Source organism: Bos javanicus, chromosome 12 (genome assembly GCF_032452875.1).
Source record: "Bos javanicus breed banteng chromosome 12, ARS-OSU_banteng_1.0, whole genome shotgun sequence".
In the NCBI taxonomy this organism is placed as follows: Eukaryota; Metazoa; Chordata; class Mammalia; order Artiodactyla; family Bovidae; genus Bos; species Bos javanicus.
The window spans coordinates 23,289,162-23,577,519 of NC_083879.1; the positions used below are offsets into that span (position 1 = coordinate 23,289,162).

At 40.5% G+C, this 288,358-nt stretch overlaps 2 protein-coding genes, 1 long non-coding RNA gene and 1 other non-coding gene across 4 annotated transcripts; 3 read left to right on the top strand and 1 right to left on the bottom strand.

The window, feature by feature from the left end:
* Positions 1 to 5,897: 5,897 nt before the first annotated feature.
* STOML3 (stomatin like 3) lies at positions 5,898 to 33,005 on the top strand. Its single transcript, XM_061434720.1, has 7 exons — positions 5,898 to 6,512; positions 20,476 to 20,579; positions 20,661 to 20,733; positions 25,939 to 26,021; positions 27,543 to 27,746; positions 29,472 to 29,606; positions 31,762 to 33,005. Exons 1-7 carry the CDS (start codon positions 6,461 to 6,463, stop codon positions 31,984 to 31,986), a joined length of 876 nt encoding a protein of 291 aa, XP_061290704.1. The 5' UTR covers positions 5,898 to 6,460; the 3' UTR covers positions 31,987 to 33,005.
* An 11,586-nt stretch (positions 33,006 to 44,591) lies between these two features.
* Positions 44,592 to 197,143, bottom strand: FREM2 (FRAS1 related extracellular matrix 2). The gene is made up of 24 exons (XM_061434721.1): positions 191,513 to 197,143; positions 186,586 to 186,675; positions 124,245 to 124,391; positions 117,863 to 118,093; positions 109,633 to 109,758; positions 108,298 to 108,549; positions 83,950 to 84,099; positions 81,818 to 82,027; positions 79,789 to 79,986; positions 78,557 to 78,721; positions 77,416 to 77,598; positions 73,820 to 73,950; positions 71,612 to 71,770; positions 69,507 to 69,810; positions 66,987 to 67,118; positions 65,113 to 65,444; positions 56,865 to 57,057; positions 54,967 to 55,071; positions 53,325 to 53,452; positions 53,096 to 53,230; positions 51,692 to 51,818; positions 48,679 to 48,866; positions 48,319 to 48,465; positions 44,592 to 46,139 (listed from the first exon to the last, which is right to left on the bottom strand). The coding sequence occupies exons 1-24, from the start codon at positions 196,683 to 196,685 to the stop codon at positions 45,627 to 45,629; spliced, it is 9,519 nt and encodes a 3,172-aa protein (XP_061290705.1). The 5' UTR covers positions 196,686 to 197,143; the 3' UTR covers positions 44,592 to 45,626.
* Positions 197,144 to 224,807: 27,664 nt separating this feature from the next.
* On the top strand, positions 224,808 to 226,373 carry LOC133258071 (uncharacterized). The gene is made up of 3 exons (XR_009739792.1): positions 224,808 to 224,889; positions 225,647 to 225,724; positions 225,867 to 226,373. It is a non-coding gene; the product is annotated as an uncharacterized LOC133258071 (long non-coding RNA).
* A 44,977-nt stretch (positions 226,374 to 271,350) lies between these two features.
* Positions 271,351 to 271,457, top strand: LOC133258678 (U6 spliceosomal RNA). The gene has a single exon (XR_009740137.1). It is a non-coding gene; the product is annotated as a U6 spliceosomal RNA (small nuclear RNA).
* The last annotated feature ends 16,901 nt before the right edge of the window (positions 271,458 to 288,358 follow it).

Genomic DNA, 288,358 nt, shown 5'->3' on the forward strand with positions numbered 1-288,358 from the left:
GTGAAGACAGAAAGAAAGAAGCAGGCTCAGATGATTTTTCAGGCAGGTTCAACTGAACAGACTCTTCCAAGAAAATAGAAAAACACCCCTCAACACATTCTTATAGACCATTATAACCTTGAAACAAAAACTGAGGCTGGAATAGTGTGAAAGAAAAATGTAAGTCAACCTTTTTCAAGAAGAGAGTAAAACATCAAAACGAAATACGTGCTACATAATGAAGAAGAAAGTGAAGTCGCTCAGTCGTGTACGACTCTGTGATCCCGTGGACTGCCTGCCAGGCTCCTCCGTCCATGGGATTTCCCAGGCAAGAATCTGGAGTCGGTTGCCATTTCCTTCTCCAGGGGATCTTCTGGACCCAGGAATTGAACCCAAGTCTCCTACATTGCAGGCAGACTCTTTACCGTCTGAACCAGCAGGGAAGCCCCATGAGCTACATATACAGAGCATTATTCTTAAACAATATAATACACCACAATCAAGTTGCATTTACATGAGGAGAGCAAGGATAAAGTAACATAGAGCTAAAAGTGTGAGACTTCCTGGTGGTTCGTGGCTCCCACACTCCCAATGCAGGAGCAGGTTTGATCCCTGGTCAGGGAACTAGATCCCAGATGCCACAACTAAAGATCTGGCGTGTCTCAGTGAAGACTGACAACCCCAAGGGCTACAACTAAGACCTGGGGCAGCCAAATAAATATTTTTAAAAAGAAATCTAAAAGTGCAATTCAACACATTAGCAAGTAGAGAAAAAATTTTTCTCAGTCTCTGTAAAAAAAAAAAAATCTGATAAAACTTAATCACCGTAATGTTTCACATACACACAGCAAACTAGGAAAAGGAGGAGACTATCAGGTAAAGGAATTATAAAAGCATAACACACAGTTTTTAATTATACAATTTAGAAATGTCCTTTTACAATCAGAGACTGATCAAGTAAAATGCATTTCCTCATTTTACTAGCATCCTAGCTTGCATAGAAAGGTACAGAAAAAGAAGTAAAAGGTATAATTATTGGAAAGAAATATATGCTTCGTGAGATTTACAGATTGTTATATTCAAAAGTCAATCCCAGTTTCAAATATGAGCAACAGCAGAAAATCACTGGATCTCCAAAGAAGTCCTATATGTATATTATTTTAAAAACTGTAAAAGCGAGAGAACACAATTATGGATTGTGGTTATAGGGAGGTGGGGTGAGACTTAGGAAAGAATATTCAAATAGCTTGTGGTGTTGGTAATGTTCTCGTTCTAAGGTTGGATAGTATATTCATTGTTCATTTTATTCAATAAATATACACATACATGCATGATATATGGAGAAGGCAATGGCACCCCATTCCAGCACTCTTGCCTGGAAAATCCCATGGACGGAGGAGCCTGGTGGGCCGCAGTCCATGGGGTCGCTAAGAGTCGGACAAGACTCAGCAACTTCACTTTCACTTTTCACTTTCATGCATTGGAGAAGGAAATGGCAACCCACTCCAGTGTTCTTGCCTGGAGAATCCCAGGGACGGGGGAGCCTCGTGGGCTCATGGGCTGCGGTCTATGGGGTTGCACAGAGTCGGACATGACTGAAGCAACTTAGCAGCAGCAGCATGATATATAATTGCATATATTATTGTAATAATATTGTATGTATTATTTCACATGCATCATAAAATTTGCATAATTAAAATGTCTATCCAATAGAATAGTTTCTAAGGGGTAGACTAATCTGTGGGCTGGGTGTTCAGGTAGATCCCTTTTGTGCTCCAAGATGAATGTTCAAGGAAAATAAAATTTAGTGCTTCAGGGTACATCATCCTGTCTGTCAAGAGTAGGAATAGAAATAAGATTTATAAAAACTTAGCTGTCCTACGTGGGGAATATTGCCAATATTTTGAAATAACTGTAAATGAGAAAGTAGCCTTTAAAGATTGTATAAAAATAAAAAATTTTTAATTAAAAAAGTGAAGTATATGGCTGTGCTACATGTAAAATAGTGCCAATTTTTATAATAATTATAAATGGGAAGTAACTTTAAAAAATTGTATTAGCAATCAAAATTTCTTTAATTAAAAAAAAAAAATAGCTGTTCTCATTTCAGGACTTTCCCTAGCCAAGGAATTGACAGAATGAAAGTTTAGAACCACAGAAAAATCTTCATCAGAAGCATGTTACTGCAATTCTCAATCTGAAGGAGAGAAAATTCCATGAACTGGCGCACAATGGTTTCTATTTTAAGCAAAGGGAGAGGAAACATTGCAAATGGGCTGTTTCTTTCGTTTCCTGAGACTCTTGGTTAGGGACTCAGCTTGTCCTAAATGTTTCTTAGTTGTTAAAATCATTCTTGCTTTCGAGGCTGAGATATTGGAAACATTTTGCAGGAAGAAGAAAAACAGTTGCTTAGTCATCTTCCAAGGGCAATGTGTTTGCCCTAAATACTCGGGAGGCTCTCTACAGCTCCCACCAGGGAATAATTATTGTTACAGTTGTTTGGAACCTTGCCCCTCAGTGACTGGCGGTGCTGGCGTAAGTGCTATTTGGCCAATATTAAGGGAAAATCTAAAAAGTTGAAAAAGTTGGCTTAAAGCTCAACATTCAGAAAACGAAGATCATGGCATCTGGTCCCATCACTTCATGGCAAGTAGATGGGAAACAGTGGAAACAGTGTCAGACTTTATTTTGGGGGGCTCCAAAATCACTGCAGATGGTGACTGCAGCCATGAAATTAAAAGACGCTTACTCCTTGGAAGGAAAGTTATGACCAACCTAGATAGCATTTTCAAAAGCAGAGACATTACTTTGCCAACAAAGGTCCGTCTAGTCAAGGCTATGGTTTTTCCTGTGGTCATGTATGGATGTGAGAGTTGGACTGTGAAGAAAGCTGAGTGCCGAAGAATTGATGTTTTTGAACTGTGGTGTTGGAGAATACTCTTAAGGAGATCCAACCAGTTCATTCTGAAGGAGATCAGCCCTGGGATTTCTTTGGAAGGAATGATGCTAAAGCTGAAACTCCAGTACTTTGGCCACCTCATGAGAAGAGTCGACTCATTGGAACTGAGTTGACTCTGATGCTGGGAGGGATTGGGGGCAGGAGGAAAAGGGGACGACAGAGGATGAGATGGCTGGATGGGATCATTGACTCGATGGACGTGAGTCTGAGTGAACTCCGGGAGTTGGTGATGGACAGGGAGGCCTGGCGTGCTGCGATTCATGGGGCCGCAAAGAGTCGGACGTGACTGAGAGACTGAGCTGAACTGAACTGAAGGGAAAATCAATTTAGAAATAGCTAACCCGGCACTTGCAAAACACATTGTTTTCATGACTGTGATGGGGCATCCCATTTGGAGGGAAAGTGGCTTCCTATTGGAGACAAAGACTGTCTATGACCTAGTCCCAAGAAATGATGGAAACAGGAAGTTTTCCTGTTGCTCTTAACATCAGAGGTTAGTCCCAAAGTGGAAGTGACATAGTGATCAAGTAGAGGCCAAGAGGAAACAGTGGAATCTACAGATGGATGGTATAGGAGGAATGGACTTTGAGTTTTCAAATGTGCAGCAAACTGGAAAAGCATTAGACAAAGGCAAGAAGAGAGGTGATAAATGTTTGGACACACCTATCAGTCAAAGGCTTCCCAGGTGGCGCTAGTGGTAAAGAATCCACCAGGCAATGCAGGAGAAGCAAAGCGGTTCTGTCCCTGGGTGAGGAAGGAAGTAGGAAATGGCAACCCGCTCCAGAATTCTTGCCTGGGAAATCCCATGGACAGAGGAGCCTGGAGGGCTACAGTCCATGGGGCCGCAGAAAGGTGAACACACAGCATAGCAATCAATGACTCAGCAATCTTCTATCCAGACGATGCTGTGAAAATTAACCCAAAATTCCCATTTTAGAATGAAGACAGCTGAGTCCTGAGAAATACAGCTCAGTTCCCACTCATGGGAATAATGGTTATCATGTATTAATGCCAGTTACTATTCTGAAATTTTTTTTTTTTTGTCTGTGAATCATGTGGGATCTTAGTTCCCCAACCAGTTCCCCCACCAGGGATCGAACCCATGTCCCTGCAGTGGAAGCATGGAATCCTAACCAGTGGACTGCCAGGGAAATCCCTATTGTGAGTATTGTCCATGTACTATTTCATATATTTCTCACACAGATGACCCTGGTAAAGACAATCCACATGCCCATTTTACAGATGGGGGAGAAAAACACAAAGGGGTTAAGTTACCCAGTGTCACACAGTTAGTTCATGGTAGAACCAGGATTTCTTTAAATCCAGGCAACATGAGCTCAGAGCCTGTTTCTTAACCTACTATGACTGTAACATCATTTCCACACCAAGTCATAACCCAGGATGTATGAGGAGCATGCAGAGGACAGGAGTCTAAAGCAGAATGTCTCTGACTGTGCGTGTGCTTGTGTGTCTGTTTTAATCTGTTTCTGGTCCCCAGCCGCCTTTTCTTAAGTTCTAATATTCCATATTAATTCTTATAATTACAATCTGTGGATGACAGCCCTGCATGGTTATTACTGTAATTTGAGTTTGTGGAGAAGGCAATTATGATTATCAAGCAGTTGGCAAAAGTAACCCACAATCTGGGAGGTTTTTTCAGATGAAGTTGCTAAGAAGAAAATAACTACATGTTTGGGAAGAAAAAAGACCAGGAAAGTTGAGATGAGCTGGGAAATCTCAGAAGTTGTTTTGTATTGTTTTGTTTCCACAAACAAAATATCATTTGGAATATTGGTATGAGAAAGATGAACATCAGAAAATTAGAAGATTAGTGTTTTTGGTATTGGAATGAGTGCAAAATTGCCCTTGTTTCCAAGTCATATGATGAAAGAAGGACTCCTGGGGTAGGAGCCTGGGAATCTGGATTCAAGAAAGAGCTTTACAATTTGGGAGCTGTTATCTTTGATAAGGGCTCCCTGATGGCTCAGTGGTAGAGAATCCACCTGCAATGTAGGAGAGATGGGTTCAATCCCTGGTTAAGGAAGATCCCCTGGAGAAGGAAATGGCAACCAACTCTAGTATTCTTGCTTGGGAAATCCCACAGACAGAGGAACGTGGCAGGCTACAGTCCATAGGGTTGCAAGAGTCGGACATGTCTTAGCAACTAAACTACCACCACCACCGTCTTTAATAAATTACTTATTCATTCATACAACAAGTGTCTGTTGGATGATAGCTATGTGTCTGCATTGTTCTAAATGCTAGAGGTGCCATGGCAGAAAAAAAAAAAAAAATAGACTCAGTTATTCCCTCATAGAAGTTACAGTGGACAGGTCAGGAGTCACCATTTTCTGTAAAGGGATAAACAGTAAATATGTTAGATTGTGCAGGCTATACAGTCTCTAAAAAGCAACCACTCAACTATGTTATGGCTGTTTAGTCGCTAAGTCATGTCCAACTCTTTTGCAACCCCATGGATTGTAGCCCACCAGGCTCCTCTGTCCATGGAATTTCCCAGGCTAGAATTCTAGAGTAGGTTATGGTTCCTTCTCCAGGGTATCTTCCTGACGTGGGGCTTGAACCCATGTCTCCTGCATTGATAGGTGGATTCTTTACCACTGAGCCACCAGGGAAGCCCAGAAGTGACCAAAAGCAACATAGAAACAAAAAGACATGGCCATGTTCCAGTAACAGTTTATTTACAAAAACTCAGTGGTAGGGCAAATTTGCCCAGCTGAATGCAATTAGCCAACCCCTGATCTAGAGGAAGAAACAAACATTAACCAAATAATAATATGTATGGTAACATGTGCAAAGGCCCTGTGGCACAGAGGACACATGGGTTTAGTAGTTTAGTAGGGGTTTAGTAGGGTTTAGTTTAGTACGGTTGATCGAGGCCAATGGGGCTATTGCTAAATGACAGATCATGTGAGTGCGGCTAGAAAAGGAGGGAGAAACAGACCAGCAGTTCTTTTAGGGCACATACGATTTTCATCTTTACGTATTAACCATTGGCAATCAATGGATTATTTTAAGCAGGATGGAGATATCAGATTCGAGTGTCAGAAGATCACTCACTGCAGTGTGTACAAGGCATTGGATGAAATTTCCTCATCGGAAACTTAAGGGTGGAGATGCGTGCCCTGTGGATTGGACAGTTCATTATGATAAGCAAATTACATGTGGTATAGATGGGTTTTATATCAATGATACAGACAACTACATGGGGATAATCTACAAGAAGCAGCACAATCAGAAGGTCCTACACATACCTTTGAATTTTCTCTATGAACAGTGGCAGTCTGAACTCAGGAAGGAGATTGTTTTGTTTATGTGAACAGACTTCCTTCACCAGGGTAACTAATCCTTAGGGTGCTCACGAAAGAAGAGGAACTTCTTTCACTCTCTCACTCTGCCTCTCTGCTCTTTCTTCTCTCAAGCACATCTGGGTGCTTCCTGGAGCCTAGGTCTGGCTCCAAACCCATGAAAATTTGCCAAGAATAAAAGCTTCTCAAGAATGAGATGGATCCCGGGGCGTCCTCTCCAGAGAAGCTGGATAAAGAGAACTTAGTGGGTAAGTTCATTTTTCCTGCCTTAAGTTTATTTTATGTATATTACACAAAATGGGAGTTGTATCATTGCAGAGAGTAAGCACGAGGTGGATTAATGCATATTGAAATTGGCTTCAATTTCATTTAGAGCCCAGAATTTTGAAGTCATGGCATATTGTGGTTTTTATTTGCTTCTTGAAGACCAGTCTATGACTTGCCCTTTTTCTTAAGTGTTAGAGAGAATTTGTGTTTATCTTTATATTCATTTTTTGGCATTAGCTAGCAAAGTTATGTTGAGCAGGCTAAAATTTATTCATTCTTAAATATCATTTGATGATGGTTTGATTAAATAGAAAAGTTGGTTTGAGCTGCACCATGTCTGATATACTGATCTCTCAAGTTGAGGAAAATAGAACAGCCTGTAAATATGAAGTGTAGCTTGAATACTAATGTTCTTCTGTATTGCAGAGCATATTGCTTGCATTATTTTAAATCTTAGGATATTTCTAAAGTAGATTCTTTTATAACTTCATTTTATGGTGGAGAAAACTGAGCCTTCGAGAGTTTGAAAACTTGGAGGTTCAGAAAATGGTTATGGTGATGATGGTGATGATGTTGGTATATGTGTGTGTATGTGTGTGTGTGTGTGTGTAAGTCCTAACCTGTGCTCTATACAAGTAACCTGTGCTTCATGACACCAGTTAGAAATGCGGGACACATTCGGTATGATCATTTTGTAAAAAAGAAAATATACATTTAGAGATACCTACCTGAATTGGAAAAGAGACTTTTCTCTTGAAGTAGATCTAACAACACAGATAGATTGAAGACCACGGACATCATTTGGAAGGTGCATGTGGGACCACTCTTCCAGTGAACCTGGATTATTTTTTTAAGAAGTTTCATGAGACTTTTTAGCTTCCACTTAACAGGTTAAGACATCAACTGGATAAAGGGCACGGCTGAAGCTGTATCACCAGTGAAATATTTTAAAGCGTTCGTGGGTCTACTTGGATTTGATTTTTGACTACAAGGAACAACCTGCCCTATCACAGAACAAACGGAAGTAGGGCTTATACACAACTTCTGACTTCACGTGCTCTAGGCAGTTTATGAGGTGCGATGTCGGTCCTTCTCTGAGACGTGTGGCATGTGTTTGCCCTTGCCCTCCTCCATCTTGGACACACTGAGAAAACACCACCATTTGGTCTTTCAAGCTATGTAGGAAATTCCACACACAATGTTGGGAGAATTAAATGAATAACTGAGTCCTAGTTATCACCCCCAGTAGGAGCCCTCTGCAGAATGTGCCTCAGGCTGGGACCAAATTTCAAAAGCCCCAAGGGTACATTTCTTCCTGACTCCAAGTTCCGTGACGTCACAAGGATAAATCAGAATGTACAGAATGCTATAAACTAGGGCTTTCCCTCCCCACCCAGGGACCTCATTAGCACTTCTCATTAGCCTTGGACAGAAAACCCTACCCCTTCCTTTTTTTCTTTCTTGTTTTTCTTTAAGAGGTAAAGTGAAGTTAATTGGCATCTCGGTCATCTCCATCTTAGAAATTCTTCTCAACGTCAACATGCAAAAGAATCTTCCTGGGGATTGTTTTTAAAACACAGATCTGGTCCTCACCTCTAGAAGTTTTCATCCTTCTCAGACCTTCTGAGTCTGAGATGGAATTAGAAGTTTGCCTCCAAGTAAATTCCTAAACTAGTGAGGTTGCCAGATTAAGATCACATTTTGAGTGATTTAATTTAAATTTGGTTTCTTAAATTTAGCAATTCTGCATTTTTCCTTAAGGAAAAAAAGCTCTTGATACAACAATCTGTGTGGATATTTGAGAGAAAAAGCGAGGAGGACAGACAAATTGCAGGTGATGAAAAGATAGTGTTTACCTGTTGGGTTTCACTTTAGATTTTATGTTCGGTACTTAAAATCCTTGTTTCACTAGAGAAAGGACCAGGAAGTTGCTGAGACTCTGTTTTACTGGCTATATCTCCCCAGGATCAGAAGCAAACAGAAAAGGGGAAAGAATTTGTAACACTCTTTGCCAGGCCCAGAGAAAGTGATTGTTTTTATTCCACATACATTTTATTCCCCACCCAGCAAGAAGCATCTGGTCTTTCCTGTTCTAAAAATACACAAGACTTTTTTTCACTTGACTTGAGTAGTTTTTTTGCATAGAGAGTCCCATGGACAGAGGAGCCTGGCAGGCTACAGTCCATAGGGTTGCACATAGTCAGACATGACTGAAGAGACTTACCATGCAGATGGGTAGATTTTTATTTTTAAAGTGCTTTTTAAAATTATAATGGTAGCAAAAAATAAGAAAATTCTGAGCAGTATAAACCAGTCATACTTCCGACACTCAGAATTAACCACTGTTAATATTTTGGTTAATTTTCATCCAATATAGTTATTGTTGTTTTTTTAATGTGGACCATTTTTAAAGCTTTTATTGATTTTGTTATAATACTGCTTCTGTTTTATGTTTTGGTTTTTTTGCCCACAAGGCATTTGGGATTTTAGCTCTCCCTGCTCCCAGCATTGGAAGGTGAAGTCTTAACCACTGGACCACCAGGAAGTCCCCATCCAATATTTTTTCTAATCATACTACTTTACTAACAAGGATTATACTGTCCATATAATTTTACATCTTACGATTTTTTTCTTTTAACAATATACCACAGCAATTTTCAGCTTCACTGGTGGCTCAGATGGTAAAGAATCCGCCTGCAATGCCGGAGACCCAGGTTCGATCCCGGGGTTGTGAAGATCCCCTGGAGAAGGGAATGGCAACCCACTCCAGTATTCTTGCCTGGAGAATCCCATGGACAGAGGAGTCCGGCAGACTAAGTCCATGGGGTCGCAGAGTGGGACATGACTGAGTGACTTACACACATAGCAATTTTTTCATGTTTTTGTAACTTAAAAATTTTTTATGGTTTTTTGGCGAGATGTCATGGTTCACTTAATTATCCCTCCATTGTACTTTCAGGGTGTTTTTCTTTTTTTTTCAGGGTGTTTTGATTTACTGCTCTCATAAATAACACTATCATGAGAATGTTTGGGCATAAATCTTAAGGACAAAGTATTTGTATTTATTATGGGTAGTTATTTCAGACAGAAAAGGAAAGGGAGAGATGAGAATGATTTTAAGGAAAATGTTTTCTCTTTATTTTCTTCCTATAATGGTGGGAGTTGAGAGATAACACCTATGAAGGCGAAAACTTGAGGACCTGTTGTTCTCAGGTTAATTGACTCTCTTGAGAGCAAACAGAATCTCTCTGATGGATCCTTATTTCCAAACAAGAAACTTCAAACATATCAATACATCTATCCATCCTGTTGCTGAACATCATTTTTGATAGTCCAAAGTGTTGAGAGCACTGCCAACTTCATTCATTCAATGAACGAATCCAGAAACCACTGTGTTTCAGGAGATGGAGATGTCAAAATAAAATGCCTGCTCTCAGAGCAGTAAAAATTCACAGGAAAGTTAACTAAAAATTACAATGTACTATGAAAAGTGATGGTAGGCGGTGTTGTAGAAACTCAGAAGAGGAGCCCCTGGAGGTGAAGGTACGATTGGAAAGTCTTCCTAGAAAAGAAAGTGAGAGAAAGGAGAAGGTAGGGTGTGCAGGGGGTCTAGGGAACACAGAAGCCCACATAAAGCACAAGAACAAGTGAGGACTTTGGTGTTTTCTCTACCAAAGGGGATGTTTATGTGCTGTTAGCGTGTGATCTAGTCACCTAGATCCAGAAGTAAGAGAGACTGGGAGCTCCCTGGAGATCCAGTGGTTAAGACTCTGCACTTCTAATGCAGGGGGTGTGGGTTCGATCCCTCATCCAGGAACTGAAAGCCCACGTGTTGTGCAGCAAGGTCACAAAACTAAAACAAACAAAAACCGATAAACAACCAACTCCATCCCCCAAAAGAAAAAAAACAGAAGTGAGAAGAGAAGGCACTGCTACTTGAAAAACTAGATCGAAGATGCTCTAAGAGCCCATGTGTCAAGCCTGGTCTCTGAATGCCAGGCGTGGGAGTGGCTACTGCGTTTGACCGATGGCAATGGATGGAGTCCCGTAGGAGGCTGTGGGCCAGGCTGCCTGGGGTGGGAGAAGGTTATATAAAGAGGGGCACGCAAGTGGGGCTTTGTGTTGGCAACGCTTACGTTCTTGGGCTGAAAGGGAGTGTGCACAGTACTAAAAACATTATTTTTACACCTTTTTGAATATTCCATTTCAAAATACATCTTAACTCTTTCTTTAAAAGACCAAATGGTTAAAAAGAAACTTAGTATTAATATAAATGTGTCATGAAGTTCATGTCTGTAGTTGAGATGTAAATCTCAGTTTAGAAAACTCTTGGGGTTATGGAATTTTATAGCCCTAAGGACTAGCGATGATGATTAAATCATCACCTACACTGATTTGGCAGTTTTACAGCAAAGATCTGGTTGTCTTTCTCAGTGTCTCTCTGTCTCTCTCTCTCCTTCTCTTTCTTAAGGTTCTAAAAGTGGTCTGAAAGAACTTACAGAGTCAGTGACCAAGCCACTTTTTAGGAGGTAGAAACCTGTAGGAGTTAGGGTTTTATTGTACGTCCTCTTTTAAAATGTAGTTTTTGCACATGGAGAGGAGCCATCCACTGGATGGGCCAGAATATCCACAGCTGATATTTAGAATTGTATGGTAAAAATAAATAAATTAAGAAAAATATGGATACACGTATATGGATGGCTGAGTCCCTTCACTGTTTGCCTGAAACTACCACAACATTGTTAGATGACTATACCCCAATACAAAATAAGAAGTTTAAAGTTTGGGGGAAGAAAAAGAAAACAAATGTCAGTTGTCAAAGCACACACTGACCTGGACAAAATTAAATAGGCAAAAAAGGAAAACCTTACTCAAGCCTATTGCCGTCGAGGAGAGAGGAGGTCAAAACTCAGTCTGAACCAGCACCACCGAAACGAAGAGGTGTAGGGTGTTTCTTGTTTGTTTTTATACAATTTTGGTTGTTGTTGTTTGGCTTGCGGGATCTTAGTTCCCCAACCACAGATGGAACTCAGACCGGGGAAGTGAAATTGCCCAGTCTTATCCATTAGACCACTGGGAAATTCCCCAGGGTGTGGGGTTTTTAAAGGCTGCAGTGCACTAGTGGAAAAGTATGAATGACTTTGCAGGGTGGTCATAGACCATCTGGGTTTGGTTTGCTAATAAATTTCCCACATCTTTATGACGGGCAGTATATTTTACAACTTGCAGCGCAGTGTCTACTGAAGTCAGTCTCCTACCGCCCACAGAGACTGGGAGTGATGGGTGCTGTCTTCTTAGCAGTTGCGTTTCAAGAGAAGGTCTCCCAGGTCCTTGAGATAGATAGTCCCAGATTGCAAAAACTGGCAAGAAGTTTTGAAAAAGGCTTACATCTCAAAGGGGCAGAGAAAGAATTTACAAGGATAAATGTTCTAAAGGAAGTGCTCATGGAAAAGGGAAATCAGGGGCCTTGAGTCAAGAAGAATCTCTTTAAAGGTTCATCAAGCTGAAGGAAATGTTCAAAACTTGAGGAAATTCCTAGGCAGTGGCCTAGCTCACTAGGGGGCTTCCTAATGAGATTAATAATTTCTATGTGTGTGTTGTGTGCTCAGTCACTTCAGTGGTGTCCGACTCTGCAACCCCATGGACTGGAGCCTGCCAGGCTCCTCTGTCCATGGGATTTTTCAGGCAAGAATACCAGAGTGGGTTGCCAGGTCCTCCTCCAAGGCATCTTCCCAACCCAGGGATCGAACCCACATCTCCTGTGTCTCTTTCACTCCAGGCAGATCATTTACCACTAAGCCACTGGGGAAGTCCTATTAATTCCTTTACATGTAATTTATTTGTAGCTAGCCACATGTATAGGCTAGCTATAATTGTGCTAACAGAGAAGGAAACTAAGACCCCCAACAGGCTGATTAACTTGGAAGGCGTCATCTAGCTTTCATGTGCAGTGTCTCATTTAGAACGCAGGGTCACGGGACCTGGGACCTACAGTTTCCACCCCTGTAAGCACTGCCCACAGGCTGGTTGTGCTAAAGCTCTTCCATTCTCTCCATCCTCTTTTTTTTCTGAGTTTGCAGAGCAAGCAGTGAGCTTTCCATCCTCAGTACTATCCTGCCCATGGGTAGAGTGCATAAGTCTTAAACCCTTGGCCTGCGAGACTGAATACACAAACAGACAAAAGGCTGGAGCGTATCTAAAAATAGGACTCTGACCATCAACCTGCAGCAACCAGCCCAGAAAACCAACCCTTTATCTATAATAACCAGCCCAGGAAGCCAGCCTGCTAGATGGCAGATTTGCAGGGAGTCAGATTGTTATCTCTGACAACAGTTCAGGAAGCTGAACAATTACTTCTGTAACAATCAACCCTCAGTGGCCAGGGCTTGATTAATAACTGACAGCTCTCCTACTTTCTGTCTCTGACTGCAACTTAGGATCAACAGAAGAAAACCACACGGCACTCCTCTGTGATGGTTCTCCTAGACCATCACATAGGATGCTCTGCCTCTAGTTCGTCCACACATAACTTCACCAGGGTGACAGCCTCCAATCAAGGCACACCTGGAGCCTTCCATTTTTCCCCACTATAAAGCTTTCCCACTCCTCTGCCTACCTTTGAGTCTCTGCCAAAATGCTAATGATAGAAATTGACTCTTTTGTGATAGCAAATCCTGAATAAATAGCCTTTGCTTTTCTCTTTGCTGGTTGGTTTTCATTCCCACAGGCTCAATATGTGTAAGTCTATGTAATCACCACCCAGATCAAGATACGGAACATTTCCAGCACCTGAAAAGCTCTCTCATTATCTCTTCCCAGATAATACTCAACTGCCCAAACTCCACTACCCAGAGACAGTCTACTCTGACTTCAAACATAATAGATTAGTTTTGCCTTTTCTTGAATTAAATGATACAATATGAGATCATGCAATATGTATTCTTATGTTGTTGTTTAGTTGCTAAGTCGAGTCTGACTCTTTTGAGACCCCATGGACTGTAGCCCGCCAGGCTCCTCTGTCCATGAGATTTCCCAGGCAAGAATACTGGAGTGGGTTGCCATTTCCTTTTCCAGGAGATCTTCCTGACCCAGGGATCAAACCTGCACATCCTGCCCTGGCAGGTAGATTCTTTACTGCCAAACCACCAGGGAAGCTCATGTATTCTTATACATGGGATCAGAAAGTATGTACTCTTATGTCTAGTTTATTTTGCCCAATGTTTTGTCTATGAGATTCATTCATATTTTGAATATTTTGAATTCATATTTTGAATGCTATAGGAGTATAGCTTTTGTCTTTTTTCCTGAGTAATCTTTTATATGAACATAAAACAACTTTATTCATTCTACTGTTGATGGGTCTGGGTGGTTCTTTGTTTCTTGGATTTTATGAATAAAATTGCAATCAACATTCATGAATATGCTTTTCTCCATAATCAGCCTTCATTTCTCTGAGATATTACTTAGAAGTTGAATACTAAGTCATAAAGTAAGTGTGTGTTTGGCTTTAATAGATACTTTCAAATAGTTTTTCAAGGTGATTTTATCAATTTGCATCTATGAAACCTCCAATTGCCCCATAACCTTGATAAAATGTGGCGTTGCTGCTGCTGCTGCTGCTAAGTCGCTTCAGTCGTGTCCGACTCTGTGCGACCCCATAGACAGCAGCCCACCAGGCTTCCCTGTCCCTGGGATTCTCCAGGCAAGAACACTGGAGTGGGTTGCCATTTCCTTCTCCAATGCGGGAAAGTGAAAAGCGAAAGTGAAGTCGCTCAGTCGTGTCTGACTCTTTGCGACCCCATGGACTAAAGCCCACCAGGCTCCTCCATCCATGGGATTTTCCAGGCAAGAGTACTGGAGTGGGGTGCCATCGCCTTCTCTGAAAATGTGGCATTATCAGTCTTTAATTGTTTGCCATTCTGGAAACTGTGTATTATTATCTAATTGTGGTTTTCATTTCCCTGATGTATACTGTACATCATTGTTTTGGTGTTTTTAAACAATGTCATTACCTAAATGGCTATTTCTGCTTAGAGAGGAATTGACTATGTATAGTAACACATATCTGTGGGCTTGAATTGTATATAGTACTGATCTTGACTGAAGTGACTTAGCAGCAGCAGCAGCAGATCAAGACAAAATTGGGAAATAAGCAAGCAAGTCATCTAAACTATTTGAGTTCCTAAAATTTGTTTCTACTTATAATGCCATCTAAGTGGGGTTAGTGATCTAGAATATTCCTTCCCTACTTCCTAGCCTCATAGGAGTTAACATCTTGCCTTGAGTGTTTACACTTAGTCCTGGAGAGTATTTAAGTCTCCTCTGGTGCTATGGGCTGCATCTAAGCTCCAGGAACAAAGCCCCAGAGGCATGCACCTACAACTTGAAGCTTGGTTTTGCCTCACTGCCAAAGATTGTGGAACTTGCGGGTACCATTTTACTTAAACAGAGATTAAAGGGATGGTGACAGTGCTAACCAGGATGCTTTCTGGCTGCAAAATGAAGAGTTGGCCTCAGTTATCCCTAAATCCCTTCCAACTAAAGTCCCAGAGTCCTTCTCCCCAGAGTCAGCAGTGCTGGGACTCCGGTGTCTGTGCCGTATGGCTCATCTTTTGTTTCGCCAATCGAGGGGAAGATGCTCACTAGACACTGTGCTGTTCTTCATCCCCACTTACTTCACCAGCTGTGCGTATCTGAGAGGGAAGTGCAGCAGAGCCGGGACCCTGTTATCACACTGTCCTGTTGTCGATTTCCCTGTTATATGTGAACTCTTATTGGAAAGTTCCCCGTTTTATTCTCTTGCATCTGCAGCTCTAGCACCGCGTGCCTGACATATAACTGCTAAAAAGTGAAAAAAGTGAAGTGTTAGTCAGTCATGTCCGATTCTTTGCAACCCCATGGACTGTAGCCAGGCTCGTCTGTCCAAGGAATTTCCCAGGCAAGAACACTGGAGTGGGTTGCCATTCCCTTCTCCAGGGGATCTTTCTGACCCAGGGATTGAACCCAGGTCTCCTGCCTTGCAGGCAACTTCTTTACCGTCTGAGCCATCATGGAAGCCCCAAGCTGGTAAAATATCTGTTAGACGGATGAAAGAGAAATCGGGGTCAATTTGCTGCCCCCAGCAAAGTCCAGTTCTCCACCAGGGAGTAATACGATGGCAACTTCATGGTATGGGGACAATTACGCAGTTGGATGGCATCACTGACTCAATGGACATAAGTTTGGGTAAACTCTGGGAGTTTGTGATGGACAGGGAGGCCTGGCATGCTGCGGTTCATGGGGTCGCAAAGAGTAGGACATGGCTGAGTAACTGAAGTGAACTGAACTGACAATTACCCGGAGGAAACACCCCTCCACAGATTAGGATAAAGCAGGAGATGAACAGATGGCTAAAGCAGGAGATGATCGGAGAGGATATGGCCCCTTTTCTTTCCACCACCCCCTCAAGGGAATGGCTCAGGGAAGGCTCTGGAAGGATCCTTGTGTAGGATAAGGTAAAGGGTGGGTATGGGAGATGTATGAAGAGCCTTTATAATACAATCTCAGTATTTCCTTTGAATTGGAATTGTAATCCTCAAATCCACTTCTCAGCACAGCGTCCTGGTTTTAGCTGTGGGGGAGGTGGGGAGGAAGAAGGCTGGTTCTGCAGGAGGCTGCAAAAGCAGCTTGGTGCTCCCCCAGAGTTGCTGTGCTCACAACGCTGAGCTGCACAGCCTTGAGGGGACGGCGACAGCCCCACTTTAACAGCAGCTAATGACACCCCAGGCTCCACTGATCCTCCTGGGGCAGCGGCCTGGGTAATTCTAATGCTCAGGTGTAAATCTTGGAAGATTAATCATGTCCTAATCATGTCCTCATCTCTGGCCTCTCTCTCGGCACATTTAGTACTTAACAGAGCCACGCTCGCAGGTAATGATGCTAGGGACTGCGGCGGAGCTCATGGAGGTCAGGGCAGTTTTCTCCGTGACCAGCACTTTCTATTGCAGCTTGGTGTTAAGGCTGTAGAGTCTGGACATGTCTAGGGCTTGCTTGGGCTCCCCTGGTGGCTCAGACAGTAAAGAATTAGCCTGCAATGTGGGAGACCTGGGTTAGATCCCTGGGTTAGGAAAATACCCTGGAGGAGGGCATGGCAACCCACTCCAGTATTCTTGCCTGGGAAATCCCATGGACAGAGAAGCCTGGCAGGCTACAACCCACGGGATCGCAAAGAGTTGGATACAACTGAACGACTAAGCACAGCAAAGGGCTTGCTCACGGCATAAAGTGTAGCTGAGGTCCTTGTTGGAGTCCCAGCTCCCTGTGCGTGTGGTAGTGTAAAGTCACAGCCCCCAACACCCCTAGGTTTCTGAGCACCAACTGTGACAGTGTCAGCAGGGCGAAAACACACCAAAGGGGCAAGGACTGTGCTGCGTTCTCAAAGCTTTCCTCAAGATGCCAGCAAAGTGCGAATCATCTGGGAGAGTCGTGTCCAAGCAAGGTTATTGCAGCCTTGTTTGTAAAAGCAAAATTGCCAGTAGCCATAATATCCATCAATAGGAGAACAGCTAAATAAAACTTTTTTTTTGAGTCACACATTTAATATATGAGGCAACAATGAAGAAGAATAAGGTAGATCCAGATGTAGTGCCATGGAAATATCTCCAAAATGTATTCAGTGAATATATTTTGAAGGCAAATGGAGAAGAGGAGGGCAGAGGATGAAATGGTTAGATAGCTTCACCAACCAACGGACAAGAATTTGAGCAAACTCCGGGATATAGTGAAGGACAGGGAAGCCTGGCATGCTACAGTCCATGGGGTCGCAAAGAGCCAGACATGACTTAAAAATTGAACAACAATATTCAGTTTAAAAAAAAAAAAAGTAGAAACAGTGTGATGCCATTTCTCACAAAATCTACAAATCAAAACCAGGGTTTTCTAACTGTAGATACAAGTATGTAAATACACAGCAATCGGTCTCTAAGGACATATACCAAACTAAGTGGACTGAGGAGAGGATGGTTGGGGGACTCCAGTTTTATTCATATTTCTTGGATTTTTTATGAATGAGAATGTACATATACAAAGTCTGTCATTAGTAATAACTTTAAAAATGCTAATAAATAAAACATCAAAGATTCTATGAGAAGGCACAAAATGGCATTTTATCCTGCATAATAATAGTCTGATCTACCCCAATGTGGTCCAAAGTTTCGGAAGGTGATATATTGGAAATTTAAACTTTGATGTACGCAGGTAAACCCTTATTGTTATGGAGTAGATCTTTATGTGCATTTAAAGCCTATTAAAGAATATTTGCACTCAGAAGTTTTTCGCATGAAATATGTATCTGAAACTTAGATGCTTTTCATTTATTAGAATGCAGCAACTGAAAAGACTGAAAGTCAATGGTGAGGACAGGGTGTGTGGGAATAGGCACAGGGTACGAACTCTTTCAAGGGCACTTACCATCTATCAAAATTGTAAATACTAATCCCCTTGACCTAACACTTCCACTACTGGGAATTCTCCTACACAAGTCCACAAAGATACACATTAGGACTCCTCACAGCATTATCTCTAAGAGCAAAATCCTAGGATCTTGTCTCAGTTCAGTTGCTCAGTCTTGTCCGACTCTTTGCAACCCCATGGACTGCAGCACACCAGGCCTCCCTGTCCACCACCAACTCCTGGAGCTAGCTCAAACTCATGTCCATCGAGTCAGTGATGCCATCCAACCATCTCATCCTCTGTTGTCCCCTTCTCCTCCCGCCTTCAATCTTTCCCAGCATCAGGGTTTTTTCCAGTGAGTCAGTTCTTCCCATCAGGTAGCCAAAGCATTGGAGCTTCAGCTTCAGCATCAGTCCTTCCAATGAATATTTAGGACTGATTTCCTTTAGGATGGACTGGTTTGACCTTCTTGAAGTCCAAGGTACACTCAAGAGTTTTCTCCAACACCACAGTTCAAAAGCATCAATTCTTCAGTCCTTAGCTTTCTTTATAGTTCAACTCTCACATGCATGTATGACTACTGGGAAAAACCATAGCTCTGACTAGACGGACCTTTGTTGGTAATGTCTCTGTTTTTTAATGTGTTGTCCAGGTTGGTCATAGCTTGTCTTCCAAGGAGCAAGCATCTTTTAATTTCATGGCTGCAGTCATCATCTGCAGTGATTATGGAGCCCAAGAAAATAAAGTCTCTCACTGTTTCCATTGTTTCGCCGTCTATTTGCCATGAGGTAATGGGATTGAATGCCATGATGTTCGTTTTTTGAATGTTGAGTTTTAAGCCAGCTTTTAAGGATCCTTGTAAATATTCATAAATGCATGTTTGTCAAAGCACTGGTAGCAGTAAAATGGATAAGTGAGGATGAATTTGAGATGGTATCAGTGAGGCTTAGTGTCTTCTGTGGTTGGCCTGGACAACAGTGTGGATGGCTAAGGCAGTCATTGAGACAAAGGTAGCATAAGGTGTATGTGGATCATCTGAGTGGAGATACCAGCAAGTATTATTAGTTCCAGTGCCTGTGTGGAATGGGGAATTAATCAGAGGAAGTTAGGGGTGAGGGTGTGGTTGGTTGTCAAGGAGAAGAGAACAAGAAGCAGTAAGGATTTAAAACAAGGTGAAATAGTGAATGTAAATAATTCTAAAGTACAGGGATCTACCAGACCTGGATGCTTTACAAACAAGAATCATAGTACTTGAGAAATTATGTAATTGATGTGATTAAAGCTATAAAGCTTTAAGTGGCTGAAATATGGTTTGAATTTAGTTCTATCTCTTCCTAGGTGATATTAAGCTAAAATGCCCCTGCTGTGGTAGTATGTGATTAGCAAAAAGACACTGAATGTAGTGAGCTGATGTAACAAAATTCTATGAAAAAACAAAATTATCAAATATCAGTGCCTGACAAGTCTCTGTAATATTCATCAATCTGTAACATAGGGACAATGGTAGTAATAGACATTTACTAAGACAGATATAGGGCCTTTCCTGATGGCTCAGCAGGTAAATCAGCTTGAAATACAGGTGACCCAGGTTCAGTCCCTGGGTCGGAAAGATCCCCTGGAGGAGAAAAATGGCAACCTACTCCAGTGTTCTTGCCTGAAAAATCCCACGGACAGAGGAGCCTGGTGGGCTATAGTTCAAAGGGTCATGAAGAGTTGGACATGACTGAGCGACTATGCACAAACACGAAGGTAGATATTAATGTATGGGTTAAGTGCCTTATGTAAACAATCCCATTTAATCCTCATCAAGTTCTTCAAGGTAGGTAATATCTGTCCCCACCCTACAGATGAAGAAATTGAGGCTCAGAAAGATTGAGTGGTTTTTCTGAGACCACTAGGGAGTTAAAGACTCTCATAGAAACTCAAACGTAAGCACTCTTGAAAATGTTTTTCCTTGTGCTACAAGGTCTCCTTTGGGATAATAGTACCTACCTATCTGCCTCAGAGGTTGTCTTGATTTCACCTGGGGAATTCTGAGGCCCTGGGAATCTGTCTTTTATTTATTTATTCCATTTTTATTATTTTTGACTGCACCATGAGACATGCAGGCTGGACCTGTACCCTGGACCACCGGGGAAGTCCTCAGGAATCTGTCTTTTAAGATGGCACCCTGGTGATTTTCATGTGGGTGGTTTTATGTGTTTTGAGAGTAATAAACCATGGCAGCCCTATGTAAATGCTATGGTTATTATTATTATTGATTGCTATGAGATGTGTCTTGGAAGGGACAGGTCCATCTTCATCTAAAAACCTGAAGGAATATTTTCTGTGTGTGTGTGTGTGTGTGTGTGTGTGTGTGGTGTTACTGCCATCAAGAGTGTGTGTGGATTCAGGTTGCTTCCTCAGCTCCATTCCAGCTTGGCCAGCTCCCTGGATGGTTTCTTCATGCATGCCACTGAATCGCTTTCCTAAGAACCATGTCAGTTACAGGCTTGCCTCCTTCCCGTTACCTAGGCATCAAGAATAAAGGGCTTGGTGTATGTGGCTGGATCCTGCTTTTCCTTTCTTTCCTGCTGATGGTCATTACCTTCCCGATCTCCATATGGATGTGCTTGAAGGTAATACCCTGGGAAACAGATTGGTCTCTCTGTGTGAGTTGATGAACCATTAACACTAAATGCTCTCCCTTCATCTCTTAGATCATTAAGGAGTATGAACGTGCTGTTGTATTCCGACTGGGACGCATCCAAGCTGACAAAGCCAAGGGGCCAGGTATAACACTGGTTTTGTTGAACTATCATCAGGTTTACTTGAACTCTGTGACATTGCTAATGTTTGTTTTCAACTCACCGAAATGGCAATTTCATAGGACAGATTCTAATATTCTTGAAAGAAGAGTCTATTCAAACAGTAACTTAAAAGGCACATGGAGGAAAATGGTTATTTGCTACACCTCTCTAGTAACGTCTGTTGTCTGCCCCCTAATAAGATGTGTTTAAGTAAAACCATTCTCTGTTCAACTATATTGTGGAGTCTCTGGGGAACTTCCTTATTCATTTTGTGTGCTCTGCACTTGGCCATGTACTAAAGCAGGCACTCAGGTGTCTGTTACATTTTTAAACATATGAGAAACTTCAAAAGGAGAAGCTTGTTACAGAGACTTGGCCATTTCAAGTAGTATGATCCTACTTGTCTAATATAGACTTACCTTGTGGTCAAGTGAAAGTGAAAGTCACACAGTCGTGTCTGACTCTTTGTGACCCCCATGGACTATACAGTCCATGGAATTCTCTAGGCCAGAATACTAGGGCTTCCCTGGTAGCTCAGTCTGTAAAGGATCTGCCTGCAGTGCAGGAGGCTCAGGTTTGATCCCTGGGTCGGGACAATCCCCTGGAGAAGGAAATGGCAAACCACTCCAGTATCCTTGCCCGGAAAATCCCATGGACAGAGGAGCCTGGTGGGCTGCAGTCTATGGGGTCGCAAAGAGTCAGGCATGACTGAGTGACTAACACTTTCACACTGGTGGTCCAGTGGCTAAGTCTCCGAGCTCCCAATGCAGAGGACCTGGGTTCAACCCCTGGTCAGGGAGCTAGATCTCACATGCTTAAATTACATGCTTCAGTGAAGACCCTGTGCATTGTCTAATAAGGAACCTAAGGGAAAGAAAGCAAGAAATGCTTGTTAATGGGTATTTTTATGAGTTCATCCAAATAGCGGTGATGGGATTATCCAACTGAGGAATTACAGAGCAAAGGTAAACCCTTTCTAGTCATGTTTCACCTGGTGGAGCCAAGGTTATAACTTAGAAAAAAAATTGGATTTGAAATAGGTGGAATAACCACAGCTTGAAGGACTCTGGAGAAAAGTCTCTTCTAAATGAATTTTCCCAGAAGAGTTCACCACTAAATGTCCCAGGGTAACAAATCTCGTCATACACGTCTCTGGGGCTGAGGAGTTACCTCAGAATGTCACAAGAGCCAGAGGGAAACAGGCCAAATTGCTAACAGAGAACCTCTCCACTTCTGTAAATCGTAAACTATTCTTTAATAATAAAAGTATTCATAACAGGAGTTACTACTTCTTGAGAACTTAATACATGCCTGGCACTATGATTTTTTTTTTAATAATTTTATTTATTTATTTTTATTTGTGTTTCTTCTGCATCCTCCTTGCTGTGTGGGCTTTTCTTTAGCTGTGGTGAGCGGGGGCTACTCTCTAATTGCGGTGTGTGGATTTCTCATTTCAGTGGCTTCTCATGGTGGAGCAGGGCTCTAGGGCATGCAGGCTTCAGGAGTTGCAGCTCCCGGGCTCCAGAGCACAGGCTCAAGAGTTGTGGTGCATGGGCTTAGTTGCCCCGTGGCCTGTGGGATCTTCCTGGACCAGGGATCACATCTGTGTCTCCTTCATTGACAGGTGGATTCTTTACCACTGAGCTACCAGGGCACTATGTTTAGCATTTTATTGCATTATCATGTTGTGTGTGTACTGGTCGCTCATTTGTATCTGACTCTTTTCCATCCCATGGACGGTAGCTGGCAAGGCTCCTCGGTCCATGGGATTTCTCAGGCATGAATACTGGAAAGGGTTGCCATTCCCTTCTCTGGGGGATCTTCCTGACCCAAGGGTTGAACCCAGGTCTCCCATATTGCAGGCAGATTCTTTTGCCATCTGAGCCACCAGGGAAGCCCTGATCATGCTTAACCTTCACTATCATCTTATAGGAATTGGGTGACTGAAGCTCAGAAAAATTAGATGAATGTTTCTAGGTCACAAGCTAGTAACCAATAGGGCTGGGACTTACCTCTGACTAGTTCTAAGGGCCATGATTTTAACCGGTGACTTAGCACCCAAAAAAGGAGTAAATTAGGAAGTAATCCTTACCTCAGAAAGGCTTAGAGACCAAAAGAAAGAAAGCACCTTAGCAGTGTTTTCTGTTGATGCTACTAGCCCTTTGCAAGGTACCCAATGCAAAAACTTGTTTCTTCTTTGAAAACAAAAACAGAATCTTTTCGGTAAATGGAAAAGGATGGGTGTCCCCATCGCGCTGACATGCTTGTGATTCTAGTCTTGGTCACTCTTGCTGTAGAGAAGCTTCACCAGAGCAAAGTTAAGGCATCATGGAATCCTCAAAGCAGTGTCCTCAGCCCTCCCTGCTCCCCAGTCTAATACTTGACAGCTCAGAGAGAAGTAAGAGTATTCACAATTGAGGAAAGTCGTTGTATATGAGCTAGAACACAGTTACAGAGAAACTGTAAATGTTGTAACACATTAGTTTTAGGGACACAGAAATTCTGGGAAGATTTTAATGCTAACATTCCTTCAGTCCTGAAGAATATAAATGAGAATGTGGACAGACATTGATATTCAAGGCCTAAAGTCTATGCTTGAATCTTTGTACAGATACCTTTAACCCAGGGAAAAACCAATTTCCAAAATATTCTTATAAATAAATGTCTAACTCAATACTTGAATAGAAGTAGGTCCAATGTTTTTTAATTTTTAATTTCAATTGGAGGATAATTGGTTTATAATATTGTATTGCTTTCTGCCATCAGCATGAATCAGCCACAGGTATACATAAGTCCCGTCCCTCTCGAAGAATATCTAATAATTAAATGTTAGGGCTTCCCTGGTGGTCCAGTGGTTAAGACGCTGTACTTTCACTGCAGGGGTGTGGGTTTGATCCCTGGTTGGGGAGTTAAGATCCCACAGGCCTCTCAGCCAAGAAAAACCAAAACATAAAACAGAAGCTATATTGTCACAAATTCAATAAGGACTTTAAAAAATGGTCCATAGAAAAAATATTGAAATAAATCAAAATTATATGCCAAGAATCTTTAGCTTCTTAACAAAAGATTTTAATTTCTAGGGAATCACTTTCCTTTAGTCCTTAACTCATCAGGTCAGTTCAATTCAGTCGCTCAGTCATGTCTGACTCTTTGTGACCCCATGAATCCCAGCACGCCAGGCCTCCCTATCCGTCACCAACTCCTGGAGTTCACTCAAACTCATGTCCATCGAGTCGGTGATGCCATCCAGCCATCTCATCCTCTGTCGTCCCCTTTTCCTCCTGCCCTCAATCCCTCCCAGCATCAGGGTCTTTTCCAATGAGTCAACTCTTCACATGAGGTGGCCAAAGTACTGGAATTTCAGCTTTAGCATCAGTCCTTCCAATGAACACCCAGGACTGATCTTCTTTAGGATGGACTGGTTGGATCTCCTTACAGTCCAAGGGACTCTCAAGAGTCCTCTCCAATACCACAGTTCAAAAGCATCAATTCTTCTGCACTCAGCTTTCTTCACAGTCCAACTCTCACATCCATACATGACCACAGGAAAAACTATAGCCTTGACTAGATGAACCTGTGCTGGCAAAATAACATCTCTGTTTTTTAATATGCTATCTAGGTTGGTCATAACTTTCCTTCCAAGGAGTAAGCGTCTTTTAATTTCACAGCTGCAATCACCATCTGCAGTGATTTTGGAGCCCCAAAAATAAAGTCTGACACTGTTTCCACTCTTTCCCCATCTATTTGCCATGAAGTGATGGGACCGGATGCCATGATCTTCGTTTTCTGAATGTTGAGCTTTAAGCCAACTTTTTCGCTCTCCTCTTTCACTTTCATCAAGAGGCTTTTGAGTTCCTCTTCACTTTCTGCCATAAGGGTGGTGTCATCTGCATATCTGAGGCTATTGACATTTCTGCCGGCAATCTTGATTCCAGCTTGTGCTTCTTCCAGTCCAGCATTTGTCATGGTGTACTCTGCATAGAAGTTAAACAAGAGGAGTGACAATATACAACCTTGACGTACTCCTTTTCCTATTTGGAACCAGTCTGTTGTTCCATGTCCAGTTCTAAAACTGTTGCTTCCTGACCTGCATATAGGTTTCTCAAGAGGCAGGTCAGATGGTCTGGTATTCCCATCTCTTTCAGAATTTTCCACAGTTTATTGTGATCCACACAGTCAAAGGCTTTGGCATAGTCAATAAAGCAGAAATAGATGTTTTTCTGGATCTCTCTTGCTTTTTCCATGATCCAGCGGATGTTGGCAATTTGATCTCTGGTTCCTCTGCCTTTTCTAAAACCAGCTTGAACATCTGGAAGTTCACGGTTCACGTATTGCTGAAGCCTGGCTTGGAGAATTTTGAGCATTACTTAACTAGCATGTGAGATGAGTGCAATTGTGTGGTAGTTTGAGCATTCAGTGTCAGACTTTATTTTTTTGGGCTCCAAAATCACTACAGATGGTGACTGCAGCCGTGAAATTAAAAGACGCTTACTCCTTGGAAGGAAAGTTATGACCAACCTAGATAGCATATTCAAAAGCAGAGACATTACTTTGCCAACATAGGTCCGTCTAGTCAAGGCTATGGTTTTTCCAGTGGTCACATTTGGATGTGAGAGTTGGACTGTGAAGAAAACTGAGCACTGAAGAATTGATGATTTTGAACTGTGGTATTGGAGAAGACTCTTGAGAATCCCTTGGACTGTAAGGAGATCCAACCAGTCCATTCTGGAAGGAATGATGCTAAAGCTGAAACTCCAGTACTTTGGCCACCTCATGTGAAGAGTTGACTCATTGGAAAAGACCCTGATGCTGGGAGGGATTGAGGGCAGGAGGAAAAGGGGACGACAGAGGATAAGATGGCTGGATGGCATCACCGACTCGATGGACATGAGTTTGAGTGAACTCCGGGAGTTGGTGATGGACAGGGAGGCCTGGCGTGCTGCGATCCATGGGGTCGCAAAGAGTCGGACACGACTGAGCGACTGAACTGAACTGAACTGAACTTGAGCATTCTTTGGCATTGCCTTTCTTTGGGATAGGGGGAAATAATTACCCCAAAGTTAAAGATCTACTTATTGAAGATCATCTGATATACTCCCACAAAAATAATGTACTGTATATCTAGGAAACAATCTATTGCAGTTATTTTCAGTTGGTCAAATTTTAAACTGTATTTACTTTTGCACAGGTCTGATTCTGATCTTGCCCTGCATAGATGTGTTTGTCAAAGTTGATCTCCGGACCGTTACTTGCAACATTCCTCCCCAGGAGGTAATGCTGACTAAAGATATGTTTCTGGAAATAAAGCCAATCTCTTCCCTGTTACGTGGACAGTTGAGAATTCATAATATGTTTTCAAACGATAAAGGGAAAGATGAACTGAATTCTTAGAGACCTGCTGGAGGAGTCCTAGGTGGCTCCTGAAACTTTGGGGCCTTGTTTTGCCAGATGAGAATGGAGCCAAGAGCAAGGGCTGCAAAGGTAGAAAACGTGGAATGATTGGGTGGGAGAAAGTCTGGAAGGAGAGAGAGAATGGATACAGAAGGTAGAGAAGCTGAGATGCAGAATGACAAGCAGATGCTTGGGAGAGTCTGATAAATGATTTTAAGAAGGAGCTGAAAGTAATTTGGTAGGTGGCACTCACTGGTTATGATATTATCCTTTTCATCACCTTTTCAGGAAATGCTTTAGTGTCATCTATATCTCTCACCTCTGCTCTAAATTGTTTATCTGTTTGGATCCAGCAATGTGAGATGGGCATGGAGAAAGAACACCCAGGGCACAGGGCTCACCCGCAGTTGGATTTCAAATAATGCTTTTCAGTTCTTGAAGTACTGAAACTGAATGAATCAAGCCAGTGACTGGGGGACAGGGGAGAGAAACAGAGTTATTAATCGTCATGCAACTTTCTAATAAACAAAAACAATCCAGGGAGAGAAAAGAAAGTGTGTGGAAGAGCAAAGGGGATTAGAAGAGAGAACAATCAACATCTTTGGGTAAATGATAATTTTCCTCTCTCTGGTCCAGAAAACTGAATCAAGACCCAGCCATGATGTCTTCATAGCACTGGCGGGAGTTACAGAGTCCTTACCTTAGAATTCAGCCCTAATCATAAGAGACCTTGGGATGCCTAGGGACCTGTCACAGGCTTTTTATGGCTCCGTGGTAAATAGTTCTAGGTGGGAGAATGGAGTTCTAGGGTCTAATTTCGTGGTATGCCCAGAAATCTGATTTTTTCCGAAGTCCCTTGTCATGTTAGTTCAGAATAACTAATGCAGAGCCTCTATAAAGTTAAATTGGTTTTTCTTTATCTGAATATAGAACACGGATCTCTGGTGCCATCTATGTTTTCTAAGAAACATTGCTATTCATCAAACTGATGAAACAGAACCAAAAAGATTTCAAGTATCAGGGAAATGACTTTTCTACCTCTATTTAGAAGGTAGAATTTCAGCAGGGGTCTACATTTTAAAGTGGAAACACCTGCTTCACCTCTGAGTAGGGGATGTGAGACTTCCATAAGATGCAGTTACAGGGATAGGTACATATCACACCTATGTAGGAATTTGGTTACTAATTAGGATGATAGTAGATTCAAGTCAGGGCAGATTTTTGGTGATGCTGGCATGAGTTGTGATGAGCGCTCTTCTTCTGTGGAGTGGACTCTGAGGTAGTCTGCCGCTGTTTTGGTCATTGTGAAAGTCATGTGTCTCTGTGCTCAGTTGCTCAGTCGTGTCTGACTCTTTGTGTGAAAGTCACATGCATGTGATTTTCCGTGTTCTTGCTCTCCAGATCCTCACCAGAGACTCTGTGACCACTCAGGTGGATGGAGTGGTCTATTACAGGATCTATAGCGCCGTCTCGGCGGTGGCTAATGTCAACGATGTCCATCAAGCCACGTTTCTGCTGGCTCAGACCACTCTGAGGAATGTCTTAGGGACACGGACCTTGTCCCAGATCCTAGCTGGCCGAGAAGAGATCGCCCATAGCATCCAGGTAAAGCCTGCATTGTTAATCCACTCATTTTAATTATCGGTGATAATCAAATATCAGCAGTTCAAAGCACCTCCTCCATGTGTGCACACACACATGTGCACACACACATGTGCACACACACATGTGCACTGCTGCTCTTAACACATGGGCTTCAGTTTAGCATTTCTTTTTTTTTTTTTAAACAATCATGAGGTCCAGATTTAAATATGTAGGTGGGAAGAGGGAGCCACTGGAATTGCTTTTGGAACTCAAAATGTTGAATTGACATCATACACTTCAGCTTTTTCCTCCTAGGAAAGCTGACTTCATGCTCCCAATGTCAATAAAGATATGAATAGTAATCGTAGTTATGCTATTGATGAGGATGTAACAGGTAGCCCTCTCACCTCTTGTTCACCCTAGATTATGTATATGTGTGTATGTGTGCTAAGTCTTGTCCAACTCCATGGACTGTAGCCTACCAGGCTCCTCTGTGGAATTTTCCAGACAAGAATACTGGAATGGGTTGCTATTTCCTACTCCTACTTCCTGACCCAGGGATTGAACCTGCATCTCTTGTGTCTCCTGCATTGGCAGGCAGATTCTTTACCACTGTGCCACCTGGGAAGCCCTAGATTATAGACAATCACATTTCTGTGTTTTTGGAATCAATTATGTTTTTATTCTAAGCCTGCCTTCTCTAAGAGGGAAATTCATCTTTGGTCCTTCTTGGCTTCTCCTCCAGTCTCTAAGGTAGCACAAAGTCCCTGAGGCTTTATAAGATAATATCAATTCTGCATGATAATGCTCCATGCCATTTTAAGAGCTTCACAAGTTCAATGACTCAGATGTTTCCCCATCACAGTTAGGTCAGTGGCTTCTTGGGAGTTCTCCCCATCTCCCGGCTCTCTGCAGGGATCACAGGAAAGCAAGGGCTCACTTGCTAGTTGGTAGCACGGAGATCTCTGCCCTTTACGCTTTAGGAGAACTATTCATCTAATCTTGCTATTTCTTGAGGCATTCTTTCTCATCCCTACCCCTCCAGGATAACCAGCAAGCTATCTTCAGTTGTCTGAAGCTCTAACGAAGGATGAGGATGTCTTTGGTTTTAGGCTTCTTCTGCCCTAAAAAAACATGTATGCCTTGCTACCTGTTTAAAACTGAGCCACAGGTCAGAGGTTAAACAGAGCAAGAAAAAGCGTATCTCAAAAAGTACCCAGTGATAATGTTAAGATATATTGAATTATTGCTGGGCCATGATAGATATCTTATGTGTATTCTATCCAAACCTCATGGCAATCCTGAAAGAAAACCTTTCATAGGTATGAAGACTGAGAATCAGAAAGGTTAAGGAGTGAGCCCAATGATTCACAGCTGTAAATGGCAGAACCAGGACAAATGCCATTGCTGCCTGCTTAGTGTCAGTGACAAGAAAATGTGGGGTATCTGCTCAAATCTAGATGAACAGTGTATGTTCTTTAGGAATGGTTTGGGTGCATCTGCTGAGTAACCACCTCTTAAAAGAAATACCAACTTATGTTTCTGAATCCTTCCTGGGATTTACTTCAATTCCAGGAAGGCAGCGATAAGAACTCCTATTTTCTTCCCAAATGGTCTCACTCCAAATGCTGTAAATTCAAAAGGAGAAAAGGAAGAGTGTTTCTCTTGCATATGTAAAATATAGCAGACTCTTTTATCGCATTGCCTGTATTCTGATTGATGTCCTTTCTTTTGACTTGGAAACAGACCTTACTTGATGATGCCACTGAGCTGTGGGGGATCTGCGTGGCCCGGGTGGAAATCAAAGACGTCCGGATTCCCGTGCAGTTGCAGAGGTCCATGGCCGCTGAGGCCGAGGCCACCCGGGAAGCCAGGGCCAAGGTAAGGGCGACTCCAGTCGGTACTGGAGGCTGAGCCCCCCACCCTGGAGCCCATGAGGATGGAGCTTGAATGGAAGCTCAGGCTTCCTCAATGATTTTAATAAGAAGGCTGCTTCTTTTCCTCCCTTTGTTGTTGTTGTTTTTTAGAAGTTTTACCGAGAATTTCTTCCTGAATTAAAAGGTCATGGGCAACTTTGAGGGGAAGGATGGGGGAAGGCATATTAAGGGAGTTTGAAATGAACATGTACATCTGCTATATTGAAAATGGGTAACCAACAAGGACCTACTGTAGAGCACAGGCAACTCTGCTCAATGTTATGTGGCAGCCTGGATGGAAGGGGAAGTTGGGGGAGAACGGATACATGTATATGTGTGGCTGAGTTCTTCTGCTGTCCATCTGAAACTGTCACAGCATTGTTAATCAGCAATGTTGTTGTCGTTCAGTTAGTCAGTCAGTTGTGCTGGACTCTGCGACGCCAGACTTCCCTGTCCTTCACTATCTCACGGAGTTTGTTCAAACTCATGTTAATCATCTCTACCCCAATGCAAAATATTATAATATAAATATAGATTTATATTATACACAGTGACTTAGCAAGGTGGGTCCCCTTGAGAGACATGAGCAAGGCAAACACCAATCCCCAGGTCTCACCTCAGACTCAGTGAAGCAGAGGCTCCAGTGGGCCCAGGAACCTACATTCTCATGTAGCTGGTGATTCTGATGTAGCAACCTGGTGCCTGTCTTTCGAGTGTTAACCCTCTAGTATGTTAAATGAACACACTAGATTAAGAGGACCAGGTGCCTACAATCCAGGTTAGAGTTACAAAATATGAGCACAACTTGGTCTCAAGTGTTCTTGAATCTATTGGATTCATAGCCTTCTTGTCTGTGTGGAGGAATTTCCTGAAGTATCAGAAACCCGTTGAGATTAGAAGCCTCCAACTATCCTCTTTGGAATCTTACTTGGGAGTCCAGGAAGATTCCCTCTGCTTATCTCTGACTTCTCTGTTGAGCTCCAGCAGCTTCTAAGCGGTGGACTTGGGAGGCACTTTTGCACATGGGCAGTGAGTGCCCACGACGGGGGAGTTGAGTTCCAAGTCATTCCTGGGCAGCTTGAGAACCAGAGGAGGTGCAGGGTGCTTAGGAGGGTTCCAAAGAGGGTTTGCAGACTGCACTAGCTGCTGCTTGTAATCAAGAGCAGGTGGAACTGGAAACAATTCTTACACTGTAAGAAGGAAACAAAATTGGAAATTTTTTTGTTCTAATTCTGTGAAAAGTGCCATTGGTAGTTTATTAGGGGCTGCATTGAAACTGCAGATTGCTTTAAGTAGTATAGTCATTTTCACAGTGTTGATTCTACCACTCCAAGAACATGGTATAGCTCTCCATCTGTTTGTATTATCTTTGATTATCTTTCATGAGTGTTTTTTAAAGTTTTCTGAGTACAGGTCTTTTGCCCTCTGTAGGTAGGCATTTTATTCTTTTTGTTGCAATGGTAAATGGGATTGTTTCCTTAATTTCTCTTTCTGACCTTTCATTGTTAGTGCATAGCACAGGGAGCTCAGCTCGGTGCTCTGTGATGACCTAGATGGTGGGATGGGGGGTCTGGTGGGAGGGAGGTCCAAAAGGAGGGGATATATGTATACATATCGCTGGTTCACTTCCTTGTACACAGAAACTAACACAATGTAAAGCAATTATACTCCAATTAAAAAATGAAACAAAATTGGCAACAGAATGAAAATTTTTTAAAAATCTGTGATAAATGAAACTACAGAAGAAAAAGCCAGTTGGAAGCCTTGAATTTCAGACTTCTCAGCAAATGAAAGCAGCAGATGGGGAGCACAGATTCAAGAGCATCACTATGGTGGCTGGACCTGTATTTGTTTGGGTTAAAGGCAGGGCTTTTATTTTGTTTGGAATGAAAAGTAGGGACTCATAATTTGTAAGTTATCTCCCTGTTTCCTGCAACCTCCTCAAATTTCTCTAATCACATAAGGATATGAAACTCTAATCCTTGCCGAAACATGGGTCAAACATGGGTGGCCAAGTGGGGGCTAGGAGAGAAACATCATTGCAGACCCAGAAAAAGAAAGCAAGCACTAGTCACAATCGGGAACCTTATTTCTAAAGTCTTTTCTTTCTGCTGGTGTAGGTCCTTGCAGCGGAAGGAGAAATGAATGCTTCTAAAGCTCTGAAGTCCGCCTCCATGGTGCTGGCCGAGTCCCCGGCAGCCCTCCAGCTGCGTTACCTGCAGACCTTAGCCACCGTGGCCACAGAGAAGAATTCCACCATTGTGTTTCCTCTGCCCATAAATATGCTAGAGGGCATTGATGGCATCACCTACGACAACCACAAGAAGGTCCCCAACAGAGCTTGAGGTCCTCCTGCTGCCTCTGGCCATCACTTAGACATATCTGTTCCTATGGCAACCCCAGCACTTAGAAGTGTTGAGAATGTCAACACTATTCAAGCAGAGTAACTTTACAGCTGGATCAGCATTAGCAGGAAAAGGCATAGAGGCTACAAAAAAAAAAGAAAGTAAGAAAGAAAGAAAAAAGAAAAAAAAAGAAGGGCTGTATGCTACTTTTATTTTTAAGAAAGGAAAGAAAACTTTGCATTAGTCTTAGGATAATCAGTAAGTAGGCATCGCTGACTTAGAACAGGAACTTTCTTGCTGTAGCTGGGGTGATCTTTGGGTGACCGTGATTACGATTTCAGAACTGTTTTTTAATGAGGTTAAGCAGGGCTTCCCTGGTGGCTTAGATGGTAAAGAATCTGCCTGCAATGTAAGAGACTTGGATTCAATCCCTGGGTTGGGAAAATTCCCCTGGCACTCTAGATAATCGACAAAGTACCACATTTATACTAGCTATTTGCCTTATCAATCGAAAGTGATTATTTGCTCACTTTCCAGTTCTAGCTATCTGCTTTGTAATTCCAAAGTAGTTATTAGCTAAATTTCTAATTGTGACAACAAATCCCCAGAATGCTTAAAATTATGATTGATTTTGATGTTAAGGACTAAAGAGGCACTGAGGCTTCTGGCTGCAAATTTATCACCACCTCCCTCTTCCAGGCAGACTGCCCTCAGCTCCCTGGCTGCGTGTCCTCCTCCTGGAACTGTGGCCAATCCTGGCCTCCCAGCACCTTTGTCAGAGGGTGAGATAAGACACTGCGATCCTGCAGGCTTCAGTCTGCTTATTTGTTCACAAGTGAGAAGCTGGCAAAAGGCTGTGTTATTTGAAATCACTGGGGAACAATAGCCTGCGAACTTAATGTTTTCAATCTATCCTTAGTCCCAAGAGTCACAAGTCATCAAGGATTGCTTGTAATGATTCTTCCTCTCTAACCCATGCCCCCAAACCTCTCAAAAATAAAGACGCCATAGAATGTGAATGTATTTTAAAAATTGCTTTTTTGGAGATTATTTTGTTGCCATGGTGCAGTTTTCTTTTGGGAGCCATTTTGAGCAACAGGATAGAATTTTTTAAAGTTACCCTTTATTGAATGTCTGCTGTGTGTGACACTGTGTTCCATCCCGCATGGATGCTAAGAAGTATTCTTACATTATAAAGGAGAAAGTGGTGTCAAAAAGTTGAATGACTTATGCAGAGTCCCTTAGCCTGTGAGTGATAGATTGGGACTGGAAATCAGATCTGCCTCCAAAGTTCTTGCTCTTAAATATCATTGAGTTTTCCTGGGGAGAGGTGAGTGGGGGAGGCGATGGAACCCTTCCATTGCTTTTTTGCCTTCAATTCCAATCTTTTAGGTTCTAGAAGTCTGGGTGCTCACTATAGTTTTCCACTGTGTCTAGGACTCTTCAGAGCTTGCACACACGTGTGCACACAAATCCTCATACACTCAAACTCCTTTTCACACTCTACCCATACTCCCCGTGTAACACCCACACTTACTTTCTCCCCCTCCACCTACCCCCATCTCCACTCACATCTCCTCCCCATGCTCCCCTCAACACACAGGGACTCAGTTCAGTTCAGTTCAGTCACTCAGTCATGTCCGACTCTTTGCGACCTCATGAATCGCAGCACACCAGGCCTCTCTGTCCATCACCAACTCCCAGAGTTCACTCAGACTCACATCCATCGAGTCAGTGATGCTATCCAGCCATCTCATCCTCTGTCATCCCCTTCTCCTCCTGCCCTCAATCCCTCCCAGCATCAGAGTCTTTTCCAGTGAGTCAACTCTTCACATGAGATGGCCAAAGTACTAGAGTTTCAGCTTTAGAATCAGTCCTTCTAAAGAAATCCCAGGGCTGATCTCCTTCAGAATGGACTGGTTGGATCTCCTTACAGTCCAAGGGACTCTCAAGAGTCTTCTCCAACACCACAGCTCAAAAGCATCAATTCTTTGGCGCTCAGCCTTCTTCACAATCCAACTCTCACATCCATACATGACCACAGGAAAAACCATAGCCTTGACTAGATGGACCTTTGTTGGCAAAGTAATGTCTCTGCTTTTCAATATAGTATCTAGATTGGTCATAACTTTCCTCCCAAGGAGTAAGCATCTTTTAATTTCATGGCTGCAGTCACCATCTGCAGTGATTTTGGAGCCCGAAAAATAAAATCTGACACTGTTTCCACTGTTTCCCCATCTATTTCCCATGAAGTGATGGGACCGGATGCCATGATCTTCGCCTTCTGAATGTTAAGCTTTAAGCCAACTTTTCCACTTTCACTTTCATCAAGAGGCTTTTTAGTTCCTCTTCACTTTCTGCCATAATGGTGGTGTCATCTGCATATTTGAGGTTATTGAGATTTCTGCCAGGAATCTTGATTCCAGCTTGTGCTTCTTCCAGCCCAGCGTTTCTCATGATGTACTCTGCATAGAAGTTAAATAAGCAGGGTGACAATATACAGCCTTGATGTACTCCTTTTCCTATTTGGAACCAGTCTGTTGTTCCATGTCCAGTTCTAACTGTTGCTTCCTGACCTGCATACAGATTTCTCAAGAGCCAGGTCAGGTGGTCTGGTATTCCCATCTCTTTCAGAATTTTCCACAGTTTATTGTGATCCACACAGTCAAAGGCTTTTGCATAATCAGTAAAGCAGAAATAGATGTTTTTCTGGAACTCTCTTGCTTTTTCCGTGATCCAATGGATGTTGGCGATTTGATCTCTGGTTCCTCTGCCTTTTCTCAAACCAGCTTGAACATCAGGAAATTCACAGTTCATGTATTGCTGAAGCCTGGCTTGGAGAATTTTGAGCATTACTTTACTAGCATGTGAGATGAGTGCAATTGTGCGGTAGTTTGAGCATTCTTTGGCATTGCCTTTCTTTGGGATTGGAATGAAAACTGACCTTTTCCAGGTCTGTGGCCACTGCTGAGTTTTCCAAATTTGCTGGCATATTGAGTGCAGCACTTTCACAGCATCATCTGTCAGGATTTGAGATAGCTCAACTGGAATTCCATCACCTCCACTAGCTTTGTTCGTAGTGATGCTTTCTAAGGCCCACTTGACTTCACATTCCAGGATGTCTGGCTCTAGGTCAGTGATCACACCATCGTAATTATCTGGGTCGTGAAGATCTTTTTTGTACAATTCTTCTGTGTATTCTTGCCACCTCTTTTTCATATCTTCTGCTTCTGTTAGGTCCATACCATTTCTGTCCTTTATCGAGCCCATCTTTGCATGAAATGTTCCTTTGGTATCTCTAATTTTCTTGAAGAGATCTCTAGTTTTTCCCATTCTGTTGTTTTCCTCTATTTCTTTGCATTGATCACTGAGGAAGGCTTTCTTATCTCTTCTTGCTATTCTTCGGAACTCTGCACTCAGATGTTTATATCTTTCCTTTTCTCCTTTGCTTTTTGCTTCTCTTCTTTTCACAGCTATTTGTAAGGGACTATCTGCATATAAATGCGAAACGGAGATCCCACTCTACTTTTGATTTTCTAACCTGTTTTTTCCCCATTAAGCCATATCATGCTTTATATAATTTTTGGACAATTCACAACTTACAAATTTTTCAGTAGATTCAACTGACTCTATAACTCGAGTGAAAGTGTTGCATCTGACTCTCTGCAACCCCGTGGACTGGAACCCACTAGGGTCTTCTGTTCATGGAATTCTCCAAGAGAGGATACTGGAGTGGGTTGCCATTTCTTCCTTCAGGTATCTTTCCTGTCTCAGGGATCAAGCCACATGTCTCTTGCAATGTAGGCAGCAGATTCCTTACCTTCTGAGCCACTAAGGAAGCCATAGAGTCCAAGAAGGCTAGCCAATTCCTAGACCTGTGTGTCTTTCATATGCAAACCAAGCAATTCAGAGCTCCTACCCAACCCGCCTCCTTTCTCTGGCTCTAACACTCTGGTCCAGATCTATGTGCTCCAATCACCCCAGCGCCAGGCACTAGGTAAGCAGAGACAACTCTGTCTAGAGCCCAGTGAAATGATTCAAACCTAATAATTTCAGCTCAGTGTTCAGCTCATCCTACACAAGTTCACTTGCCTTATCCATCCCTTCCCATGGAAACCACAGTAGTGGCTCTTGCCTACACTTCACCTTCACTCCTTTTGCCTCCTGATGGACACTGTGGCTCCCCTGGCACTCATTTTGGGAGCTGAGTATAATAAGTATCTTTTCAATGGCAATTATCTCTTAATCTGTTGGCCTTGTCATACCTGAATTATAATAAAACTTACATTTAAGAGTTTTATTGGGCTTCCCTGGTGGCTCAGAGAGTAAAGAATCTGCCTGCAATGCAGGAGATCCAGGTTTGATCCCTGGGTGGGGAAGATCCCCTGGAGAAGGAATGGCAACCCACTTCGGTATTCTTGCCTGGAGAATCCCATGGACAGAGGAGTGGGGTGGGCTACAGTCCATGGGGTCGCAAAGAGTTGGACACAACTGAAAGAGATGAGCGATGGCAACCCACTCCAGTACTCTTGCCTGGAAAATCCCATGGACGGAGGAGCCTGGTAGGCTGCAGTCCATGGGGTCGCGAAGAGTTGGACACAACTGAGCAACTTCACTTTCACATTTCACTTTCCTGCAATGGAGAAGGAAATGGCAACCCACTCCAGTGTTCTTGCCTGGAGAATCCCAGGGACCGGGGCGCCTGGTGGGCTGCCGTCCGTGGGGTCGCACAGAGTCGGACGTGACTGAAGTGACTCAGCAGCAGCAGCAGCAGAGAGACTAGCACTTTCACTTTCTATTTAAGATATGGCAGCTGGTGGTTAGGCAGGAGTCTGTATAGGGTCAGCTCAAATGGGCCTGACTCATCTCCTGATGGCTTTTTTCTCTAGTCAGGTCCACTTTGACTAATTCTGGCTTGGGGACGTTTCCTTTAAATTGAGCGCCTCTTGGGGTGGTTGTGACTTTCTGGCAGGGAGATCTTAGTTCTAACTGTCAGTATCCTCGTGGAGCTGGATGGTCAGTCTTCCCTTTCTTGGTTCCATTCCCCAAGCTCTTGAAGGCCAGGCTTTCTCCCTCACAGCTTGGAAATTTCCAGCACACAGACCTTCTTTTTCTTCTGTGGCGGGGACTGACCAATCCATCCACATATCTCTGTTGCTGATCACAACCTTTCTGCTAAAACACAACTTTTTCTCCCCTGACTCTTGGAAGTGTTGGGAGAACTTTGACACAGGAGTTTCCCGTCCCCCCAGCTCCAATAATTCTGTGTATTTTGCCCATTTTAGGGGGTAATTCTTCAATAGCAGGGCTTCCCTGATAGCTCAGTTGGTAAAGAATCCACCTGCAATGCAAGAGACCCTGGTTCAATCCCTGGGTTGGGAAGATCCGCTGGAGAAGGGATAGGCTACCCACTCCAGTATTCTTGGGCTTCCCTTGTGGCTCAGCTGGTAAAGAATTCGCCTGCAATGCAGGAGACCTGGGTTCAATCCCTGGGTTGGAAAGATCCCCTGGAGAAGGGAAAGGCTACCTACTCCAGTATTCTGGCCTGGAGAATTCTGTGGACTGTATAGTCACGGGGTCACAAAATAGTCCGACATGGCTGAGTGACTTTCACTTTCACTACTTCAGTACCAATAAAGGGCTGTCTTTTTGTTTCCTTTTGGCATTAAAATATTAGGGAATTCCCTGGTGGTCCAGTGGTTAAGATTCTGTGCTTTCACTGCCAAGGGTGCGGGTTCAATCCCTGGTCAAGGAAACTAAGATCCTGCAGTGTGGTCAACAACAACAAAAATAAAATAAATACAAACTAATGTAAAATTAATAAATGACTGATTTAAAATAATCAAATGATATTAAAATAAACCAAACGAGATTACTGACTTAGGTTTGTTGCTGTTGTTTAGTTGCTAAGTCTTGTCTGACTCTGCGACCCTGTGGACTGTAGCCCACCATTCTCCTCTGTTCCTGGGATTTTCCCAGCCAGAATTCTGGAGTGGGTAGCCATTTCTTACTCCAGGGGAGCTTGCCAACCCAAGGATAGAACCTGAGTCTCCTGCATTGGCAGATGGATTCTTTGCACCAAGGCACCATGGAAGCCCATTAACTTAGGTTAACTTTGCAAAGAAGTGACTAATCTCCTTGGCAGTAAAGACCCTTGGCAACAGATCAGATGAGTTGGTTCATCTTCACCAGTGCAGCTTAGCCAGGTCTAGTCAACCTTCCCTCTCATCTGCCATGGCCCCACCCCGTGAAATGTTAGTCACTTAAGTATGTTGTTGTCTCTAAATATCCATTGCCCTGGCAGCTCTCTGGCCGTGTCTGCACCTGTTACAATGGGTAGGCAGGTGCTAAGACCCTGAGGAGCAGCAGTATTTCACCACCAGCATTAAGGAAGTCATGGGGTAGACAGACCTGTAGGTCCCAGGGTGAAAACCTACAGATGCTCAAGGCTATAGAATCAGAATGGAAAACAACTGCCAGTCATTGCCGACTACAGGGATCCCGTGATTTTTGTGTGGCTAAAAGGTATAGAATACACCCCAATAACTTAGCCGTTTGAACACTTTATGTTTATACGGGTTTTATTTATATTCAACATGTGATATGTTGTAAAGGAAAACAGGTGCAGTTATAAAACACAAGGGGAGCAAGAATTCATTTAGACATGGACTTAAGACTGAATAACTCCAAATTGTTTGCATAATTGAATTCCCAGGGATAAACTTCAATATCCAGCAAATATGCAGTGCCTTAGTAAATAGAAAAAATAAACCTAGACTCTGTGTGAAGAATTCCCATGGGAAAAATCACAAAGGCTATTAAGTTCTCAAATAATTCTATTACACACCGTTATGTCACTCGGGGGCTAGATAAATATAAATTTTTCGAGTGTTTTGGAGGGCACTTGATACACAAGCAGGCACTTAAAATGATTATAAAGCACACAATTCTTTGTCCAGGATAAAGTTTTTTGTATAGACAAATGGACTTAAAAAATATCTTGCCAAAAGCTTGAATTCCTAAAGCCACAAAGACTCTGCTTTGTATTCTTTTTGTAATGTGCTTAATGTGGGCCCTTACAGAAATTTTCTTTTAGTCTGACTAATAATTATCTTCTCATATTTTAAGTGATTTTTATTATAATGGTCTTTGTTTTTAATATTAGTTTTTAAAGTTTACGTTTCTCTTTTCTTCCTTCTTCTTTTTAGCTACAGTACTGAGATTTCCTGTTACAGGATCACTCAAACATCAGAAAAAATAAATGTCTGTAGCAGACATTCACTGAGAGTGTCTAAACAATCATGTACTCAGTGGAAGCCACATCTGGGCAGCAGTAAAGGAGTTTTGTGCATTTGACGACTGTAATTTTAAATACTTCAACAGTGTTAACATTTCAACAAAGTTTCTGGCCATTCATTTCATTCCAAGGTATTCCATCATCCAAAACAACCTCATCTTGTGATCTCTGACCTTTTATTCTTGCTCAATTAAATTCTTAAAGGGATGTTTTTTACATTTTAAATGTCAATGTTGAATCTCCACTGAGAGAAAAATCAAGACACAGATTGTCATCACATTATTCAATATGATGCCTTTGATCTTTTGCAGGAAGTTCTTTTCTCCTCCTTCATCCAAAAGCCTTAACGTTTTCTAAAGAAGGGACACTACACAAGCCCTGTGCTCACTTGCCAGCTTTCAGATGACTGAGAACACTAACGATTTAGTGAAAACAGTAACAGTTTCAAAACTAAAAGGGAAGCACTACTGAAAAAACGACAGATCTCAGAGAGGGTAAAAAACAAGCCCACAAGAGAAACAAGGACATAAAGGAGGGAAAACGGAAAGAAAACAAAGTGAAAGTAGATGTCGTTGCTAGAGCAGTAGTTTTTGATGTTGTCGAATTTGTTCTTTAGCAAAACACAATATTGAAAACAATATAAACAAATATTAAGGAACAGAAAGCAAATGCACTTGAAAGACAGGAAAGGGAAAAAAAACACCTTTCTTGTTTAAAAGTTTGTAAGTTCAACATTCTCATTTTTCTTCCATGAAAACAAAGTCTCACATTAGTCTATATTGTTTATCAACTTTAGTTCTAAAAGAATCAGCTTTCTTTCCCTATTTTAAAGGTTTCTTTGTAATCTTTTTAGTAAAAACTGTGGGAAAATATCATGCATTTCTGTTTTAGAATCTCTTATCAAAATAACTACCAAAATCTCAAAGTACTATGTTCTTAATATCGAAGGATATGGAAACAGAGAGAATTAAACACGGTTACCTTGAACATATGGATAGTTTCTAAGAAGAAACTAGAAACCTATGTCATTCAGTTCAGTTCAGTTCAGTCGCTCAGTCGTGTCCGACTCTGCGATCCCATGAATCGAAGCACGCCAGGCCTCCCTGTCCATCACCAACTCCTGGAGTTCATTCAGACTCATGTCCATCGAGTCGGTGATGCCATCCAGCCATCTCATCCTCTGTCGTCCCCCTTCCTGCCACCAGATCCCTCCCAGCTCTTTCGCATGAGGTCCCCGCAGTGCTGGTGCCCAAACTGGCAGCTTTAGCACCATTCCTTCCAAAGAAATCCAGGGCTGATCTCCTTCAGAGTGGACTGGTTGGATCTCCTTGCAGTCCAAGGGACTCTCAAGAGTCTTCTTCAACACCACAGTTCAAAAGCATCAATTCTTCGGCACTCAGCTTTCTTCACAGTCCAACTATGTATTAATAATACTTGAATCAGTTCTAGGGAAACGATCTCTTAAGGAAACACATTAACCTTTGAATTAGTATCAAAGAAACTCCCACTATGGTCTGTTTTTACAAATGAGCATTGTGTTGACCTTGAAAGTCTTCATAATGGGCAATTCCAGTTAAAACTATGGTTTTCGGGTCATTATTTCCTAGAAGTGTGATTTTTTTTTTTTTAATGCATGTGAGCCTCCGTGTGTGTGTTAAGAGTAGTATTTATAGTTTCTGGCCAAATTATACTTTTTAAAGCCTTGACAAGTTGGGCTGTTGAGCATGTGTGTTCTATTAATTTGCCATATGGTCAGTGAAGACACCTGTTTCCATCCTTTTATTATTGCTATCATGGCTAGAAAAAAAATGAAAGTTTCAAAGATCCATAATATTCTGGCTTTCAAATTAGTATAATTATGTAAATTCTAATTTGTAAATTATTTGCATCTTTAAAAATATTTCTTTTCTTTTTCCTATTAAAGTATAACATTGATTTCTAAGTTAATCCTAAATAGATATTTTCAAAGCAGTAGCTGAAATCAAATTCCCAACTCTTAAAATCTAGATGTCATTCCATTTCACTGTTATTGTTACCCTAACATTTCTCAGGCTGGGGCTATTTTAACCCCTAGCACCAATTTGTCTGAGGAAGGGCTCTCTGTGGTTTTTACTCAGTTCTGTTTTCATTTTGAAAATTGACTTTGGAGTTGGTGAGTAGGCTGGTGGCTCAGATGGTTAAAAATCTGCCTGCAGTGCCACCAATCCCTCGAGCATCAGGAGTCTAATCCCTGGGTTGGGAATCCTGGTGAAGGAAGTGGCCACTCCGCTGGAGTTACTGCAGGAGCAACAGTACTTGGAAGGTCCTGACAGGAAGGATAACTAAACTTGTGAAGTGGACTGCCTGGAAAATAATACGAGTGTATGTCAATTGATAAAGAGGCTCTTGATTGCTTCCAGAACTGAATCCCTTGGCATTGAGCCCAGAGTCAATCCTCTTGTCACAAACACTCTGCAATAGAATGGCAGCGGATTACTAGTGGCCTTTCTTCATATCATTCGCAAATCGTGATGCTTGTGTGAATCACAGCGTGCGACTTTAGGACATGCGGTTGATGTTAAAGAACCAGAAGAGCTTAGCTGTTACACCACATCCTTGGAATAAAGTAGGCCTATCTTCCATGAAGAAGAAAAAATACGCCGGGCCTCCCACATTACTGGGGCTTCCCTGGTGCCTCAGTGGTAAAGAATTTGCCTGCCAATGCGAGATGGGGGGTTCAGGCTCTGGGTCAGGAAGATCCCCTGGAGAAGGAACTGGCAACCCACTCCAGTATTCTGGCCTGGGAAATTCCATGGATGGAGGAGCCTGGCGGGCTACAGTCCATGGGGTCACAAAGAGTGGGCCTCGACTCAGCGACCCAGCTCTCTGCAACATGCTTTCTCTGCACAGTTGTGTAAAGGATGATTCCATCAAATTTCTTATTTGAAATATTTGGTGTTAGATCTGTGTTCAGAATGATCCATAACATGTGGGGTTCTTTAGATGGAGAGGAGCTGACTCCTCTGCTCCTGTGGAGAGAGGTTGTTAAACTATAGTTCACAGATAGGCTTAGTGTCTTCTTCATCCAAGAGGGAGACAAATGCAAATCTTGATCCCTTCAGTCCAAAGAAACAGCCACATTTGATGGTAACCTGCCCCAGGGTACGAACAGTAGCTTGGGCTAATCCTAGAGGAACATTGAGTAAACATTAACTGAGGGAACGAACTGAAATAAATAAAACCATATGCATTTTAATGTTTCATGGTTCATATGTCAGGTGAGCAGTTAATGCTTAATATTGAGTTTTGTGTTTCCTATGCAATGTCAACAGACCTTGTTTTGTTGGAGTCAGAAGCTACTGAGATCTAAGGAGTGATTACTGCTTACACCCTGTCCTCTATGGGAATTTATTTTAGGTATTTATTTTATGTATATATGGGAATTTATTTTACTAGAATGATTCTCTAAAACTAGAATATTGAAACTATTCTATAAGGGTCTGTCTTACTGTACAGAAAAGCATATGTCTGATGCCTTTTTTTTTCCACTAAAGAGTTTTTAATGATTAGACATCTATTAAATCACATATTAAGTATACATATATTAACAAATGATGCAGAAGTCCAAGTAGTTCATACTTAAGAAAGCTATACCTGCCTATTTCCCATAGGCTCTTTTCCCTCCACCCCCATGGGGAAGGAAGAAGAGAAAGGGAAATAGAGAAGGAGATGGGCAGAGAGGAAGAGATTTTTCTAGAAAGGGCATTTTCTATATTACGTGAGCTCTCCAATTTATCCAGTCATCTCACCAGAACAACTCATTGTAGAGAGAAATTTGGTATAAAACCAGCCTGGCCCAAAGGTTTACAATAGCCTTCTTGTAATGACGCTTGCCTGATAACATAGTCAGTGATAGAAACCCCCAAGGCTGTTTGACAATCAGGCTCAGAGCATCTTAATAAAACATAATATAAAGTCAATTGAGAGTACTTGCTCTAAGTTTCCATAAAACTGAATCCAATGCTAAGTTGTAAAAAAAGTCCACACGCTATTTAAAGTTGCTAAAGAAATGCCCATTCTTATGCAAGTCACGAGGTAGCCAAAGAAGTCGCTAAGCATCTACCAGAAAGCAAAATAAAAGGGAAAGTGATCATTAAGAAAGTATTAATGTTTATTTGATAAGTGATCTCCTGGGTCATACAGTACTTTCTGTGTATAGAAGTCCTCCCGTGGACCTCCTACACTGGAGTTGTAGGTGACATTTATGTATTCCCCAGTGCAAGAAGACTACAGTCTACCCTATTCTTTAAAAGACTTTGACTGTCAAGTTCAGGGCTGCCCCCACTTCTGGCCTCTCTCCCAGCACCAATGTCACTTCTTTTCTCCAGTGAAGTGAAATGACTGGGGCTCACAGACACCAGCTTGAAAGTGCCTGAATGACCCGAGGAGGCCGCTGTGACTGTATTAGTCAGCCGTGTCTGACTCTTTGCCACCCACGGACTGCAGCCCACCAGCCTCCTCTGTCCATGGGACTTCCCAGGCAAGTGGATTGCCATGCCCTGCTCCAGAGGATCTACCCAACCCAGGGATTGAACCTGCATCTCCTGCATTGCAGGCGGTTTCTTTACTGACTGAGTCATTGACCTTCTAAAAATCTCCAGTCCACCAGAATGTCCAGCTTGGCCAGATTATACCTAGGCATGAGAGGGAATCCCAGACAGCACTTGAGAGGGAGTCTTTAGGTCAGGTTCTTTTCCTGCTGACCTATTTCTGCTTGAAATACATGTACTAACTTTTGGAAGATTGGTCACTAAACTACTGACTTATCAACTGAAAATTCCGCTATTTGGTGAAACCACATTTCTCAGAAAGACAATAGGAGGCTTTTCAAATAAGCTCACTCAAGTTCCTTGGTTTTTAACCCTGGAAACAGTATTTTTAGATACTGAGATGGACTGCAATGCAGTTCATTTCACAGAACTGAAGATGTCAGAGAGCTGAAGCTTTTTTCTTTGATCAAAGAAGAATATGATTGGTGATTCCCTGGTGGTCCAGTGGTTAGAACTCTGAGCTTCCACTGCAGGGGGCACAGGTTTGATCCTTGGTTGGGGAAGTAAGATCTTGCATGCCTTGTGGCATGGCCAAAAAAAGAAGAAGAAGAATATGATCAGTGATGCTGGCCATCTCTAAGATCATCTCTGGAATGACGGTTGAAGGGATTCCCATTGTTTGGACCAGGTGCTGCTTAGGAAGCTAATAAAATGCCTTCTGGACAATTTACATTTAGGACCTCATTGTGTAATGCTATTGCGAGGGTTAACCTCATGTGTCATTGTCAAAATGTTCTTTTATTCTATAAAGTATACGTAAGAGGCACTTTGGTTAAACATATTATATTAATAAATACCACTTTCTCCCTTCACCATCATAATGACATTTCTCCTTATCATTTATGGGTTAAATACTGCAAACATCTAGGCTCAGTTCTTCGAGAACATTGTCTTGTAAATGCGGATCTAACTCTATGGCATTTCTTCATCATCAAACTGTCACCATCCTTCTCATGTCCCACAAATGAGCACCAATAAGGTATATTATCACACAAGAACTCTACTATTTCTTACTATGTACCCAAACAGAGCAGTCTCTCTTCAACCATCTTCTCCAGACTCAACATATTCTTTGGTTTAATTTAAAATTAAATAAGCAAATGAAACAAGCAGGATCCGACGAAGATGAGGAACAAAGCAAATGCAAGTGGCTGAGCTACTTGCCCTCTATCTTTCCTTCCACTCCCTCTCAAGTAGGAAAAAAAGGTGATTTGTGGGTTGAGCTACCCTTGGTCATAATTCCATGCTGTCTTCGCCTATTAGAAAACTTGTCACCATAAACAATGTGTTTATCATTCTTCAAGACTACTGATGAAAACCTTTCGAGTACTAAAATGTTATGTAATGAATAAACAGTGTGATAATTGCACCTTCAAGATTCACACCAACATAGCAACAAGAGACTCCTGTTAAGTTTCTGAAGGAGTCTGTGAGCACCAGGTTCATCTCCACTGCGTAGAGAAAATGCCTAAGGTGAGTACATTCGTCGCCGCCTACCATGGCTCTGTGTACACCTGGATATGCACTTGATGCCTTCTGGGCAAGAGGAAAGATGTGGTCTACGGTCTGAAGGTGTCCTCTGATGCCTGAATGAGTAGACAGAATGCCAGTCAATGTTCACTAGTACAGGCAGGTCCTCTGAGCAGCTTTGTCACAGAAGTCCCCAATTCTCTGCTGTCAACAGAAGCACTGGGTTGGTTTTGATTGTCTTTTCTTGGGCACTGGAGGAAAAGGCTGGGTTTCCCCTGCAGCCATCAAACCTCTGAGCTGTCGCTGTGGTGGCTTACCGAGGGCATCATGGGCTCACGGCTGCTGGGGTCCTTGGGTGTGTCCTTCCTCCTGGCACCCTTCTTGCCCTGGTGCATCCTCACCGCGACGGCAGTGAGGATGACGGCCAGGAGTCCCACCACGACGCCCCCCACCACCGTGAGCAGGCTGACCTCAGAGCTGGGACTGTTGAGCTCCCGGGGGAGGACGCCGTCAGGGGAAACCCTCCCATGAAGGATCTGCTTCCTGCTGCTGCGGTCCAGGGCGACGTGCTGGATGTTCGTTCCCCGGTTGTTCTCAGCCCCGATTTCCCACGCCAGCGGAGGGCTGCTTCTGATCTCCCTCTTCTTCCGGCTCTTGGTAGCTGCCTGGGGCTTCCCTTGACCCACCAAAGAGTGGTACCGGTACTCCACGCTGCGTTTGCCAATGCCTCGGTTGGCACTGTCTTTCGATCTTACTGTGTAGATGGTGTGTACGTACCATTCTCGACCCAGAGCAACCTAGAAACACAATTCTACTCATTAGAAAATTTAATCCTAGGGCAATCTAAAAATTCACAACTCTCTGCAAGAGAAATTCATAACAGAGATCATGAATAATCATTTAATTTAGTCTGCAGAATTAATATATTTAATATCGCTATATGTGTAGTCTGTGCAAGGCTTTGTGTAAAGCACTCTGTAAAATACTCTGTGCAACTCTTAAGGGAACATGTGCAGGTAAATATCTGTCAGGGCTGCAGAGAACTCCAGACCACACAGTCTAACGTATTCACTTAAAAAATGAGTGACACAGACACAGAGAATAAATGAATAAATGAGTGGTTACCAGCAGAGGGGAGGGTCAACATAAGGATTGGGAAGTGGGAGATGAAAAAACTATTGGATGCAAGATAGGCAATAAGGATGTACTGTATGACATGGAGATAGAGCCAATATCTTGTAATATTAATACCGGTAAATGAGAGAGTAACCTTTAAAAACATATAAAAATTTAACAATTAAAAACAGTTTAAAAATGAGCAAATGAGAATACATAGCAGTTAAGTGACTTGCCCAATATCATTGAACTAGTTAGAATCAGAGGCAGGGCTAGAGGTAAGACTTTCTGAAGCTCAGAACTCTTTTTCTAGTGTAGACACACTGTGTATTTACATATAAGGCCATAGAAAACTTTTTCTGCTTTTTTCAGGGTCTGTGAAAAGAAGGTTCTTCAAAGACTTCAGGATTTGACTTCAGGTCAAATGCTTTGAGGGCTAACAATAAAAACAAACAAACAAAAAGTCAGGATTTCCCTGGTGGTCCTGGTCCTGGTGGCTCAGTTTATGTGCTCCCAATGCAGGGGCCTGAGTTGAGTCCCTGGTCCAGGAGCTAGATCCTGCATGCTGCAACTCAGAGTTCACATGCTGGAACTAAAGATCCTGCTTGCTACAGTTAAGACCTGGCACAGTCAAATACATAAATTAACAAGTAAATATTTTTAAAAAATCATACTTTGACTTCCTATTTGAAAAGATTCAGGATAACAGACATGCTTCCTTAAATTCCCTCTTTAGCAAAATAGTGAAGTGAGAGTTGCTCAGTCGTGTCCAACTCTTTGCAACCCCATGAACTATAGAGTTCATTCAATTCTCCAGGCCAGAACACTGGAGTGGGTAGTCTTTCCCTTCTCCGGGGGATCTTCCTAACCCATGGACAGGTCTTTAGCATTGCAGGTGAATTCTTTACCAGCTGAGCCACAAGAGAAACCCTTAGTGGAATAAGGGTAATATATTTCTCCAGCCCATCCTATTTAGTCAATTTTCAGTAAACATCCTGAAAGATGCACTTGCTACCCCAAGGATTCACAATATGAACACATCTCTGAATTTGTCTCATTTGTCTGCTCAATGTTATGGTCTCCTGGGTATCTTTCTACCTTCCGTCTCTAGGTTAGCTCTTCTTATTTTGGTCTATGAAGAATGGAGATTTCTGTGCTGTGCACAATTGTTTTTCTGAGTCCAGCTGTTCATTTAAGATCACTCTAATAAAGATAGTCATAAAAAGTCAAATGAAAGGAGATTTTGAAGAAGACCACCAGAGTTCCTAACCAACAGGTTTAGATTTATACTCTGGGCTGAATAAGGGTCTTCATTACATATAGACATAAAATATGATGAATATATTGATAAACATAATAATAGCTAACGTTTATGGAATGTTCATGATGCACTCGGAGAAGGCAATGGCACCTCACTCTAGTACTCTTGCCTGGAAAATCCCATGGGCGGAGGAGCCTGGTAGGCTGCAGTCCATGGGGTCGCTAAGAGTTGGGCACGACTGAGCGACTTCACTTTCACTTTTCACTTTCATGCATTACAGAAGGAAATGGCAACCCACTCCAGTGTTCTTGCCTGGAGAATCCCAGGGACAGAGGAGCCTGGTGGGCTGCCATCTATGGGGTCGCACAGAGTCGGACAAGACTGAAGTGACGCAGCAGCAGCAGCAGCAGCAGCAGCAGCATGATGCACTCAGGACGGTCCAGAGCGGTTTACATGCATTATCTTACTCAAAGTTCACGTGAACTCTACACAATACGGCAATTACTGCCTCTTATCTGGGAAATGTCTGAGGCATTCCAATATTAAGTGGCTGGCATGTGATTGCACAGCTATTGTAAAGAACCTTGTTTCTGGCTCACCTGAAAGAGTGGTGTTGAGTCGACTTTAAATCCATCAGATCCAGGCTGATTCACTAAGAGGATAGCTTCAGGGTCATCCACTGCCAGTTTGGCATTAAACAGGACATTTCCAAAGCTGGTGGCTTGTGTCTCTGGTTGAGCTTTGTCCTTTAGGCAATAAGGAAAACGAGGATTGCTGTGGATAATGTCAACGTTTGCAAACACAGGAGGTTTTCCTATTAGTTTTGTGCAAGTACCCTTTCCCATAAAAGATCACCATTTGGTTTCATTTTTAAAAGATGCTTTTGTTTTAAAATAGAAGACAGAAACAATTAACTTTGACTGTCTAATCTGGTGCATTGTTTGGGTCAGAGCACTTACCACAATTTTAAATCTATATAAGAGTGAAGGTGAATCAGCCAAGCAGCCGTATTCTGCGTTCGTTGGATTGTACTTGGGAACGTAGCCGTCAGCCCCGGTGCACAGAAACACCTTTTCAATGCTGCAGTAAAAGGAATCACCTAGATTCTGGACTGGATCCACCATGACCCGACCATAAATGATATCACCTGCAACAGACATGTGGCAATGTCCTTTCTATTAAGGGATATGGTGTGTCTCTGTGAAGCAGCAAACAGTTTATGACAATAATGACAATAACAATAATATTCCCTTCTCTTTCTAATCTGGTATCAAATGTTGAAGGACTGTCTGCATGAGCTTCAGGGTCTCGTCCACTCCCAGGCCTCAGATAGGACCACTTGGCAGATGACCACAAGTACTGAAGATTTATTGACCTTTACATGCCAGTGGAAATAACCTTGAGGCATGGCTCATAACTTAACATTCATAACATCCCGTTGTAGTTTAAGTCCAGTTTACACAATACATTATTAGTTGGCAAGATGTAGGAAAATCATTATAGGATAACACAAAAATGAAAACACCAAACAAAGCCAAATTAGCTTTGTTTGCTTTTAAAGGAGGGTTTAATGAAACTCCCTGGTATTTCCTCATCTATTTCACGGCCACTACTGAACACCTACTGTGTGTACTAGGCATTTTGCTAGGTTCTGGGAATATATCACTAAACAAGACAGACACAATCCTAACCCATGAGCTACATTCTCATGTACTTGGGTGTATGAAATATTGAGTGTGTGCAACACACAGTAAACTGTGGAAAATTCTGAAAGAGATGGGCATACCAGACCACCTGACCTGCCTCTTGAGAAACCTACATGCAGGTCAGGAAGCAACAGTTAGAACTGGACATGGAACAACAGACTGGTTCCAAATAGGAAAAGAAGTACGTCAAGGCTGTATATTGTCACCCTGCTTATTTAACTTATATGCAGAGTACATCATGAGAAACGCTGGGCTGGATGAAGCACAAGCTGGAATCAAGATTGCTGGCAGAAATACCAATAGCCTCAGATATGCAGATGACACTACCCTTATGGCAGAAAGTGAAGAGGAACTCAAAAGCCTCTTGATGAAAGTGAAAGAGGAGAGTGAAAAAGTTGGCTTTAAGATCAACATTCAGAAAATGAACATCATGGCATCCAGTCCCATCACTTCATGGCAAATAGATGGGGAAACAGTGGAAACAGTGTCAGACTTTTTTTGGGGGGCTCCAAAATCACTGCAGATGGTGATTGCAGCCATGAAATTAAAAGACTCTTACTCTTTGGAAGGAAAGTTATGACCAATCTAGATAGCATATTTAAAAACAGAGACATTACTTTGCCAACAAAGGTCCGTTTAGTCAAGGCTATGGTTTTTCTAGTGGTCATGTATGGATGTGAGAGTTGGACTGTGAAGAAAGCTGAGTGCAGAAGAATTGATGCTTTTGAACTGTGGTATTGGAGAAGACTCTTGAGAGTCCCTTGGACTGCAAGGAGATCCAACCAGTCCATTCTGAAGGAGATCAGCCCTGGGATTTCTTTGGAAGGACTGATTCTAAAGCTGAAACTCCAGTACTTTGGCCATGTGAAGAGTTGACTCACTGGAAAAGACTCTGACGCTGGGAGGGATTGGGGGCAGAAGGAGAAGGGGACGACAGAGGATGAGATGGCTGGATGGCATCACTGACTCTATGGATGTGAGTTTGAGTGAACTCTGGGAGTTGGTGATGGACAGGGAGGCCTGGTGTGCTGCAATTCATGGGGTCGCAAAGAGTCAGACATGACTGAGTGACTGAACTGAACTGAACTTGCAAAACAAAAAACATCCAAGGAAAAAATTCCAGACTTGTTTCAAAAATCACTTCAGTTCAGTTCAGTCGCTCAGTCATGTCTGACACTTTGAGACCCCATGAATTGCAGCATGCCAGGCCTCCCTGTCCATCACCAACTCCCGGAGTTCACCCAAACCCACGTCCATTGAGTCAGTGATGCCACCCAGCCATCTCATCCTCTGTCGTCCCCTTCTCCTCCTGCCCCAATCCCTCCCAGCATCATAGTCTTTTCCAATGAGTCAACTCCTCATGAGGTGGCCAAAGTACTGGAGTTTCAGCTTTAGCAGCATTCCTTCCAAAGAACACCCAGGACTGATCTCCTTTAGAATGGACTGGTTGGATCTCCTTGCAGTCCAAGGGACTCTCAAGAGTCTTCTCCAACACCACAGTTCAAAAGCATCAATTCTTTGGCATTCAGCTTAGTTAAGGGAAATCTCAGTTGGTAAAGAATATGCCTGCAAGGCAGGAGACCCCGATTTGATTCTTGGGTCAGGAAGATCCCCTGAAGACATGATAGGCTACCCACTCCAGTATTCGTGGGCTTCCCTGGTGGCTCAGGTGGTAAAGAATCCATCTGCAATGCGGGAGATCTGGGTTCGATCCTTGGGTTGTGAAGATCCCCTGGGGAAGGAAAAGGCTACCCACTCCAGTATTCTGGCCTGGAGAATTCCATAGACTGTATAGTCCATGAGGTTGCAAAGAGTAAGACATGACTGAGAGACTTTCACTTCACTAAGGGAAATAAAGGTTGATTTTCTGAGAATAAAATTCATCCTGTAACATATATCTGGATCCCTAGGTGGCTCAGTGGTAAAGAATCCACCTGCCAATGCAGGAGATGTAGGTTCGATCCTTGGGTCAGGAAGATCCCATGGAGAAGGAAATGCCAACCTACTCCAGTATTCTTGCCTGGAGAATCCCATGGACAAAGAAGCCTGGAAGGCTATAGTCTATGGGGTCGCAAAGCACATTAAATACATATCCAGTTTCAATGACCCCTCCCCCATCCCTGCCAAAATGATAAAGACCCAGTTACATTCTCAAAACCATAAAATAATTTGTAATTGTCCCCCTCAATCACAATCCCAATAAAGCAAAGGACAACAGACACAATGGCAAACAGACAGAGCAGGCCTCTCGTTTGTAAAGTGATACCTTCTGCAAAGGCAACGTCGCTCTCCTGCCCAAATCCCATGGATCCGTCAGACAGCCAGAGGCTCTTCTTGGAGAGGAGGTACATCTGGGTGTTCAAGCTAAACTCAGCTGCCACTGGGTCACTGACCTAAAACCAAGTGTAAAAGCCCTCTTATGTGTTGTTGATGGTTCTGGTGGCGCACAAACACATTATTTGCAGAAACACACATGTGCTGTACCCTGGCATAAAAAACACTAAACACTGCACTGTGATCAGTTTTCATGTCCAACCAAACCGACTTAAGGAATTATGACACTGGCTTTGTCCTTCTTAAGAAGGCAAAATGGTCAACATTAAACCATTTTTTAAAACATTTTTTTGATGTGGGTCATTTTTAAAGTCTTCACTGAATTCGTTACAATATTGCCTCTGTTTTTTATGTTCTGGTTTTTTTGGCTGCTAGGCATGTGGGATCTTAGCTTCCTGACCAGGGATCAAACCTGCGTCCCCTGCATTGGAAGCTGAAGCCTTAACCACTGGACCACCAGGGAGGTTCCAAGGTTAAATCATTTTTTAAATGGGACTAACTAGCATTGCTTGAGCTTATTTCCACTGATTTATTGGGATATATAAAGGATGTATATACATATCCTTTATATATATAAAGGATATATAAATTGGGATATATAAAGGATATGTATATGTATATCCTTTGTATATATATAAAGGATATATAAATATCTCGGTCAGTGGAAGGCCAACATTTAGTGTAAGTTCTTGGGCAAAAGATTTTCTCATATTTCTTTTAATGCATATTGACGATTTGGTACATTGAGGCGGCGTAAATGACAGGATATTCATTCTCCTCAATGATCAAGAGCAAGACAAAGAAGTGCAGAACTCTGGGGAAAAGTCTCAAATCTCCAAGGTAGCAGACTCCAGAGGAGACCAGATCACATAAGAAACAGTAACCCTTACAGACTCTTAAACTGTGGATTTGATATACTGAACCAGTAAGTAATAAAGGGCAATTCTTTCCTCTTTCTTTCCCCTCTTGCTCCCTTCCTGCCTGACTTCCTTTTTTCTCAGCATGCAAGAATTGAAGTCACTGGGTGAGAATTTTTTTTTTTAACTGATAAAAGTAAACTATGCCTTTAACAAAGGGCTTCTACATGGGAAAAGGGACTTCCCTATAACTCAAACCGTAAAGAATCTGCCCACAATGAAGGAGACCAGGGTTTGATCCCTGGGTCTGGAAGATCCTCTGGAGAAGGGAATGGCAATTCACTCCAGTATTCTTGCCTGGAGAATCCCATGGACAGAGGAACCTGGCAGGCTACAGTCCATGGGGTCGCAGAGACAGACATGACTGAGCAACTAACACACACACGTACACACGGGAAAAAGCATTCTATGAGACACACCTGTTGGAAGCGGATGTCAAGGTCAAAAGTGATAGGCTCTCTGGGGTTGCAGGTGACAGGCAGGCGGAATTCCTGATGGGATGGGGTGGTGCATGGCAGCAGTTTTACTGTGTAGGTCCCCGAGTAGTCACGGACCTTTAAGGAGCAGAGAGTTTGTGCTTTTCACTTAAAAATCTGAGGCGCAATCAAAGGAAGTAACAAAGACAAATGAAGAGTCTTAGTCACTTACTGCAAAGTCAGATACGAAGCTCCACTGCTGGACTGGCTGGTTATAGGTTGGTTCACTTCTTATGAGACGCAGGGAAAACGTTAGACCTGGATGATCGACTGACATGATCATTGAGCTTGTGAAGGATGCTAGAAAATTGCCAACAACAATAATGGTCTAGTGGTTAAAAGGATCATAACAGTTTAGAGTGTTCAAAGTGCCTTATGATACCTTATTTGCATGTATTCTTATAATAAGCCTACAAAGTTGGTATAATTATCCTCATTTCTCAGATAAAGAAACTGGACTAAGAGTGACTGTGTGACTCTCTCCGGATCACACAGCTGGCACACAGCATATGTGCCTTCTCATTCCTAATGCAGTGCTTTTTCCACTCTATCATTCTGCCAAAAAATAATTGTACAGAAATGCTCAGATGGTTCAAGGCTACTTTCCAGGGAGGCACAGCAGTTCAATAAAGGCTGATGTGAATGCACTCATTGTGCACTGAAGCTATGAAGTGAACCTCAGTCTACTCGCCTCTGGGTAGACAGATCCGGGAAAACCCAATTTATAAATGGAGTCTAATTTTAATTAGATTGCCTCAATCGTGTCTAAACAAAGACTCAGTTTATTAGAAAGGTAGACATGCAGAAGGACACTGTAAAGACCAGGAAATCCTCATTTTGCAAAACAGTCAGCTGCAATAAAGCTAAATGATTCTTTTTGGTTCTGTATTTCGGAACTCAGACTCACAAAATTACAGCAAACCATCTTTCTCTTCCTGTGTCTTCAGGCTTAGCCTCTCTTTTGTTTAGAGCTTGGATCCAGAAAAAGGAAGGACACAGAAGACAGCACGTGAACTATTTCCCCCTTCCAATCTGACATGAGTTGGCACACCAGTAAAATGTGCAAGCCAGTTTAGTAATGTGAAGTCGAATAAGAAGTTATTTCTGATGAAATGGAATTTTTAGAAAAGCTTAAACATGGGACATTAGTGACTGCCACATTATTGATATGTATAGCACAATCTGCCAAATTAGTAAAATTACGTAGCTAATACTTTAGAAAGTTAACATGTCTGAAACTAGGTATCATAGAGAAATGCTACTTCTGACACCATTATAACGGTCTCTTACAATACCTGGAAAAGAGCTGTGCTTGCTGAATAAACGGTCAAATTTCTGAACAATGCATTTAAAGTAGAGAATGGGAATGTTATAGCTATGCTCTCTATCTAAAGGAAAATTCCTCTTAATTAACTTGGTAGATTTTTCTTTTATTTCTTTTGTTTAATTAATTTATTTTTTTGGCCGTACCACATGGCTTGTGATCTCTATTCCTTGACTAGGGATTGAACCTAGGCCACGGAAGTGAAAATGTTGGATCTTGACCACTAGGGAACTCCCGATAGAATTTTTGTTTAAATTAACTTTAATCTTTTGGTATTTCCTCTAGAAGTCTAGAGTGATGATTTTGTAGTTTATGAGACATATAGCTGAACAGTGATCAAGCCCTCATGTAGATACTCGCACATACACAATTCATTTGAAATTAAGGGCTTCAAAGCTCATAGGTAAGCATGTGGAAACACATGCAAATATGGAAAACCTATCTTCTTTTTTTGTCTGCAGAGTGGCTGTTTGTGGGTAATGGGGCTTACCAGGATGTGACAGCACAAACAAGCCATGGAACTGAGCCTCTGTCTTGAAGTTCACGACCAAACGCCCCTCTTCACCGATGCGCATGCTGGTTGGGTAGAGAGAACCTAGGATGGGACGATTCACAAGAGTGGAAATATTGGTGACCAGCAGCTCCAAACGTATGGAGTTTCTTCCAAAGCCAAATTCAGATTCATCTCATGTTTAAGTATTCTAGCCAAAGGGTATTATCAGAAAAATTCTAAGTGATCAGAGAGACAGAAGTATTCTTATTTTGTTCTGTTTTTCTAACAAGAAGAATTGTCTGGAAGGCAGGCAAAATAGAATTAGGTCATACGAGTGAGGTCCATATGAAATATATGGATTGACAACAATAGGCCAAAGTATTCTTGAAGCTTTGGTCTACATAAATTAAACTGTAAATGAGAGACAGAATGAACTGGTCAGACTTTGAAGATCTGCACATGTAGGTGGAAACAGGTTTGTGTTCTCCAGAATAATTCCAAATGTTATAGGCTTGATGAAAACTCCAAAGGCTTCCTAAGAAATTTAGCAAGTTGATCAAAGTTGGCTCCAGGTATAAGAAGGAAACCTGAGATTCTTATGTGGAAGCTGAGAACTGAGCGATGAATCTGCAGTAAGATTCACTTAAATATACATTTCTAAGGCAAGATATGGGATTAAAACATTTGTAGGGATCTAAAAGGTTTATTCAGGGTGATCATATTACCTTTCACATAGCCTTAAGGTAATCTTAAAGCCAGTCCATTCTGAAGGAAATCAGCCCTGGGATTTCTTTGGAAGGAATGATGCTAAAGCTGAAACTCCAGTACTTTGGCCACCTCATGCGAAGAGTTGACTCATTGGAAAAGACTCTGATGCTGGGAGGGATTGGGGGCAAGAGGAGAAGGGGACGACAGAGGATGAGATGGCTGGATGGCATCACTGACTCGATGGACGTGAGTCTCAGTGAACTCCGGGAGTTGGTGATGGACAGGGAGGCCTGGTGTGCTGTGATTCATGGGGTCGCAAAGAGTCAGACACGACTGAGCGACTGAACTGAACTGAACTGAATCTCTTTAAGATAACAGATTTTGAGATTTTTGAGAAAATATCAACAGTATTTTCTCTCTGGCTCATAAAAGGTCATGATGGTCAGACATGCAAGGAACCAGAACAGCAGTATGTGCTTGAAAAGAAACAGCATTAATTCTACCAATGGAGTAATTTACTTTATGCTTATGGACTTTGAATTATGGTTCTGACACTGAGATTGAAACTAAGTTATTATTTGGGGCAAATGATTTTGGGGCCCAACAGTTAGTGGCTCACACCACCACTCTTCCAAGGCATTCAGCTTAAGTATTACAAAATAATAGAATTTTTAAACTGAAAGAATATTAGAAGTCTAGTCTATCTTTCATAAGAAGTTGAGTGCCAGAGATTAAGCAATATGTTTGAGATCACACAGCTAGTTAGCTGTAAACCCAGAAATAGAATCTGGGACACAATTTATACTAGGCTTTAAAACGCCTCTCTCACTTTCAGAAACAAAAATGTGTAAGTTTTTCTCTGAATTCTTTCTTTTCTTTCAATTGGAACTTCCTCCATCCATTATCTAAAATCTAGAGGGAGAGATAGATTGTGTTGAGTACCGCATGAGCGATTAATTACCTTAAATGGACATTATATTTAATAGTCACAAATGCAAAAATTTAAGGCATTGATATAATTTAGTTAAAATAGATTTTTCCGTGACAAAATGAAATTATTTTAAAGTATGAACAATAACAGTAAAATTGAAAGTTGCTTCTCTTATTTTTAGCTGCGGTAAAAATGTCACTTAAGTCATTCATACAGGTAAGAAAAATGTTAATTTTCCAAGTTTCTGTTAACTCACCTTGGAGTTCAGCTTCTGGGGGGCTGCCAATTCCATCGGTCCACAAGATGGCAGTGTCATACACGAATGTCAGACGGAGTTCGGACTTCAAGTCAAAATGCTGCCAGCCTCCGACCCCAGCGGGGGAGTGGAACACATAGGAGACGTACAGAGGGACTCGGAGAGTCACGTAGGACTGCACGAGGTTTAGGACCTAAAACAATACAATTATGTCTATCAGCACCATCTGGGGTTAATTAAACACACTTAATTTTGTACAAGCCATTTTCTCCTTTCACTTATCTGAAGATTTTGAGTTAATCATCGAGGAAAAGAAATGAGAGCATTGACAACACTACTGCCCCCTCACTTAATTTTGGATTGGGGTCATGGAGGATAAATAATTATGTACTGAGCGCCTACCACTGACATTGTGTTGGGTTCCCAAATAAAGCTACTCAATATTTTCATTCTCTCCCATAATTGTATTTATAGGTATGTGTGAATGACTGAATGAATGGATAGAGGGGTGAAGGATAGAGACAGGAGAGTTAAGACTGAAAGAAATAAAGCAAATTTCCCAACAGAAATTTCCCACGTCCTCCTGGAGTAGCCCTGCCAGTAACAGATACCAGTCTTTGGCCCATGCTTGTTCTACTCTTTCACACTTGATTATATTCCAAAGCTGAGCGTTGTCTTATGATCACCTACCAAAGGTTATCATCCTTAATTCTCAGAATAGCCCTGAAGAATAGCAGGGCAAAGACAACTATCTTCTTCTTATACATGAGGAAATGGGCTTAGGTCAGATCATACTGCTCACAAGTTTGAGTCAGGTTTTCTGATATATCTATTTCTCCTTCTATGTTGAGCTGGCAATAGGAATCACACATGTGAGTTACTGAATAATTAAAAACATGATAAACTCTCATTTATCATGTTTTCATGGAGTTAAAAGTAAACTCCTCAAATCACAAAATGACCACCTGAATCACGAACAAAAATATATCAAATGAAAACCATCTGGGGCTTCCCTCATGGTAAAGAATCCACCTGCCAATGCAGGGGACACAGGTTCGATCCCTGATCCAGAAAGAAAAGATCCCACGTGCGGTGGAGTAACTAGGCCCGTGCACCACAACTATGGAGCCTGTGCCCTACAGTCTGTGCTTCACAACAAGAAAAGCCACCTCAACGAGAAGCCCTTGCATTGTAACTAAAGAAAGCCTGACCAGGAACCAAGACCAAGCACAATCAAAAATAAATAAAAGAAAACCATCCACCAAGCTGTGGATTATTTGATTCTCAGCTGTGTAGTAGCTAATACTCCCCATTATCTTCTAATGTAGCCAGCAGAAGAGGGGCTTTACGTCGAGGTCTTTTAAGATAGCATTTTCTAGGACTTGCTATTCTTGCAGTCATTGAGAAATTGATCTTGAAGTGCAGTTTTAACACCCTGACAGTGTAATGGAGAGTGATTGCTAATCCATATGCCACGAGTAATTAAGATGACTCTTTCATCCTGTGATTTTAATAAACACTCATTAAAAAATAGGCTGCAGACATGGATTCCCAATTAAACTAAAAGAATAATTTTGCCTACATTACACACTATCCATCAAATGTTACCAAGTGTGCTATTTTGGAGAAAACTAACATTGATGTCCTAGGGACAAGTTACTTGGTGTACAGCTCCCTTACTATTTCTTCTTGATTTCATTTGATTTCACTGGTAAACTAGAGTTTAATTGTTCCTGGATGTGGAATCAGCATCTTATTGCATCTTCTTCTCAGCTTAGAATCTCTGTCTAAAGGAATTGGAACCTAAATGGAACTAGGTAGATCATTCAGGTCATTTACCTGTTCATTCCTATAAAAATGAAGAATGCAATGCATTCATTTAACTTCTAAATATCATGTGAATGAGCAGTTAATTTTCTTAATCCAGTACATCAAACATACATTTTAATATGCCATCAATAAACATAATTTTAATGTAATATTTTAAATTATTATTATTATTTTTGTGTCAAGTCTTTGAAACCTGGTATGAATTTTACATGCACAGCACATCCCATTTTGGACTAACCCCATTCTGAATGCTCAATGGCTACACATGGCTAATGACTGCCATATTGGACAGCACAGATTAGACTCTTCTACCTAAGGTCTTTTAATTAGAGCACACATTGAAAACAACAATCATTTAAAAATATTTGACAGTCATGTATCAATAGTCATGATACTCTATGTGGGATACGTGATAGCCATGATATTCTGTGTGGGATATGTGACTTGTGCTTATGTCAAAGGAAACTGAGCCAGAGTTGTTAGAATCTTACTTGAGGATTTCCCACTGGTTGAGATTTTTTTTCTGTTGCTGCTTTTGTTGACAGACACATGTCTATATCATCAAGATGGTGGTGTGTGTGAATGTGTAAGAACAGCTCATAGATCTCAATAGCTTGAAGTCTCAATAAAGTGTGTACTTAGCTACTCAGTGGAGGACATTGTTTGAACAAGTCAGAACTCTTAGCCAAGGTCTCTTGAGTAATAGCAGTCTACACATCCAGGAACACTTGGACGGAGATCTTGGCATCTGTCCCATTAGATGCCTTTCTGAACAACTGTGGTATCAGAGATGAATGAGGGACCTTGAAACAAGGAGGAGTCAATACTAGTCCACAAATTCTTTAGGACAACTCTATAGGACATTACAATAGTAGAATCAGAAATAATCTAAATGACCAATAATAGAAGAATGGTTAAATAATTATGATGGCATGCCAACAAGGTGAAAAATCAAGTTCAGTTCAGTTCAGTCGCTCAGTCGTGTCTGACTCTTTGTGACCCCATGAACTGCAGCACTCCAGGCCTCCCTGTCCATCACCAACTCCCAGAGTCCACCCAAACTCATGTCCATTGAGTCGGTGATGCCATCCAACCATCTCATCCTCTGTCATCTCTTCTCCTCCCGCCCTCAATCTTTTCCAGCATCAGGGTCTTTTCCAATGAGTCAGCGCTTCACATCAGGTGGCCAAAGTATTGGAGTTTCAACTTCAACTTCAGTCCTTCCAATGAACACCCAGGACTGATCTCCTTTAGGATGGACTGGTTGGATCTTCTTGCAGTCCAAGGGACTCTCAAGAGTCTTCTCCAACACCACAGTTCAAAAGCATCAATTCTTTGGTGCTCAGCTTTCTTTATAGTCCAAGTCTCACATTCATACGTGACCACTGGAAAAACTGTGGCCTTGACTAGACGGACCTTTGTTGACAAAGTAATGTCTTTGCTTTTTAATATGAAAGATCAAGTAGTAACCAAAAATCATGTTTATGAAGGACTCCCTTGGTGATCTGGTAGTTAAGAATCGGCCTGCCAATGCAAGTGACACGGGTTCGATTTCTGGTTCAGGAAGATTCCACATGCCACAGGGCAGCTAAGCCCACGCACCACAACTACTGAGCCTGTGCACCCTAGAGCCTGTGCTCTGCAACAACAGAAGCCACTGCAGTGAGAAGCCCACACACTGCAACTAGAGAGTCGCCCCCATTCGCTGCAACGAGAGAAAGCCCGTGCGCCGCAACGAAGACCCAGTGCAGCTGAAAATACACATATAAACATAAGGGCTTCCCTGGGGACTCAGTAAAGAATCTGCCTGCCAATGCAGGAGACAGGAGTTCGATCCCTGGTCCAGAAAGACCCCACATGCTGCGGAGCAACTAAGCCAGCATGCCACAACTACTGCGGCCTGCACGCTCTGGAGCCTGTGCTCCGCAGCGATGGAGGAGCCCTGCTCGCTGCAACTAGAGAAAAGCCCGCACAGCGACAACAACCCGGAACAGCCAATAAGTAAGTAAAATCTAAAACCATAGAAAAAATCATGTCTGGGATGAATTTTCCTTGTCAAGGAGGAAAAGGATTATAATATGTTAAATTAAAAAGCCATAACCAAAGAGTATAAATAATATGCCGTTACTATTAAAAATGCATATACATATTGAAAAGAGACTAGAAAATATGCCTGTGTACAGTGATTGTGGATAAGGAGTGAGTTCTTTTGTAAACTTTTGGTTTCCCAGCTTTCCATAGAACTATCATTACTTTCACTAACAAAAAAACCTACATCACTAAACATATTGACAAGCTTGACAACATAGGAAGCAATGTACTTCATGAAAGTTATACATTTTGGATTCTTCTTGCTATTTCTCACAAAATGATTTAGAGTGGCTTACAATTTTTCTTTTAAGAGTAAATTGGTGTGCTAAGTGGAAAATAATGGGATGGAAAGAGATGACTTCTAAAGTAGATTCTAGCCTCAGGGGTGTATGTTTCTAAATCAAACAGTTTTTTTTTTTTTTTTTAAAGGAAAATTATTCCACTGATCAAAACAACTAAGAAAAAACATGCATACTTTTCCAGAATTATATTATGTCTTTTCATGAGTAAACTGCCATTTCATGTGATTGAAGTTGAATTTCTGCAACTTGTTCATTCTCCTTGAATAATGTTATCTGTTGCTAATAAGGTGAGAGTTAAACCTCTGACCTTTCAATACTGCTGACCAGGCTGTGAAAGGTGGAATGAACTGAGATCTTTTACTCTTAAGAGAAGTCGTTTACAAGAGAAAGTCTCCAAAAGAATCCAACAGTTTAAAAATTTAGTTCAACTTTAATGACTATTTTGCATCACTAGTGTTTTTCATTGTTTCATTGTTTCACCCAAACAATGTAAAAGTTTATTCATAAACGAGGTCACACAAAACGATGGAGCAGAATAATTTTCAATTTATCTTTATTTCTCTCTTCCTGCTGAATCTGCTTTTACATTTTAGAAACTAACTATTAAGAGGGATTTTAGCATTGACTATCATTAGAGAAATTCCAAATTTCTTTTTGTTGGAAAGTAAATTGTTAACTTTTATAAGAGTGAGTATTTAACTCCTGTAACTCGACTTGGAGGGAGTTTAACGTCTGTGTTTGATGTCCTCACCGGGTACCCATACAGACCCTGGCACAGAGTAGGTGCTTATTCAATATTTCTTTAATGAATAAGTGGGCAATAAATTAGATAGAAAAAGCAGAACCAGTCTTGTGTGCGTGTGTGCTCAGCTGTGTCTGACTTTTTGCAACCCTTTATATTGTAGCCTGCTAGGCTCCTCTGTCCATTGGATTTTTCAGGCAAGAATACTGGTGTGGGTTGCCATAACTTACTCCAGTTGATCTTCCTGACCCAGCGACTGAACCCACATCTCCTGCATTGCAGGCGGATTTTTTTTACTGTTGAGCCACAATGAATAAGACAGAAAAAGCAGAACAAGTCTTAATATTAGCTAAAACTAGTTGTAATCAAACTGAATAAAACTTAATAAAACTTCATTTGCTGTTAACAGAGAACTATCTTGGATATTTCATGTGATTCTTTCAGTTTGGCAACTCTGTCTTGTAAGTTAAATAACTTGAAGCTGGGAGGTTAGACAAGCCAGAAACCTTTAAAAGTGTGCTACAAAACAGCTTTTTAGTCACAGAGAAAAATGCAGAGACCTGGCAATATTTCCAGGCAGTAGCTCTTGCTACTAAGAACATGAAAGATAAAAATCGGTCCTTCATCATGTTGTTCTTGGCAGAAGCAATTACCACTTAGTAAAATTGGTTTGCATAGTGATTACCTTGATCTAAGTTGGCAAGTCTAGAAGAGGACTAGAAGGAGCAAGGTACCTCTATTTGCTGCTTGGCCAGGGAGACGCGGTATTGGCAGAAGACAAACAGACCCGGGCTTATTTCTGTTCTTGTATAAGGAACAGAGAACAGAGTTTATTTGTCTTTCTTGCAATTTCATCTGTGACCATAACCATTCCTCATGTTCACCCAACTAAATGACACTGAACTCACTCAAATAAATGTCCAGATAAGTATCATGATGTGGTTAAGAGCAGAGGCTTACAAACAAATTGAATTGGGATGAGTTATTTGAATTCTCTTTGCTTCAGCATCTCCAAAAAGGGAAAAAAAATCATATTTGTCTCATAGTGTTTTTGTGAGGGCAGATTTAGTGGAAAAACGTAAGGTACTTAGACATGATGACAGGTATAAGGTAAGCATTAAACAGATGTTAGCTATACTATTATTGTCTTCCCTGATGGCTCAGTTGGTAAAGAATCCGCCTACAATGCAGGAGATGCAGGGTCGATCCACGGCTTAGGAAGATCCTGGAGTACGAAATGACAACCCACTCCGGTATTCTTGCTGGGAAAATCCCATGAACAGAGGAGCCTGGCGGGCTACACTCCATGGCGTCCCAAAGAGTCGGACACAACTGACGTGACTGAGCCAGGGTAACTGCAGGCTTTTCAGGAGGGAAGCCTGTCTGGATTGCATGCATAAAAGATAGAAAAGTACTGCCATTTTGCAGAGAAGATAGAAAACATTCTTGAGACTAAAAAGTGACCATAGACTCGATAAGATGTACAGAGAAGCTCCATGGTACGAAAAGCTTTTTAAAAAACAAGAACCAGAACAACAGTGGAATCCTATTACTATGTCCCATTGTGTTTATGGCAGTAGAGCCCATGACTCTGGCAAGATCCTGAGAGAAGAGCATCCAGACAGAACACAGGAATGATTTAATAATGCATCGAAAACAGGCTCTGTAAGGAACAATCAAAAGACTGGAGATACTTGTCCTCTAAAGAAAAAGGCTGATGTAGATGTGTCAACGTGAGTCTTTATTCTGGGGATAGGACTTTGTTTCTTTCATGTTTCTTCCAGGTGGCAAAGAGCGACTTGAAGAGGTAACACTTATGAGGGTTTAAGTAACCTGCCCAAGAAGACGGAGCTAGAAAATGTCAGAGCCAACTTTAGGTCTGCATTTGCTAAATATCAATATGCAGGCTCTTTACACCCTTCTATACTGTCTTCCTGTTGGTGTTCTTACTTGGGATTTTTAGTAATTCAAGCAAGTTTCTGGGCATTTGTTGCTTTTAGAGGATGTAGAGATAAAGTCTCACATCCTTGGAGTCCAATAGATCCCAGACATAAAATACATGGCCATTCGACATCAACGCCAGCAGAACTGCTCCAGGTTTACAGCTTTGTTCTGGGGGTAAACCCACAGTTATGATCTACATTCCCCTTACTACTAGTTTTCTTATATTTTAACATCACAGGAATATAGCACAGAAAGAAATATAGACTCATGGTTAAATTTTGAAAGACAAGATTATTCTGGATACCATTTGACACTTTAATGTATGCATGTGTGCTAAGCCTGCTAGGCTCCTTTGTCCATGGGATTCTTCAGTCAAGAATACTGGAGTGGGTTGCTGTGCCTCTTCCAGGGGATCTTCCCGACCCAGGGATCGAACCCACATTTCTTACATCTACTGCATTAGCAGGCAGGGTCTTTACCACTAGCGCCACCTGGGAAGCCCTAGTTTAATGTATAAGCCTACTTATATAAACTTTTGTTCAGCCCGGTAGGACGGAGCAAGAGTTTTAATTAAAATACTCATTTCAAATCTAAGCTACACCCTATATATTTTAGATTCTCTGTTATAACTGCTAATGAAGACCTTGCTTCACCACCATTTTAATAACAACTTTGCTGCTGATGGTGGTGGTGATGGGGGGTGGAGTGTGTGTATGTGTGTCTATTTTTATGTATAAATGTCTGCCTGTGTAGTATGAAGAGGAATAAGTAATTGTAGAGTAGAAATAACAGTAAGCTTTAAATGAAAATACTTTTGACTATGTTAGTGATGGACTACGTTAGTGATGAACCAGATAAGGAAGAAAAGGGGAGAAAACTAGAAAGATAAAGGAGGCACAATGGAGGCAGAAGGAGAGAAAGATAGACGGTAGGTAAAGAAGAAAGTAAGGAGGGAGAAAAACTGGACTGACTCTGAGGACTAAATCCTTACTTTAGATGGTTCATGATACATCCCAGGCATCTGGAACACAACACAAAAAATGCAAATGTATACTTCGAAGAGAAATTAGTATTTGCAGTTTTATAATATCAGAGTAGATTTGGAGCTTACAGCATAGTTATATGGTGTCCTTTCAATCCAAAGATAATGCTACTGACCCATTGCTTAAAAAAAGACATAGATTTCTAGAAATAGACATGGATTTTTATAGCACTCGTGCCAATCACCTACTCTTTCTTGTGCCCAATAACCTACATCACCAAGATGGAAAACAGAAGCTGGGACTTCTGTCCAACCGGTTTGTCCAGTGACCAAAGCTCAGATGTTAAATGTCCATACCTGTCCATCGGTTCCAATGGTCCCTCCACAGTCAGTGAGCAGCTCGGACATGTCGTAGTAGCTAACAAACTCCCATAAGCAGGCCTCTAGGTTCAGGTTTCGGTAGAAGCGTAAGGTATTGGAGCCTCTGATAGATGAGCTGTACTGGTAAGGATAAGTCTCTCCAATTATTTCTGGATTTTTGGTAGCATCAGTCAAGAAACCGTGGTGGGTCTTTACTTCGGTGTAATCCAAGAGGTTGGAGCACTTGTGGTTTCCAACACGGGTACCATCAGGGCTGAGTGTGAGCTCAAAGTTGGAAAGCTCTTTGGTAGAGATTACAGGGAGCATGCCTACAAGGAATTGTGATAATCACTGTTACCATTTTCACCAACAGCAAAGGGCTTTGAACACTTGCTTTATAATCTCTTTATCTCTTGAAAAGCTAAGTGAGCAGTGACAGATCAGATGGTAAAGAATTGCCTGCAATGCAGGAAACCAGGGTTCAGTCCCTGGGTTGGGAAGATCCCCTGGAGAAGGCAATGGCACCCCACTCCAGTATTCTTGCCTGGAAAATCCCATGGACAGAGGAGCCTGGTGGGGTGCAGTCCATGGGGTCGCTAAGAGTCGGACACGACTGAGCGACTTCACTTTCACTTTTCACTTTCATGCATTGGAGAAGGAAATGGCAACCCACTCCAGTGTTCTTGCCTGGAGAATCCCGGGGATGGAGGAGCCTGGTGGGCTGCCATCTATGGGGTCGCACAGAGTTGGACATGACTGAAGTGACTTAGCAGCAGCAGATATATATAATATTGCCTAATATTGCCTAAAGCTTCCTGTCCATTAGCTACTTAAACTATAACTAATGTACCAAGTAATAGAATTAATGTTTATATACTTTAGATATAAAGTGAATTAAGAGGAATAGAATATGAAACTGTCTTCTGTACATTGGGAAATGTTCCTAAAGTGTGGATAAAGTTACTGACTCAGAAATTCTGGCTGCACTTCGCTATCCAGAGAAAATGAACACAGAATTTAACATTGTTAGGGGTATTTTTATCTTATTTTAATGCCTAAGAAATGTCTTAGTTGTTGCAATAAATATTGGCAGAGATTTATGAGATTCTTGCTATGAAAAAGCAAATAGATGTTGAAGGCAGGGACTGAGATATCATGTGCTTTAATGTAAATGTAAGTTCAAGAGTTTTGAAGGCACACTATGCCATTTTGTAAAACCACATCAACCAAAGCTTTGTTTCATTGTGTTGTGACACGTATGACACTTACCTAATTTTAAACACTGAAATTGTCAGAAAAAATAAAACTGGACAGACAGATAGCAAAATACACTCAAAAGAAGCAAGACTTGAAACTTAATGTAAACTGAGCATTTATTGTACACTTGGTTATTCAGAAAACAGGCAGACCTCAGAGATACCACAGGTTTGGTTCTAGATCACCGCAATAAAGTGAATATAAAAATGAAGTGAGTTCCATGAATTTTTTTGTTTCCCAGTGCAACTATACTGTAAAGTGTGTGATAGCGTCACGTCTAAAACACAATGGACCCACCTTCACTGAAAAATATTTTATTGTTGAAAAATGCTAACCATCACCCGAGCTTTCAGTGAATCAAAATCTTTATGCTGGCAGAGGGTTTGAAATATCGAGAGAATTACCAAAATGTGGCACAGAGATGTGAAGCAAGCAGATGCTGTTGGGAAAACAGTGCCAACATTGCTGGAAGCAGGGTTGCCACCCACCTTCAACTTGTAAAAACCAGAGTATCTGTGAAGTGCAATGAAATGAGCTCTGCCTGTATTCAGTAAAATAAACCAGGGAAAGAGAAACCCAAGCCATCTCCACGCTTTGCTTACGCAGTCACCTACCGTCTGTGTGGGGCATCGTGACGGTGAGCTTGATGAGGTTCGTGTACTCTGAGTCCTCGGGGCCCGTGTAGCGCAGTTTAGCTGAGAAGGGCTCTGCTCCCACTATCCCTGGCACTCGGGGCTGGCAAAGGCCTAAGGCACAGTGAAGACACTTATGCTAAAAGAAGATAACGGTTGACACCTAAAGTATATACGTTTTTAATAGGCACTATTATTTTTCTCTACTTTAAAATTCTCTGTGGACCATGGCATTGCTGAGAGTAGATACTATGAGGAATCAAAAGACCATTGTGTGACAAGTAATTCCAGCAGATAGTCCAATGGCTACTTCTTAAGACTTGGAGTATCTTCTAAAGTTTGAAAAAAAAGAGTTATTGTTCAATGTGATTTAATATATGCTGTACATCATCGGTTATGGTCATATTCACAAGATTATTTTATTATAAACAGATACAGTAAAAATGACTGAGAAACAATAGGAGAAAAGTGTCAGTTCAGTTACTCAGTTGTGTCCGACTCTGTGACCCCATGAACTGTGGCACGCCAGGCTTCCCTGTCCATCACCAACTCCCGGAGCTTGCTCAAACTCATATCTATCGAGTTGGTGACACCATCCAACCATCTCATCCTCTGTCATCCCCTTCTCCTGCCCTCAATCTTTCCCAGCATCAGGGTCTTTTCCAACGAGTCAGTTCTTCGCATCAGGTGGCCAAAGTATTGGCGTTTCAGCTTCAGCATCAGTCCTTCCAATGAATATTCAGGACTGATTTCCTTTAGGATGGACTGGTTGGATCTCCTTGCAGTCCAAGGGATTCTCAAGAGTCTTCTCCAACACCACAGTTCAAAAGGTATTTATGAGAATGTCAACAAAATTAGAATCAGGCCCTAGCATCAGGCATGTCTGTTTTATTAATAAAGGGTGATTAATTTAAAGTCATTGTTTAATTTTTTTGGCATAAACACAATACTTTGGCTTTAAAAGAAACTTAAAAATCATACATTTTAATCCTGATAAAAGAACATGTTTACTACACTGTTTATTAATATATATTGACCCTGAATATATAAGGGTGGGAGATGGTCCATATAACCTTTCTTGCTGCAACAAACATACTTCTGAAGAATTGTATACAAATGGAATTTTTAGAAATAGAATCTTATAAAAAGAATTATTTTTAAACTCTAGGTTAAAAATTCTGCAGAGTAGAGGGTTAGTTTATGAAGTGGATTTCCTGTCTTTTCAATGTTGTCTCCAGCCACATCTATTTCCCACCTCCACTGTGTCTGGGCTCCAGTCCTGCCTCATCATCAGTTACAGTCAAATTCACAAGATCATTTTAATATAAACAGACATAGTAAAAATGATTGAGAAACAACAGGGAAAAAGTAACTGTGGTTTAACTAAATGAATGAGATTGTTATCCTAGAATTAAATACTTGACTAGTCATAAAATATACATTATTTATAATAAAATAAAGTTAAAAATGTACTCATTTTAGAAATGAAAACTAGAATCAGAGAATCTTAAAGAGACTAAAATACATAGTTTTCTCTCTCTATATGGTTTCTTACAGTATGTACTTCCCTTATTAACTCCCTTGTAATAATAAAGTATAGACACTCTTGCATACCTCTGTTCTTGGACTGTCCTTCCCCTCCTGCCCCAGCAAGCTCCTGCTCATCCAACACCCAGCTGGGAGTGCCCTGGCTTTGCACCTTCACATGAGCCACGCTGCCCAGATCCGACCCGCGTGTACCATCTGCTTCATCTGATCACCCCCCTCTCCCCTACATGCTGCCTTATTTCTCTGCTTGCAGTTCCCAGAATACTCTAGGTTTCCTCGTGTGTCTATGAGTCATTGCTCATGCCTTTCCCCCACTCCTGTTTTCAAAATTCAGCTTAAGCATCTCCTCTTTGATGAAACCTTTCATGATCCATTCAGATTAGAACTCATCACGATGACTTTTGCATTTCTGAGCCCTGGCCAGACTAAAATGTGTCTGTCTTCAACTTGAGTGTGAAGGAAGGGCAGGAATATGGGACGGCAGGAATCCTGCCTTATTTTTCATATTCCAGCAAAATTGTAACATTTGTGTGGTGATTGAAAAATGAACAATGAGTATATATTTGTTTTCTAATGTCTATTTTTGTGAAAATAGATTATCATTTTAAAATACCTATCATTTTAAGAGCAGCAATGGCTCAGATGGTAAAGAATCCTCCTGCAATGCAGGAAACCAGGGTTTGATTCCTGGGTTGGGAAGATCCCCTGGAGAAGGGAATGGTAACCTGCTCCAGTATTCTTGCTTGGAAAATCCCATGGACAGAGGAACCTGGTGGGCTACAGTCCAGGGTTGCAAAGAGTCAGACACAACTGAGTGACTAACACTTTCACTTTATCATTTGAAATTATCAACGTATCACAGAATACATGGGGCATTTGGAGGAATGAAAATAACTAGAAATTAGACATATATAACATTCCTCGGTATTCCAGCAAACATGATGTGAAAACTACCTTCTTCTCTGCCGATGGTCACAATAGGACTCATCAGCTCCAAGCCTTCACTGCCGTCAGCATTCACAGCTCGAGCTGCACACTGCACTCTGGATCCAGGCTGGAAGTATATGGAGTCTAAAGTGATCATCTTGGACGAAGTGAAAAAGGTGTCAAAGTCCACTTCTCTCATGGGGCTGGTCACGCCGTCGGGGCCCGCGGGGGCGCTGATCAGCCATCGGTACCGGGTCAAAGTGTCATTGATGTTCTCACTTGCACAAATAGAGCCTGTTTTTTCATAGTCTGGATATTTAGGGTTGCAAGCCTATGGGAAACAAATAACTATGTTAGGGCCACAGGATAGAACAAGGTGGAAATTATTCCTCTTAAATTCTCTCTACTTTAGTATCTTTGGTGCTACTTTTTTTTCACCCGAAGTCAACAATGCTATTCATGCAACTTTCAAATTCCTATTCCTATCCATGCTAGCTTTCAGGAACTCTGATCTTGCATTTCAAACAGCTTATGGGGCTTTTCCGCCTTTAACTTGGTAACTTGAGTAAAAGTGACACTCATTTCATCATCTCTCGCATCCTTAGAGTTGTCAGATCATCCCTGTTCTTTCTCGCTCCCTCACTTTCCTCTTTTTATTTTGTCCCCCATGTCCAGTGGGTGAGTGAACTTGGTTGATTCTTTTTGTGCACTGTCTCGTAAGTTGGTCCCTTCTTCCCATTCCCAGCATCACCTTTCTATCTAATTCAGAGCCTTTCTAGTCAGGGGACCATTGCTGCCATGGTAACACTTCAATACAACCGCTCTGCTCATGTCATTCTTCTGGGCAAGAGCTCCCTGCTGCTGCTGCTGCTGCTAAGTCCCTTCAGTCGTGTTTGACTCTGTGCGACCCCATGGACTGCAGCCTACCAGGCTCCTCTGTCTATGGGATTCTCCAGGCAAGAATACTGGAATGGGTTGCCACTTCCTTCTCCAGGGCATCTTCCCAACCCAGGGATCAAACCCTTATCTCCTGCATTGCAGGCAAATTCTTTACTGTCTCAGCCACCAGGGAAGCCCGATACATACACTGCTGCTGCTGCTGCTAAGTCGCTTCAGTCGTGTCCGACTCTGTGCGACCCCATAGATGGCAGCTCACCAGGCTCCCCTGTCCCTGGGATTCTCCAGGCAAGAACACTGGAGCGGGTTGCCATTTCCTTCTCCAATGCATGAAAGTGAAAAATGAAAGTGACGTCGCTTAGTCGTGTCCAACCCTCAGTGACCCCATGGACTGCAGCCTTCCAGGCTCCTCCGTCCGTGGGATTTTCCAGGCAGGAGTACTGAAGTGGGGTGCCAGTGCCTTCTCCGATACACACACTACCATGTATAAAATAGCTAGCTAGTGGGAAGCTGCTGTAGAGTGCAGGGAGCTCAGCTCAGGGCCCTGTGATGACTTACAGAGGTGGGAGGGAGGCACTAGAGAGAGGAGATATATGTATACGGACATATAGCTGATTCACTTTGTTGTACAGCAGAAACTAGCAGAACATTGTAAAGCAATATAAAATAAGTAAATGTGTCCTGATTTTTGCTCACAAGGTGCTTATAATTTATAGCAAAGAGAGGGTAACTAAAAAAAGTAATGATAATATGCCATTTGTAATGCAACCATCATTTTGGAATAATATTTCCTTATGTGACTCAAACTAGTGACCCTCCATCAGACCGTCCCAAACCTTCCCTCACAGGTGGAGCTGCGGTTCTATTTCCTAGTTTGTATCATGATAATGCTCATCTTGCCTTATAGTAGAGTGACAGAGTCTTACATATTTTCCTCTTCCTTATTTTTAAATTCCTCGAGCACAAAGTTTATATCTTACTAATTTTTCTCCCAGTGACAGATTCTGAGATAATATGAGATACATACTATGGGCACATTAGTTAGTAAACCTCTGTCAGATGAAAGGGAGAAAAACGGGAGCTTCACTTGAGTAATATTTTCCTCTCCAAAGACCAAAGAGTAAATACTGCAGTATTTTCCCACTTTTATCTCATCATGGCAAAGCCCATGCGACCTTGGTTAATGTTCATAACTATTTTTACTATTTCACAATTTTCCTCCATTTCCTACTCACTGTGATACAGATGACAGGATAACCAGACACAGGCCCAGCACTCTCTTTGGCCCTGGAAGAGTCATCGTACATCAGCAAGGACACAACTTGAGGGACAGAAGGAAAAGTGACATCGGCCATGCTGTTCATTTCTTCTATATACACGATGGCTTTGGTCGCCTTGAAGGAAAAGATAAGTTACCCATGATTATTGAAATATCAGACTCCTGATGCTTCTATTGTGCAGAACAATACCGACAAGTAGGCAAGTACATGGTTTCAATATAATAGCAACTGTCACACCCAGAGACCCTGCGGTGTGACAGGCCCTATGTGGCTTGTTTCTAATGACCCTAGCATGTACAAGGGAGGGGACCTGCGCCCAGGGCAGTCTGTTGGCCAGTGGTCCACAAAGTATGTGGTTGTAATTTTTTCTCCAAATGGTAATGATACTGGCTAAATGTAACTTGGTTTGAAGTGTTGGGGTTGTAAAGTGGAAGATGATGACAAAGTCAGTTAATGAATAGTGGGAGGAAAGCTGAAGGAGCCATGGGAGAAGGTGGATTCTAGGGGTCACGTGAGATTGTGGATCCTGCTGAAGGGGATGGCCGTGCAAAGTGAAGCTTTAGACGGGCAGAAGCACAGCGTGAAGCAAAGGCAGAGGGAGAAGCTGAGTCGCAGACAGAAGAGGGTCCTGTGAATATCTACTGCTCGTAGGGTGATAAGAACACCTTGCTGATACATTTGCCTTAGCTCCTGAACCATCTTCCAATATCTGATGATACCTCACAGTTCCTAAGCCTATACTTACCAATGTCCTCTTAAAAGAGGCTTTGATCACTTAAAGTCATTTGAGTGAATCTCTGTTCCTCTTACTCAGGAGAGGTTAATACAATGCTCCATAAAAATTAAAGACTCATTTCTTAGGTGATCAAGACTTACATTTGAAAAAGATTTGCTGTTCCTACTTCTTGAATTTTAACTATAACTTGAAAAAAAAGCCAAGTAGCAAAAATTATAAAATATTAAAAATACTTGTACTTAAGGGAAAAATATCTTATACTAATAGTGAAGTCACTAATATATAAAAGAAATAGAATAATATAAACATTGGTCAGTTTCTTAAATCTTACGATATCACTTATATGCAAAAATCTTAAAACAATGATACAAATGAACCTATTTACAAAACAGAAACAGATTCACAGATTTAGAGAATGAATTTATGGTTACTAGTGGGGAAGGGTGGTGGGGAGCGATAGAATGGGAGTTTGGGGCTGACATGTACAAATTGCTCTATTTAAAATAGATAAACAACAAAGACCTACTGTATAGCACAGGGAACTTTGCTCAACATTCTGTAATAAATGGGCAAAGAGCTTGAAAAAGAACAGATACACCTATATGCATAACTGAATCACTTTGCTGTAAACCTGGAACTCACACAACATTGTTAATCAACTACTCTACAATATGAAATAAAGATTTAAAAATCCTTTAGTTTTAAAAATTAGGTTTAAAGGTCAAAATTCTATGGAGATTATGGTTATCTTGAAGAAAATCTGGTCGATGATACAATATAAAATAAAATGAAAACAGAAAAGAATTGTTAGGACCGTAACATTTGAGTCTTTGAGCCTCTGGACATCAGTTTAATAGTTATGATGAACAGGTGGGGATTTTGAGGGTTAGAAAATAGTTTCATGGGTTAAAAATGTGTGTTTTAATGAGTTATGGCACTAAACTAATAGCCTCATCCTTGTGCTGAGACTACAAAGCACAAAGGTTAATCCCAGATTCAATCATTATTAGATTCAATCATTATTGACTGAAATGGGAAGGGTAAACTGGGCTGCTGTGGGACTCAGAGACTCTAGTCCTTGACTTCCTACAGACATGATTTTTCAAGAAAGAGACAGGAATCTTTTTTTTTTTTTTTGGCCGTGTCACTTGTCTTGTGGGATCTTGGTTCTCTGACCAGGGATGGAACGCAGGTCCTTGGCAGTAAAGGCGTACAGCCCTAACCATTGAACCACCAGGGAATTTAGGAATTTCTTCATTCTTGTTTTCCAATGGAAGTAACATTTATTTAGGAGGTGAAGAGAGATTATGTGCATCTTCTTTATACAAGTCTAAAGTCCATGACTTAGCTGTATACTGGGGATGGTTACACGCATTTTCCCTGATAAAATGTTGGCCATGACTTTATATCCATATCTGATTACTTACCTGTGTCTCTGCTATCATATTTTCATCAGGTTTTAGGTGGACAGTGAAGGCCTCTCTCATTTCTCTTACGCCATCGAATATTACTTCAATTTCAACAATGTGCTGGGTTTCTCCCTCCTTAAACTCAATTTCTACAAATGCAAAATCACAGGTTTAAATCCTTTACATAGGAATATGAAAAGCTTCTGGTAACCTTTGACAATGACCCACAATGAGAAATACATTTTATATTGTGGCCCAGTATACTTAGACTACGTAAAGATACTCACATATCTTGCACATGTTTATGTGCACATGTGGGTGTGAATAAAATGAATAAAGTTTTTAAAACATCATCTATTCTCACTATATGCATTGCATGCTAATATTTTTCCATTCCATTTTATCCAGAAGAAAACTCTAATCATAAGCTACTAAATTGATTTTTTTGATTCACAGTTTGAAAAAATGCAGAGTGATGGAATAGGCAATTCATAATTCTAATACTGGAACAACCAGACAAACTCACCTCTCATTTCCCAGAATTTCCAGACCAATAGGACGTGTGTCAAATATATGATCACACAGGTATTACTGAGTGTGAATAGTATTTTCATTATGTATGTATCTAGAAAAGCTGGACATAAAATGGTTGCAATTTTTAACATCATGTCAAATTATATTTTAAAAAGACTTCTTTTGTTTGTTGATGTTAATCTTAGAAATGCAGAACATTTTATTAACAAAAGCATTAATGGTGTTTTTGCTCTCACCCTGTTCCTCCTCACTAAAAATAATTCCTTCATTGTTATGAAAATTAAACCCATCATGATAATCCCCTTTTAATCATTTATTCTAAAATTCTCAAGATATTAAAAAATTAATTGATTTTATTGAACTCATGAATAAGCAGCTGACCAAAGTTGGATAAACAACTTTGTGGGCTTTACAATGCCTTTTAAGAAACTGGTTCAGGAGAGAAAATAAAGAATATAATGCATAATCATTCCAATCTGAGAAGATAACAGATGCTGCAGTATTTGATCATTATAATTCTAAATTAAGAAGTCCTTTAAAATGTAACAGAAGAAAATGTGTCTTTAATGTATCTTTCTTTGCCTACTTCCATCAATTATGAAAAAGATTTTTTCTTTAAAATTGTGTTAGTAAGCCAGACTCATCTTTCAAATCAGTTCTGTTTCTCAGTACAGCCATTTCTCACATTGGCCTTAGCCTATAATTTGAGTCCATCAGTCTTATATTTCTCCCACGCCAGGAGGGCTTATGCTTCTTGTTCCAGAGGGTGAAAATAGCTGATCACTTTCGGGTCATCAATTTGTTTGGCTTGACCTGTGGTGATGTTGCAATGGAAAGTTAGTTTCTAATCCTTCAATATCTGGGGATTTCACAGGAAAATACAGATTTTTCATATCTTTTGCACTTTTCTGACTGCACACTGTCATCTGGCTATGACCATACAAGTTTTGCTCAGCAGGGAATGAACTTTCTTGTTGAAGAAGATTTCCATTATTCCATCTTTCCCTCATACCCTCCTTGATCTACTCATTTTCATTGCTTATCTTAGCCTTATAAGCATCTGAGTTCGGCAGTGCTGTGAATTATACAGACCCAGTTTCTAAGAAGTCGAAAACTTCAGTATTTATTTTAAATGCTTAGATTACTGCCTTCTTACATATATGTGCTAAATGACAGTTCTTCCTTCGATCAATATATAGTCTTTATCTGCCACTTTAGTCATTTTTTTAGGGTTTTTTTTTGATGTGGAACATTTAAAAAATCTTTATTGACTTTGTTATAATATTGCATCTGTGATGTACTGTGATGCCTTTTTGGCAAAAAGGCATGTGGAATCTTAGCTCCCTGATCAGGGATTGAACTTGCAGTCCCTGAAATAGAAGGCAAAGTCTTAATCATTGGACTGCCAGAAAAGTCCCCAGACATTTATAACACAAAACTATTTCAACTTTTATTCTATGTTTAATTTTTTGTTTATTGCAAAGGACTGACCACAATTTGGTCCATAAGAAGATGTTATGTTTCAGGAAAGATTAAATTTTTATTATAAACATTTATAAATAGCATGCTCATATTTATAGGACAAAAGAGACACAGGTTGATTTAACATTTTATGTTTTCTCTGACTTCATTTGTCAATTTACTATATACATATGATTTTGTTTTTGTCTTAGCAAAAAGAATGGTTTTATTTCTAAGAAAAATATTTTCTGTTAAAGGTCATATTGTACATATTTAGAAGATGCTTCCTTCATGTAAAACATGCTTATGTTAGAGATACTTATTTCAGATTTTATAATTTCATAGCTGATCAGTTTTTTCCTCTCCTTTTCAGTTTTATGTGATTTATTTCAAATAGATTATCATTCTTTACATAGGAAATAATATGAAGATAACTTTGAAGCTCTATAGCAGTTCATCAGACTTTTACCATATATGCAAAGAAAATACATGGTTCTTTGTAGAAGATGCTGTTTTTTCCTATTGTCTCATTAACTCAGTCAATGACTGATAGTAACTATTAGTCACTTTCTAAACTGTTCTGAAGTTAGCAGACCAAGATGAATGCCTGTAGTCTATGATCACCAAAAACTGTTGGCTGTGGCAGGTAGAAAACTAGAAACGAAGTGGGTAAGGACAATTACTACTACTAAGTTGCTTCAGTCGTGTCCGACTCTGTGAGACCCCACAGACGGCGGCCCACCAGGCTCCCCCGTCCCTGGGATTCTCCAGGCAAGAACACTGGAGTGGGTTGCCATTTCCTTCCAATGCATGAAAGTGAAAAGTGAAAGGGAAGTCGCTCAGTCATGTCCAACTCTTAGCGACCCCATGGACTGCAGCCTACCAGGCTCCTCCATCCATGGGATTTTCCAGGCAAGAGTACAGGAGTGGGTTGCCATTGCCTTCTCTGGATAAGGACAACTAACTACAAATAATTCATAAACTTAATTTTGGACATCATTTTATGTCTATTTTGCCAGTAAATAATCCAGAGAGAGAGAGAGACTAATTGATTTGTTTTATACTTCTAAAAATAAATGGTGAAATGATCCAAAAGTTTGAAGAAGAAAAGGGATGGATGAAATGTGTTTATGACAAGCTCGTGAAGCCCAGAGAATTCATGGTCTCTATAGTTGGTCATCTGTTCCCCTTTTCACTGCCTTACATTAACACAAAATTTTCAAGCTTGACGTTTTGGATTGTTGGTATTCTATAAACTAAAAAAGACTATCTTCTTGGCTATGACATACATTTTCCATGTAATAGAATATTCAGGAAAGTTATTATTTAATATCGAATGACCATAATGAAGGTAAAGATTGTTGAAAATGAAAGTAGACTCAAACATCTAGCAACTTTACTCAAAATTTCCTTAAATCCTAAGACATATAGTCTGTAAATCAAAAAGGAGATGCCTGGAAATAAATTCCATTGACTTTGTTTTTCTGAAGGAAGTTAACTTAAAGGAGTATGTGCATCTGTATTTCAGGTAAATGGATATTTCTCTTCTTTTTCTTAAGGACACCAGCACCAACGCAGTGCGAGTACAACTCATCCGGACATCCCGAGAGCCCCCATACCTTCCGACACAGGGTGATAGTCCTCTCCAGAAGTGGCCGAGCCATCCTTGGTGTGAACTCTCACGATGGAAACTTTTGAAGTGTCTCCTTGGCGAATCACTGGAATTTTTATAACCACTGACTGTCCTGGTTCTTTGGGTTCACTGACGCTGAATTTGGTCTCTCCAAATTTAATAATTGTCTCTGAAACAGTAGGAAACACGGGCAAATTAGTTTGTAAAGGGAATGCTTTTTCCTTCATTTCTGACAGTTTTTTTTTTTCCACGTGTGTGCATGTTAAGTTGTTTCAGTCATATCCAACTCTTTGGGACCCTGTGGACTGCAGCCCGCCAGGCTCCTCTGTCTATGGGATTCTCCAGGCAAGAATACTGGAGTGGGTTGCTATGCCCTTCTTCAGGGGATCTTCCTGACCCAGGAATTGAACCCCTGTCTCCTGCATTGGCAGACGGGTTCTTTACCACTAGTGCCTCCTGGGAAGCCCCTTTTTCATGTGGGAGGAGCTTAATTATATCATATGCTGGGCTTCTCTCTGTTCCCTCAGTATAACTGGTGAGTGTGTCAGGAGAAACTGGGCATGCGTGGCCCAGCTCCTTACTTGGAAATTAACCAGCCCCCAGAAATCGCGTGCTCTGGGCTGTCTCTGTGTGCCAAAAATTTTTACATGAGTGGGCCACTGACTGCGGGAGGGGAGGGAAGAAACTGTTGCTCCAGAATTACCTGCACTGAAGGCAGGAGGAGGAACAAGCAGGTATGAGTGCTCTGGACTCAGCATTTACGTATAAACAATGTTCTTCAACATCAACTTACGGTTTAAATGGTTTACTGCCTTCTCCATTTATCTTAGTCTTTTTCCTATTTCTTTTTAACAATCTTTTTTTTTAAAAGTTCTTTTTATTTATTTAGCTGCACCACACGGCATGTGGGAGCTCGAGTCTCCAAATAGGGTTTGAACCTGCACCATCTGCATTGGAAGGTGGAGACTTAACCACTGGACCACCTAGGAAGTCCCCTTTTTCCTATTTCTCAACCACTTAAAAAGCCTAGTCAGGAAGAGGGGCTTATTTTCTGAGCTACCTAAAACTTGAACACAGATGGATTTCAGTTCCCAATTTACAGCTGAGCACAAGACACGGCTTCTTACTATCAGCATCGTCTCGGATCCTTATCAGAGTTTCATTTTGTTCCCCAACTGCAGCTCCAAAAGGAGAGTTGCTTTGTGGGGTGCCAAGAACCAGTCGGAGCTCCTCTACCTCCTCGTACAATACGTCATCCATCAGCTCCAGGATGCAAGGCTTTTCGATCTCCCCTGGAACGATAATCATGAAAGCAGGTCAGTCATATCCCTTAAGCCATAACGGATACCTCTGCAGTAGAAGGTAAACACCACGAGGGTGGGGATGTTGTTTTGTCCCTTGCTGCATCAGTAGTGCAAAGAGCTATGTCTAGCATGTAATAAGCCTTCAGTTACTATTTGCTGAATGAACAACGAGGTTTGAATGTATGCAATGACAGGTTCCTATTAGTACAGGGAATTTCTTCTGTCTTTAAGTTTTGTTACTCATGTCTGAAAACAAGGGGAAAAGAGCAAATGTTAATGTCATTTACAAATTTCTAACATTATGATCAGGATGCAAATTTAGCAAATTTGTACCAGTTGGTCATTGTCAAATGGATCACAGTACATGTTTCTTGGACTGTATAGTCCATGGGGTCGCAAAGAGTCAGACATGACTGAGCGACTTTCACTTTCACTTTTCACATGTTTCTTACACAATTATTGGATCAAAGTAGTCAAGTATTTTAAGACATTGAATCCATATTGAAAACGTGACACCTATTTCTTTTCATTTCTATCATTTGAACACTAAGTCTTTCCCACTATTGTAAAATCTGTACATGCCATTTTCTGCTGAATAAGTTTTGAATAAACCATATAGCATGTGTGCTCAGTCGTGTCTGACTCTTTGCGACCCCATGGACTGTAGCCCGCCAGGCTTCTCTGTCCATGGGATTCTCCCAGCAAGAATACTGGAGTGGGTTGCCATTTCCTCCTCCAGGGGGATCTTCCTGACCCAGGGATCAAACTTGTACCTCTGCATTGGCAGGTGGGTTCTTAACCGCTGATCCACGAGGGAAGCCCAAACAATATAGCACATCACTAGAAACTAATCAACACACTGACGCAGAAACCAAAGGGAAATGCATTCAACCTGTTAAAATCAACCTCACTTCATTGTCATCTAGTGCACGTTAAGCCATGTCAGAAGCTTGAGGGAATCAAGAACTTGTAGAATCAAGTATCCTTGATAGATACTTCACACCCAAAACTTGGCTTCTGCAAACTCCAAACAAAAACTTCAAGCTGACACGTACCAGGGAGGAATGTGATGATGGAGATGTCAGTATTGGGGCGTTCTTCGAAGTCCATCATCACCTGTGCAGAGCCCTGTCGCGTGTAGCATCTCACTGAAGACCTGTACCGGGTATCCCCACTCCGGTGGATCGTGGCGACTATCTGCCCATCATTTTCATTGCCAGTGTATACTCGTTCTTTGAATTGCATCTTAGGTACTGCAGAAAACACAAGAACATAAATACCTGAATCAAAGTGAACAGAAATTTGAGGAAAATGGAATTTCAGAAAACATGGCTCAGTGGGAAGAATACCAAAACAACAACAACAAGAACTGGATCCCAGTCTCTGCTCGGTTACTGGCCGGTGTTTTGGGCTTGAGCTAACCACTTAACCCAGAGTTGCGATTTCCTTATCCTTGACATTTTGCTCTGCCTCTTTTGTGGAGTAGGGAGACACAACGAAATGGGAAAAAGTAGATAAAACCAGAGACTTTAAGATATCTGTATCTATATACATTGGGTTTCCCTCATAGCTCAGTCGGTAAAGAATCTGCCTGCAATGCAGGAGACCTGGGTTCAATTCTTGGGTCAGGAAGATCCCCTGGAGAAGGAAATGGCAACCCACTCCACTATTCTTGCCTGGAGAATCCCATAGACAGAGAAGCCTGGTGGGCTATAGTCCATGGGTTTGCAAGAGTTGGACATGACTTAGCCACTAAACCACCACCATCTATATATATTGCTTAATCAAGAGCCTTTCAAAATTTCTTCATATGAAAAACATTAAAGATTGTGTACATAATTACAAGCATAGTTACCCAGACCATAATGGAAAAGATGACAATGACTATAATATATATATTACATAATACATGTGGAATTGCATCAAGAAGTGTTAGTTGCTCAGTCATGTCTGACTCTTTGCGACCCCATGGACTATAGTCCACCAGGCTTCTCTGTCCAAGGGATTCTCTAGGCAAGAATACTGGAGTGGGTTGCCATTCCCTTCTCCAGGGGATCTTCCTGACCCAGGGATTGAACCCTGGTCTCCTGCACTGCAGGCAGATTCTTTACTGTCTGAGCCACCAGGGAAGCCTTTATAGAAAACACAGGTGACACCTATACTGGGTCAATTAACTATAGATCTCATTGACGAGTTAGACTCCTCCAAGTAATGCCAAGATCATCATGGTAGAAGGTTATTTAGAATTTCCTTTCGACGATGAATCAGAGAGCCTCGCTTTTGGCATATCATTAGGAGTAATTTCAGGACTGTCTGTGTGTAAGGAGATAACAGGAAGTGTCTGGTGTTGAGAAGTGGGAAAAGACCATTAATACTCGAGGGTTTGTGCAATCTCACGCAGTTGTACCAATCTGTGGGAGGGAGTTCTTGACACACAAGCAAGGTAATGATAACAATCTCACTTTTATTTTAATTTGAAAGGAAGACTACAAGTTTTTCTTCTGAGACTGTCTAATTCTATCAAAACAATAAGAAAACAATCAGGAGAAGAAAGAAAGACTTTGTCAGCTAAGGTATTATTATGGGATGAACTGTCCGTCCACACCTCCCTCCCTGCCCCCTGTTCATAGAGTGAAGTCCTAACAACCAATACCTGAGAATATGACTTTATGTGGAGAAAGGGTCTTTACAGAACTAATGAAGGAAAAATGAGGGCATCAGCGTGGGCCTTAATTCAATATGACCGGCGCCTTTATGCAAAAGGGGAAATTTAAACACATAAATACACATAGAAGGTGATGTAAAGACACATACAGAAAAGATGGCTATCTACAAACTGAGAGCTGGAACCGTTCTTTCCCTCACATCCCTTTGAAAAGGTTGTTGCTGTTATTCAGTCGCTCAGTCAGGTCTGACTCTTTGTGACCCCGTGGACTGCCACACGCCAGGCTCCCCTGTTCTCCACTATCTCCTGGGGTTTGCTCAAATTCACATCCATATAAAGCCTAGTTTATCATTTTACTTAACATTTATGTAAACACTAGCCATCTTTTTACTTATGGTCATCAGTTAATAAACACTCACAATCTGAGACAGAATCATTTATGGTCACCGTGGCTTTGCTGGGGTCCCCAAGGGCTGCATTCATAGGCATTCGGAGCACCAATTCAAATTGCTCAATACCCTCCAGCACTGGTTGTCCGAGATCATCCAAAATGATAACACGAATGGTTTGCATGTTGACTCCAGGTGCAAAATCTAAATTACGGCTGATTCCCACGTAGTCTGTTCCAGCTGTGACAGGAACAAAAGAATGTTTCAGCTGGGGACTGGCTAAATGCACACAAAATTACGAGATGAAAACTATGTTTTCAACAGACTTGTTTATAATTCTTTAAAAAATATATTGACTAGCATAACATTACAGAGAAGTGTATTTAATGAAATGTAAAAGATTAGCATTTACATTGGATATGAGATGGTAGCTCAAAGACCAGGTTCCTAACTCTGTCGTATCTATGTCTAAGGTTATTTTACTTTTCTGTTATTTTAGCTTTCTGTCTTGTAGTTTATCTATTTTGGAATTCTCAATTAGAGCTAATAAAAATCAGGTCTAAAAATAATCAGCATATCAATCAAGTATTTGATCATAACAAGTTATGAAATATAAACATGGAAATAGTTAACCATAGTTAAAAAACCATTTTTTATTTTCAGAAGTTACTACAGAACATCTTATTTAGGTGTGTGATTGCCTGCTGGTTAAAGCAACATATTTTAGATATAAGCTTTTGTCCAACACACTTCACCCATTCCTATCCCTGGCAAAGAAAGCAATCTTTAATTCTCAAAGACATATTTCGCTTTTAGTGTATTATTTTTCAGACTGTGGGGTGCATACTAATGTTGACACCTCCATATATGTCTAAAGTATTTAAGAAACAAAACTTTCTCTTAATCTTTAGGCATGACATCCATGAAGACTGGGAACAGGGGAGACAGTTCAGTATTATCTCTTTGTTTTCATATCTAATGCTCTTCTAACTCTCATTTTGTATCTATTTACCTCTGAATATGCAACTATAATTAAGTACATGTCTTTATTTTTAAAAATCTCTGTATCTCGTTGTGTTTCTTTTTGTATTTTTCTTGTTCTCTGCTTCTACATCTTTATTCTCATCTCTCTGATTGGAATGTTCTCTAAAGAAATGACTAATTTGGCTAAACAAAGGTTTATTGGACACGGACCACATTCAAAGCACTCTACTGGTTCTACGACATTTAAAAAGTGAAAACTTAAGGGTGACTTTTAAAATGGAACGGCCACTACTTGCTTTGTGTGTGAGCATGTGATGAGTGTCTTATGTGTGCGTGTGTGTATGAATGAGAAAGAGGTATTGTACTATTGTACAAAATTGTACTAAATTGTACTATTGTTCATTTAATTTTTTTGAAGTATTTTCATTTACTTATTTATTGGGCTGCACTGGGTCTTAGTTGCAGATGTCACGGTTTCAGCACGTGGGATCTAGTTCCCTGACCAGTTCGATAACTGGATCTCTTGCATTGGGATCATGGAGTCTTAGCCACTGGGCCACCAGGGAAGTCCTTTATTGGTCATTTACATGAGACAAAGAGAAGGCAATTTCATATCTTATGCTTGTCCTAAGTTTCATGATCAACTTTTTGCACATGTAGATTCCAGAATCAAAGGCAACCATGTGTCAGCTAGGACAGATTGTATAATGAAAGGTAGAAAAAGTCTTTGGGGCTCAAGTACTTATGGGGATGTTTGTTTAAAATGAAGAGGGAGCTAAGCCAGAGATCCACACCTGCATGACACTTAAATGTCACTAGATTCTGTAAGGGTGGCCAGCAAGATTATTCCTGTTGTGCAAATGACGCCATAGGATTCAGCCATGGTAGATTTGCCAGGTATAGATAGAACCTGTTCAGGCAAAAAAAGGCTTTCAAAGTTAGAGTTCTTGACTAACACGTTCATAACTTAGCTTTCGATTTGTGGCCCTGGGGTGCATTTTCTCACAATAGTAAACAGAGTGTAAATTTACTTACTATATAGCAATAACATCAGGAAAAAAGTACATTCAATCAGACTGCTTCAACAGAAGTGAAGTATTTGGGCTTTAAGGTATTTTGTCATAAGAAGTTGAAAATTGTAGAATCATCAAAAAGAATCATTGTAGGAAACTGCTCACCATCGGCTGAGGGAGGGTCTGTTTTCTGCGATGTCACGGTGACACTAGAAGCCTGGGACAGGTCAGTGCCGCTCCTCCACACCCGCACCTCCACCGAGCCCGCACTCTCATCCACGGAGTACTCGACGTCACCAAAGTAGAAGACAGGTTCTGTGAAGAAGGAAACAGAAACCACTTCTCTTACATTTGCTTTTCCACATCAAACTCTACATACGTAATTACCAAGAATAGTTAGCCTCACCTCATAGACATCCTTAGAAGGTCATATTATTTCCTTTTAGCAAGATAACACCTCTGTATTTAATTTATTTTGGCCATGCCATGTGGAGCCAGAGTCCTAGAACCCTGACCAGGGACCAAACCAGTGCCCTCTGCTTTGGGAGCACTGCGTCTTAGCCAGTGGACCACCAGGGAGGTCCTGATGACATCTCTTTAATGTCTAGACTTCTACAAGGCTTCAGATTAAAATGTCTCTGTTGAAAAACAGAAATACACACAGTAAAGTGTCTAATGGAACTTTTTTTATGGCTTGTTTTGGTTTTGTTTTGGCCTTGTCTTGCAGCTTGCTGGAACTTAATTCCCAGACCAGGGGTCGAATCAGTGCCCCCTGCAGTGGAAGCTCGGAGTCTTAACCACTGGACTGCCAGGGACGTCCCTCTAACGGAACATTCTTCTTTTGAGGCATATGAGTTACTTTGTCCCCTGTACGTGGAATTATGAATGGTTCCTAAATGCATTTCCTAAACATTTAGCTGGTAAAATAGCAACAAAATGAAACAAAATAAATAAGACTGAAATTTTATAAATTTGGCCTGACTGGTCAAAATGTCTCCTACTAAGTTATCACTTTGGAGACTATTTGTATAATGACATCTTCTAGTCCACTGAAAGTGAAAGTTGCTCAGCCCTGTTTCTCTGTGAATCCATGGACTATATAGTCCATGAAATTCTCCAGGCCAGAATACCGGAGTGGGTAACTGTTCCCTTCTCCAGGGGATCTTCCCAACCCAGGGATCAAACTCAGATCTCCCGCATTGCAGGCAGATTCTTTACCTGCTGAGCCACCAGGGAAGCCCAAGAATACTGGAGTGGGTAGCCTGTCCCTTCTCCAGAGGATGTTCCTGACCCAAGAATTGAATCGGGGTCTCAGCAATACATGAACCATGAACTTCTAGATGTTCAAGCTGGTTTTAGAAAAGGCAGAGGAACCAGAAATCAAATTGCCAACATTTGCTGGATCATCGAAAAAGCAAGAGAGTTCCAGAAAAACATCTATTTCTGCTTTATTGACTATGCCAAAGCCTTTGACTGTGTGGATCACAATAAACTGGAAAATTCTGAAAGAGTTGGGAATACCAGACCACCGTGCCTCTTAAGAAACTTGTATGCAGATCAGGAAGCAACAGTTAGAACTGGACATGGAACAACAGACTGGTTCCAAATAGGAAAAGGAGTACGTCAAGGCTGTATATTGTCACCCTGCTCATTTAACTTATATGCAGAGTACATCATGAGAAATGCTGGGCTGGATGAAGCACAAGCTGGAATCAAGATTGCTGGGAGAAATATCAATAACCTCAGATATGCAGATGACACCACCCTTATGGCAGAAAGTGAAGAGGAACTCAAAAGCCTCTTGATGAAAGTGAAAGAGGAGAGTGAAAAAGTTGGCTTAAAGCTCAATATTCAGAAAACAAAGATCATGGCATCCGGTCCCATCACTTCATGGTAAATAGATGGGGAAACAGTGGAAACAGTGGCTGACTTTATTTTTTGGGGCTCCAAAATCACTGCAGATGGTGATTGCAGCCATGAAATTAAAAGACACTTACTCCTTGGAAGGAAAGTTATGACCAACCTAGACAGCATATTAAAAGCAGAGACATTACTTTGTCAACAAAGGTCCGTCTAGTCAAGGCTAGTCAAAGGTCCGTCTAGTCAAGGTTTTTCCAGTGGTCATGTATGGATGTGAGAGTTGGACTATAAAGAAAGCTGAGCACTGAAGAATTTATGTTTTGAACTGTGGTGTTGGAGAAGACTCTTGAGAGTCCCTTGGACTGCAAGGAGATCCAACCAGTCAATCTTAAAGGAAATCAGTCCTGAATATTCATTGGAAGGACTGACGCTGAAGCTGAAACTCCAATCCTTTGGCTACCTGATGTGAAGAACTGACTCATTGGAAAAGACCCTGATGCTGGGAAAGATTGAAGGCAGGAGGAGAAGGGGATGACAGAGGATGACATGGTTGGATGGCATCACTGACTCAATGGACATGAGTTTGAGTAAACTCTGGGAGTTGGTGATGGACAGGGAGGCCTGGTGTGCTGCAGTTCATGGGGTCACAAAGAGTTGGACACGACTGAGTGTCTGAACTGAACTGATAAGGTTTTGAGGGTACTCTATACCAATGGAGGTTCCACTAGAGAAATAATCTCATACCAAGGAGTTTACATTTATCTTAAACATGTATGAAAATTGTGTGACTCAGGTCATTAAAATAGACACATACATTGGAGACTTTATATTTGTTTCCAGTACTGATGATGAATTCCCCTTGTGACCAGGAGTTTACCTTGCAAAACAGCCGGGAGTCTGAGGGACTGCAGTTAACTGACTAATGAAGAAAGTAGAGAGATGATTTGTGAGTTTGCTTTAAAAATTCCCCAGACTTATTCTGAAATATTTATAGGCTCATGAGAAAAGGCAAAAATAGCATATAAAGCATATACTTTACCCACTGTGAGCTTATTTTATAAGCAACCATTAACAAAGATAAATTAATTGCATATATTCACTTAATAAGGCAAACAGCCTTTGGCTCGAGACATTTTAGTCATCTGTGTTTGGTTTTACAAGACTCCAAAGGACTAAGTCTAAAAGGTCACACAACTCACATCAGTGTTTCCTAAAAGGCAGGGCCATTCAGGAGATGACTATCCCATTTCAGAGCGTCTAATTGAATTATCAAACACAAAAATCAGACAAAACTCTGCAATTGTGGCTCACAGCCACACAGGAAAGCCAGTTTGGGGTACTGCTCAAGTGGAGTAAAGATTCTTTATTTTCCTGTCTGCAAGATAAATCATCTTCATTGAAACTGGTGTTTTCTTTGTTTCTTCCTAAGGCATGTATAATAAAAAGCATAGACCTCCGTGGACTCTTGAATAATACACAACCAACCTTGGACATTTTGCCTGCATGCTTTGGTTCATGAAACGATAAACCTGCCCATAGCATACTTTCACCGGCCTCTCATCCTTTAGACTTGGAGGGTGCCTGGGCATGTCAGTGGATGTGTGCGGATGAAGGTTATCTTATTCACCTCAGCCAAGGTGGACCTCAACTACAAGCCAATAAATTCCTTACATTTCTCACACCTGAGGAGGGGGCAAAGGTGAAGACAGAACTCTGAAAATGCTTACTTGGACCAGACAGCTGCATCAAGCACATCTGTATGTCTTTTAAAAGGCTTTTATTAACATAATTATGGCAGAGGCCTGATCATTGGCATCCAGCGAGTAATCTAAGGCTCTTGACATTTCTGACAAACCACATCATTGTGCAGATTAGATATGGGTTATGGGGGAGATCTGGGAAGTGCAGTAAGGAAGACCCCCTATTTAATCATGATCCCTCCTGTCCTCCTGTCTCTCTACGCCTCCCAGACACATACTAGAGGTGGAACAGAATAAAATCATGTGAGGGAAGGTGATCATCAATCACCACATGGGCTCCGCAGAGCCAAAGCTCTGTTCTGCCTGTGTGTGTTCAGACTCACTCCGTCAACTGTAGGTCACGTGTTTTTATGGTATCGCTCAATGTGCATTTCAGTAAGAAAAAATGTTTTACATAGTACTCTGAAAAATTTTAATCCTAATTGTTGTTAAGAATGAAGAGTAATGATAACAGTTACCATATGTAGGACATTTATTATGGGTCTGACCTATGTTCTGTGTGTGTGAGAGAGAGAGAAAACAAGAGAGAAGAAGAGAGACAAGTGGGAGGTAACGGTGCATGTAACAATACATAATAAGATTTATGGGAATAATGCAAACAACATTTTCATATCACCATTGTGTAGTATGTAGTAACCTCCAGCAGAAAGAAAGAGGGAAGATGGAAGAAGGATTTTAATCCTAAATCTCTCAATTTTATTATCGCAGGTAATAGAAGGCATTAAGAAAGATTTCTTTCCTTAAGATGGACTTTTGCCTATCTATGGATTTGAGTTATTTATGTAATTTCTCTTCCTCTCTGTGCTCTATTCATGATGACTGGCAAATTGGTCTACTATTCAATTTGAAATCTTTGTGATTAAAGTATAAAGTGACTATAATGAAATTAAAACACAATTGAATATTTTTAGAAGAGAAACAGCTCTTGTTAACTGCCTAGTTTCAATTTCTCAATACCTCATCATCCGTCTCTAAAACTTAAATACTATTTATAATTGTCATCATTTGGACAGAATCTCATGTAATATGAAGGACTTAAACATTCTCAAGCAATGAGTTGAGTTATAAATAATCACTCAAAATAACTGGCAAGAGGTTACTGGACATTTTAATGCATAGATAATAATCAAGTAAAAGGAAGAAAGAATAGATGCATGAAAACTGTCAAAAGCTGAAAGACATTTGGGCAAAATCCAAAAAAATTGCTTGTTCTTGCAAAACTATTATAATTTATAAGTAAGATTTTAACTCACCTTTCTTTGGTACAATGCTTGTTTGTTTTTATATGGGCACTTGGTTTCTCCAAAAGTTAAGTAACTGTAAACCTTTGTCTATTAGTTTTATAAATGTCCACATTACAACTTCAAGCAAATCAGAAAAAAAAGACCCATTTAATTTTGTGAACAAAAAAAATTTTTTTTGTCATGCGCTATGGCATGGATCTTAGTTCCCCAAGCAGGGATTGAATCCGTGCCCCCTGCATTGGAAGCAAAGAGTCTTAACCACTGGACCACTAGGAGAGTCCCTAGAGTCAGATCTTAAATACACGCTGTGTCTTGTAAGTTCACAGTCTTAATAAAGAAAAGTCAGTGGCTGATATTACTACCTGGAATAAGAGAACGATCAATTAAAGTCGTGTATGCCACAGCCCACATCCACAAAATGCCATAAAACAGTCATTCTTCCCCACTCCATCATCCACAGAAAACATGCAGAATGCATGTTAATTCCCTCTGGAGACAAAAGATAAGTTATATCCAAATAGTGTGTGAGCACCACAAGGAAAGTTTTAGCTTGGCCACATGACATAGTGTGAAATTAAGGGAAGCCAAGCTTTACTCTCTGTATCCTTTGTGGTCTTAACACTTTTAAATAAAGGGCACAGATCAAGGCAATGACTACAGAAAAGTCTGTTTTAGTTCATTAAACATTAATATGCCTTTCAAGGTTGGAGAGACTTTCAACACAAATAACACAGATAGGATCATGTCTATTTCTTACAAACAAAGCTGATGAGGACGGCTCGACAAGTCGCACAACACACACACCTGCAGTGAAGACAAAGGGAAAATAACTCGTTTTTCCCCACAGGGAAAAAGTGAACTTTTTTCCCTTGCTGAGTCTGTGGTGTCTAGATTGATGTTTACAATTACTTTGTGTCTCAGGAGATGAAAGGAAGAGGTGCCTGAAGTAATTGCTATCTGGAGCCAAATCTTATTTACTCACGTGTACCTGGACTATCAGTTAAGTAGGCGTTGTAGCTCTAAGATGTTTGCTTAGAACTGAATGAAAAGAAAAATACACAAAAACTTTTATGCCGTCTTTTGGTTCAGTGCTGTAAACAATAGAAAGGAACCTCCCTAAATTATCTCCAACTCAGATCTCTCTTCTGAGCTTTGGACCTTGATAACCAGCTACCTATACAGTCCCATGCCACAGGCACCTCCAGGCAAACTCGCAGTAGACTCACCACCACTGCCCCGCCCCTGCTTCTCTCTCTGTCACAGCCACTACCCTAGATACAGCCAGCATCACCCACCATTGAACCCCTCTAGCAGCCACTCAGCCAGGTTCCTAACCAGAGGCCATCCACCAAAGAAAATCCCATCACGGTAATGCCTTTGCGGAAAGCCTGTCAAGTGTTTCAGTGCTCTTCGGATTGAAAACAGCCTTTTTTATTTTAAATATTTTATTTTATATTGGCATATAGCTGGAAGAAATACCAACAACCTCAGATATGCAGGTGATATCACTCTGATGGCAGAAACTGAAGAGGAACCAAAGAGCCTCCTGATGAGGGTGAAAGAGGAGAGAGCTAGCTTAAAACTCAACACTCAAAAATCTAAGATCATGGCATCCAGTCCCATCATTTCATGTTAATAGATGGGGGAAGAAATGGAAGCAGTGACAAATTTTCTTTTCTTGCGTTCCAAAATCACTGTGGACCATGACTGTGGAGTCATGAAATTAAAAGATGCTTGCTCCTTGTAAGGAAAGCTATGACAAACCTAGACAGAGCATTAAAAAACAGAGACGTTACTTTGCCAACAAAGATCCATCTAGTCAAAGCGATGGTTTTTCGAATGATTGTGTATGGATGTGAGAGTTGGGCCATAAAGAAGGTTGAATGTTGAAGAATTGATACTTTCGCATAGTGGTGCTGGAGAAGACTCTTGAGAGCCCTTTGGACAGCAAGGAGATCAAACCAGTTAATATCAAAGGAAATCAACCTTGAATATTCATTGGAAGGATTGATGCTGAAGCTGAAGCTCCAGTACTCTGGCCACCTGATGTGAAGAACTGACTCACTGGAAAAGACCCTGATGCAGGGAAAGGAGAAGGGGCGGCAGAGGATGAAATGATTAGAGAGCATCATCGACTCAATGGGCATGAATTGAGCAAACTCTGGAAGACAGTGAAGGACAGGAAAGCCGGGCGTGCTGCAGTCCACAGGGTCGCAGAGTCGGACACGACTTAGTGACTGATCAATAGCCAGTTAACAATGCTGTGATAGTTTCAGGTGGACAGCAGAGAGACTCAGCCATGCATATACACATGTCCGTTCTCCACCAAACTCCTCTCCCATCCAGGCTGCCACACAACACTGAGCAGAGTTCCCTGTGCTATATAATAGGATCTTGCTGGCTATTCATTTTACATATAGCAGTGTATACATGTCCATCCCAAACTCCCTAACCATCATTTCATTAATTAAAAACGCTGGTTTGTAAAACACTAAACATTTGGTTTTAAAAACATTTGCCTTTTAAACTGCATTTTGGCCTCCTTTCTATCCAACAATCCAGTGTCTTGAATGTCAAATGTGGCATGCTCAGTCTTCACTATGCCATTGCCATTGTCTTGAACACTCTTCACTCCTCCTCATTGGGATAACTCTTGATCCTCTCAGGTTTTTGTTTAGAAGTCACTTGTGCCAGGGAGTCTCCTGTCTTCTCCATCAGAGCCCTCCCTCCCTTCAGCCTCGGCAGGCTTGCATCTCCCATAGGCTCTGAGCTCTCTAAGGGGGGGAATTCAACCTCCTTTATTCACTGATATTTTCCTAACAATGCCTGGCCATAGGGTGCTCCATTAACATTTGTGGAATGAATGAACATCCTGTAAAATAGGACCTTTAATTCGCCAGAGCAAATGAACAAATACGGGAAGTCCCCCTACACATGAACCTTCAAGTTGCGAACTTTCAAAGGTGCGAACGTGCTTTCCTGTGTCCAGACACAAAAGTTAGTTCACACGTCTGAACTGTCATGTGTGTGCAGCCTCTACAAGTGGTTGTGCTTTTGTGTACTTTATTATACAGTGCTATGTACAGCGGGCTTTCCAGGTGGCTCAGTGGTAATGAATCAGCCTGCCAGTGCAGGAGATACAGGTTCGATCCCTGGGCAGGGGAAGATTCCTTGGATGACGAAATGATAACCCACTCCAGTATTCTTGCCTGGGAAATCCCATGGACAGAGGAGCCTGGCGGGCTACAGTCCATGGGGTCACAAAAGAGTCAGACATGACCGAGCAACTAAGCATGCACACACGCACTGTACAGAGTGCAGTAACACAATATTTTTATTTTGAACCCAGAGTGTCCTGAAGCAGGTATAAAGGCAGCAGTAATGTAGCTGATATTACTGTGCTGCTGCTGCTGCTAAGTCGCTTCAGTCATGTCCGATTCTGTGCGACCCCAGAGACGGCAGCCCACCAGACTCCCCCGTCCCTGGGATTCTCCAGGCAAGAACACTGGAGTGGGTTGCCATTTCCTTTTCCAATGCATGAAAGTGAAGTCACTCAGTTGTGTCCAACTCTTAGCGACCCCACGGACTGCAGCCTACCAGGCTCCTCCATCCATGGGATTTTCCAGGCAAGAGTACTGGAGTGGGGTGCCATATTACTGTACTATAAGATTAAATATGTTTTCTTCTGGAAATAGAACTGCCTTATGACCCAGAAATCCCACTGCTGGGCATATACACTGAGGAAACCAGAATTGAAAGAGACACGTGTACCCCAATGTTCATCGCAGCACTGTTTATAATAGCCAGGACATGGAAGCAACCTAGATGTCCATCAGCAGACGAATGGATAAGAAAGCTGTGGTACAAATACACAATGGAGTATTACTCAGCCATTAAAAAGAATACATTTGAGTCAGTTCTAATGAGGTGGATGAAACTGGAGCCTATTATACAGGGTGAGGTAAGCCGGAAAGAAAAACACCAATACAGAATACTAATGCATATATATGGAATTTAGAAAGATGGTAATGACAACCCTATATGTGAGACAGCAAAAGAGACACAGATGTATAGAACAGTCTTTTGGACTCTGTGGGAGAAGGCAGGGTGGGAAAATAAATACATAAAAATGTTTTCTTAATTTTTTGTTTTTGTGTTTTGTATATATTATTAACTTAATATAGCACAGTTACAATTACAAACCTATTATAGTACTATATGGCAAATTGTGTAAGTTGGGTGAAAAGTGTTAGTTGCTCAGTCATGTCTGACTCTTTGGGATACCATGGATTGTAGCCCACCAGGCTCCTCTGTCCACAGAATTTTCCAGGCAAGAAAAATTTTCCGGGTTGCCATTTCCTTCTCTACAGGATCTTCCTAACCCAGGGGTTGAACCCAGGTTTCCTGCATTGTAGGTGAATTCTTTACCATCTGAGCCATCACTGCTTACCAAGGTTGACTTTGTTGGACTTAAGAACAAACTGGACTCACCAGTGTGCCGTCAGAATGGAATCATTTGTATGTAGGGAACTGACTGTGTGTCTTTGTGGTGGGTGAGTTAGAAGACCACAGTCCTTAGCAGCAGGGAGTAGGGGTTACAAAGCCTGAGGAGGATGAAGAAGATGTCTTTGCACTAAAATGACTGTGGAGGGCAGCCATTTGAATCTGGAGCAAGCCCACAGGGGCGAGGGAAAGCCACCACCATGAACTCCAAGAGATTTTTTTACTTTCACTTTTAAAATACTTTGCCTGCAGGCTTTTCCAGGTTAGATGTGCATCAGATTTATCCAAGGAAATTTAAAGATACCGAGGCTCGGTCTCACCTCCCATTTATCGAATCAGAATTTCCGGTGGGTGACCCCTAGGCACCAGCACTGTCTCTTTTTCTTTCTCATTTTTCAGTTGACTATATTTTTTAGAGTAGTTTTCAGTTCACAGAAAAATTGTGCAGAAGGTACAGAGGTTTACATATACCCCCCGCTCCACTCACGCATCGCACCAGTGTTTTTGAAAACCTCTACAGGTCTCAGCAATCTGCAGGTTGTTTTTTGCTTATGTCAGTGTTTTAGCAAACGGTGATTCGTGGTTAGATACAACACTATCTTACTTCATCCTTACAGCCACCCTGTGAGGTATGTGAGTCCTGTTTTCACAGACAAGGAAACTAAGGATTAGGGAAATTAAGAGATCTGCCTAAAACCACGCATCAGGGAAATAGTGGATTGTGATCCAGACCAAGAAAAAGTGTGTGTCCTTGTGTGTACGCTGAGCTGATTCAGTCGTGTCTGACTCTTTGCGACCCCATGGACTGTAGCCCGACAGGCTCCTCCATTCACAGACTCCTTCAGGCAAAAATACTGCAGTGGGTTGCCATGCCCTCCTCCAGGGGATCTTCCCAACCCAGGGGTCAACCCCACGTCTTTGTCTCTTGCATTGACAGGTGGGTTCTTTACCACGGAGCCACCTGGGAAGCCCTGTGTGCCCTTGAGCTAATTAACTTTAAGGCAAGAGAGAGGTCATAATACAAAAGGTGGTCACAAGATTTAACGAACGTAACGTTCACCCCACAGTTCAATAAATGGGAGTTAATCATACAGAAATGTTAACATAAATGTACAAAGACACATACACAGGTATATGTTGTACTTCATTTATACTAGGGCAAAACTGAAAACAAGCGCAAATTCTCCCAGAAGGAGACTGATTGTATTAAGTTCATTCATAAACTGAAACACCAGGCTAGGAAGTTGATTTTTTTCCTTTCCCTTTTTAAAGGTATATATGTATACATAAAAGCTAGTAAGACATTGATGTCTGGTTAAAGACAGTTTTGTGATTTTACACCCTCTACTTGGCTTCATCAGCAGTAATGAGAGATTAAAAATGAAAGACAGCATGACATTTCTTTTTGGTAGCTTTGAAGATTTTCACTTATCATTATTATACTTGATAAGGAATGGGACAGCTGTGCTCAAAAGCAGGTAAGCATTTCTGTGAACTAAAAGTGTAATAGAACAACAGGACTTCATAGTGGTGAGTGGAGCCAGAAGTGAATGTTTCTGCTGGTATTTTAAGGCTGTTGAACCAATACTGGAATCAAAGAAACCAAATGAAAACAGAATTCAAGGGCAAAATATAGATATTTTCAGCAATCAAAGACAAAGGTTTTACTCACTTATAGATACACATTGAGTAAAATCAAAGAGAAGAACTGAATGAAAGAGATCTGGCTAAGCAACGGATAAAATATGCTGGTAAATCCAACTACTTACTGCAAGCATAAATGATCATCATAAATGATATTTTCAACTTAATGCTGAAACTGAAACTTGAAACAACAGAGAGGAAGTTATAAATGGAGGAGTTCAGTGGGTCTCTAAACTCTTCCATGTCCTTGTCTTTTTCAAGAGAGTAAACTTTGTTAGGCAGATAGTAAATTATCTTCATTAATATTATGCTTTGCCACCAATAGGACAGAAACCAGCAGAAAATAAAAGTTTCACAAAGGATACAGAAAACTTTCTGGACAAAAGAAGAAGCTGTAAAGGAAAAATCCATACAGACAGATGCCAAATAAAAAGCACAAATATATTACTTAATTAGAATAAGGTACACTGTTTAACTTTTCTTATTTAAAACTGATAGACTGGATTAAAGAACAAAAAGACTTATAAACATAGCTGTAAACAAAACTGGAGGAAAACAGGTAAAATACAAGGATGCAAGAAGGCTATATGAAGCCAATAAGGAAGAAGGAAGGTGGTGTAGAATGTATATAGATTATATATCAAACTGCTGCCTCGTTACGTCCTAGAGATGGGATTAGGAGGAAATTTTACCTCCTTTGCTACGCGTTTCTTCCACACACTAATTTGCTATAGTTTACTTTTTTTTTTTCCCAAGTAGCATGTATTACTTTTGTAAATAGGAAGAAAAACAAAATCAGGTTAACTTCCTGACATCTGACATTATAAATGACATCTTTAAAAAAACTAGTGTTAAATAATTTTGACTGGGCCTTTCTGTACTTTTCTTTCAAAAAATACATAAACATTCTTAAGAACGACTTCATAGTTAGTCTTTAACAAGCATTTTCAAAATTTCTGTTGGAAAAATAAAGTTCAAATATAGATTTAGTATATATCAGTTTAAAGGCATGTTTTGACATTTTTTCCCCTTGCCAACTATAATTGCCTCAGAAAGAAGAAAGAAAAGACAGGACATGTCTAAAAATGCTTATAACTTAAGGACTGAACCTTTCTAAGATTTCAGCTGAGAATATGTGGGGAGCTTTTCTCCAGAAAAGACAATGTTATCAGAGATTCTACTGTCAATCTGGTTTTACTCCCAAACTCTGATTTTGTCGTTTTCAGGGTTGCTATAAGTTTAAAATAAAATTTAAATGTCAAGATCATTAGAGTTTTCTACCATCCAGTAGCCTCTGAAGAAGGCTTCCTGAATATTATTTATTCAACAAACACTGTTGAAAACCCACCTCTAGAAGAGTGTTTTTAAGACTTTTAATATTTGTTTCATATAAACAAGGGACAGGAAGGAAAGCTGATCATAACTCACTAATTGATTTCTCAACTCAATGGATTCAATGTACAATTCCCTAACCACTATTCTTTATGGCATCTAAAACCTAATATAATGATAAACACTAGAGAAATAAAAGATATTTTGTACATGTGAAGAAGATATTTACTATCTCATATGTGTAACAGAAAAAAGATCTGAAAACAACTTAAATGCTCATCAGTAGGGAATTTTTAAAATACGTTACAGCCACATTGTGAAATATTGTGTAGCCACTGAAAGGAATTAGTCAGGTTTATGGGTACCATCATAAAGTTTTTCATGATACACTGTTCCGTGAAGTAAGCATAACATAAAATAATATTCATAACACGGTCATTCAGTCATGTCTGACTCTTTGTGATCCCATGAACTGTAGCCTGCCAGGCTCCTCTGTCCATTGAATTCTCCAGGCAAGGATACTGGAGTGGGTTGCTATCCCCCTTCTCCAGGGGATCTTCCCAACCCAGGGATCAAACCTGGGTCTCCAGCATTGCAAGCAGATTCTTTTACCATCTGAACCAGCAAGGGAAGGACAAGTAAAATAGTAAACATTAATTGAGTATTTTTAGTGTGCCTGAATTGTTTTAAGGACTAATAACCCTTTGAGGTAGGTTTGTTATCATCTCTACTATACAGATAAAGAAACTGAAGTCCAGGAATTCAAGATCAATAGCCAGTAAGTGGGAAGGAAGACAGACTGTCTCCCATATTCTAGGAAATATGTGCTTGTTGCTTCTTTGCTATAACAACAATTAATTCTAGTCAAAGTCAAAAGAAATGTGTGCACGTGACTGTGTATACAGAAAAGCCACACATGGTACTCAAGTGACCTCAAGGGAGATGGATGGGTTTGACGAGGGAGCTAAGGCTACTGCCATTTAGGTGATGTTCTTCTATTTGGTTCTCATGCAATAATTTTGTAATAAAAATGTTAATACTAAGCAAGAGTTAATCTGCACAACATACCTCCATGAACCACAGCCTCAAAATACTAAATCTAATATTTCTTAAAATATTAGATTTAAGAAAAGTATTTATGACAAAGCAGAGAGTCTTTTCTCTCTTGTTAAGATCGGAAACATTTTAAACTCATTAAAGATTCTGGCCTCTTTACCACCTTGCTGCAGTATTTTGCAGTGCTGTGGAGGAGTGTGCTTTCCAGGGAACTGAGTAGTTACTGTGCTTTTCAAAAAATCATTATCTAAGAGTTTGCAAGGCCCTACAGAGTTGGTCTCTTTCCATATTCACATATGGAAGTTGTGAATCCAGTTGACATATATCCATGTGGATATCCATATATCCACATATCCAGTTGACAATCAAGCATGTCCAGCCGGCTCACACTTCCCACGTCGCACTTTTCACACTCTGTTCACTCACTCACTCCTCTCTCTCATTAGGCAGAGACACCCCCAAAGGCAGAAATCAAGTACTGTTCATCTGTTATCATCTGTAAACTCCAATGAGAAGCATAGAGCCTGACACATGAGATAAAAAAAAAAAAAAAGTATGCAGACTGCTTCCAGTGTTACCAATACAAATCATCACATTTAGGGCTTCCCTGGTGGTCCAGTGGCTAAGATAAATAAATAACACACCAATAAATAATACAGTTAATGTAAGAGTAATATTATGACATAATCGCTACTTTTGCTGAGTGTCTGCCTCTTTAGGTCACATCAGAATCTCTAGAATCTTGTTATATTAACCTATGGTGCTCCCAACAGCCTATAGGTTAATAGGCTTCTAAGGTCATTGTTTTTATCTGCTGTTTACAAACCAAATGAAATGTAGACTTAGATTAAATAATTATCTTAAGGTTACATAACGTGGATGTAGTAGATGCAGGATTCAAGCCTAAGTCTCTAAGACTGCAAAAGCTGTGTTTCTTTTCATGATGTAGTGCTGTCTCTGAAAATAATTAAATAATGGAAAAGTTTGCACTTTAAGAATATTTTTTTAAAAAGAAGCTTAATGAGCATCTGTAAAGACAGAGCCCAAATATTCCATGTAAGAGAAAAATTAGAATATGTTATAGATCAATATTTTTCAGTTATGAAGAAAAATGTCTTTATTAAAAATAAAAACAAGATCAGACCTTTATAGAAAGAAAAGAAAAATAAGGTGTCACATTATGCTTAATTTCTCCATTCCTTTAAAATTGTTACTGCTCCCCAAATCACCCATCAGAAGGCAGGCATGTACATTTTTGTTCCTGCTGACTAAAGAGAATTTCATAAGTAAGATTTCAGAATCCATAGAGACTTTGACATCAGGATGATTTATGTGGGAATCCCAAAAGAGTACGGCCAACGTGGTGTCAAACACAGTCTGTGTGAGGTCTCAGGAATAAAGGCATGTGGTTGACACTGGAAAAACAAATAACCTTGACCACAGACTGTTCAATAATTGACACTTGAAACACGCCTGCAGGCAGCAAAGAAAGGGATTCTAGAATAAAGAGCTAAAGCCATTCCATTTCCAGCTGAGACAATGGGCTCCCTTTGTGTAAGAATCCTCCTTCCTCGTTTTCCCCTGTATTACTCAGTAGCAGCGGGTGATTCTGCTTTATTGCTTTTTAGTGTAGACCCTCAAAAGTGGTCCAGGGCTCTTCCATCCTCTTGTAGTGTGATGAGGAAACACAAAACAAAACAAAACAAAAGAAGCTCTCCTACAAGCCATGAGTGAAGGCCCCTTTCAGTCATTTCAGAAATGCCTGACACTGGGAAAGTCAACCTCTTTGGTTCTTAGGTTTCTGGTCTGCAATATGGAGAATCCAGCCCAGCTGTGCAAAGTCAGGTCACTAAGCTCTCAGGTCTCTGCACATCCCCTTCCTGGCCTTCTCAGGTTGGTGCTTTTCTTATTGATAATGATACTAGTTGGCAGCTATTTCTCTCATTTAACATCCATGTGACCTGTTTATGCTGACTATCCCCATTCTTTATTGCAAGGAAAATAGTTGCTTCCTCTCAAGGAAAAATAGGAGTCAGAAAATCATTCTTTCTTATAAATGGTTTGCACAGTAAGGAGAAACCATAAGCACAGAAGATAAAAATATAGACATTACGATTTTCAAACGATTTCTCATATTCAGATAAAATTTACTCAGTAATATATCTGGGTCCCAAGATAACATCGTATTTCACCCTTTCAACTTGTGCTTTGTCTTAATTTATAGAGAAGAGCTGTCTGATATTTTTAAAGAGCAAGATTAAAAAAAATAAAGCCATATAACCTCCTGGGATAAAAGGGACAGCTTCAAGTGTCTGGGGGCTCAGGAAGCATTTGGCATGGCTGGTATGCTACTTGGGGTGAGGAGATGGGGGAAAAGGGAAAACAGAAGGCATCAGCCAGGGACTTCCCTGGTGGTCCAGTGGCGAAAATTCTGAGCACCCAATGCAGGGTACCCAGGTTCAATCCCTGGTCAGGGAACTAGATCCCACATGCCACAACTAAGACCCAGTGCAGTCAAATAAATACAAATAAAAAAGAAGGCAATGGCAGGGCACGTGTGCTATGCCAAGGGGTTGGAAGCTCACCCCAGAAGTTATCCCGTAACAAGTGGGTTCAGTTTCAAGAAGGGGAGGGATGTGATGAAACATGCATGTACAGGGTCTGGAGGATGGATGCCCATGGCGGGTGGCAAACTGGAAGCAGAGAGACTAGTTAGCAATCTCAGGAATTTAGCCCAGATAATGAAGCTGGCTGGGTGCTTCCCCAGTGGCTCAGCAGTAAAGAATCCGCCTGCAATGCAGGAGCCTCAGGTTTGATCCCTGAGTCAGGAAGACCCCCTGGAGGAGGGCATGGGAAGCCACTCCAGTATTCTTGCCTGGAGAATTCCACGGACAGGGGAGCTTGACGGGCTACAGTCCATGGGGTCACAAAGAGTCGGACATGGCTGAAGCGACTTGGCACGCGTGCATGGGCGTGAAGCTGGCTAGCACAAGATGGGAGCGGTTCTGATGGGTGTAAAAGACAGCAAACGCATCACATTTGGAGGTATAAGGGAGACAGAATCAAGGATTTGGGGTGGAGAGTGGAAGAAGAAAGTCTAGTCATGGTAGAACTAGTCACCAAGATTAAGGAATCAGGAGGAAGGACGTCCCTGGTGGTCCAGTGGCTAAGACTCCACATTCCCCATGCAGGGTCCTAGTTTCAATCCCTGGTCAGGGAACTAGATCCCACATGCCAGCAACTAAAGAACCCACATGCCATGACTTGGTGCAGCCAAATAAATAAATAGCAAATAAAGTAATTAAAAAAAATACAGGACGAAAACCAGGTTAGAGCAAGGACCACTGTTCTCTATTTTTTCCCTTGATTTGCATTGATTTCTTTCAGAAGCTAAGGCCTTAGGGCCACGGTGACTCATATGTCTATAGTACTTTCCTTGTTTCAAAAGAAAAATAAGAAACAGACCCCTCACATAACTCAATTATCGGGTCCCCCACAATGATAACACAAGAGTTTAATGGAGTTTCCCTCTTCACAGAAATGTCGAGGGATATCATGTTTTGAACATGGTAATGAAATTGTCCTCAGAGAATTAATCAAACCTCTCCTGCTAATAGTTTATTTGTCCTCTTGGTATATTGAAGTAAGTCTGGTATACAGAGCTGTTAAGATGTGCTGACATTTTAAAGAACTTTATATATTCTGGACCAATATCAGTTAAGGCAAGCAAGCTAGATGTGTTGGGAGGATAATGACCCCTTGGAAAGTGGGTAAACTCTCAGTACATCCCTGTTGTGCAGAGTGCCTGCTCGCACGGTAAGTCACTTCAGTCATGTCCGACTCTGGACACGACTGTAGCCCACAAGGCTCCTCTGTCTGTGGGATTCTCCAGGCAAGAATACTGGGGTGGGTGGTCATTTCCTTCTCCAGGGGATTTTCCCGACCCAAGGATCAAACACGCATCTCCTGCGGCTCCTTGCATTGGCAGGTGGATTCTTGACCACTGAGCCACTGGGAAAGCCCATTGTGTAGTGTAGATAGTATTTTACCAGTTTACTGAGCTCGGGACCACACACCACAGATCCACAAAGTGTAGAAGTGGCATCTATACCCTCTACAATTTTCTTCTGTACTTCGAGGATCACCTTGCAGCACTGAGAATGCAAAGCTTTTTAAAGCTTTCCCTGGTGGTGAGTGCAATCCTGAAAAATCACCCTTCTGAATAAGCGTGATTCTCAAACAATGACAACAAAAGAAGAACAGGTTTCTTGTTGGCATTTTGACCGCAGAGTTCCAGCTTTGTGGCATCCTTCCTGAGATTGTAAAGCAGGTTGTTTGTGAAACACCATCAGGGAAATGGAAGCTGAGATATATTTCAGCCCAATGAAGTGTAAAGAGAAAGCTATTTTTCTCTCGCTGGGTCAATATACTGACTCTTCTGAGTTTTAAGTACTGACTAGTAAAGCTCTACCAGTCGTTTGATTTCTTTCCCCAGGACTGTGTTTAACTACATGATTGCTGACCTGTCCTGTGATTTGGCTCATCCGGACACTGTAGTGGTCTTCACGGTGATGAGCCTGTCACAGCCCGAGGGGATATGTGACAATGCACATCAGTTTCTGGGCTGCCAACTCCCATGACTCAGTCTTCCTGACTCTTGGTGTGGCTTTTCTGGAACCTCAGGCCGCACTCGATGTTGTTTTGAAAACACCCATTGCATGTGGCTTCCCTGGTGGCTCAGAGGTTAAAGAGTCTGCCTGCAATGTGGGAGACCCGGGTTCGATCCCTGGGTTGGGAAGATCCCCTGGAGAAGGAAATGGCAACCCACTCGAGTATTCTTGCCTGGAGAATCCCATGGAGGGAGGAGCCTGGTAGTCTACAGTCAACGGGGTTGCAAAGAGTCAGACACGACTGAGCTATTTCACTTCACTTCATTGCATGTGGAGCCTGGTTTTATCAGTGGCTAACTTGTATCCCTTTGCCTATTTTCTTGCGGAAATCCTCTATAGATTGGGCCTGTCTTGTTCATCACGGTGTCCTTGGTGCCTTCAGGGGTGCATGCTACTCAGGAAAGGTACTACTAAGTGTTATGTGGTGTTGATGTATATATATATACACACACATATACATATCTATATACAAATATATATATATATATATATAGAGAGAGAGAGAGAGAGAGAGAGAGGGTGAGTGAGTGAGGGCAGGAGAAATCCTTTCTCTCTTTCACCCTAGCACAGCATTTGGGGCATTAGAGATGCTCAGAAAATGTTTTAAATAAGCAAATGTCTGAATATATATTATTTCAGTCGTCTGTCTCACTACATCAGAATGAAGACCTGTTTCTTAGGAAAAGGATGAAGCGATGCTTTATGTCTCTAGAAGTGTGAAGGGGAAAGTTTTACCCATAATTTTAAGTGCTTCAAACTGCTACAAATGGCCCAAAGAAAAGAGGTTTGTTTAGTTTTAGCTACACTTTATAATCCTAACATACATTATCATTGTGATCTTTGTAGCACAATGTAGCTCGCTGGTTTTATCAAATGATATTACCTGTATTCTTTATTGGGTAATTTTGTATCTCTCGAGGTCAGTAGCAAGTTTCTTGACGTCATTTAAAGGCAGATTCAAAAGGCCAATGACAAAAAAAAAGGTATGTATATGACTGATAAACTAGGAATAAAGGGAGAGAAGAGATGCAAACGTCTGCTTCAGTAAGGCAGAATGAAGACCTGCTTCTTAGGGAAATCATAAAATTCATGAGCCTCCTGTGAAAGGTAACAGCTACCTGTGCAGAGCAAGGAAGACATCCCGAGAACACGGTGACCCTTCAGGACTTCTAATCTGAGATCTACCTTCATTTGGTGACAAGTGTCGTAGAAAACCAAACTAACAAGTGTCACATTTCTACGGTGACCAGTTGCTCAACCAAATGTCTCAGAAAATAGTACATAAATTCCAAAACGCTTTCTTAACTTTTCATTCTAAAACAATTAAAGAAGATGCTGTTGTCTAATTAGTAATCGATTTTATGAAGCATATATTTTCAACAGACCACAGGTACATATATGTGCACTGTCTGGACTTATTAAATAAACACTCAGACCTCTGTGATTTCACTGTAGTGTTTCAAAGATTCTGACCTCTGTTTACATCATGGAGCATGCAGATCAAGGCTTTAAAAGTCCTGTTTTCAGCTAAGCTGTAGCCTCAGATTATCGGCATTTTCTTTGTGTTTTATGATTTAGACAAAAGGATACGTTAAATCTCTGTTGCTGGTGAATAATTTGGAGTTTCTGATGCTGACACTAAGATTTACTAAGATATCTTTTCTAATGGTTTGATCTCTAATGAAGTTTGTTGTTTTTTAAATTGTAATATCTCTTTTAATAATAATTTCAAGCTTATTGAAATTGGGCTTATTAAAATCTGAAGTCTAGGATCTGAGAAGTTGCTTCTCACATTTATGTGATTTTTAGCACTAACGTGGAGTTCACCTGTGACTGAGATCTTGAGGTTTCTAATGTTTTTAGTGACTTGCTTCCAGGGATTTAGTGATATAAATCAGCAATATTTATCCTTCGACATCTACAAGACGGTATTACATAGCCAGCATTCTCTCTCCCGTGTGGAAAAGATGGGAGTGAGGCAGATAGCATTACCGTGCAAAAGACAAAACAAACACAAGATGCCATTTATCCATAAGGGCTTGACAGGACAGTTCCAGTCCAGTCCTTCAGACGGGAAAACCTTCCACTAGGCACTTTGCTAAATGATGTGGAAAAGCAATGCTTTACTTTGTACAACTGAACTGCCAGACTCCACTCATATGTTCTCCTAGTGATCCTGGAGGAATTTTAACTGATAAAGGTGAGCCAAAATAATTCATGCACTAGTTAGCCGAATATCTGTAACTGCTAACATTTGAAGTATTCTAGGATCATCAAGTGCAACATGCATAGAAAAGTATACAGCTTGTTTCATCTCTACTAGGATGCCTCATGCTATTTTTGAATATTACAGTATAAAATATACACTCTATAATAACTGTTCAATATACATGCTGCCAGTACACTATGATGTGGGCAACATACCGATTGTGCCATGGACTCTGTGTTGTCAGCCTGGCAAATTCTTCTCAGCTATTTGACCTTGAGCAGGTTACCTGGCCGCTCAAAGATAATAAAACTGAGTATAACAGAACCATGCTCATAGTCTGTGTGTCTCTGTATTAAATGAAATCATTTAAGTAAAAGGCTTAGCACAGCTAAGCTACTGTTATCATATACAATAGTTATATATAACTATGCATGCATGCTAAGTCGCTTCAGTCATGTCTGATTCTCTGCTCCTCCATGGACTGTAGCCCAGGCTCCTCTGTCCATGCGGATTCTCCAGACAAGAATTCTGGAGTGGGTTGCCATGCCCTCCTCCAGGGGTTCTTCCTGACCCAGGGATTGAACCTGCATCTCTTATGTCTCCTGCATTGGCAGGTGGCTTCTTTACCACTAGGGCCACCTGGGAAGCCCCTATTAATGACTATAGATTATAGTTATTGGGCTTCCCAGGTGGCTCCTGTAATGTCAATGCAGGAGACATGGGTTTGATCCCTGGGTTGGGAAGATGTCCTAGAGGAGGAAATGGCAACCCACTTCAGTTTCCTTGCTATAGTTATTATTATATGACATATATGCTGTCTATAGAGACCTGAAAAACAAAGATATGAGTTGACTTAATACTGCAAACAGTACGATCTGTTCAATACTGCAGCCTTAATATCTTAGAATCACTCTAGAAGACAACACAGCTGTTAGCTTACACTCCATGAGTTTGAGAGCTTACTTCTGGGTGAACCGTTCCCAAGCCCTGGCACGGTTCCCTGTGCTCACTTTCTTGGGAGCCATAAGGTCATTCTTCAATGCAAATTATATAAAATGGTGAGCTGTTCTCATAGAGAACTCTGGAGCTCTTCTTGCCTTTTCTGGTAATGGTGGTGAATGTTTTCATGCGACTGGCAGAAGAGATTCAAGTGGCTGCTTGCCAAGTTCGTGTGTGTACAAAGGAACAAAGCTCTGAATGCCTTTCCTGCTGTGAGCAGTACACTGTATCAACAGTTTCAAAAAAACTAGTTCACAGCAGCATTGTGGCAAAGTCCTTTAGAGCCGATGACCACACCAGCTTGAGTCAAAGGTACCCCATTGCTAATGAACCCATCCCAGCAGCCTCAGACCCTTGCTCACTTGCCTTTATTTTAATGCATGCCCCTGTACCCCCAGCTCCACGTGGAGCTGTTCCCAATAAATAGCTGGCCTTCTAGGCTCTGTGTCCAGCCAGGTCCAGAATTAAGAGAGGACTGGGGTTGGGGACCCTGTGGGTCCTCCTATGGTCAAGCCTGGAAAGTCTCCCTTCTCTGGACCCTCCTAATCATATTTAGGGAATGACTCACTCATTCACATTCACAAACACTCTTTTTCTTCCTGCCCTCTCCCACTCATGAGTTTATCAAAAATAAATTGATCCTGTAATTGCACAACTCCTCTCCTGAAACTATTACAATTTGAAAAATGATATGAAGTGGCCCTTTATCATAATATGGTTTATGTTTAACCCAAAGGATGTACAATATGAAGGAAGTAGACCACACCATTTTAGTTTTTAGTCATTTTAACAAGAGGCAACATTTAAAACCAGTTTGTTTTAAAGGTCTAAAGTCCCTTCTCCAATACTTTGGCCACCTGATGCAAAGAGCTGACTCATTAGAAAAGACCCCGATGCTGGGAACGATTGAAGGCAGGAGGAGAAGGGGATGACAGAGGATCAGACGGTTGGATGGCATCACCGACATGAGCTTGAGCAAGCTCTGGGCGATGGTGAAGGACAAGGAAGCCTGGCGTGCTGCAGTCCATGGGGTCGCAAAGAGTCGGACACGACTGAGTGACTGATCTGAACTGAACTGCCATCTTCTGTCTCCATTTTACTGTCCCAAATGATCATTTATAAATTATTCTCCTTTAACCTTTTATGTACTTAGGTTTTTTTCCCCGAAATAGATTTTAAGCTTCGTGAGATCTTGGCCTCCACATTAAATGTCTCTATAGTTCCCACATGTTACACTTAGTAAGTACAGAATAAATACTCACTGTGTGTGTGGTACGTGAGGTTAACTATTTTTTTAAAAGGCAAGACATTTCCTATATGTTTTCCTTTATCTTATTTTTGTTTTCAAAGAGTGTAATATCTACATCATTAAACTAGTAGTCTTCCCATGTGGAAAAACTGGTATAATCTTTACTATTCAGCGCATTCTTGCAATGCCTCCCACAGACTAGAAACTCATTAAACATCCATTAGCTTTCACTGAATCCTTAGCATTATCAACTATATTAAACAGTCTGTTAATGGCTTCAATGCATTAATATTCTGAGCAGTTAGAAACTCATTTTTCCATTTCTTGATTTTTAATATTGTTCTAACTCAAGCATACTACATACAGAATGTAACTTTGTCATCATTTCTTGGCCTTTTGGCTAAGATGAGGAATGTCATTCTTGGCAGAATGTCACTTCATCAAGCTGTTAATTTAACTGAGTTTGGCCATTCCTTACCTATTGACCTGGCATTACTTAACTGGTGAGGTGAAGGTGAAAGTTGCTCAGTCGTGTCCAACTCTTTGCAACCCCATGGACTATACAGTCCACGGAATTCTCCAGGCCAGAATACTGGAGGGGCTAGCCTTTCCATTCTCCAGGGGATCTTCCCAACCCAGGGATTGAACCCAGGTCTCCTGCATTGCAGGCGGATTCTTTACCAGCTGAGCCACCAGGGAAGCCCTTACTTAACTGGAGTTTACCCAAATGCAAATAAAAGTATTCAAGAATAAAAAGGATGGTGATCAGGCCTGTCAGTTCAGTTCAAACGAATAAACCATATTTCACCCACACACCATACCATGATGTATTTTTCTAGCACTAGAAATATTTTCTTCTCTATGGTACTCCTGCTGTTGAGAAAGCTTTTTTAACGTCAGTAAGCTTTTGAATGGCACTGACTTGACTTACATTTACCACAGGGTGCATCATTCTACCTTTTACATGTCTCTGGTTTATATCTACCAGCGTGATAATTTCTCCAGGGTGGCTGAGGAAGCCAGCCCCTGTAGCTAAAACCTCAGCCACCATAGCTAAAACCCCAACCCCTGGGTTGGCACACAAAAGCTGAAACTGGAATCAGCTGAAATGTTCCTTAGTTAACTGCCAAAGATTGACAGCAAAGATTAGTGAAATATCGCTAGCACTGACTTAACACACTCTTCCTAATGAACAAATCTGTGTGTGTGTGTGTGTGTATGTGTGTACTAGTCGCTCAGTCACATCTAACTCTTTGTGACTCCATGGACTGTAGCCTGCCAGATTCCTGTATACATGGGATTCTCCAGGCAAGAATACTGGAATGGGTTGCCATTCCCTTCTCCAGGGGGTCTTCCCATCCCAAGGACTGAACCCAGGTCTCCTGCATTGCAGGTGGATTCTTTATCATCTGAGCCACCAGGGAAGCCTGGGAGGATTATTTTATGGTAATTAGGTTTCCCTCATGAAGAAGAGTCAGGATAAACTCTCCTCCTTTTTGGAAGCCTGTTGGGCTTAATTTCCCGTATACTTATCACGTTCCTAGTTCTTCGTTTAATAGAATTGTCTGCTAGTTTCTTGGTTAAACAAATTCAAACACAGAGATTCGAGTTACAAAAAATAAGCTTTTACAATTGAAGCAAAACAAATAAAATAACAAATCATTTATTAAAACTGCTTCGATTCTTCGCCATGAAATTTTTAAATTTATTCACTTAACGGGACATGGCATTGTCAAAGAAACTACACAGGAGAAAACACGCATAGGCGTGGCTTTACCCTTCCAAAGCACTAAAGCGAGAAAGACAGTAGACTCATGCAGCCAGCCTAGAAACCTAATCACACTATAAAGTCAAGCATAAGATAAATGCACGCATGAAAATTCTTTCACACTCTCATTCTTTCTGTTTAGAGGGCTTTTCCTCTAGAAGGTTTAGAGGGCTGGTCTGCCCGGTAGGAGGAATAATTTTTAGGTAAATTAGTACTTACCGTCGTCTTTGTCGGGTTTGATTGTAACCTGAGCCCCTGGGAACTCTGATCCAATTCGCCCACCCATTGGCATGCTCAGGAGAACGTGGAATGTTTCCTCCTCTTCAAACAAGGAGTCATCAATTATAACGACCCTGCACATCTTCTCCCGCTCATCTTTGTCAAAGCGGATAACACTGGTGTGGTCCTCGGGCCGGGATATGTAATCAGAATAGGAGAGCACAGACGTTGGCACGGTTCCTCTTGCCGTTCCTGGAGGCAGGGAGGATCCAAAAGGGGCTTATAAAACATACTATAAGAGTATTTCCAGAAACGATTATTTTCATCTGTAGCATTTTCATGGTCCATCGTATCTATGAATACTCCTGGAAATCACAATAGCGCCTACATACTGTTCTGGCATTATGAGTCATCTTCATAATGGTCTCCAACATATGACAAATGTTACATTTCAAGTGTTTTCTCCTCTACTTCCTGCCAGTGGTCTTTTTAAAGCAACACAATAATATAATATAATAGCTCCTACTCTTCAAATGCTTGCGGTGTACAGGCAAAGTGCCAAGCGATTTCCATGCACTGGCTCCTTAATCCTCTTAACCAGTCTATTGGGTTTTACACGTTTGGTAACTGAGGTTTATAGAAGTCAAACCACTTGCTCTGGGACCCAGAGCTCAAGGTTGATCCTGAAATTTGCATTTTGACCACCGTACTTTATTGACTTTCAACTCATATACATTAATGAAAATTTTAATGAAAGTCTGCTAAGGTGTTAACTGTACCTAAGACCTTTTCTTTTATATGCTTAGAAAAAATTTACCTGTTTCCTAGAAAGGTGTTTAGAATATTAATTATATTATGTTTTGATCTAAATTTTGTGTTACATAAAATCACCTTTCAGAGCATGCTGACTCAATGAGCAAGACAAGCGTTTTTAAATTTGGTTGCAATGAATCTCAAACTAGTTTAAAATTAGTTCTTTTCCTTGGGTATGCATTTCCTTGCCTCTTCTTTTGGTTGTTGTTTTTAATAGTAATCTCCTTCTACTTGAGCAGGCTTGAGTAGAGGAGGGGAACTTCAATTTCCTGCAATCCCAAAGGCCTTGAGTATTAGAGTAAACCAAGTATATCAGAAATGTTTTCAATAAGCAGCAAAGTCCTTCCAGACCCTCAAAGGTGCCATAGTGAAGGAGGATGTCTGCATGCACTTTTTTTTTTCTTTTTGAAAATTGTACTAAAAAAGTATAATCTTCATGGCTTAATGTTATAGCTCCGACATGTTAAGAGGCTTATTTATATCTTTGTGGGGACATTTTATTTCATTTGCAAATCAAGCTACCTTGCCGCGTATAACAGACCACCATCAACTCCTGGCTCACGTCTCCACTTCTCCTGATGGGAATGAACAGTTCGCCAACATCCTCTTCAATGGAGTATTCAGACTGGGGGATGAACACAGTTGATTCTAAGGAGAAAATACAATTGTTTTTGTCTGAGCTTCTTATATGTGAAACGATCTTGTGCAAATCAAAACCGCTCTCGTGACTGATCATTTCCCCTTGCATATTCTTTTATTTTAAAATTTTTCCTCATGTACGATCTCAATTTTATTTACTTACTTGTTATACATCTCAGTTTTATTCTTCTTCTTAATATCATTATTATTTTGGTTCATTGTTACCCTCCTGCTCTCTTCCTCCTCTTTATCATCATTATCATTATTTGCATAATTGTTAGCGTGGTGCTCTGTGATGACCTAGATGGGTGGGACAGGGGAGGTGGGCACAAGGTTCAAGACGGAGGGGATATTTGTACACTTATGGCTTATTTAGTTTTGTTTTTAATTGGAGTACAGTTACTCTGTGCTGCTGTGTCAACTTCAGCTGCACAGTAAAGCGAATCAGCCATATGTATATAACATCTCATCTTTTATTTTTGGATTTCCTTCCCATTTTGGTCAACACAGAGCACTGTGCTATACTGTCGGTTCTCATTGTTACCTATTTTATACACAGTAGTGTACATATGTCAAGCCAAACCTCCCAATTCATCTTTGACCCTCCCTGCCCCGCCCTCCCTCCATGCCCCCACATATCTACATTTCTGTCTCTATTTCTGCTTTGCAAATAGATCATCTTTACCATTTTCTAGATTCCACATATATTCGTTAATATACGATATTTGCTTGTCTATTTCTTACTCTGTATGACAGTCTCCATGTCTCTGCAAATGACCCGATTTCATTCCTTTTTATGGCTGAGTAATATTCCATTGCTAAAGCTGAAACTCCAATACTTTGGCCACCTCATGCGAAGAGCTGACTCATTGAAAAAGACCCTGATGCTGGGAAGGATTAGGGGCAAGAGGAGAAGGGGACGGCAGAGGATGAGATGGCTGGATGGCATCACTGACTCGATGGACATGAGTTTGAGTAAACTCTGGGAGTTGGTGATGAACAGGGAGGCCTGGCATGCTGTGATTCATGGGGTTGCAAAGAGTCAGACACGACTGAGTGACTGAACTGAACTGAACTGAGTATTCCATTGTATATAGGCACCCCGCCCCTCCCCCTCCCCACATACTCTTTCAGAAGAGCTCAGCGTGAGGGGAAGGAGGGAAGAGAGGGGAGAAGAAACAGCTATAATGCAGGTAGGCTCCAGACCAATGAATTCTTAACCCAGAAATAGAACACTTCCTTTAAATCCAACCTCATTCTCTTGGTGAAGATCACCATCTTCCAATGGAGCAGTTAGGCTTTTAGATGTAGAAGAGAGCGTAGAAGCACTCTTGTCTCACCCCTCACTTTGATGAGGGAACTTGGACCCACGGAGTTGAAATTACTTGTCAAGAACTCTTACTGATCAAGTTCAGATTAAAATTCAGATCTTGTAATGGCCATTCTATTATTTTTTTAACCCCATGTGTCCCTTCTAAATGATTAATGATTAAAAGTATAATTATGCCTTGTTTAACACCTGGTGATTTTGTTTGTAGTCCCTATAGAATTGATACATCTATATATTGACCGTAATGAACACATCTATCATTTCTTGAGTATACAACATTATACAATACTGTAAGTCTCAATGATTCATTTTGTAAAGTAGAGGAGAGGTACAGTAAATAGTAAAAATGGCATAATGAAGTTGTTGAAAATTATGGTTCAATGTAAAACTGTCTATCAATCATGTGCTCAGTCAGGCCCAATTCTTTGTGACCCCATGGACTATAGTTGCCAGGCTCCTCTGTCCAGGGGATTTCCCAGATAAGAATACTGGAGTAGGTTGCCATTTCCTCCTCCAGGGGATCTTCCTGGCTCAGGGATTGAACTGGCATCTCCTGCATTGCAAGCAGATTCTTTATTGCTTGAGCCATCTATCAATAAAACATTCAATAAAACGTTTAGGTCAATAGCTAGGCATGATAAACCCCCAAACAGATGCTTTGATATTTGCCTGGGAGTCTGTTTCACTGGAAGTCCCACATATACACAGAAAATGTTCTGGTTACTTTGAAAACAGTAAGCCACACTGCTCTGGATGATTACAAAAGATGCTGGAATAATGGACACTGGTCACCAAGGTCCACATTCCACCCCTCTCCACCCTGCCCTGTACCCCAAGGGCTGACTAATGTGAACCACATCAAAGGTTTCCCTTGTTCTCTGGCTTCTGGCTGGGCCAGCCACAGAGCAGCACAGACAGGACCTTCCCCCCGCCTGCCCTCAAGGTCCCAGAGCTGGCAGCACCCCAACAAATAAAGGTCATTGTGCCCACTGGCTGCCCCAGCTCACACACTGACTCAGCTAGCTCCTCCTTCTCTGTTCCCCCAGGCTAGAGGTGGTGATGGTACCTGCTCTTACCAGCCTTAAGGCACTTAACTATACCTGTGTTGTGCTCATTTACTCAGTCACGTCCAACTCTTTGGGACCCTGGACTATTGCCCACCAGGCTCTGCTGTCCATGGGATTCTCCAGGCAGAATACTGGAGTGGGCTGCCATTTCCTTCTCCAGGGCATCTTCCTGACCCAGGGATCGAACCCACATCTCTTGCATCTCCTGCATTGGCAGAGATTCTTCACCACCAGTGCCACCTGAGAAGCCCTGGTGGTTTCCCAATCCTCGCCCTCACCTTTGCAAATAGTCTTGTTATTCAAGTATTTTAAAATTGCTAATTTTGAATGTGCCTTTTGTTTTCTCCTGGGACTCTGATATACAAGTTTAAAAAATGGCACCATTAAAAAAGCTGTGGATATAAGCTTTCACAACTAATTATTCATTTATCAAACGTTGATGGGGTGACTTCAACTTGCCAGACACTGAACTAAGCAGAGGAGATATGGAAGTAAAAAAATCCCTGGTCTCATGGAGTTTTCATTCTAGTTGGGAGTGAAGAAGAAGAAAATACACAAATATTCAAGAAAATACATAGTATATCAGGAGGTGACAAATGATATGGAGAAGATGGAGGGTCCTGAGGGTGTAGAGAGGGCTGGGGCCTGTGTATGCCGTGGCAGGTCTGTATTAAACAGGATAGTCTCTTTGATGGAGTCACATTTTAGCTGAGATTGAAAAGTGATAATGAAATACCCCATGTGAGTAACTCGAGAAGAGAATTCCAGGCAAAGGTATGAACAAGTGAAGGGCCCCAGGCCAGGTATATACAAGGAATGGTGGTGGTGGTTTAGTCCCTAAGTGGTGTCCGACTCTGTGACACCAAGGATTGTGGGCTACCAGACTCCTCTGGCCATCGAATTTCCCAGGTAAGAATACTGCGGGGTGTTGCCATTTCCTTCTCCAGGGGATCTTCCTGACCCAGGGATCGAACCCGTGTCTCCTACAGCATTGCAGGCAGATTCTTAACCACTGAGCCACCAGGGAAGCCCATACAAGGAATGGCCAGGGTGCTAACACGGTTCGAGTAAACTGGGCAAGGAGGACAGGACAGAACACGGGGCCAGTGAAGTGGTGATGAGGTGGGTGGTAGGTGGATCCATGGAGCTTTCAGGACTAAAGTCCACTGGAAGCACCTTGGTATTACTCAGAGCAAGATACTGTGGAAACAAAGACCACCCTACGGGATGAAACAAACAAAGGCGATTTATTCAGAGCTTTGGAGGGAATGATGGTGAAGCTGAAACTCCAGTACTTTGGCCACCTTATGTGAAGAGCTGACTCATTGGAAAGGACTCTGATGCTGGGAGGGATTGGGGGCAGGAGGAGAAGGGGACGACAGAGGATGAGATGGCTGGATGGCTTCACCGACTCAATGGACGTGAGTCTGAGTGAACTCTGGGAGTTGGTGATGGATAGGGAGGCCTGGCGTGCTGCAATTCATGGGGTCGCAGAGAGTCGGACACGACTGAGCGACTGAACTGAACTGAACTGATAGCAGGGGAGTCAGCCACCATTACTTGTATTTGGCTGAGACCCAAAGCAGTCAGAGGAGGGGAAAGTTTTATTGTGGAATAAAACTTATGGTTACCAATGGGAAAAGCTTGAGGGAGCAATACATTAAGAGTCTGTGATTAATAGATACACACTACTGTGTACACCGAGAGACAAGGCAAGGGTGATACTGGAGAAACAGTTGAACTCTCTACTAAGTAAATGTGTGAGCTGGGCTCAGTTGTGTCCAGCTCTTTGCAGCCCCTTGGACTGTAGACTGCCAGGCTCCTGTGTACATGGGATTTTTCATGCAAGAAAACTGGAGTGGGCTGCTATTTCCTACTCTAGGGGATCTTCCTGACCCAGGGATCGAACCTGCGTCTCTTGCATCTCCTGTCTCCTGCATGGGCAGGAGGATTCTTTATCACTGTGCCACCTGGGAAGCCCTGACTAAGTAAACAGAGACACAGAAAAGAGTGGCCGCAGGGTCATCCCCTGAGAGGTAAACACTGGTTATTTTCACATGGTAGGACCACAGGTGACTTTCATTTCTTTAAATCTCTGAATTCCTGACAAGGAACGTGTGCTACCTTTATGTCTTCAGATTGGTCTCACTAGTCTTTGTTTTGAAAGATGAAGTCGAATACAATGAATGTACTCTTTATTAGCCTGTGTGGCTAAGTTGAAAGGAGTACTTTGATTCATTTAACAGCAATTTTATTTTTAGGTTTTGACTGCACTGTAACTCAGGCAAAAAATGACTTATGTTCTCAGAAATAAAACAGTTGTAACTACATCTGAAAGATGTCCTTTTCTCAACTATATTGAGCAGATTGAAAAAGAGAGACTGCTAAAAACAGGATAGAAAAAATATCTCCTAAAACTCTTTGCTATAATAGAATAAAGAAGGGAAAGAAAAATACAGTGCCTGGATGAAGGTAGTGAGTGTCCATCATCTTTAAGAAGTTTGGCATATTCAAAAATGACCCAGAAGATATTCTGGGACATCTTCAGGCTGCCCGCATGCCCTCAGACTAACCAACAAATGGCACTGAATGTGGAGTCTGCCACTGATAGGCGAACATGGATGGAAAGCTTTCTGACACTGCAACGTGTTTCTTTTTTTTTTTTAAACTCCAAAACAGATAAATAGGCTAATTTAATAGGAACTTTAAAAAATAAGACTAACGAAAACATATATAAGTCACATAGTAAGTACGGTAAGTTCACATTAGGATACCATGAGGTCCAAAAATTATTCTAAAGCACTATGCAAATAGTTTGATTAGAGTGAATCTTTGGGTAATCTTCTTTCATATCATTAAATGTTTTTATTTTGGAAAGTTTTCCATCACATGAAATAGTTTTATTTTGTACCATTTTTTTTTTCTTATTGACCTTTTGGTACCAGAAATGTATAAATGTGTGTGATACTTTGAACAAGTGTTTAGTAATTTTTTCTTTCTCTTAAGACAATGACCCATGCTTCACAGCAATCGAATTCAAACAGAAGAACTGTATCAAGTAAAACGCCAACACTGGTACAGAAGCCTGAGACGTAGTGAGGTAAAGGAGTGAATGAAAGGATGTGTAAAATGTGTTGAGGATACTGGCTGCCACACGGCAAGTGCTCGATGAACTTCAGTTATTATCACTATCAGTGCCAGTTATGGGTAAGTAAAGAACCGGCAAAAGCGTACTTGTGTGTGTTTATATAATATTAAATGGCTCATAAGTAAAAGCAGTTCCCAGCCTAAGACAAAGCAGAGTTGCTGTTCTCCCCTTCTTGTTCCCATAAGGCACTTTCTTTGTTGTTCTACATCATTCTTTGTCCTACTACATCACACTCTGTTACCATCACTTATGTATAGAGCTCTATTTCCCATTACTCCATACACTCTTTGATAGAGGGGATTTATCCTATTATCTTTGCATCCCCAATACAGAGTGCTGTACTCAGCACCAGTGTGAGTTGGATACATTTTTAATGCATGCAAAAACAGTCTCATAACATGTTCTAGAATTAATATGCAGCAAGAGAGCTTATAGACACAATGGTTCCTAGAGCTAGTGAATTTATAGGTGAAGAGTTATAAGAGAGAGTAGAAAGAAACAATTGAACTTTTGAAATGGTTAGGAAAGCAATCCTTTGCGGAAAGAAAGAAGATTGTTTAATCTGTGAATAGGAAATATAACAAACATTATATTTATGGTAAGAGAAATAACAACCGTATTTGTATTGTGCTTCTTGTTTTTATGGAACTCTTTCATAAGAATTTCTTTTTTGTTCATTGGGAAGCAAAATATTAATAAAATATAATTAATTAATAATTAATAAATTAAATAATATTAATAGTAATAAAAGCTATTTGACTTGATTAAGGTCAGACAACTAGAGATGGTAGAGTTGGGAATCAAAGCCAGGTCTTGTAATTTCAAGACCACTGGTCTTCAACAAGGCAAGGAACATACCAGGCATTTGCTGTATCAGAACATTTGTCAGTCATCACAGGGATGATCATGGCCTGGAATGAATGGGGTTGAACTTCATCCAGAAAATGCCAAGACAGCTTAGATGACCATTACATAAGATGAAATTATGGCAAGTTTTTATTTGGTAGCCTTTAAGGTTATATAAAGAGTATGTGTGTGTGTGTGTTTGTGTACCTGTGTGTATTTGTTATTAAAACCCCACTTCTCAGATTTAATATGAGTAGAGAGTATTCTGTGTTATGCTGGGCTTATAAATAGGACAGCACATGAATTTAAGTGTCTTATTCCTTAAGGTCAGTATGGCAATTATACCAATGGGCAAATACCAAGCAATGGCTTCAAATAAGCTCTAACTAACGGGCCAGTTTATATGTAGTAAAGCTGTCATAGGCTTCTTCCAAAGAGAGAAGCTTTATTATGCTAGCTTACCCAAAACTTACCCCAAACTCAGGACTAAAAGAAAATTTAATTATTTATTCCCAGATAATGAAGATAAAATTGAATGTAATTAAATTGTTAACTGTTCTTTAATGGAAATGATAAACATAACTGAGCTTCATTTTCAACTAAGGACAAAGATGTTAAACAAGCAGAGCCGGAGCTCCGGTTCTCCCATCCTCTTTCTTTAATTATGCTCTGTTGTTAAACCCAGAGATTTCCACATACGTCTCCATTTCATGTACTCAGTAGATTGTATCTTCACAGACCATTTAAGAGTTTTCTGGCTGATGAAATAAAGTAGGCTGGCAGTTTAAAAGAAAGTCATGTCTGTCTTCTGACAGGATTTCAGCTTTAGCGGAGTCTCTCCAAGTTTTGTATAAATGCCAGCCCTCAAAAAGCCAATTCAACCTTTTTTTCCTTCTTGGCTGCAGTGAGACAAGTCAGGACTGTAGGAGTGTGGCAGGGGAAGGGAAGGTCAAATTACACTCAAAAGCAGTGAGGTTCATTTTAACCAACATCAGCCAAGGCTGTGCAATGACAAGAGAACATGATCTCATAGAAGTTAGGAGCAATGATTCAAGAGATTTTTCACCAAAAAGCGGGGGTGGGTTGGCGGTCATGTAAAAAATATGGAAACGTACGGCAGGATGAAAAGTTTTGACTGATGAAGATATGAATAAATTTGAATAATTAAGTGTTATATGGAGAACAAATTAATCCCCAAACCGTCTAATCCTTAAAGTATTTGTTTAAACGACATTTAAAAGACTTTAAAAAGTCCCTAATGCTGGGAAAGATTGAGGGCAGAAGGTGAAGAGGGCGTCAGAGGATGAGATGGCTGGATGGCATCACCAATGCAATGGACATGAACTTGGGCAAACTCTGGGACATAGTGAAGGACACAGAGGCTTGGTGTGCTGCAGTTCATGGGGTCGCAAAGAGTCAGAGACGACTGAGCGACTAAACAACAACAAAGTCATGAAATAATTCTAGAAAAATGAGATCAGTGATGTGCATGTCGATAATCCTACGCATACTCGTAGTTCACTGACTTAAAAAAAGTACAGCTTCTCTTCTTTCATTTTTGAGTTCCCCAATCCAGCAGCATATCTAAGAATGCTGACCCATTCATCTAGAAAAGTCTGCGCTATGGAAATCCAAACATTACATGTAAAAACCTCCTCCGCAAAGTGCTTTGTTATAAAAAGCCGACAGCGACAACACGAGCGAGGTGCCAGTCGCTCTTACCATCTCCTGGGTCCACGATCTCCACTGTGGTCACCGCGGGGAACTCCAGGGCAGCCAGCACGGGCTCTGCGAGAACCACCTGGAAGGTCTCGGACTGCTCGTGCGCCCCGTCGCTCAGAATCCGCACTCGCCACGTGGCCCGGGTCTGGCCTGGGTTGAACTGCACTTGTCTCTGTGCTTTGCCCTTGAAGTCCTTGTCTTTTTTTGCAGTCCCGTCTCTTGTGCCAATACCTTCACAAAAACACAACATCATAGCCGTAGTGTCATTTTCAGTTGGGTTATTAAGGTTTTCCTTGCTGTTAACATTCTGTGTTACGATATCCTGCAGTGCAAAGTAAATCCTGCTTCCATTCCATGATATGGATAATTTTAAGTGTCCTGTTGTAGGTATTAACAGTCCATGATTTCTGTTCTACTGTGGCCCCAGTATGGTTATTTCACATATTCTTTTTTAAAAAAAATATTTATTTGGCTGCTCCAGGTCTTAGTGTGGCAAGCAGGAATTTTAGTTGAGGGATATGGGCTCTAGTTCCCTGACTAGGGATTGAACCCAGGCCCCCTGCAGGGGGAGCACAGAGTCTTAGCCACTGGACCAGTAGGGAAGTCCTTCCGTCATATATTTTTGAGTTAAGTTTGTATTAGAACTGCTTGTAAAGTGAGATAGAGGAAACTGATGCTCACACTCTGAAACAGTCGTACACCCACAAATTCATGTAATCTAAAAACTCTTCACACTTACTTTTTTGCATGGGTTGTATTGTATGTGTCATATTTTTAAAACTTGAGAAAAATTCTCTAACTAGAAAATATAAGCCAGCAAGAGACTCCGTGAGTCAGTGAATTCTTTGATAATCTGAGCTGTAAATGACCAAGAATAATAATAAAAATTTACTATATTCACTCAACATTAGAACCCTTAAAAAATCGAATTTACTGTTTGTCAACATGACCACTGCCAGGTTTTTCTTTGTGGAGCGCTCCAGAATTCCATGACGCCAAGTGAACAGAACTGGAGAGCTAAATATATACGACTTTTGTGAGCAGTATGTTTGGCTTACTCTGTGGGTTCACGCAAGGTCAATTTCCACTAGCTGGGAAGGTTGAAGGATCTCTGAGTCTCTGAGAACATTATGAGAAGATCTTTGTTTGCCTACTATGCCACATACTCAAATAATAAAATATATTATCTACAAAGCGATGAATAAGAGTCAACAAATTCAACATCACATAAAAGTTACAAAATTGCAGTTAGTACTTGTTCTATCTTTGGGTACTAAATCAGAACCTCTTAATGATTCAAGTTAATAGGATAATTTTCAAATATATTCCTTTAAACATTGGTCATTTTCAGAGAAGTTGGTAGAAAGATTTAAAAGGAGAAAAATAAACTTTTGAGCCTATCGGAATGAAAAAATCTGAAAATGAATTCTTTGCATCACTTCTCACTTCTCACATCATTTTTCAATTAAGAAAAAATTATCTTGTTTCCAGAAAAAAAATGTCCCTTTGTTCTTCAAACTAGAAACTGGACCAAGTAAGATTTGTTCAACCACCAATATACATAGAGCACCTACTATGCACTAGACGAAACAGATAAAACCTCTGTCCTTGTGTGCTTATGCAAGAACAATTTGAACTTTATTTCTTCATCTGAATATATCACTTGTTATAGATCTCAGAAATATTGCCTATCGTTCAATAAGAGGTAAAGCATAATTTACTGAATGGCAACAAAAAAGGGGCACAGAACCAGGAATTTCAGCACTACATATCTTGTTGAGCATTTCAGACTTCCTGTTAGCTCTCTGGTTCCTAGAACACACAGAGTGGCTGTCAACACGTCTTAGATCCACTACAATTTACTGCCAAGGTGATGATGAAAGGAATCATTCTCTTTGAGGTTCCAGCACACACGCGGCTCGTTGACCCATTTATTCCCAGTGGAACGACCAGCAAAAGAATCTATTATTTTGCCTCTGATAGCTACTGCCCACTTTTCTGTTTTGTTTTGTTTCATCAACAATGCATTATTTTCCCAGAGATTCAAAAGGCAGTGAAAAACCAGAAGGATTCCGTACAACATAAGGAATGTCCGCTAGTTCCAACTAGTCATCCTTCTAATTGATAATTAAGTCATCCAACCTAATAAAAAATAAACTGCAAAAGCAAATCTCAGTTGTTGCTGCCAAAAAAACACCCAGAAATTTTCTGGTGGATTTTATAAGAGATTTTCAGTTGGATGTGAAGTATAAACAGACAGTATCTTTGATTTATCAAATGAAGAGAAATAGATTTCTATTTTGTGGGAAAGATTGTCATCTTAAACTGTTTGACATGTTTCTCAAACATGAGAAAACAATGAAAGGCATGTCATCTTTTTTAAAAGGTTGAATAAGAGCCAGATGGAATATTAAACTTGCTTGGAGTGAAAATAAAGATTCCCTTTTCATAACTAACACATAAGACCTACTCTAAACACAGGGCTAGTCTACCTTGTTACTTAAAGTGTGGTCCACGGGTCAGCAGCTTGAACAAGACCTGGGCACTCGTTAGAAATTCAGAATTTAAATCCATACCCCAAACTTACTTAATCAGAATCATTTTAACAAGATCCTCATGCAACATGCGTAAGACTCACACGGGTGGGTAGACACATACGAAATACGTCATACCTCCACGAAGCTCTAGACAGAGGTGCCTAACTTTAATAAAGGATGAAGAAATGGTGTACAGATTGTGGAGGAGATGGTCCACACTTGAATGCAATAGGCAAGACAGTCACATAGTCAATGTTCAAAAATTTTGCTCCTACTTGGAGATACAAATACTCAGCTGGTAAAACCATACCTGTTATAGAAATATTATTATACGGGGCAAAAAGAATTCTGGAAAGTAAAAGCTTACAAATTAGGCTTAAATTGATGGGTTTTTTTCAAAGATAACTATTAAAGAAAACATATTACTCTGATTTACTGAATTTACAATTTACAATTGCATCTCTTCCTGGGGTATGGAAAAATGGCATGGAGGTTAAGTAAGGTCCTTCCCAGGTGGTGCTAGTGGTAAAGAACCTGCCTGTCAATGCAGGAGATGTAAGAGACACAGGTTTGATCCCTGGGGCAAGAAGATCCCCTGGAGAAGGGAATGGCAACCCACTCCGGTATTCTTGCCTGGGAAATCCCACGGACAGAGAAGCCTAGTGGGCTATAGTCCATGGGGTTGCAAAAGAATTAAACGTGACTTAGCAGCTAAACAACAACATCATAATGACAGTCACTACCTTATAGTCCATTTTCTAACACAGTGTCTGGCACTTACCAAGCACTCATAAAATACTAGATGAGTTAGTGAATAAAGGATTGTAAAGTGTAAAAAGCGATGGATAAAGTACTTAATGTGCTTAGCTGAATAGCTTGTATTTAGTAAATGTTTGATAACTGGAAGCAATTATATGTTTGAAATTGAATTTCTTCTGTGAAATGCAAATACAGATTTAATTTATCAATGGGTTATTATGGTTATAAAATGAACGATTATCTCTGGGAAAATACATATATAAAACTCATGGTTTATTATCTGTGTGCCTGTAGGTAAGCAACTCCTGTCTTTAGCTATAATGCACGCATGCTCAGTTTCTCAGTCATGTCTGACTCTTTGTGACCCTACGGACTGTAGCCCACCAGGCTCCTCTGTCCATGAGATTCTCTAGGCAAGAATACTGGAGTTGGTGTCCATTTCTTCCTCCAGGGGGATCTTCCCTATCCAGAGATCAAACTCGAGTGTCCTGCATTGGCAAGTGGATTCTTTATCACTGAGTCACCTGGGAAGCCCCATTAGCTATAATAAAACTATCCAATTCTAAATGTCCATACATAAAATTGGAGGCTGTAGGGGAACAGTAATATGAAAAAATATCCATTGTAGAACTTCCATGGGATCACCCTTTACATTAACCTGACTTTCCCATTCCAGTCCTAATGTAAATTCTATTACCATCTTCAATGATTGATGAGTGAGGGCCATGCACAGAAGTCTTTCCAACTTTCCATCACCCCAGGTTACTAAGTAACCTGGTGAGGTTAACCTAGTAGAGCTATAGAGCCTTTATAGGATTGTGAGTGGTTTCCATACTAGAAGGAAATACTGGTTCATTGAAAAAAATAACTGCAGGAGAAAAAAAAGAGCACTCATTCAGTATTTTAGCATCCAGCTTAAAAGTGCAACAGAGAAAAATCTGAAAAGATAGTTTAAAAAAAATATTTTGTTTGATGTGGGCCATTTTTAAAGTCTTTATTGAATTTGTAATAACATTGCTTCTGCTTTACGTTTGGTATTTTGAAAATATTTTTCAACTATTAACTTTCCCATTCCTATCAAGTGACTAAGTGAGTGAATAATTAAATTCACATACTAGGAGTGGGAATTTAGGTAACAAGCAAATAGATGAAACCTTGCTGAAGAGTCGCTAAGATGCTCTATTTTTTAGTTATTATTTTCCCTGCAACTTATCTGCTATATTTTCAAGCACAAAGCACAGTTAAGGCACATCTCTCACTGACCATGTAAGACAGAATTAATCAGATTTCTGATCTGAAGGTCACATTGTGTGTGCAGAGAAAGAGCACAGGTCTTTAAGGGCAATAAGAGCATTCACTGTGCTCTGGAAGGTTAAACACAGACTGTAAATGACTGTCTACAATGAGGCATGTGCTAAAAGCAAAGCTGGGGGATGGGTCTAAGGGTCAACCAGTACTTCTGAAGCTAGAACAATCTTGAGGAGCTGGCAAAGCACGGTGTGGAAAACCCTCCTCTAAAATTAAAACAACAAAAAGCATTTTTGAAATCAGGGGTAATTAATATACTGCATGCAGGCATCAGGAGGAATCCTGGCAGGTGGGTGGGGACAGTGGTCCTGGCAAAAGCTTGGTGTGTGGAATGTGTATGTGTGGGCTTGTGTGTGTGTGTGTGTGTGTGTGTGTGTGTGTCTGTGTGTCTGTGTGTGTGTACGTGCATTGATATGGATCTACTGTTAAAAGTTTTTTAATTTTGTGGACCAGTAAAATTTCAAATAATCATTTTGGAAACAAACACAGGGTTATCCGCTTTTTTATTTTGCCAACATTTCCCTAGATTCTTACCTTAGTTGATACTCTCAATGAAAGCTATTTCACCCCATGAAAACTCTATGAGCCTAGATGTCTGTATAACATTGCTGTTCTTGTTTAGTCACTAAATCATGTCTGACTCTTTTGTGACCCCATGGACTGTAGCCCGCCAGGCTCCTCTGTCCATGGGATTCTCCAGGCAAGAATACTGGAGTGGGTTGCCATTTCCTTTTCCAAGGGATCTTTCCCACCCAGGGATTGAACCTGCATCTCTTGCTTTGGCAGGTGGATTCTTTACCACTGAGACCAGAGAAGCCCCTATATAACATAGGCTACTAAAAAATAATATAATTGCCTGGGAGGCAATCACTTTTCACTAACATGCCAAATATTTTGTGCTGATAAAATGGCTGCTTAAAAGTACAAATATACCTACTTTTCTCTATTTTACACTTACATGAAATTGAATGTGAGATTAGAGCTGATAAAGGTTTTTACTCATGTGTTTCTGACTCTCAGTTTTACATAAACGGGTAAAGCAGCAAAAAATGATTAATGTTTATTAACACCTTTCTGTTAATGCTGGAAAAAAGTAGCAACGTATACCTTTTATGTAGTGTTAGGATTCTTGAAACTTTTAGTGACCTACTAGAACATTTGAAAGCAACAGATAGTAAATTATACTTCAATGCCTAATAGGTCACTAAGTAGGTTTCTTGTTTACTTATTATCAAACTAGCTTTAATAATTTGATATTTCAGCAGACTTTTATCTTATAAATTACAGAGTTGCTTGAGCCTATTCTAAGATTTTGGAGAAGGAAATGGCAACCCACTCCAGTATTCTTGCCTGGGAAATCCTGTGGACAGAGGAGCCTGGCAGGCTACAGTCCATGGGGTTGCAAAGAGTCAGACATGACTGAGCAACTAAACAACCTTCTAAGATCTAGTGACATTTAAATTATTTTCACATATGAGCGATTATTGCCCTTTTGTTATTAATTTATACCAGGGCAACATCATATGTAGGTAGAAATTTTGAAGAGATATATATTCTGATTACATATTCCTTATTTTTCAAGCTTTGTTTCTTTGATTTAGCCTCAACACAAAACTTTTGGTATGTTTTTTTTAGCAGTTTAAAGAGCCTTTAAGTGTCAATCTCTCCCTAAGCTTTAAACCTAGACCAGAAAAAATGAAACATTTTTTAATTATTATAAAATCATGAAATTTTGATAGAAAAAGGGATATGGGGACAGAAGTGCAAATTAAACTTACTTATAAAGGAAGTCTCTCCCAAATAACCTCTACGCTTAAGCATGACATCTAGAAATTTGGAGTCCTCATTGATCAAGTAATATTCCTTTTCAAAGGAGATCCATGCCCAATTCAGACGAAAATGCTGCTTGGTTAATTTGTTTCCACCTGGAAAACAAAAGTGTAAAGCCTCAGATTAGTGCTCTCTTTAATGAATGACCTTAGACATTCCAAAGATGACTCAAATGATGTAGCATTAAGAATCCCTCTAGTTACTTGGCTTGATTCACAATCTAGAATATATCCAAGGAAAACCAGCTTACTGTCCACCCATTGTTACGAAGACACACAATAGCTGACATAAATCTTCGCAAAATGCCTTAGTCTTTAGCAGGGGAAATGGATTACTAGGAAGGAGCACAGGACTACCAAAAGCGATTCTGTTTCTTCACAAAATCAAATATTCCAGCTGAAGGATGAGTCACTCCCCACAAGGTGCCGCTAGAGAGCAAGTTTTGCCAAAAAGAATGCTGCAAGTCGTTTTCGTGGTGTTAACCATACACACACACACACACAGCTTCACAAATACCTTTTTCTGGTTCACTGAGCAATTGGGTGGAAGGCTTTAATTATAACCACTTAAGGAAAAACAAATATCCCTTCTCCGCCTCCCTTCCCCGCTAGAGTCCACTCCATTCCTTAGAGCAAACAGACAGCTCCTTTCATTGATTTCATTCTACTCTGAAGATAAGGCTTTCTCCTCCCCCCATCCCCTCAAAATGGAGCTGGCTTCCTATGCGGGGGGAAAATAAACCTTGTGTGTGATCTCTATAATGTGAAAGCTGCTCTGCTAGGTAAAAGAAAAGAGAAGTGGTTATCAGCTGATCACTATGCATGTATCCTTCTATTTCCTTTGATCTACACCAATTATTTCAGAGTAAGGTGAGGTTTATAAACAAAGGCATCAATAATTGCTTTTAAGCCTTTCTGTAAAAGGGTGGGAAAAAGCCCAAATACTAAACACAGCTAGAGGCACAATTTTAATTTCAGTTTCTTCCCTTCTGAGTTCACACAAGGCTATGCTAGAGAGAGAAATGAGACAGGAAAACATCAAGGCTTTAATAAAAAATCTGCACACGGAGAAACATAGTGAGTGAACAAACACGTGAAAAAAAATGTTCATCTTTGCTGGAAAAAATTTTTTTTTAATTGCAGCATCTTTGAGCTTTGAAATGACATGTGCGAAAGATGAAAGAGGACACCCAGTACAGCTGAGATTACGTAAGGAAATTGTTTTTCTTGTTTATTGCTGTTTAAATCGTAAATTAGCACAAGCCATTTAGACAGCTACATGGCAATGCATGTAAAAACAAAAAGATGTTCATACCATGTGCTCTCGTAAGTCCTTCTATGGGAGAAGCAAAAATATATTTGTAAGGGACTGTGCATTGCGATACATTCTGTACTAGCCTCCAAATAGAAAATCTTAGAATTTATTATTTTTATGGTATATAAAAATAAACAAAAGAGAATTCAGCCATTAAACAAAAAAATATGAAATTTTTATTGAAATACTTAAAACACTTAAAATACAGAAACAATATTGATGCTTGTCAATGCAGGAATATAACATGAGACGTTACAAGTAGGGAGCTGCTTGGTGTTTAGATGGGTGGGGTTGAAGATGTTTCAACTTTTCATTTAAGTTTTAATATATAAGATAAATAGATTGGAGAACAGGAGTTCCTTCCACATTCTGTTCTTAATTGTGCCTGCCATGTCCTAGATAATGGGTACTGTTCTGGAGGGGGTGGGCGGCACAGGCTGAGTGCTCCCCAACCTGGAGTCCACAGCCTACTTCACTTCTATCTGCTGTTTGATTTTGAGTAAGTTTCTTTCCTAGACCTCTGTTTCCTCATCTGGAGAGTAAAATGAAGGTAATGTTAATTAAGGCTTGGGTCAAGTGATATAAGCCTTGCATGCATCCATTACTACTGCTGCTGCTAAGTCGCTTCAGTCGTGTCTGACTCTGTGCGACCCCAGAGACGGCGGCCCACCAGGCTCCCCCGTCCCTGGGATTCTCCAGGCAAGAACACTGAAGTGGGTTGCCATTTCCTTCTCCAATGCATGAAAAGTGAAAGTGAAGTCGCTCAGTCGTGTCCGACTCTTCGAGACCCCGTGGACTGCAGCCTACCAGGCTCCTCTGTCCATGGGATTTTCCAGGCAAGAGTACTGGAGTGGGGTGCCATTGCGTTCTCCGATGCATGCATTACAGTGTGATACAAATGTAGCCTCCTTCGACAAAAGTTCGCCGGTTCCTCGCGATGCACCAAGCATTCTCAAATCTACCCAGCTCACCAACTGCCTGACTCTTAATCTGCCTTAAATCCTCAGTCCTCCTTTGCCCCATCTCCCTACAGCTGCAGCGCACATCAAGCCATGAGGCAATCTTTGCAGATTTCTGGTTTCACCTGCCCTGTCTTATTCCATTTGCCTCTAACCTGCTTACTCTGAGGTTTAGCCAAGAGTCTTGCTGCTCCGTGAATTTGTCACCCTGGCTCTTCTTGCCCCTTCTACTCTCCTGCCTACAGTGATGATGTCCCCATCACTCTTATGCTTGAACTTTCTACTCAAAGTCTCCCTTTACCATCTCCTCCATGAAGCCTCCTGTCATCATTCCAGCCCTCTCATCTCAGTAATTCTGCATCTGTTCATCTGTCGATTGTTTTGGGCAGTTTTGCAATTTACTGGATATCCTCTCCTACTGTTTAATTATACACATTTCCTAATTGTAGTCATTTTCATCAGAGACTGAGAGTGGCCATTCATTCTTTTACCATCACCAAGACCTGGTCTTGCTGTCTTTAAAAATACTTTTTTACATTATTGCCTTTATGTTCTATTATTGAGAACATTTCTTCTAAAAAGTCATAGATAGCCAACAAAAATAGAATAACATTTAATTACCTAAATTAATACCTAACAGCTTTCTGATTTCTCATTATTACTTGAAAACAACTTTATGCTACACTTCCCTCTCATTCAGATTGTGGCTCCATCAAGTCCTGGACTTTCTTCCGAACTTCTGGTCCAGCTGTACCAAGCCAGTCAGTCCATCTGAATACCTACAGCTTCATGTCCCATCGCTTCTCCATGGGGAGGAACAGCCACTCATACCCAACTTCTCATTGTTTTCTGAACTTGATGAGTGATTTTTGCATGTGGGAAGTCTTCTGCTCAGAATACCTGTAGCTTCCTGCTCCTCCTTTATTTGTTTAAGGCCAAATCACCAGCTCAGGAAGCCTGGCTTAGCATGCTGTGGGTACTTCTTCTGTATCTTCAATCAGGGTAATTGTAATTCTTTATCTTCATGCTTATTCTACCCGAGCACCCCCCCGACTCCCCCACCCCAGGACAGGCCCTGGTCAAATTCATCCTGCTAGTCCAAAGCCAGTGTAATGGCAGGGACACCGTGAGGTCTACCGACTTCTTCCTTGACTGTCGATAAAAGGCCTATGGAGTAAATACGATTTTCAGTTATAAAATGGATACTTTGCAACTCCTGTTTTATTCCTTATTTCTTAACGGTTCTCAGCTTACAAAAAATAAAAATAAAACACATACTACAGTTTGACTTGACTGTGATTAATCACATCTGACCTATTCAGTAACTCTTGTGTTTAAAGTGTTCAACAAATGAATTTTATTATAGTTCTGTATACTTTCTTCCTGACTGTCTCTTCCCCCTATGTCTAAGAATGAAATCATTAAGCATACCATTTCTCTTTAATCATTTTTAGCTAATTTTAAGATCTGATTCTCTTTCCTGAAATACTCTGGAAAATATTACCCTTTTCCTAAATATTGTACGTTTTAAGAATCTCAAGTCAATGAGGCCTTTTGACATTCAATATGAAATGGCAAACACCAATAAAAAACCCAGCCTTTTTGAGCACCTTTATTCTGGTAATTTTTCCTTACAGTGCTTTCCACAACCTCGTATCCCATTTACGCTTTCGTTTTTGTTTGTTCACTCTGCTTCCTCCCATTGTAACCCATGACCTAGGAGAGCAGGGAGTTCATTTTGCTTACGGTTAGAAAAATGCTGATTTAATGAATTAGACACTCTAACATCTTGGTTGAAAGAAGTTCAGAAATGCTTCATTTATCGGGCAATATAAATATCCTATATAAATGTAACATATCCCTTTTAGCGCTGTATCTTTTTAAAACAACAACAAAAATTTTAATTAAAAAAATCTTTTTTTGACTGTGCCATGCTGCTTACAGGATCTTAGTTCCCCAACCAGGAATAGAAACTGGGGCCCTGGCAATGAAAGTCCCAAGTCCTAACCACAGGACCACCAGAGAATTTCCGAAATAAAATTATTTTTCATAGCACTCTTTCTGAAGTGTCTTGCATACGTCTATGAACACTATGTAAAGATTTTAAATGATTGCCTATGAATGTGAATTACTGGAATTTGGATTTGTCTAGATTAGACCTCCAGAGGTTATTGATGACAAAAGCCCTGTTTAACCCTTCTGTTGCATTATAAAGTAGCAGAGATGGTCTTAGGGATGGCCAATTTCACCTCTACTTACAGATTTATAAAGCTTATTTTCCAGTTGGTGTTTATGTCCTGGAAGGATCAGAGTGCCAGGTTACTGGTTAATCAAGGGTTTCAAGTGACAGACAGCTGAATAAGTCCACCAAGGACTTCATATGTCCACCCCTTTCAGCTTTTATTTGAAATAAAATTCCAAAGAAACACTGAGAAACTTTGCTTCACAAGACCAAGACTCAGTCCAGGTAATTGTTTTAAATGCTCAGTGTTCAGTCTACATTGAGGATTTTTAAGTAGATATCTTACTAGAGGCTAGAATGTTAGTGTATAAAGCTTCACTCTAAATAGAATTAAATAGTACAGGACTCTTCTGATTTCGACATACGGGAATCATATTGCATCTCAGAATCTGCAAAATTTTAGGCACTACTTATTGTGCAGGAGTACTATAAGGACCTGAAGAGCTAAGCTGAACTTTATTGTAACTCTGATTATTAAAACTGACCTTGCACATAAGTTCATTTTGATGCAGCTCCTATTTTTAGTTCAAAGGAATGAAATTCTGCAACATTAAAAGATTTAAGGATAAAAAAAATAAAATAAAATCAGTCTTGCACATGGAACTCTGTACTTCATCTAAAGAATGTAAAGGGACTTCCCTGGAGGTCCAGTGGTTAAGACCTCACCTTCCAATGCAGGGGGTGCAGGTTCGATCCCTGGTTGGGGAGCGAAGATCCCACATGCCTTGTGGCCAAAAAAAAAAAAAAGCCCCAAACATAGAACAGGAGCAATACTGTAGCAAATTCAATAAAGTCTCAAAAACTAGTCCACAGAAAAATAATGTAAAGACACGTTATTTATTACATGTTACAGGTTACCTACCATGTAGATTCCCATAAAACCTCAAAGTATAGGAATAATCAGTGTTGACCCTTTTAATAATAATAGCCACAGCTTACTGAATATGAAATTTTAGATGAATTTAGAGAAGGAAATGGCACCCCACTCCAGTACTCTTGCCTGGAAAATCCCATGGATGGAGGAGCCTGGTAGGCTGCAGTCCATGGGGTCTCGAAGAGTCAGACACGACTGAGCAACTTCACTTTCACTTTTCACTTTCATGCATTGGAGAAGGAAACAGCAACCCACTCCAGTGTTCTTGCCTGGAGAATCCCAGGGACGGGGGAGCCTGGTGGGCTGCCGTCTATGGGGTCGCACAGAGTCGGACACAACTGAAGTGACTTAGCAGCAGCAGCAGCAGCAAGCAACCTAAAAAACTGACAAAATTTCACTTCCACATCATTCTTTGGTTTTCTAAGAGATTCTGCCATCAAGAAGCTATTCTCATTGGAAACAAATTAAAGTCGTAACCGGTGTCATAAATCCATACAACAGGTGTCTGACAGCTGATAACCACACTCCCAAATGCTTTGTCCCCAAACCCTGACAGCACAGCCATTAAGGCTGTGATGAAAAGACCTCTTTTGAACTTTTCCAGCTGGTCTTCAGTCATCTTCAGCTTCTTTCTCAATGGGAACACAACAGATTTTTTTAGAATAACAAAGAGTCACAACCTTCAATTAGCCCTCCCTAGGAACTTAGGGCTGCCTAATTTCTGTAAAGACAAAGCACACTGCTTTCAATACAAAACTGGTGGTGTATCCACTTTGACTTGTGCTTAAATAAACGGTCATTTCTGGGTGCCTGTTTAAGCTCTGACAACTTTTTTTTTTTTCATGAAGAAAGTTAGCTTCCAATAGAACATAATTCCAGTGGTAATATTTTTCCAACCTGCTAAGATTTTCTTATCGAACCTGGGTCTCTTGCATTGCAGGCAGATTCTTTACTATCTTAACCACCAGGGAAGCCCTAAGATTTTCTAGCTTGCTCAGTTCTCAGTTCATTTGCTCAGTCATGTTTGACTCTAGCTTGCTACAGTTCCATTTGTTTAGAATAAAGTTCAGCCTGGGAGTGAATTGGAAATCAAATATATGGCTGTTTGAAAAAGCTGGATATCAAGCTTTAAATCAGCAGTAAAGATAGATATTAATATAGAAAAGATTAAGATAACAATACTACCTAATTTATAGGGAAAATTTGATAATTTGATTCTTAAGCAGTCTTGTTCTCTTAGAAAGTAAGGGCAGTGGCCATGCAACTACCATCAGCATCAGTGTTATTAATTATTGTGAAAATCAAAAATTAAAATTAAAATAAGGGATTTATTTCATTGCCCTTTTGGTGTTAGGATGAACTTTGAAACTTTGCTTGAGATTGTCATACTGAATGAAGTAAGTCAGACAGAAAAAAATATCATGTGATATCACTTATACATCAAATCTTATAAAATGGTATATATGAACCCACTTATAAAACAAAAACTGAGTCACAGATGGGGAAAACAAACTTATGGTTACCAGGAATGAAGTGGGGTGAGGGATAGATTGGGATTGACATATACACACTATTATATATAAAAGAGATAACTAATAAGAACCTATCATATAGCACAGGGAACTCTACTCAATACTTATAATGACCATGATGCTGGGAAAGATTGAAGGCAAGAGGAGAAGTGGACAACAGAGGATGAGATGGTTGGATAGCATCATTAACTCAATGGACATGAGTTTGAGCAAACTGTGGGAGATAGATAATGAAAGACATTGAAAAAGAGAGTTCCAGAAAAACATCAACTTTTGCTTTATTGACTACGCCAAAGCCTTTGACTGTGTGGATCACAGTAAACTGTGGAAAATTCTGAAAGAGATGGGAATACCAGACCACCTGACCTGCCTCTTGAGAAATCTGTATGCAGGTCAAGAAGCAGTTAGAACTGGACATGGAACAACAGACTGGTTCCAAATCAGGAAAGGAGTATGTCAAGGCTGTATATTGTCACCCTGCTTATTTATCTTATATGCAAAGTACATCATGAGAAATGCTGGGCTAAATGAAGCACAAGCTGGAATCAAGATTGCCGGGAGAAATATCAATAACCTCAGATACGCAGATGACACCAATCTTATGGCAGAAAGCGAAGAAGAACTAAAGAGCCTCTTGATGAAAATAAAAGAGGAGAGTGAGAAAGTTGACTTAAAACTCAACATTCAGAAAACTAAGATCATGGCATCCAGTCCCATCACTTCATGGCAAATAGATAGGGAAACAGTGGAAATGGTGAGAGACTTTATTTTTGGGGGGCTCCCAAATCACTGCAGATGGTGACTACAGCCATGAAATTAAAAGGTGCTTGCTCCTTGGAAGAAAAGTTACTACCAACCTAGCCAGCATATTAAAAAGTAGAGACATTACCAACAAAGGTCCATCTAGTCAAAGCTATGGTTTTTCCAGTAGTCATGTATGGATATGAAAGTTGGACTATAAAGAAAGCTGAGAGCCAAAGAATTGATGCTTTTGAACTGTGATGTTGGAGAAGACTCTTGACAGTCCCTTGGATTGCAAGGAGATCAAACCAGTCCATCCTAAAGGAGATCAGTCCTGGGTGTTCATTGGAAGGACTGATGCTGAAGCTGAAACTCCAATACTTTGGCCACCTGATACGAAGAACTGACTCCTTGGAAAAGACCCTGATGCTGGGAAAGATTGAAGGCAGGAGGACAAGGGGACGACAGAAGATGAGATGGTTGGATGGCATCACCGATGCAATGGACATGAGTTTGAGTAGGTTCCAGAAGTTGGTGATGGACAGGAAGCCTGATGTGCCGCAGTCCATGGGGTCGCAAAGCGTCAAACAAGATTGAGCAACTTAACTGAACTGAAGGAAAGGGAATCCTGGTGTGCTGCAGTCCATGGGCTTGCAAACAGTTGGGCATGACTTAGCGACTGAACAACAACATGGGAATAGAATCTAAAAGCGAGTGGATATAAGTGACTCATTTTGCTGTACAAAGAGAAACTAACACAACATTGTAAATCAACTATAATCCAATAAGAAAAATTAATTAGTAAAAAAAAAAGAACAAAAATTTGCTTGACCTTAGAATCTTCCATAACAGAACCTCTGAGAGCTCCTGGAATTCTGTTTTCTGGCCCTTATAGTCAGGTGGATTCTACTGTTTATGGAAAAGCACCAGGTGCGAAGCTGGAGCCAACTAGCTCTTAACATCCACCCTCCACCCCCAGGAGTTGACACTCAACCATGGAAGATGGCTTGAGTACATAGATAATGTGCATAAGCTAGAGGCTGACAACTGCTAGGAGAGCGGCACTGATAAAGAGCTGGGGGAGCTCACAAGAGGGAGAGATTATGCTGACCTGAGGGGATCAAAGACAAATTCACGGCAGAGATAGCGTTTAAATGCAGTCTTAAGCACAGGTATTTGGATACTCAGCGAGATGGTGGGGAGGGGAGGTGAAGTGTTCCTGGAAGATTAAGTATAAGAACAGAGATAAGAAATTCAGTAAAGGGGGAACTTCAAAGAATTTGATAGGAGCTCAGGACATTTACTCAATATTTATTTCCCTCTCCTTTTTCTATTGAAGTAACTGGATATTAAAGACAAAGAGGGAGTAAGTAAGTGTTAGTCACTTAGTCGTATCCGAATCTTTGCGACCCCATAGACTGTAGCCCACCAGGCTCTTCGGTTCATGGAATTCTCTAGGCAAGAATACTGGAGTGGGTTGCCATGCCCTCCTCCAGCGGATCTTCCAGACCGAGGGATTGAACCTGCATCTCCTGCATTCAGAAGCAGACTCCTTATTGCTGAGCCACAGGGGAAGCCCTCCCACTATCAAACACGTTCTAAAAACTAGGGTGCACAGCACAAGGGGTCAGATCCACAGAGACATATAGAGAATATATGTAGAAATGTATAGAAAAACAAGCACCATGACCAAGACCCGGAGGGGGAGAGAAATAAGCATAGCACACGTTGACTTCTATGGATACATATGCTTGTGCAGAGGTCTTCTAGGCTATTCTTAGGAAAGGCACTTACACACACACCCTTCCTAAGAAAAAAGCACACACGCAATGTGATATCTGGGTAACTATCACATAAGCCGCGTGGAATTGAGCTTTAGTGTGCATTAGTTCAGTCATGTCCAACTCTTTTGCGACCCCATGGACTGTAGCCCACTAGGCTCCTCTCTCCATGGGATTTTCCAGGCAAGAATACTGAAGTGGGTTGCTCTTTCCTTCTCCAGGGGATCTTCCAGACTTGGGGACCAAACCTGCATCTCTTGCATCTCCTGCATTGTCAGGTGGATTCTTTACCACTGGGACATGGGCTTCCCAGATGGCACAATGGTAAAGAACCCACCCACCTGCAATGCAGGAGACACAGGAGATGTGGGTTCGATTCCTGTGTTGGGAAGATCCCCTGGAGAAGGAAATGGCAACCCACTCCAGTATTCTTGGCTGGGAAAACCCATGAACAGAGGAGCCTGGAGGGCTACAGTCCATGGGGTTGCAAAGAGTCAGACACAGCTGAGCGACTAAGCAACAACAGCATCAATAGTATGTGATAGACCTAGGATTCAGATACAGCCTGCTAGTACTGCTTTTACACTTCTTCTGAGTAATCACATCACTTCCCTTAGGTCACCATTCTATGTATAGGTGACTCCAGCTGAATTTTAATTTGCTTTAACCTAATTTCTAAATGACTGCCTGTGGACTGAAGCAAAACTGATGGTCTGAGTGTGCTTCCCTGGACCATCAGGAAGCCCTCTTGTGTTATGCAGAGTGAGGCTGACAAATAATAAGAATTAGGTAGGGAAACAAGGGTATGAAGGTCAGTTTTCAAATATCTGAGACTGAATCACAGAAAAGTTAAGAAGGATATGACCCTTTGGTTTTATGAACGAACTGGGAGCCATAGCCCAAAGCAAGGGATGCTGGGAGGAGAACTCTTCTTCCAGGTTAACGGATGTGCTCCATCAGGGCCACAGCTGGGTCAGTCAGCAAGCCCCAACCTGCAGGAGTCCTCCAGAGTTCTCCAAGCATGTCCCTTCCCCCAACTCCATCTCTAGAGAAAAAACGAATGTGCTTATTTTCAGCGCCTGTAACAAAATGAAAAAAGTAAGGGGAGAACTATGAGCTTGTATCTCCTAACCTAGGGCTTAAAAATACTTCCTTAATCAAACCTAATCGTGCAATACTTTGCTTTCTTCGTTAGGATTTTAAACCTGGTGGAATGAATGTCTTCTCTCTTGGTATATATGCCTAGGATACGGAATTCAGAGGTAGCTCTAGAGAGGACAAAGGACAAGGCAAATGTATAATTTCAAGGTGAACTCTCATTTACAACAGGCGGGTTCCAAGCTGATCACGTGCAGTCAAAATTAAAAACTAGCGCCATCATTTTCCAGTGGTAACATGAGTAACTGGGGAGACTATTTTCTGAAAATGAAAGTGGGATTCTGTATTCGAATCAAGAACATTAACTAATTCAAGAAATAATTATGTTGTTGAACAAGGCATGTACACACTCCAAGCACTTTAGAGCAAGAATGAACTCTTGATTGCATCTTTTCTCTTGGCCCTGTTTTTGCAAGATCCGGAAAGGCTGTGATTTGAATAAGATTACAAAGCAGCTATTTGCAGAAGAGGAATAAATCCCGGAGGTTTTCACTCCTAGTCTACTGGTCTTTCCATTTAAGAGACTGTGATCTCAAGCACTGTGGTTAAGCAGAAAATCATAAAAGTCATGTGTTTAAAATGATCAAATATTATATACATATTTAAATGTGGGGAGACTTACTCTTTTCTTTTAAAAGCAACCAGGAATAATTAATTTTCTATCATTTCCTCTCCCCCTCCCCATTTACAAATAGGAGTAAAATTGAAAACCACCATACTTTCATAGAAACAATAACTACTTCATCAAAAATGTGTCAGTTAAGTCTGTCAAGAAGATTCACACCCTCTCCTGCTTTTGGGGAAAGGAAAAAAAAAAAAAACCAAACACCTGGTGCAGCAAGATTTCACGCATGCACTGCCTGCGGCAACGGAGAAATTTATTAGATCTCTGGCAACACATTCTTAAAATAAACTTAATAGCCTTCAGGTTTCTGTTCAAACTGGAGCCTAATTCCTTTTGTGGCGCCAGACACCTCCCCCCAACCCCAAGGAGACTCTGCAGGGAAATGAAAGCCACGGTTCTTTCTCCTGTACCTCTTGGAGTAACCGGTTTAGCACCATTTAGTTAATTCCCTGTGAAGTGAGGTGGCTCCCTAATTCCTATTTGTATGAGAGGACCATGCACATTACTACAAGACACAGCCACAACAATTAACAAGGATTATACACTGAGTTCTATTTTGGACTGTCTTTTGAAAATGTGTTATATCTACTTTGAGATAAAATTATAAAAGAGGGGGGGAAAATGCCAGAAGTGTTTTAATCTGGTCGTTAAAAAAGAAACCTTCTTTAACCTAACTTGTTTATATTATCACCACAATTTAAATTTGATGGCTAGGATGGAGGGATTAGTGTGGTATGGCAACACAAAAGGCATTCTATCCATAAAACAAGATTTTTAACTTAGTGTCCTAGGATGTTAGTGCTACATGAGAATTCCCTGAAAATTCAAGCTTTAGGTTAACCTATTGCCATTGTTTTTAAATATGAGTCATTAACACGTTTTTAGATATATTTGTTGTCAGAAGTAAAAGCGAGATTCAGAAATTTTAGATTTTTAGATTGAAAATTAAAAAGAAGTGTATGGAATTGTATCACAACTGGTTACCTAGTATGGCTCCTGTGACAAACTAAAAAAGCCTTGTCATTGATGTCTATCCAGGATGAAAGGAGAGAGGGAAGAAACGAAGGAGGGAGAGGGTGGGGGGAAGCCAGGAGAGAGTGGAGTAGAATACCATCAATGTCATATGTCTGTTTTCACTTTTCTGTTCATTTATTTCAGATTAGTTTTTCAAAGCTGGCTCTTGTGCTCAACTTGTGCATTATTTAATTAATCAAACTTTTTGGTGGTTGCTCTGATCCCTTTAAAATTATGCCGGGGCTACCCTGGGTGATTTTACTGTCATATATAGCTGCCAAAAGACAATAGATACAGTAAGTATAAAGACAGGTTTGTGTAGTTTAAAGCACCAGACCTTGGAAGGAAATAAGACAACATCCAGCGAACGTGTTTGCTTAATCAGAGCCCTGTACAAACACACGTGTTGTACAGTATAAGGATGGTTCATGTATAGTACCTTCTGTTAAGAATTAGACTCTAGCAAGGAGCGCAAAGCAAAACCCATATGTAAATTATAATGCAAAAACGTAAGGTGAAACGCTGAACATACAGCATCTGGGCTCAGAGGAGGGGAGGGAGGACATTCAACTGGGACCACAAAGATCTTGGCACGAGAGACACCTTGAGGGGCAGAAGGATGGTGCCACTCCAAGAGGAAGAAATCCCAGGAAAACAGGTGCAGAAGGAGGAGAGCCTGTTATATGCATCAGTAAAACAGTCCAGCTTTGTAGGGTTTGCCAAAGTGCAGTCGGGAAGGAGGAGATAAGTTGGGGATGATGGGGTGGAAGAAGGAAATTTGGGGTAGAGAAGGGTAGAATCTGAATTCTGCTTTAACAAATGTTAATTTGGTAGAATTATCCAAGGACTTGTTACAATTGGGATTGGAATTCAAAGGTATCATTAGCAATGTTATTAATAACGTTATTTATTTGTTTACTTATCTTTGGCCACCCTGGCTTGTGGGGATCTTAGTTCCCCCACCCAGAATTGAACCCCCAACCTCACAAAGAGCCAGCAGAGCTCTAACGACTGAACCACCAGGGAATTCCCCATATTAGGTTTCTGCCAGTGGACGATATGATACAACTGAGCATATGAATATTGCCATATGAAAAAAAAGTTTTGCTTACAATAAAAAAGGAGTCCTTAAAATATTAAAATTTACCCAAGAATAAATAACATGGCTAACCAAAACACCCACCATGAACAGTCAGTCAATGTCATATACTTGTAGAACTGGTCGATTTAACATAGATTTTTGCCAAAGTGCCCCAGGTAAAAGTTTCTCTCTGACTCCTCTCTCTCTACTTAAAATGACAATCAATGTGACAAGATTCTCTTTCAGGCCAAGATAAGCCACATATTCTTCACTTGGGTAATATGCAATGTTGGTGGCATGATTTGAATATTCTGAGGATGTGAGACAATGCTGACTGCAGAGAATTCATGGGTTGCAGAAAACTCTTTGAAGACAGAAAGCCAATGGACTTCCCTTGTGGCTCATCTGATAAACAATCTGCCTGCAATGCAGGAGGTCTGGGTTCAATCCCTGGGCTGGGAAGATCCTCTGGAGAAGGGAAAGGCTACCTACTCCAGTATTCTGGACTGGAGAATTCCATGGAGAATTTCATGGGGTTGCAAAGAGTCAGACGCGACTGAGCGACTTTCACTTTCACTAGAAAGCCAATATATTGACTTTGCAACTCTGAACCTAGTCTAAACTGATAGTTCTCAGTGAGGGAGAGAGGGTTAATGATTTTGCCCTCGTGGAGACATTTGTCAACACTGGGAGACATTTTCGGTTGTCACAATGGGGGAGAGAAAGAGGGGAGGTTACTGGTATCTAGTGGGTAGAGGCCAGGAAGGTAGGGACCCTATAGTCAGAATTAGACTGTGAATTAAGGATTAATGTCAATCTTCTAAAACTTCCTATATTCAGACATATCAACATAACCTCTCATAAACATATTTACTTTTCTCCGTAAATTCCATGCTTTCTTATGAATTGATGGTACATGTGGTCGAATGATAAACGTGCTTCTCTTTTCACATGAATATGCAGACATTCTTAAAACCATTGTTTCAGGAAGTAGTTGAGCCAGTAGTTTTCCTACTCAGTCAAAATTTATGGCTGATCAGGGAAGTTAGGAGCGACTATCTCAAGAAATGCACAAACTATGTCAAAGTGACAGTGTATGCATGACGGATTTTAGTATGAAATCAAGTGGGCAGTGATTTCCCATGAAGAGCTTCTCAGCAGATGCGGCTTCATCAGAAACAGCTGAGAGTTGAGAGCCTAAAGTTGAAGGGCTTTCAAAGGTCATTTTAGGAGGGTGAAGCTGGGCACAGGTCACCCTGTTTTCCATTTTTCTTTTTTTTGTAGTTGAAAAGAGAAATACTACTTATTCAAATGCACCTGTGTGCTGGCACACACTTGTGTGCACACACACACATATCCTTTTTTTGGCTTATACAAAGAATGAAAATACTGTCCAAAACGTCCTCCAAAAGTACAGAACACACCGCCCTTTGACAGGTCTTCCGCTGAACGAGTTAGAGAAGCATTTCCCAGGACACATTTTTTCAAATCGTGTGTTTCCTGTCTGTTCATAAGCATTTTGTTTTGAAAAAAAATCATCCTGAGGAGAGAAATGTCCTGGGATTAAACTGTCTAAACAGAACTCTTCACTGCTGCAAGTCTTAGGGTTTAATATGTGAACATCGCTGAGCAGGCACAAGAAGCGTGCTAGAGGGTGATGAATTTCCCAATCTCATTTCACCAGGGAACCCAGTCCTGAAGCTAGCCTGTGAGATTCTGGTCTGCAGACTGTACTTTTGGATAGGTTGACTTCAGGTACGCTAAGTCACTTCAGTCGTGTCCGGCTCTTTGTGATTCCATGGACTGCAGCCTGCCAGGCTCCTCTGTCTATGGGATTCTCCAGGCAAAAAATACTGGAGTGGTTGCCATAAAGCATTTAAAATCCAGATATGAGCAGAGAGTCCTGTGGAATGTCAATCACATCCAAGTCACATCGCTTTCAGTTGTTTGCATTTGACACCAAACATTGGAATTGAAATTCACAATCTTGAGCAAAAACCAATAAAGTTAAGGGATTTCCTACTATCAACATACAAATTCTGGCTCAAGGTGCTTCCATTTCCTAATCTGAGTGGAAAAATAAGTATGTTAGCTTGCAGAACGCCAAGAAAAATAAACTAAGCTCAGGTAAATACAACTGATTACTGGTAAACTTGTTCCTAGAGACCACATTTACTGTTCAAGCACACATGCCTTGCCATTTTTATGGCTTCACACTATAATGCCTCAGCTCTGTTTTTTAATTAGTCAAATGTGGGATCAGATGTCAGAAGAGACAAAGACTATAATTTTCATCAGTTCCAAAAAAACACACCGAAAATCACCAGCAATGTACAACGAGCCATGTCAGCCTCCCATTCGCAGTTGGATCTCACTCACTGTGGATATTTGAACCCGATGATCTGCCCAACTCTGATAAGGGATTTAAAGGCTTACTAAGGAGAATGCTTCTGAAGCTATTAAAACAACAGGCACGGGAAGAACAGACTTAGCTGGGTTTTGGAAAGAGGATAAGGCTGCAACAAAGACTTTTAGGTTGATAAACAGATTTTAAAAAAAACGTGAAAGCATATTGTTTCCTAGTCTGTACTTCTTCCTCACCCTGATCAGTAATTATTTCACATGAGAATATCAATCAATATGACAACTCTGTACTCATCAGTTTCAGGAGGAAGCAGAAAAGCATCCTTGGGTCATCGATTCACATCTCAACTGACTGTTGTAATGATACTAGCCAGCTCTCCTGGAAAACATCGTTTACTCACTGAAGGACGAAATGCAAATAGTTAATTAACTCCACTATTGGGGTATATATTTATAGAAGAGTATATATGTCAAAGTGTATATATACTTAGATACACATTCAAGAAACTGAAAAATCTTTACAAGAGAAAATTCACACAAACAGAAAACCAGACCATGTGTATCTTTTAAAGAATAATAATAGGAAAACTATTAGAAATATAGAAGATTATTAGGATGCTTTTTTTTTTTGTCTGCTCTGTGACAATGCTGGAGACTTAAGAGACGTGGTCTGATCCCTGGGTCGGGAAGATTCCCTGGAGGAGGGCATGACAACCCACTCCAGTATTCTCGCCTGGAGAATCCCATGGATGGAGGAGCCTGGCAGGCTACGGTCCATAGGGTCGCAAAGAGTCGGATACAGCTGAAGCGACATAGCATCCACGCACATGGTGCATGTGGGATCTTAGCTCTCTGACCAGGACAGAACCCATGCCCCCTGTATTGAGAATGCAGTTTGTTTGTATCTTTAATTGGAGGATAATTTCTTTACAATGTTGTGTTGGTTTCTGCTGTATAACAACATGAATCAGTCATATGTATACATGTATCCTCTTCCTCTTGACCCTCCAGCCCATCCCCCATCCCACCCCTCTAGGTCATCACAGAGCACCAGACTGAGCTCCTTGTGTTGTACAGCAACTTCCCACTAGCTCTGTTTTAAACATGGTAATGTATATATTTCAATGCTACTCTCTCAGTTCATCCCACCTTCTCCTCCCTGAGCTGTGTCCACAAGTCCATCTTCTACATCTGGGGAGTTCAGAATCTTAACCACCGGATCGCCAAAGAAGTCCCAGGATGCTTTCTTAAGAGATGAAAATCTTATAAATATCTTTTAGTCTCTTCAGTTCAATTCAGTTGCTCAGTTGTGTCGGACTCTTCGTGACCCCATGAATAGCAGCACGTGCCAGGCCTCCCTGTCCATCACCAATACCTGGAGTTCACTGAGACTCATGTCCATCGAGTCAGTGATGCCATCCAGCCATTTCATCCTCTGTCGTCCCCTTCTCCTCCTGCCCCCAATCCCTCCCAGCATCAGAGTCTTTTCCAGTGAGTCAACTCTTCGCATGAGGTGGCCAAAGTACTGGAGTTTCAGCTTCAGCATCATTCCCTCCAAAGAAATCCCAGGGCTGATCTCCTTCAGAATGGACTGGTTGGATCTCCTTGCAGTCCAAGGGACTCACAAGAGTCTTCTCCAACACCACACTTCAAAAGCATCAATTCTTTGGCGCTCAGCTTTCTTCACAGTCCAACTCTCACATCCATACATGACCACAGGAAAAACCATAGCCTTGACTAGACAGACCTTTGTTGGCAAAGTAACGTCTCTGCTTTTGAATATGCTATCTAGGTTGGTCATAACTTTCCTTCCAAGGAGTAAGCGTCTTTTAATTTCATGGCTGCAGTCACCATCTGCAGTGATTTTGAAGCCCAAAAAAATAAAGTCTGACACTGTTTCCACTGTTTCCCCATCTATTTCCCATGAAGTGATGGGACTGGATGCCATGATCTTTGTTTTCTGAATGTTGAGCTTTAAGCCAACTTTTTCACTCTCCACTTTCACTTTCATCAAGAGGCTTTTGAGTTCCTCTTCACTTTCTGCCATAAGGGTGGTGTCATCTGCATATTTAAGGTTCTTGATATTTCTCCCGGCAATCTTGATTCCAGCTTGTGTTTCTTCCAGTCCAGCGTTTCTCATGATGTACTCTGCATAGAAGTTAAATAAGCAGGGTGACAATATGCAGTCTTGACGTACTCCTTTTCCTATTTGGAACCAGTCTGTTGTTCCATGTCCAGTTCTAACTGTTGCTTCCTGACCTGCATACAGATTTCTCAAGAGGCAGGTCAGGTGTTCTGGTATTCCCATCTCTTTCAGAATTTTCCAGTTTATTGTGATCCACACAGTCAAAGGCTTTGGCATAGTCAATAAAGCAGAAATAGATGTTTTTCTGGAACTCTCTTCCTTTTTCCATGATCCAGCAGATATTGGCAATTTGATCTCTGGTTCCTCTGCCTTTTCTAAAACCAGCTTGAACATCTGGAAGTTCATGGTTCACATATTGCTGAAGCCTGGCTTGGAGAATTTTGAGCATTACTTTACTGGCATGTGAGATAAGTGCAATTGTGCGGTAGTTTGAGCATTCTTTGGCATTGCCTTTCTTTGGGATTGGAATGAAAACTGACCTTTTCCAGTCCTGTGGCCACTGCTGAGTTTTCCAAATTTGCTGGCATATTGAGTGCAGCACTTTCACAGCATCACCTTTCAGGATTTGGAATAGCTCAACTGGAATTCTATCACCTCCACTAGCTTTGTTCGTAGTGATGCTTTCTAAGGCCCACTTGACTTCACATTCCAGGATGTCTGGCTCTAGGTCAGTGATCACACCATTATGATTATCTGGGTCATGAAGATCTTTTTTGTACAGTTCTTCTGTGTATTCTTGCCACCTCTTCTTAATATCTTCTGCTTCTGTTAGGTCCATACCATTTCTGTCCTTTATCGAGTCTTTTACCGATCATAAAATGAGTAAAATGGTTATCAACACTCCTGTTTCTTCTCTTTTGGGCTCTTGTTTCTTTTTTCTCAATATGGGAGGGTCAGGAGAGGTGAGGGATGAGACTCAAGCAAGGGAATATCTGATAGAAATTATAGGCACTGGACTAAATGAATTTAAACAAGGGGGAACTGGACTGAATTGCCCTAGCTTGTGATCAAGTTCTGAGTTAAGATGTCCGCATTGGTTTGGAAGGCTACACCTGCCTAGTGTTTGGAACTCTGCTCTGGTTTTCATCAAGGGCCCAGCTATCACTGCCAGGTAGGCAACATCTATCTGCCTCTATGTATCTCTTCTACGCCTTTGTTCTCTGGAGGAATCAATCACCTGCAGTCATTTAAAGCTCTTACTCCTTCATGCCAGCCCTCCAGCTCTACAATTTCCCTTCTTTCTTCCTAACCTCCATTTTAGTCCCCTTTACCTGAAAACAGTCAGGTGCTAAACAACTTCTCTTAAGTAAGTCAGCCTAAAATACATAGACCTTTATTTTTTCATGGTTTTTTTTTTTAATAAGTGAGGAGCTTCTTAACATCAAATATTTTTCCTATAGTGAGATATTTTAAAGCATGTATTTCAATAATTGTTTCCTACCGTAGACCATTATTCTTACTTAATCTCCCAGGGAGAAAATTCATAAAATTACATGGTTGCTGCACTTTATCTTTCTTATACCAACCTCTGGCCAGCCAGCATCCCTTACCCCTATCATTTCTAGGGAGAGATTTTTGGTTAGAAAAGTGATCTGCGTGTTCTGAATGAATGTGGACATTCTTATGTGTTTTGGCAAAGTCAGGATCAGGACCTTATCACTCCTCATGATCAACACATTTAGACAGTATTACAGATCTTTCAGTAGGAACAGTCTAAAGACATATGGAAGCTTCTAAATGCATACATTTCTCTACTTATGAATTCTGTTTGCAGCCTTACCAAAAAGTTAAATAGGCTTGGAGATGCTGTCATGAAGAAAAACAAAGTACATGGTTACTAAACCTATGTTTAGAGCTTCTTGTTAGCATAGAAGTGGTACAAAGATCAAGAAGATCCCCTGGAGAACAGCATGGCAACCCACTCCAGTATTGTTGCCTGGGAGAATTCCATGGACAGAGGATCCTGGCGGGCTACAGTCCATAGGGTCACAAAGAGTCAGACACGACTGAGCAATGAACACACACACACACAAAAGCCAAGTTAGGACAGATGAGTAGAGACGACTGCAATTCTAAGAGCTCTATAAAAAGTACACTTGTTCATCTAATAATTATTTCAACTCGATTCAGTGAGGCAAGATTTCCTGATTTGTACAGGGATCATGAAAGTGAGAAATGGGATCCGAGTCTTCGTATAAAGAAATGCTGAGATCTAGAAAGTATACGTTACTAGAATGTGAACTGGGCACAGAGGGTAGCTGTGGGGAGCCAGGAAAGGAAGATGAAGAAATGAGGTAGGCAAACACATGCAGGCAGAAAATTCCTGTGTTTGCCCCCAGATCTCTGCTAAGAATATGGATAATCCCCAACAGTGACCTAGTCAACTTCCTGGTTTTGTTGTGCTCCCATAATAGAGAAAGAAAGAAAAAAAAAAAAAAGTAACTGGGTTAGCATGACAACCTAGACTTCTTAGGTCAATAGAGGACAAGAAGGGAGAAAAATATAAATATTTTTAAAGTTTACATTCTATTTCTTCATAAACATTTTTAAGAAGAGATAAAATATGTGAAAACCACACAGGAAAGACAGAAGCAAGCCTGGTGTCTCCAGGGAGGTGATTAAGTACCACCTCTCAACTTTTATAAGCACTCATACCCCAGAATGAAACACACAGAATGCTATTATGAAATGTCAGGGACTATATCCATAACAAGTATGGGATGGAAGGTCAAATAAATGTATTTAAATGAGGTATGTTTCAGGAAAGTTCCTAAAATTAATTTATTTATTTGGCCATGCCAGGTCTTAGTTGTATCAGGTGGAATCTAGTTCCCTGACCGGGGATTGAATCCAGCCCCCTTCACTGGGAGCATAGTGTCTCAGCCAGTGGACTACCAGGGAAGTCCCTCAGGATAGTTTTATAGCCCTGATTGGAACTTTTTTTATAAAGATGTATCACAAAATATGAAAAGCACGCTCAACAAAACTTTCATTTTATTACTGTATGATTAAAAACATATTTCAACAAAATTTAAAATAATTGAATCAGATTAAAGCCTGCTTAATTTATGAATATTTAGCCCCAATCATGGTATTCCATGTACTACTTATGTGTGCCTTAATTTCTATTTTCTATGTTTTCTACAATAGTTCTCTTTTCCATGCAGGCATCACCTTCATATTTGCGGATTATTGGGTCATTCATACTAGCTAATATTTTAATGGCCATGAAGTCGTTTGCCTAAGCGAAAAACAAGATATAATCCAAATGTATACAGTTTGACTTCTAGTGAAAAACAGATGATTCAGTGAACTCCACAGTGTCATGCTTGTTTATATAAAGCTAAATAAATAATGACTGTGATTATTTGTTATCACATGGCCTCTATGAGTAAAAGTCCTGTTGAAATCTGCTTAATTACCTAGATAAGGAAGGTGGCATCCTTTGTAACTGAAGAGTTGGCTTCTTTTTTTATAGAATTATTTGGGATTATCTTAAGTTCAGAAACAAGTTGGAGTCATTCAAAGAAAAACCAAGGTTTGCCACTAATCTGTAAACTAGAGCTGTAACAACAAAATATTTTAGATGCTTTTCTTCTGACTTCACAGATGTTGGTAGTTTATGGTCTTAGCTGACACTCTTCAAACCCAAAACATCTTCATGTTCACTCTGTTCACTTTGTCTTTTTTCCACCTCTCCCATTTCTGTGGGAATTAGGAGAATTTGTCTTTATATGTTTTTGTAAGTATTTCTCTGGTCTTAGGTAACCTTTACATGTAATTGTTTCTGTCTACCTACCTACCTACCTATCTTTCTACATGGCTAGCCATTTTGTTAAGCCATTTACTGTACAAGTAATTACAAGTGGCTGCCATGAACCAGGCATTGTGCTAGGTAACCATGGATGGAAAAAGCCACCTCATGATGTAATAAGGGAAAGCGCATAGAGAGCTATCTTTATTGTTCTGCTTGTTAAGGACTGAGATAATCAGAGTAAAGGGTGCTACAGTGCTTGGCTTAGAGACTCCGGAACACAGTTATGAACAGCTGTTATTACACTACTCTGTAATAAAGCAATGCCTCTTGGCTTATTGAGAAGCACAAGGCTTTCTGTACTTAACACTAAATAGACTCCATTGTGCCCTCTGAGTTTCTGGCTTGTTTTTAAATAGATTTTCTCTTTCTTCTATTATTGTAAATTGTTTGCTGTCAATTTATGTTATAAAAGCTTTCCTCTTTTAAGTAGATGCTCTGCACCCATCCTAATGTGCTCAGTCGCTCGGTCGTGTCCGACACTTTGTGACCCCGTGAACTGTAGCCCACCAGGCTCCTCTGTCCATGCGATTTTCCAGGCAAGAATACTGGAGTGAGTTGCCATTTCCTTCTGCAAGCCATCCTGATATCATCTTTGAACTCTGCTGGGGGCCTGGAATAAACGACTAACTGAACTCCATAGACCGAGCGAAGCAAAGAGGAGCAACCTTGGTGCACCATGTTTTTTTTTTGGGAAATAGCATAAAGATAAAGAACATACTATTCAGACAGAAAAGAAAACTGACCCAGGTATGCCAAAAATTAACTTAGCTGAAGCCTCCCTGGATTGTATGAGTGTAGATTTGGACAAAAGGAGATCTTCCCTCTCCCCAGCATAAGGGATGTCTGGAAGGAAGGCGGATGAGATGGGGTATCAATTTTGCTCCTCAGAACTTGTTTTGCTTTACTTGCTCCTTTTTTTTTTCTTTTTAATCAATGCTCCATATAGATAAGTTTGCCAAGTATGCTGTGTATCACACATGTGAAATGTTACAATATTTTCGGTCCTAGTTCAATGCCCAAGTTAGTCTAGCAAACCTAATTCAGACCTTGTGATTGGGCCATTTCCACCAGTAATACGGTTGCTATTGCCCTGATGGTCATTTAACAGTTGCAGTAATTCACAAGTGTTGGTTCTTGCCAACATAGAAGATGTGTGCGTGTGTGCATGCTAAGTCACTTCAGTTGTGTCTGACTCTTTGCAACTCTATGGACTGTAGCCCACCAGGCTCCTCTGTCCATGGGATTCTCCAGGCAAGAATACTGGAGTGGGTTTCCATGCCCTCGTCCTGGGGATCTTCCCAACCCAGGGATCAAACCCATGTCTCTTATGTCTTCTGCATTGGCAGGCTGGTTCTTTACTACTAGTGCCACCTGGGAAGCCCAATTTGTATCTAAAGACACGAAAAATTGAGCTCAGAAATTGATGGTACCAGGTAGATCCTCACAGTTAGCCTCCGTTTTATCCCCTCTGAAAAATTCACATTATGATAACTTTTCTAGTCCATAAAATTTCTCTGTATGAGGAATTAGATCTCACTTCTCACTGTCATGATCCCCGTGCTGCATAAATTAGGGAATCCTGCCTCATGGAACGTAGCAGAAATAAACACTCATTATTAGATGTGCATGTATATGTTTTTTTGTAGAACTCTTATAGTATATCCATCTCTACCCATCTGTCCTAAATGGGTCTTTAAAACACTTCTACAGAGTAGTAACTTTAAACGTGAGCTTCATCTCTGGTAGAGATCCTTAAAACCCGAACAGTTGAGAGTACTGCATGGAAGAAATGTTGACAGATAGGAAAATAATTACCTAGATGTTATTGTAAATAAGGTGCTAGTTTGCCTTATTTTAGGTTCATAACTCAAAACTATATTTTTAGTAGTTTATTTCTAGTGTATGTCCAGCCTCTAAACAACATGCATTTTTTTTTAACTTTCAGTATTTATTAGGTGAACAAGAGAAAAAAAAAAAATCAAAGGATCCTTAGGGCCTCCTCTATCCTGACAAGCATATCAAGACTTCAGCCCTAGATTTACACACTTTGGCTTTGGCAACATTTACACTGGTATTTTGATGAAGTGATTCCCATTTGCACATCCTCAGAAAAATATGTGCCAGGAGCAGTGGCTGCATAACCATCCGTGTGGATAATTACCCTCCATGATGGATGAAGACAGCTGCATCAACTCAAGTAAGGGAATGAAAACAATGCTTCCTAAAGGTTAAGAGTCAGGGAGCCCATTAACTGAAGTGCTATTAGGGTAATAACTACCTCAGATTTGTGCCGTTTCCTAGGAAAAACTAAAAGCACAGAATCTTAACATCTCGAAGCACTTCTGACAATGATTTGCTTGCCATACAGAGGTCCATGTTTATAAATGTTTGCCACAGACTGCATTTCACATCCTCAAGAATGGATTTCAATGGTTAGTGTATATTGATTATTCATAGGGATGTGTTGAACTCCAAACTGGTGGGAATTCAGTGAGTAATTGCAGGGCATTAAAGTCCTCATTAGGCTACCCACTCCAATATTCTTGGGCTTCCCTTGTGGCTTAGCTGATAAAGAATCTGCCTGAAATGCAGGAGACCTGGGTTCAATCCCTAGGTTGAGAAGATCCCCTGGAGAAGGGAAAGGCTACCCACTCCAGTATTCTGTCCTAGAGAATTCCATGGACTGTAGAGTCCATGAGGTCCCGAAGAGTTGGACACAATTGAGCGAGTTTCACTTTCACTTCAGGGGGAAACTCTGCTTGTTTGTCACTTGTTTGTCCATAATACTTCTTCCATGTTTTCAGTTCAGTTGCTCATGTCTGACTTCTTGTGACCCATGGACTGCAGCACCCCAGGCTTCCCTGTCCTTCACTACCTCCTGGAGCTTGCTCAAACTCATGTCCGTTAAGTCGGTGATGCCATCCAACCATCTCATCCTCTGTCGTCCCCTTCTCCTCCCGCCTTCAATCTTTCCCAGCATCAGGGTCTTTTCCAATGAGTCAGTTCTTTGCATCATGTGGCCAAAGTATTAGAGTTTCAGCTTCAATATCAGTCCTTGCAATGAATATTCAGGACTGATTTCTTTTAGGATGGACTGGTTGGATCTCCTTGCAGTCCAAGGGACTCTCAAGAGTCTTCTCCAACACCACAGTTCAAAAGCTTCAATTCTTTGGTGCTCAGCCTCCTTTGTGGTCCAGCTCTCACATCCATACATGACTACTGGAAAAACCATAGCTTTAACTAGACGAACCTTTGTCAGCAGAGTAATGTCTCTGCTTTTTAATATGCTGTCTAGGTTGGTAATAGCTTTTCTTCCAAGGAGCAGGGAAGTGTCTTTTAATTTCATGGCTGCACTCACTGTCTGCTGTGATTCCATGTTTTAAAATGTGTTAAAAGAGCATAACATGCTTCTGTAACTTGTTCATCTTTCTATTTCATAATGTCTAGCACTGTTTCACCCTCTTGTACCCTACTGGTGCTGTGTTGGACATAAGTCTTGTTTGTTTTGCTTGTGGCCAGACTACTCTCTTTTAGACGTATAGCAAGGGTCTGAATCCCAGCTTTTCCAACGATTCCTTGGTACTTGAGGTCTCTTATTCTCCCTCTGTGCCTCAGTTTCCTACCTTGCAACCTTGAGCTAAACACCTTGCAGGATAGGGATTTGAAGTCAATAAGAATAAAGCAAAAGCATATATTCTTTATATTATTACATAAGTTTTGTGTGTGTGTGTGTGTGTGGATGACCTGCATGTACATACGAGCATTGCATTGTTGAAGTGTAAAGCTTAATTTCACCCGCTAATTTCACTCTTAAGGCAGGAAAGAGCCAAGAGTTGCAAGTCCAATCTCATTTCTATCTTTTAACACTAACCATTAATAATGGGGCAAGCTTCCAAAGGCATGCCTTGCATAAAAGTTTCCTAAAACCTTAACATACAAGAAGTCATTTTAAAAAATTGATCACATGCAACTGTGCTTCTATTTCCAATTAAAATTTCAATTATCATCAGCACTTACTGATACCTACAGGGCCAATAACACTACTAAATTTTTCATCATGACAGATGCTGTAACAAAACCAGAGAACCAAATACAGAATGATCTGTTTGTTTCCTCAGGAAGAATAAGGCTTGCAAATGGGATACTGTAATTTTCTTTGCTTCTTTTGTAAAGAATGAAGCACACAGAGCAACATGATCATTAGACTCACCCACGGACTCCAATTAATGAAATCAACAGTTCACTATTTTCATCTGAGAAGTCCTAGTTCCTAATAGTTCGTGTTTTGGTAAAGGCCTGTTTCAGTTTGTGCGTGTGTAAGATCTCAACTTACTCTCATGCTTGTTTTCTATTTTGCTATGATTCTTTACTGTTTCTAAGTCAAAATACCACATTTCTATAGCATGAAACTATTGTATGTAATGAAAATGTTATTTTTAAATCATTTTTTTCTCTATGGCTTGTTAAGTATTTGAGCAAACAGCCTACTACTTATGTTTCAATGAATGACTTATTTACTTACACAAAAACATTAATTGAGGACATATTAAAATAGATTATTATAACTCACTACTGAAAGTTTTCTTAGAGTTTATAAAAACACAGTTACAACTTTTGGTAAAAGGATGGATGTGGTTTGGCTTTGAACTGCCGAAAAGAATCAGTTAAATTATAGGTGGAAGGAATAGCTGAACACTGTGATCCATCTTGTTATTTTTAACGGGCTTAAATGTAGCCACTCTAAACCGAAGGACAAAATTATGCTGGTATTAGCAGGCAATAATACCTTTCTCTGAATGCTCTCAGACTTTGTGTATATCAATTTGAGGTTTTGATACCAATCACATGGCTAATTTTTAAAAAGCAACTTTAAATTACATTACAATATATTCCAGTTACGTTATCATGATCAGTAAAACAAGTTCCAGCTAAGCACTGCATAACCAAGTAAGACTCCAAATCTGTGTCTTCAGAGGCAGGGGCTAGAATCTCTTTGGGAAACAGTGGCACTAAAGTGATCTGTGATAGGTGTTTTTGTTTTGTTTTTATTTTTTGGCCATACCATGGGGCATGTGAGATCTTAGTTTTCCAACCAGGGATTGGGCCTGAGTTCCCTGCAGTGGAAGAGTGGACTCTTAACCACTGGACCACCAGGGAAGTCCTCATGTTAGCTGTTGTAGGGACGGTGCAGAGGTTCTGTTTGAAAGGAGGGAACACAGGAGAGCCAGTGAGAGCGGCGATGAGAGGAGACTTCTTGGAGCGTTTGGGTGTTTGGCTGAGTTTTAGAGAGAAGGATAATCAGGGTGGGGCTTTCCTGGTGGCTCAGAGGGTAAAGAATCCACCTGAGATGCAGGAAACCCAGGTTCAATCCTTGGGTCAGGAAGATCCCCTGGAGAAGAAAATGGCAACCCACTCCAGTATTCTTGCCTGGAGAATCCCATGGACAGAGGAGCTTGGCAGGCTATTATAGTCCATGGGGTCACAAAGAGTTGGACACGATTGAGTGACCAACACAACACTTAGAGGCATGTGTTTAGAAAAAACACACTGAAACCACGTTCTGGTTTCTAGGAAGGAAACAGTATAAGGAAAGGAAGGCAAATACAGGTGGAACCATTCAATATTATGAAGGGCCAGGCTGAACAGACCAGGCGTTGTCAGTCTCAGAGGGCTACACCTAAAAGGTACCCCATTTTTCTCCTTCCCATAAAAGTCAAGGAGGACTCAACCTAATAAATACCAGTTTCTTCATTAATACCTGATCTCTATTGCAGCAGGTGCTCTGGTCCCTGGAAACCTGTGTTCACCAAGATCACCAATCGAATCTCAGTAGTCAATTCCATTGGGCAGCCTTGACACTTGCACTTTGCCATAGATATTTGAAAGAAAAGTGAACACTGTGTATTCCTTCCTTCAGACTGGTCTTGGATACTGTTCTTAATTTAAAGAAATCTAAAAAGTAAAAACATGAGCATTCCACACACCTCACAATGAAATAACAACTGTACAGGGGAGCTTCTGGGATTTCTAATCATTCAAAAGTGAAATCTAATTCATTGGTTTATTAATTCAACAAACTGTAAAAATGTGCAATGTGCAAGGGGCTGTTTTAGGGGTAAATAGTACCAAGATGAAGGAGACATAGCCCCCAAAGGGAGATGGACAAGAGAACCAGCTGCTGAAACGCCCACACAGGTGTACACACACACTCAGGACTTTCATGGGTGGGGAGCACAAAGCAGTGACACCATCTTTGTCACTAACAGTTTACAAAAGGAGACCCTGCAGAAGCTGACTCTTTAAAGACAAAGAGGATTTAGTTTGGATAAAGACGGGAGTAAGGACATTTGAGACAGAGAGACTGTCAAATGCAAAGGGAACTAAAAGTAAACTGTAAGAGAGGAAACAAATAAAAAGAATTATGGAAGCAGTAACGAAAATAAACATTTAATTGTGTGTCTTCTGCTAAAAGTTAACATTACCTATTGGTGAATGGAATTTTCATCACAGGGAAATGTGTTGGTTTTGAGCATCAGTACACATTTCTTTCCATGGTGGTTTTCCACTGTTTATTTAAACTAGGAATATCCACTTATTATCTGCTTTGTTTTCCTAATGCTTGAGGTTGAATCCATATATCTATGGATCTGCATCTCTTACAAGCCCCATGATCAAAAGAGTCTTGCTATATATTATGGATGGAGAGAATATAGTCTAATATATAAATAAACATTTAAGAGGAAAGTGTATTAAATGGAACCATTTCAATGCAAACCACCAAAAGGTTTCACATGTTGAAAAAGCATAAAATACTACAATCAATTATAAGTACCTTTTGTTTTTTGAAAAACAATGCCTGGTCCCTGGTTAGAGAGAGCAGTTTTGAGGATGTACTCATTAATAAAATCATAAAACTTCTAAACAAGTTGCCTTCACAGATCAGTCTCTCCATCCTCTATTTCCCTCATCTGCTTTTAGATGTTTTCTTTTGAAACAATTTTGCAGCACCCCAAGGCCAGAAAACACAAGCCAGTTAGAACCACTTGCTACAAACCATTCTTCCAAATAGGTTACTTTCTAGTTAAAAATTATCTTTCAAGGTTTGAGATATCTTGTATCATTAAGTGAACCTCTGAGGCAAAGAAAAGCTTGATTGAGTAAACAGTGCAAACTAGTCTGGTTCAGAGTGCTTGCAGCTGGATGTGTATGTGTGTGTTTGGGGGTGGGGGTGTTAGAATATACAGAAGTGGATTCATGAGTCAAACAGAACCATTCTGCATCACCCCCCACCCCCGCCCCCATTCTGCCACTGACTGCTAACCCTCTGCTCCTTGGATAAATGGGGATTCCAGTTTTCACAGCAACAGCATCTCTGTGACTTTGAGGGGATCTGGTAAACTAAATCCCATTTTCCTAGCTTCATCACCTGGAAAGAGGAGTGGAGACAGTAGTTGGGATGGGGACGCAAGGGGAAGCCTTCAGTGTTACCCACCTGGGCAGGTGCTCACGGGTCCCCCATGCGCTCACTCACCTGGAACAAGGTTCCCAACAATGGAAAAGCCAACTTCTGGGTCTACTCTAAAAGCCACTCCGTTCGTTCTCTCACTAACCAAAACATTTTTGGACTCTTCACTAATGTGTATTAAGCTGTCCAGCAACAACTATTTAAGTTGTCCTAAGTTGTTCCCGAGTAAGCATTTTTCAAAAGCTCTTGCTATGATGTTCTGCTACAGTGATAAGTAATTTCTATTTTGATAATTTTTTTTTTTTACCAAGAGTAAAAACTGAAAATAGGATGACAAAGGAGCAGTTTTCTTTTTCAGAGATATAATTAAGAAAGAACCATCTTACTGACATAGAAATATATCCATAATGATACAATCATAATGAATGTATATAAAAATATAACTGCTTTCCATTGTAGTAAGTTCAGGAATGATTTTTTTTCTTTTACTTATTTGTAATTATTCTATTATGTATCACTTATATCAAAGAATTTTTAAAATGCTAAAAAAGAAAAAAAGCCATCAAAGAGAGCAGATCATTCCTGCCTTAAATGAACTTCAGTTGCAAATATAGCCATTATTGGATATATATACATTGTGGTCAGAGGTCTCTGCTTATCAAAATGTGACCATATAATTTCTAAACTAAGGGACACATTTATAAATTGGATTATGATACATGTTATAAGTTGAGATGATTTAAACATCTTACGGTGGTGCAGTGGTAAAGAATCAGCATGCTGAGGCAGGAGATGCAAGAGATGTGGGTTCAATCCCTGGATCAGGAATATCCCCCGGAGTAGGAAATGGCAACCCATTCCAAAATTCTTGCCTGGAAAATTCCATGGACAGAGGAGCCTGGCAGGCTATAGTCCAAGGGGTTGCAAAGAATCAGACACGTGACTGAGCACAATACAAACATCTTAAACATAAGAGTTAGCCTCAGTTTCTAATAATTATATATAGTATGAAGATACTAAAAGTCTCCATAAGGAAAAATAGTGAGGCTGAATAATCTTAATATACTTTGATCCAAATGACATATCACTGCAGATTGAATGCAGAATCAGATATGAAAATCAGATTGTCTTTTAATTAAACCTAATGTTAAAGAGATTTTTAGAAATGCACAGCAGTGCCACTTTTCTCACTAAGATTTTTATTTAGCAATATATACGCATTATCAATAAAAATATTAACGAATAAAAATGCCAAATAATAATGGGTTCATTATTATTATGGTTAAATGAATTAATAAATGAATACTTTAACATTTTCTTAGTTTAAATTATGGCATATATCCATAGATATGTCTTCCCAAAGGTTCTTTGCAATCCTCGAGAATTATGCAAGAGTAAAAAGAAGTTCCAAATCCAGAATAATCTGAGAACTGCTGCTACACAATATGCATAAACGATAATTTAATCACAAGGGTTCAAGGGTCAAGGAAAATCTTTTAACTGTTTATATAAATAAAATACTTCATAGCTGCAAAAGCAAGAAATACATTTTGTCCCTTGAATCCGTCTGAGGTTCTTTTTTCTCATGTTGTTCTATGCCTCCTGCTAGGCTCAAAAATGTATATTGAACATGTAAAGTTCAGAAAACATTTGATTACTGAAAAAATAGGGCAATACATGCTATTTTTTTACAAAGTGAAAATTAAAAAAAAATGTAAGCTGAGTTTTTAATTTTTTAAACTGTTCCCCCTGCCCCCTGCCAGTATTTTAAAGTCTTTATTGAATTTGTTACAACATTTTTTCTGTTTTTTGTTTTGGTTTTTTGGCCATGGAGCATATGGGATCTTAGCTCTTCAACTCGGGATTGAACCCACACTTCCCACACTGGAAGGCAAAGTCTCAACCTGGACTGCCAAGGAAGTCCTGAAACTCCTTAAGAATGAGCTCATTTTACTTGGTTTGTTCACTTGAAAATGTGTTTTAAATAAGAACGTAAATAGGCATAAAGTCCAGTTTTTAGTATCAATGTTGCTTTCCTTGCATTATTTACTTAACCTGTTCAGTAGGCTTCCTAAACACTTGTTTAGGTGAAGTTTTTTTTTTTTTTTTTTCCTGACTTGAAACTAGAAGATTTATTTTTATCATTAACTGGGTGGTAAATACAGTTCTGTGTAAGCTAATTATTTATCAAATGCAGACAGCTTACGTTTCCCTAAGATAAATATGAGAGGTATTTTGTCCAAAAATTTTTTACAACAGTAAAACAAAGGAAAGGGATTTGAACTGAAGAATGACATTATGTCTCCATTTTAATCATTATACCACTTGCTGCAGATACATGTAGATTAAAGATTTTTAAAACTTTTTTTCTGGGGGACCACTCTGCGTGGCTTGTGGGATCTTAGTTCTCTCACCAGGGATTGAATCTGGGCTCCTGGCAGTGGGAGCATGGAGCCCTAACCACTGGACCACCAGGGAATTCCCTAAAAAGACTTTAAAAAAAAAATTATGAGAAAAACCTTCTACTGTAATTCATGTTATCAGTGGTTAGTGAAATTATTTTAGTGGTGGGTTGCAACCAATGTCTTAGTAAGAGTGGTAGACCAGAAAATATCCATTTCCCGTAGATAGCAGGGATGAGTATGGTCTCTGGAAAAGAGCTGTGCCCTTTGTATCCCTGCTCTGTTAGAGGCAGACATTCCTGTGCATTCGAGGTTATCTTTTTCCCTCCATGGTTTTGTCTTCATCACACCTGCACATCCCCAGGAGAAACCATTGCCCCCAGATCGTCTCCACTAGAGGCTGCTGTGTTCTGACCACTCATTCACTAGTGAAGAGGAGGCACTGATCCATTCCCTCCTCCACAGCGCCTCTTAGAAACTGGCAGTTCTACTCCCCATTCCCGTCTTCAGAGTCCATAGTACTGTCTAGACCTTCAGGACACCCTTTCTCGTTACTTGACGACTCTAGCAACGGCCTGACGGTTTTCCCTCTTTCCACCATCTGTTGCCATCCTCTGTGCAGGTAACCAAACACTCCATAATGAAGGCTCTTTCGTATTGTCCTTGTCAAAGAGCCTCTTGTGACATTGCTTTCACCCCTGATAGTTCTTGAACCATTGTAAAATCACTGAGACAATATTACAACAATGCAGTAATATTTCTCACCATTAGTGTGATTTCTTTCCTCATTGTCACACCTCTTCCTGTCAGGGACTACATCTTGGCAGTCTCTGTTTGTCTATTTTAATGTGTTATTTGTGTGAAAAGTATTATAAACCTATTGCAATATAGTACCATGTGGCCGACTGTGTTCGCTGGGTACCTAAGCTAACTTTGTTGGACTTAACGAAGAAACTGGACTTACAAATGTGCCTTCAGAGCAGAACTTATTCACATGTAGGGAACTTACTGTAATGACATAAAGGATCCATTTGACAAGCTAATACATATAACAGGGGACTTGCTGAAGGCTACTTCTCACTGACATCTTATAATTTCTGTCTACTCCCTCTCCCCCCAGGAACACCCATATGATGTTTTTTAAGCCAACTTATCTGAGAATAACTTTCATCATTTAATGTTTATGCTTAAGTCATTACAATTTTCTTGATTTAATATCTAAATTAGTTACCAAGTAAAATAAAGTCAGTGAAGCAAAAATTATTTCCTCAGAGGCTACGATTTCTGGTAGTTAACATAGAGCTCTCAGTCTTATTTAAGTTATTTTCTTTTTCTTGCCACTCTTATGAAAAGTTCTGTGATATAAAATTTTGAATGGAGTCCTGTTATTTAAAAGGTGGTAGGCAGAAATGGAATACTAAGCATTAAGCTTTGCATTTGGATTTAAATTCAAAAACAAAATGAATGCATCCTTTAGTTTAAACAACATTCACAGCAGCATTAGTATTTCTCAGCAAAGACATAGATGAATACTTTGAAGAAGAGAAACTTAGGGAAATTAAGTTGCATAAAAGATACTTTTATAGTCATTTTGGTATATTTGCCTAGAATTTACACTTTTGAAACTTGAAGAAAAATAGTGTCTTTGATCTTTCCCTCCTTTAATATACAAACAATAATATTTTTGACTATTTTCCTCATCTTATCTGCACCTATAAAACGAAGGCAAGGAACCTTATCTAGATGACAAATCATGGTTCAATAAAAGCGCTTTAAACTTGTAGGAATAAGCCATGAGCACATCTCAAATCACATAGGTGCAAATAATAGGTTTCGGGAGGTGGGGAGTGAGGGTGAGTTGCCTGAGGAATAGGTCAAATATAATTCTTTTACTTTCTTCTTACAACTCTTTCCAAGAAAGTGCCAAGTCTTAATGAGAATCTCCAGGAAGGCAGCATTCCTTTCTCCCAGAACGGGATACTGATTCACACTGATAGCAAAGCGAAAGCTCACAGAAATCCCTGTAGCAAGCACCTAAGTGCCTTTACTAATTGCCAAGCTGCCAAGTTCACCTTCCCTGTACATGTTTCATGTATGAAGTTCTTAGATGCCACTTGCATTTTTACCACTGAATAATGGTGGAGAGAATCCCTTTATAAACAAAAAGAGTAACCATTTATAAAGAAGCTAAATGTGTAACAATCCACTCCTCCCCTACACTTTTTCTTTAAACAAATGCACCAGCCGCATACTGGAACAGTCCAACCAAAAATAAGAGAATCCCAACGGTACAACAGAAGATAAGACATCTTCATGCCGCAGCCCGGGGGTACCAGGGGATGTGCACGACAATGGATTCTCGGTTTATTTAGCATTAACCGAAAGCAGCATTCTACACTGTTTCTAAATTCTTGGCCATCAGGGTTCACTCCCCTCATTGCATTGTTTACAACTACGCTATATTTGTACAAAAAAAGGAATCTTTCCTAGTGTTTTTGATCTCTTCATTTATCTACCTCATAGATTTGTAGCTTTATTCTCACAGCCATCTCTGTTTTATCATTGAACAAATTTGGATAAAACTATGGTTAGCCAACATAAGATAACTTAACGTTTACTGCCAGATCATAAATAAGGCTATCATTTCTCCTGATGTTACTAATTCAGTATATGAAACAATTTTAAATACTCTATAATTATGTACTTTTTTGAAAGAAACATATTGAGCCCAGCTTTGACCACAAACATTACACCACTAGGTATGATAGAGCCCACATTTAATAGTGGTGCAAACATCTAGAAAGCTTCAGTCCACCGATCACAATTCTGTACTCATCAAATGCATCACTTATAAACAGGTATAGTGTTCTTAAAGAAGTATTCATGGGTAAATAAAGTTGAGTGAGGATTAAACCCAAGTCCTTTAGAAACACTGAAGATGACAGAAGTAAAAGTAGTCTAAATTCCTAGTTTGGTCTAAAATTCAGTGATAATGATTAAAATAAAATTTAAGAAAATCACAATCTTGCTGATGTTGCAATAATGGAAATTATATGCTAACATGTTCCTGAGGCCATGACAGAATTACATTACCTTTTTGGACAGCTATGTAGCAACACATTTCAAGAGTGACATACAAGTTCTTATCTTGCTATTATCTCATATATAATTCAGGGGGGAAATTTCACATGCACCAAAACTCATCATTCTCTCCATAGTGTCTATAAGTCATGTTTTGGAAAGAAAAATTCTATGGTATCCTAATTGATGCTACTTGAAAAACGCAGTGTCTGTGATCAAATGAGTATGGGAAATAATGACTAAAGGTTTCTTTTCTTCAGAACTCTCAAACTTTTAGGGCACTTTATGAGGAAGATAAAGTAGGCAGTAGTTCTGAAACATAGAGCTTACTGTCTTCTTTCTTTCATGGACTATCTCATGAGCTTAGTGACTTGTGAAACATATTCATGGAAATGATAGGGTTGAGAGCTTTAGTGAATGTTCCATCTCAAACACAAAGCCATTGATATGTGACCTTCTCAATCACTCAAATGGAGAATACCTAAGCTCACACTCATTGTATATTCAGTCCTGTAGTATTAATCCTGCTTGGTGAAAAATGGTAACACTGGCCTACCAATAATAGCATTGGTGCCCTGGTCCTTATCAAAGAGTCAGAAAACCACCAGGCAGAAAAAAAAAAAGGAAAAAAGTATACAATGTTCTGTATTATTTATGATATCATGGGCTCACCAGAAGTTTATCTGAGGATTCTAGTCTTGAATGCAACATGAACTCTCTGTGTGAATCTAAGTACATCCTAAACCTCTACTTGCCTAATTTCCTTCATCCAAGAAATGGGCCGACCTCACATCCAATATGCATTTATAAGGTTAATGTGATTTGGCTGAACCGCTCGGTGCTGTTGCTGCTATGCAACCAGCTGCACACAAGCCATGCTCATCTAACAACTTGGATTCACTTGCAATCATAATTAAAGATAAACAGAGTTAATTTTATAGTTCTGAATTGTTCCACTTCCATCACTAAAATTACATAATGAGATTATGAAATGTTATTGGCAGAAGCCAAACAGGGCTGAAGAAAGAAATTGAGAGGTTACGCAAAAAAGCATGAGTACATGGCAACACTTATTACATATCAATAGATAATAATTAGAGAAGGGAACGGCTACCCGCTCCAGTATTCTGGCCTGGAGAATTCCATGAGCTATACAGTCCATGGGGTCGCAGAGAGTCGGACGCGACTGAGTGACTTTCACTTTCACTACTCTGTGCCTAGGACTGTGCTGCATGCACGGTCAGTCATTCGGTCCTGTCTGACTCTTTGCAATTCCATGGACTGTACCCTCCAGGCTCCTCCATCCATGGGATTCTCCAGGCAAGAATACTGGAGTGGGTTGTCATTTCCTTCTCCAGGGCATCTTCCCGACCCAGGGACCAAACCTGAGTCTCCTGCATTGCAGGCAGATTCTTTACCACTGAGTCCCCTGGGAAGCCCAGGGGCTATCTATGTTAAGTGCTAGATAAAATGATGACCAAACGTGGTTCCCACCTTCAGGCAGCTGGCAATATTTTATCAATAAAAGAAACATTTTCAAATGCATTTGAAAAGCAGAAGGTAGATCTGTATCTTATATAGCATTTAAAATAAACGACTCAAATAGTACACTATGCAGAGGAATTCTTTTAAAATTACTTGTATCAGTGATATGGTACAGATTTCTATCCTTTAGAAGCTAAAACCTAAATACCTACAATTTAGAGGTGTTTTGGTGCAATAGAGGAAAATTTCTGGTTCAGTACAGCTGAAATTGTACCTAAAGCATAAAAACTACCTCCGACAATCTTTGGGGAATTAAAACAATACTTTCTTTGCACCTTAATTAAAGTCAGGAAAGAATCTTACTTTGTCAGACCTGACAATCACCACCTTTCATTTCAACTATTTTAATTAAAATACCTAGCAACTTGGCAGTAGTCTTACCGATTAGCTGAACCACCACTTAACTCTTTTAGAAACAGCTATCAGATTCCAAATGAAGGTGCAGCAACAGCTGTTAAGTTCATTATATGTATACTGGGTAAATATTTTATTTTTTTCTACCCACAATCACACATCTAGGCTAAAACATCAGTAAGAATAGTTTGGGCAACAAGAAAGCAGTTGCAATTTCTTTGTCTAAGCTCCCTACAGCCAGACTCTTTTCTAGTGGAGGGGGGAAAAAAAGCAACAAAAAGTATTTTTCCACCAGTCTTTCGGATATCATTTTTAGCACTTACCAAAGGTATCTGGGAAGGGGCTTCTCGGGTGGTGCTAGTGGTAAAGAATCTGCCTGCCAATGCAGGAGACAAAAGAGACGCCTGTTTGATCCCTGGGTCAGGAAGATCCCCTGGAGGAGGGCATGGCAACCCACTCCAGTATTCTTTCCTGGAGAATCCTATGGATGGATGAGCCTGGTGGGCTATGGTCCATAGGGTCACAAAGAGTAGGACAGAACTGAAGTGACTTAGCACAAAGGTATCTGGGATAGTGAATAATTCTCAACCTTTACTTAGCACCCCTGCCCTCATAAACACATAATAGATGCCACTTACAAATTCATACCTCCAGTCTTAGATTAACAATCTATATTTTCTGATTTTCTGTAGTTTGTTTTGGCCACATCCTGTGGCATAAGGGATCTTAGTTCCCCAACCAGGAATTGAACCTGCACCCCCTGCACAGGAAGCAAGTACTGAGTCTTCCCTGATTTTCTGTATTCTTGATGTTCTGGAATCTGGGGTCTTGCTCCCAGTCACAGGCTTTTCATATGCAAAGCAACTTATCCAGAGCTTGTACTCTTTACCAACTCCTCCATCAGGTTCTTACACTCTAGGAAGCATACTCCTCTGCTTAATCATCCCAGGGCCAGGTACCAGACTGCTAGAGACTGTTCTCCAGAGACTGCTGAAAATTTTCAAACTGGCCTCTCCTAAGCCTGCCTACCCCACCTTGCCTGTGCAAAAGAAACGGTAAAGGCTCCTACCCATGCTTTCCCCTTTCCCCAAGCCTGGTGCTTCTCCACATGGCCCCACATGACATGATGTACTCCTGCCTCTTGGGGACTGTGAGTAACAAACTTTTTTTTTTTTTTTTAATGTTTTGGTTTTTTGGCCCAGAGGCAGGTGAGATCTTAGCTCTCCAGCCAGGAATCAAACTTGTACCCTCTGCATTAAAAGATGAAGTCTTAACTCCTGGACCACCAGGACCACCCAAACTACCTTTTTAATAGCAGTCATAGACTGATCTGTTGGCCTCACCATATATAAATAATAATAAAACCCACATTTCAAAATGGGCCCAGACCTCAGTAAGTCCTAGATCCCATATCAAACTGCATACCTGCTGCCTCATTCGGAGACATCTCAGTCTTGCCATGTTTAAAGTAGAACTTTTCATTTTCCCCAAATTACATCCCCACACCACCAAAAAGCCTTGCTGTTTATCCAATTACTTGAGCTTGAAAGATGCCCAAATCAGTTCTTTATAGATTTCCAAAAGTAAATTAGATGAATGCTTTCAGTTGCTCAGAAACTCTCCATGACATCTACTGTATTTTAGATGGAATCCATGGTTATTAAGAGGGTTGTGTGCATGCTTAGTCGTGACTGACTCTTTGCAATCCCATGGACTACAGCCGACCAGGCTCCTCTGTCCATGGGATCTCCCAGGCAAGAATACTGGAGTGGGTTGCCATTTGTTTCTCCAGGGGATCTTCCTGACCCAGGGAAGATCCAATGTCTCTAGCATTGCAGGCAGATTCTTTAGCACTGAGCCACCTGGGAAGCCTGTTAAGAGGGTTAATGTCTCTGAATGATCTGCTTCCACTCACTTTCCCTCTACTTCACTTTCCTTCAGCTACTCTGGTCTTCTTTCAGTTCTGAAGAGGTGAGACTTTTCTACCTCAGGCCTTGGCAGAAATGACCCACACTGTTCATTCTGAGTGTCTCATTTTCTCCCAAGTCTTCCTTGGTCTAAATCCTTCTCACCTATTAGGGCTCAGCTTAAATGCAGCTTGGGGCTTCCTTAGTGGTTCAGATGGGAAAAGAATCTGCCTGCAATACAGGAGAACTGGCTTTGATCTCTGGGTTGGGAAGACCCCTGGAAAAGGGAATGGCAACCCACTCCAGTATTCTTATCTGGAGAATTCCACGGACAGAGAAGCCTGGCAGGCTACAGTCCATGGGGTTACAAAGAGTCAGACATGACTGAGAAGCTAACACTTTAAATGCAGCTTAATGAGGGTCTTCACTGGTCTTGCCTAGGAAAATTTGAATACCTCCTATATCTCCTCTATTTCCCCATCATTCCCCCACAATTTGTTTCCTTTTATTTTTAGACTACTTACTATGATCTATAACCATTTGAAAATGTTTTTACCTGTCCACTGTTTTTTTTCCCACCCTTAGAAAAACTATAAAGGCATGGATTCCTTGTTTTCTTCATTGTCTAAAACCTGTACCTAGTATTGTACCTGACACAAAATTGCTAACTAATGAACAGCTAATGAATGAGTAAATTCATAAATGAATGTGTGTGTCTGCACATCCATCTACACACCCAAATCACTGCCTGTGGCTGACAGAATGTATGCTGGGGTTATGTACAATTCCCCGAAAGTCCTAGGTATAACTTCATCTTCTTCTTTTCTTCCCTAAAAAGTATACTTCAAAACAAGTGTAATTTACATTTAAACACTGTCCATTTCAGGATGTATTTCCTTCTCCCCCAGCGACATGGATAAGCAATCAGTGCACAGGCAGATACAAAGGAAACTTTCTCTATGTAAGCGGTATCATCAAAAATTTCTTCTTATATCTGACAAAGTGAAAAACTGATGCCTGTGTTAACAAGCTCTAGTTGCTTACTGTGTGCCAGACACAGATATTAACAGATTCAAGATGAGTAAACATATTGACTGCCGCACACCCCCTGGGCATCTTCAGCTGGCCTTTAAATACTTCAAAGCTCAAATTTTCAACATTCATCAAGACTGTCTGCAAGCCTCTTCAACAGATTGTCAGAAATGAGTAATAAACAGGACGTATTTGAAATCTCATGTTTGATATTAACTCTGGGTCATAGACTGAATCTCTGAGGTCAAGTAGTCAGGCAGTAGGATGAAAAAAATATTACCAGATATAAACTCTGCTTGATTCTATCTTTACATCATCTTGTTAGAACAGAGGTTCTCAAAATGTGCTTCTGAATCAGATACTCTAGGGGTGGGGCCTTTTAATCGGTGTTTTAACAAGCCCTACGGGTTATTTTGATGCATGCTAAAATTTGAGAACTGCTTCTCAAGCAATGTAGACTTAGCTGAGTCAGTCAAATCAGTGTTAAAAAAAAAAAAAAAGAGGTCAGAATTCCAGGCAGGATTTAGAATTTAGAATCTAAGTCAGTGTTTCTCAATCTTTGGCTGCATATTAAAATTACTGGAGGAGTTAAAAAAATAGCAAATGCTTGGGTCTCAGCTCCAGAGATTCAAACTCCTGGGACTGGCTTGGGCTTTGGGATTTTTAAAAACTGTCCATGCACTTTTGATACCTGACTGGGACTAAGAAATTACTCTCTCTAAGCTATAGGTAGTATTCAGGAAGGACAGTCACTGTTTTCATTTTCAGAGTTTGATTTTCTGGCACTAGTAGCTTTGGGCACCATAAGGAGATAATGAGTGTGTATTTATTCCACTAAAATGTAAGAGTAAACATTACTTAATTTGCTGTTACTTGGAATAAAATTTGGCAGATTTCATTCAAATGACTGGATTCAGCAGTGCTAAAATGTTATTAAGAGTTAAACTAGTCTCAGAAATAAGAGTTATGAAGAAAGTCAATATTTTTTCCCTTGCAGCTTCACAGTGTGTTGAAATTGTGTTGCGTGAATATGCATACTCTTTCTCATAAAATGTGCCATTAACCTGGCTTTTGGATCAGCATCAGTCGATGTCATCTTTGACACATCCACCATTGTTCTGGTACAAGTGATGAGACTACACTTTTTTTTTTTTTCCCTAAGATTTTTTTCTGATGCGGACCATTTTTTAAACATTTATTGAATCTGTTACAATATTACTTCTGTTTTTTGTTCTGGATTTTTGCCCACAAGGCATGTGGGATTTCAGCTCCCTGACCAGGGGCTAAACTGCACCCTCTGCACTGGAAGGTAAAGTCTTAACCACTGGCCCACCAGAGAAGTCCCAGTGGAACTGTTCTTAAAGATCAGTTTACCACTGTCGCACAGCAAAGGGGCTTCCCAGGTAGCTCAAATGGTAAAGAATCTGCCTGCAATGTGGGAGACCTGGGTTGGGAAGAGCCCCTGGAGAAGGGCATGGCAACCCACTCCAGTATTCTTGCCTGGAGAATCCCATGGACAGAGGAGCCTGGAGGGCTACAGTCATTGGGTTTGCAAAGAGTCGGACATGATGGAATGACTGTCACAGCAGAAGCACCCAGTGGCTATAAAGCTGTGTGGCTGGCATGCCTTTCTGTCCCCAGCGGCTCCCTCTGCCTCCCTCATCTCCCTCTGGTCTGCTGTCTTGACCCAAGGCTGATCCTCTCTTCAGGGTTGCTCTCTCTTGCCTTCCTGGTCCCTACCTATGCGCCCCATTACTCTCTTCCCTCTGATGTCTTATCAGTTAATCTCAGTTTCCTCAAGTTCTAGAGACATCTGGAGTCAATTTCCATGCACTGTCAGCCTACTAAACATTTTTTTTTCCTTCCTGATCTACCAAACACACAGTTACTTCAATAGTCACAGCACCTCTTTTCATCAGTCACGATCAGAAAGATCCGTGTGCTTCCACACTGAGGATACCCGTAGTAGTATGGGATCCATAGTGAGGCAAGCAGTAATACATCTTAGAAAAAGGCCTCCTTCTTTTGGACCCCAACCCTCTGGGTACCCAAACCTCTGCCCCCTCACGCCAGAGGCCCCATGACATTTAGATTCAGTCTTTCTCCCTCCCTTTTGAAGTGGGTTGCTTGATCCTGATTTCTTAGTGTCTGTTTGTCCCATAAAGTATTTGCAAAATTCTCTGCAGCATCTTCACTTCAGTTCAATTCATTTGGACTGAGGACTTTAGCTTTCTGCCCGTTGGGCTGTGGGCTGGGAGCCTACCCTTACCCTGGTCCAGCTCAGGCTCAGTACCTCTGTGCATGGGACACTCCAGATACTTAATTTTATAGAATGTGATTCAGACAGCTTTCTTTAATTCTCATAGATCATTCTGGCCTGAATTTATAAACCCAGGTTTTCATATGTCAGCATCCACTCAGCATTGAGACAAAATTCATATCTGCAAGAGCATATGTGGTCTTCCCAGGTGATGCTAGTATAAAGAATCCGCCTGCCAATGCAGGAGATGCAGGAGACTCGGGTTCGATCCCCATGTTGGGAAGATCCCCTAGAGGAGGGCATGGCAACCCACTCCAGTATGCTTGCTTGGAGAATCCCATGGACAGAGGAGCCTGGTGGGTTGCAGTCCATAGGGCCACAAAGAGTCAGACACAGCTGAAGCGATTTGGCACGCATGCATGTAGAGCACATGTAAGCCCATGTTTTTAAGCAATGTGGCTTGCACATATCAAGAAATCAATGAAATTTTGTCCAATTGAATTGACTACATTTAGTGTCAATCTCTGTAGACAAACCTACATCTCCATTCTAGTTGATAGTGAGCCAACTGATTGGCTTTAATCTGTCAAGTATCAACAAGAGAGTAGTAAATAAGGATTAAGAATACAGAAAATATATCAAGGAAAAGTTCCAATGCTGTTTGTACATGCCTCATATTCCTGAGTAAGGGGGACATTTTACCAGTAAGACAAGCTCTGGGCCAAATGATGTAATAGACTAGGAAGAAAATTAGCATCATTATGCTTTCTCTTTCAATGACTTTCTTTGCTACCCTTTTCCCTACTTCTTCTTCTGAAATATTCCTTGTATTCAATAAGTTGTCAACAAATCTCCTGAATTTTACTTGGGGGAGTCTTAGTGACTTTTGCATATGAACCTCAAAGACAGTAATTCTGATGGTGGATTTTCAGGTATCATGGCAGGCAGTGGGTGAGATATGTTTGCATAGGATGATCTATCTTGTGCCTCTTGAGTTCTAATAACTTGTGGACCAACTTGGGACTTGACTTATCACTTGGTTTATTTCCTACAAGCAGGATTACTTTAGTAGGAAGAATAATGGCTCCCCAAAGATAGCCTCATCCTAATCCTTGGGCAATCTGTGAATGTGTTAGCTTATGTGGCAGAGAGGAGAGGGAAGCCTGGCGCACTGCAGTCCATGGGGTTGCAGAGTCGGACACGACTGAACAGCAACAACAAAATGGTGATAATAGAAATCACTGACTGCTCTTTTGCTAATCCAGTAAATCGACTAGGGTGGATTGCTGGTTACCTAGGAAGTATTCAATACATACTATTTCCTATCTCTTCTATCTGCTGGCCCATACCAACCTGCCACCATAAATCTTGCAATGATGGCTCTATTCAAAACTGAGGGGATGTAATTAACAGATAATCATCTAATAGACTTAATAGAATTATCTCTTAAATGTATTAGTGTAATTTTTTAAGAGAGAGAAACTGGTAGAACAAGAGCTATTAGCAAATACTAAAAAAACTCTGGTATAGCTTATCACTAGGGGATATAAAATGACTTCGGAGCTAGTAGATGCTCTGAATAAGCATGCCAGGAATTCAAAGTTCAAAAGATTATTATAAACCATACTTTCTTTCCATTAATCCTAAAAAGGGAAAAGGAATGCTGAGGGGGCCTTGGTCTCATCAACTCTTAAAAGTAACAAGAATATAGCTTGATTCCACCTGTTAATATGGAAGAGCAATATAGATGGGTCTAAAAATATTTTATAAAAATGTTTAGAACACTGAGAGAACAGACATACCATTAATAGAAATGGGGACGACAGAAGCATCGCGTGTGATAATAGCCACCTAACTACTGTAAGAATTAAATGTCAAATCAAATTACCATCCAGGAATAACTCAGAATGTGAAAAAATTTTTCAGCCTTTTTCCATATTATCACTTAAGATGGCAATTTTGAAATTGACATCAGGAAATGTTATTTTAATTCACTAAAGTGTAAAGCTGGTTGACAAAAAAGTGATACACTAGGATCCCGCAGGAGAAGTCTCTGTGTGTGTGAGTGTGTAAGTGAATGTGTGTGTACTGCCTTGTTTCAAAGTAACTGATCAGGTAAAAATAGAAACATATATAAAATGCTTTCTGAATTCTACTTAATAAAGATACTGAAGGATCATTAAAATATGAGAATGGGTCTATATTGATATATTATCCCTAGTGTTAGTCACTCAGCTGTGTCTGACTCTTTGCGATCCTGTGGACTTTGGTCTGCCAAGCTTCTCTGTCCATGGAATTCTCCAGGCAAGAATACTGGAGTGGGTAACCATTCCCTTTTCCAGGAAATCTTCCTGACTCAAGGATTGAACCTGGGTTTCCTACACTGCAGGCAGATTCTTTACCATCAGAGCCACCAGGGAAGCCCCAGTATATAATTCCTAAGGAAGTAATAAGAATATGGCAGAACCTGTATTAAGGGATCTTGCTAGATTCAAAGGCACCTTAATCATGAACTTAGTTGTATATATTATTTACAATAAAAAAAAACCTTGGGCCAAGTAACTCAATCACCATGGATTAGGCAACTACCTAATAAGGCAAAATCATGTTTTTTTAGAGAATTACAGAAGAGCCCTTACTCAAAATCAGTCTATACATCTGTGTTTTCTTTCTGCCCTATTTTCATCTAATTCCTTAATTCTTAGCTTCAGGAATCTATAAGTTAAACCATTTAATTTAAAACTGTTTGTGGTCACTGTGGATATTTGTAGATAGTAATAATGAAGTGTCAAATGCTCTTTTTAATTCATGTTTTTACAATTGCATGGACTCAGTTTACTTCATTTTTTCATGGAAAAAATTGTTTTAGAATTCTAAAATTATTTTCAATTTTTAAATTAAGTAGTAAGACTTTTAAAAACTATCTCTACATGAATATATTAAGCTACTGACTTGGTCAACATATTAAAACTTTTTAGGAATCTTCTATTTAAAAGGAAACTTTTTCTCTGAAATCTCAAAATCAAATGGTATATTGTGTCTAAAATTCTGAAGATTGTGTAAATACAGTCTTCACCACATACACTATATAAATTCATACAGGGAATGTTTAATCAAGCAGGTAAAAGTAGGTACTAGTTTATTTCTAGACACCTTTACTTATCACATCACTTAGCAACACCATTTATTTAGAAGAATCTCTGGCATAAAATGCTCTGCTAATCCACTTTATCTCTTACAGTGTTACTTTTCTCCCTAATTAAATGAAACAGATATCAGGTAACATTTAATTGACTTTGTATCTTTTCTTATCAATGCTGACTTTCACCACACACATACTTGAGGTGGTAGAGGGAATAGGGAGGGGAAGGGGTGAGTAGTTTTCTCATCTTCGTCAAAATGATGCTGGAAAAGGGGAGTGTAGCGAGTCTATTAAGAATATAAACTCATTCCAGTCTCAGTGGTGTCTAGAACATAAATCAGTAAGATTCAGTAAGCTTATTATTATAACTAAGCCAGAGAAATCGCAGCATCTACAAAAGCTGAAATGTCTAAAAGCTAAATCTTTAAACTAGAATCATATCCAGGCATTACAGGCAAGAAGAGGATCTCCATTATAATAAAACCAAGACAGAGTCTGATGTCACCATGAAAGTCTATGAGAAGAATATTGGGAAAGCACATGTTCACATATAAGAATGTTCAAAGTGTTAGTCTCTCAGTCGTGTCTGACTCTTTGCGACCTCATGGACTCATGGACTGTAGCCCGCCAGACTCTTCTGTCCATGGAATTCTCCAGGAAAGTACACTGGAGTGGGTAGCCATCCCCTTCTCCAGGGGATCTTCCCCACCCAGGGATTGAACTAGGGTCTCCTGCATTGCAAGCAGAGTCTTCACCCTGTGAGCCACCAGGGAAGCCCAAGAATGCTCAAACCACATACACTTGTGCTCATTTCACAAGCTAGCAAGGTAATGCTCAAAATCCCTCAAGCCATGCTTCAACAGTACATGAACCAAGAACTTCCAGATGTACAAGCTGGGTTTAGAAACAGCAGAGGAACCAGAGATCAAATTGCCAATATCCATTGGGTCATAGAAAAAGAGAGAATTCCAGAAAAACACCTGCTTCACTGACTACACTAAAGCTTTTGACTTGTGTGGATCACAGTACACTTGGAAGATTCTTAAAGAGATGGGAATACCAGACCACCTTACCTGCCTCCTGAGAAATCTGTATGCAGGTCAAGAAGCAACAGTTAGAACCAGTCATGGAACAACAGACTGGTTCAAAATTTGGAAAGGAGTACGTCAAGACTGTATATCGTCACCCCACTTATTTAACTTATACACAGAGTACATCATGAGAAATGCCGGGCTGGAGGAATCACAAGCTAGAATCAAGATTGTCTGGAGAAATATCAGTAACCTCTGATATGCAGATGATACCATCCTAATGGCAGAAGCAAAGAGGAGCTGAAGAGCCTCTTGATGACGGTGAAAGAGGAGAGTGAAAAAGCTGGCTTAAAATTCAACATTCAGAAAATGAAGATCATGACATACAGTCCCATGGCAATGGGATAAAATGTGGAAACAGAGGCAGATTTTATTTTCTTGGGTTCCAAAATCACTGCAGATGGTGACTGCAGCCATGAAATTAAAAGATGATTGCTCCTTGGAAGAAAAGCTGTAACAACCCTAGACAGCATATTAAAAAGCAGAGACATCACTTTACCAACAAAAGTCCATATAGTCAAAGTTATGGTTTTTCCAGTAGTCCTGTTTGGATGTGAGAGCGGACCATAAAGGAGGCTGAGTGCTGAAGAATTGATGCTTTCGAACTGTGGTGCTGTTAAAGATTCTTGAGAGTCCCTTGGACTGCAAGGAGATCCAACCAGTCCATCCTAAAGGAAATCAGTCCTGAATATTCATTGGAAGGACTGATGATGAAGCTGGAGCTCCAATACTTTGGCCACCTGATGTGAAGAGCCTACTCACTGGAAAGGACTCTGATGTTGGGAAAGATTGAAGGCAGGAGGAGAACGGGGACAACAGAGGATGAAATGATGGATGGCATCACTGACTCAATGGACTTGAGTTTGAGTAAATACTGGGAGACAGTGGAGGACAGGGAAGCCTGGCGTGCTGCAGTCCATGGGGTCGCAAAGAGTTAGACACGACTGAATGACCAAATAACAGTGAACAACAATAATGACAAAAGTGAGGGAAGAGTTTGATCTTGTGTCAAATCATTGCCCAGGGAAGGTATCTTTTAGCTTGTAAAAGCTTCTTGAAATAAAAGATGACATTGAAACAAAAAATTTAAATTACTGTATAAATGGCAGCACAAATAATTAAAAATAGCATAAGAAGACTTCCCTGCTGGTCCGGTGGTAAAGAACCCACCTGCCAATGCGGTGGACACAGGTTCGTTCCCTGGTCTAGAAAGATTCCACATGTCATGGGGCTACTGAGCCCGTGTGCCTCAACTACTGAGCCTGTGTGCCCTAGAGCCTGCGCTCACACAAGAGAAGCCACCCAATGAGAAGCCCGCACACCGCAGCTCGAGAGTAGCAGCCGCTGGCTGCAGCTAGAGAAAAGCCTGTGCAGCATCGAAGACCCGGTGCAGCCAAAATTAAATAATAGCATACTATAAGGTTGTTCAGAGAAGGCAATGGCACCCCACTCCAGTACTCTTGCCTGGAAAATCCCATGGATGCAGGAGCCTGGTAGGCGGCAGTCCATGGGGTCGCACAGAGTCCGACACGACTGAGTGACTTCACTTTCACTTTTCACTTTCATGCATTGGAGAAGGAAATGGCAAGCCACTCCAGTGTTCTTGCCTGGAGAATCCCAGGGACGGGGAAGCCTGATGGGCTGCTGTCTATGGGGTTGCACAGAGTTGGACATGACTGAGGTGACTCACCAGCATAAGGTTGTTAATATACTAAGCAGTACAATATATTATGTATACGTATATGTGCTTTATAAAAGTGTTTAAAGTGTAAGATTATAGTACAACTCACTCATCAAATCTTTTTTTTCAATGCCAACAGTTTCTTAAATGGTTAAGCGTAGCTTACCTTCTTTCTTAATTCTAGAGCAATGATGCAGTGCATTTAATTTGGGGCTATTCTACATAAACATGTAAAGCAAGAGAAAGACTGCTGCTGCTGCTGCTGCTAAGTCGATTCAGTTGTGTCCAACTCTGTGCGACTCCAGAGACGGCAGCCCACCAGGCTCCCCTGTCCCTGGGATTCGTTGCCATTTCCTTCTCCAATGCATGAAAGTGAAGTCGCTCAGTCGTGTCCGACTCCCAGCAACCCCATGGACTGCAGCCTACCAGGCTCCTCCGTCCATGGGATTTTCCAGGCAAGAGTACTGGAGTGGGCTGCCATTGCCTTGGGAACACAAAACAGTTCTTTTCTGGCTCTTGGATTTCTGAAGTCTACTGACCAGTTTTACCACTTTATTTTCAATTCCTGAAGTGGCTTTCTTGAGCTACGCTTGAAAACACTGTTTTCAGTGTTCTCCAATCATGCCTCTAACAGCTACACAAATGGAGTTAAAGGTAACAGGCAGGGCATTACCAGGATGAAATGATCAGACCTTTCTGCACCAAGGAAACGAGCAAAGAAATGGAAAACAGGCAGGTCTGCTGTCTCAGTTTGGAGGAAAGTCATCAGAGCTGTCTTGAAACAAAACGAGGAGAATTGTGTCCTGGCTTCCTTCATCAAAAGACACTCTAAACGTGCTATTTTCTAAGCTTTCTTTACCATTAATAAGAAGGATAAAAAAGTAGTTCTAAACTGAAAACTAAATATAGCGAGATAATTATGTTTCCTTAATCTTTTCTTTTGAATTTCTAGTACCAAGAATATTAGTAACATTGGCAAAAAGTGCATCTTACCCGAGACAGAACTAGGAATAACTGAATAATTTATTCTGGAATCTTCTATCATAACAACACTATAACCATCTAAAGATACATTGTTTTCTTAACCTAATATTTATATTATTTATTCCCTAAGTGAAAAATCACTTATGCAACATGGCTTGGCAATTGATTTTTTATTCTTAGGGGCAGAAACAGGTCAATAAATTAATGATTTTAGTTAATTTACACTATTTTAAAACTAAATGTTCAGGAAAACTTTTCCCCTTCATTTACACAAACATTATTGCTCCCAAGAAATGTACATCATGAAATTGATCCACACTTGTCAAACAAGAACCAAAACATCTATATTTTTGTGTGTATGTGTGTGTGGTTCATACATTCCTCACTTTATCACAATGTTAAGCTTCAATAAACCATATTTTCCCTGATTTGCAGTCAGGATTAAGTATGACATTTGTCCCTTTGACTTCACTGGAATATTGCAGAAAGATCCATGGCTTTAATACTTATAAGGTAGAAACAAATAAATGAGGCTGCTAAATAAAATGTACGAAAGTTGCTCAGTTGTGTCTGACTCTTTGTAACCCCATGGACTATACAGTCCATGGAATTTTCCAGGCCAGAATACTGGAGTGGGTAGCCTTTCCCTTCTCCAGGGAATCTTCCCAACCCAGGTCTCCCACAATGCAGGCAGATTCTGTATCAGCTGAGCCACAAGGGTAGCCCAAATAAAATCTATAAAGTAATAACTCAAACACTATTTATAAGAACATTAAAGGGACAAAGTTTTAAAAAGCAACTAGTTTTCTTGTGATATCATAGGAAAATAAGATTTCACATTTTTATTACACAGAATCAAGAAGTATCTGTCTACTACAAATCATTTGCATAAGCAATACCAAGCTTTTAAGGAACATGTTAGGAACAAAAATTAACTACGCACAGCCCCTATTTTCCAATGACCTCAATGAAGAATTTAAAAATATATGCTTCCTTATTACTTAAATTTACTAATTTTCTCAAGGACGCATTTATTGAACTGTTTTCTTCTTTATAAGTCTGTCAGCTGCATGACTACAGCATTCTGTACTAAATATATTTAGTTGATTCTAAGACCTGGACAAACATGGTATGTTATCCCTATCTTCAGCTGGTTGCAGCCCAGCGTATTAGACTTGCAATCAAAACTATCCTTCGAACCTCCCACAACTGCTAAATCGAGATGTTTTGGAGTACTATGTTTTGGTAAAAGTGAGTTACTATATGTAATGTTCAAGTCTATAAAATGTACATTTCCAAGCACCAAAAAAGAGAAAAAAACATGTACAGTGAGCTCAAGAAGTACAGTGCTTTGCGTTTCCATGATTTGGCCAAAGTGGAAACTCATTATTATTAGAGTAATGGAAATCTTAGCTTAGCTACTTACTAGTGGTCCAATAACTTTGGAAGCATTCTTAGCCTTTAAAGTGGGCACTGAAGAAGTGTTAATTATCTTTCCACTTTCATCCCTCCTATCCCATCTTTCCACCAAAAACAGACAGTTAAACTTTACACACAGTTACTGTGAGAAAGCCAAGAGAAAGGAGGAAAGAAAAGGACAGAAGGAGGAAGGGAGAGAGGGAAAATAAAAGCAAGGGGAAAAAAAAGAAAAAGGAAAAGCTCTGGAGACTCTCACTGTAGTAGCTACCTGCACAGTCGCTACCATGCCACAGAAACTATACTGCATGAATGATCCTATTTCCATGAATAATTTTACTGAAATCTTCAAAAGAACCCTATTAGCCAGGTGTTTTTATTGTCCCACTTTACAAATGAAACCGAGGCTGAGAAAGGCTCAGTCTCCTGGCCCAGGGTCATATCACCAATTCTTGTCGGAGGCAGAACCTCTATTTATTCCAGTTCCAACTCCCCTCACTCTGATGGAAAGGAAGATACGCAGGGTCAAGAGACTGGCCTTCCTGTGTACACATTTCAAAGAAGTAAGACATCTTATAATTAAGATGTTCGAAGTGACCTCTTCATTTCCCCCTTAAACCGTTTCCACGCCCCTCTAGTCTTTCCCATCTCAGTGAATGCAGCACCACTCTCCTCTGGCCAAGAAACCCAGCATCATGCTCACATTCTCTTTTTTCCAATCCATCAGTAAGTCCCGTAGATTGAGATGTGAAATTATGCAAGCCCATCCTCTTCTCCATGTCACATCTGTCTTTCTGCATCAGCCCTACATCGATCTCCCTTCTTCCTCCTTGAAATGCCCCCTTGACTCTCTACTGCTACAAGAGCCATCATCTGAAAACATAAATTAGAACTTGTGAACTTTCTTGTTTTAAAAAGATGTGGGGGCTTCTCTTTCCCTTAGAACAAAATCTGAATTGCTACCCTGGGTTTGTAAGGCTCTGTACCATCTGGCCCCCGTCTAGCTCTCTGGCATCCACTGCCTGGTGCTACTCTCTCATTTGTTAACTCAGCTCCAGGTGTGTTGATGCTCTTCTGGTCCCTTGAACACACAAAGCTCAGGGCCTTTGCACATGCTTTTCCTCCCACCTGGAACATTTCTTCCTCCCTTCTTCCTGTGGCAGCTTCATCTCATCCTAAGTCTAAGCTTAAACATCACCTTTCTGAAGCCTTTCCTGACAGGTGCATCTTTATCTTGGATTTACTGACAACCTCTGCAATAGTTTAAACAATGAATACATGTTGTATTTGTCTACTGTTCTATTATCCATACCTATCATAACCTCAGATCAGATCATAATTGCCATGACTGTCACTGTTTTTCAAGATCCCACTAGACACCTGAAACATAGTGGCTGCTCCAAAAGTACTTGCTGAATAATTCAATAAACAAATGAATAAGGAAATTATTTTCACCCGGTAACTTTCACCATAGAAACTCTTTCATTGCATTCTGGTTTTATTGTATTCTTAAGTGTGTGCGTGTGTGCTAAGTCACTTTATTTGTGTCTGACTCCGTGCGACCCTGTGGGCTGTAGCCTGCCAGGCTCCTCTGTTCAAGGAATTCTCAAGGCAAGATTACTGGAGTGGGTTGCCATACCCTCCTCCAGGGGATCTTCCGGACCCAGGAATGGAACCCGCATCTCTTTATGTCTCCTGCATTGGCTGGTAGGTTCTTTATCACTAGTGCTACCTCAAGTCATGTCCGACTCTTTGCAACCCCATGGACATAGCCCACCATGCTCCTCTGTCCATGGAATTCTCAAGGCAAGAATACTGGAGTGGGTAGCCATTTCCTTCTCCATGGGCTCTTCCCCACCCAGCAATTGAACCTGGGTCTCCTGCATTGCAGGCACATTCTTTACCATCTGAGCCACTAGGGAAACCCCATTGTATTCTTACAGGTTCTAACAAATATGCAATTATACTAGCTACAACTGTGTACTAGACCATTGAACACCACATTCTATTTCTCCTGACTGCCCAGAGCAAACTTAAAGAGACAGACTGGAATATTTTTGAGTTATGTAATATATACCATGAATAAATATTTGATTTGAAACTGTGGTATTTTAATCACTTATGAAACATTTGCTTAGTTTTTAAAAGGTGATTATCATTTGTTGTGAGAGTAACATAGAACCATGCTAAACTTCAAAGATGTGTCTAATACTTATCTTGGTTGCTTCCAATTGCTGACAGTTAAAATAAAGCTGCTATAAACAACAACAAAAAAATGATATATCTAATACAGATTCACATTCATGGGAAGATTTAACGATTTAGAAAAAGCTTCCTCTGAACTAAAGCTAATAAAAATGGTACATCCATAAAATTTTGGAATGAACTTAAAGAATAATTAATAAAATGTAGTTTATACTTTTCTATTTAAAAAGTACAACTTCTTTCATGGATACAGCACAGATATTTTATAGATTCATACTTTTATTTTTATTTTTTTTTCTTTTTGGCCATGTGATTTTAGTGGCTTATGGAATCTTAGTTCCCTGACCAGGGATTGAACCAGTACCCTTGCAATGGAAGCATGGCATCCTAATGACTGGACTGCAGGAGAATTCCTGATTCCTGCTTTTAAAGGCAGGGGTCTGGCATTGAAAGAGCTTGATGACTTGAACTGTTCTGAACTGCTCAATGAAAAAAGAAAGGCTTACAAACATTATGCCATAGTCACCAACACCTCCTCCCAGGATCAGTTTTCTAGTGGATCTGTGCTCTCTTACAGATTAAAAAATACTTGCATCAGTGCCTGACATTACTTCACTTTCTTATTATAACTCCCTGAGACACTAGTATCTTTCCTCTGGTTCTCATGTCACTAGCAATTAACTTTATTGCCAAGAATGCTTGCTTTTTTCCCCTCTCAGCTGAATATTTGTATAATCTTTTAATGCTTGTACTCAGACCTTGTTTTCCGACTTACTGCGCTTATCTATATTTTTCCAGCCTTGCTTTAAATTCAAGCTAATTATCAATAATGACTTTGCCTTCAACCGTGAAGTTACTGGTCACCTTCCAGCAGAAAGTTGTGCTCCTTCTCGCCAGAATGAGAAGCGTCCAGTCTCCTTGTGTCTTGACTATTCAATCGTCAAGTATGGACTAAAAATCTGCAAGACTCGCCCTCCACTGACATTTCACATACAGAAATGACTTGGCAGCTTTTTTTTTTTACTATGTCAAGAAGCTATTTATATCTTTCAATAGCATATGAATTAGGGATCTTGGCGGATGAAAAACTAGGCACCACAAAGCACAATCAAAGACAGTGGCAACACACATCTGGCTACGGACCAGATGCTTTACAATGGCCAACACACATATTATGTCTGACACCCCAGTTTCAGGGCCGAAACCGGAGACAGACTCTCTTAGTCGGCGTGCCCGTGTCATATGAGAGCTGAAATGAGGAAATGGCCAACCAATTTTCATAATGGAGAAAAAGGAGGGCCCCTCCTACTTAGTATAACTAGCCAGATGATCACATATCCTAGTTCTTTCTTCTGCCCATCAAAAAGTACTTTGATTTATGTCAGAGTTTGGGGTTGACATGTACACACTGCTATATTTACAACAGACAACCAACAAGGACCTACTGTATAGCAGAGGGAACTTTGCTTAATATTCTGTAATAACCGAAGGGGAAAAGAACTTGAAAAAGAATGGATGTATGTATATGTATAACTGAATCCCTTTCAGTTACCTGAAACCATCACAACATTGTTAATCAAGAGAGATCGCAGAAAAAGCAAAGTATCTTGAATCTGATGAATCTGATGCTGACACTTTGAGACTTGAAACAAGAAACAGAAAAAATGTACATAATGACTTTTTAATAAGAGTTGAGGATATTTTATGCTAATATACTTTCTACTTCTCGTCGTAAAGTTGTCTCACATGAGGCAAAAAAATTGGGGTGACTAAAAACACTTTAGGCAGTGGTTCTGACTTACATATTTCAATGATTTATAAAAAATGTCTATCTCTTTAAATTTTTAAAATTGCATTATATGATACAATTGTTTATAGTATACTGTCAACTATTTTATTTTCTGAAAAGAATTCTTTAAGAGTAACATGAGCTCTAAACTGGTGTTTACTATGAATCTCTTCAGTCTTAAGTATATTTCACTGAAGATTTCAAAGGCATTTTTATAGGAGTTAGTTCCATGTGTTTAAAAATGTGAAAGCTTTACTAAAAATCTTTTTTGGTGCCACAGGGATTTAAATTAATGCTAGGATAAGAGAATGTTCCAAAAGAATGCACAGGTCCCCCGGGGAATTGTTTATAGGAGCTTTTCATAGAATACTATTTAATTGATCCTTATATAAAATAGAGCTTCTTTTTGCCATTTATCTATTCATTTATATTAATATTTGTGAAATATTTACTCTGTGTTCACCCAAGTGTAGGCACTGTGGTTAAAGATTAATGACATCTTTTTGATTTGAAAAAGTTTCTTCTCTACTAATGAAGATCTTCACAGTAGCAAATAATCAGGATACAACATTTTTGTTATAAATAAAGACAGGGACAGAAGCACACACACACACACACAAAAGGCATGACAAATTTTGTTATCAACACGTTGGGAACAGCCCTAGAGAGGGAATGACATTTGAGTTGAAAGTTGAAGAGTGATTAGCAGTCATTAGGGCTGAGGGTGGGGCATGCCTGAACAGTTACCTGAGACTGGGTTTCACATAATAAAGAGCTACAGGAGTTTATTGGAGAGAAAACTAAAAAGGGACAGGAGCGCTTCCATGTTAACATACACAGAATGTGAGAATAGGAAAATTACAGAGTTAAATGCTGAGAAGAAATCAGGCAAGAAATGCTCTGTTAAAAGGGGAGAAAAGAATGTGTGCTTTTCTCAGAAATAGAGGCACAGACATATAGAACAAACTTGGATAACAAGGGGGGAAAGGTGGGGTGGGATGGATTGGGACATTGGGATTGACACATAAAACTACTATGTATAAAATAAATCACTAATGGGAACCACTGTGTAGCACGGGAAATTCTACTCGATGCTCTGAGATGACCTAAGTGGGAAGGAAACCCAAGGAAGAGAGGATATAGGTAAAACGTGGCTGATTCACTTTGCCGTGCAGCAGAAACTAATACAACACTGTAAAGCCACTATACTCCAATAAAAAAATAAAAGAAAAATAAAAGAATACATGCTTTTTTCTTCCCACAAAATTCCAGAGTACTAGATCTGGAATTTCATTCAAAGAGGCGATTATCAAAAGAGGATATATTTTCCAAGTCTGTATTATTATTATTATACAGAGTTACCCTTGAGAAGGCGTGTGTGTGTGTGTTAGTCGCTCAGTCGTGTCCGACCCTTTGTGACCCCAGGGACTGCAGCCTACCAGGCTTCTCTGTCCATGGAATTTTCCAGGCAAGGATATTGGAGTGGATTGCCATTCCCTTCTCCAGAGGAACTTCCCAACCCAGGAATTGAACCCTGGTCTCCTGCATGGCAGGCAGATTCTTTACAGTTTGAGCTACAGGGAAGTCTTGAGAAGGCATAAAGAATAAAAACAAAAGACATGGAAGACAGTTTAGCTAAATCCAGGTGGTACAGTGGTAAAGAATCCACCTGCCAATGCAGGAGACACAGGCTTCCATCCCCGAGCTGGGAAGATCCCCTAGAGGAGGAAATGGCAACACACTCCAGTATTCTCGCCTGGAAAATTCCATGGACAGAGGGGTCTGGTGGGCTACAGTCCATGGGGGTACAAAGAGTCAGACAAGAGCAAGCATGCACTCACATAGGTGATTGTAACGCACACTCACGTAAGACATCTCCTCAGCAGAAGCCACAGATGACAGAAGCACATTTCGTAACTCCAGAATCTGACCTTTTAGCTTGTAACTATGCATATGCATGTGTTGTTTGGCCCCAGAAAATCTGGATGGATGACCTATTTTGATAAAATATTTCTTTTTTTTTGGCTGCACCATGCTGTTTGCTGGACTTTAGTACTCTAACAGTGAAAGTGTTAGTTGCTCAGTCATGTCTGACTCTTTGTGACCCCATGGACTGTAGCTTGCCGGGCTCCTCTGTCCATGGGATTCTTCTCTTCAGTCAAGAATACATTTCCTTCTCCAGGGGATCTTCCCAACCCAGGGATCAAACTCGGGTCTCCTGCATTCCAGGTGGATTCTTTACCATCTGAGGCAACAAGGAAGCCCACCAGGGATTGAACGCGGGCCCTTAGCAATGAGAGTGCAGAGTCTTAACCACTGGATCACCAGGGAATTGCTGCATGTTCTTTATTAATATTCCAATACACATATTTCATTACTAAATGAGCATTATGACAGACTTTATAATTATGAATTTTTAGGGCTGTATACCGTTTTCTGGTGTTGATACCATTACTAAAAAGCTCTTCTTATTTTTATTGGCATTTAGAGCAATTTCCAGATTGCTGTTGTTCGCATGGTGACATATCTGTGCCTACAAGTCTTTATGTCTGTTAAGCTATGTCTCAAGTGGAGTCTTACAGCCTTCCTGACTCCATCTACAACTCAGAGATGTTTCTTCAACTTCATTTTCTTAGTTTTCAACTTCACAAATAGTTTGGAAGTGTAACTGTTTCATCATAATCCCTGAGGTGATTTTTTTAAAAGTTTCTTTGTAATTGATAAAACTAGTATAAAATGGTATCTTAAGATTGATTTGATTTGTGTTTAACTTTAGAAAGAATACATTCTTCTCCACATGTAGTTAGAAAAATTACAGTATGGTACCAGGAAAGAATACTATAAATGTTAGGATACAGTGACCTTTAAGATATTCTAAAATAAAAGACTATATTCCGAAGGATGCAGAACTTGTACCTATCAGCAGATCCAATCTTCTCATAGGTAAAAGGAGGAGAGTGAAAAAGCTGACTTAAAGCTCAACTTTCAAAAAATGAAGATCATGGCATCTGGTCCCATCATTTCATGGCAAATAGATGGGGAGACAATGGAAACAGTGAGAGACTTTATCTTTTGGGGCTCCAGAATCACTGCAGATGGTGACTGCAGCCATGAAATTAAAAGACACTTGTTCCTTGGAAGAAAACTATGACCAACCTAGACAGCATATTAAAAAGCGGAGACATTACTCTGTCAACAAAGGTCTGTCTAGTCAAAGCTGTGGTTTTTCCAGTAGTCATGTATGGACGTGAGAGTTGGACTATAAAGAAAGCTGAGCACTGAAGAATTGATGCTTTTGACTGTGCTGTTGGAGAAGACGCTTGGACAGCAAGGAGATCCAACCTGTCCATCCTAAAGGAAATGAGTCCTGAATACTCATTGTAAGGACTGATGCTGAAGCTGAAACTCCAATACTTTGGCCACCTGATGAGAACTGACTCATTGGAAAAGACCCTGATGCTAGGAAAGATTGAAGGTGGGAGGAGAAGGGGATGACAGAGGATGAGATGGTTAGATGGCATCACTGACTCAATGGACATGAGTTTCAGCAAGCTCCAGGAGTTGGTGATGGACAGGATAGCCTGATGTGCTGCCGTCCATGGGGTTGCAAAGAGTTGGACATGACTGAGTCACTGAAATGAACCAAACTGAGCTCTTCAGTCTCATCTATTGAACATGCAAGACTCAGTCTGGAGAAACCAGAGGATTTGAGCATTCTGCCCTCTTAAGTCTCTCCTGAATGTGTTGAAGTTACTATTTGGGGAAAGAATCCGAGATTCAAACTGGCCTCTAGCTGCCTCATTATGCAACTTGCAAGAGGTCAGTTACCTATATTTGTGATTCAGTTTCCTCATCTGTCATATATATATTTAACCATGCTGGGAGCTATGAAGGCAAAATTGCGTAAATGATAGTTCTGATAAAAGATCTAATTGAAAGAATAATGACATATTGAGTATGTGTGCATGTGGTATGGATACATATGTGTGTGTATAATATATACCTGCTATATTAAGCAACAATCATTACTTCCAAACAGGGTAGAACTCCCTGAGGTGAAAATTCTGACATTATCTATTCTTTGAATAGATAACTCTATGGTCCGGTCATTTGGTAATTGCCCCCAAGCCCTCCAAAAACTGAAAAGCAGAAACTCTGTCCTAAGCACCACCCATTAGTAGGGGATGGTCCCAGTCCATTACTAAATGTTAACAGAAAAATTCTGTGGCTAGCCAGGTTCTTGTGATAAATCTGAAACAGAAGATTTTAGTTTTCTGTTCTCCTCCCTCTCTTCTCCCATTCTTGATTCCTGAAATTAAAAGCTATATTTTATTTTTAAGATTATTTGAAGATTCTATTTGCTCTAGTAAATTTATTTAGACAGTTGCTATCCTAAAATAAATATGGTAGATTTGAAGAAAGTGAATTTAGTAGGTTGAAGAGAGAATTGGTGGTAGAGAGTTCTTGGTTTTATGACATGAGACTTTGACTTGCTTCCCAGATGTGAAATGCTAAAAGCATTTCATATATTTCATGAGAATGGTTTATAGACATGCTTACAAAATTATATAAAGTATTGATTACTGTTGTTTAGTAGCTAAGTCGTGTCCAGCTCTTTGTGACCCCATGGACTGTAGCCTGCTAGGCTCCTCTGTCCATGGGATTTCCCAAGCAAGAATACTGGAGTGGGTTGCCATTTCCTTCTCCAGGGGATATTCTCAACCCAAGAATTGAACCCACATCTCCTGCACTGATAAGCAGAGTCTTTACTACTGAGCCACCAGGATAGTTAATAAAATATTGATAACTGACAATAAGTCACAACAGCTGAATTCAATAACCAAACCCTCTGGTCTAAAAAGTCTGTCATCAAATGGATGGGAAGATAAATACCCTTGTTACTTTCTGCAAGGATGGTTGTGTTTGGGGAAGTTATCTGGTTGTTCCAAGACCTAGATCCTTCCAACTGAGAAGCAAGGCTAATCCTTGTTCATAAGATTCAAGTACCTGCCATAATTCCTGAGACATACATATCTTTGAGAAGTGTTAAATGATATCATAAATGTGTCTTCATAAACATGTCATCTAGTTCATGAAATTTACATTGTTACATTTGACCATATTGAAAATATGTGTTTCTATTACACTCTATAAAATAGGTCTTTTCTAGGTATATTTTGGTGAAATTATTGGCTGTACAACTAGAAGATACATAGCTAGTTCAGAAAAAATTTAAAATTCTTAGTATAATATTTTTGTAGAAAGGAAAGACAATTATTTTTTTTCTCACAAATATTGCAAAAATATTTTTTTGTTTTACTTCTGTTTGTCAAAATACCTCACACTTTCCAGACAGAAGAATTTCACTCAATATTCTCTGTAAGTTTAAATAGTATTGCACTTCTCATTCAAATATTAGGATATGTTATAGACAATGCAAAAAATAAGTATCAGACTAAAAATATTTTGAAATACATATGTGACTTTTCAGTTTTTAACCTTGCAGGTCTCTATGATTATTCTGTCAAAAAGAAGTTTTCTTGTATTGGGGAAATTAAAAATAAATTCTGTTCCACCAAAAGTTGCCAGAATCTGCCTGAACCCTATAAGTAACACATTATCAGTGAGGAAGAAGAGTAAAGGACAATATCTCTGGAAGATTTCGCTCTCTAATGAAACTCTAGCTCTGAAAAAGCTCCCGAAATGATTTAGTTCCTATTTCCATAAACACAGTCTTTAGAGGCTCATCCATTTTTCCAGCAAATCCAAAAATAAACCCAGTCTCTTCAGCTAGTCATTCCTCACTTAATATTTTGAAATATGATACAGCATGATGTTTTCTAATATTTGAATACAGACCAAAATTTCAGAGTAAATAGTAAAAGTCCATCCAGCTAAGGAAAGAAATGTGCAAAATAACAGAGCATATATGTGAATAAAAAGAAAGAAAAAGTAAAATATATAGAAAAGCAAAAGCTATGATGTCTTGGAATTGTAGTCATCAGATTTCAAACTTTTTTGGCAATTTTAAAGAAAATGATACTTTTGTTATTGAGGTTTATTCAGTCATTCTGAGATATATACATGGTGCTTTGAGCCAACAATTTAGTCCTTAAGTTTATATTATATATATATATATATATGAAAAGTGAAAGTTTCTCAGTCATGTCTGACTCTTTGCAACCCCATGGACTATACAGTCCATGGAATTCTCTAGGCCAGAATACTGGAGTGGGTAGCCTTTCCCTTCTCCAGGGCATCTTCCCAACCCAGGGATCGAACCCAGGTCTCCCACATTGCAGGCTTCCCTGGTAGCTTGGACGGTAAAGCGTCTGCCTACAATGCAGGAAACCTGGGTTCGATCCCTGGGTCAGGAAGATCCCCTGGAGAAGGAAATGGCAGCCCACTCCAGTATTCATGCCTGGAAAATCCCATGGACTGAGGAGCCTGGTGGGCTACAGTCCATGGGGTCACAAAGAGTCGGACATGACTGAGCGACTTCTCTTCACTTTCTTCACTTCCTTACCAGCTGAGTCACAACGGAAGCCCAAGAATACTGGAGTGGGTAGCATATCCCCTCTCCAGTGGATCTTCCCGACCCAGGAAACTGAACCAGTCTCCTGCATTGCAGGCGGATTCTTTACCAACTGAGCTATGAGGGAAGACATATATATATATGTGTGTGTGTGTGTGTATGTGTGTGTGTGTGTGTGTGTGTGTGTGCTCAGATGCTCAGTTGTGTCTGACTTTTTGTGACTCTATGGACTGTAGCCTGCTACACCCCTCTGTCTGTGGGATTCTCCAGGCAAGAATACTGCAGTGGGTTGTCATTTCCTCCCCCAGGAGATCTTCTTGACCCAGGGATAAAACCTGGATCTCTTACATCTCCTGTGTCTCCTACATGGCAGGCAGATTCTTTACCACTATGCCACCTGGGAAGCCAATAAATATATGTGTGTGTATATATACACACACACAAATATATGTATATAAAATACAAATTTGAATTACTTCAGAGTCTCATTATAAAGTTTACTCACAGTGAAACTTCCCATTTGAGCAGCAAGATTCAACAAGCAGATTAGTTTTCTATAAGTTGATTTCCTTCTCAGAACTTGGTTTCCTACTAAGATTCACTTATCAATATGTCGAATAGTAAAGTATAATTTGGTTGCTAAAAAATAAAGTTATTAAACTTAACTAAATTTAGTTGAACCCAAACTGACACTTTTTTTTTTTTTTTTTGCCTCTCTGGCACACACTCAGCAGATGTCATTTTTCAGAGCTTGCAATCCTGTTACATCCAATGATATTTTAAACAAGCGCTATTTAATACTTCAAAAAATAGGAAGGGTGAGCACGGAATCTTTTTGAGATAGATGACAGAACAGTGTGCATTTTTATAAAGTGTCATAAAGAAACAGATGACTGAACTGGAATTATTTCTCTCTCTCTTCCCTTGCACACATGTCCCCTCATTTCCTGTGTCCTATTCACATATTCTTTCTGAGGTTCTTTTGCTTCTTCTGAGAGCAAACGAGAACACAAACATCTTTATGATCAATCTAGAAGCGGCCAGTTTTCCTCCTAGGGTGAGGAAGAGAACTGAACAATGTGAGTGGCTGTCAGGGCACTGAGGGAGTGATGACAAAAAAATTACTGAGGTGACTTAGATCTCAGGTCATAGTCTATTCTCTGCAGTATTCAGACCCCACTAAGGAAAAGTTTAGCTAGACTAAGTCACTAAACTTCCCAAACTAAGACAATCATTAGACATACTGAACTTGATGAGATGAAACATACATTTACTTAGCATTGATCTCTTGGTGAATGCTATGTATCATCCACCAGCCTTAGTCCACACAGCACCCAAGCAAATTAGAAATAGGCACCCACTTTGGGCAAACACAGCTAGATAGGACATGCTTTGCAAGTGGGGCTGGCTGGTTCAACATCTTCCTGTTGCCTCAAGTAGGAAGCTTTATGCAGAGCAAAATCTGAACAACTGGACATGAGGATCCTATTTATATAGATCTTTCTCTTTAGTGCTCTATAAATCACAAGACAAAAATAATATAACTAGAACATGTATTCACAATCATTGCAGAGTAGGACTGTGTCAGATTGAGAATGTAAGATTTTCTAGAGAAAATACCAAATTCACTCCATATAAATTTAGGTGAGCCTAAACTGATACTTGATACAGATTCCTTGTATGAAGGTTGTCAAAGAGCAATGAATAAAAGCCACTCTCCTTGTTTACACTAACAGGAGAGTGAATACTTACCCCCATCTTCAACTGTAAACTGGAATATGTCACTTACGGCATTAGCCCCTTCTCTTAAGACATAGCATATTTTCATATCATCAATGTCAGCTAGAAAACAACCAAATAACAAGATGATTAATTACTAGGGCAAAACCAGTGACTCATTATGTATCGTAAGTCCTATTGGCTGTTACTCTTCTGAACCACATTTAGGTCCTCTTCTCCTAAGGGAATAGAAGCTATCTTATTTCTCCTATCTCCAAGCCCCCTTGATTTCAGCTGTCCCTTGGAAATCTGATCCCTTACACAGATAAATAGAGTGTAAGAGTTAGGCTATAATAATAGCAAGGTGTTGCCCCTCCCAGTGGTATTTGCATGTTCGTGCACCAAAGGAGTGACTATCTAAATACGGAATGTCAGACTCCATGACAGGTGGAAAGGGAGATATTTTGAGGCATGGCAGATTTCCTGGCACTACAGAAATCACACCCTTTGCCTCCCTGGCCCTGAGAGGACAGAGGTTCCTCTGCTTTCCCTTTAGGCTAATTTTTCTTTTCTCTTGTGTTACAGCAGGCTGTTTTTAAGCTCTCCAAATTTTTGAGAGGAAAAAAAATGAAAATTAAAAAAAAAAATCCTACAGATTGAAGTTACTATCATGACTCAGTACCAAAGAGAACTCAGAAAACATCTAGTAAAAGCTGAAACCTTTATTCAGAGTGAAAAATTATTCTGCCTCAGAAGTGTTTTTTCCTGCTATTTTCTATTCTAGCTATCAAGTTCACTGGTATGGTTTGTTTTCAGTAATGACTAATACGCAATTTTAAAATTTATTCATCCATTGTGTGTTTGTCTCTGTAACAATGCCACTCTTCTTAGGTGCTTAGCAGAAAGACAACACCATCTGGTCACGTGGAAAGACCTTGGTCCAGTGTTCCCATTCGATCTTTAATTCTGTAAGAAAATCTAAAGGCTGTACTATAAGAAAAAGAAAAAAACACCCAGTCCTTGTATTAATGTTTTCTACACAAAAACTATAGTACTTGGGAGATAGTTTCATTAAAACAAATTACCACTTCAAGGGTGATTTTTCAGAAGTTTTCTTTTTTAAACTAATGAGAACATGAATTCAGTTATAAGATACACAAGAGTTAGATTTTCCCTCCAAGTTAGACCTAAACTATTGATTAGATGAAACAAACGAAAACTCATTTTATAATTTTCTTAATAATGCACTGTTCAAAATCTCAAGTAAAGACTTTGATTATAACAGTTATTCTACAGGTGCCTCTTTATATAAGTATATACTTTTATATATACGTATTTATATATGTGTATATATATACACTTCTCTATATATAAAATGTGTTTATATTGTATATAAGGCTTCTTTGGTGGCTCAGTTGGTAAAGAATCCACCTGCAATGCAGGAGACTTAGGTTCAATCCCTGGGTGGGGAAGATCCCCTGGAGAAGGAAATGGCAACCCACTCCAGTATTCTTGCCTGGGAAATCCACGGACAGAGGAGCCTGGTGGGCTACTGTCCATGGGGTCACAAAGAGTCAGACACGACTGAGCGCCTGAGCATATATTATGTTTATATATATATAAACACTTGCCTCTTAAGGTACAGAAGTATTAAAAAGATAAAAACCTGATAGCCAAAATACTGTCTTTTTTAAGTAAACTTAGGATAATTAACTAGATTTTCTTCTTGCTCTTAAACTTGCATCAGATTTATTTCAGTTTATCTACACAATCATTTCATGTTTTTTTTTAATTCTAAATTAATTGACATTCCTGGTAACCACACCCTAGTTACCTTTAGGGAAATTTCTGAAAGTAATAAATTATCCCCCATAAGATATTACTATGTATTTGTCATAGAGAAAAAAATCCTGGTACTTGAGACCTTGAGGTGGACAGAGCAAAGAAGCATACCTCGACAAAACATGAAGTTTGAAAAGAACAAAAAAAATTCCCTAATTTGTCTAATTCTACCTTGGTTACTTTTCCTAATAGTGAAAGTTAATAAGTTTTTTTTTTTTTTTTCGTCTTAGGGACCATTTAGTCAATCTATTTGGCAATAACCTTCCCAAGCCATATATGCTAAGCTGACTTAATTTAGTGTATTGAAAATCCATCAAAATATTGTTCAGCTTGTCCCTTCATGAAAAAACAAAGAAAAAGACAGCACAGTTGTCACTTCAGACACTGCTTCCACTTCCTCTGGCAGAGGATGAAATGGTTAGATAGCATCACTGACTCAATAGACATGAATTTGAGCAAACTCTGGGAGATAGTGGAGGACAGAGGAGCCTGGTGTGCTGTAGTCCATGGGGTCGCAAAGAGTAGGACACGACTGAGCGACTGAACAACAACAACATTACTTCCTCTACTGCAAGAGCAGCCATGGTAACCACTATAACGGAGCTTTCTCCGTTTTTACTCACTCATCTAATTTCCATTAAACTCCTCTGAATCAAACACCAGCCTCAACTTGTTGAAATGAGTCCTGTGTAATTAAATAAAAACAATTTTCCTATGTTCAGTATTCGCATTCTCATTGGAACATGATGCTTTCTCTTAAAATGTAATCTTAAAAACTTATATTCACTTTTTATAATAAACTCACAGCTACTCTATATTTACAAATGACTATAAAAAGCAATCACGGTGATTCCAAGTCAGTGACAGAGCAATGGTCTGGACTGAAATAGAATGATTTAATGGCTCAGTATTCAGGAAATAATATTCCAATATTTTGAGCTGTTTCACTTGGTCCATGGAATTTAAATTAAATATCCTTGCCCTATTTTCATTCAGAAATTCTTTTTTTTTTTTAATCACTAAAATCAGATTCTTTTTTCTGATCACAGGATTCGTTTTTCTGATCACAGGATTCGTTTGAAGTAACATTTTCGATTCTCTGAAGAATATCCTTTCACTATTCCTTGCATCCTCTTTCCTTTCCAAGAAAAGAAACCAGTGCAAGAGTGCATGCATCTCTATCCTCAGAAAGCCTTCACACACAAGTTTCCTGCTGGTCTGGCATGACACTTGGCACCCAGTTTTCCTGTCCCTGCAGGCCCTGGGATATATATTCAGGCTTTCAGCCAAGAATCAGGAGGTTGAAGGGTAGGGCTATTTGCCAGAATCTAAAACAGAGAAGCAGTTTACTTTACACTCTGCGACATCCATGTTTATTAAAGTATTTGTTATCTAAGAGTCTAACACTGTTACAGAACAATAACACTCCCCCTTGGGAAGCCCTGGGGTTTAACTCCATCTCGAACCCACAGAGCTCACACAGGAGAGATCTGGTTTCCATTCTGACAAGGGTGAGATTTTCATGAAAGCAACCCAAAGCTCTTTGTAATGAAAGTTGCACATTCTAGAAAACAGAGGTCTAACTCCCAAGCCAGCAGATTGAATGGGCTTCTCCTTTTAGTCACTGAGTTAACTCTGCACAGGTCACCTGCCCTTCCTGTCTCAGACTCTGTGGACACACAAAGAAAATTGAGGTTACAAAAATGCATTCATCTCCGAGAATACAGATGCTTGAGGCGATGCAGTTTGTTACTGTGTTTGACACAGGGCAGAGAGGAGGTCTGAAATGAGAAAATAATTTCCTCCTACTATGAATTTTGTTAAAATATCTTTAGGCTCTTAACAATGAACTGGATATATATTTTGGTGATGGGCTTCCTGTCTTCTTGCTTGTGCGAAGTCACTTCAGTCGTGTCTGACTCTTCATGACCCCAGACTCCTCTGTCCGTTAGGTTCTCCAGGCAAGAATACTGGAGTGAGTCGCCATGCCCTCCTCCAGGGGTCTTCCCAACCCAGGGATCAAACCCGTGTCTCTTACGTCTCCTGCATAAGCAGGCAGGCTCTTTAACCACTAGTGCTACTTGTACTGACATAATCATTCTAAATGTAGATATGTGTTTACCCGTTATATCTTTGGACAGGTGTTAGTCTCATAAAATCTTATAAGAATTCTAAAATCTACAAAGTAAATATAAATGCATCTTTCTATTTTCATTACAAGGTTGTTAACAACAATAATAGTCTTAGAACAACCCTCCAAACAGCAATCAAATTAATACAAATTGGAAGGGTCTATTTGAATGGTAACACACTGATTTGCTCAGTCATGTCCGACTCTGCAATTCCACAGACTATAACTCGCCAGGCTCCTTTATCTGTGGAATTTCCCAGGCAAGAGTACTAAAGTGGGTTGCCACATCCTACTCCAAGGGATCTTCCTGACCCAAGGATGGAACCTGTGTCTCTTGTGTCTCCCGCATTGGCAGAAGGATTCTTTACCACTGTGCCACCTGGGAGGCCCCTATTTGAATGGTGGCTGGTAATAATAATAATGTGGATTCAGAAAATTTAGAAAGCACATCCTTCTCTAAGATGCTAACATGCTTCATGAACTGTCTTCCGCATACAAAACAGGTTGCTCAGAGGAAAAGTGGGGCTGATGGAACAGAGTTGAAAAGCCTGTTTCAAATTTAATTCACCAAAGTTCAGCTCTTTCTTTGGCATCTTAGCTTATATTTTCAAAATACAATACTCCTACTAATGAAGGTCACTACAGTGGGACATATGGCAAGAAGGGAGCTGTTCTCTGATGAAACAGAGTCCCTGTATTTTCGCCTTTCCTTTATTTCCCTTTCCTTCTCTTTCCTTGGACTCTATTTTTTAATTTAATTATTTTTTGGCAGCACTATGTGGCACGTGGGATCTTAGTTCCTGGACCAGGGATCACATCCACACCCCCTGCATTGCAAGCATGGAGTCTTAACCACTAGACCACCAGGGAAGTCCTCCCTGGCCTCTAATTTGATGCTCTACTTACAAAGTTATCAATGACAGCCGTATCTCAAGAAGTAAGACTTGGAGTGCCCTTTGATTATAAAGAAAGCAGAGTGAACCGTACCTTGTGTAAACTCAGTCACACTGTGGTTGCCCTGGCCCAGGTTGAGGAGATATCCATGTCGAGGGGCCTCCGTCACAATAAACCGGAGAGAAACGTATAAGCTGTCTCTGTCCTCTGCTTTCAATACTTTACTTGTGATCATGAACCCCAAGTGGCCTGTGGCCAGAGTGCGAAGTGTAGAGGCCCCTTTGTTCACGACAATTTGGGGGACTCTGTTGTCAACAGCTAAGATCCGGATCTTCATTACTTGGGGTCTTCTTGTTTCAAATACTGTATCAGGAAAAACATAGAAATCTGTATGGGAACCATCAGTCACTGTGAAGGAGAAGCTGTCTTCACTTGACTCGGTACCGTCATGTCTGTAGCTGATTAAGTTTTCATTCAAGTCCTGCTTGGTAAAAATCATGGCGGGTCTGGTATTGTTGAATAGGAGTTGACCATGAACAGGCACTTGGGTGACAGTGAATTTCAAGAGTTTGTCTGGAGTATCCCTGTCTTCCACAGTGAGTTCAAAGGGAGTAATCAGCTTCTTTTCACCTTCGCTGACAACCAGGTTATGGATGGTGACCACTGGCTTTTTGTTGTCCACATCGCTGATGGAGATACGGAATGTCCGGAAGACAGGGTTACGTCCATCAGTGACCTGAAACTCAAAACTGTCCATCTTTACCTCGTCATCAGCTGTGTGGATATAGTAGATTTTATTGCCAGCCAGTTGGAGCTGAGTGAAAGATGTGATAGACACTCGAGGCTGGTCTGTGCTTTCTAAGTGGCCTCTCATGGGAGCCCTGGTGATGGTAAAAACTAAGTTTTCATCAGGACTGTTCAAGTCACTAGTGCTCAGTAGATCTGTTGTGAGAGTGACCTTACCACCTTCTTTCAAGGACACTCCTTTACTTATCACATCAGGGAAGACAATGTCAGGGCTTCCAATAGACACATAAAAGTAGCGATCTATGAGGGCATTGATTCCATCAGTCACGTCAAATTTAATTAGATCCCGAATGCCCTCTTGCCCAAAATGGACATACTGAATCAAATTGCTGTCTACTTCATCCTGGGTAAAATTCATGCCCAATGTGATATTTTCAAAGACACCTGTAGGTGTTTGTCTCTGTAATAAGCCATGTCCTGGCCCATAACGAATAATGTAAACCAAGAATTTGTCTTCAGAATCTAAATCAGTTGCCATTAATATTCTGTTGTTGATAATTTTGGTTTCCCCGATTTCTATTTCCAGTCCATTATTGATGGCCATCCTAGGGGTCTCGTCATCAACAGGAATAACCATGATGAGGACTGTCTTTTCCACAGAGTGCTTACCATCTGTGAGTTTAATCACGAAACTGTCTTCCTGAGTCTCAGAGTCATCATGCTCATAAATGATGCTGGAACTCTCTATGATCTGGTCCAAGGTGAAGCTTTCCACCAAAACGGTGCCATTTATCAGCTGGTTCATGATGTGACCGTGGGTGGGAAACTTGGTGATAGTGAAAGTTAAGTCATCCGGGGGAACATCAGCATCAGCGGCATTGAGGATGGGTGTATCAACCACCAAACTCATGCCTTCCATCACCAAAAATTCCCTGATGAATATTTCTGGCTGTTCATCGTTGGTGGGAATGATTACAATGGGGAAAAAATGTCTCTCTGAAAAGTTAATGCCATCAGAACAGCGAAATATAAATCTGTCTTCCACCGGTTCTACTCCTTTATGGACACTCTGGACGTAGTTTATATGACCTTGCCTGAGATCTTTCAGAGTGAAAGCACTTACAGCAATTCCTGCTCTTGATTTTTCAGAGCCAGGGGCTGGAGAGATGTTCTCCACGTAACCCGAGGTGGGCTGAATGACGATGGTGCACAAGATGTCGTCATTGAGAGAATCCATGTCTTCAGCACTTATGTGCATTGAGGTTATAGCACTTTTATCGCCTTCCAGAACGATAAACTGCTCACCTACAGAGATTTCTGGGGCCTGGCTGTCAACAGGGAGGATGGTCACCCACACGGTCACTCCTTGGATAGTGTTACCACCTATTCTCCATTCTTGAGACATATCCGACAGACTCAGGTTGAAAGAGTCTTCTTTGGGCAAGAGACCTATTTCCCCGCTTGTGTGAGCGTAGACGACAGAGCCCTCCAAGATGTCTCTTTGGGTAAACTGCTCTGCTGGAACTCCATTGACCAGGATTTCTCCATATAGGGGTGGATCTTCCAAGAGGAAAGTCAACATCAAATCATCAGCGTCCCCATTGGTCCCCCTGATAACACTGGCCGTGATTTCAGTAGCCCCATTTTCTAAAACGTCTAGATAGGACCCCAGAGTGCCTGCAGGAAGGCTCAGCATGGGCAGCTCACCGTCCATTGGCCGGACATTCACTCTGAGAGTGATGGGTACCACGTGGTGTCTGTCACTGACCTCCAAGGAACAGCTATCGGTCAGAGACTCAGCCCCATTATGGGCGTAGGAAATCCGACCCTGTTTTATGTCCTCCAAGTGAAAAATCCCACCGACATGCAGGACCTGTCCAGACAGCTTCATGTGGCCATGTTTGGGCACCTGTATGAGAGTGAAGGTGATGTGGGCCACATCAGTGTCCACATCATTCACACCCAACTCAGTCTCACTCAGGATGTGATGGCCCTTCTCCTGAACGGTGAAGCCAGTGTTGAGGATTTCGGGTGGCTGGTTGTCCACTGGCTGCAAGTAAAAGGTGAAGGTGCCTGGAGCCACATTCCCAGCTCGGTCCTCCACCTGGAATTGAAACTGGGCCACTCGGGCAGCCACTCCCAGCTCCTGATCTGGAGGCCTGTAAGCAATTTTATGGTGGTTGACCTGCGCTTGTGTAAAATGGGCCACTACCACCGAAGGATCATCGGTCAGGACCAAGGTGCCCAACGGGGCTGGTGAGTGGTTTTCATCTGTGTCCATTGGGGGCTGGGTCACCGTGTAACGGAGTTCTCGGTCATCCGTGTCCAGGTCCGTGTAGCGTAGCCACTTCTTCCTCAGTGGTGTGAGCTGGGATTCCTGTACCACCATCCGAAGGGGACAGCCGCTGCCCAGCTCGGGAGGGAGGCGGTCCACGGGATGAATGCGTATCATGAACCTCTGTAGCCCAGACTTATTAGGGGGGTCATGGTTATCCTGGACACGAAATGTGAACTGGTCAATCACTGGCCCAGGACTGTGGGCCCCAGAGTGCCTGTAGAAAAGTCTCCCCTCTGTTATGTCTCGCTGCTGCCACTGTGTCACTGCTTTCTCATAGAATATTCCCTGTTTTCTCCAAGGGCTCCCAAGAAGCATCTCCTCCCCTTGGGGAGGATGGGTCTGGCGGAGAAGCAGATGCCCTGCTGTGGAGGAAGGTGACTCGAGCACAAAAAGCAGCAAAGAGTCCTCTGAGTCCATGTCAGTTGCACTCAGAGCTTGGGGCAGGATGGGCACGGTTTCGCCCTCTGCCAGCGTCAGCCCTGTGTTGGCATTGAGGACTGGTGGCTGGTCATCCACAGGCACTAAGGTGATGGGGAACAGAAACTGCACCTGGTGCCTGCGTCCTCCGTCCACCATTCGGAGCACGAGGTTGTCACTTAGTGAGCCATCTTTGTCATCGTGATGGTAGACCACTCGGCCGGCTGCTAGCTCGGCTACAGTAAAGGTCTTAGGGGCAGAGTTGCCATTGGAGGCACCCAGAAGGACGAGGTGACCGTGCCGGAGCCCAGCCACCACCTCCAGCTGTACGGCCCCTAAGTCGTCTTCATCACTGATGACCAAATTTTGTGGTCCACTGCCTGCAGGGCCAGTAAGGGGCCGAGACTGGCCCTCGTAGAGAATGAGACCAGTGTTCCGGGTGACCACTGGAGCCAGTGTGTTCATGGGCTTCACCACTACCATGAAGGAAAAAGGATCAGAGGCAGCGCCTTCTGGGTCCACTACTTCCAGCTCGAGTTCAAAGAGACGCTCCTGGTCAGAGTCTTCAGAGGGGGGCTGATAGGCAATTTTCAGGAGGTGTAAATCCCTCTGAGTGAAGGAGGAGAGGGGCAAACTGCGGTCGTCAGTGCTCACCAGGAAGCCCTGGCCGGGCTGGAATGGAGAGGTGAGATTGAAGATCAGCAAGTCTGGGGCACACTCCGCATCCTCGGCTGCCAGCATGTCTGGGGTCAGGGCGGTCAGGACAAACTGGTCCACCTCCATCATCATCATGGCCACAAAGCTGGGCTTGGGGGCGGTGTTCTCAGCCCCTCCTCGGATTCTCACCAGCACTTGGAAGTGCTCGCGTTTCAAAGCCGGGCTGCCCACAGGAGACCCTCGCGATCGCAGCTCCACTACCATGGGCACCCAGTCCCTGTTCGGAGAACGACTTGGGGCGGTGTGGCGGTAGCGCACGCCCAGTTCCTGGAATGCTGTGCAGTCCATCAGGAGGGGCTCCTGGCTGTCCCCCTCGCTGGCCGAGCCCGGGACCTGCGGGTAGTGAAGGAGTTCCCCGTAGCGAGGCAGCGCGCCCAAACCAGGCAGGATGCCCACGCGACACTCCTGGGTCTCAGGCTGGTAGGCGAATTCCAGGCTCCGCGCGTCCAGGGCATTGCTGGTCCCCAGCAGCTCCTCCACGACCAAGGGCAGGTTTCGCGTCACAACCTCCAGCTGGGTGAAGACCACCTCCACCTCCAGCACCAGGGGGAGCACGGCCGCCCCACCCGGCGCGTCGTAGCGCAGCTGCAGCCGGACTCGATCCCGCGACGGGCTGCGCGCGCCCAGGTGCGAGTAGCGCACCTCTCCCGCGCCGAAGTCGCAGGGGAAGCGCTTGGGACTCAGGCGGCCGGGCTGCTGGGCCAGCGCGTCATTGTCTAGCACGGTCACTGCGCACCGATCCCCCGGTTGCACCTGCAGCACTAGGTCCTGCAACGGATCCAGCCAGACCTCACGGCCGAAGGGCACCCGGAGCCCGCGGTTCGCCAGCACTATGGCTTCTTCGGCGGGGACCCCTGCAACCCCCGCGAGATCCGGGGACAGCAAGGCCCGGCCGGGGTCAGGTGGCTGTGCCCGGACGCGGCTTACCAGTGACAGGAGAAGCAGCAGCACCAGCCCGGACGGCGTCGGAGGCGTCGGTGGAGATTTGGTGGGGTTTCCTGCGGGGCGCGTGCGCGCGGTGACCCCGGGGGTCCCGGTGGCTTGCATGGTCCGGTTGTGACGGCTCAGCCCGATCCCCTGGAGAGCGCACTCAGTCCCAGTCCCGGGCAGGAGGTGAGAGCGTCCTCCGGAAAGTGCCAGGAACTCCGCACGGCGCCCGCGGGGTCTCGCTGTAGCCGAGGCTGGACCAGAAGGATGGGAAAGTGGCCCGGCACGGTCCAGGCTGGAGCTGCGCTGGGAGGCTACACCATCTCGGCCGGCCTAGCTCCACGGCTCGCGGCTCAGACGCGCGGAGAACTGAGTCTCCTCCACTCCTCCTTTCCAGGTCCCGGGACCCTGAGCTTTGAGGGAAATCCCACCCCTCGCACCCCCTTACTCCAGTCCTCCCAGGAGGCCAATCGTGAGTCCGGGGAGGAGGCCCCGAGACCAGGGTTGGGTAGCGACTCCTGCCAATCAGGTCCTGGGGGCCGAGGCGGGGAAACCGCGCGCAGGGGAGGAGATAGAAGGCGCAACAGGTTGTCCTGAAAGTGAGGGGGCTCCCTTCTTTCTGGGCTGCTAGGGTTGGGACTTCAGCCTCCTGCGATCCACGAGAACCCCCAGTTTACCTCCCACTCCCCAAATCCAATGGGAACCCGTTCAAGGAATGTTTATTTCTCTCTGCAATTTGCAAACCCAAGAGGCAAGTTAGAAGCAACGTGGCTGGAGTTTGAATCAAAACCCAGGGCAGTAAAGGGAGAAACGCGGGCGCAACTTTGCATAAGAAGGAGAGCTGGAATTAAAAGCAAAACTAGAGGAGACGGAGCCTCTCCTCGCCCCCTGCTGTCTCCTTGTAAATTATGACGGGTGCAGTTCTCGGGACTGGTGAGATTTCAACAAGTCCCCGGTTTGCAACCAAATTTCATAGCGAAAAGAGAAAGAGGCTTTTGGAAAGGGTGAGAAATGCAGTCAGATCGAAATGGCGAGGGTCGCCCCAAAGAGTAAGTTCTGGGGAGTGTAGCCCCAGGCTCTTCCAAAGCCCGCTGTTGGGGCAGCTGTCATTAAAGACGTTCCTGTTCCCTTCGCAGTAATTAGACCAAGTACGAACTAAACCCGCCTGTCAGCATCACAGTTCTTGGCATGCCGAGAGAACTGATAAATATCCGGAGGGCGAGCTAAAATAGGTTAGCTCCCTTCAGGCAGCCGGTTTTGAAGCCTGACTCGAGCTTTGCCTGCCCCCTTGTGTTTGTCAGGTTTCAGAAGTGCGGAGATTCCCGTCCGGAAAGGTTTTCTAATTGCTCCTCTCCTCCTTGAACCCTCACAATTAAGACGCTACCGTTTTCACATTTGTTCTTTAAGCAGTCTTGCTTTTCCTGAGCAAAATGTTTTATTTTAAGTCACATTCTTTTCTCTCCAATAATACAAATCGGATAATTGGAATATCAAATTGAAATAATGGTCATTCTGCCCTTTTTCTGTTCAAGGGTATTTTAGATTTGGGGGTGGGGGTGGGGAGGGAGTGTAAGACAGCGTTAAGTCCTTTTACATTTTGGTCCAAATTGAAGATGTAAGATACATTGTTGTTTAGTCGCTAAGTCGTGTCCGACTCTTTGCGACCCCATGGACTGTAGCCCCACCAGGCTCCTCTGCCCATGGAATTTTCCAGGCAAGAATACTGGAGTGGGTTGCCATTTCCTTCTCCAGGGGATCTTTCTGACCCAGAGATCAAACCAGCGTCTCCTGTTTGGCAGGTGGATTCTTTACCCCTGAGCCACCAGGGAAGCCTTTAAGATGCATATGGGGTTACATTTCGGTGAGAAGCATTTATCCGTTTAACCGTTTGGTGCTTTTATCCGGAGCTCCTCCAGCTTAGGTTTTTGATCCCTACCTGCAGCATTGAGAGCTATTTTCCAGGACCCAGCACCACTTCTACAAAAGTATTGTTGAGTGATGTCAGAGTCGCTCCAGGAAGCCCACTGGACAGCCTCTGCGCCTGGGAGTGGAGAGGGAGAGAGTTTAAGTGAGCCTCTTATCCAAACAAATAACATTTTGTTAGCCTAATATGTTTCAGCCTATTGTACTTTGAACTCCTGTGTACAACTCATACATGCATTTTACAATTTAGTACAAAATGGACATCCAGGAACACAGAAGGGATGTGACTAATCTTTTAAACATGAGAAAATCCTCACCCAACTCTTCATCAATTTCTGATCTGTTTTGGTATTATTATTTTATAATTTAATATCCTTGTTTATTATTATGTACAGAATTCAAAAGAAAAATTCTATGATGTTCTGTTCACAAAACGAACTGGAAGATGCCAAATGAAAAGGGACATCATTTTCAGAATATGGTTCTTTATGTGTTGTATTTCAAATCCTGGTTATGGATCTTGATTGAAAAATGTCAGGCATTGTGACTGTGGGTTCGTTCTGAGAAGTGAGACCACCAGCCTGACCCCTGGTGCTTCCCAATGTCTGGAGGGCTTTCCTTTCTTCCTTTTAAAGTCCAACTCTGTTTGACTTGCAAGTAATGATAAGATCAGCATTTGAGGTATGGCAGTATGCCTGAAGGGCAGAGTTCAATATTTTGTTTCATGGTAAGAAGAATAGAGGTCCACATTTATTTTCAAGTAGCCTAAGGAAATCAGTAAATTATAATTTTTTTGACTTTTTAATTTAGCTTGCCTTGATTGAGGTGAAAGAGTGACTCTTAGAAATTATTTTTGGTAAATATCTTGGGTACTTGGGTTTTTTTAATTACATAGAAAGTGACACATACGTTTATTTACTTAAATGTATTTTGCATTGATGATCATTGACAAAATAGTAAAATACTAAATTCTCATCTGAAAGCAAAGATTATTGATAGTAATGATCCCTCATTAGGATAAATACCTCAGTGTTAAAATATTTCTATACTTAAATTGGCAAAGAAATATTTTATGACCAACACTTGCAAATCTTAAGAGATAAAATAAGTTGACAAACATGTAGTTTTTTAAAAATACCAAGCTTAAGTCTTCAGTTCTTGCCTTTTAAAGCTTTTGAACACCTGCTGTATATATTCTGTGGAAAATATCCTTTACAATAAATTTTTAAATTTATTTACTCTATGGAACACACACCAGAATGTCTCTTCAAACCAACTTAAAGCTAAGTTTATTGATTGTTAAAACTCAAAGGATCTCTGACCTAAGGTTAAACACCCAAGAACTTCTTGTGTTGTAAAATAAAAGATGCAGGCAAGATATTCAGGTAGAAATGGGATAGAAGATTTGGGGCTCTTAAATCAGATGCACTAAAGACACACGTGGTCACATTTTGATTGTTCAGAGTGGTTTCTCGGTTTATTTCACCTCTCTTATGTTCCGCTACTGGCTCAAGAGACTACTAGAAGAGATTGCCTGATAGGCATCTTAAAAGTACTTACAGACGAGTGATTAAAGTTTTAGGTAAAACATCTGTAATAGTTCTCAATAGAATTTTATTCTTTGATAGTTTCAGAACCACAGCTTACTATAATCCAAACCTAACTAATTTCAGAGCGGTGCTAAAAGGGTAAACAGCCTTGTGCCCGTTGACCAAAAGCTGGATTTCAGCCTTGGCTCTGACATCCACTAAGTGACTTGCAGCAGCTCCCCTTTGTTTAGCAACCAGTCTCCTCAACTATAAACCAAGGCCCTCAGTCTTTGTGGACAAATTCCTCTTTGGTAATATTTTGATTTTTGGTGTTTGGTGCCTTAAACCAAATTTATGGGTGACCTTCCAGTTCCTTCTTTATGTTCTATGCTCAGAAGCAATAGTTATCATTCTTGCTGGAAAGACTGACTCGGCTAATAAAAATATATGACTACTATCTAGTTAGAAAATTAGAAGTCAAAGCTCATGCCCTTTGACAATGAATCAACTGTTTCTTTTTAGATAATATGAAACAATTTTTACATTCATTGACATGGGTAGCTTACATACATCATTAAGTAACTATATTTTTTAATCAAAGAGAAATTAAAACCTAGCAATACAAAACTAAATTAAAATTCATTAGGAGGATAGATAAATTTTCAAGATGAATCTATTATAAGGTGATACACATAGTGTCATATATACCCAATCTTTTAGATAAAGCTATGCTCAAATAGGGGTCTACTCTGTGGAAAAAAGAAAGAACACTGGACTAGAAGCCAGAAACCCTTGTTTTTTTGAAGCTGGCTTTTCCACTTACTTGCTTTGAGCTCTGGACAAGTCACTGTCTGCATCTCTAAAACAAAGTGATTGGAGAGGAGAGAAGGAAGATGAAAATATTGCCTAGACTTTCCTCATGATGCTATTGGAAAGGTGAAATATTAATAATAAAATATGCATGTGTTTATGTGTATGTATATATGCAAAGTTGAAATAAAGAAAAATGATCATTGCTTTCAAATACCTTTCTATATCTAGAAATATGTAGATATAGATTGATCAATAGAGATAATATTCCAAATTTTTACTAAGTAAAGATGGCAAACTCTTAGTTTCTCTTTGGTTCTCCTTATCTCATTTGCTCAACTAACTTCTTAGTATCTTATATCCTGACCCAGGAATCGAACTGGGGTCTCCTGCATTGCAGGCGGATTCATTACCAACTGAGCTATCAGGGAAGCCCCCCAAAATATTTGGGTCATTGTGAAAGTGAAAGTCACTCAGTCATGTCTGACTCTTTGCAACCCCATGGACTATACAGTCCATGGAATTCTCCAGGCCAGAATACTGGAGTGGGTAGCCGTTCCCTTCTCCAGGAGATCTTCCCAACCCAGGGATCAAACTCAGGTCTCCTGCGTTGCAGGTGGATTCTTTACCAGCTGAGCCACCAGGGAAGCCCTATTAGTGAAAGTGAAGCATTTGATTGTGATCATAACAAATAATAAATCCTAACCATGTCTATTAATTGTTCTATTAGTTTTCCTCTCTTGCTTGGATTTCCAGTCTTTATAACTGCTTCCTCTTTGATTAAAATCTTGCTTAATTTTTCCTATTTTATAGAAAAACAATGTCCCTCGGAAACAGCAGCCCCTCTCATTTCTCAGCCCCACACATTTCTCTCTTCCTGAATTTTTTGAATCATTTGTATCTACTGTTTCAACTTTATCACCTAACAGATTTATAAACCTGCTACAAAGTGACCTTCACCCCTCAAGTCATGCAGACCATGACTCACCTCATTCTCTACAGCTGTGAATTGTAGAGACTCTATCTCCACAATGCCGTTCACATCTGTCCTCTGTTCCCACTCTTATCTGTCATCATCCTAGTTCAGTTCATCATTTATTTTTCTTTTTTTTTTAACTTTCTTCAAATCCCAGTTTCCTGGCTGTTGTATCTGCCGTTCTATACATTGCTCCAGAAAAAAAATGAAAGTTCTTCTTTGATCATAAGCATTTTGCTAAAATTTCTTCTAGGCTTCCCATTGCCTGTCAAGTAAGACACACTATCTTCATCTCTATATTTTACGCCAAAGTCCATATTGTTTGGGTTTCCCTGATGGCTCAGGTGGTAAAGAATCTGCCTGCCATGCGGGAGATCCAGGTTTGATCCCTGGGTTGGGAAGATGCCCTGGAGAAGGGAATGGCAATCCAATCCAGGATTCTTGCCTGGAGAATTCCATGGACAGAGGAGCCTGGTGAGCTACAGTCCATGGAGTCACAAAGAGTCAGACACGATTGAGCAAGTAACACTGAGCCACTCTGTTTAGGGACTGGACTTTCCAATACTGGGTGTGAGACAGCAGCTCTGCAAACACCACCTCTGCTTCTTTAAGATTCCAGATGTCACGGCAGCAGCTGACCAAATGAATTCTCTCTCTCTGTCACTGTAAATTCACACATCCAGACAGGATGGGATTATCCCAGCTTAAGTCACAGGCCCACATTCTAGCTGCCAAGGGTACAGGGAACCTGTGCGTCTGGTGTTTTTGTCCTCCTGGTGTTGAGTAGCTCTCTTTACACTAAGATTCACACTGCAGGAATTTCTCACTCAAGAGAAAGAAGCCAAAGAAGCTCCAGGGAGCCAAATACAACCACAGCACATCATAGTAGTTAAGTATCAATATTACCATTTTATATTTGAGAAAACTCTTCCCTGGTGGCTCAGATGGAGACACAGCTGGGTTCATCCCCCCTCCCAAGTTCATGCCATTAATCACCAAATTAGAATTAGATAAATTTGATGAGATTAAAAATGAATGAATTACAATTCAAGTCATCTGACTACTGCTAATTTGTTTTTTCTTTTACATTCTGAAATATGCCATTAAAAAAAACACACAAAAATCCTTGAAGCACATTTGGCAAAGGCTTCCTATGTTTCTATTATTCAGGCAAAGGCTTACTGAGCACTGCAGAGAGGAGAAAGTGGTGCATAATAGCATCACATTTTTTGTTTTTTAATTTGGAAGATAATTGCTTTACAATGTTGTGTTGGTTTCTGCTATACAACAACATGAATCAGCTATAAGTATACATATATCCCCCTCCTCTTGAGCCTCCCTCCCACCCAACCATCCCACTCCCAGCATCATCTTCTGATGGGCTTCACTAATAGGGATAACTAGATCCACACACTTGGAAACCTACTCAATCCATACAATTGTGAAAATTCTTCCTGTTGAAGAAAGCAATCAAAGAAGGAAGGAGAAGAGAGCGGCCAGGTCATTGTGCTTTGCAGGGACCTGAGCTGAACTAGCAATAAAAACTCAGCGTGGCTCGAGGTTCAGCATAAATGCCTTAACTTGTCACCCTTTATCATAGTTGTCCCCAATATCTGGCTGTGTCACGCTATGATCTTTTCTTTTTTTAAGTCAGTGATCCTAGGAAACGAATAGCTGTGGATTTTTCACCCATAAATTTTAAGCAAAACTCCGAACAAAGTGGAATTTGAGTTGAAACAAGAGACCACCACTCAGCTTAACCCAGAACTAAACAAAGAACAAATAAGGGCAAAAACTCTTACTGGGATTTAAATTTTTAAAAAAATGTATAGGATGACTTCTGTAGGTTTCTTACAGCAATACTATTCTTGACCCCTATTAACAGGCCTTCACTGAGGTATGCATAGTGTCCTAGGAATAGACCACATGAGTTACAAAAGCCCCTCTGAAGCAGAGGACTTTGTCTCATTTACATCTCACACAGATTAAGTTCTATAAGACAGACTAATCTAAGGGACAAGTTTTAAAAAGTTTTAAAAAATCTAATTTTAATATGAGATGAATAGTGCATATACTTCTAGAGGGGGAAAAGACCCTTTAACGGCTTCAAAACAGAATTATAAGGTCAGAACACAGAAACCATTACAGATTTATTTTCAGAAGCTATTTTTTAAGATGACTTAGTTCTTGAGAACAATTTCATTGGTAGGTCACTTAAAGGTTTCCAAAAATGTTTTCTTTCATTTTTTATTTATGAATCCATCTCTAGACCCCATTCTCCAGGAATTTTCTAGCCCCCACCTAAAAGATGCCAGCCTTGCTTCTGCTTGTGCCCTCCTAGGATCTCCAGCCATTCCTAATTTGCTCTCTCCAGGCTCAGCCCTGTTATCTTTTGCCAGGTCCCCCAAATTCCATCCCCATCTCCTGCCTTCCTGGCCAGACTTCAGTATTTAAATTTCACCAGTTGGATAAATGGTCATTTGGCTGCAGCTAGAGCCCCTCCAGTGACAGAAAGCTTGTTACTCCAGATGGTAGTCGGGTTTATCCCTGAAAAGCTGTAATTACTAGAAAGTTCATCCTTCCATAAAGCTGAACACTGCCTCCTTGCGATTCCATCTATTCTCTTCGCTGGCATGAAATGGATTCTATCTACTCCTTCTTCCACATGACAGCTCCCTAGGTATTTGAGGTCAGCCATCGTGTCCCTACCAGTTATCTTTTCTCCAGACTAAATATCGCTGCTTCACTCAACTGGTTTTTTTGGGATACCTTTTCCAGATCCCTTGCCATTTTATTTGCTCTGTTTATCAGTGCCTCTTTGAAAAGGTGGCACCAAGATCTAAGCACAATAGCTTTCTTGGGATGGCATGACTGATTAGTGACTGAGCTGGGCTTTGAACCCAGGTTATATAGATCTGATGACTGGGTTTTTCTATTCTACACAATCTTGTCTGCCAACACAGTGCTTCCATTATTTGTGTTTCAAGGGTATTTCAAAGTAAAATAAGCCACATTACCCTGCTAAGCACAATTTAAAACAGCAGAAAGAAATTAACTGGAAAGTTCCCTAGCTCCATTTTAACCTCTTCAATTTTTAGAGAAACAAACACAACAACATCAGAAATTTAAAAGGAAAGAAAAAAACAAAAGGGATGTTAAGTTATAGAAAACATGTACACTGTTACCACACTTTCTGGAAAGAAATTAGCTTATTAGTGTATTGGTTGGTTCCCAATGAAGAGATGATATTTTTATTCCTTTGAAGAAGTTATTGTCATTTTAAGAACTTATCCTAGGAAGTAATGCAATGTTAAAATGAGTTCTATACAAATAGAGATGTTTATGATAATATTATAGATTTTAAAAAGTCACAAAAAACTGTCTAAAAGAAAATAGAAAGATAAATTAAAATTTAGTAAACTAACAGAGAAATCACTTGAGGAGTCGCTTTAAACAATAGGGTAGGCATATGCCGCCTTTTTATATCTGCTGCTGCTCAGTCATGTTCGACTCTGCAATTCCATGGTCTGTAGCCCACCAGACTCCTCTGTCCGTGGGATTCTCCAGGCAAAAACATTGCAGTGAGCTTCCATTTCCTCTTTCAGGAGATCTCCATCCCACCAGAAAATCATGTTAGATCAATGTTTATTTAACAAGTGCTTGTTATAATTATTTATAATATTTTAAATACGGTTCCTAGAACCAGATGACTCAGGTGGCTGCAGGAACAAGGAGAGAAAAACAACACTTGGAAGTAAGAATATATCATCACTGCTGCTGCTGCTAAGTCACTTCAGTCGTGTCCAACTCTGTATGACCCCATAGACGGCAGCCACCAGGCTCCCCCGTCCCTGGGATTCTCCAGGCAAGAACACTGGAGGGGGTTGCCATTTCCTTCTCCAATGCATGAAAGTGAAAAGTGAAAGTGAAGTCGCTCAGTCGTGTCTGACTCTTAGCGACCCCACGGACTGCAGCCCACCAGGCTCCTCCATCCATGGGATTTTCCAGGCAAAGTACATATCATCACAGGTCATTTGAAAAAATAATTTTTGAGTGCTTATTATGTGCAAGGCTAAGCTGCAGGGATTTGGATGGATGAAGGAAGGAGATCTGGTCTCATTAATGGAAATTATCAATTATAGAAAACAAAATGTGTTCACCTCACTGTCAATGAATGGATATATTTTAACTTAAATACTAAATCCAATAACATCTAAGAAACTAACTTAGTTGAAACAAACTTTCTAATTGTTAGCTTATTGTGTAAAATGTCATTACATTCTTTTCTACTACTTTTAAGAATACTCAGGTTTCTCACCTTCCTTGGTTTGCAACTTAAGAAAGCTAACTAGAACAGCGACTGGAAGAACAAGAAAAGTAAAATCTGCTGAAGCAATTTTCTGAAAGAGTTTTCAAATTCATATTAATGACTTTGAACTTGATGTAACCTGCTATTTCCCATAACTTACATATGATGCTTATCATATTAAAGACATCGATTTCTTAGAAGGAAAAAGTGATTTTTTTTCATTTCTTTCAATTATTTTATTCAAGATATTTTCTGACTTAGTGCATCAAGATCAGTCATAACATTGATAAAATAAGTAACTTTATCTTCTAAGCCTAGTACTCATGACTTTTGAGCTTAAAGGTGGTGATTAAAACCTGTCTTACCTTTTAAAAAAACTGAACCATCAAATTGGATAGACCAGAAGGAAATTAAGGGAAAATTAGAAAGGAATTCAGAATAATATGTAAATAAATAATGAAATTTGCAACATACACTAAAGACTGTAATTGTTTAGGAAAACAGAAGTACTTGAAGTCAAAGATGCTGCTGCTGCTGTTGCTAAGTCGCTTCAGTCGTGTCCGACACTCTCCCCTGTCTAACTCTGTGCAACTCTCCCCGGTCCAACTCTATCCAACTCTCCCCCGTTCCCTGGGATTCTCAAGGCAAGAACACTGGAGTGGGTTGCTATTTCCTTCTCCAATGCATGAAAGTGAAAAGTGAAAGTGAAGTTGCTCAGTTATGTCCATCTCCAAGCAACCCCATGGACTGCCCACCAGGCTTCTCCGTCCATGGGATTTTCCAGGCAAGAGTACTGGAATGGGGTGACATTGCCTTCTTTGGAAGTCAAAGATAGGAAGGTTTAATGAAGGGAGTAGGTTTGGGTTAGAAACTGAAGGATGCACTTGGATAACGGAATAAAGAAAGGAGAGCTTGCAGGTCAAGGAGGACAGCAGAAGTTAAGGGTGTGGGTACACTGTACCTTAGGGAATTCCCTGGCTGTCCAGTAGTTAGGATTTCATGCTCTCATGGCCAGGTTCAATCCCTGGTCAGGGAACTAAGATCCCACAAGCCACACAGCACAGCCAAAACAAAAACAAAAACCCTACATCTTAGTAGCAGACAGTACTGATAAAAATAGACCATTTAGTGATATAATAAAGTACTGATGAGTTTGCTATAGCCATTCATGTTAGAAAGTCACTTTAAAAAAAGGAAATGCACCGGGGTTGGAGGGGAAGGTGGGACAAATTGAGAGAGTAGCATTAACATATAGACACTACCACGTGTAAAATAGCCAGCTAGCCAGAAGCTGCTGTATAACACAGGGAGCTCAGCTCCACGCCTGTGATGACTCTAGAGGGGTGGGATGGGGGATGGGAGAGAGGCTCACGAGGGAGGGGGCATAAATGCACATTTATGGCTGACTCACGTTGTTGTACAGCAGAAACTAACACAACCTTGTAAAACAATTATACTGTAGTTAAAAGATTTAAAAAGATGATATTAAGACTTGAAAACCAAACTAGCAGTGATTGTTGGGGATTTTCAAGGTGATCAATAATTAGTGTTGTCCTAAGAAAAGTAATCTGGCAGCTAACTTCCAGCTGTGGTAAATGAGAATATAGTGCTTAGGATGTCATTTCATTGGAATGACGGGGTAAGGTGAGTAGGGTTGCTGCAGAAATAAGGAGCGAGAGGTAAGGCTAGAAAGTTTGGAAGTGAAAATATGTCCGTAGCAAGTACTTTGAGGAAATACTTGTTGAATGCTTCCTACATGCAAAGGAGTATGCTAAGAATGGACAGGATTGTTATAGTGTCAAGACGACGGAAAAATGAAAGACAGCTTTATGGTTTCTAACTAGAAGAGTGGAAAAATAGATTTCATAAGGCATAGGAATGGAAGTGTGAGACCTCTAACATGTGGGAAGACTTCATAGACCCAAAGAACTGGAACTAAATGGGACCTGAACAAGGGAGTCTTGTTCCAAAAGAGCACATGTTTACATACATGTCCATGTGCACACCCACATCCACTGTGCTGTCATCAAAGGAAGGCAGGCTGTGATTATATACACAAGGCTGCTCACATCTCTTTGATCTATTCCTGCTGTAAAACTGTTATGCTCCAAGATATTCATCATGGGCTCTGGTTACAGAGAGTTGTAATGTCTCAAACTCCACTGAGTGTTTTCCTTCCAGCTCTTTGCGCTATTATTTTAGACTTTAAAATAATATAATTACGATATTTTAAACAGTGTAACTTGCCATTTAAATTCTAGAAGAAATCTTCTTCTTTTAATTATGTAGTCAAACTAATATTTTTCAGCACATTCCTACTTACTCCTCCTAAAGCCTCCAGATTCCTGCATGTTGATATCTGTCTGACTAGTGTCTATGAGAATAGCTTTCCAGTGTAGGTAGGACGGTTTTTGTAAAAATATGCTGTTAAGCTACATGAGTCTTAACTCAGAAAAACATATATGTATATCTTTGGGTTCTGTGTTTTATCTAGAAACATGTTGCTTTTATAGGCATGCTGATACGGGTATAAGATACTGCAGCATAATATCTTTTTTTATGTTATGATGAAATATTTGACTCTCCTTACTATCTCTTTTCCCTGGAGTATGTAACTCACCATACTCATATTATGTTTCCAATAGGCTACTGTGTGTGCTTAAAAACAATACCTTAGGTACTGATTTTGCTGTGCTGGTGCCTGACTATAGGAGAGCTATTAAAAGAATAATAGAAATATGTACATGTCTAAGATTATATATATATATACACACAGAGAGAAATAGAAAAAGTTGGTAAAACATTTTTATGAGATAGTACTACTATGATATCTTCTGGGAGTTTATGTGATGGAAAGTACTGGTGCATTACAATTATAAAAACCGAAATATTTCACAAGTGTTCTGGATAATATTAGATAGAGGAAAATAGCCCATTAAAAGAACTAATTAATGCCTTCAAATGAAAGTAGATGCTAAGTATGGCTTCTTTTTGGGGTTATGTTGCATGTCCTCAATGCAGGCGATGTGAATAAAGGAAGACAACTATAGGAATATCAGAATCCATCTGACTTCTCCGATACTGCACAATTGATTATTTTCCCAATGTCACTGAAATGACGTATTCAATTTTAATAATGTTAGAAAAATCTCAGCAATTTTGTAAGATGTGATGGCTCTGATTTATAGAAGTTCTTAAAAGGTAGCAATAAGAAAAATAAAAAATGTAGCAATAAAAAACAGGCAATCCATGAGAAGAATATCAAATATAACATTCCTCTTCGCTGAGGGCATTCATCATCAACACTCGTACGTTACTTGTATAATGCTAATCAGCTGGGGCAAAGACTCTGAGTTCTCTGCTGGTCTTTTCATAGGACAGCTGCTTTGAGTGTTGACTCATGACAGCTCATGTCCTCTCCCTTCTGTCCTCGGCCAAATGAGAACCACCTCAATAGATCAACCAATACTCCCTTCTACTCATTCACCGTTAGACCAAGGCCAATGATGTAAACAGCAAGCCTCTTTACCTCAAGGTGGGACAGACTCTGTGGAGTAATTCATACTTCAGAGCTTTCTGGAGGAATCACACTAAAGCTAGGTTTTAGTTAAGATTACATTCTTGCTTAGTTTTTTTTTTTGTCCCCTGCATTGTCCTGCTTCTGTCACTTCCAATCTCATGAGAGTTCTTCCTCAATAAATCACGTGAACAAGAATCTTGATCTCAGGCTCTGTTCCCACTGAACCCAACCTAAGGCAATGTGATGTGGATAAAATCAAATGCTATAACGTGGGTTCCAATCTTTCAACTCTCTCAGTGGCTTGGTGATGACTTAGTAACCTGAGTTTCTTCTGATTCCACCTGATGATGAGCAAATAATAGATCACATATTCATTGAGACACTATTGTTTTTGGATCATTTCTTTTCTCAAGGACCCCTTTTTCTGCTCTACAAAACCAAAAAAGACCCCATTAATATTTGTTTTTGTTGTTCAGCTGCTAAGTTGTGTCCAACTCTTTGAAATCCCATGGACTGCAGGGATCCCACACCAGGCTCCTCTGTCCTCCACTCTCTCCCGGAATTAGCTCAGACTCATGTCTGCTGAGTTGGTGACGCTATAACCATCTTGTCCTCTATTACTCCCTTGTCTTTTTGCCTTCAATCTTTCCCAGCTTCAGGGGTTTTTCCATTAGTATTAATATTTACCCCTACCTATTTTGAGAATTTCTGCCAATATCTCACATATAATCACAATCTCTTTAGGAAGGATCCTTTCATTACTTTTGCTACTGATGTTCCCTGTGAGACCTCTGATTTTTTCCCCCCAGAGGGCCATCTCCCAGAACCTTCCAGGTAACCATATGATTGTGTCTTTCTCCTGCCATCTGGAGAAGAGAATGGCTACCCACTCCAGTATTCTTGCCTGGAGAATTCCATGGACTGGGTAACAGTCCATGGGGTCACAAAGAGTTGGACACAACTGAGCGACTAACGCTTCCAATACCACCTTCCATCTACCCATGCAGCCATCAGTTGACCCATCTATTCATCCATCCCCACATGCATCCTCATATTTAATCAACAAATGCCAACAAACACAGATTCTGTCTTTGCCCTAATGAGAATGTCCAGTGGTGGATACTGATAAGAAAACAGACTAGTGCAATATAGATTGTCAAAGAGTTATGAGGTGTGATTCAATGATGAAAGCTCAAAGATGAGTGGGCTGCTTACTGTGCTAAGGGGGAACTACATTGTTCAGGCACAGTCTCTCTGAGCAGAGCAGACTGTTGATCTCATACATGGTTCAGAAAAAGAACGCAGTTCAGAGTCTGGCAGAATTTCAAGCATGTCAATGAATTGAACATCATCTGTAGAAATAGATTTTGAGGAGCTTGCTGTCAATTGGTTGGCACTTAAAGGAGAGTTGAGAGGACTGAGTCTGAGTCTATTTCTGACTGGCCAATTCCTGATCCACGAGGAGCTGTTACTGCTTGGCTGGCTTACAAAAGTATGTTCCCTGAGGCAAGCTGTCAGAGATTAAATTGATTTTACAATGCTGGTGGCTACTTATTAACATGGCTATATAACCATTAGTCTTTTCCTAGGAAAATGGGTTTTGTTTATAATTCACAAATGAAATTCCCCCCAAGATGGAATCTAAAAGCATCTTGTGGAATCACCTACTTGGGATTTGTAGGGATTCAAGAAAGCTTTCAAGAGGAGGCCACTTAGAACTGAAGGAGAAATAAGAACATTTGCATATTATGGAAGGCAATAAATTCCCCTCTCTAATTTGTTTCCTTGGGCTATTTTGAGCTGACTTTCTATTAATTACATCTAAAATGTCTTGCTAATCAAGATAAAATTAACCTTTTTATTATTAACCTATTTTATTATAACTTAGTCCCATTGAATGAAGAAGCGTTTATTACCTAATTCTGTTAAGGATGTTCTTTCATTGGGATGGGGCTTCGCTGGTGGCTCCGATGGTAAAGAATCTGCCTGCAGTGCAGGAGACCTAAGTTTGATCCCTGGGTTGGGAAGATCTCCTGGAGAAGGAAATGACAACCCACTCCAGTATTCTTGCCTGGGAAATCCCATGGACAGAGGAGCCTGGCAGGCTATAGTCCATGGGGTTGCAGAGAACTGAACATGACTGAGTGACTAACACTTTCACTTTTTCACTTTTTTTCATCAGAATATTTTCTAACAGCTTGGACACATGCTGTGCTTCTATTTTGTATTTATATTTTAAAATTTTTAGTAAATTGCTTCAGTCTTTAGACTCTTTGTGAGTTCAGTATTCAGAAAAAAAATGAGGACTGAGTCCTTTGTTTTTCTGTTTCTTATACCTTGGTTACTATATAAAGTTGAATTACTGTAAAAAGTTGAGAACAGGATCTCTTTTTGATTGCTTAGTTCTAAAATCTCTTTTCTGAGATCAGCCTGAGAAGTCAATTGTTAGAATCATCTATTTTTAGCACAAGGGCGTAGTAATCTGAAAATGCTACATTTTAGATGTAGTGTAGGTGAATACCTTTTCTAAAACTCGGCATTTTTAAAGTATTAAACCTGTCATTGAATACCAACTATCACTGTTCAGGATGGAAGGTGAGATGTGTCATAGAAACTCTATGATTTCAGTGATGTCATAGCAAACAGAAATATACTTTTAGATGTACTAGCAGAAGAAAGAGAAACAAGTAAACAAAGACATGTGTATGTATGTATGCGTCAGTCGCTCAGTCGCGTCCGACTCTGAGACCCCATGGACTGTAGCTCGCCAGGCTCTTCTGTCCATGGAATTTTCCAGGTGAGAATAGTGGAGTGGGTTGCCATTTCTGTTTATTTACTTACTTGTTTCTCTTTTATACATACCTACATTTTCTGAGAGAAAGGACTCCAGAAAATATTTGAAGGAAAGCCTTAACTTCAGTAAAGCCAGAGAGCTGGCACTTACAGGGAAAGAAGACACAGCAGCAGTCAGTGAGTGTCAGTAGAGCCATTGCTGTTGGGAGAGAAGCCTCACTCTGAGTCATGACAAGCAGAGCTGGAGTGAAGGGGTCCTGCAGGCTTGGGAGGGTGACCTTTAACGTGGTGGGAGGGGAGCTGGGGAGTTCCTGTTAGTGTAATTCTAATTTACCCTCATCAGCTAGCATAACAGTAGTGCAATTTACAATTCTGTTTCTTATCAACACTTTTTCAGCTAATACTTCCCTTGTGTTTCTAAATGAAACATTAAAAAAAAAAATTTCTGAATAGGATTTGATGTGTGACTCTTCTTTACTTTTTATGGCAGTAATTGACCCACATTTGCCTGTGCCTGGGAGATGTACAGCTGCAAGTTTGCCAGCAGGAACTTGCCTGGTGGTCCAGTGGCTAAGACTCCTCACTCCCAATGCAGGGGACCCCCCTCCACCAGCAATTCGATACCTGGTGAGGGAACTAGATCCCACATCCCACAGTGAAGACCTGGTCCAACCAAGATAAATAAATGACTAAAAGTAAAATTATATATATAAAAAGTTTGCCTGCAGTTTCAAGGAGTTCACAAAGAGGAGCTTTCCACCCCTCCAGTTTATCCATGGTATCCAGGAGTTCATGGATCTTAGATTTAAAACACCTGCTCTATAGAAACTAACAGAAGAAGCAAACAGCAGGCTGAAGACTGAAATTTCAACAGAAGGATTAAAATGGAACAGAGCCTGGAAACAGGAGAGGGAATGATCGAGAGGCGGCCAGTAACAGGATCTTTTCAGATTTAACCCTTTGGCTGAATCATAAAGTTCATCCCACATTGTCTTGGTTTCTTCTGATTCTCTCTCCTTCCTTTCCTTTCCAGAAGTTTTGAATTCCAAACTAAGGCTGACCGGTTGCAGAACCTCCTACTCAATAACCTTTGATTCTTTACACATGTCCGGAACCCAGCGTCTGTTTGCCTTGTCACTCAGCTTCAGGGTGACTGATGTGGACATTCAAATGGAAATGACAAATAGAGAAACAGTGTATGGATATAACACGAGCTTTTCTCAACAGGGAATATGTTGCCTTTTGTTGCTCACCTTGTGTGAACCTTGGTGTTTTCTTTGATTTACTTCATGACTGTGGGCAAATGACTTAACTTGAAATCCGTCAACTTTCCCACAAAACCTTTTCTTTACATCACCTGGTGGCTGACGCCGTGTGTCTGTCTTTGATTCGCAGAGGTCTGAAGGCTCTGAGATTTTTGGTGCTACTGCAGGCAAAATACCATGCGTACATAATTGACATAATTCCCTCTCAGGCAGATTTTTATTATGCAAACACCAAAAAAACGACACCCCGTCAAGTTTGAACATGTAAAGCAGAGTTATTTTTCTCTCCACCACGGCATGCCTCTTTCTACCTTAGTTAGGCTGATGAAAAGCAATGCTGACAGTTTGAAAAGCAGGCATATGTTTCAAGAGGTAGATAAGATGCAGAATGCTGCATGCATGCAGTGTAGGAAGCAGGAAATGCTTGTTGATTAAGTTTGTAGCCAATTAGCTGGGTTGCTAAACCACTCCTTGGTTCTGCGCACCAATCTAGACTTTGCGTTATTCACTCACTCAGGCGTGCCAGGCTCTGAGCTTACACTGTTGAATTAAAACCAAACCTATTTGGAGGGCAGGAATAGAGACAAAGACATAAGAGTACGGACTCGTGGACATGATGGGGGATGGAGAGCATGGAACGAATTGAGAGAGTTAGCATTGACATATATACGCTACCATATGTGAAATAGATAGCTATTGGGACGCTGCTGTATAACTCAGGGAGCCCAGCCTGGTGCTCTGTGATGACCTAGAGGGGTGGGATACAGCGGGTGGGAGGGAGGGTTCCGAGGAAGGGCGTATATGTATACTTATGGCCGATTCACATTGCTGTACAGCAGAAACCAACACAGCATTGTAAAGCAATCGCTCCCCCAATTTAAAACAACAACAACAGCAACAACAAATCAAACGAAATGAAGCAAAACAAATGTATAACTTAGCACAAATGGTAAACAAGCAAATCGCAAGTTTTATCACCATTAAGGAAAAATGCAAGATACTCCCAGTGGCATGATGTTTATGACTTTACAAAAAGTTTTCCCAATTATACTGTGGAAATGCAATGACATGTAGAGGTTTAATGACACATTCCATAGTTCAAGCACAGAGAAGAAAACTTTTTTGTTTTTGCATATTGGCTTCTTTATCTGATTGATAAAGACAGAGGTTTTTTTTTTGCTGCTGATTTGGGTCCTAACACTGTAGAGGGTGTGGAGTTGCCATGTAGAGCAGCCACTCTGACACTGACAGGGGCGAGAGGGAGGCAGTGAGATTTGAATATTTCAAGTGGGAAATTGCAAGTGAAACAAGCATGGGTAAAACGGATTGAGAGATTACAGGAAAAGGCAGTTGTGTGAAAAGGCTGGACAGTAATAGGGCAACTGAATTACTGTGTAGTTTAAAGAGCTGGGAAAAGTGAGCAATTATTCTAAGTTCCACATTGGGTTTGGGGGGGACATGGCAGTATAATTTTCATTGACAAGTAAACAGGAACAGACAGCAAAGAGTGACAGGAAAGAGAAGGTCCTTCCATTCACTGAGCACCATTCGTTTAATTTTCCTGTGATGATCCTGCTGCTGACTCCTGCCCTTACTTTGTACATGCATTTAGGATTGGAACACCCCTGTTGTCCACAATGTTGATTTTGTCTCAATGCCCCGTGAGAAAATGCACATTCTGGGTTTCTTTGGAAGAAGAAAGACATCTTTAGAGCCGGGACGTACCCCTTAAGGCTCAAAGCTCACAGCGTGGGAACTAAGCTTTTAAATAGAGAGAGATGACCTGAATGTCCTACAGATCCTAAGGGAAGCATGGTTTCTCTTGACCCTCTTGTTCATCTTTCTGTTCCTAGAACCTAAAATAAGTCAGACACAGGGTTAGTGCCCTGCACTTTTGTGAATGAACACAGCTCACCCTGTATTTCCCATCCCTTTGGGTGAGGATGGGGGTGGGGATTAGTGCATCCCCTTTTAATGTTCTCAGATAAAATCACAAAAAAAGGATGAAGAACACTTATGCACTGGGGAGCCCTCCAGAAAGGCGAGTTACATCTGATGTGAGAATTTAAACCTAGAGTTAATACTTGCAATGAAAAATAATTATATTTTCTCCTTTGTTTAATTTGGGAAAAAAGCTTCCCACCCAGGGTTCATGTGAAGACAGAATTGGTTCAGTTATTACTTTCAGAGAGGAAAAGGTTAAAAGTGCTTCTAAGTTTTTTCTGTGTCAGTTTTCTTTTTATCTCAACTGTAAGAGTTACTGATTGTAAGCAGCTGGGGTCTTGCCCAGGTCTTCAGTTCAATGATTCATACAGCTTCTCATCGTAAGAAGACAATTTGGAACTGAGTTTGTGAGCAGCCCCCTTTCTTTAAAAGAATGTGCTTAGAAGAAAGGACAGTGGAAACTTCTGCCCCCTGCTCTCCTCTTCCAGGGAGAAGAGAAAGAAAAATACTCCATGCCTGTTTATTTAAAGCATATTTTCAGAGTCCTTGCAGAGTAGATCAGAACACATGTGGCTGTTTTACTTTTTAATTTTCCTTCTCTAATCTATAGATTGATAAATAGCAAAGCTCAGGGTAAGATATCAAGAGTTTCCAGTTTGGAAAGTCTGGATGAATCAAGAGTTAAAAGAGAGTAATTAATGAGCAATTCTTTTTCTTTCTCTACCCTCATCCTTACCTGTATTTCAGGAAGATAATAAAACATGATAAAATTTCAATCTTATCATTATCATTAAAGTTCAAGGTAGCTTTGCAGGCAGATTTTTGGGAGAGGGAGCATCTGAATCTTTGGATAATCCCTTTCTTCTTTAGGGTATATGCCAATCAGCCACAGAATTGACTTTTTATCTCAAATTTTAATTTAAATTGTAGATTATGAGTGAGCCCTGTTTAGCTTGGGTAATACATTTTTTTTTCCCCTCCTTTCTGGGTTCCCAGGAACTCAAGAATAAGCATATAAAGAGAATGATTTAAGATGTTTTGTATTAATATATATTGCCTTTCTGGTTTCCAACAGAATCATTTTTTTTTCATATTTAGATCTATTTTTTGTAGTCTTCATTTCATTGTAGTAATCCATATATGTGAAAATATAATATTATGGTGATTTCTTTAATATCTTACAAATGCCAAAAATTGCTTAGAACACTGTTTTCAAAAATAAATATTCAGTCCTTTTAAGCTTCTCTTCCTCTCTAGCTCACTTACTCTTCAAAAGGTCCTTGGATAAAACCAATTGCAGCATAATGTCATAATTGTGGAAGCTTGGCCTTCATCCATGCTGAAACTTCATCAGAAGCTGCTGGTACAGGGAGAAATTTAGTAGTGAGCATGTCCAGAGACACTAGAAATATTATATTATGGGTGTCCCTCTAGTATTTTAGTCTAAATTAAATATCTAAAAGGGATATGGAGATTTCAGATTCATATTTAACAAGAAACAAAGTGGATATTAAGACTTAAATGTTGTAGTTTACATTTCAGCTCAGTGCTTTAATTCTAGCGTGGGAAATGGACATACAATTAAGAAAAACCCCAAGCATATGGTCAGGGCACCCATGACAGGTATGTGTATATGGCAGGGCAGGAGGAACTGAGGCAGGGGCGTGGCTAGAAGAGGGAAGCAGGAGAGGGATCTGATACGCATGTACTCAGGGCAGCAGGATTCATTATACTCTGCTGCTTCATGTTGGTGAGTCTAAGCCCACAGGAATGAAGACTCTCATGATGAGGACTGGCTCAGGGTCTGAGCTGAGCAAAACTTAAAAGTTCAGTAAAGATAATGCCTGCAGATTAGAGAAGTTGGAGAAATTAGGCACTAACTCGTCCATCTTGGAAGCAACCCAGGTCAGAATAAATGACCTGGGTGAGTGTGTCTCTGGGTTTATATGAGATGCCCTTCCCTCACTCATTGTCGCCTTTAGTGTCCTTCAACCCAATCCTCACAATCAGGTCACATAGAAATGTACAGATATTGCAACTGTCTCAAGTGTGATAGAACAAAAAAATATAATTGTAGATGAAATAAAGAAACCCACATTTCATATTATTTGTTTTGTGACAGTGTGAATAAATAGCATAACATTTTCACCAAAACAGAAACTAGTAAGTCATGATAAAAGTGCCACCTCCTAGAGATATTTACTGATACTGTACTAATCCATCTTCTGTCAATTGTGAAGATTGCATTATTTGGGGTAGAGGATGTTGTTGTTTATATCTTTTGATGTTACTGACCAGACCAAATGTACCCCAGAGAAAGTATATCTCTATAGGAAAGACTCCTGATGGTCATAAATTCCATTTTTTCTTCTTGACCAGATATAAAAAGCACATTTTGCAGCTTTCTTCAAAGCTGGCATGGTGCTGTGTGACTGAGTTTGGTCACAGGATGTGGCAGGAATAAGGTACATAGTTTTGAACCCTGGTGATAAGAGCCCCGTGTGCTACCCTCCTCACCTTTTCCCATGTACAGATGTGAAAAAATGAAACACATTGTTGATCCTTGGCTTAGACCACCTCGCAGCCATGAAATTAAAAGATGCTTACTCCTTGGAAGGAAAGTTATGACCAACCTAGATAGCATATTGAAAACAGAGATATTACTTTGCCAACAAAGGTCCGTCTAGTCAAGGCTATGGTTTTTCCAGTGGTCATGTATGGATGTGAGAGTTGGACTGTGAAGAAGGCTGAGCGCCGAAGAATTGATGCTTTTGAACTGTGGTGTTGGAGAAGACTCTTGAGAGTCCCTTGGACTGCAAGGAGATCCAACCAGTTCATTCTAAGGGAGATCAGCCCTGGGTGTTCTTTGGAGGGAATGATGCTAAAGCTGAAACTCCAGTACTTTGGCCACCTCACTCGAAGAGTTGATTCATTGGAAAAGACTCTGATGCTGAGAGGGATTGGGGGAAGGAGGAAAAGGGGACGACAGAGGATGAGATGGCTGGATGGCATCACCAACTCAATAGACGTGAGTTTGAGTGAACTCTGGGAGATGGTCATGGACAGGGAGGCCTGGCGTGCTGAGATTCATGGAGTCGCATAGAGTCGGACACGACTGAGCGACTGAACTGAACTGAACTACAATGTGATCATGAAATATACTTTTGGTATGATAAGCGACTGAGTTTTGGGGTTGGTTTAGCCTGTCTTAAAGTCTAGAGAGACAGTCTTACTGGTTAAGGGACATATAAGCAAACTGACTGAGATTCATTCCAAAGAAAAATTAATCGATGACAGAGGTGGGGAAGTTACAAGGTATTCTTGTATCTGGAGATGCACTGGAAAACAAGAGATTAGAATCTTCAAACCAAACAGAAGTAACTTTATCCTCCCTTTTGAGTTATTTATTGTAGTATTACAAATTACCCTAAGCTTAGTGGTTAAAAACAATTAAACATCAGCTTTCTCCAGTTACTGTGGTTCAGGGATCTAGGACTGGTGCTATCTCGGATCTCAAGTGAAATTATAACAAAAGTGTCAGTCAGGACTACTGCTACTGCTAAGTCACTTCAGTCATGTCTGACTCTGTGCGACCCCATAGATGGCAGCCCACAGGCTCCCCCGTCCCTGGGATTCTCCAGGCAAGAACACTGGAGTGGGTTGCCATTTCCTTCTCCAATGTATGAAAGTGAAAAGTGAAAGTGAAGTCACTCAGTAGTGTCCGACTCCTAGCGACCCCATGGACTGCAGCCTACCAGGTTCCTCCATCCATGGGATTTGCCAGGCAAGAGTACTGGAGTGGAGTGCCATTGCCTTCTCTCATCTAAAGTCTTCACTAAGGGTGGAGGATTCAATTCCAAAAGTCTCCCTCACATAACTGTTGGCTGGAGGTCTCAGTTTCTCACCATGGAACTTTTTCTGGGACTGTTCACAACATGGCAACTAATTTCCGCAGAGCAAGGGATCCCAGAGAAAAAGAGAGAGAAGCAGAAGCCACTACATCTTGGAAGTAACATACTGTGCGCACTACAATTCTTACTCCAACTTGCCTGAGTTTGGTTAAATTTCACAAGTTCAGGGTACAGTCTTGTACAAGGCTGCCCTCAACTTCAGACACCAGATCACCTGCACTTCTGTTCTGATGGCTACAAATTTGAGGCTTCCTATTATCCTCTCAAGTACAATAATTCACTACAGTGTTTCACAGAACCTTGCAAAGCACTATATTTATAATTTTATAATATTACTATTATATTTATATTTACATAAATATATGTGATTATCGGAGAAGGCAATGGCACCCCACTCCAGTACTCTTGCCTGGAAAATCCCATGGATGGAGGAGCCTGGTGGGCTACAGTCCATGGGGTCGCTGAGAGTCGGACACAACTGAGTGACTTCACTTTCACTTTTCACTCTTATGCATTGGAGAAGGAAATGGCAACCCACTCCAGTGTTCTTGCCTTGAGAATCCCAGGGACAGGGGAGCCTGGTGGGCTGCCGTCTATGGGGTCGCACAGAGTCGGACACGACTGAAGTGACTTAGCAGCAGCAGCAGTAGCAGCAGCAGCATGTGATTATAACAAATAGCTATAATTACATTTATAAATTTATAATAGTACAATAAGGCTTCCCAGATGGCTCAGTGGTAAAGAATCCGCCTGCCAATGCAGGAGATGCAGGAAACTTGGGTTCGATCCCTGGATCAAAAAGATCCCATGGAGAAGGGAATGGCAATCCACTCCAGTATTCTTGCCTATGAAGAAAAGAAATGTATCTATATATTTTGCTTGCATTTCTTATAAAGTATTATTGGAATTATTAAAGTACTCTCACATAGTAGACATTTAATAAATATTTTGGGGTTTGAATTGGAAGGTAGTAAATAGAAATACAAATTTTTTCTTCTGGAGAAGTAAATTATGATGCTTAATTTAAAATTACATTAATTACACTTAGTTTGCAGATGGCAGCACTTAAGAAAAAACTAGAAGACATATGCATTTCTGTGAGAGGGTAAATTTTTTTCTAATAATATTACATTGAATATAAACCAAGAAATGAAATGTTTTGTAAGAAAGCTTTGTAATCCATTCCAAGACAAATAAAGGAAGAACGAAGGCTAATTAAAAAAAAAAAAAAAGAAACAAGATCTTTTCTTGTTTGGTCCTCATTTTAAAATCAATACGTCTGAGTTAAGGGAGATTTTTCTGCTTGGTGCAATCAATTTTACTTCCTAATATGACATAGAAATTAACTTTAGGTATAACCTTTCCACTTAATTACAAAGTAAAAGGATTTAAGGAAAGTTTAAGAACAGCCAGAGTTAATCTTTAACCGAGGTAAAATAGCAATCCAGTCATGTGGTTCAATAATTAATGAATACAGGACATTTAAATAAATGTGGTATCTTGTTTGCTTTAATCATGAATTTAAACCAAATGACTTTGTATGCTATGATATCAGATACTTAGAAATTTAACTAAGTATGTCCCATCCAAAGAGTAAATTTAATTTATTTTATTCCCTATTCATTATCTTTTTTTGTGGTCCTCTGAAATGAATCTTTTCCTCATTGGAGCTTAATGGTATAAATCTTTGGAGTAAATCTAATTTATTTTATTCCCTATTCATTATCTTTTTTTGTGGTCCTCTGAAATGAATCTTTTCCTCATTGGAGCTTAATGGTATAAATCTTTGTTTAAGCCTGTTGACTCTTTTTTTGTAAGTAGTCTTTGAAAAGGGTGTAAAGAATCAGAAGAGAGTATGCTGTTATGAAGTTATTTCTTATCTTTACCTTTATCAGTGAAGGACAGAATTATTTTCAAGTCAAAATGATTCATTCTTAGCCTTTTTTATTCTTTGTGCAATAAAGTGGACCATGTAATAGAAATTTCTGAAGAAATACAACTTTCAGATTTAGAGTTACCTTTTTAGGAAGTTATCTAAACACAAAGACAAGACTATTTTTAAATCATCTTGGATTGAGCTCAGCAATTGTCCGGCAGCACAAATGAAACATGGATAGAAAATGTTAGGGGCCCAGCAGGGCTTTTCAAAATTATTTTATTTAGATCCACGAGAAGACTAAGATTAGGGTATTTAAAAATAAATCAAGCAGGTGGTGGAAGAACCAAACAATTATGACTTGATGACAAAAGAGGCATGTTCTTATCTGGATATCCAGATAACAGATTATGAGGTCCCATGAAGACAGGATTCATGTATCAAAGCTCTCAATTTAACTCTAGTAATCGAGCTCTTTGGATTTCATAGATTCTGAGCTGTATCACCGCCCATCTCTACAAGGCTTCATTGCTAGCAATTTAAAGAAATTCAAGTCTAGTGCAAGATTCTAAAAACCTGTGAAAGGAGTCTATCTTTCATCAGTTTTTATTCTGATGAAACCTAGGAGTCTGCCTAGGAGATAGATCAGTCTACAAGTGCATGATAGCATAAATTGCAGAAGCATTGATAGGAGAGTTTCATCTAAAAATTGCTTTAAAAGACATCCCATCTCTGGGCCTAGAGAACTATTTTCAGATGAGAAGATTAAGTGACGGTATTTAGGAGATAGGTATCTCAGACCTTTTAAAAAAGCGCTAAGAGCAACTATCTTTTGATCACTTACTATATACAAAGTTCTCTAGTCTGCTTAATGAAGAAATAAAGAGACATAAAAGATACCATTTATACTTTGAAGGCATTTAAACAGTGTGTAGAAAAAGACACGTCATGAAAATAGTAATCGAAAGTGAAGTGAATGATACTGGAAATGTATATATTATATAACCTTAATATATGTAAGATTAATGTTTAAGTCTATTCATAGAGGAATTTCTGAAGTATATATCTGAGTTCAGTTCAATTGCTCAGTCATGTCTGACTCTTTGCCACCCCATGGACTTCAGCACACCAGGCTTCCCTGTCCATCACCAACTCCTGGAGCTTGCTCAAATATCTGAGAGAGATGCTATTTATATCAGTTCAATTGTAACAGAGGGAATCTGAAGATGAGTAAGGCCAAAAGCCTGCAAAGACAGGTTTGGGGCAAATTGTAAGGTGATCAATGAAAAGTGGAAACTACTTAGACTATTTGAGATTAAAAGCACTTGAACTTGTTTGACGGTAAAGTGAATCCTGTGAAATTACTGATATTTGACCATGTTGGACCTACATTAATAGAAACTTCATATGGTTAAATATAATAAGGTGAAGATTCAGTAAAGTTTAGTATTTGAACAAAATATGTTTGTGTTAGTCTATCGGTTGTATCCACTCTTAGCGACTCCATGGACTGTAGCCTGCCGGGCTCCTCTGTACATGGGTTTCAGGTGACTTGGGAAAAGATGCTTGTTCACAAACAGAGGCTTCCCAGTTGGCTTGAGTGGTAAAGAACCTGCCTGCCAATGCAGGAGATATAGGAGAAGTGGGTTCAATCCCTAGGTTGGGAAGATTTCCTGGAGGAGGGAATGGCAACTCACTCCAGTATTGTTCCCTGGAGAATGCCATGAGCCAAGGAGCCTGGTGGGCTACAGTCCGTCTACAGGGTCACAGAGTCGAACACAACTGAAGCGACTTAGCATGCATGCACCACAAACAGAAAATTAAGAAAGGAAAGCCAAGTGGTATGTTTTTTAGATGAAGGCTGGGAGAGCGAATAGGATCTCAAAGGAAAAGGACGACCGGGTTGAGAAAAGAATAAGATCAAAGAGCCACTTTTTAAGGTGGGGCGGGGGGCAGGTGGCGAAGGCATGGTCAGAAGTAGAAGGGGATATGGACTGGTTCAGTAGGATCTTGTCTGATGAGAAATAAACATCAGTCATTGGATCTGATGATCAGAAGATGATGCACAATCTTTGGGGAAGTTAATTTAGTAGTGGAATGAGGATGAAGCCAGACTCTTTAGGAAAAAGAAAGCCCTGGATGAACATGGTCAGAGCCTTCTATGAACAAGGTGGGCAGTACTGGCAGAGCTGTCAGTCTGGCTGGTCAATAGAAGAAAATCCACCACACTCCATGACTTCTGCCCCTAAAGAAGACCAAGCAGTGATCTCTTGTAGTTTCGCGCATGTTTGGGCTTCCCTTAGGAGCACTCCAGAATATAAACAGAAGAAACGGTTTTCAAGAAGTTCCAATTTACAATTAAGAATGAGAGCCATGTTTACTATGATACATTTGCTTGTGAATTTCCACCCTGACCTCAGCTATCAGGCCTGAAGCATTCACACCCAGGTGCAGAGGCTGTGGAGGCAGCTGGCGCCTTATGCTCCTGTAAGGCTGCCAGGGTCCTTGGATCAGGAGTGGAGATAACCTAATAGAAGCTGGCACAAGCAACCACAGCCTGGAAGGAACTTCTTTTCCTTCTTGGTTTTTGTTTAGCCCAAACAGCAAAGCTTTAAGTCAAATGCCATCTAGGCAACAATCATGACTCAGTAAATAAACTTATTAGTTCCAATTTACATTATTCCTTCATAAGGCATTCTCATATTTTTGGTTATGTGGTTATGATTTTCATTTCTATCTCATGTATTTTTTTTTTGTTTGGGTTATTGAAAACTCTTTGGAGAAGATTTTATTATAGGAGGAATCACATCAACACCACGTGGAAATCACAGATAAAATTAATCACACTCTGGAGACTATGAAGATAACAAGAAAATTAACTAGATCATATTCACATTGCCATGGTCAACTGAACACTGAATCCTGATGTCAATTACTGAATTATTTTAGGGATTACTATGTCAAGACAATTTTCATAAATTACTTTTTCCCTAACTTTGGTATGATTACATTTGCAATTTTAGTATTAAAACTAAATTTTTCATTAGACTTAAACTTTAATTCTTTTTTCTCCTACTAGCCATCACACCGAAGTAGGATTCTATAAATTTTCACTTTTTTATGCATAATGCAGGAGACCTGGGTTTGATCCCTGGGTTGGGAAGATCCCCTGGTGAAGGGAATGGCTACCCACTCCAGTATTCTTGCCTGGAGAATTCCACGGGCAGAGGAGCCTGGCAGGCTATAGTGCATGGAGTCACAAAGAGTTGGACATGACTGAGCAACCAACACACACACACACACACACACACACACACTCTCACACCCTCCCATTATGAGGCCCAAGAACTAGAAGACTGCACTGTCTGTGCTGTGTGCCACACCCTGATCCTGTCTGTCAAGGAGATGTCTTAGGACAAGCCTGGACCAGAGCTAACAGGAGCAGATAGAAGACAGAGGGCATTCTAAGTGCTTATACTAATTGCCTTTTTCTAAAATACCCTTATTTGATTTTCTTAACTTTTTGATGGATGTACAAGTGAGACATGAAGAAGATAGATTTAACATTTTCTTAATATAAAATGAAAAGAGTTGAGAATAGGATATGACATTTTACCATGAATAACATCATTAGAGTTTACTGTTGCAAAGAAAAATGTTCAGAGTTCAGATATGGGTAAAACAATTGCCTCTGGCTTTTGAAGAATTGAGAATCTAAGGGCCTACCCAGGGCAAATCAGTAAAAAAAAAGAGCCATAGAAATCTATGTCATGATTAGGAAAAATTCAGCTTTAAATAAGCTAAAAGAAAAGGAACACAGTTTCTTCTTTCAGTGGGAGAGATATGTGGCTGGTAATCATAACCGTGGACTTCCCCAGCGGCCCAGAGGTTAAAGAATCTGCCTGCAATGCAGGAGTTGCAGGTTCGATCCCTGAGTTGGGAAGATCTCCTGGAGGAGGGCAGGGCTACCCACTCCAGTATTCTTGCCCAGGAAATCCCATGGATGGAGGAGCCTGGCATGGCACTACAGCCACGGTGTCACAAAGAGTCGGACACGACTGAGCAACGGAGCACATGTGCAGTCATAGCTGTGCCGCTCAGTCAACCAAGTGTACTGAGCGCCTACTGGGTGCTAGTGGTCTAGGCACTGGGAATGCAGTAGTGGAAGATCTCTGCCCTCGCAGAGTGTAACATACATTCCTCTGTTATTCCTTCTGGGTGCCAGGCTCTGGGAACACAGAGGAGGATGTTTCTCAGCCTTAATATCACAGTTTCAGAGGTGGAGGAACTTATAAACACTCAAGTAAGTGCAATAATATAATGTACTAAAGACAGAAACCATTAGTTATTGGAGGGAGACATTTATTTAACAGTGTATTTTCTGGATGCTCAGAAAATACATCTGATACAGGACTTTAATGTAACTCTTGTTTTTTTTTTTCCAGTTTTTGAGATTGGCCAGTAGCCCTATGGCCTAAGGAAGTTGTTAGAACATCTCTGCTGGACTTCTGTTTATGCTTCCCATTGGCTCCTGTTGTTTCCGCCATTCTGAATCAATTCATTCTTTTTTTTGTTCTGTGTTTAAAGGTACCTTCTGGGAACAACAAACAGAGAACTCAGTTTTATTGACCCCTCTTGATTAGTGCAAGATTTTCCTGTCCTTTGGTGTGGGCATACCAAATAAAAAGCATCTTTTAATAACAATGCTGGAACAAAGATTGATTTGGTGGGTTGTTTTGTATGCAGTCAAGGTGCTAATTACTGCCAGGAGAAAAGCTAGTCAATTTCACCACAATCTATTCTTCCTTACCGGGTCACGTGCTTTTGGTCACACAGCCATCACCAATCTTTTTAGCTAGACATATATGTCTGCCAGAATTGTATCCAGTATGTACCAAAGGAAGAAAGAAGTATCATAACATGGCTCATTCTAATCTTTTTTTTTATGGACTTCAAACAATTCCTTTCAACAGTGTTTGATCTCTTTTTTTGGTAAAGTTCCATAAACCAAATAAAAATACGATTCTAATTTTACATAAGGCATTTGTAGCTATTCCTTAGTCCTCACAATTATTTTAGAAAACAAACATGTGTCTTGGTTACGAGAAACAGCTGCCACCTGAAAAGGAGGAGCCTGGTGCTGATTTTTGCTCTTGGAGTCAGATCAAGGTTTCCATTCTTTTCCCAATAACTTTCCTCATTGGATTAAAATGGCGTGATAGGAACCATTCCCTGATAAATAATGATGTCTTCCATTACTGTTTTATTATTGTGCTGGTAGAAACAAAAACTTCATTTGGTCAGGGTTATGTTCTGCTTTTCCTTTTATAAAGGATTGGGATTTAAATATCAGGTCTCTTGGCCTTTTGCACCGAATGAGCAAATGTAATGACATACAAAACTCTTGGGCCTTAGCCACAAGTCAACACAGTGTACCAAATGACCCTACTGGTCATTCCTTTTTTTCACCACCAGTGTATGGGGAGTTAAGAATGTCATTGACACAGAAGCAGACATACAATCCAGCAACTTTCTACGGAGCTACATGGTGAAACATTTGCCAGAAATGTAAAATAGTGAGAAGTTCCTTGCTTTTTTTTTCTTTTAGAAAATGTAGTTATTTTTCATAAAAGTATGTTTATGCATGATAACACCCAATGGATTTGCATTGTGCTTAATGAAATTAATTAAAACTTTTTTAATGTGGACCATTTTCAAAGTCTTTAATGACTTCATTACAATATTGTTTCTGTTTTGTTTTTTTGGCTATGAGGCATGTGAGATCTTAGCTCCCCATCCAGGGATTAAACCTGCACCCCCTTCATTGGAAGACAAAGTCTTAACCACCAGGCTGCTAGGGAAGTCCCATGTATTTTAAAATAAGGCTATAAATTCAGCTTTTAAAAATTTCTCAATTAAATTAAATTAAATTAATTAATTAAATTAATTTTTAATACAGTGAATATAAAAAGATATAGCCTACATAAACAAAAAGCCTTTGAGATCTTCAATAAATTTTCAGAGCATATTTTGGAGCACGAAGCGGCCATAGGGCCAAAAGTATAGCATTTCTTTTCTACAGTGTATTACAGGAAAAATCAGGAAAAAGATTTTTTTTTTAAGTGCAGAAAATCAGGAGGCCTCATTGCCTAGTATTATGTAAAATCTACGTAAGGCAACTGGAACCCTGGTTGGAATGTCATTCTGGTGTTTGTATTGGGAGTTCATGACTTCTTGCTAAGGTATAATTCAGATTATAGAGCTATCAATGTATAATTCAGGAAAATAATTTAAGTGAGTTTCTGTAGCATAGTGTAAAGTTGTAGAAATCAGAGGCAGAATGCCTGAGTTTGAATCCTCCCTTCACCATATACTACTTGTGTGATCACTGAACAGATTGTTTTATTTCGTCAGTTCTCAGTGTCTTCATTTGTAAAATAGAAATACGAATATTCCTTGAGGTATTGTTGAGCTGAGTGGCTACAGGAATTGGATGAAATAGTACATGTGAATGGACGGTGATTGCATCAGAATCATCATTCACCAAATACTGTCTAGTATTTTGTTTCTTCCTGTCCAATACCTCTCCCACTTATTATGTTCCTTTCATTGCTTTCAGTTTCTAACATTTTAGTTGATAACTGAATTGATAAAAATAATGCTCTCTAATTTTTAATTCCTGAAATAGTTTTATGATGCATTCTCAATGGGCATGTACATATACTACGGAAAGATTTTAGGGTATCAGTAACTAATGCTTCAGGGCTTCCCTGGTGGCTCAGTGGTGAAGAATCCACCTGCCAATGCAGGGGACACAAGTTCAATCCCTAGTCCAGAAAGATCCCCTGGAGAAGGAAATGGCAACCCACTCCAGTATTCTTGCCTGGGATTTGGAAATCCCATGGACAGAGGAGCCTGGCAGGCTACAGTTCATGGGGTTGGAAGAGTTGGACATGACTTAGTGACTAAAAAACAACAACTAATGCTTCAGGCAAACAAACCTGGAAATTTCCAACCTGCTGATTCCAATAGAACAACATCATGTAAAATAGTCTTAGAGAAGTAGCGCACACACGCCAATTTAATAAGCCGAGAGACCATGCTTAATGCTTAAATCTGTAATTTTTTTTAACGTTCATAAATCTTTGCAAATAGGTTAGGGCCTTGAGACATTTTTCTTGGGTTAGGCAGCTTTTGGAAACAATCCAGGATTTATAATACCAGAAGAGGAACATTCTTCAACAGTGGCAAGGATGAAAAGATTAACATAGCAAATAGGGATTTTGTAAAGAAGGTTTTTTTATGTCGGGATTTACATTAAACAAACTAGCCATGTGTTTACCATCTTCTGTCTTTACTCTTAGAGTCTCTTTACTCCTTTTACTCCTCCTGGCCTAGTGTCCTCACGTTGGCAGAATCAGACATCTTGATTTTAAGAAATACACACTTTGCCTTACTGTACACCAGAGGATGTGTATCAGGTGAGAAACAATCCAAGGGAACACCTTTGGTAAAACTGACCTTTTAGACATGTGGACACAGCGGGGAAAGGGAAGGACGGGATGAACTGGGAGAGAAGCATTGACATATATACGCAACCACGTGTAAAGTAGGTAACTAGTGGGAAGCTGCTGGATAACGCAGGGCGTTCAGCCTGGGTACCAGTGTGATAACCTAGAGGGGTGGGGGTTTCGGTGGGGGTGGGAGGGAGGCTCAAGAGAGAGGGGGTATATGTATATTCATGGTGATTTACACAACATTGTAAATCAGTTATCATCTAATTAAAACTAAAATGTTCGATGAAACCTCAAGAGAAAAAACCCACCAAAACTGACCTGTTGACATGAGTCCTTCAATTTGTTTTACTTTGTAGAATTTGCCCACAACCAGCCTTTTACGCATAAAAAACTTCTGCTACTTTACAGGAATGAGAGAAGACTGTGATTCTGTGTATTGTGAGAACTCATTTGGCTTCAGAGATTCCTGGTAAAACTTGGTAAAGTTCCTTCCACACACAGGTTGCATTTGTACCCATGCAATCCCATAAAGACAAAAGGAGTTCTTAATAAAGCAGGCTGGCTGCCCAGACATTGTGGGCTAAATGTAGGGATAGACAGACATGTATTATTTTATGTTATTAATATATTGGGCTTCCCTGGTGGCTCAGTGGTAAAGAATCTGCCTGCCAGTGCAAGAGCCCTGAGCCAGGAATATCTCCTGGAGAAGGAAATGGCAACCTGCTCCACTATTCTTGCCTGAGAAATCCCATGGACAGAGAAGCCTGGCGGGCTACAGTCCATGGGGTAGCAAAGAGTCAGACATGAGTTAGCAATTGAACAACATTAATATATTAGAAGGTAAAATGAGTCCAGGTACATTTTTAAAAGAGTTCTGTGCCTCAATCCATCACTCATAAGTGAATTTAGGCATTAGACCACTCCTAGATTTCTAAGGAGAAAAATAAGAGAGTATCCCCAAATCATCTCTACTGATGTTATAAATCTGCATTCTTGAGGATCAGTTTCCTTGCCTTAGACTTAACAAGAGTTTGGTCTTCCTACCGACTAGTTGGTGGTAAAGTACGATCAAATCATATGAGATTTATTATATAAGCTTTCTTCTAAGGATGCTAAAATGTTTTTTTATTGTTAATTGATTATCCCACAGAAGTATGGTTTTTAAAATTCCTTTCACTTGAACCATATCCCTTGCTTTTATTTCCTGATGTTTAGTTGTTTAATTCACATCTGTCATCTGCTTCTTACTCCTGTTTTGTATTTTGTTTCCTGTTTGTGTTTCTTTGCCTTTGATCATTTCTCTGCCCTCCTTTCATATTTATCTATTTATACTCCTTCTAATTTTGTCATCTATTTTTATACCCTAAGTCCTGGCCAGACTTCTTTTTTCTTCTCCTCTAGTCTAACCATTAAGAGATTATTTAGTGGTAGTTAGGTTAGCTACCGAATGGCATTACAAAGACAATTTAAAATGTTTTCCTCTGACTTAGGAAGGACAGAGGTATGGTTTAAGATTGGGAAAATATTAGAAATAGTTTCACTTGAGTGTCAGTGGAAGAAAACTACTTTCAGAATATGAATAATGGTGACTTTCTAATTTTGTAACATTTCTCAGTCGTGTAAGTATTTGAATCTTGACATTCATTTTATATTCGAGTTCAATAGGCAAATAACCAAAGCTTATTCCTAAAGAATTTGTATTCCTAGTAACTAATGAGTATTCACTAAATGTTTGAACTGAACTGAATTGTTTGTTAAAGTAAGAAAAGAAATTCCGCAGGGTCAGTCTTCAAGTATATACTCTATGAGCACTCTAGTTCTAGATTCAATTGCGAATACTTGGGCGCAAATGGAATGATTAATGGCTCTCATTGCATAAACAAATAAGCTAGGAATGCTAACTATCACTTTAGGTACTTGTCTTAAAACCTATGAAAGTAATGACCTGAAACACTCTGCTGAAACTTTCTTATTTGGCTGTTGTTTGTATGTTACATCAAATGAATTAAAAAACACTTTCCTTGGTTATGGCTTCCTGATTACAAAGTATTAAGGTGTTTTGTTTAAAATATTTGAATATATAGTTTTCAACCCCTGTTAACACAAAGCTCTCCGAAATGGTTTTAAGTAAATTTATTTTTAAAATGTCCATGGTCTTAGGAAATTTCTTTTCTAGGATGCAATTATAGCAAGTCCTTTACCACTGAAAATGAGGGGCTGAGATAGATGTTTTATATAAAAGCATTAACATTGTTATTTGTATGCCTTGTATCAGAAAGTGTTCAATCAGAGAAGGAACAGCAGTAAGAGATGTGTATTAAGACATGTATTGCAAGGAATTGGCTTATGTAGTCCTGGAGATGGTAGACAAGTCCCATATTGACAGGCGGGCTGTCTGGACAGGCAGGCTAGAACTCTGGAGCTGAAGATGCTGTCTACCAGTTGAGTTTCTTCTTTACCTAAGCCTCATCTCTCCTCTTAAAGGCCTTTCAACTGATGGAATCAGGCCGACCCAAATTATTTACTTAATGTCGACTTATTTGAACTTGAATTACATCAGCAACTAAATGATTGCTTGATTGAATAATTGGGCATTGTAGCTTAGCCAAGTAGACCCATCAAAAGACCATTATACCCAGAAACTCTTCAGTTTACTTTTAATAACCTTCCCCTTATTTATTGCTTTTAGTGTGTTTTTTTTTTGTCCTTTTGCCTTTTATAATACTATATTTTATTGATTTTAAAATGTGATGTTTCCATCAAAAGGGCTTATTTTTCTCAATTAAGTTGTTGAAAGCTTGCTTACTCTGCTCATAATACTATATTTCAGCAAAATAGCATAATCATTATTTCAGAATACATTCTAAGTCTCTACTGAAGCCTTGTCCATTAGAAATAATACAGTCAGTGACTTCTTTCTTGAGATTTATAACAAGAAAAAAGTGAATATAAATATATACCTAAACTTAATAAAATTTATCTCATATTTTTCTAAAAGGCCCTACATATATATTTAGAGTAATGAAGAAAGACTTGTATCCATTATATGCTTCTAAGAAGCATCTGGAGCTTATATTGTAAGTGGCCATCTAAAATCATTCTGTCCTCAGCCTATATTGAATATTTACGACATAGAGATGTAGGCTCAAGATATTTGGGGATTTACAGAGTAACTGGAAAGACAGATCATAATGGAAAGATGAATAAGAATAAAATCAAAGATTCATGCAAATAATTACATGTAAATAAGTCTAAGGACAATTCTTGTGTCAGTATGAGGTTGCATTTGGAGTCATGGTAAGAAATAAATAGCATACTAGTAAGTGATTCAAGGAATTCCCAAGTGGCACTGTGGTAAAGAAGCTGCCTGCAATGCAGGAGGTATGGGTTCGATCCCTGGGTCAGAAAGATCCCCTGGAGAAGGAAATGGCAACCTACTCCAGTATTCTTGCCTGGGAAATCCCATGGTAGAGGAACCTGATGGGTTACAATCCATGTGGTCGCAGAGTTGGACATGACTTAGTGACTAAACCACCATCACCTCTAAGTGATGCAAACACACAGAGATGTTTTGTTTGTTTTCATCTACAAAACATGCCATCATCTTAGCCAGTTAGAGGGCATTTATAATGATTGTATCTACTAACGGTGAGAATTATCCAAGGGCAGAAGGTCAAAATAGCTTCCCCAAATCAACTGTCTGCTGAGAACATTACGAATGTCAGGATGAAAGTCTCCTACACCAATAGCATTTGTACCATAGTTCATTTAAGATCAGCCAGTCTCAGGGATTTGCGTAGAAATTCAGACATTCTTACATGTCAACTATTTAATGGATTCTATGAGCACCGAAGAATTGATGCTTTTGAACTGTGGTGTTGGAGAAGACTCTTGAGAGTCCCTTGGACTGCAAGGAGATTCAACCAGTCCATTCTGAAGGAGATCAGCCCTGGGATTTCTTTGGAAGGAATGATGCTAAAGCTGAAACTCCAGTACTTTGGCCACCTCATGCGAAGAGTTGACTCACTGGAAAAGACTGATGCTGGGAGGGATTGGGGGCAGGAGGAGAAGGGGACGACAGAGGATGAGATGGCTGGGTGGCATCACTTACTGACCCGATGGACGTGAGTCTGGGTGAACTCCGGGAGTTGGTGATGGACAGGGAGGCCTGGCGTGCTGCGATTCATGGGGTGGCAAAGAGTTGGACACAACTGAGCTACTGAACTGAACTGAACTGATGATCTGTTATAATTCAGGTAAGCACTGTTTTTATTAAGCAATTACTAACACCCCATGCTTCACAAATTATACTCTGTTCTGTCTTTAACTTGCCCCCAGCACACACACATACACATACACGTATTAGCCCCTATATGTGCTTCTCCCTCCATTTTCTACATGACTTCCTCATAGTCCCTGCATTTTATTCCTTACATAGCATTCTGCTGACATCTCATTTCTTTCTAAACCAAGCATTTACTGTAAAGTCTGTACAGAACATTGCTCTATTATATGAGTGTTATCAGTCAGTTCAGTTCAGTTCAGTCACTCAGTTGTGTCTGACTCTATGCGACCCCATGAAGCGCAGCACGCCAGGCCTCCCTGTCCATCACCAACTCCCAGAGTTCACTCAGACTCACATCCATCAAGTCAGTGATGCCATCCAGCCATCTCATCCTCCGTCGTCCCCTTCTCCTCCTGCCCCCAATCCCTCCCAGCATCAGAGTCTTTTCCAGTGAGTCAACTCTTCGCATGAGGTGGCCAAAGTACTGGAGTTTCAGCTTTAGCATCATTCCCTCCAAAGAACACCCAGGGCTGATCTCCCTTGGAATGGACTGGTTGGATCTCCTTGCAGTCCAAGGGACTCTCAAAAGTCTTCTCCAACACCACAGTTCAAAAGCATCAATTCTTTGGCGCTCAGCCTTCTTCACAGTCCAACTCTCATATCCATACATGACCACAGGAAAAACCATAGCCTTGACTAGACGGACCTTTGTTGGCAAAGTAATGTCTCTGCTTTTCGATATGCTATCTGGTTGGTCATAACTTTCCTTCCAAGGAGTAAGCGTCTTTTAATTTCATGGCTGCAGTCACCATCTGCAGTGATTTTGGAGCCCCCCAAAATAAAGTCTGACACTGTTTCCACTGTTTCCCCATCTAATTCCCATGAAGTGATGGGACCGGATGCCATGATTTTCGTTTTCTGAGTGTTGAGCTTTAAGCCAACTTTTTCACTCTCCTCTTTCACTTTCATCAAGAGGCTCTTTAGTTCCTCTTCACTTTCTGCCATAAGGGTGGTGTCATCTGCATATCTGAGGTTCTTGATATTTCTCCCGGCAATCTTGATTCCAGCTTGTGTTTCTTCCAGTCCAGCGTTTCTCATGATGTACTCTGCATATAAGTTAAATAAGCAGGGTGACAATATACAGCCTTGACGTACTCCTTTTCCTATTTGGAACCAGTCTGTTGTTCCATGTCCAGTTCTAACTGTTGCTTCCTGACCTGCATATAGGTTTCTCAAGAGGCAGGTCAGGTGGTCTGGTATTCCCATGTCTTTCAGAATTTTCCACAGTTTATTGTGATCCACACAGTCAAAGGGTTTGGCATAGTCAATAAAGCAGAAATAGATGTTTTTCTGGAATTCTCTTGCTTTTTCCATGATCCAGCAGATGTTGGCAATTTGATCTCTGGTTCTTCTGCCTTTTCTAAAACCAGCTTGAACATCAGGAAGTTCACGGTTCACATATTGCTGAAGCCTGGCTTGGAGAACTTTGAGCATTACTTTACTAGCGTGTGAGATGAGTGCAATTGTGTGGTAGTTTGAGCATTCTTTGGCATTGCCCTTCTTTGGGATTGGAATGAAAACTGACCTTTTCCAGTCCTGTGGCCACTGCTGAGTTTTCCAAATTTGCTGGCATATTGAGTGCAACACTTTCACAGCATCATCTTTCAAGATTTGAAATAGCTCAACTGGAATTCCATCACCTCCACTAGCTTTGTTCGTAGTGATGCTTTCTAAGGCCCACTAGACTTCACATTCCAGGATGTCTGGCTCTAGGTCAGTGATCACACCATCGTGATTATCTGGGTCATGAAGATCTTTTTTGTACAGTTCTTCTGTGTATTCTTGCCACCTCTTCTTAATATCTTCTGCTTCTGTTAGGTCCATACCATTTCTGTCCTTTATCGAGCCCATCTTTGCATGAAATGTTCCCTTGGTATCTCTAATTTTCTTGAAAAGATCTCTGGTCTTTCCCATTCTGTTGTTTTCCTCTATTTCTTTGCATTGATCGCTGAAGAAGGCTTTCTTATCTCTTCTTGCTATTCTTTGGAACTCTGCATTCAGATGCTTATATCTTTCCTTTTCTCCTTTGCTTTTTGCTTCTCTTCTTTTCACAGCTATATGTAAGGCCTCCCCAGACAGCCATTTTTCTTTTTTGCATTTCTTTTCCATGGGGATGGTCTTGATCCCTGTCTCCTGTACAATGTCACGAACCTCAGTCCATAGTTCATCAGGCACTCTGTCTGTCAGATCTAGGCCCTTAAATCTATTTCTCACTTCCACTGTATAATCATAAGGGATTTGATTTAGGTCATACCTGATTTAGGTCTAGTGGTTTTCCCTACTTTCTTCAATTTAAGTCTGAATTTGGTAATAAGGAGTTCATGGTCTGAGCCACAGTCAGCCTCTGGTCTTGTTTTTGTTGACTGTGTAGAGCTTCTCCATCTTTGGCTGCAAAGAATATAATCAATCTGATTTCGGTGTTGACCATCTGGTGATGTCCATGTGTAGTCTTCTCTTGTGTTGTTGGAAGACGGTGTTTGCTATGACCAGTGGATTTTCTTGGCAAAACTCTATTAATCTTTCCCCTGCTTCATTCTGTATTCCAAGGCCAAATTTGCCTGTTACTCCAGGTGTTTCTTGACTTCCTACTTTTGCTACTACTTTATGGGTGTTATATTTGATATTAATTTTATTTTGGTTTGGTGACTCATTCATATAAATATAGTTATATACATTCTTTCTCTGATAAAAAATACTTCATAAATGTTTTTAGTAATATTGGTGTTTCAGCATCTATTTCATGCTTAAAGTACTACTGTATTTCCAAGGGAACTGATCTTACAGAATTTATAATTAGCTTATGTATTGCTTGTGTATGTATTTAAACACGAGGATATAATGGAGGGATGAAAATTGAGTCCACTGGTTTTGATGTTTGGGATATGTTTATTTCATAAATAATATTTTTCAAAAGCATGGTGTCCAATTGGCTTCATATAATATCTGGCAAAATAGACATTTATAATGGGCAAGTATGTATGCTTTCTCTGGAGGAGGGCATGGCAACCCACTCCAGTACTCTTGGCTGGAGAATCCCATGGACAGAGGAGCCTGGCGAGCTACAGTCCATGGGGTCACACAGAGTTGGACACAGCTGAGCATGTATGTATGTATGAGCGGCAGCATATGTATGCTTTCGAACTGTGGTGCTGGATAAGACTCTTGAGAGTCCCTTGGAGAGCAAGAAGATCAAACCAGTCAATCCTAAATGAAACCGACCTGAATATTCATTGGAAAGACTGAAGGTGAAGTTCTAATACTTTCACTATCTGAGGCAAAGAGCGGACTCACTGGAAAAGACCCTGATTCTGGGAAAGACTGAGGGCAGGAAGAGAAGGGGGCAGCTGAGGGTGAGGTGGTTGGATGGCATCATCAACTTAATGGGCATGAGCCTGAGCAAACTCCGGGAGGTGGTGAAGGACAGGGAAGCCTTGCATGCTGTAGTCCACAGGATCGCAAAGAGTTGGAAATGACTTAGTGACTGAACAACAAATGTTTATAAACACAGGAATTTCTTAAATTTGAAAACATTTTCTTTAGCATACAAAACTAGGGCAGAGATATGGTTGCCAGGAACATTTATAGCTAGAAGACATCATTTATCTTTATCCCTCTGCCTAGAATACTTTCTTCTCACATTTCCTTCTGGCAAGTCCTTAATCATTCCAAAAGACACGAAAATATTACTTTTTCTGTTAAATAACCTATATTTCCCCTGAGATAGTCACATCTTTGCACTTCCCAAATTCCCTCGTCTTCATCAGAGAGTGCAAGTCAGATTTGTATGTAATTATATTGGATTAGCTTTGTGTCTCCAATTCAACAGCAAATTCTCAAAGGTAGGCTGCATCCTGTTTACCTCTTGTGTTTTTCCAGGTCTGTATATTGTGCTTGGGGTAGAGCAGATGCTTTCAAATATCTGTTGAGTTCATGAAAAATTTAATTGAAAAATACATTAAAGACTTTTTTACATTCTTTCTATCAACCAGCATTGACCAAAATAGAATGCCTCAAAATGCTACATTTCTTGTGAAAAAGCTTGACATAAAAGGAGGAAGTGGATGTTTGGCCCTTGAGTCAGATTATAAAAGAACTCTTGATTGATAATTCACTTCAAACACATACATTTCTCGTGGCAAAAATATACCCTCTAAAAAGATGTCATCTTGTTCCCTTGACATCTTCCCTCTTGAACTCTGTGCTCTAAATCACCAGACTGAATCCAGAGGTTCTCGTTTTTTCTGTGCTTGGCATGCTTTTCTCTGCTTAGGAAACATCCACCCACCTTCGAGATTAAACTCTAATGCCTTGTCTTTTATAAATCCTTTCTTGCGCCCCCTGGAATACTTAGCTGTATCATCTTCTAATACCCAGGAGTACTTGGATGCTTTTCTATAACAGTCTTGTCACTTGGTGTTTATTTGATTATTCATGACTACTATCACATGGTGAGGATCTCAAAATTCAACAAATATTTGTTACAGTTGGAAGAAGAGTCAATGGGCACTGATTTCTTATTCTCATACTCAAGCTAAATAACTTAGAAAATTCACAGCAATGCATGAACTCTCTTAACATATATGAGCTTAAAACAAAGACATGAAACTTGAATATGATTATGTAAACTGATGCTCTTTGGACTATAAAACCTAATCAATTTATTGTTGTCTGACCAGGGCCTAGCACTGTACTTGATATATAGCCCAAATCAACACATAGCTACTGAATTAATAGACACGTATAACAATTTTTATCTGAGATTCTCAAGGTTGACATGTGTCATAATCTTGTTTGACATACTCTCAGGACATGCAAACAGGTATAATGTCAATGTGACTGTCAATTCTAGCACTAGCCTGAAAATGTCCCAAAGGAAGGGACCATGCTTAGTTAGCTAACTGTTGACTCTTTAGCACTTAGAGATGTTCATTTATAATTCTTTGAATATTGTTAAATGCTAAACTCATAGGCATTACAGAATAGAGTTTAACTTTGATGAGAAAGAAAAAAGTCCTACTTATATTAATATCTTTTATTCCAGTTACATATGCTTTCTTTTAAATAATGATTGGATTCATTAATAATTGAATTAACAAGCCCATTAAGTGATTTATTGGAAATATTGAGGTAGGGATAATAATATTTTACTCAAATGTCTTGATATTCATATAATGAAATAGAACATGATACTTATACATGCTATCTATAAGTAAAGGTTAAAAATTTTGGAAGTTGGGAGTTACTTCAGCTCATCCAGAGAAATGTTTTCATATAGCTCAACCCAGTGATTATGCGTGCTTCATTTCTCAGCTGTGTCTGACTCTTTGAAGCCACAGGGACTGGAGTCTGTGAGGCTCCTCTGTGCATGGAATTTTCCAGGCAAGAATACTGGAGTGAGGTGCCATTTCCTATTCCAGGGGATCTTCCTGACCCAGGGATCGAACCCGTGTCTCTTATGTCTCCTGCACGGGCAGGTGGATTCTTTACCAGTAGGGCCACCTAGGAAGCCCCAATATAGTGCTTAATACAATCTCATGATTGAATTAAAGAAAGTAACTCACTCAGTGGCAAACTTTATGTTCAGAGTTGAGAAGATCCCCCCCTCCAAAAAAATCCCCCAAATCAGAAACGTTACCTTTATCTTGCAAACTTTGAGTTTTCCTCTGATACAGATGGCATGGATAAATGTTATCCAGTATTCTCACCTGGAAAATCCCATGGACAGAGGAACGTGGTGGGCTACAGTTCATGGGGTTGCAAGAGTCAGACTCGACTTAGAGACTAAACCACCACCACATACTTATTATGGCTATGCATCCTTAAAAAAATCTTTACATATTTTCCCACTTGAGTGATAATTTTGATGGTTAGAAATAATTTTCTTTCAGACTCCATGGTCTGCTAGTTTCCAATGTTGTAGTTCAGATGCCTGATGGTACTTTGATCCTTGATCCTTTGATTTTGATCATTTTTTTCCTCAGTAATTTTTATAATTTATATCTTTTATGCACAGAGTTCTGAATTTTTTCTGATGCTGTATTTTCACACAGGTCTTTTTTTGTCTTAGGAACTCATGGGCCTTTTCAGTCCAAAAGCTCATACCCAGGTCTGGGGAATCATTTCCTCTCTAGTTGTTTTTTTGGTTCTCTGTCTTTCTAAAAGGCCTCTATTTTGATATTGATTTCTAATTTTCTTATGTACTTTATATACATATATTTTGAATTTTTTCTTACACTTCCTGGGAAACTTTTTCAACTTTGCTTTTCGATCTGTTTTTAACATTTTCCATTCCTGTAATCTTCTTTTCAAAATTTTCTAGTTCTTATATCAGAATGTTCTTTTTTTTTCACAAGACCATTCTAGAATTCCCTGGTGGTACAGTGGTTAGGACTCTGCACTTTCACTGATGGGGCCTAAGTTAAATCCCTGGTGGAAGAAAGATCCTGCATGCCGTGTGGCTTGGCAAAAAAAAAAAAAATTCTATTTTCACTTTAAGAATATTATATACTCTCTCATATTTTTGAAGATAGTAATTAAAGTTTTGGGATGTTTTCTTCTGCTACTTGCATTTCCTATGTTCTTTTCTGAGTTACTTTGATTATTTTGACCTTTGCCTTTCTGGTTAGAAATTAATTAGAGAAAGAGAGAGTGTGTGTGTGTGTGTGTGTGTGTTGGAAGGACCTCCCGGGTGGTAGGTCTCGAGTAGGGTGATCTGGCTGGGTTGTTTCATTGGAGAAGCACTCAACAACCAGCATATGTGTGTGTTCCCTCTTGGTCTGCTTGGTCTTGATGGTTTCCCCTGAAAGGGATTTTCTGTTCTTAGAAGGATGAGAATAAGTCAGTTAGTGTTTCCTTAGGGTCAACAGCTTCCCCTGTGGCTCAGCTGGTAAAGAATCCGCCCACAATTCGGAGACCTCGGTTCGATCCCTGGGTTGGGAAGATACCCTGGAGAAGGGAAAGGCTACCCACTCCAGTATTCTGGCCTGGAGAATTCCATAGACTACAGGTCGTAAAGAATCGGACACGACTGAGTGACTTTCACTTTCAGGGTTAACAGGGCTAAATGGGGGGAGCCTTTTCTTACACGGGTTCTCAGTTTCAAGAGCTCACTTTCTAGCCAGTGGAGCCTGGTGTCTGCTCTCACATTCTCCCCAGTTCAACCTTTCTGGAAGGCTTGCTTGTCTTCTGCCTGGGTGGATGAGGGGCAGTTACTCAGTATGGTGGGGGAAGAGTCAGGATCTGGGGGCTAACCACTACATACCTGCACAGTTAGCTTATCTTAGTTTATTTTTAACTGAATCCTTACTTTCAGGTACACAGTCCCTCCAATTTCTGGGCTGCTTTGTGTTTCTGCAGCCCAGATGGTTTTTACTGCTGGCCTTTCTCTGCTACCAACTCAGGTCCTGGCTCATTCTATTCTGTAAAGTTAGGTATTAATCAATTCACTGGATTCTAGCTTCCAAAAATTGGCTCCTGCCACATCTTCTCTACCATTGATCCTTGTGTATTTATGTTTTATAAAAAACTCCCCTTATCATCATTTGAGTGAGTGTCAGTAAGAAATAGAAGAAGATACCTGTATGCAGTCTACCTGTGTTTCTCTCTTGTTTCTCTCCTGTATTTTCCATAGTCATTCAGTTAACTGTATGTGTTATCTCATCAAGGAATTCTCCCTGGGCTTTAACCATGTTAAATCTGGACCTCTGTCATCCTTTCCCCAGATCCCTACCTTTTTCTTATGTCTCACTCTTCTATATGGCCCTTTCTCAAGTGATTTTGGAATATGCTTTTCTTTATAAAATGTCTCAATGGGCTCCTAATGGACTTAAAAATAAAATGATATTTAATGAATTCAAACTCTATAATCCATGCTTCTGGATGCTTTGGCTTATTGTCAAAAAAAAAAAAAAGAGAAAGGAGAGAAAATAGGATTATTAGTTGCAATAGCCTAGGGGAAAGATTGTGACCTAAAAATCCACATCTTCCCTTTTTCATAAATTCCATACAATTTTTAAGCTTAACTGCAATGAAATTTTGTAATTCTGTTCGTTAAACTGTATTTACTGGGCTTCCTTGATGGCTCAGAGGTAAAGAACCTGCCACTGTAGGAGACGCAGGAGACACTAGGTCGATCCCTGGGTTGGGAATGATCCCCTGGAGAAGGGCGTGGCAACCCACTCCAGTATTCTTTCCTGAAGAATTCCATGGACAGAGAAGCCTGGTGGGCTACAGTCTATGGGGTCACAAAGAGTCAGACAGAAATGGAGTGACTTAACACACCCACATGCAAGCTGTATTTAATACTACCAAATATTAATCAAAATTTGCTAATTTCAATTAATTCAGCATTTTAGAAATCTGTTGCAGAATAAATTATTTTCACTATTTTTTATAACTGAAATATACATGAAGCAGGTTTTCTTATGACTATCTAAAAGAAATATTTGGTTTAATTTTTACATTGTAAGTGTCGACTAAAAAAATAAATACAAAAACTAAAAGTTAAGAACTATGTTTTATTCCATGGACATTTTTAGGATTTCGTCTCAAGTAACCCTGAGAGAACTGCTCCATGGAGGCAACGTTGGGGGAAGCAGCATATATGAGTTTTGCAACAAAGAGCAGATTGCACAAAGTGCTAGTAATGCTCAGTCGTGTCTGAGTCTCTGCGACCCCATGGACTGTAGCCCACCAGGCTCCTCTGTCCATGGGGTTTTTTCCAGGCAAGAGTACTGGAGTGGATTGCCATTTCCTTCTCCAGGGGACCTTCCCGACCCAGGAATCAGGCCTGTGTCTCCTGCATATCTTACATTGGCAGACAGATTCTTTACCAGTGAGCCACTTGGTAAGCCCAAGATTACTGTTAATTAAAGAAAACTAGACATCTTAAGCTAAGGGATTTCATATTTTTCTTTGTATGGAAAGATGCAGGAATCTGGGCTCACTGAAATCATTCCTTTGATATGCATCTCTGCTTTCGGAGCCTGCCCTGTGCTTACTCATCCAGAGTATCCTCAGGGCTCACAATAGGGAGTGGCAGTCTGATTGCAGCTGAAAGTGCTATTCGCTCAGTTGAGACCAACTCTTTGCAACCCCATGGACTGTAGCCTGCCAGGCTCCTCTGTCTATGGAATTCTCCAGGCAAAAATGCTGGCATGGGTTGCCATTCCCTTCTCCAGGGGATCTTCCCAACCCAAGGATCAAACCCAAGTCTCCTGCATCACAGGCAGATGGTTTACATCTGAGCCATCAGGGAAGCCTTGTGGTGGCTTCTAGAAGGCAGGTATTTTTTGTTCCCTTCCTAATTCCCTCAGGGCTCACCAGCACACTATAGGCTGCAACTGTGATATCACGTGACTGACATCATCATGACATCACATGACTGTGACATCATTTGTTTACTAATATGGCAGACAATATTCTATTTCTCATAAGGTATTTTATATTTTTTGGAGAAGGAAGTGGCAACCCACTCCAGTGTTCTTGCCTGGAGAATCCCAGGGACGGGGGAGCCAGGTGGGCTGCCATCTATGGGGTCGCACAGAATCGGACCCAACTGAAGCAACTTAGCAGCAGTAGCAGCATTTTATATTTTTAGAGGGTAATAAAATCAAATTGTAAATGACCTATTTGTAGTTGTGATAATGATTCAATAGCAATATATGGATTCAAGGTTTTCTTATCCCCAAATTCAATATACTCAAATCATTCTTTAATATGTAATATGTTCAGAATAGCAACATACGTTAAAAATTAGTGAAATAGGTGTTTTTCTTAATTGTATATAGGGTTTGCTTCATTTGGAATTGCATTTAGACTTTTCTATGTTAAAGATAATCAATGTCTATATCAAATGCCTTATCACTCGTCTAACATCACATCGCTGTGTTAGAGTAGACACAAACATTGTTTACTAAATATCTGGTGGTGACTATTCTGACCATGCATTTCCTGGGCTACACATACCCTCAACATTCTCAGCCACAAAAGTCTCATAATGTGGAGTTAAAGTTTAATAGGTCTTTGCTGATAACATGCATTGATGGAGAGTTGCCTGACCTGCTCAACTTGTTCTTAATGACTTACCATTCAGAGCAGACGTCCACCAGACATTATCCAAAAAGCTGGATGCACACTGGTATGTTTTTGTTATTGTTGTTTTTCTTTTTTCTGGCCATGCCACACGGCATGTGGGATCTTAATTCCCTACCAGGAATTGATTCCTCAGGCTGTGCTGTGGAAATGCAGAATCCTAACCATCGAACCACCAGGGAATTCCTTGATGTGTTTTCCTGTTCACCAGTCACCCATGCTTTAGATGGGCCATCCCTTTTGGACCTTATTGAAAGCAAAGTCTGTGTTGATACTGTGAATTTTAAGTTTATTACAGGTTTCAAAGATTACCAAAAAACGTTATCTACTTATGTATCTTCCTACGGCCTGGGTTTATTTCTTTTTTTTACATGATTTCTAAAGGTTTATTTCAGCAATTATATGTGGGAAAAAAATTAGTTTTGTCTGACTACCATTTATTTCATTTAAGCAGCCTTGTAAGTTAGCAGAAAAATCCTGGCTAGTAAATGTTGAGAACACGGCAATGACAATGACAACCACAATAGAGCATCTTACTATAGAATAAACATGCATTAACGTGAAGATCTTGGCTATTTGACTATCATAAACTGTTTCTTGCTCTGAATAAATTCTAAAGTAGCTTTCATCGAGGTTATCTAAATATGGAGTCATTGATAATTTTTTCCTTTGTTATTAATTTCTATACAAAATGATGTTTAAATTTAAAGTAGAATTGACTTAGTTTACTGGATTTTAAAAGATTCTGTAGAACATACCCAAATTTCTGCTTGGTAAGGATACTTCGAGAAGAATTCTAAGATGTCTCACATTTGCTTAATGTGAGAACATGTGCAAATCAGTGAATAAATGAAAAAGTACCATGTACAGTGAGCATCGTTTTGTATCAAGTAGTGGAGGTCTCTAAGGAGAACCAACATATAGCACCTTACCCAGCAAGTTTCGCACAGATTAAGATGTAGGCACGTGCTGTGCTTAGTCTCTCAGTCATGTCCGATGCTTTGCAGATGTAGGCATAAAAGAAGAGTAGAGCTGGCCTCATTACCAGCAAACAGCTTGCTTCCAGGCTTGCTCCAAAGGAGAAGAGGCAGGGCATGTTTATTCTTACTAAAATTATCAATCTAAGTCATTCCACTTGAGGCTGACTAAGTAAAGGGGCAAAGTAAGCCCAGATGTCCCCAGAAATTCTCTTACAATTGGCATGGAAGAAGTAAAGAGCAAGGGAAAGCATTTTCCCTACCACCAAGTATTGTACCAGGCTCTGTCCCACCCACCTTAGTTATTCACAGTTAGAATCCACCACCATGCTTGTTGTTCTCTTTCTTGCTTTTTTCCTTTTCTATTTCTTTTTTTCTAAGGGAACAGTAAAGAGTCATCTGTTTAGTATTTCTAAAAGCTTTGCCTCACATACAAGGGTTTGACAATATTCTGATATTTCTGTGTTGAAGTGTAAGATGCTAAGCTCTTCTGTGATACTCTAATCTTTGTAATCTTTCCCATGCTCTGCAGGGAACTTCCATCAATCCTCAGGTGGCCCAACACCTTTAGCAGATTCTCTAAGTGGTACATGATAGCAGAAGTTTAAAAAACTACTGTCCTCTAGGGCAGGTAATATCTTCCTGGCATCTTGATCAGTAAGCATGGCTATTCTGCGTCTCCAAAGACAGACTGTCCTGGGAGAGTAAAACTCTATTCTATTCCCCAGTTGATTGGCTGTTATTTTTTAACATCAGTGTCTTGGAATTACCTTAGTCCTATTCACATCATATATCCAAAATGCCCATAGCTGTCTACACAATAAATGGATAAATCCGCTTTGTCCTGCTTGGACCTCCTCTAAGCCTTATCTTTAACCCAGGGGACATGTGTGTGCGGAGGGGTTTCTCTAAATTCTTAGCAACTTTCTCCCAAATCCTGCTTCTATGGTGCCATCTCTTTGACTCCAAAGTGAAAGTGAAGTCGCTCAGTCGTGTCTGACTCTTTGCGACCCCATGGACTGTAGCCTACCAGGCTCCTGTGTCCATGGGATTTTCCAGGCAAGAGTACTGGAGTGGGTTGCCATTTCCTTCTCCAGAGGATCTTCCCAACCCAGGGATTGAACCCGGGTCTCCCAATTATAGTCAGATGCTTTAGCATCTGAGCCACCAGGGAAGGCTTGACAGGCCCTATATGTTTGGTTTCTTCAATCTAACAAGACTGAGGGTGGGGATGGGGATGTGGGGAAAGAATGACCTATAGATGAGGTACTTTTGCATGGATTTTTTTTTCCCCCTTAGGTGTCTATTATGTGCCAGGGACTGCCCTAGGCTCTAGGGACATTAAGACAAATAAGACACAAAGCTTCAGTTTGAGAAGGGGGTGGATTATAGACATTATGTGATTTTTCATGTTCTCATGTTGGACCAAAGGAAAGTCTGATATATTCCCAAAGAGTACAAAACCCAATAGAATGGACCAGAAATGGAAGACTGGAAATTTTCAACACTTAAATGACTATGAGGATATAGATAAAATCTCTCAAGCTAGTGTCTGACAATCTTATTTCCCCTTAGAGGAACCGGTAAACTAATAAATGATAGACCTCAACTGAAATAAATGTGTGTGTGCTTGTACAGTCATGTCTGACTCTTTGGGACCCCATGGACTGTAGCCCTCCAGGCTCCTGTCCATGGGATTTTCCAGGCAAGAATACCGGAGTGGACTGGCATTTCTTTCTCCAGGGGACTTTCTCGATCCAAGGATAGAACCTTGGATAGGTGGATTCTTTACCACTGAGTCCCCAGGGAAGCCCTTCATGGTTAAAGGGGCTGATGCAAATATTGTCTACTTTGGAAAACACCAGGATCAAGATTCCCCTCTTCTGAATCTTTCATCTCTCCCTTAAGCAAAGGAAACTCAAGAGGCCATAAAACTCTCCCTTTTTGCCCAGCATCCCTTCAGAAGGAAAAACCCAGGGCCACCTTATTGGTCTTCCTCTCCTTCTTCATCCCCAAACAAAACCATGTTCAACTTCTTCTAGCCTTTTTCTATCTGTGTGACCCTCTGGGACTCTCAAACATCAGCAGTCCCTAAGTCTTCATCATAAATGGTGATGAGATGAATACAATTTATGCCCCAAACATTTTTAAGTGAGTAACGTTTGCCAGAAACAGTACAAGGTAACAGGGATGTGTAGTGAACTTAACAAACACGGTCCGTGTAGTCCTTGTAGCTGTTAAACTTCATCTAGTGGAATAGACTGAAAACACATAAAGGCATAAGGAAATGGCAATTGTAAAAGTCCCTATTCAGGAACACACAGGAAATAGAGGAATAAATCAGAGAGCGCGCTGGTGCAGTTACGGACCACCACAATCAAGTGCGTCACATGACGTTTTTGGTTTCCTATTGTATATAAAATTGTGTTTGTACTATACTGTAGTCACTAAGTATGCAATAATATTAGGTCTCAAAAATGCATGTGTTAATTTAAAAACGACTTTATTGCTAACAATGACGACCATCATCTGAGCTTTCAGCAAGCCATAATCTTTTTGCAATATTAACATCAAAGATCAGTAACGGTAGGTCATCATAACAAATCAACAACAACGAGAAAGTTTTGAAATATTTCTAGAATTACCAAAATGTGTCCCAGGATGTGAAATGGGCCAGTGTTGTTGGAAAAATGGTGCTGATAGACCGGCTCCAGGCAGAGTGGCCACAAATCTTCAATGTGTAAACAACGTGAAGTGCAATAAACAGAAATGCTATAAAATGAGGGATACTTCTACTAAGCTATGTGGCCAAATTTAGTTTGGAGAACAGGCAAGGTCGTTCTGCAAAAACGAAGTTTCAGTTTTGATGGAAGGATAGTAAGATGGCATCCTTGGCGACAAAATAATACACCAGGAAATTTGCCTTTGGTGCACTCATGGAACACAGTATCATTCTAGGAAGCCAAATATGAAAATATTGCTTTGCTGCAGACATTCTTCAAAATTATATGAAAGAAAAATCCTGAGTCCTTAAAGTGATTCAAAGTGGTGACTTTAATGCGATAAAGTGAATGGAGAATTAATAATCACTTAAATTTTGTTATCAAAATAACTTGACCCTATCTGCAACCATCCTTAATCTTACTGACTTAAAAAAATATGTGCCACCTAAAAGTTGAGAGTTATGTTTTATTCGGTAGGAAATTTTTAGGACGTCAAGCCTGGGAGGCAGCATCTCAAGTAACCCTGAGAGAGCTGCTCTGAGGAGAGTAGGGGGTAACTAGATTATGCAGAAATTCTGCAATAAAGGACAGGTAGTCTGGACCATCAGAAGATGATTGCTAATTAGAGAAAAACAAATATCTCAAGTTAAGGAATTTAGCCCTTTTCTGTATATGGGAAGTTGCAAGAGCCTGATGGCTGCTGCTGCTGCTGCTAAGTCGTTTCAGTCGTGTCTGACTCTGTGTGACCCCATAGATGGCAGCCCACCAGGCTCCCCCGTCCCTGGGATTCTCCAGACAAGAACACTGGAGTGAGTTGCCATTTCCTTCTCCAAGGCATGAAAGTCAAAAGTGAAAGTCAAGTCGCTCAGTCATGTCCAACTCCTGGCAACCCCATGGACTGCATCCTACCAGGCTCCTCCATCCATGGGATTTTCCAGGCAAGAGTACTGGAGTGGGGTGCCATTGCCATCTCCCTGATGGCTGCTAGATGGCAGGTATTCTTACCTTCCTGAGTTTCCTCAGGGCTCACCGGCTCACACTGGAGGGCTTCAATCATTGATGACATCCTTGGTTTACTGATAAGGTAGGAAATATTGTTTCTCAATCACAGTGCAGAGTTCAGGTAGCATTATGAATAAGGAAAGCATCTCTCTGTTTCTCTGATGATGCTTGATTTTAGCTCAGTGTTATTTATGATGTTCTTGGCTTTTACAGTACACATGCTTTGGTCTTACTTACAAGAATTATCTCTGCATTAAACTTTATTGATGTAAAGTCTTTATATTTTCAGTGAGAGAATAAAACATGATGGGTTTTCTTTTTTAAGATTCTGGTTATTTTCCCCATATGAAAAAATCATAACAACCTAAAAAGTGAATAATAATAAGGGCAGTATCGGACACTTCAGGTTCCAGGGACAAAGACACTCCTCTTGAGGGGAGCTTGAGCCAAGGATTTAACATTTTGGCATTTAAGTTAGAAAGCAAATAAAATTATTCTAGCAAGGAAAAAAAAAAACAAAAAACAAAAAAACAGGTGCAATGTGCCTCACAAATAAATTCCCATTCCAAATACTACTCTTTCTTGTTTTTCACCTGAAAGCCACCGAAAGTCATCACATTCCTACTTGCTGGTGTTTTAAATTTACTTTTGCCTTAAATTTCTATCTTTTGTTTTGGCATCTGTCCCCCAATACTTGCAGGGCTTGGGCCAGAGCCCACATGGAGACCCACATCCAATACAGAAGTTCTGCTGATGGATCAATGAGATTTAAATGAATAATAAAATAAAGACATTCATAATTTGTACTTATTATTTATTCTATGAAACTTTTTTAATGCTATTGACAAATGAAATATTTCCTGCCGTATCGGTAAACAAGGATGTTACTGTCACCAGCAATTGCAGCTGCAATGGATGGTGAGCTAGTGAGACCTGACGGAACTCAGGACGGAAAGAATACTTGCCATCTGCTGCTGCTAAGTCGCTTCAGTCGTGTCCGACTCTGTGCAACCCCATAGATGGCAGCCCACAAGGCTCCCCCGTCCCTGGGATTCTCCAGGCAAGAACACTGGAGTGGGTTGCCATTTCCTTCTAGCGGCCATCAAATGGCTGCTGCTGCTGCTGCGAAGTCACTTCAGTAGTGTCCGACTCTGTGCAACCCCAATGGCCGCCCCTCCCAAATGGTGAGCCCTGAGGAAGCTCAGGCTATGAAGACACAGGATACTGGCCCCAGATACCTGAGATGCATATCAAAGGAATGATTTCAGTGAGCCCAGACTCTAGCATCTTCCCAAACATAGGAAAGCACTAAATTCCTTAACTTGAAATACTTGGTTTCTTTAATTAACAGTAATCTTGTGATATTCCTGACTACCCACGAAACACTTTGTATATCCTGGCTGCTCCTCTCATGTCCTCAGAGAGTTTCTCAGAGCTATTTGAAATGCGATCTACCAAGCTGCAGTCCTCATTTTGCCCCAAATGAAACTTAACTCACAACCCTTACACTGTGCAAAAAAAATCTTTAACACCATTTTAGCAAAATCAGTAATTATGTTGTTATAATCCAGATTTTCATGTAAATCATGTTTTATTGTCAGGAATGATCTAAGGCATAAAGAAAGAAAATAATTATGCAGCCTTAAATCCCAGAAGCAAAGTCAGCATTCAGAAAAATTTGAAAGAAGTTCTAAGTCTTCAAGAATGTTGCTATTGTAGCCTACCTGGAACTTTGCCTAAAATCTGCCTTCCACCTCTATCATTTTTGTCTATTACTGCCTCCTTGCAAAGCTGCACTGCTGCAAGCTTATCTTCTCAAGTGTAATTCATTGACAAGTGAGATTCAAAAAAAAAAAAAGACTAAACATTCCATGAAATCAAAGACAAAAAGGTGATCACAATTAGTTGAAATGAAAGAATACGTGGCTTAGATCAGTACTGGTACAGTGTCTGTGAAGTCATTTATGAATTCATGGTAAATATGTATTAATTTCTAATGTGATTTGCCCTATTAAGTGGGAAAAAGGTATATCTGATCCAAAATACTTTCAACTGGCAAAAAGGCTCCAAGTTAAAAAAAAAAAAAGTACTGTGTTGGATGAATAGGAAATCTGAAAAGAGATGTTATTAGGACAGGTTCCATCTGTCCATCAGTTAAATTTGATATATCATTCATTACAGTGTTTACTCCAGGAGTCAAAGGAATTTCAGTTATGATTTAGCACAACAGGATGACTTGGGGCATCTCTAATAGCTGCCAGAATTCAGATAGTGCCCATAAAACCTACAAGGAGAGTCTGGGAGTAAGTGAGGGAAATGGGTGTTTGTGCAGCTTCTGTTAGGAGCCAGATATGTATCAAACTTATTATCATAAGCTGTCTCATTTCATTTAACAGTATTCTATGGATACTATAGATTTAACAGAACACATATAGGCAGTCATTCTAATTGCAAGGATCAGCAAATCTGTCTGGCTAACACAAGGAAAGGTGTAGTAGTTATTAGGAATTTAAGAAAAACATATCATGTAAAACCCACAGTGTGCATGCATGCTCAGTCACGTCTGACTCTTTGAAACCTCATGGATTGTAGCTCATCAGGCTCCTCTGCCCATGGAATTTGCCAGGCAAGGATACTGGAGCGGGTTGCCATTTCCTTCTCCAGGGAATCTTCCAGATGCAGGGACTGAACCTGTGTCTCTTGAATCTCCTGAGTTGGAAGGTGGATTCTTTACCACTGTCCCACCTGGGAGTCCACTAAACCCTTAACGATGGCTTCTGTATAATATCTCCACTCTGCCTTGACAATGACTCAGCCCTCTTAGGCTCTGCTTCCCCAGGGTCTCTTGTCACTTTCCTCTAAGTTGTCAGATCAAACAAATCATTCTATTTCTATACCTTCTCTGTGTTGTTGTTGTTCAGCGGCTCAGTCATGTCCGACTCTGCAACCCCATGCACTGCAGCATGCCAAGCTTTCCTGTCCTTCACTATCTCCTGGAGCTTGCTCAAACTCATGTCCATTGAGTCGGTGATGCCATCCAACCATCTCATCCTCTGTTGTCCCCTTCTCCTCCCGCCTTCAGTCTTTCCCGCATCAAGGTCTTTTCCAATGAGTCAGTTCTTTGCATCAGGTGGCCAAAGCGGGTATTGGCGTTTCAGCTTCAGCATCAGTCCTTGCAATGAATATTCAGGACTGATTTCCTTTAGGATGGACTGGTTTGATCTCCTTGCTATCCAAGGGACTCTCAAGAGTCTTCTCCAACACCACAGTTCAAAAGCATCAGTTCTTTAGTGCTCAGCTTTCTTCATGGTTCAACTTTCACATCCATACATGACTATTCTATAGCATCTATTTACTAATAATCCAGTTCATTCATAATCATCATATGACGAACTACATTTTTTTCTTTATGACCTTTTAGTTTTTCTTTCAGTTACTAAATTTTTTTTTGCATGTTATTCAAATTTCTAAGAGGGAACAATCTCATTGACTGAGTTCTTTCTTACTAGATGGAGTTTTTTGGAACTCAGGTTACTTCACTGCCATTGGCAAGCTTACGTATCAGCTGTCTTTCAGACGCCTAGCCGTGTGGCAATCAGGGTGGTAGCACAAGCCAATTGGGAAAAAATGGTCTCCTCATAAAAATGGTGCTGAGAGAACTGGGCATCCACATTCAAAGAATGACATTAGACCCTTACCTCACCCTATACACAACGACTGACTCAAAGTAGGTGAGAACCCTGAATGTAAGAGGTCAACCTATAATACTCTCAGAAGACAATATGGGTATAAATCTTTGTAACCTTTGAGTAGTCGGTGATTCTTAGCTATGACGCCAAAGTACAAACCAGAAAAAAACAGACTGGACATCATCAATATTAAAATCTTCTGTGCTTCCAAGGACATCATCAAGAAAGTAAATAAACAACCTACAGAGTGGGAAAAAATACTTGCAAATCAAGTCATGTTTTTGACAGGGGACTTGTACCTAGAATATATAAAGAACTCTTACCGTTGAAAAAAGGCAAATAACCCAACTGAAAAATGGGCAGAAGTTATGAATAAACACTTCTCCAAAGAAGATATAAAATAAGCACAAGAAAAGATGTTATTAGTCATTCAGTTCAGTTCAGTCGCTCAGTCGTGTCCGACTCTTTGCGACCCCATGAATCGCAGCATGCCAGGCCTCCCTGTCCATCACCAACTCCTGGAGTTCACTCAGACTCACGTCCATCGAGTCAGTGATGCCATCCAGCCATCTCATCCTCTGTCGTCCCCTTCTCCTCCTGCCCCCAATCCCTCCCAGTATTAGAGTCTTTTCCAATAAGCCAACTCTTCGCATGAGGTGGCCAAAGTACTGGAGTTTCAGCTTTAGCATCATTCCTTTCAAAGAAATCCCAGGGCTGATACCCTTCAGTATGGACTGGTTAGATCTCCTTGCAGTCCAAGGGACTCTCAAGAGTCTTCTCCAACACCACACTTCAAAAGCATCAATTCTTTGGTGCTCAGCCTTCTTCACAGTCCAACTCTCACATCCATACATGACCACTGGAAAAACCATAGCCTTGACTAGACGGACCTTTGTTGGCAAAATAAGTCTCTGCTTTTCAACATGCTGTCTAGGTTGGTCATAACTTTCCTTCCAATTAGTCATTAGGGAAAACAAAATCACAATGAGATACCACTTCATACCCACTAGATTGGCTATAATAAAAAAGAGAATAAAGAATATTGGTAAAGATGTGGAGATATTGGCATCCTCGTATACTGCTCGTGGGAGTGTAATATGAAAAAGAAAAAAAACATTAAAAAAACCAGTATGCCAATTCCAGAAAAGGCTAAACATAAAGCTACAATGTGATTCAGTAATACTCCTTCTACATATGTATCCAAGATAATTGAAAACACACATGTCCACCTAAAATTTATATGTAAGTGTTCATAGCAGCATTATTCATAATAGCTAAAACAGAAACATCAAGAACAGACCTGTGGACAGGGGAAGAAGGTGGGATGAAATGAGAGAGTAGCATTGAAATATATACATTACTGTGTGTAGAATAGCTAACTAATGGGAAGCTGCTGTATACCACAGGGAGCTCAGCTCAGTCCTCTGTGATGACCTAGAGGGGTGAGATGGGGAGGGAGGTTCAAGAAGGAGAGGATGTATGTTCCCTTGTGGCTGACTCACATTGTTGTATAGCAGAGACCAACACAACATTGTAAAGCAAGTATCCTCCAATTAAAAAAAAAAGACGTGAAAACAAGCTAAATGCCCATCAGCTGATGAATGAATACAAACAGATGATTGTCAGATATCTCTCACTTATAATGCTGAGCAGACAGTCACAAAGTTACAGTAAGCACTCTATTTATTTTGCAAAGTTATGTACTTTGAAAACTCAGAAATCTCTGAAATTTGGAGACATCCTGTAAGAAGGTAGTAACCTTTGTATGCATGAATATAAGGTAGAAGAAACTATTGATCAGACAGAATAAGAGGAGAAAGTGTGATTCTAAGCAAGTGGGTTGCCTTTTTCTGCTAATGCTCAGCAATTGAGACAAAGGTTTTCTTTTTGTACATTGCCCTGGAGGCCAATAAATTGGGATTCTCCTGTGTGGAAAGGAAGTCAGTTTTAGAGCCAAGCCCTTTCCACTCTATTTTTTTTTTTTTTCTGTCTTCTTGCATTGATACATGACACACTGGACCAACTGTCTCTCTTTTCAATGAGAGTCTCTTCTAGAGCCTTAAGAAAGACTTATCCTAAGATGCTGAGCCTTTATAATTAGGATTGAAATGTCAACAGCAAATATTACATAATGTCTTTTCCTATCACACGGGAGCAAGACTTTTTCAAAAACATTCCCCAAAGTTTCTGTTACTCTTGTGCTGTCAGCATGAAAATACACACAAGCACACGCCCATCCAGACTCTCTTTCTGACAAACAGACCTTGTGCCTACACACTCTCACAGTGCTTTTGGTATGAAATAGTACTTCTTGAAGCAATATTTCAAAGAGCTGTCCTCCTGCTTTTCTTCTCGAAATGTCTTAGAAAAGTTCTAAAACACCAATGGCATCAACAAATAACCTCGACCTGTGTAGCCCTTTTGAGAAAGTAAACTTAAAAAAGATTGCAATGCCACACTTAATTACCATTGTTTGAATCTACTGAGTACATTGGAATGAACTAAATATGAAATTGCAGAAAATGAGTATAAAATTTACCTATTTTTTTAAGTTTAAAAATTAAAATTGAAGACTTGGGATATTATCATTCTTGGACAGTTATGCCTTTTAAATATCTTATTAGGCATGGAAATAATTAGCATGAGACAGTGCTTGTTCTCACAGTCGGGAATCATGCAGAAAAATGAAATCTTAAGAAAGCGGTCAGTCCAGCTTAAAAACAAGGAAGGCTGTAATACTATGTGAAACTGGTGCTTCCAGATTCCAACTTCATAGAATGAATTGCAAAGCAATGAACCAACTGATTAAAAAAATATATATATCTGTTTCAGTTCCGATAACAGAAATTCGTTCTACTCACGTAACTTTACGTTTACACTCACATTTTGCCGCCCCCACCTCGCTGCCTCCGCTGCTGTCCATCTGACACTGACAATGTGCCATGCACTGCTGTGCACTGGGAATAAAACATAGCATATATGAAATAGGGCCTTTCTGGAGGCCTGATATAAACACAGTCTCACTCAATGCCATTTGTCAAAGTGGATAAAATATCACATAGGACAGAATTACAGTGTGTTCTCATCAGTGGGCTTCCTTGGTGGCTCAGTTGGTAAAGAATTCGCCTGTAATGCTGGAGATCCTGGTTCGATTCCTGGGTTGGGAAGATCCTCTGGAGAAGGGAAAGGGTACCCACTCCAATATTCTTGGGCTTCCCTGGTGGTTTAGCTGATTTGTGTATGTATAGAATCTGCCTTGGAGAAGGCAATGGCACCCCACTCCAGTACTCTTGCCTGGAAAATTTCGTGGGCGAAGGAGCCTGGTAGGCTGCAGACCATGAAGTTGCTAAGAGTCAGACACGATTGAGCGACTTCACTTTCACTTTCACTTTCATGCCTTGGAGAAGGAAATGGCAACCCACTCCAGTGTTCTTGCCTGGAGAATCCTAGGGACAGGGGAACCTGGTGGGCTGCCATCTATGGGGTCGCACAGAGTCTGACAAGACTGAAGCGACTTAGCAGCAGCAGCAGCAGCAGCAGCAGAATCTGCCTGCAGTGTGGGAGACCTGGGTTCAATCCCTGGGTCAGGAAGATCCCCTGGAGAAGGGAAAGGCTACCCACTCCAGTATTCTGGTCTGGAGAATTCGATGGACTGTATGGTCCACGGGGTCGCAAAGAGTCTGACATGACTGAGCGGCTTTAACTTTCTCCACATTAAAATTTATTTTTTGTTCCTTATGACTCATGTCACTACTTTACATAATATTATTTAATAATGCTTGTTAGGTTTTCTCCCAATAAAATTTCAGCTTCATGAGAGTAGAATGAAATCTCTCTTTATGGAAGAAAGCCTGTCATAGACTGGTTACCCAACAGATGTGCATTGAATGAATGAATCAAAGAATGAATGAAAGCAGATGTAAGCCATCAAGTATGGGAGTTTTTACACTTGATAGATTTTAAGGGAGAAGAAATTCAATGCAATTAAAATATATATTCCTCTCACAGTCATTAATTTTTTTAAAAAAGATATAATGAAGTATGCCTAATATTCAATTTACCAGTTTAAGCATACAATTCAATGCCATTAAGTATATCTGCAATGTTGTGAAACCATCACCACCCTCCAGCTTCAGAACTGCTTTTATCTTCCAAAATTAGAGCTCTGACCTCATTAAACAGTAAGTCCTCACTCCTTCCTGCCCCCAGCCCCTGGCAATCATCATTCAACACTCTGTCTCTATGAATTTAACTACTTTAAGTACCTTATGTAAGTAGAATTATACACTTACACATATGTATACATAACATATACATATATATGTTCTTTTGTGACTGGCTTACTTCTCTTAGCATGATGTCCTCAGGGTTCATCTATGTTATAACATGTGTCAGAATTTCTTTTCTTGTTCTTGATCAGTCACTAGGTCGTGTCTGACTCTTTGTGGCCCCGTGATCTGCAGAATGCCAGGCTTCCCTGTCCTTCGCTGTCTCCGAGTTTGCTCGAACTCAAGTCCATTGAGTTGGTGATGCCATCCAACCATCTCATCCTCTGTCATCATCTTCTCCTCCTGCCCTCAATCTTTCCCAGCATCAGGGTCTTTTCCAATGGGTCGGCTGTTCGCATCAGGTGGCTGAAGTATTGGAGCTTCAGCACCAGTCCTTTTAAAGAATATTCAGGGTTGATTTCCATTGGGACTCTGGTGTTTTTAAGCCTGATTAATATTCCATTGTATGTATAGACCACAGTTTCATTATCAATTCCTCCCATGATGGACATTTGCATTGTTTCCATCTTTTGGCTATTGTGAATAATGTTTCTATGAACATGGATGTGCAAATATTTGTTCAGTTTCTGTTTTAAGTCTTTAAAACAGAAGAGAAATTTGCTGGGTCATATGGCAATTCAGCTTAAATTTTTTCTCACAATTATTTTTATGCCTTTTTTTATTTTGTGGTGTGTATATTTTTCTTTTTAATTCATTGGCATTAAACCTTGAATCTAATGAAACAAAACCTCACTTATTTTAAGGGAATGCTTTTAGGAAGTAAATATCAAAAATAATTCCTGTTGGCAAATTAGCAAATCTGTTGCAAAGTATACATAATCCACTTGTTTCATTCAAAAAACCCATTAGAGCAGTCACAGAAACAAAACTTCATCCTGCTAAGCATCCCTGAATGTGATGTAACTATTCTTGGAATCTTGAACTAAAAAAAAAAAGAAAAAAAATCAGGCCACCCAAGATACATTGAAAAAATTTAATTATTGAAAGGGATTGTAATGAATAATCTGTGCAGGGGGGAGATACTTGCTATTGCTAGAACTGGCTTTCAGTTGACAACAGTTTTTTTTTCTGAGCCTGAAACATAGTTGGATAGCACAAGTCTCCCTTTGGACTCAAGCACATACAAACAGTTGATAATACTTATTATTATAAATGCAAGCTACAGCTGTTTATTACTTACTATGTACCAATTACTATGCTAAACCTCGCACATTAATTACCCTATGAAACACAACAGAGCTGCAAGGCAGCTTTTTACCGTTATCAACCTGGTAGAGTCTGTTGCTGTCCACTGATACTCTTCCAACTAAAACTCAATGGACAGCACTCCTGAGTTTTAGTTGGAAACATGAATGCCCAGTCAGAGTGCATTTCCACTTTTTTGTAGCTCACCTTGCTGCCTGTATCAGTTGTTGTTTAGTTGCTAAGTCGTGTCCTACTCTTTGTGACCCCATGGATTGTAGCCCGCCAGACTCCTCTGTCCATGGGATTTCCCAGGCAAGAATTCTGGAGTGAGTTGCCATTTTCCTTCTCCAGGGGATCTTCCCAACCCAGGGATCAAACCAGCGTCTCCTGCTTTGGGAGGTATCCTCTTTACCACTGAGCCAACTGGGAAGCAAATTTGTTCATGTCAGTAGTTCATGGCTTTTGATCACTGACTTGTATTTGGTTGTGCAGACTTGCCACAGTTGTTTATTCATTGTCCTACTGATGGATACCAGGGCTTTCTGTTTTTTAGACATTATGGAAAAGAACTGCTGCCAACATTTGTGTGTTTAGTGAGTATGTTTATTTGAAATGATGGAGAATATTGTGATGGGGTTTACTGGGAGGTAGAAGCACTCATCAGCCCTTCGTGACATCTCTGATGGCCCACAAGGAAATCATCTGATTCTCCACAGACGAGGCTAGGACCTGCATCTCTTGTCTGGTTTTGCCAGCCTCCTGCCCCAAGATCAGGAATCAATTCTTACCTCCATTCTTTAGTGTTCCCCACCTACAATACAACCCCCATTTGATATAACCAGGGAATTCACTTCTCACCCTTCAAGCTGCAGTCTAGATTGCATATTTCTCTAGTTTGCATATTGATTTAGACCTGGAATCAACTTGGGCAATCATCTCACTCATGTGGCTACTTGGTTTAGAAGTTAGTCTTACTGTCTCTTCTACCTGTTACTGCCAGCCTGACATTCGGTGGACAATAACAAGCCGTATTTATTTATATTTATTTCTGGGGGCTTCCCTGGTGGTCCAGTGGTTAGGACGTCACACTTCCGCTGCAGTGGGCATGGTTCCACTCCAGTTGGGAAAGTAAGATCCTAAAAGCCAAAATGTGGCCAAAAATAAAAGGAAGGAAAATAACTACTTCTGGATGCCCACATGTGTCAGAAATTCCAGTCCCATTGTTTCTAATATGTAGGATAACTATTATTCAAACAAGTAAAGAGAAAGCTCAATGAGAAAGCAAAAGCAAGTGGTAGCTATTAGAATAATGTGTATACAAGATGTTCTTTTTCCATGTTACTTAGTTAACACGTGAACATAAAATAGAATGAACTGTCTATGTTTGGACAGAGGAGATCAAAATGCCATTTCTGTTTTCCGCATTTAAGTCAGCAGCACTTACGATCATGTCTTGTATATATTAGATATCTGATGAATGTCCATTGAATTTATTAATAAATGAATGAATGTTAAGTAGGTTGTGCCCCAGTGGCACATGCTAAGACACAGCAAACATTTTTTTCTCTGTTGTTTGACAGTGGGTGTAAGCCGCAGCTGGTCAGAGAGCTAAAGCAGATGCTGTGAAAGATGCGTCTAAGTATGAAATAGCTGAGTGTGTTTGGGAGCAGGCTGCTTCCTATGTCATGTATCAGGTGTGAATGGATTAGAGACTCTGTCTACAGCAGCTTTAAAAATAGTTTCTTCTCACAGTCCTATCCAACATGGAAAACCATGAAAATAAATAGCAGTGAAGTTATTTACATGAAATTGAAGCTATGACTGTATATGGTGATAGTAGTGAATTGCAGCTCATTCTTTCAAGTAAAGTAGTGAGTGAATCGGAGAAGGTGATGGCACCCCACTCCAGTACTCTTGCTTGGAAAATCCCATGGACGGAGGGGCCTGGTGGGCTGCAGTCCATGGGGTCGCTAGGAGTCAGACACGACTGAGCGACTTCACTTTATTTTTTCACTTTCATGCATTGGAGAAAGAAATGGCAACCCACTCCATTGTTCTTGCCTGGAGAATCCCAGGGACGGGGGAGCCTGGTGGGCTGCCGTCTATGGGGTTGCACAGAGTCGGACATGACTGAAGTGACTTAGCAGCAGCAGCAGCAGTGAGTGAATACCACATGAATGTAGAAAAAGATTATTCTTTGTGAATCTTATAAAACAATAAATATGTTGAGAGTTAACAACTGAAAAAAAGCTCAATTACCACCCCTAAATGTGTTAATTTCACTCTATAAAGATTGTAGTTTCAAACACTGTGTGAGAAGCCCAGTCATTCATTGAAATACAAATAGGAAATGGGAAGGGGTGGGGAAGAAGAAGAGGAGAGAGAAAGAGCAAGTGAGCAAGAGAAGTTCCCTTAAGAAGCATGCCCTTAGTAAAAGAGTAAGGAAATCCAGATAAAGTGTGATAAGAGTTTTCAAACTGCCTGAGGCATGCATTCAGTCCCACTTCAGTATTCTTGCCTGGGGAATCCCATGGACAGAGGAGCCTGGTGGGCTACAGTCCATGAGGTCACAAGAGTTGGACACAACTTAGCAATTAAAGCACCACCACCACCACAGGAGTTTTTAAACTGCTGAGGCATGCATTCAGTCAGAATCATTATGCCCCTGGTCCAGATCAAGACAAGATTACATCTGCCTTTCCTGTGTCCAGCCCTTTCCGTGACCATCAGGAATGCCTCTGTGGCTGTAAACCAAAAGTCAACATTCCCAAACAGGCACCTAAGTAAGATGGAGTCTCGTAATATATATTAACCAGCACACTTACAAGCATCAGTGCTTATCACAAAGAGCCTGCAGATTCGAGGCCACATCAAATATTTGTGAGTGCTAAGTCGCTTCAGTCGTGTCTGACTCTTTGTGACCCTGTAGTCCTGGAAAGTCCCATGGACGGAGGAGCCTGGTAGGCTGCAGTCCATGGGGTCGCTAAGAGTCGTACAAGACTGAGCGACTTCACTTTCTGTTTTCACTTTGATGCATTGGAGAAGGAAATGGCAACCCACTCCAGTGTTCTTGCCTGGAGAATCCCAGGGACGGGGAAGCCTGGTGGGCTGCCGTCTATGGAGTCACACAGAGCCAGACACGACTGAAGTGACTTAGCATAGCATAGCATAGTCCGCCAGGCTCCTCTGTCCATGGGATTCTCCAGGCAAGAATACTGGAGTGGGTTGCCATGCCTTCCTCCAGGGAATCTTCCTGACCCAGGGATCAAATCAGCGTCTCTTTTTGTCTCCTGTATTGGCAGGCAGTTTCTTTATCACTAGCGCCATCTGGGAAGCCCTACATCAAATATACATCAACATAAATTAATTTAAAACAAATCTCTAATTTTCTATACATTTTCTATTTCTATAAATATTTCTGTACTTAATCATACCTATTTATATTAAGCTAAACTGTGAGTTCATACTGATATCTCCAAAATGAATTCGTTATCTTGTGGATTATTCCAGCCTTTCCCTTCCTGTAATAAAATACCCTACACATAATGCATTTTTGAATGCAAAGCTTTAACTGAGAATACTCCAAGCACCTTGGAAGGGACCTTGAGCTTATGAGACTCTACAGGTGGAAATAGCTGTATATAGTTATTTGCCTGCACACTGCACACTCCTGCATACCAGGAAGATTATCTGCTTCAGCAGAGTATACCCTTCTGAGAAGATATATGGTCAAATAATTCATCTTTGGCAATTAATTAAACTTGTTGACCATTCTTGTGCATTAGTGGTTCTTAAACCTAGAAATCCATCAGAATCAACTTGTGGGTTAAAGAAACAAAAAAAGCAAAGCAAAGCATTCTACCCCAAATGACTGAATCAGATTTTCACTCCAGGGAGTAATCAGACCCTGTCCCCTTGTGAAAAACTCCATGTCCACCAATTTGACTCCTCTGTCCATTGGATTCTCCAGGCAATAATACTGGAGTAGATTGCCATGCCCTTCTCCAGGGGATCTTCCTGACCCAGGTATCAAACCCAGATTTCTTATGTCTCCTGTATTGGTAGGCAGATTCTTTACCATTAGCGTCACCTGGGAAGTCCCATCAATTTGACAACAAAGGTGAAATTCACTGATTCCTTGAATGACATAAACTACCGAATTTCACAGAAGGAGAAATAGATCATCTGAATAGGACTATACTATTAAAGAAAGTGTATAAAAAAATCTTCCGAGTAAGAAATCACCAGGTTCAGATAGTACCACTATGGGATTCTACCAAACATTTGAGGAAGAAATTATACCAATTCTCTATAACCTGTTCCAGAAAATAGAAGCCCTTACTATGAGACTGACATTACTCTAAAATTATATAAAGACATTACATGAAAGAAACACTACAGAACAATTATGTTTAATGAACACAACTGCAAAAATCATCAACAAATGTTAACAAATGAAACTCAACAATGTGTAAAAGAATCATACACCACAAGGAGGTGGGATTCATTGTAGGAATGAAAGATTAGTTAGATTAATCAATTATATAGAGTAAATAAAGCCATGTGATTTATGAATATGTTTAGTACTTTGGTTGTGGTGATGGTAACACAGGTGTATTTATGTCCAAACTTATCAAGATGTATACATTATGTGGGTACAATCTTTTGTATATCAGTTTAACCCCAATAAAGCTTAAAAAAAAAAGGAAAATGATGTGATAGTATCAATAGATACAGAAAAAGTGTTTCACAAAATCCAACCCCTATTCACTTCATGGCAAATAGATGGGGAAATAATGGAAACAGTGACAAACAATTTTCTTGGGCTCCAGAATCACTGCAGATGGTGACTGCAGCCATGAAATTAAAAGATACTTGCTCCTTGGGAGAAAAGCTATGACCAACCTAGACAGAGTATTAAAAAGCAGAGACATTACTTTGCTGACAAAGGTCCATCTAGTCGAAGCTATGGTTTTTCCAGTGGTCATGTATGGATGTGAGAATTGGACCATAAAGAAAAATGAGTGCTGAAGAATTGATGCTTTTGAACTGTGGCGTTGGACAAGACTCTTGAGAGTCCCTTGGATTGCAAGGAGATCTAACCAGTCCATCCTAAAGGAGATCAGTCCTGGATGTTCATTGGAAGGACTAATGCTGAAGCTCCAATACTTTGGCCACCTGATGGGAAGAACTGACTCATTTGAAAGACTCTGATGCTGAAGATTGAGGGCAGGAGAAGGGGACAACAGAGGATGAGATGGTTGGAGGCATCGCCGACTCGATGGACATGAGTTTGATCAAGCTCCGGGAGTTGGTTCCCTGGTGACAGGGAAGCCTGGTGTGCTGCAGTCCATGGGGTCACAAAGAGTCGGACAAAACTGAGCGACTGAACTGAACTTAACTGCTATTCATGGGTGAAAAAAAAAATACTCTCAACAAACCATAAACAGAGAACTTTCTCAACTTGATAAAAACTTGTACTATTTAAAAAAAAATAAATTTATAAAGAAGTGAAAAATAAGTGCTGATAAAGCAAAACTTGATGAAATGGTGAATCAAGTTTTAAGATGCTGAGGTATTTTTGACATTAAGGATAATTTGTTTTACATGAACTGACATTGAATTATGAGCGATTTCATTTGTATTGGCTAGGTTACTTCAAGGGTTTGGTTCTAGAAATATTTTGTTGTTATATTATCTTTGCATCTTCACAATTCATGTTGAATGAGAATCAAAAGCATCAAGTCCAATGAGAAAAACTGTCTAATCTTAATTTATGTAAATACCTTCTGACAATTTCAGTATTAGGAGTTCCCATTATAGAATTGTCACAAAAGAAAACCAGAAAAAGATTTCAAGCTGTTTTGAGAGTACTTTATAAATATCTCAAGAAGTTGTTCATTTGGAATGTTTATATAAAACCAATGTGCTAAGTTACTTCAGTCGCGTCCGACTCTGCGACCCCATGGACAGCAGCCCACCAGGCTCCCCGTCCCTGGGATTCTCCAGGCAAGAACACTGGAGTGGGTTGCCGTTTCCTTCTCCAATGCATGAAAGTGAAAAGTGAAAGTGAAGTCGCTCAGTCGTGTCCGACCCTCAGCGACCCCATGGACTGCAGCCTTCCAGGCTCCTCCATCCATGGGATTTTCCGGGCAAGAGTCCTGGAGTGGGATGGCATTGCCTTCTTCATAAAACCAATACATAGGGTCAAAAAAACAATTTCTTTCTTTCTTTTTCTGGTCAGAGATGAAAAAGAATTTATTGGAGATGTGAGAAAGATTCAGACGGCAGTTCCTTTACCATTCAAACAGCAGCCCTTTGACCCCTGAGAGAGAGAGACTTTGCTATCTCTTTCCACACCTTTTTTTTTCTTTTTCCCAAAGCAAGAGGAATTGACAATTTAATTCAAGACCTATTATTCACTGGGTAGCGCTTCTCAATGGGGAGGATTTACTGTACCATGGGGCTTTCTCTCTCACCCCCTGTTCCCACAAACTAAACTCACAAGCACCGTTACCTCTTTTTAAAAAGTCCTCTGGTGTTTTTTGTTCCTTCCTCATCAATGAATAATTGCAAGTATGATCTGTCCAAAGACTCAGTGAATTTAAATTCAAGCTTCACCTATTCTTACCATCCACCAAATACTTCAATCCCAGTTGTTACCAGGACTTCACCTTTAAAAATACTGGGATTTCACATCAGAGCCCACAAATTAGAAACGGCCGACTTGTTGAAATCGCAGCTTAACCTGTATTTCTACGACATATGCTCATTTTATTATCTAAATAATCATATGGTTTCTAGCCAAATCATGTTTAATAAAACTTAGCAAATCTGTTCTTTCTATTTTTGCTGAGAACTCTCTGGATATAACCTTTGGGTGATGATTTCCTTTTTTCTGGGCTTCCCTGGTGGCTCAGAGGGTAAAACATCTGTCTACAATGTGGGAGACCTGGGTTCGATCCCTGGGTCAGGAAGATCCCCTGGAGAAGGAAATGGCAAGCCACTCCAGTACTCTTGCTTGGAAAATCCCATGGACTGAGAAGCCTGGTAGGCTACAGCCCATGGGGTCGCAAAGAGTCGGACACGACTTCACTTTCACTTTTTTCCTCTTTTCTATAGAATGCATGCGGCACACTCAATCTGATGGAAATACTTGTATAAAACCCATTGACACGTTGAAATAATATGTTCAAAAGTTAAAGGTTGCATAATGTTATAGCCTTATAAGTGATGTTTTGGATAATGCTTCTGTAAAGTATGATCACTTTTGGATAACACTTTATACGGTAAATATTTGAGATGAGACTTGGAGGAACGATAACGCAGAAAAAAGTTTTTTAAATAATTTACTAAAGGAAGTCATAAATAGGCAGAAAGAGCAAATGGTTGGGGTTTCTAGTTGTAATTCTGCCATTATTTTAGGTGGTTTTAGGCAATACACTGTGATCAGCTTCCTCTTCTATAAAGAGGAAAAAGGGGGTGAAATGCGGACACTGTTGATCTCTGAAATCTGTTTTACTTGGAAGGATGACTAACTAGGCTTTTATGAGACCAAAGCCTCAAGCACTTGAACATTTTTGGAATGTTTAACCACCTGATGCTATCTCTGTGTGAGGGAACGGGAGGGGGAACTTCTATTTTCTTGTGACTTTTATAATTTTTTAAATGAACTTTACCTTTTTAAAGGTTGCAGAGCACAAGGTTGTCTTAGAATCTTTTTTTTTAAAGTAATTTTTATTAGTGTATAGTTGCTTTACAATATTGTGTTAATTTCTGCTGTACAGCAAAGTGAATCAGCTACACATATACATATATACCCTCTTTTTCAGATTTCCTTCCCGTTTAGGTTATCACAGAGCACTGAGCTGCGTTTCTGGTGCTATACAGTAGTTAGCATTAGTTATCTATTAGTTCACATTAGTTGTCTATTTTATCCATAGAATCAATAGTGCATGTATGTTAATCTCAGTCTCCCGGTTCATCCCACATCCCCCTTTCCCCCTGGTATCCATAAGTTTATTCTCTACATCTATGTCTCTGTTTCTGCTTTGCAAATAAGATCGTCTATAGCATTTTTCTAGATCTCACACATGTGTTAATACACAAGAATTTTTTGAAATGCGTCAAGCATTTCTCCACTTTCCTGAATTACCTGGAAATATCTTCAAATATTTTTGTGACATAGAGCACAGTATTCCTTACACCCCATCAGAGCTTGTTCCACACCGTGAAGATGAACAATGCACGAAGCAGCGGGTATCCTCAGTGTTTCTTCTTTAAGGAAGGAACGTGGGTGATTGTTTAGCACTCCACCATCTACTCTAATCCACTGTTAGAAGAAAAAGACAACAGGAACATTTTACTTTTTATTAATAGATTTTATTTCTTAGAATAGTTTTAGGTTCACAAAAAATTGAACAGCAGGTACAGAGATTTCCCACACAAGCACAGCCTCCTCCATCATCAACATGGTCACCAGAGTGCTGTTTGTCACCACTGATGAACCTCCACGGATACACCCTAATCACCCAAATCCACAGTTTACATTAGGGCTCACTCTTGATGGCATACATTCTATGGATTTGGACAAATGCATAATGACAGGTGGACTTGCCAGGTGGCTCAGAGGGTAAAGGATCTGCCTGCAATGTCTGAGACACAGGAGTTGCGGGTTCAGTCCCTGGGTGGAGAAGATCCTTTGGAGGAAGGTATGGCAACCCACTCCAATATCCTTTTCTGGAGAATCCCATGGACAGAGGAGCCTGGCAGGCTACAGTCCACGGGGTTGCAAAGAATCAGACATGACTGAAGTGGCTGAGCATGTGCACATAATGACATGTATCCACCATTGCAGATTCATACAGAGCGATTTCACTGCTTTAAAGTCCTCTGTGCTTTGCTTATTCAGCTCTCCCCTCCCTCAGTCCCTGGAAACTATCGGCCTTCTTACCATCTCTCTGTGTGCCAAACCACTTCAGCTGTGTCTGACTCTTTGTGACCTTAAGGGCCATAGCCCACCAGGCTCCTCTGTCCACGGGATTTTCCAGGCAAGAACTCTGGAGTGGGTTGCTGTGCCCTCCTGCAGGGGATCTTCTCCACCCAGGGATCTTTCAATCGCCACTATTTATGGTTCTTATCCCATATCTCTCCTATATATAACATGATTTTCTGCCAATCAAAGCAGGTTGCCAGAGATTCTTTTAAAAATGCAGGTAATCATGTCACATTATAGCCTAAAATCCCCCACTGGCTACTCAGGCTTTTAGATAAAACTCAAGTAAGCAAGTACAGATATCATGACCTCGTCATCAAATGCCTGCCTGCCCACCTAATGTTGTCTGTCACCTCCACCAGTTGTCCACGTGTCTGTCCCATAAAACTTCCTGACGTTCTCTCAGCATGGTGACTGTTTTTGACCTTCTAGCTGTTACTTCATCAGGGAAAACTCTCTCCAACTCTGCTCTTGATTAGTTCCTGCTGGCCCCAAGGTCCAGCTTAGGTTAAATCCCCTGGAACATCATGTCAGATTTGCGGTTTTTCTCCTAAAGTTCTGATTTACATCTTCCTTCTTTGACCTTTGGTAGTAAACTCTGACATTTACTATATTTCTTTGGTGGTTTTACTGCTTTTGTCACCAAACTGTGGCCTTTGTAAGGTCAGGAATTCTTTCAGAATAAACAATAAATATTTTTTTTCATGCATGCTCAGGGAATCTAAGATCATATATCTGTGTATCTATGGCTTTCTATTGAATGACAATAGTTCGCTATACAAATGGAAACAAAGCTCCAACACATTACAGGGATAAACTGATTTACATGTCCAGGGCTTTTATTCAGGTTATCTTTAGCTGGATTTCAAAACCACAAAAAGAAATTTATCACCACTGCTTTCCTTGGAGCATAACGATTCATGTTTTTTATGTTGGAAGTTGTTTTATCACTTATTTGAAGAAGTCAAATCCATTAACCCATCTCATCAGGCAACTGCATCAGTGGAGAAGTAGGACCGTGTGGTCTATGTGATTTCTTTAAAGAAAGTGGCGTGTTTTGTTAAGCGTCATATCCACCGCCACCCAGTAGGGTTAACCGCAATTCTTGCAGTGATAAAGATTTCTAGACCACCTGGGTTTAGTAGTCATGCTCAACTCTTTTAGACTAGGCAGACTTGAAAAGGAGAAATCAGTGAACCAAGTGCATGGAATTATTTCAAAGGAACAAATATTAGAAACAGGTGTGAGATACTACCTAGGGAAAATAAAGCATTAATTCATTCTAACTGGCAGTGGACCATGCCACATTTCCTGAAGAATTAGCTGCCTGAAAACATTTTGATAAAGGAGTTAATTATACATGTTGCTAGTTATTTTTCATTTCCGGCCCAATTTTTCCAAACCATAAAAGTGCATTAAAAACTTTTATGCAATTATGAAGCCTCAAAAAGCATTTTTATTTTCCATCTATTTCCCAGTTAAATTATATTTTCTGAGCATCTGTATATATGAAGTGAATTTTTTATTATATGGAAAGCTCATAATCCATGTTTTATACTTGTCCTATGGCTCAAATCCCACAGAAAAATGTATAGCATCATGTATATATCTAATGTTTAGTTTTATGAAATTTTTTACCCACTTGCTTCATTCCTGAAAGGATTTGAGGTTGTGGCATTGAGGAAGTTGCTTATTGATTACCTTAGTTTTAACTGCATCACATACTCTTTTAATATTTAATTTTTATATGGGAAAAATGCTCTTATTTTGCCAAAAAATTATTGATTAAATAATTACTTGTTTGATAAGAGCATAGCAGTTATAATCTTATAATGTCAATAAAACATTAATCACTATAAATGTTTAACATCAGAATGTTTAACTATCTCTATGGCTCCTCTCACAGTTCCTTCTGGTGGTCTATTAGCAAATGTTTGCTTCCCTTCATTGCAACTTTGGACTTTTATGATTTAAGTCTTCTAAGTTTCCAAGAAGGAGTGTTTCCACTGGGAGATACAGAAATGGTTTCATAAAATGAAAGGCTGAGATTTCCACATGTCTACTTTGTGTTTTTCATAATATGAATCAAACATTTGACAAACTAGATTACTTGATTGGCTGCAGTGGTTTGTACTAGCCACTGGAGATTGAGTTGCTACTACAAAATGGTTTGAATAAGATAGGGGCACACAGGTACACATATACCATGGAATATTACTCAGCCATAAAAAGGAATGAAATTGGGTCATTTGTGGAGATGAGGATGGACCTAAAGACTGTCATACAGAAGTAAGTCAGAAAGAGAAAAACAAATATCACATGCGGGATCTGAAACAGTTGATACAGATATCTTATTTACAAAGCAGAAATAGAGACACAGATATAGAGAACAAATGTATGGATATCAAGGGGGAAAGGGAGGCTGGGATGAATTGGGAGATTGGGATTGACAGATATACACTACTGACACTTTGTATAAATAGACAACCCATGAGAACCTACTGTGTAACACAGGAAACTCTACTCAGTTCTCTTTGGAAATCCAGAAAAGAGGGGAAATATCTACATGTATAGCTGATTCACTTTGCTGTATAGCTGACTCACTTTACAAAACTGTAAAGCAACTATACTCCAATAAGAATTTTTAAAAAACAACAGCACATAAATTTTGAAAGATTCAAAGTTCGTACCTTAATTTCATAATCTTTGAAGATCTATAAAAATGAATTTATCATTAGAGTCAGTATAGCCACAAATTGCTTAATTCTTAATCTTTACAGCACCTTCTGGAGATGACAGCAAGAAAGTCTTTAGTCAGAATGTGATAATGTTCAAAATACAACACTAATGAAAATAATTTTCTATTAATGCCTGTGTATAATCCAACTACACACACACAAAAACACACAGAGCCTTTTTCTTTTGATGCCTCACGTGACTTAGATTAAGAATGTTATGGATCTCCTGCTTTATGTAGAATATCTGTGACACTGACATGGACAGTGGTTTGCCCTCCAAATTGGACTTCAACAGAACTAGCTGACAAGTTTAATCATCGTAAATCAGGAAACAGTGTTAACTCAGTAGCTTTTCTCCTCATTTTTGACCTTTTGCCCAAAGATACATATTTTTATGAATCCCTTTAGGTGAAGGAGTTTCTTGCATTCCAGCTGTCTTAAAACTGCTGAGGTTTCCTGAAATCAACTTCAATTCACCAGCCAGACATCTACAAACCATGTTAATACCACATTTGCTTGTAGATTTCTTGTCTGCATCTCAAACTTCCAAATTTTGTGTAGCTTCTTCCCGGATTTTCAGAGATCTAAACAAACAAGAGCTTCCTTTTCCTGCTGCTAAGCTCCTCTCCCCTTTTTCTTCTCTGCTATTCCTCTTACTTCTTGAGAGCAGCCTTTGGCAGTCTCTTCCTACAGGTGTTCTTCCAGCCGCCTCTCGTGCTAAGCGGCATTAATGCTGCTCTGCACTCATGACCACAGCCATCAAAGGTAGTCATGAGTGAAATCAACAATGTTCTGATCATTTGCTTCATCATTCTTGCTTACTAGATCCTGACACTTCCTGGAGACCGGAACTTCTGTCCGTCTAGCTCAGGTGGGGTCAGGATGTAGATTCTCATTGTATTTGTGGTGAAAGTTTTTAAGCACTGTTTCAGAGGATTCTTTGTACACCTTGCTGTCTTGTGCACGCTTTGCTGTGTTGTTTCTGGGAAGGAGGGCAAGGGTCTATTTCTTTTGTAGGCTGACAAGAAGAGCTGAGTAGAAAAGCGGTAGCAGGGCCTCTCTGACTCTGCTTGTGACCACAGACATAAATGCATCTCCATAGAACTATTCATTTATTTATACTGCCCCAAATGATTACGCATTTTAAGGAAAGTCTGGGGAATGCAGACAAATATTTCAAAACACTGTGTACCTTCATCCTTTGGCCTAATGTTTTAAAATTTCAGAGTGGTGTCTCTCACAAAGAAGAGCATGAATAGAATAAAAACTGGTCAGACAACCTGCTTCTTCTGTCAGCTTTTAAAAATATGTGAATGACTTATTTGCTGATGAAACTTATTTTCTTTTCATGTGTGTTTTGACATTCTGAAAGAGGCTCAGAGAATATTTTGTTAATAATAGGAAATACAAATTACCTGTTTTGGATCCATAAATCAAGTTTATTATCTCTGAGCCTTATTCATTTCTGGGGCAAAATGTAAAGTGAGACACTAATCTCTCAATTATTATAGATTTTAAGTTTTGGTTAGTAGAATATGACTTCTTTTCTAATTTCTTACAGTTATATGATATATATATATTATATATATATAAAAACTCTCTATATACATTCTAAAATGCAATACAGTGAAATGATTTAACTGACCACTCAGATCTCAATGATTTTGGGACCAGTTAATGCATCTTAATTCTGAATATTCTCAACAACCATATTTCAAGATTATTTTAGTATGAAATTAAGGACAAAACTCTATTAGAAATATAACTACAGAATTTCTGCTTGCTAGTAGACAGCATTATTCAAATAGGTGATCTGTGTTCAGACTAATTTCTTAAAGTTCATGTCTTCATGATCTAGTAAAACTGTTAAAAAAATAAATTTATTCTGAATGTCACTTTAATTCAAAATGACTAGACAAAGTCAATTCAAAATGACAGACACATAGCAGCATGATGAAATTGCTGGTTGTCTGCCAATTTTCCCAAATGTTCATTGTTGTCTCAATAGGGAAGCCTTCTGTCTCTTCATCCAAGCAGAATCAATTACTTCGTTTGCTATGTCCCCTCAGAAATGTGTATTTTGAATTATGTAGACTCCAGATGTCTGTCACCCATATCCATACGATGTTTGTTGTTTCGTGTCTGTTCTCAAAAACCTCAGTTGTACCTAGGTTCTAAAAGATGGAAATGAATCAATTTCTTTTTCTCATTATTTATGTCTTCTCTCTTAGACCTTTGAATCTGTTTTTCTCTCTGCTTGAAACATTCTTACCTCAGAGAACCAAATTTCTGCTCTCTAATATCCTTCAGCCTTTGCCCAAATATTACTTTACCAGTGAGACCTTCTCTGATGATCCTATTTTAAACTTTAAACTCTGTGCTCACTTTGGCAGCACATATACTAAAACTGGAATGATACAGAGAAGATTAGCATGGCCCCTGCGCAAGGATGATACGCAAATTTGTGAAGCGTTCCGTGTTTTTAAGAAAGCTGTGGTACATATACACAATGGAATATTGCTCAGCCATTAAAAAGAATACTTTTGAATGAGTTCTAATGTGGTGGATGAAACTGGAGCCTATTATACAGAGTGAAGTAAGCCAGAAAGAAAAACACCAAGATAGTATACTAATGCATATGTATATGGAATTTAGAAAGATGGTAAGAATAACCCTGTATGCAAGACAGCAAAAGAGACACAGATGTATAGAACAGTCTTTTGGACTCTGTGGGAGAGGGCGAGGGTGGGATGATTTGGGAGAATGGCATTGAAACATGTATATTATCATATGTGAAATGAATCGCTAGTCCAGGTTCGATGCATGATACAGGATGCTTGGGCCTGGTGCACTGGGATGACCCAGAGGGATGGGATGGGGAGGGAGGTGGGAGGGGGGTTCAGGATAGGGAACACATGTACACCCATGGTGGATTCATGTCAATGTATGGCAAAACCAATACAATATTGTAAAGTAATTAGCCTCCAATTAAAATAAATAAATTTATATTAAAAAAAATAAATAAACTTTAAACTCTTTCTGAAGTGTAATTTTCACAAGGTAAAATCCTGTAAGGAAAAATGAATATTTTAAAAAATGTCATTTAACTCATTAATGAATTAATGAGGGAAGAACCTATAAGATGTTTGTACAAGTTCAAAGGAGACTCCTGACATATGTATAAATGTGTATGTGTACATATATGTCACAGTGCTTCCCTGGCGGCTCAGTGGTAAAGAATCTGCCTGCCAATACAGGAGATGTGGGTTCAATCCCTGGGTGGGGAAGATCCCCTGGAGAAGGAAATGGCAACCCACTCAGGTATTCTTGCCTAGAAAACCCCATGGACAGAGGAGCTGGTGGTCTACAGTCCAGGGGTTCGCAGAGTTGGACATGACTTAACACGCCCATACATATACATACACACACATGTGTATAGTCAGGAATGCTGAAATGAAGTTGCTAATAGATACAAAGCTGGTAAGTATTCTGTAAAGCAGTAAAATGTTTGAGATGATCTTTTAATTTTTTTTTACAGAGTAGAAATCGATTGAAACTCTACCAGACAAAATTTATTTACATCATGATGAATGGTAGTTATACTCATTAATATCATTTTTATACAAGTTAATTTATACCCCTACAGAGACGTGAAGTAGTCCAGCCCGTAATAATCAATCAAAGGTACACATTCTTTACTTTAAAAGTTTTATAAATTTAAATTTATTTACTCTTGGTTGTGCTGGGTCTTTGTTGCTGCACAGGCTTTTATCTAGTTGCGGTGAGCAGGGACTACTCTTGGTCACGGTGTGCTGGCCTCTCATTGCAATGGCTTCTCTTGTTGCGGAGCACAGGCTCTAGGGCACATGGGCTTCAGTAGGCGCAGCTCTGTGGGTTCAATAGTTTCAGCTCCTGGGCTCTAGAGCACAGACTCAGTAGTTATGGCTAATGGGTGTAGTTGCTTGGTGGCATGTGGAATCTTCTTAGGTCAAGGATCAAACTTGTGTTTCCTGCATTGGCAAGTGGATTCCTCACTCCTGAGCCACCAGGGAAGCCCCACAGGGCATACTCTTATGTGTTTAGGACTTAGGGCTAGAGAGCAAAGGGGAAACCTCAGCCTTCCATATTTTTCTTCCTACCTTCAGCTTCCTTGTGCAATAATATTAGGCTACTGGCCTGTGGACACCCCAGCCTCAGGGCTGGATGAACACATACCCTTGACCCTGTGGTTGGCTTGTTCAGACAGGAGGTGCATGGCCGGTGAAGGATCAGAACAGGTGCTTCTAAACTTCGAAGCCCAGAGCAGGAACCTAGTTGCCAATGTCTAATGGCTGCAGATGTTTTCTGCCATGAAACTTACCTACTTATTTACTAATACTTGCTCACTGTTATCCTTCACTACTTTGCAAATTCCATGTGGTTAAGAATTTTTATCTGTTTTATTCACAACTGTAATTTTAGCTCCTGGAAAGATGTTTGACAGCAATTTTTTTTTAAACTTTGTATTTTGTATCGGGGTCTAGCTGATTAACAATATTGTGACAGTTTCAGGTGAACAGCTAAGGGACTCAGCCATACATATACATGTATCCATTCTCTGCCAAACTCCCCTCCGATCCAGGCTGCCACATGACATTGAGCAGGGTTCCCTGTGCTATACAGTAAGCCCTTGTTGATTATCCATTTTAAATATAGCAGTGCATTAATAAATATGGTTGAATGAATCCTTGTCCTCAACACAAGTATTGTACTTGTTTTGTAAGATATATTTGTAAATATATCTTTCAGGAAAGAATGATGGTTTGAACAATAGTGGAATAAAAAATTAATTTCTGAAGTACAAACATTTTAAAAAATTTAATAACAATATGTAATATAATGGTGCATTATAGATTTTAAAACAGCTTGTTGATACATAGTTCATATACTGTACGGCTTGCTCATGTAAAGTATAAAGTGTAATCGCTTTTAGTTAAATCACAGTATGTGCAACCATCATTACAATCAATTTTAGAGCAACATAAAAACTTTAACAGATTTTAAAAAACTGAAATATGGGCTTGCAATAGTTATACCTCCGAATATATGGATAAAATAAGTGCCATTTTGTAGAATAAATTTTGTGTGCCTGTATAATTATATCTAAAGGATTAAAGTTTGCAACTTACATTTTTCATAGAGTTTCTGAACAATGAAAATTGCATGAAAAAATTCAAAGCTTCAAAGGATCTAATTTGAGGTATTCTATAGTCCATTGTGTCTTCACAGGTTTTAAGCCAAAAATTCCTATTTGTCTACTTCAGATGCTGTTTCAAGGGCTAAAGATGATATCAAAGAGCTATTACTTTAAATAATCTTAAAAATTTTGTGACTCTTTAAACCAAACCAAACAAAAAATTAAAAGTATCCTTAACAAATTCTATGGACTTTTAAAAATGAACATGGGAAATGTAGACTATTGAGGCTAAAACTTTTTATAATGTTCAACCAACATCTTTATTTTCTGAAACTGCTTTCACATTCCTTAATTATCTCAAGACCCTCCCCCATTGAAAGGGAGGCATTCATTCTTTCAAAAAGTCCCTAACACAAAGAAATTGCTTTGAGGTTTAAAATAAGTACAGCTTGTTGAGTTCTTTGGAAAATCATAGCCTAAAAAGTAAGTACTTTTGAGTTGTAAAAATCAGACTTAGTTGAAGGAAGAACAGTTTTTCCTGTAAATCCTGAAAGCCACAGGATCCTGGAAATCTGAAGCATATTTTCACAAAGAATTAGTTACAAGGGATAAAGGATGGTGGTGGTGGTTTAGTCACTCAGTTGTGTCCAATTCTTGCGACCCCATGGACTGTAGCCCCTCAGATTCCTCTGTCCCTGGGGTTTCTCAGGCAAAAATTCTAGAGTGGGTTGCTATTTCTTTCTCCAGGGGATCTTCCTGACCAGGGATCAAACTCATGTCTTGCGTCTCCGGCATTGGCAGGTGGATTCTTTACCACTGAGCCACCAGGGATGCCTAGAGGCTTTCTAAAAAGGCAGCTGAGAGCTGTAGGACTAAGTGACTTGAGAGAGGAAGTAGAGTTGAGAATTTGAATCTTTTGTCTTAGATTTGAAGGCCCAGGAAGTAGGACTAAGTTTTTCATCAAGGAAGTCACCTTGTCTACTCTTTGAATTGTATAATAAACACACTGAGACAGGTTCAGATGAGTTAAGAACATCAAACTCAATGCTACTCTTTTGTGAATGCTACCAAGGAAGTGTGCAAACCTTTCAGTTCCATGACATTCCCTGGAACACTGAGCAAGCACACCAAAGGCACTGAGGCCCAGGTAGGAGAGAGGGTGTCCATGTTCATGTTGGTGAGTCTGGGGCCAGCCCACTAGGCATTATGTTCTCCATGGGGGTGGAGGGGAGAGCAACTGAGTAGCTGCTTTCCTGAGTGGAGGATTTGAGTACAGAATGCAGAAGCATTCAACATCAGTATATTGGAAGAGACTGCTGGGAAGGGGATCCCATCATGAAGGGAATGGCAGGCTCCATGCTCATGAGTGTGAGATACCAGCCCAATGCTCATAAGACCCACAGGGATGCCAGACCTCAGAGGTGCAAGTTCAGGGAGTTAAAAGAAATCTGTTCAAAATCTGGTTATGCTATGAATTTCTGTCTGATGATGAGTTCATTGTTTAAGTTCTATGAACATCTCTTTAGGTTTAAAAAGTGAGCCTAAAATACCTTCTTACAAGGTGGTTTGGAGTATTAAAAATAAGGTGTGTGTGTGTGCATGCATGTGTGTGTGTGAGTGTGAGTGAGTGTCTAAAAATGTGCAAGACACATCATAACTCCCCAAAGCTCTTTAAAGAGTCAAGTCTAGAATCCTGGGTTGCTTCAACCACACCTCTGCAAAGAAAGGCAAATAATGATTTAAAACACTTAAGCAAATTGGCCATCTAGTCCATTCTTTACCACAGATGCTAAAAGTGGTAATATATTAATGAAGGTGAAAATGTTAGTCACTCAGTTGTGTCCAACTCTCTGCTACCCCATGGACGTAGCTTGCCAGGCTCCTCTGTCCATGGGACTCTCCAGGCAAGAATACTGGACTGGGTAGCTGTTCCCTCCTCCAGGGGATCTTCCTGACCCAGGGATCAAACCCGGGTCTCCTGGATTCTTTACCGTCTGAGCCACCAGGGAAATCTACTCCTTTCCTTTTCCCTCTGTCTCTGATGAAAGTGATCATGAAATCTACAGAGCCCATAATTTAGAGAATGCTTAGGTCTTGGACGTCATACAAATGGGCAATTCAGCTTTGAAATGGTTGTCTGTAAGAAAATCAAAGCATTACTTTTCACTAAAAACCATATAAGCCAAAAGAAGTGTAATAAAAGTTCAAGAGCCCTTATTAATGCATGAAGTTACTCATCAGGTCATCAACAACAGTCTCTACCTAACAGATGGGGGAGCTGGAGTGGACCATCACGTGGCTGTGAGATTAAGTGGAGGAAAAGTTACCTAAGTTACCTTTTGTGACTTCTCTTATTGTTTCAAATACAAGTAGGAGCAAAGCTTTTTTGAGAGTATGATCTGAAACATGGTGTACCCAAGAAGAACCACAAATTTGTCACCTGGGTCCCTAAGCCTGAATAACATAAGACTCTCCTCCAAATGAAATTACAATGGTAATTAGCAAATATAAGCCGAATGTCCTTGGAAACAGAGATGCAGAGAGTAGGCTTTTCAACAATCCATGAAAGTGTATAATAATTAAGAATTAGAGAGGAGGAGTCATACAATTACAATTAATCTAACTTTTTTTCCCTCATCTTCTTCCTTCTTTGAAACCTGCACTAACAACATCCCTACTTCATCCATAAAATATTTCTGTGCAACTCCACCTAATTTTAACCCTGGCTTTATTTAAGATTCTTTATCATTTATGTACATAGTTTTTTTTTTTTAAACTATTCTCTAATAAAGCCTGCTCTGTGAATATGTTGCTTGGTAAATATGCCCCTTAGTTATTTTGTGTATGCATTTCTTATCCTTTCTCTTTGATCATGATCTTCATGAAGAAAGGAACAGTGCTTTCCTTTCCTCACTTTTTATTCGTTTGTTTTGTATTTATCTTTTTAATTTATTTTGGTTTGTATTTAAATCTAATAGACATTTAATGCAGAGTACCATCCAAAATAAATTGTATTTAAGGCAGAAATATATTTTGAGAACTTCTATAACGAAAGTCATTCATATTTGTTGTTGTTCAGTTGCTAAGTTGTGTCCAACTCTTTGCCACCCCATGGACTGCAGCACACCAGGCTTCCCTGTCCTCCACTATCTCCTGGAATTTGCTCAAGTTCATGTCCACTGAGTCCGTGATGCTATCTAACCATCTCATCCCCTGATGCCCTCTTCTCCTTTGGCCTTCAGTCTTTCCCAGCATCAGGTTCTTTTCCAAAGAGTGAATTCATGTTTATTGAGTGCTAAAGAGAGGTTAGGAGAAGGCGATGGCACCCCACTCCAGTACTCTTGCCTGGAAAATCCCATGAAAGGAGGAGTCTGGTAGCCTTCGGTCCATGGGGTCGCTAAGAGTCGGACATGACTGAGTGACTTCACTTTCACTTTTCACTTTCATGCCTTGGAGAAGGAAATGGCAACCCACTCCAGTGTTCTTGCCTGGAGAATCCCAGGGATGGGGGAGCTTGGTGGGCTGCCGTCTATGGGGTTGCACAGAGTCGGACACGACTGAAGTGACTTAGCAGCAGCAGCAAAGAGAGGTTGGTTCTCTGTCAGCTTTAGTTTAACAATCATTTTAAAGAAACTTTAAAAAATAATATGGAATTATTGAAAACATTTTCAAGTATTATGGAAGAGCAAAAAGTTAAACTTATTCTTAATAACACCCCATTACTTAGTAGTTTAGTGTATATTCAGATTTTTTCTCCTTTTTTTCTTTCCTTCCTCACTCCCCCTTTCTTTGCTTTCTTTCTCTCTTTCTTTCTTTTCTCCCTCTCTCTCTCCCTCCTTCCTCCTTCCTCTCTACTCTTTTTTCTTTCTTTATCCTCAGTATAATCACGACCTTTATTTTTATTGTGGTAACATAAACACAGCATAAAATCTGCCATCACGGCCATTTTTAGGTGTACAAGTCAGTGGTATTAATTACATTTACAATGCTGTGCAACCATGAATACTCTCCGTTTCCTATTTTTTCCCCTTAATTAAATACTATTCACACTGCTGCTTGCTTTTTCGCTTGCTCTGTAAAATCTCATTGGATGAAGCTTCATCTCCAAGTACTCTTTCAGTTGTTTAATAAAAAGTTGGCAAGATGGCAGGGGAGTTTGGGGGAGAATGGATGCGTGCATATTTATGGCTGAGTCCCTTTCCTGTTCACCTGAAACTATCGTAATATTGTTAATCAGCTATCAGATCAGATCAGATCAGTCGCTCAGTCGTGTCCGACTCTTTGCGACCCCATGAATCGCAGCACGCCAGGCCTCCCTGTCCATCACCAACTCCCGGAGTTCACTCAGACTCACGTCCATGGAGTCAGTGATGCCATCCAGCCATCTCATCCTCTGTCGTCCCCGTTTCCTCCTGCCCCCAATCCCTCCCAGCATCAGAGTCTTTTCCAAAAGTTTAAATTAATAAAAAAAAATTTGACAAAACTGGGAAAAAGATTTTATTTCTAACAGTTTGTCTATTTAACATGTCCCTAGGATCCTTGAAGATGAGTGAAAAATCTGCGGGAATTATCTTTTTTTCAGAGTGTAAAAAGGAATATTTTATATTTAAGTAATAACTCGTTCCAGTTTTTATGCTTGGAACACGTTATTCAGAAGCTCTTTATCACTTTTATGAGAACTCTGTTTTCCTACAATAAGTAAATCACAGAATCTTTAGTTGCAAATGATCCCAATGGTCATAACCAACTCATTTAGGATCAGAATCCATTTTACAGAACCAGCCACTAGGTCACTGTGGTATTTAATCTTCTCTACTGATAGGGACTATATTACTGCACAACCTTCCAAGGGAGCCCTTTCTTTTCCTGAGGTATCAAAAAAATTACTTCTTGTTTTTTTTCTCTCCCTACCTGGAACTTTTACCCATTGGGTATATTTTAAATCTTAGTGTCTTATTAGGCAAATACAACCCTCCTTTTCAAGTGATACTTGAATATAATCATCAACTCCCTCCTGAATATTCAATTTTACAAAGATAATCACCCCAATTACTTCAACAGTTCTTGATAGCCTGTGGTCTCATGTTCTTCACCAACCTGGTGGTTTTCTCTGAGCTGTATTTCCATTGAATCATTTTCTCCTTAAACTACCATGCTTGGAACTGAAGATAATAGTTCTGATAAATTCTAAATGCTTTCAGGTAGAGCAAAAATTTCTTTTATATGTTTTACTTCAAACTCCTAATTCATTACAGAATAATTTTATGGTAGAGATTTAAGATTCAGATTAAATTCGCTACTAACACAATATGGGTACCTCTTTTAATCATTTATTTCAGACTTGACTTTGTGACAATGGAGTCTTTCTAGTTTAGAAAGAACCAAAAATTCATGTAACATGATCACACTGAGATATAGTTAAAGTCGAAACACATACCTCACAATCTTGCTCTCTTATGTAAAACCACCAGCTTTTCTTACAACATCAAAGGAGACACTGAAACGTGAGGCACAGATATTAAGCTGCCAAATGTTTTGATGGGTTGCTTGTCATTTCTATAACTTCACTGGAAGGAGTAATGTGGGAGTGTGAGAATTCATACTCCAGAGCTGGTCTTTTAGCAACATATAGCAGACTCGGAGAGGAGGACTAGTTCTGATAATGTAAGTGAGAATTCTAGTGTTAATGCCTTTCTCTTATCCATCTTGAAGTATCACTACTTTCAACGTGAAGTCAGTAAAAAAGCACTTGTAATAATTGGGCCAAAGTCCTTATGAACTAGAGGTATGTCTTCCCAGGTGGCACAGTGGTAAAGAATCTGCCTGTGATGCAGGAGATGAAAGAGACATTGGTTCAAGCTGTGGATTGGGAAGATTCCCTGCAGGAGGAAGTGGCAACCCATTCCAGTATTCTTGCCTACAAAATTCCATGGACAGAGGAGCCTGTGGGCTATCATCCTTGGGGTTGCAGAGTTGGACACAACTGAGCATGCACACACATCTAAAATTTATTACCATAGGCTTCAGTGTCTTTACTATCTCATGTCCAACCTGGATTATGGATGTTTGTCTTTCCTTCCACTTTTTAGTAATATGCAAATATTCAGTAATATGTAAATATTTAGTAAAATGTAAATATTAGTAATAAGTAATTATTCAGGGTTTCCCAGGTGGCTCAGTGGTAAAGAATCCATCTGCCAATGCAGAAGATGCAGGTTTGATCCCTGGGTCGGGAAGATCCCTGGAGAAGGAAATGGCAACCCACTCCAGTATTCTTGGCTGGAGAATCCCGTGGACAGAGGAGCCTGGCGGGCTGCAGTCCGTGGGGTCACAAAGGGTCGGACACGACTGAGCGACCGAACGGCAGTGACAACAACAAGGTGTTGACTAGGACATTGGAGAGGTCCCATGTGGGGAGCCAGCAATTCGTTATGATAAATTATTAACAAATAGCTAAACTCAGAATGAGACAATGTGAATAGAAAGCAAAGAGAAAGAACTGTCTGGGTTTCTGGTCCAACTAAATATAAAGGAGAAGGAATGAGAGATTTTGAAGTTCTTGGCTTGATGGAAGGGGAGACGGTACCATTAATGAGATAGGATGCAAGGTCCTAGGAGAGATTTGAGGAAGTAGATGGACATTCCCTTGAGTGCAGGCATTGAATGTTATGCATTGTTCTGTCATCAACACAGCCCAATACCTGGCATATAGTCAGGACTTTGACGTTTCATTTGAAGAAAGCAGTGAGTAAGTGCACGAAACAAGGGGATTTAGGTGTACAGTTTGGAACGTGATGAGTTGGAGATTTCATCCACGTGAAAACATCTCTGCTCTTAACTTCCCCACACTCCCATGATATATAGTTTAATATCTTCCTCAAGCATTTATCCTAGCTATCTCAGCTGTATAGCTATTTAGAAGCAGGCCAAATTTCTTTTTACAAGACTATAAATACTTGGAGTCAGAGTCCATATCTCACTTAACAGCTATGCACACTATCATGCTTCATAAATATAGGACTAGAAAATACTTGAAAGGTAGAGAGAGACATCATGTCTTTGATTGCACCATATGTTCCTTAAACCTGACAGTGCTTTAATAATAGCTGATGATTTAGCTGGAGTGCTTCACAGTGACCTCCCACGTTTATTAAGCTGTCCTGTACTTTTTTGTTAAAGTGGAGTGAAGTAGGTTTACAAAAAGACAGTCTGCTAAATACGGTTAGTTCATAATAGAAATTAATGCCCGATGTGCCCTCCTAAAATATCTAAGGTCGTTTGTGAAGTTTCTTATGTTTTCAAAAGCAAGTCTCCTTTAAAGTCTGCTCTTAATTTAGGAGCCCTCAGAAAGGATATCAGTACAAAACTAAGTGAATTGCGTTTGAATTCCATGTTATGGTATTATCTATGGAGCTGACCTCCTCCTGACACCTTCAGAGAAGCTGGTAGAGCTGGATTCTGTAAAACAAGGTGACTTTGATAAAGGCCATGCCTCCCTCCAATCCTTAAAAAATCGGCCTGAGGAAAGAAATCACCTAGAAATACGATGACAAAAAGCCTTGCTCGTAAATCCAGCAGGCATTTTGACACTAGTGAAAAATCCATGCTGGTGATTACTGTCCTCAGATTCTGAAAACAAAGAGACTTATTCAATTAGAGGTTAAATTTACTATTATTTGCAAAGAATATATATGATGTCAGTTTAAAATCAGTCAAGTTTTCTCTGTTACAATTTAGATTTCTCAAATAATTTTGAATTAGCAACCTTCACAGTTCAGATTGCTGTAGTCGTCTATAAATTAGTAGACATCAATTGTATCAGCACAGTGAAAACACAGCAACATGTTGATGGGACGTGTGATGATGTGAAATATTTTAGGGTAATCTTGGCTTTTGCCAATGGCTGGGTGCCTTTGCTGTCCACCTGAAGCTATCACAATGTTGTTAATCAGATACATGTTGTGCTGCACTTAGTCGCTCAGTTGTGTCCGACTCTTTGTGACCCATGGACTGTACCCTGCCAGGCTCCTCTGTCCATGGGGATTCTCCAGGCAAGGATACTGGAGTGGGTTGCCATGCCCTCTTCCAGGAGATCTTTCCAACCCAGGGATCGAACCCAAAACTCCCACATTGTAGGGGATTCTGTACTGCCAGAACCACCAGGGAAGCCCAAGAATACTGGAGTGAGTGGGTAGCCTATCCCTTCTCCAGGGGGGTCTTCCCGACCCAGGAATTGAACCAGGGTCTCTTGCATTGCAGGTGAATTTTTTACCAGATGAGTTACCAGGGAAGCCCATTATTCAGCTATACTACAAAACAAAATAAAAATTAAAAAAAAAAGAAGTTGGCAGTCCTGTGGGGAAAGAAAGTGAAAGTGTTAGTTGCTTACTCGTGTCCAACTCTTTACAACCCCATGGACTATAATCCACCTGGCCCCTCTGTCCATGGAATTCTCCAGGCAAGAATATTGGAGTGGGTTGCCATTCCCTTCTCCAGGGGATCTTCCCAACCCAGGGACTGAACCCGGGTCTCTTGCATCGCAGGCAGATTCTTTACCATGTGAGCCACCAGAGGCAGTTTCAGTACAGTGTGATTAGCTCTATGGCAGGATGAGAAAGAGTTTTAGAGAAGGTGGTATACCTCTCCATGGGTAGGCATCATCAGACAAAAGTGGAAAGGGAAGGTGTTGGGGAGAAAGAAAAGCAAAGCTGAGTGTGTTACGATGAAGAGGCAGGAGCCTCTGGGAAGAAGACAAAGGTTTGCCATGGTAGTAACTTTGGACTTTAACCTGAAGGCAAAGGGCAGAGAGAATGACAAACCCACCAAGAATCTGAGAAGGTAATAAAACTAGGGGCACAAGGTGTCTCTGAAGTCAAGAGATAGAGTGTGGCCAAGAGTGCCAAACATTTGTGAAAGGTGATGTAAGATAAAGACTATCAGGTGTCCGTTGCGTATAGTAACAGAGAGATTGCTGGTAACCTTGGTGAGCAATGCTTTATAGAGTGATGGGAAGGCAAGCTGGTTTGCAAGAAGTGGAGGCGTGTTGGGACTTCCCTGGAGGTCCTGTAGTTAAGACTCTGTGTTTCCAGTGAAGGGAATGAGAGTTTGATCCCTGGTCAGGGAACTAAGATCCCATATGTTCATGGCCAAAAAACAAACAAACAAAAAGTTCAGGAGTGAATGGGAGGTGAAGAAGTAGATGAAAAAAAGAAGGCAATAGCTAAAAAGGAAGGTGCAGTCAGGTGGGTTTTTGTTGTTGTTGTTTCTTTGCTCAGTTTGTTTTTAATTTAGAAATATTTGAGATGTTTTTGTGCAGCTTACATGGAGCCAATGGCAAGGGAGAGGCTGGAATAAAGAAGAGCAGCCTGGAAGGAATGAAGAAACCAAGTATAGACGGAAAGATGGAAGCATCTTCAGCAGTGTGGGAACCCCTTCTGATACAGAGAAGCCAGAAAAGAGGGGTAGGGGTGCCACGTACTTCGTAGATGACACGACAAGAAGCTGAAGACTTACCTCTCTAATGGACCCCATTTTCTTTGCAAAGTGGGAGTTGAGACCCTGAGTTTAGGATCTGACCAATTATAGGTGTTCAGTAAATATTTTATAATGAAGAAATAAGTAAATGAAAAATAAACATGGGAAAGATGTTTGGGTAGGAAATTTTAGCAAAGGTACAGAAGATTGTGGAAGAAACGCTCTGGAGTAAAGGGGAATTTCTTAGGGTAGGAGAGGATGGTAACTGAAGGCTCAGTTAAGACAGGTTCCCCGTGAGTCAGCAGACAAACTGTTCTGAGAGAAGTTTGCGTGATTGTTTCTCAGTTGTTCCCAGCAGCCTTGGGATTCGGGTTTCACAGGCATCAACCATTCTGGGCGATAACACTAACTAGTTTGGAACGATGGTCTGAGGGCATTTGAAGTTGAATGGAGGTGAATATCCTTGGAGTTCAAGGAGCTGGTTTTCTGAGAGATCGTATGTGTTGTCAATGATGATGCTATTGGTCAGGATGATGACGGAACGTGGGTGGAAAGACAGCCAATCCAGCAGCAGGTACTGTAGTCTTTGATGAAGGGCAGTATATGGAGAGTGTGAGATGGCAGTGAGGAGACTGATGGGGAATCGCTAGCAAATTATGAACATTTGTAGTTTACCTTTATAATCCAAAAGTCTAAAAATTCAAATCTTGGTACATATCAGAAAATAAATACTCACATATACCTGGCATACAGCTAGCAAACATTTCCAGAAATTTAAGTCTTTTATGCAAATTTGTTCTCTAGTTGCTATTGCTCATTGACCTGAAAAATTAGAATTAAGAAAAAACAATCAGTGCAAGTCTAATGAAATATTTGTTTTCTGCAAAAAGCCAGGGTGAAATAGCTTTCTTTGGAGATATGGTGAAGTTTTAGGACATTATACACATATATGGGTGAAGTATAATGAAAAAGACCCTGATGCTGGAAAAGATTGAGGGCAGGAGGAGAAGGGGGCAACAGAGGATGAGACGGTTGGATGGCATCACTGACTTGATGGACATGAGTTTGAGCCAACTCCAGGAGACAATGAAGGACAGGGAAGGCTGGCATGCTGCAGTCCATGGTGTTGCAAAGAGTCAGACATGACTGAGTGACAGAACAACAATGAATATTGAGGATACATTTGCACCCATTGCTGCTGGTGAGAACTTCTCTCCAAGGAAACAACTGTTCAATAAGCCCAGTGTTTTCTCTTTGACCTGTTTCTGAATCTGCTCTGAAGAATGGTTGATTTCCTTATGTTTGGAAATGGTTCCTAGCACAAGAAAGTGTGCAATTTCCAAACAATGAGTCCAAAATTCACTTGTACTTGGTTGGCATTTTTGAAGATTAGAAACAAAATCTTGAGAGGCATGCAATGAAGTTGGTACATTTTCTGAAAGCTTTAGAAAGCATAAGGGAGAAGGAGATGGAGAATAGAGAAAGACGGTTAGAATAAGGAAAAGGGGGCTTATAAGACCTAGAAAGCTTGAGACCAGGAATAAACCAGAGATGTTTGCTTTAGTGGGAAGGAAATTTGATTACTAAGTTAAAATCTTAGCTGTGATGCTTCTCACCTGTGAGAACTTGAAAAAGTTTTATAACTTTTCTCTGATCCTCAGTTTCCTCATCTGTGAAGTGGGCTTAATAACATGAAATGAATAAGCTGATGGTGAAGGTAAAAGCAGGAGCCTTTAGGTAAAGGGCCCACCACAGAGCCTGACAGATTGGCAGTGCTCACCAGGGGTTTTCTCCCCTCTAGGAATATTCTTTTTTTTTAGAAATTTTTTTTTTTATTGAAGTATGGTTGATTTACAACGTTGTGTTAGTTTCAAGTGTGCAGCAAAGTGAATCAGTTACATATACAATATATATGTATGTATATATAGATACAGACTCTGTTTTAGATTCTTTCCCCATATAGGTCATTACAGATCATTGAGTAGAGTTCCATGTGCTATATAGTAGGTTCTTGTTAGTTCTCTGTTTTATGTAGAGTACTGTGTATATGTCAACTTGTAGGAACATGGATAGACCTAGAGATTGTTATACTTAGTGAAATAAGTCAGAGAAAGACACATATCATATGAGATTGCTTAGCTGTGGAATCTAAAAAAAAGGGTACAAATGAATTCATCTACAAAAATAGAGTCACAGATGTAGAAAACAAACTTATGGTTACCGGGGGTAAGGAGGTGGTGGGGATAAATCGGGAGACGGATTGACGTACAGACACTACTCTAGGAATGTTTTAAGTTCATTGAAAGACTACTACCTTTTCACTGACAGCTAGGTAGCTATTACATTTTTAAACCAGGTTCTGATTTTTGTTCAACGTGATCAATTTCCTATTAGGAAAGACCATTGATGATTATGGCATCAGGTATAGCAACCCGGGTGCTTCCTATTTTTGGATGCTGTGTAGACAGCGGCAGTGGCCCCAGTTAGCCGCAGGAGGGCTCCTGTACTGATAAAGCAGTGGATCCCAACCCTGACCCAGAGGGCTCTGCTTTCTCATCCCGCCAGGACCTTGATCAGTCGGTGCACATTCCTGCCCAATCTCGCTGGAGATTTGAATTACACATTGCTAGCTAAACCTGACGCTTGGCCAAAGAGGTACTTAGTGGCACTTATGAAAGAATGAACGATCAAATGACACAGCCTCGCCAAAGCATCATTATCTTTCTGTTGAGTGATATTTTAAGCCTTGCTGTGCTTCTGGATCCTTTGAAGAGCTCAGTCTCTACGTTGGACTAGCTTAGGATGACCATGTTTGAAGATGACGAATAGTGGCTGGAAAGTGTGAGGTTGCTGTACACGCTGCCTTCCGACAGTGGGGGAAGAGGGTTTACTCTGAAGTTGGACTAAGTGCTCATGTTTGATAGCAAGCCTCTGCACATGGGGGTTCCAGGAAAATCCTAACTCAGCCTCCATTTCTTAATATGTCCCTGAATCATTTATACTTTTATGCTTTGTCATATTTATTTTATATGGAGGAAAACAATGAACGTGTGTATCTTTGAAACCTCATAGAGAGGAAAAATAATTAGGTATTTGATATCACTTGTATTTCTCTATGGAGAAGGCAATGGCACCCCACTCCAGTACTCTTGCCTGGAAAATTCTGTGGATGGAGGAGCCTGGTGGGCTGCAGTCCACGGGGTCACTAGGAGTTGGATACGACTGAGCAACTTCACTTTCACTTTTCACTTTCATGCATTGGAGGAGGAAATGGCAACCCACTCCAGTGTTCTTGCCTGGAGAATCCCAGGGACGGGGGCGCCTGGTGGGCTGCCTTCTCTGGGGTCGCACAGAGTCGGACACGACTGAAGCGACTTAGCAGCAGCAGTATTTCTCTATTTAGACTTTTTAAACTGTTGGAATGCATATCCAAGGACATTCAACTTTAATCATGTTGATAAGTAAATAACATGCTTCAAAATAAAAAAAATTAAAACAAAAAGGGCTCAGCAATTTGTAGTGAATTTAAGACCACTTGTTCACAGGAAATATTTTCATGTCAGAAGCTGGAAAAAGACCCTTCCTAGCTCACATCTTAGAATTTTCTGTTCATTTTGACTTACAGTTTGAAAAAACTTAAGTGCTACCATGTTACAAACACTGTGATAAGTATATAAAATACAAAAATGAACAGATGATAATCTCTTAGCCCCAAGGTTATATTCTGATGGAGAAATAAATGCATGCAGGAACAAGTTAAAATTCAAGAAGAAATAGATTGGTTATGGATTCCCAGGTACTGCAGTGGTAAAGAATTCACCTGCCAATGCAGGAAATACAAGAGATGCAAGTTTTATTCCTGGGTTGGGAAGATCCCTGAAGGAGGAATTGGCAGTTCACTCCAATATTCTTGCCTGAAGAATTCCATGGACAGAAGAGCCAGGTGGGCTACAGTCTGTAGAGCTGTAAAGAGTCAGACATACCTGAGCACATACATAGCATTACAGAGAAGCATAAGAGAAAATTCTGAATTTCACCTGAAGGAACCATGGAAGTCATCCTGGAGGAGGTGACATTTAACAGAAGGATACATGAGGTTATGAGTCAGATGTGGTGGTGAGTAGTGAAGAGAGGGCAACATTCTGGATAGAGAGGAAAAAAAAATCCAGTGTGCACGTGGTTTTGAGAATATCAAGTAGTTAAAAAAGGCTATCATGAAAGTTAATTGTGACTGAGAAATAGAAGGTGAGTGTGAATCTGAGGGTAAGGTTAACATAATTTTCTAAGTCCTTCAATCTTAAATGACTGGTCATTTTTGGTGACCAGCAGAAGGGCTTCTCTGCAGGTAGACATATCCAGGGGGGGAACCTCTTAAGGCAAACGTGTGTTCTTTTTACCACATATACATGGGCAGCCTCTCCTTTTATTCTAGGAGACGTTGACACAGAGGCTGCTGTACTTTAAATCCTTATGAACATTTTTGTGCTTTTCTTTTTGTGTTTTAGTAATGAATTAACACATTTTCTAGCTAAGAGCTAGTTCTCCACTGCCTCTCCTTAGATATATACTCTTTATCTTGATGATTAGAGAATGTAGAGGATACATCATGGATATTTTTGCGATATTGCTGGTGTAGTTTTACAGTATCAATGCTAAATTAGCATCGTTCTGTTATTTATGGGTGGCTGTAACATGCCTTCTTATCCCGTTCAACTGCAAAGTAAACCAATAAATA

Excerpts from the sequence above, each read along its gene's own strand:
- STOML3 (XM_061434720.1), top strand. The coding sequence starts at position 6,461 with ATGGATCCCGGGGCGTCCTCTCCAGAGAAGCTGGATAAAGAGAACTTA. Across the intron at positions 20,580-20,660 it reads CCATATGGATGTGCTTGAAG|ATCATTAAGGAGTATGAACG; the intron begins GTAATACCCTGG and ends TTCATCTCTTAG. Across the intron at positions 26,022-27,542 it reads GCAACATTCCTCCCCAGGAG|ATCCTCACCAGAGACTCTGT; the intron begins GTAATGCTGACT and ends CTTGCTCTCCAG.
- FREM2 (XM_061434721.1), bottom strand. The coding sequence starts at position 196,685 with ATGCAAGCCACCGGGACCCCCGGGGTCACCGCGCGCACGCGCCCCGCA. Across the intron at positions 79,987-81,817 it reads AAATGATTCTGTCTCAGATT|TACCTAAGATGCAATTCAAA; the intron begins GTGAGTGTTTAT and ends TGTTTTCTGCAG. Across the intron at positions 69,811-71,611 it reads ATCCTGTCATCTGTATCACA|GCTTGCAACCCTAAATATCC; the intron begins GTGAGTAGGAAA and ends TGTTTCCCATAG.